The sequence below is a fragment of the Aquarana catesbeiana genome, linkage group LG03, assembly GCF_042186555.1.
Source record: "Aquarana catesbeiana isolate 2022-GZ linkage group LG03, ASM4218655v1, whole genome shotgun sequence".
Lineage (NCBI taxonomy): Eukaryota > Metazoa > Chordata > Amphibia > Anura > Ranidae > Aquarana > Aquarana catesbeiana.
The window spans coordinates 627,695,472-627,983,829 of NC_133326.1; the positions used below are offsets into that span (position 1 = coordinate 627,695,472).

At 43.2% G+C, this 288,358-nt stretch overlaps 3 protein-coding genes across 7 annotated transcripts; 1 reads left to right on the forward strand and 2 right to left on the reverse strand.

The window, feature by feature from the left end:
* Positions 1-25,774: 25,774 nt before the first annotated feature.
* LOC141133205 (C-type lectin domain family 4 member G-like) lies at positions 25,775-130,799 on the reverse strand. Of its 4 annotated transcripts, none has more exons than XM_073622424.1 (13): positions 130,670-130,799; positions 88,945-89,073; positions 85,785-85,913; positions 82,779-82,835; positions 76,141-76,179; positions 75,380-75,430; positions 62,137-62,253; positions 61,753-61,794; positions 54,069-54,146; positions 51,452-51,505; positions 44,162-44,310; positions 30,398-30,498; positions 25,775-27,072 (listed from the first exon to the last, which is right to left on the reverse strand). In XM_073622424.1, the coding sequence occupies exons 1-13, from the start codon at positions 130,719-130,721 to the stop codon at positions 26,940-26,942; spliced, it is 1,131 nt and encodes a 376-aa protein (XP_073478525.1). In that variant the 5' UTR covers positions 130,722-130,799; the 3' UTR covers positions 25,775-26,939. The 4 variants fall into 4 exon arrangements, with proteins under 4 accessions (XP_073478525.1, XP_073478528.1, XP_073478526.1 ...); XM_073622427.1 differs by having other exon boundaries at positions 130,674-130,793; XM_073622425.1 differs by lacking the exon at positions 130,670-130,799 and adding an exon at positions 89,154-90,426.
* On the forward strand, positions 130,479-231,718 carry EVI5L (ecotropic viral integration site 5 like). Of its 2 annotated transcripts, XM_073622422.1 has the most exons (20): positions 130,479-130,650; positions 144,464-144,624; positions 158,608-158,773; positions 168,740-168,964; positions 173,024-173,098; positions 176,943-177,068; positions 179,418-179,561; positions 179,654-179,743; positions 183,046-183,143; positions 183,233-183,293; positions 186,277-186,330; positions 187,095-187,127; positions 190,113-190,253; positions 194,122-194,250; positions 196,946-197,086; positions 198,022-198,180; positions 201,565-201,711; positions 204,552-204,647; positions 216,218-216,313; positions 228,121-231,718. In XM_073622422.1, the coding sequence occupies exons 2-20, from the start codon at positions 144,464-144,466 to the stop codon at positions 228,403-228,405; spliced, it is 2,427 nt and encodes an 808-aa protein (XP_073478523.1). In that variant the 5' UTR covers positions 130,479-130,650; the 3' UTR covers positions 228,406-231,718. The 2 variants fall into 2 exon arrangements, with proteins under 2 accessions (XP_073478523.1, XP_073478524.1); XM_073622423.1 differs by lacking the exon at positions 187,095-187,127.
* A 19,265-nt stretch (positions 231,719-250,983) lies between these two features.
* On the reverse strand, positions 250,984-274,385 carry TGFBR3L (transforming growth factor beta receptor 3 like). The gene is made up of 8 exons (XM_073622428.1): positions 273,384-274,385; positions 261,722-261,840; positions 260,568-260,708; positions 260,093-260,398; positions 257,391-257,529; positions 257,269-257,301; positions 255,587-255,697; positions 250,984-252,162 (listed from the first exon to the last, which is right to left on the reverse strand). The coding sequence occupies exons 1-8, from the start codon at positions 273,427-273,429 to the stop codon at positions 252,131-252,133; spliced, it is 927 nt and encodes a 308-aa protein (XP_073478529.1). The 5' UTR covers positions 273,430-274,385; the 3' UTR covers positions 250,984-252,130.
* Positions 274,386-288,358: the final 13,973 nt, after the last annotated feature.

Sequence of the window (288,358 nt, forward strand, 5' to 3'; positions counted from 1 at the left end):
GATAGAGATTTCTTTTGGTGGTATTTAATCACCACTGGGATTTTTTTATTTCTTGCTAAAAAAAAAAAAAAAAAAGACAGAAATTTAATTAAAAAAAAAAAAGATTTTTCTTAGTTTCCGTCAGAAAATGTTGTAAATTAAAGCGGAGGTCCGCCGAAAAAAAAAATATTAAAAGCTAGCAGCTACAAATACTGCAGCTGCTGACTTTTAATATATGGACACTTACCTGTCCAGGGAGCCAGCGATGTCGGCAGCCGAAGCCGATCTGTCCATCGGCTCTCGGCTGCTTTGGCCGCCATCCTCGGTGAGGGTATCAGGAAGTGAAGCCGTGTGGCTTCACTTCCTGGTTCCCTACTGTGCATGCGTGAATCGCGCTGCGCGTCCTCACTGGTCCCTGCTGTCTCCCAGAAGACAGCAGGGGAGGACAGAGTAGGCGCCGGAAGTTACGTAAGTCACCGCGAACGCCACGGTGATCTATGCCAGGAAGTGGGAGCAAATACCTGTATTAGACAGGTATCTGCTTCCTCCTCCCCCCTGAAAGGTGCCAAATGTGACACCGGAGGGGGGGAGGATTCCAAAAAGTGGAAGTTCCATTTTTGGGTGGAACTCCACTTTAAGTAATTTTTCTCCTTCATTGATGTGCGCTGATGAGGCAGCACTGATGAGCACTAATGAGGTGGCACTTATGGGCACTTATGAGATGAGGTGAGGTGAGGTGGTGCTGATGAGGAGGCACTAATATGCCGTCTGATGGACACTGATAGGTGGCACTGATATGCGGCACTAATAGGTTGCACTGATAAGTGGCACTGATGACCACTGATAGGTAGCACTTATGGGCAATGATAGGCAGCACGGATAGGCGGCACTGATAGGCAGCATTGATGAGCAGGCACTCATGGGCACTGAAAGGCAGCACTGATGGGCACAGATTGGCATCACTGATGATCACAGATTGGCATCACTTCTGGGCACTGACTGGCATCACTGCTGAGCACTGTTGGGGCTGCACTGATAATCAGTGCCCTGATTACCTGTACAGTGTCCCCTGTGAGGGAATTCCGCTGATCGGCTCTCCTCACACTCTGCCAGTGTGAGGCAAGGATAGACAATTACCTGCACATTCTTGTTTACATGTGATCAGCTGTGATTGGACACAGCTGATCACATGGGTAAAGAGCCACGTCATCGGCTCTTTACAGAGATCCCAGGTGCTGCACGCCCCCGCAGGCATGCAAAAGCGGTGAGACTGGGGCAATGTCATATGATGTTGTCCCAGAACGAGAGTGCATCCCTTTCAGCATGCTGGGCATATGGATTCCTATGGCGGTGGGGGTGTGTTTTTTGAAGCACCTGATTAGAGCCAGAGGCTCTAATAGGCTTCAAAATAGGGTGGGCTCGGGGCGCAGAGCAATGCATCTGCAGCCCACCCAGGTGTGTTGCAACAATAAATAAATATTCGCTGTTGCAACACTGATCCTCCTCCTGGCCAATATGGAAGCGGGTCTGGTACCTGTCACCCAACTGGCTGAAAGGACAGGCGATCCTATTGGATGCCTAGGAGGAGGGGAGGAGGAGAAGACACAGGAGCCGCTGCCCGATGCCCGTTGCAGTCTGGTGTCTGCCGATGCCCGATCCCTTCCGCTGCCTGATGTGCTCGCCGATACCCGATCCCCCCTTGATGCCCGAGGTGCCCACCGATGCCTGATCCCCGCCGCTGCCCGATGTGCCCGCCGCCTAGATGGGGTAAGTGCCGGTGGACCAGCAGACATTGAGGGGGGTTTGAGGTGCTGTGGGGGGGCGTAGTGGTTGTGAAATTGTGCGTTATATAGCTAAAAGCATGCAATCGTGCGTTATATAGCTAAATGCAGGTTTCAACCATTGATTCTAATTGTAAAACTGTTACTGCCACCCAAAAATACTGTACATTTTAATTTTGAGATGAACTGTTTAATTCCTAAAATAAATTGTCCTTGCGGGGTTTTTATGTTGCTTCTTATTCCTTTTTTTTTTGTTAAGAATGCTAGTAATATGTAATGTTTTAATTTTTTGGGGGAAAATATATTTTTCTCTATCTCTCTACCTCACTTTTTGCTCTCCATCTCACACAAATCTAAACCAAAACTCTCACACGTGTCTTCACAAACCACACACAATACCATTGCTGATGCACATTTAAAATGATTCAAATTTTGTGTGTTGGTTAGTATTTCCAAATGATCATAATTTTCACACAAAAAAATGTGATATGTGTACCAACATCATAAATCTTAATCAAAATGTCATTCCCAAATTTCAGAGGGTAACATCACTATTCTACACTCACACACCAAGAAACACCAAGTATCACAGAATCAAATCTCCTGACTGATGTCATTCCACCTCCTATAGGTACATGTCCAAAGAAATTTTGTATTTATGTGTAGGAGGTTTCCACAACCATTGCAAATCCTGCCATATGTTTTCTATGGGCAAGGACAATAATCAGCCTTGTGAATTCCACACCAGCACCAATTGTAGCCTCTCATCAAGCAAAAAGCCCCAAATTTAGAGATAGTTCTAAAGCAACATGCTGACAGTAATCAGCTATACCCAGCCTTCAAAACAGATGGCATATCACAAAAACGGGTTGTTCAATGGCTCTCCGGCCTTCCACAGTACATCTGCATTGATTAACTTATTGCACCCCTGGGACTTAGGACTGTTTGACACCACAGAGATGGAGGCTCCATGCATGTGGCAGGTTAACACTTCTGCTTAGCAGCCCTGGGGTCGTTGGTATTTCGAATCCCAAACATAGCTCTTCCTGTAGAGAAGTTGTCTGTCCTCCCTCTGTTGTTAAACATAACTCCTGACCGATGTCCTTTCACAAATTAGATATACAGTAGTATTTATGTGGAGGGTTCCACCACCATTGCAAACCTTGCCAGATATGCTATCTTGCCAAAAGTATTGGGACGCCTGCCTTTACACGCACATGAACTTAAATGGCATCCCAGTCTTAGTCCGTAGGGCTCAAATTTGATTTGGCCCACCCTTTGCCGCTTGAACAGTTTCAGCTCTTCTGGGAAGGCTGTCCACAAGGTTTAGGAGTGTGTCTATGGGAATGTTTCACCATTCTTCCAGAAGAGCATTTGTGAGGTTGGGCACTGATGTTGGGTGAGAAGGCCTGTCTCACAGTCTCTGCAATAATTCATCCCAAAGGTGTTCTATGAGGTTAAGGAAAGGACTCTATGCAGGCCAGTCAAGCTCCCCACCCAAGCTCGCTCATCCATATCTTTATGGACCTGTAGGTGCGCTCAACTGTAGCGACATTGCAGTTGGAGGGGAAGTCTTTGGGAACTTGGTTCCCCTATGGCAGCAGTCCCCAACCTTTTTGGCACCAGGGACTGACTTTGTGTTTTTTTGCAGGCGATTTGTTGGGGCAATGGCTGGTGTTAGTGCTTCAATAATTCACCATGGTTGATACAGTGTCAGGATGATTGAAGTGCATTATTTCTATTACGTTCTATTACGACAGCCATGCAGACCGATTTGATGCAGTGTGGGGCGTATGGTCTGAGCACTGACAGGCTGATCCCCCACCCTCTCAACCTCTGCAGTAATGTTGGCAGCACTCATAGGTCTATTTCCCAAAGACAACCTCTGGATATGACGCTGAGCATGTGCACTCAACTTCTTTAGTCGACCATTGGTGCGGCCTGTTCTGATGGGGTCAAGAGCCTCTTCCTGACAACCCTGGCCATTGGTTGTTGGGGTCTGCAGGCGGGGGGCTTATCGGAATCTGGAAGCCTCTTTTAACAAGGGGGCCCCCAGATCCTGCCCCCCCCAATGTGAATGGGTATGGGATACCCTACCTATTCAGCAAAAAAGTGTCAAAAAGTAAAAACCACAATAGAAAGTTTTTGACAATTCCTTTATTAAAAAAGAAAAGAAAAGGTGTCCCACAATGTCCATCCACCTTTAATCACACCGCCCGACAGACAAGAAGAATGGAAGTAAAAAAAAGCTCCGCCTCCATGGGAGGCCTCCCGGCGACTGCTGTCTCTTGGCTATGAAAGCTGTTATATAGGCAAAGGTGGGGCCACTCGGTGACATAACCAAGTGACCCCACCACTTCTGACGTCATGTAACATCAGAGGGGGCGTGGTCATCTGGTTACATCAGTGGGTGGCCCCGCCCTTGCCTATATAACAGCTGCCAAAGCCAAAAGATAGCAGTCGTCAGTTTTTTTTTGTTTTTTTTTTCTATTTTTCAGGTCCGTTGGTTATGTTCGTTATTGAAAATGGATGGACATCGTGGGACACTTTTTTTACCCCATATCCATTCACAAGGGGGGGGGGCGGGATCTGGGGGCCCCCGAGTTGGTCTGTCTGTCAGATTTTTAGGCAGACCCAATCAGACCATCCATTGCCCTCTATGGAGTGGTGGATGTTAGCGGACATGTGTCAGTGGACACCTTCCGACATCTGATCCAATCCAATTCTATCTGCTTAAAGTAGACGGATGGAGGATCCATTCCCCATCCATCTGTCCGATTGGATGGCAGTCTGATGGAAACAGAAAGGCGGTCCGTTTCCATCTGACCGCCCACAGAGGAAAGTGGGCTGTATTCATGTCCGCTCTACATAAGCACAAACCTGTCATCTACCTGCTCAGGAGAGATCAGCAGATTCCATGCTGAGCAGGTGGATCTGCTAGTGGAGTCCACCCATCTGGAAGAGGCCTAAGATGGGTCATCTGTTCTTTGCCTCAACCTTCCCAAAGGCCTCAGCCCAGATGACACGCCAGGTTGAGCGTAAAAAGTAAGTAAACACAGAAGCAAATAATACCCATTATCCAATAATAGTGCTATTTCAAAAACAAAGTTAGTAAAGGTAATTTTAATGTATTCTCACTCAGTAAAGTTGATAGCCAAGCAGATACAAATAAATTAGTAACTGGTAACACCGTTCAGCATACAAAAAAAAACAGTAAGGGTTAAACATAAAATGACACGTAGTGCTCAGGTCAGCATAAACCGTAGCAGCTGGCTGAATTTGCTCTGTGTATGTCCTGTGGACTCATTGTAGGAATGTTCTGTGGAAGTGTGTGTTATAAAGTAGCAGCTGAACATGACAGGTTTTTTTTTGCAGTGGCTACAAATGTTGCATGTAGTCCAACATGGGAGTGCAAAGGAAAGGCTGACAATGCTGCAGCTAAAATAAATCAACGTTGTCACTCTTGGTAAGGGTTTGTAGATACACCTTGCTGGTTCCATTTAATTAGAAGTAGAATCTATAAAAACGAGGATTCAACTTTTTGACATTAAAAGGCCAAAAAGGGCCAAGTAATATATTTGGTTTAGGCGTTATTCACACTATATGCAGAGACCTGCATTTTTCTACACCTGATTAATGTAGGTCTCCACAAGAGCAGATAGACAACAATTGTTTTTTTTTTTTTGTGCCACAATCACAAAACAATGGAGCAGAAAAGTGCAAGGAAGTGCAGCATGAGGTCACTTGAAATCTTCCTCCTTCTCTGCATCTTGTGCCATTTCAATAAAGTAAAAAAAAAGTTTTTAAAAAGTCCCCCCAAAAAAACAAACACCCACGCTGCCTGCACAGAATGGATACCAGCCTGTGCGGTAAAACTAATAGTTTTAACATGTGGGCTTGTATGAGCAAGCCTGTCACTTAAAAAAAAAAAAAAAAAAATTATATTATATTATATATATATATATATATATATATATATATATATATATATATATATATATATATATATATATATATATATATATATATATATATATAATATATTGTCATGATTGTTTCTGTTGTAATATTGTACCCCTCTACCATTTTTGTTATATACTGTATATATAGTCATAAGGATGACGTCTATCCCATTAGTTGGCTATATATGTGCTCCCTTTGGGGTTTTTTTGCCTCCAGACAGGTCAGTTCTATGTAATATTTGTATATAATGTTTTGATGGATTTTTGATTTTTTTGTATGATTTATTTGGCACCACGCGCCGACTGCCTAACCGGGAATGTACGTCATGATTTTGACATTAAATTCCAGGGTTATTTGCCATAATCCCAGTATCATTTTTTCCCTTAGGTGGCCTGCTTTCCTATAAAAGTGATCCCAGCGGCAGATGCACTGTAAGATTACTTTTATAGGCGGCAGGAAAGGTGCCCCCCCCCCCGTGCCATTTCCCGGTAGTTTCTGAGCTTACCGGAGCTGTTGGTAAGCGGCACCAGCTCAGAGAGGTCACTCAATGGTCCCACGAGGATCGCAATAATAAAAAAGAAGAATAATACATTGGCATAAAGCTAAAGAGTTATATGTACAGGGACCAATCTCTTTAGGCAAAACCGCATATATAAACAAATGACTTCCTCCACTGCTATCGCTCTGATTTTATTTGATTTGATTGAAGTTGGCACTTTTCACCTTAATATAAATATAGGTTTAGATTTCTGATTTCCTATTTATTTACTATTTTTTAAATTTTTGGTAATAATCTAACATACCTAATTGGAGTGGTGTATTTTATTCTATTTTCACCATTTAAATTAGGTTGATTTTTTGACACTTGATATCAACCTCTATATGGCTTGACATTACCTATATTATCCTGCCATATAGGAGGATAAGTTTTTTATTGCCCACTAATATTATATCTTGTGGCAATTGATACAGTATTTCTTGTGGTTATACATTCTCTATATGTATCCTTGCAATATATTAATAATTTAATTTCCCCCTTATTAATTTTCTGCCAGATCTCTGCCCATTCTTCTGCACGGTCCAGTCCCCCTGTCGGCACTACCCATTGGGATCTGGCACCCATGGGTTTTTTGCTCCGGGTGATGTACTAGGGGGCACTTGGTTTTGGAGGTGGCTACTCTTTTGTCTTTCCGACTTGCAATAGATTAGGTGAGCACAACTATTTTCTTATCATGTATTCTTTATCATGGTCTGTATGTATTTATTTATGGCCGAAATGTATCTATAATTATAATAATTACTTATATCTTGTATGCAATCTAGAGAAAATCAGTGATGTCCCTAATGCCCTGACGAAGCAAAGTATATGCGAAACATGTTGGCTGGCGATCATAAATGTTTTCTGAACACAAGCTATTGCATGGTCATCCTGACGTTTGATTGCTAATTATGTAATGTATATTTTTAATATGTTTAAATAAAATTTATACTTTTATATTAATCATCGCTGGATTGGCTCACTGTTAACAGACACATTATCTCCCCTTCAAAATCCCATTTTATTAGAGAGAGTTTTATCTCCCTCTGTCTCTGTTTTCCCTGTAAACAAGTCCAACCATTTACTTTCTTGATCGCTTAACCTTTACTTTGATTGCATAACGCATTAACCTTAAGTAGGAGTCTAAGCTACTCCAAAACGCGTAGGATTTAGAGTATGCTTTCTGCATCATTTGCTGACATCGATTATGCTCATGTTGTTCATATAATCTGATGCTGCCTATTCCCTTATGCTGGTTTAGTAATTTATCTGTTTTTATATATATCTCTATGTATGTTGCTTTGTGATACTATTAAAAATCCCACCCCAAGAGGAAATCTGTATTCTCGTACAATTAAGAAATGTTGGCCAATTAATGTAGCAGACAAATATTTCCTCCACTTTTTGATAACGTCAAAATGTCAAATTTTCCTTTCTTTTGCTTTAAAAGGTAAATGAGAGATCAGGGGTCTTTTTGACCCCAGATTTCTCAGCAAAGAGGACCTGTAATGCTTATTTCTAATTACAATTCATGTTTACGTTCCTTGTAATAGGAATAAAAGTGATCAAAAAATTAAAAATAAAGGGACAGTGTAACAATAAAAAATAAATAGTAAAATAAATAAGAAAAAAAATTTTACTTTTAAGTACCGTAGTTTGTCGCCATTCCACGAGCGTGCACATTTTTAAAGCGTGACATGTTAGGTATCTATTTACTCAGCTTAACATCATCTTTCACATTATACAAAAAAAAATAAAATAAAAACTTTAAATTAATTAAAGTGTATTTTTTCCAAAAAAATTGCGTTTGAAAAAACGCTGCGCAAATACAGTGTGAAATGACTGCCATTTTATTCTCTAGGGTCTCTGCTAAAAAAATAAATAATGTTTGGGGATTTCAAGTAATTTTCCAGCAAAAAATACAGATTTTTACTTGTGAACAGCAAATGTCAGAAAAAGGCCTTGTCAGCAAGTGTTTATCATGAATATATTGTACGTAGGTTACACTGCCTTCCTCTTGCTCTTCAGTGTGGGATGCATTTGTTACACCTCATTTTCTTTTAAAGGACAGAGACAGCCAAGCCCTGGAGTCAAACATGGTGAAACGCGTCACTTTAAATGTGGTATGTGGGAGGGCCACCATTCTCAACCTACTACCCAATACCAGCTATACTTTTTAACACTTAAAACCAGATTCGTTATGGGACTTTTGTTTGTACATAGTGACTGTTCCAGCTTCAAAATTCCCACATGGTTATGACTTCTTCAAAACACCCACAGGACTCCTTTCTTCATATGACGAGATCATTCCTTATTTCATACATGTTGTGATCACACTTTTCAGACATGGAAGTAAACATGTATAGTCACATGGACATTGAAGTACAGCCCAGCACATGGGAATGCTTTTGTTTGCCTTTGAACACTATGCTACTACCTTGAATAATCGAAGACCAATCTCATCTTCATTCTAAAGCTAGTAAAGCTAATAATACTCATATAAATTCCTCCATCCACACTAATTATCTCCTCTCCCTGCCAGCTATTGTACTCTGACAGCCGACACCACTGAATTAAGCATATTTTAAATCTGGGTAACGTTCGACTTTAAATTTGAACACCAGACTTTGGGTGTGGATGTTTTAGATCCACTTCTTATCAGAAGACGGAAAGATGGTCTTTATTCTTGTTTACAGAATATCATTGTGTAAGAGGAAACATTGGTGAAGATGATGACTCGTCTATTTCATGCAGTGAGCTTGTTTTGAAGGATTCCTGTCATCAGCTATTGTATTGTGCATTATTACAGGATGTCAGTGCTTTGTTTGTAGCTGGATTTCACAATGCTTTTCCACCATCCAACATATACTTGTAAATTACAACTCTGCATGAAGCGATCATCCCCCATCACCAATGAAAATACTAATCTTTTGTAGGACTAAGGATTGGTATTTACATTAGTGATGGGGATGATCACTTCATGCAGAGTTGTAATATACAGGCATATGTTGGATGGTGGAGTATTACATGCTGTTCAAACTCACGATGGGATTTATTTTCTGTATACTGCAAAAAACCTGGTTGATCCTGCTGTTCTCTGTCTCCCCCTCCTGTCCAAGTCCCCACTGCAGCTGGGAATTTTGCAGAGCAGTGTTGGCAGCTCTGTACATGCTCAGTTTTCAGTGTATTTCTACCCTGAGCATTTCCTCCCTTCAACATCTGAGCAGCCCATGTGATTATAGAGTCACACACGTGGGAGTATACACAGTGGTAAATGACAGCCCACTCCGTCCCTCTTCCTCCATGCCCACTAACCAACTAAACACAATGGGGGTGGAATATTACATCTTGATTGACAATTTTTATTGTGTATATATAGTTTTTACAAAACAGTATATAAAAAGATCATGTAAGTGTAGCACCCTGGTCCTAAACAGGGCTGCTAATAAATCTAGTTGTGCTAGGTGGTAACTAGCCTGGCTGATTGATAGTTTGATCCACTGATGTCTGTCCTAAGTCTGAGTTTAATCAGTAGTCTCGATCTTCTGTCAATAGGTGGCACTGTTGCCTTTGGCACTAGGATGACAGATTAAAGTGAATTCAGGTGATGGGTAAATAAGTTGTCTCAGCCAATCAGCACGAGTTTCTTTGGGAGCTGTTCATGCTGGGATAGGCTATTTATTCGGCAGGAGTCAGGTGATCGGGGTTCTTCTCACTAGGGGCTGCAGCCTGGGTGGGTGAGTGTGTAGTAACTCCGGGTTGCTATATCTGAAGCCTGAGGCCTATCCAGGAGTCATGCTGGCTGCTAGGTCTACGTAAGGCCTATCTAATAGTTTGGGGTTCCGCAAAGTAGGAGCAGCTAAGGTTACGCCCGAAGCCTGGCGCAGAACTGCATGTGTTAGAGGCTCAGCCCGAGGAGTGCCTGATCATTCCCGGAGGTAAAGGAGAAGCAGTTGCCACAAAGAGACAACCACTCCTGTTACCAGAGGCAAGTTTTGGAAGGGATGACGTTCTGAAGGAGTACCAGAGCAGACGTTTCACTAGACAGGGACAGTGAAGTAGTGGGAAAGCTTCAGTGGGGACTCATCCAGGAAGACAACAGGTAGCTGTGAGTAAAGCTTGAAGGAGTACGGCGGGTAGCTGTGAGTAGAGCTTGAAGATAAGTACAGCGGTTAGCTGTGGGTGAAGCTCGAGGGATCCAGCAGGTGGCTGAGAGTCCAAGAAGTCTAGTGAGAGACGGTGAGCTGAGCTTGAGGATCTACAGTGGGATACTGTGAGTTAAGCTGAAAGATCTACAGTAGGATATTGTGAGAGAAGTTGTTGCTATAGGAGACAGCTGTTGCTACGGGATACAGATTGCTGAATTCAGCTTAAAGGCCCTTTATCTGTATTGATGTCTGCCTAGTTCTATTTTTGTCTACAGAGTTTGCCTTAGTTGCTTTTGCATTTGCCTAAGGGTGTCCTGTGCCCTAACCCTCTCTCCAACTGTTCCTGTTAAGAGAAATAAACTATCTTTGTTCATTTTTACAAAAAGTGACTGGCGCCCAATCTTTCTATCTTGTACCACACCCACTATGTCTAGTAACCTGCACCCTGAGGAGGAATGTCAGTTCTCCCTGGCTCTGGGGGTCACTATCAGGCCCTTGGAAGTCGGGAAGACCGCTACATAAGCATACAAGGTATAAACTGTTTTATATCCCTCTTGATGGTCACTACACCCCCAGGGTAGTAAACCATTCTAACTGGGAAATTACTCCAAGGGAGGTCAGTAAGGGTAGGCCATTATACTTGACATGTTTTGTCTGCTTCTTGCCCGCTTCTTCAGGAGGAAGTGGAGGGAACAGGACACTAAAATAGAATACATAACAAAGTCATAGTTAGGGGTGCACCGAATGGAAATTTTGGTGCCGAAATCGATACCGAAAATGAAGGATGCACTGGGCCGAAAGCTGAAACCGATACCGAAAATGACAGTTTTTAAAAAATATTTATATTATTTTTATATATCATTGTATTCTATTGAACTTTTTAATTAATATCATTAATTTAAATTAATATGAGTTTATTTTTTGCCATTATTGGCACCTTTAGTGTAAGAAAGGTCAAGAAAAATGCAGTCTCTAACCATCTCTTGTATCATGTCTGCAATCTCTTACTTAGCAATGTGTTTAATAGTATTAGCAAGACTTCCATTCGATGCACCTCTAGCAGATATGATACAGAAGATGGTCAGAGACTGCAGACTTGATACAAGAGAGGGTCAGCGACTGCAGACATGATACAGGAGAGGGTCAGAGACTGCAGACATGATACAAGAGAGGGTCAGCGACTGCAGACATGATACAGGAAATGGTCAGAGAATGCAGACATGATACAAGAGAGGGTCAGCGACTGCAGACATGATACAGGAGAGGGTCAGAGACTGCAGACATGATACAGGAGAGGGTCAGAGACTGCAGACATAATACAAGAGATCAATGCAGCCTCGCCAGTGTCCATCAAATGCAGCCTGCTTGTGCCCAGCAGCCTCACCAGTGCCCATCATATGCAGCCTCACCAGGTCCCGTCATATGCAGCCTACCAGTGCCTATCATATGCAGCCTGCCTGTGCCCACCAGCCTCACCACTGCCCAGCAACCTCACCAGTGCCCATCATATGCAGCCTGCCTGTGCCCAGCAGCCTCACCAGTGCCCGTCATATGCAGCCTGCCTGTGCCCAGCAGCCTCACCAGTGCTCATCATATGCAGCCTACCAGTGCCCAGCAACCTCACCAGTGCCCGTTATATGCAGCCTGCCTGTGCCCAGCAGCCTCACCAGTGCTCGTCATATGCAGCCTACCAGTGCCCAGCAACCTCACCAGTGTTCGTCATATGCAGCCTGCCTGTGCCTGTTCAGATCAGAGTGGCGATCTCTGTGCGTCACGGAGCAATGTCCCGCCTCCTGTGATCACATCACAATAACTCAATGTGCCGCCATTGGATCAGTGTGCCCTCTATCACAGGAGGCGGGACATTATTACTACGGCCCGGACAATTCAGCTCCGTGACATGCAGAGATCGCGGCGAGGAGGGAGGGGAGGAGGAGGGAGTGGAGGACGCCACAGGGTGACACTTCCGCAATGGGCCACACCTGGGGTGGACCCCGCCCCTTTTCGGTATCGGCTGTTTTTTGCTATCGGCCGAATGAAAAAACACAGTTTTTGGCCAATAATTTTCAGCGGCCGAAATTTCGGTGCTACTCTAGTCATAGTATCAAGGATAACAAGAACAGCATAGTGTCCTCAATGGCAAAGTATTACAACAAAAGAGTTGTCCAGGGAAAGCTTATCTCAAAATCAGGCTGGGTTCACCGGCAGCTATCATGGAGGCACCAAAGAATAAGTCTCCGGGCGAGCAAGGGAGCAAAAAATAAGATGGCCACTGGGAAATCTATATATGTATAGATACATGAAATATAGATTCAGTCTACATAAGAGTCTCACATGATGTTAAAACTATAATCCTAAATATTGCCAAACGTGGGGTACATACCGCAATGGCACTGATAATTTGGTGTATGTACCCCACATTTGGCAGTATTCATGATTATAGTTTTAACACCATGTGAGACACTTATGTTATGTTTTCTATTATAGTGTCTTGTTCCCTCCACTTTCTCCTGAAGAAGCGGGTGACCGCGAAACATGTCGAGTTTAATGGCCTACACTTACTGACCTCCCTTGGAGTAATGTCGCAGGTAGAAGGGTTTCTACCCTGGGGGTGTAGTGACCATCAAGAGGGATATAAAAACGGGTTTATAACCTGTATGTTTACATGATCTTTTTATATACTGTTTTGTAAAAACCATATGTACACAATAAAAAATGTTAATTTTAAATTTGTTGTTGTAGTGTCCTATGACAGTACAGAGAAAATCCTGTTCCCCCCATTGTATGTCTCAGATTAATTCCCCTTCTGAGCAGTCTGTTATAGTACATCTTGGTTGATGAAGGCTTCACCTCCCTGTTATTATAAGACACCAGCTGGAGGGGCGTGACACAGCCTGTGACTGCCATAAATCCGCAGACACCATTTTATTGCCAAAAAATAATAAAGATTTGATTTCAAATATACACTCATCGGCCACCTTATTAGGTACACCTGTTCAATTGCTTGGTAACACAAATTACTAATCAGCCAATTACATGGCAGCAGCTCAATGCATTTAGGCATGTAGACATGGTGAAGATGACTGTTGAAGTTCAAAACGAGCATCAGAATGGGGGAGAAAGGGGATTTAAGTAACTTTGAACGTGGCATTATTGTTGGTGCCAGTTGGGCTGGTCTGAGTATTTCAAAAACTGCTGATCTACTGGGATTTTCACGCACAACCATCTCTAGAATTTACAGAAAATGGTGTGAAAAAGAGAAAATATCTAGTAAGCAGAAGTTGTGTGGAGGAAAATGCCTTGTTGATGTCAGAGGTCAATGGAGAATGGGCAGACTGGTTTGAGGTGATAGAAAGGCAATAGGAACTCAAATAACCACTTGTTGCAACCAAGGTATGCAGAATACCATCTCTGAATGCACAACATATTGAACCTTGAAGCAGATGGGCTACAGCAGCAGAAGACCACACTGGGTGCAGCTCCAGTCAGCTAACAACAGGAAACTGAGGCTACAATTCACACAAGCTCACCAATATTGGACAAATAGAAGATTGGAAAAATGTTGCCTGGTCTTATAAGTCTCAATTTTAGCTGTGACATTCAGAGGTTGGGGCAGAATTTGGTGTAAACAACATGAAAACATGGATCCATCCTGCCTTGTATCAACAGGTCAGACTGGTGGTGTAATGGTGTGGGAGATATTTTCTTGGCACACTTTGGACCCCTTAGTATCAATTGAGCATTGTTTAAACACCACATCCTACCTGAGTATTGTTGCTGACCATGTCCATCCCTTTATGACTACAGTGTACCATCTTCTGATGGCTCCTTCCAGCATGAGAATGCGCCATGTCACATGCACAACTCAATAGAGCACCTTTGGGATGTGGTGGAACAGGAGATTAACATCCTGGATGTGCAGCCGATAAATCTGCAGCAACTGTATGATGCTATCGTAAATATGTACCAAAATCTCTGAGGAATGTTTCCAACACCTTGTTGAATCTATACAATGAAGAATTAAGGCAGTTCTGAAGGCAAAAGGGGGTCCAACCCGGTTCTAGCAAGGTGTACCTAATAAAGTGGCCGGTCAGGACCGTTTTTAAGGCAGGGCAAAAAGGGCAGCTGCCCTGGGCCTCATCATTGTTGTGGGGCCCAAAGCAGCTGCCTTATACTTGTCAACTATCCCAGTTTAAATTCCTGTATCCCTTGAAGTTTTAGTCCTGTGCTGTGTCCCGGTATCTCAGTGTAAAGTTCTGTTTCTGCTGCCCAACTCTGCCCTATTGCCATGTACAGATGACTCACCTGCAGACCCTGTGTTTACATGTAAATAACCTGCATTGATATGTAAATAGCGGTGGCATTGATATGTAAATTCATATGTATATCGTGCCCCCCTGAGGTCATATCTACCATCACTTCTGCTGAATGCTGCCCACTGGGGAGGTAAAGGAGCATGCTTGATAGTCCTGCCTACAAGTATAGTCATTAAGCCTAACATCAGCCTGTTCTGCAAAGGTAAGCAAATTGGAAGTGGAACCCTTCTTCAAAAGAACATGGTGCCACAGCACCCTGAATTTTGGTGCCTGTGAATACGCACATCTCAGCTGATGCATGAGAGTGTCATTAACAATTAATGGCACTTCTGTGTATCTGCTAAAGGGCAGCACGTTTCTGTGGTGTCAGGAAAGCAATTTTGCATGTATTCCCAACACACAAATGTGAACGCAGGCTAAATGTCTCAGTTACATTGGTGGTCGTGGTAAATCTTCTCATTACATTAGGGCTTGGTGTACAATCCTTGCATTCATACTAGTGGCCAGTGTGAAGGTCCCCCTTACATTGGTGGTCAGTGTAAATCCCTCTTTACATTGGTGGTTACTGTGAATGCTCCTATTACATTAGTGGTCAGTGTAAATCCGCATTAACTTGGTGGCCAGTGTAGAAACTCCTCTTTATATTGGTAATCGTTAAAAAAATCCAAACTTGCAGTTGTGGTCAGTTTCAAATCCTCCCCTACATTGATGGGCCATGTAGAAGCCCCCTTTAAATTGGTGGTGAGTCTAAATCCCCCTTTAAATTGGTGGCCAGTGTAGAAATCCCCCTTTATTGGCTGTTGATGTAAAAGCCCCAAATACATTGGTTGTCAGTGTAAATTCTTCATAACATTGGTGATCAGTGTACATTTCCTATTACATTGGTGGTAAGTGCAGAATTGCCCTTACACTGGTGGTCAGTGTAAATCCCCCCTCACATTGGTGGTCATTGTAAATTCCCCGCTATATGCTTGCCAAAAATTTCCAGCTTTGCTCTACAAGATTCAGAATCTGTCACAGTGTACTGTCTCCTAACTAATCCCATCCCCCACCACTGCTACTGATCTCATCAGCCCTCCAGCATTGCCACTGATCACATCCCCCCTCCCCCAGCATTGCCACTGATCCCAGGAGTCCTAGGATTTCTAGGAGTTTTCTGTCTATTGATGGGTCCCCTCACCTCCCCAATCCATGATGTGCAGGCAGTGAGGAGATGATGTGCTGTAACCTTTAGCAACCAAACAGTGAGCAGTCATACCTCTTGCAACCAACCAATCATTGAGCGGTAAGGATATGCAGTAACTTCTAGGAACCAATCAGTGAATAGTATTAATGTGCAGTAACCTCTAGCAACCAATTAGTGAGTGGTATAGATGTCCAGTAACCTCTAGCAATCAATCAGCATTGATGTACAGTAATCTCTAGCAACCCATCAACAAGCAGAAGTCATGTGCTGCAACCTCTAGAAAATAAACAGTGAGACATAATGTGTGCTGTAACCTCTAGCAGCCAGTCAGTGAGTGGTAATGATACACTGTAACCTCTGGCAACCAATCACAATTGCTATCTGATCTGATTCAGTAAACAGATTTTGAGTCTAGCTGCTATTTATGGTATGTCTCAAAGCATGTGGAGAGCGAAAATGCATGGAAGAGGGGGCCCAAGAAAATGTTTGCACAGGGTCCAGTCAATATTAAAGATGGCCCTGTGGCCGGTGAGTGTATATTTGTATGACAAATTAAAACAGCTTATTGATATTATTGATTTATTTTAATGCCCCGTACACACGGTCCAATTTTCCGACGGAAAATGTTCGATGGGAGCTTTTTGGCGGAAATTCCGACCGTGTGTCGGCTCCATCGGACATTTTCCATCAGAATTTCCGTCATACAAAATTTAAGATCTGGATCTCAAATTTTCCCACAACAAAATCCGTTGTCAGAAATTCCGATCGTGTGTACACAATTCCGACGCACGCATGCTTGGAATCAAGCAGAAGAGCCGCACTGGCTACTGAACTTCATTTTTGTCGATCTTCTGTGCTTCCCTTTCCCTTCCCACTTAGTTCTGGTGTTCCTGAGTGCCTGACAACCTGTGTACCCTCCCTATGGGAAAAAGAGGAGTGAGGATCTGCCAAGCGTTTATCAGAACTATTATCCCTGAGGGGAACACCACTTACTTTGACCTTCTGGTAATACGGGGGTCATGGCTTTGAAGTGAGTGGCCAGTTTGTATGGTGGTGGAACACTTCTATAATTTGGATCACAGTGGTGATAGCATATACTGATTGGACTTTAATCTATACTATTTGTGAAGGATCATATTTGTTGTACATTATAATTATATTAGATGTGTGTAGTACTTTTTTTTTTTAGATTTTGTTGTTGATATTCAGTACAAGACTTATTTTTGTTGCGCTGCACTCCTGCAGCCATTGAGAAATACTGTGATTGCTGCGATTGACCACAGCTATCACATGGAAATGGGAAGCTGTAAATGGCCCTGTACTATGTGATCTCTGTGACCGATCAGTAGTAAACAATGATGCCAGGAAGTTCCATATTGTTTACTACTGTCTGTGTGATCACTGATTCGCTACAGCAATCACATGGTACCAGAGCTACCAACAGCGGCCTAGATCAGTGATCAGTACTCCGATGTGTCCAGTGGATCTCCCTGGAAGCGTGCACAAATGATGGATGCGGGGGGGGGGGGGGGACATAGTGGTTAAACAGTATGTGTTTAGTATTACTTTAAGCCCATGATGCAGAAAGTCTGGTCTTATTAGATTTAAAGTCAAAGCTGCAGCTTTTTTGTTAACCTCCACGAGTTCTATGCAATGGACTGATGTTCATGAAGTTGAGAGAGACTACGGAGCAGCATTAAAAGTTCATATTGTCTCAGGATTTGTACCAGTAATATAGATTCCATGGATCGATATGTTTTTCTGCTGTCTGTGCATTCAATGTTGGTGCACCACATAATTATGCTAATTCTCAAAAAATAACAAATCGTACTTCATTGATACAGGACTGCTGACTCACAGTGTCTAAAACGGATGTTTATATGAGTTTATTTAAAGTGTAATTCACACAATATATCACTAATGTAACCACTGTACACTATGATGAAACGTATCCTGTACTATGTGGTATTCAACAATTACCAGATATAGCGGTTCCGTATGCTGTGGTTATGAGTGACTCAAACGTCCAGTGAATGTAATGACAGCACTGGAATGCTTTTAATTTATATATGGTGAGTGGTGATGGTGTTCTTGTATATTTTTGATAATTTTTACATGAATTTCACAATAAAGTATTTATATTTTTATAAATGAGTAAGATGCTCCTCAACTTTTTTGAGGAGCATCGCAAAACTTTTTTTTTTTGCTTCATTGTCTGTCCCATGAAATATTTCCTTAGTGTGTAGTCAGTTATTGGATTGCCCCCTACTGGGGAGTGAGCAATATGGAATTTAGACTTAGCTCAAAAAAACCTTCAAATGTTATTACATCTTTATGAGTAGCTTGTATGAGGACCCATGATCTCTAATAGCGGCTCTGGCTTTAATCATTCATTGGACTGTGTGTAAAATTTTAGGAAAAACAGTTCTGTGTCACTACATGCCCGTATCCTAGATATCATACACAGACCACCAATACCTGGAGCACAGGATTTTTGAGGTATGCAGTAGATCTCAGCACCAGACATATTTTTCATAATATTTATTATACAAATGTTAAAACCCATATAACACTATATCCAATACTAAAACCCAGGGTTCATATATAGATTTTCCATATGACTACAGAGTAAAGAGAAGCGTTCCACATCTCAGCTCTACGCGTTTCAAATGATTACATCTTCATCAGGAAAACATGTGAACGGAATCCATGCAGTCGAACCAATTCAATTAGGAACAAAGGATGTATGTATTTACTGAAGAACTCTAAATGTGGACCTTCATTTCCTAAAGGAGGCACAGAAGATAGAAAAGTACCCAGATCTTCTCTGTGGACCTTCAGCATCACACAACCTGTTCTTTTTGCTGTATAAAATCATAAACTTTATAAGTGTATTGTATTATGATGCTCATTTTGTGGGAAACTGTTTGTTTGTAGGCATGTTTGTACCTCTGTCTATATGCATATTCATTGTACTGTTGTACTCCCCATTTCCCTTGTGGATTTTGTTGTGTACCCAGATCTTAGACAAGGGACACCATCTCCTGTGAATGTGAATTGCAAGTGTTCTTTGCTGGAGGCCTGTTGGACACAGAGGGTGTAGCACTTTGAGGTGCCAAGATCTATATGCCCTCAAAAGTCCTGTGCTACAAGTATTGGTGGTCTGTGACTGGTCTGTATGTGTTTGTTTTAAAATGTTTCATTGATCTAAAACTGATATTGCAATTCCAGTTTGATATCAGGAAGCATAATCTTCCATAAACAATTTCTTTAGTTGCAAGCTATCCCTGATTAATAAGGACTATCCCAAGTTAAACAGATTTTCCCATAGGAAATGCAGTCATTGTAAATGACATTGGTTTTAGGGTATGGCTGCTTAAACAGAATACACTATATTACCAGAAGTATTGGGACGCCTGCCTTTACACGCACATGAACTTTAATGGCATCCCAGTCTTAGTCCTTGGGGTTCAATATTGAGTTGGCCCATCTTTGCAGCTATAACAGCTTCAACTCTTCTGGAAAGACTATTCACATGGTTTAGGAATGTGTCTATGGAAATGTTTGACCATTCTTCCAGAAGCACATTTGTGAGGTCAGGCACTGATGTTGGATGAGAAGGCCTGGCTCACAGTCTCGGCTCTAATTCTTCTCAAAGGAAATCGGGTAGGGGGATAAGGTCAGGACTCTGTGCAGGCCAGTCAAGTTCCTTCACCCCAAACTTGCTCATCCATGTCTTTATGGACCTTGCTCTGTGCACTGGTGTGCAGTCATGTTGGAACAGGAAGGGGCCATCCCCAAACTGTTCCCACAAAGTTGGGAGCATGAAATTGTCCAAAATGTCTTGGTATGCTGACGCCTTAAGAGTTCCCTTTACTGGAACTAAGGGGCCAAGCCCAACCCCTGAAAAACAACCCCACATCATAAACCCCCCTCCACCACATGATTTGGACCAGTGCACAAAGCAAGGAGTTCACCAGAGCTTCACAGGTTGCCACTGGAGTCCTCTTCCACACCTCCATGACGACATCACAGAGCTGGTGGATGTTAGAGACCTTGTGCTCCTCCACCTCCTGTTTGAGGATGCCTCACAGATGCTCAATAGGGTTTAGGTCTGGAGACATGCTTGGCCAGTCCATCACCTTTACCCTCAGATTCTTTAGCAAGGCAGTGGTCATCTTGGAGGTGTGTTTGGGGTTGTTATCATGTTGAAATACTAACTTGCGGCCCAGTCTCCGAAGGGAGGGGATCATGCTCTGCTTCAGTATGTCACAGTACATGTTGTTATTCATGGTTCCCTCAATGAACTGTAGCTCCCCAGTGCCGGCAGCACTCATGCAGCCCCAGACCAAGACACTACCACCACCATGCTTGACTGTAGGCAAGACACACTTGTCTTTGTACTCCTTACCTGGTTGCCGCCACACATGCTTGACATTATCTGAACCAAATAAGTTTATCTTGGTCTCATCAGACCACAGGACATGGTTCCAGTAATCCATGTCCTTAGTCTGTTTTTCTTCAGCAAACTATTTGCGGGCTTTCTGCATCATCTTTAGAAGAGGCTTCCTTCTGGAATGACAGCTATGCAGACCAATTTGATGCAGTGTGCGGCGTATGGTCTGAGCACTGACAGGCTTACCCCCCCACCCCTTCCACCCCTGCGCAATGCTGTTAGCCCTCATACATCTGTTTCCCAAAGGCAACCTCTGGATATGACGCTGAGCACGTGCACTCAACTTCTTTGGTCAACCATGGAGAGACCTGTTCTGAGTAGAACCTGTCCTGGTAAACCGCTGTATGGTCTTGGCAACCCTGCTGCAGCTCAGTTTCAGGGTCTTGGCAATCTTCTTATAGCCTAGACCATCTTTATGTAGAGCAACAATTCTTTTTTTCAGATCCTCAGAGAGTTCTTTGTGATGAGGTGCCATGTTGAACTTCCAATGACCAGTAAGAGAGTGAGAGCGATAACACCAAATTTAACACACCTGCGCCCCATTCACACCTGAGACCTTGTAACACTAACGAGTCACATGACACCAGGAGGGAAAATGGCTAATTGGGCCCAATTTGGACATTTTCACTTAGGGGTGTACTCACTTTTGTTGCCCGCGGTTCAGACATTAATGGCTGTGTGTTGAGTTATTTTGAGGGGACAGCAAATGTACACTGTTATACAAGCTGTACACTCACTACTTTACATTGTAGCAAAGAGTCATTTCTTCAGTGTTGTCACATGAAAAGATCTGATAAAATATTTACATAAAATGTGAGGGGTGTACTCACTTTTTTGTGAGATACTGTATATATATATATATATATATATATATATATATATATATATATATATATATCAGCAAAAGATATGCACTTTTTGGTGCACTGCAGGAACATAAGTCATTTAGTGTGTTGGGTATAGCTGCTGTGACAATAAATCATACTATTAAGTAAACGGTTGTCTCTACTTTAAAGGTATTTATGGAAGAAGCAATTGAAGGCTCAGGAATGATCTTTGATTATATTTCTGAAATGGACCATGGCTGTACATCTATGTAGTATTCTTCTTATATCTATGATATTATTTCATTTACTGTACGTGACTGATTATCCTTGTAATTAATCAAAGTCCAGTGAAGGTCACACCTTGTCTGCCCCTTTCAAAGAACATAGAGACTGACCTTTCAATATTTGTTCAAATATGGATCATATTCCTAGTACTTAAGGTTGTACACATTTCTATACAGAGACGTATATGTATAGCAATGGAGGAGCTCACACAAAAGGCATTTCTTTACTTCTACAGATTCTGATATTTCTTGCATATTTTGTTATCTTTGTCACCTTTACTTTTTCTATTCAGTAGTGAATATCTTTGGGATTTTTGAGTAAATAACATATGATGTGCTTCTCGCCCTAAAAGGTTTTTTTTCTATTGAGAGAAGTACTGAACGTTTCAGATGAATTTAGTTGGGGCGAAGGTGCCTAGAAATAAGTCCCTATGTATTGCAAAGTTCTTACATAAAGCACACATGCACTTATTTGACATGTAACAGTGCCATCTTGTGGTCAGGTTTCAGTACTACAAATACTACAAGTTCTTTGAGCTTCTGTAGAACTCTGAACAAAATCTAAAATTAAAAACACAGTAAAACCTTGGATTGCGAGCATAATTCAGAAATATGCTTGTAATAGAAAGCACTTGTATATGAAAGCAAATTTCCCCATAAGAAATAATGGAAACTCAGATGATTCGTTCCATAACCATTTATTCATAGGTCTTTCAGTTTATAGTCCATATAAAAAGATTATAGCAATGTGATATATGTAACCATAAAATGTCCATCCACAAATAGCAGCCTCAACAAGGGGATTAGAAGCAAAATCCAGCAGGAGTTAAGAGTATAAAAGAGAAGAGAGGCGCCTTTAAGTGTAGCAATATGTTTGCATTTAATGAAGGTACAACATTTAGAAATTCACATGGTTATTGATTAAAACAGGCACATCCAAGTATGCAGGCATCCGGGGTAAAGCTGTCCACACAGACCATCCTCCACACCACCGGCTCTCACCGCTGTCAGTCTGCAATCATGACCGGGAAGACTACCCTGCAGTAGAGCGATCTGAAAGTGAGGCTTGAACCGCTCGTGGAGTGCAGCGTGGAAGGGATGACGTCAATGGCGGTGAAGAGGATGATCTATGTGGAGAGCTTTACCCCAGATGACTGCATACTTAGATGTGCCTGTTTTAAAAATCAACCATGTGACTAGCTAAATGTTGTACCTTCAATAAATGTAACCATATTGCTACACTTAAAGGTGCCTCTCTTCTCTTTTATACCCAGTTGTGACATGACGCTACTCTTATATCAAGACATCGCTTATATATGAAGTTAAAGTTTATGAAAAAATGTTGCTTGTCATGCAAAACGCTCTCAAACCAAGGTTTTACTGTACATTAACCCTACCCACCCAGGAAATCTGTACATCTGCTGGAGAGTAATCTGGAACCTTTGGTGCAGGCTCTGAGGCTCATAATTAAAATAAATACATTTCCAATGTATATAATATTTTATACGCTTATTCAAAAATGTTATCCTTTCATTCAACATTAAAACATAATTGGCCTTATTTACATGAAAAAAGCAACATACTGTCTATAGAAGCCAAAGGGCAAAAATCTGAAGGTATCATGGATGTGGTATAAAGGCCAACTACACAGAAAAGCAAGCTTCCAGTATTTGGTGGCCTTGGTTCCCATCTGCCAAACGATATCAAAAAGACAAGATTTATATACAGAAATCTGAACATGCATTTTTTTAAGAAGGGGAGCACAGGGAAGTGCATATGGGATTTTGATGCATTTGTATGGATTTTGAAGCCTGTTGTTGCATTTACCATTATATTAGTGAATGGAGGCTCTAAAGTGAAGAACAAACTGACCTCAACTGATTTTGAAATCTAGATAGTTAAAGCAGAGCTCCACCCCAAAAGGGGAAGCTCCGCTTATCTGCCCCCCCCCCCCTTTCAATGCCACATTTGGCACCTTTCAAGGGGGAGGGGGTGTACCTGGTTTTGACAGGTACCTTTATCCAGGCGATCACCTGGAATTTCAGCCCCCCTCCTCCTTTCCCCACCGCCAGGCCATTCATAAAGCGCAGCGCGCTTCGCAAATGCACAGTATGGAACTGGCTGTGAAGCCACAAGGCTTTACTGCCAGTTTCCCATACAAGCAATGGAGGGGGCAGCACCCGAGAGCCGATGGAAAAATCGGTTGGGGTGCCAACATAGCTTGATTCCTGGACAGGTACTTTTTAAAAGTAAGCAGCTACAGTATTTTTATCTGCCGGCTTTTATTTTTTTCTGAAGGAGCCTGGACCTCCACTTTAACAGCTCTGTCACAATACAGTCCAATACAAAAAAAAGGGTTATTCTTGGTGTCAACATGCCTGTGTCCTCCACCACACTTTGGAACTTTCCTTTTACCCCTATGTCACTGCTGAGTCTTGTAGTGATGTAAGAGTCAGAGGAAGAAACCAGCATGCAGCGGGAGGCACAGGAATCTGACACTCCTGGAAGTGTCAAATGCCAAAGAGACTGATAATATCTGAAGCACAGGGGTAGAATATGTCATGGGTTGCACAAAAGGTGAGCATAATTCCCCTTCTCTTGCAGGAACCTGGCCTTTTCATTTATTTAGAGACCTGACAGGGTCTCTTTAGAGTGAATAACTTTCCACAGATTTTTACAAAATAGACCATTTATGTATCTATACAAGGTAATCACATCCCTCTTTAATTTTCACTTCTCTGGCTGGTTGCCGCCCGCCCATCGTGAAATGATGGCGGGGCAGTGAGGCTCTCGTTCTGGAACGAGATCATATGACGGCGTCCCAGAGTGGCCGCTCTCGCGCTCCTGCGGGGGCTCGCAGCACAGCGATGGCGGCCACGCCTTGTTGCTAGGACACAGCGTGACCCAGATCTCTGTAAAGAGCATCCACGACTCTTTAACCATGTGAGCGGCTGTGTCCAATCACAGCCGGTCACATGTAAACAAGGAAGTACCGGTAATCGGCGCTCCTTGCCTCACACTGACTGAGTGTGTGGCGAGGAGAGCCGATCAGCGGCACCTCCACACAGGGGGACATGTAGGAATGTAATCAGGGCACTGATCATCAGTACCCTGATTACAGTATAGTAAAACTGTGTCACCATACAGTGCCCACCAATGCCCAGCAATGCCAGCAATCAGTGCCCACAAGTGCCAGTCAGTGCTGGCAATTAGTGCCACCTATCAGTGCTGCCCATCAATGCCCATCATTGCTGTCGATCAATGCCCATCAGTGTCGCCCATCAGTGCCACCCATCAATGCCCATCAGTGCCCATCAGTACCGCCTATCCATGCTGCCTATCTGTGCTGCCTATCAGTGCCCACCAGTGCCGCCTATCAGTGCCGCCTATCAGTGCCCACCAGTGCCGCCTATCAGTGCCCATCAGTGCCCACCAGTGCCGCCTATTAGGGCTCATCAGTGCCACCTAACAGTGCCCATCAGTGCCGCCTATCAGTGCTCATCAGTGCCACATATCAGTGCCACCTATCAGTGCCCATAGGTGTGGCATATTAGTGCCTCCTCATCAGTGCCACCCCATCAGTGCCTATAAGTGCCACCTCATCAGTGCCCACCAGTTCAGCCTATCAGTCCGCATCAGTGCCGCCTCATCAGCACACATCAGTGAAGGCGAAAAATGACTTAGTCACAAAATACTGACAGAAAAAAGTAAAAAACATTTTTTTTTTCAAAATTTTTGTTCTTTTTATTGTAAAAAAATAAAAAACCCAGCAGTGATTATATACCACCAAAAGAAAGCTCTATTTGTGTGAAGAAAATGATAAAAAAATTTGTTTGGGTACAGTGTAGCACGACCGCGCAATTGTCATTCAAAGTGCGACAGGGCTGAAAGCTGAAAAATGGCCTGGGCAGGAAGGGGGTATAAGTGCCTAGTAGGCAAGTGGCTAGGATAATCAAAGTGTATCTACATCCAAGAAAAAATAATAATATATTGCAGCTTACAGCAGCTTTTTAGACATGGTGGCTGCACATTAGTTTTTGTTTTTTTTCAAAACGTTTTACCTTTAATTTTACCGGATGATTCTGCCAGTAACACACTTCCTGTTCTAGGGTGATAATGCTCCCTACTGCACTGCACCTAGGAATGAGCAGTATTGGCATTCTAGAACAGAACAGCTTACCTTCTACCCTTCTACATAACATACAGGGAGGTGTTCTATAATCCCAATATACTTCCTGATAACTCTGAGATAGCACTGTATTGTGCACAGGATGACACTGGATTTCTGATAGGATCAGCAGGTATATTTTGCATTTATTTAACAAAATACTTTAATTGTATATTATACAAAAAAGGAGCAAAGGAATCCAAGAGAACAGTGGACCTGTGATCTGCAGCAATCCATATTGCAATGCAGAAATGTTGGAAGCTTAATACTCATATTAGGGCAGCAGCTGAAGTAGGTTGATGTTCCCAACATGGATGCAAAGTGATGCATCCATTCAATAGTTGGAATGACCTCCTTCTGGGAGAATCAGAACAAGCTACGTGGAAGTGCTTTAAAGTCTACCTTGTAGAGGAGTACCCATTGCTAGCATTATATATTTAAATTCCAGTTTAAATTATATTATTTATTTAAATTCCAGTTTAAATTAGCTAAATACATTTCAGGTTTATCAAAACAAATCAAAACAAAAGGTATGAAATTTCTTACTGAGCATTTTCTTTAGAAAGCAGCCACAGCCTAAGTAGAAAGGCCTGTCCCCTGTCAGCACATTGCACATCTCCAATCAACAAAGTTAATGCTGCATGCTGGTTGGTTTTAGCTGGGGTGTGTTGGACCTTTGTAGATGAACCACTGCTTCCACAGAGAGAGCAAGGATCCTTCTCTGCAGCATGCTGGCAGGAGACAGGCTTTGGCTGCTTTCTTATGAAAAAACAAACTGTAAGATTTGAACCTTACAGTGTTGATGCACCGGGAATGCATTTATCTAAATTAAAGTGGAACTAAAACCTAAAATAAAAAAAAACGTAGTAGCAGGCAGCTTTATATTGTAAAAGAGATATGCAGTGTCTCTTCTGCAATAACACAAACTTACCTGTCTAATCACAATCCTCTACTGAAGGAACACTGAGCTGTTTATGTGCAGCTCAGTGGACATTTCAGACGCACTGTAGGGGTACTAGAATGTATGACTCCAATGCGCATGCACTGGAGTATCCACATCCTCTCCCAGACAATCAAGAGGTGGAAGAGCCAGAAAAGGCCTGGGAAAACTATGTGAGCAGCTGGCAAGGGATCTAACGGCCACACCGCTGGAGAGTGGAGATGAGTATCTGCCGACTTTATTTCCACTTTAACCTGAAAGTTCACTTGAATTTTGATAGTAACAGATGAGAGTCCTATGGATGGGAGGATGAACTCAGAGGAAGGAGTAACAGATGAGCATATAGTAGTATCTCAGCAGTCTGCCAGTCTCTCACAAATGTAGTCTATGGTGTTGCTGCAGTCCAAGTCATTCCATACCCCTGCTACCATTTCTGTACAGTGCTCTTGAGATGCATAGTTGTTTGGTTCACCGCGATTCCAGTTTCTGAAGACCAAATTAAATTTGTTAGAAATTGTTAGTGTTTACAGTTGTCCAGAAAAGGTCTAATAACTATAGGTAGTCTAATGGTGATTAACCCATGCGTAGCATACAAAACAATCCAGACACAACGCTGTACAGAAATTTACAGTATGCTGGATGTTCTAAGACCCTCAACTGATTGTTGTTTGTTTAACCAGACAAAGGTAAAAGAGAGTGCCTTTATGTCTGTGTCTGTCACTTATTGGCCTGGTCAAACGTTATTACTGGGAGGGTAACTCTTCCCAACTGATCCACAGAAAGCAGGTAAAACTGATAAAGGTTCAAACATCTCCACATGCTTTTTAATAGAAAGAAACACAAAGCTTTGTCTGGAGATACACTTTAAATATTTACACAAGTTCACTAATACACTGGAGTATTATGTGCATGACATTTATAGCTTTAAAGTGTACCTTTTGAGATAAAAAAAATGTAGCAATCTATCATGAACATGGCCTAGCAAGTATCTCCAGGTGGTAACATGTCTGCATATATCCCCGGTAGAGCACCACAGGGGCCCCAAAACCCCAAAGTGACTAGGTCTGCCTTTCTTAACCAGGGTTCTGTGGAACCCTGGGCTTTCTCCAGAGGTTGCTAGGGGTTCTTTGAGCAATAAACAACTTCTGCCTCTCAGATGAGTAACCACTGACACCAATCATTTTTTTAGCTGTTTAAAAGAGATCAAAGTAATGTGCCCTGAGCTGAAGATAGTAATTATCAGCAGGGGTTCCCTGAAACCATAAAGGTATTTCAAGGTCTACGCCAAAGGTTGAGAAAGATTGGACTAGGCTGTCTTAGTAATCATGTGGCTCCCCTTACTGGATTGAGCATGAGTAGTAGTATCTAGTTTGGGCACTAGGGTCTCCCTTGGCTAGGTGAAGGAGTATATAAATAGGAGAGTTAGGAGGAGTTGGGCAGTTGTTTAGTAGTAGGAAAGAGACAGAGAGAACAAGATTTCCTGAATTAGGCCCTAATGGGAATCCAAGGGCATCTCCAGCAGAAAACATTTAGTTCTTTATATCAAGGCTTTCCCCCTGCAGAACACCAGAACCCTCCCTACCCCTCAATGGGCCTGACCAGGGTAGCTGGAGGACTGAATGTTTTAAACTGTTATGGGCAGAGAATGGAATTTGGTGTAATCCTTCTGAAGTTCAGCTGTTCCCATCACATACTTATGAAGAGTTTCCTGCATAGCAATTATGCTGTATTCTACAATTCCTGTTAGTAAAACAACCAAAAGAAACATCTTCCTATTCACCTTGCCTGTGGTCTATACCGGATAGAGTGAGTATGCCCCTTGCTCTGCCAGGAAGGGGCTGGAATGAGAAGGGTCAGCTCATCAGGCAGGGTTACTGGGGATTACTTTCTTTACCTGAGGCCCCACAGTTTCAGAGTTGGGTGTGTTGGGTGTGTTATGTGTGTGTATGTGTGTGTATGTGTAAAATATGGCCATAAGGACTATTTCCATTGTTGCTCCTTCAGGGAATGTGGGGCCCTGCTAGTTGATGGAGGCCTGAAGCCTGCTGGTGGTGTCCGAAGTAAAACACGTAATTCCTGCATTCAGTTAGACAACAATATGTGAGATGAATGGAGAGGGAGGAAGCAGGCCAGAGACAATGGGAAAGGATTCTAGCTGTTGTTGTACAGAGTGTACCAGATTTTAGAGATGCAGGGGGCTTTGTCTCAGATTAAAGAAGACATGCAGGTCTGCGTTCTGTTAGTGTCATAGTTACATAGTTATTCTGGTTGAAAAAATATACAAGTCCATCTGGTTCAACCAGTGTCAACTTGCTACTATATGTATGTCCCTCGTTTTTTTTTTACATTTATATAAAACAATGTCATTTTTTTAAAATTTTGGTCAGAGTAGAGAATGGTTAAAACTCCCTTCAGGTTTTCTTTTGCTGTCTGTGTTCTGTTGGAGAGATTTCCTTTCACTTCCTGTCCAGAGACACAAAAGGAAGAGAGAAGTCTCCAAAGTGATGGTCAAGACCCTTTTAGACTGTTGTCTCCGTTGTTTCAGCTGCCACAGAAGAAGATGTCTCTATACCAACTAAAAAATTGGTCACCACTATAAACAGAGAGGGTGAATGTTCCTAGTGGCTACACCAATAATAATCTGACAAGGGTATTAACAATACAATTATCAGTGGGGACACCTGTTCTAGTAACAGCTGTCTGAAATGAGGATTTCCTTCCCTTTGGAGATATGTGCTCTCAATCCCTGTTGTGTTTTCAGGACAGAAAGTAAAGGAAAATCTCCCCCTATGAAACACACACTGATGGGGGTTTTAATCATGACCTTATATCTAAAAACAAAATGGCCTATTTTAAAGCAACAGAAAAAAAAAGCGCTTCTCTTTCGTGTACATCTTTGAGAACCTGTGGCTATCCAATAGGAAGCAACTACAATGAGTAGCTTATCACAACTTTGCATGCAAACTTTGTTAGTTTGGGATCACACAATAAAAATACACTATATTACCAAAAGTATTGGGGCGCCGGCCTTTTCACGCACATGAAGTTTAATGGCATCCCAGTCTTAGTCGTAGGGTTTAATATTGGGTTGGACCACCCTTTGCAGCTATAACAGCTTCAATCATTCTTCCAGGAGCACATTTGTGAGGTCAGACACTGATGTTGTACAAGAAGGCTTGACTCGCAGTCTCCGTTTTAAGTTCATCCCAAAGGTGTACTATTGGGTTGAGGTGCAGGCCAGTCAAGTTTCTCCATGGGAGCATGAAATTGTCCAAAATGTCTTGGTATGCTGACACCTTAAGAGTTCCCTTCACTGGAACTAAGGGGCCAAGCCCCACAACATAATCTCCCCTCCACCAAATTATCTGGACCAGTACACAAAGCAAGGTCCATAAAAACATGGATGAACAAGTTTGGGGTGGAGGAACTTGACTGGCCTTCACAGTCCTGATCTCAACCCGACAGAACACCTTTGGGATGAATTAGAGTGGAGACTGCGAGGCCAGGCCTTCTTGTCCAACATCAGTGCCTGACCTCACAAATGCGCTGCTGGAAGAATGGTTAAACATTCCCATAGACACACTCCTAAACCTTGTGGACAGCATTCCCAGAAGAGTTGAAGCTGTTATAGCTGCAAAGGGTGGGCCAACTCAATATTGAACCCCACGGACTAAGACTGGGATTTCATTAAAGTTCATGTGCGTGTAAAGGCAGGCATCCCAATACTTTTGGTAATATAGTGTAGTATTGAAATAACAGCGTAAATTCATTCATTACAATGTTTACATGTAAACTACAGTATACCACTCACGTAAATGTTAAGACAGTTTCATCCACCCATTTCCAATCTTTGGAAACTTTCCTTAGACCAATCCAGAACCTCTTATTACCGGTTGCTGGCAGCAGCACATCCTGGGAAAAAGGGAGAAAATATTTCATAAACAGTTGAATATATCATAGAAGATAAAAAAACACACAACTGTGAGCTTATATATTAAATTAGGTAACACAATTGACAGATGAGCTAGCTCTATATCATATGGTGGACCACCACTGTGACCCATCAATGGAGTTGCAAAAAATATCTACCCTTGTAACTGGTTGTGTCAGTATTGCCAGGTTTTATTTAGATCTGCTTCTTTGGGCTGCAAATATGGGCCTGCTCCTTCAAAACAGAGACAGATTATGTAAATTTAAAAGCATTGATTGCAAGATCCCATGAGCAGGGAAATAAATTACTAAAGCACTGAGAAGAGTAACAAACAACCTACAAACTATAAATAATGTGACTAATTATATTCATGAAAAACAGCTGCAACTATTTAAAATGTTTTCTGGAACCACATACAATTGAATAATAAAAATAATAATAATAATAGTGCACGAAATTTCAAATATAAACTTAATAATAAACTCCAGTGAATATGTGACAAACCGTGATCTTTAAAAAATATATATATGCAAAAAAGTCCACATGCACAATGATATAAATAAAAAACTCTTGATTGCTGAAGAAACATGAATAAACTCAATCCATGCTCTGTGACAGTCTCTGCAGAAATAAGTGTGATAGGTAATCACCACCACCTCCGTGTGAAATGCCTGCTTACCGGAGAAGGGGGCGGAGCCAAGTAAAGAGAGCGAATCTGACTTACTCCTCACAGGAATGCCCCATATATACCCAGATATAGAGAGGGCCGTACAAGCCCAGAGGACCCCTGCCACCAACAAACCTGCCCAGGGGATTGGAAGGAAACCTGCAGGTATCGCCAACGGAGAAGAGGAGTCTGCAGAGCCAATCCAACAGAGAAACTGTGATGTGGAGAAAGAAATTGCCTATGGAAAGGTCCTGGTATTCCTGGAGACATTAGCCGAAAACCTGTGTACGATCGAGCTGACCCGTCTATAGATTATTATTAAAAGTGCCAATAGACCCAAGGGGGTCTTTGTTTGAGGTGAGCAGGCATTGCACACAGAGGTGGTGGGGATTAGGGATGAGCTTCGAGTTCGTGTCGAACCCATGTTTGACTCGAACATCGCATGTTCGACCGTTCGTCGAATTTCGAATGTTATGGGCCGTTCGCGCCAAATTCGAGTGGCGCGTCACGGCCCATCGCAGTGCATTGCTGCTGATAATTGGCCTATGACCCGCATGCTTGGCCAATCACAGCGCCGTTTGTACAGAGAGCTGTAATTGGCCAAAGCCAGGGTGGCTTTGGCCAATTATGGCTCAGGGGGTTTAGTACACGCCCCACACTATATAAGGTCACCTGCGTGGTGGCCTTGTGTAGTGTGTTGCGGCGGCGGCAGAGAGATAGACAGAGAGACAGTGTCATTTGATTTAAGTTAGATAGAGTAGGCAGGCGAGTCAGTTAGCTGCACTTACATGCATCCTAGGTGTATATATATATATATATATATATATATATATATATATATATATATATATATATACACTGTATTTAGTTTAGCTAGAACCGTTCCTGTTATTCTCTTCCTGCTGACAGGCAGGCAGGTGTTTTTACAGTATTTATAGCTACCTTAAGAAAATTGATGGTGTTCTTCTGATCCTATTAGTACCACAGGCAGCTGCAGTATTTACAGTTAGTGTAGTGTGTCCTCTGCACAGTGTGCACCTAAAGTTACCTAAAGAAAATTGGTGGTGTTCTTCTGATCCTATTAGTACTGCAGGCAGCTGCAGTATTTACAGTTAGTGTAGTGCGTCCTCTGCACAGTGTGCACCTAAAGCTACCTGAAGAAAATTGGTGGATGTTCTACCGATCCTATTAGTACCGCAGGCAGCTGCAGTATTTACAGTTAGTGTAGTGCATCCTCTGCACAGTGTGCACCTAAAGTTACCTAAAGAAAATTGGTGGTGTTCTTCTGATCCTATTAGTACTGCAGGCAGCTGCAGTATTTACAGTTAGTGTAGTGCGTCCTCTGCACAGTGTGCACCTAAAGCTACCTGAAGAAAATTGGTGGTGTTCTTCTGATCCTATTAGTACCGCAGGCAGCTGCAGTATTTACAGTTCGTGTAGTGCGTCCTCTGCACAGTGTGCACTTAAAGCTACCTGAAGAAAATCGGTGGTGTTCTTCTGATCCTATTAGTACCGCAGGCAGCTGCAGTATTTACAGTTAGTGTAGTGCATCCTCTGCACAGTGTGCACCTAAAGCTACCTGAAGACAATTGCTGTTGTTCTGATCTTATTAGTGCCACAGGCAGGCAGCTGCAGTATTTACAGTTAGTGTAGTGTGTCCTCTGCACAGTGTGCACCTAAAGCTACCTGAAGACAATTGCTGTTGTTCTGATCCTATTAATACCACAGGCAGGCAGCTACAGTATTTACAGTTAGTGTACTGTGTCCTCTGCACAGTGTGCACCTAAAGCTACCTGAAGAAAATTGGAGGTGTTCTTCTGATCCTATTAGTACCACAGGCAGGCAGCTACAGTATTTACAGTTAGTGTACTGTGTCCTCTGCACAGTGTGCACCTAAAGCTACCTGAAGAAAATTGGTGGTGTTCTTCTGATCCTATTAGTACCACAGGCAGGCAGCTGCAGTATTTATAGTTAGTGTACTGCGTCCTCTGCACAGTGTGCACCTAAAGCTACCTGAAGACAATTGCTGTTGTTCTGATCCTATTAATACCACAGGCAGGCAGCTACAGTATTTAGAGTTAGTGTACTGTGTCCTCTGCACAGTGTGCACCTAAAGCTCTCACAAAATAAAAGGTTTTCAACTAACAGCATGCAGTCAAGGATGAGCAGGGCCCTCCAAAAATCACAGAGGAATACACAAGGATTACTGCAACTGACGCGTTTCGAGGGGAACAGCCCCTCTTCCTCAGAGCACAGCAGTGAATCCTCCTTCAGCAGTCGCCATATATATATGTGTGCATGTGAATATTCACATGAACCTTCAGCCAATCGGAACGAATGTTAATGGCCCCTCCCTTATCCGCCCCCAGCCCCATAGGCAGTCCAATAAATTATACTAGAAAAAATGCATAGATAATAAAAAATGGTGATTAATAATGGTAAAGGTATTGCTACCAATCATGATAATATTATTAATAGTAATTATAATTGGTGGTGTTCTTCTGATCCTCAGGCAGCTACAGTATTTACAGTTAGTGTACTCTGCACAGTGTGCACCTAAAGCTACCTGAAGACAATTGCTGGTGTTCTCATACTAATAATACTACAGGCAGGCAGTTGATTCTGCTAGCTGCAGTATATATATATAGTATATATATATATATATATACATCCCAGCTTTGTGCACCTACATCTCACTGCAGGCCACTAGTATGTCTGGAAGGCCAACAAGGAGAGGCAGACAGTCACAAGTGTCTAGAGGCAACAGTGCTGGTCGTGGAGACGGTGCATCCTCATCAGCACATGGCCGTGGGACACGCTTGTCCTTTTTTTCGGCAGCTGGCCGTGTTGAGCCGCAACATGCGGAAGACTTGGTAGAGTGGATGACCAAGCCATCCTCATCCTCTCTCACCTAGGCTCAGGGTACTTTGTCTGGCAAAGCAGCTGCCAATGCGGCCTCTTCCCTCCCTGGCATCAGTCACTCCTTCCCTAGCCCCACCATGTCCTCCTGAGGAGTCCCCCGAACTGTTTGACCACAGTGTTGGGTACCCAGTGTTTTGAAGGCTCTGATGATGGTACCCAGCTAGAGGAAGGCAGTAATGTGAGCCCAGAGAGAGGGGGTACCCAAGAAGGACAGCAATCTGGCAGTCATGTTCCCCCAGCTGCAGCATACTGCTAGGTTTGCTCCAGTGAGGAGGAGGGAGGGGATGATGAGGTCACTAACTCCACGTGGGTGCCTGATAGGAGGGAGGAGGAGGAGGAGGCAAATCTCCAACGAGGCAGGATGCCCTCCAGGGGCCAGCTTAAGGGCAGCACACCAACTGCATCACACCGCAGAGCTCCGCCTGTGCAGGGTGCTGCTGTCTCTGCGCGTAAATTCCAAAAGTTCTTTGGTGTGGGCCTTTTTTGAGACAAGTGCATCAGATCCCACCGCTGCTATTTGCAACATATGTCTCAAGCGTATCTCGCGTGGCCAAAACATCACCCGCTTTGGTACCACATGCTTGACCAGACATATGTCAACCTGCCATGCAGTTCGTTGGCAAGCGTACCTAAAAGACCCACACCAAAGAACAAAGCGGACCTCTCCTTGCTCCTCATCAGCTGGGATCTCCAACCTCACTATACCTTCAGTCCTCTCTGAAACCTGCACTGAGAAGAATGAAGGTGTAGAATTAGGTGTGTCACAGCCAAGTACTTGCGGGCAATCTGCTATCGGTACACCAACGTCAGATTGTACCAGGCAAATTTCCCTGCCCCAGCTGTTGCAAGAAGTTCGCTCCCAGCCATCCACATGCCCAGCGGTTGAATGCTAGCTTGGCTAAATTGCTAGCACTTCAACTACTGCCTTTTCAGTTGGTAGACTCTGCCCCCTTCCGTGAGTTTGTGGAATGTGCGGTTCCTCAGTGACAGGTTCCCAAATGCCACTTTTTCTCACGGAAGGCGATTCCGGCTCTCTACCTATATGTGGAAGGCAATGTCTTGGCCTCGCTGGACAGGGCGGTCAACAGTAAGGTGCATATTACTGCTGACTCATGGTTCAGCAGGCATGGACAGGGACGTTACCTATCTTTCACGACGCACTGTGTGACTCTTCTGGCAGCTGGAAAGGATGCAGGACAGGGTGCAGTAGTGTTGGAGCTTGTTTCGCCACCACGCCTCCAAAATTCTACTAGTGGTGATTCTGCCACACCTCTCTCCTCCACCCCCTCCTCTCCTTCTTCCTCCATGGCCTCTTCCTGTGCTGATTTGTCCTCAGAACCAGCGGTGCTCCGTAGGCGTTCAAGGGGCTACGCAAGTACACAGGCAAAAAGATGCCATGCGGTGCTTGAGCTGGTGTGCTTGTGGGATAGGAGCCACACTGGGGCAGAGATTCTGTCAGCTCTGCAGGGGCAGGTTCAGAGGTGGTTGACGCCACGCCAGCTTAAGCACAATGGCACCAACCTCCTCTCCGCACTCCGACAGGGACAACTGACCCATGTGCCCTGTTTGGCTCACGTCCTTAACTTGGTGGTGCAGCGGTTCTTGGGCAGGTACCCGGGCTTACAGGATGTCCTGAGGCAGGCCAGGAAAGTCTGTGTGCATTTCCGCAGGTCATATAGTGCAGTGCTCAGCTGGCTGACCTTCAAAAGGAATTTAACCTGCCCAAGAACCGCCTAATCTGTGACATGCCCACCAGGTGGAACGCAATGTTGGCCATGCTGCAGCGGCTGCACACGCAGCAGAGGGCCATCAATGAGTACCTATGCGATTATGGCACCAGGACAGGGGACCTTGTTTTTTTTTCCCCACGTCAGTGGGCTATGATCAGGGATGCATGCACTGTCCTGTCACCATTTGAGGAGACCACGAGGATGGTGAGCAGTGACAGTGCATGCATCAGTGACACTGTCCCTCTTGTCCACCTCTTGGAGCACACGCTGCGTGGAATAATGGACAGGGCACTTGAGGCAGAACAGAGGGCGGAAGAGGAGGACTTCCTTAGCTCTCAAGGCCCCCATTATCCAGACAGTGTTCCTGCGTGCCCGCCGATCACACAGGAAGAGGACGAGGAGGAGGATTGTGTCAGCATCGAGGCGGAGCCTGGCACTCAGCATCAGCAGCAGTCTTCAAGGGATCATTTACAGTCCGAAGAAACCTATGGACTTGTACGTGGCTGGGAGGAGGTGGCTGCGGATCATGTCGTTCTTAGTGACCCAGAGGACTCTGGACCGAATGCCTCAGCAAACCTACTCTGCATGGTCTCCCTGATCCTGCAAAGCCTGCAGAAGGATCCTCGTATTCGTGGTATCAAGGGGAGGGATGATTACTGGCTGGTAAACCTCCTTGATCCACATTAAAAGGGTAAGGTTGCAGACCTTATCTTGCCGTCTCAGAGGGAGCAGAGGGTGAAACATCTTTGGGGGGCCTTGCAGAAAGGTTTGTGCAACGCGTTTCCAGAGCCTGGGAGGTTACAATTTCCTGGTCCTCCTGGACAACGTGTTGCTGAGGCTTTGGTCAGTCACAGAAGGAGCGGTGGAGAAGGTGGCCGTCTGACTGATGCGTTCAGACAATTTTTTAGTCCGCAGCCCCAAGGTTGATCTGTTCCAGCAACTATCGCCAGCGTCTGATTCACATGGTGCAGGATTACCTAGGGGCAAGATCATACTTGGACACCTTTACATAGTTACATAGTTAGTCAGGTTGAAAAAAGACACAAGTCCATCCAGTCCAACCATAAAAAAAAAACAAAAAAAAACGTACAATCCAATATACCCAATACTATACCCACAGTTGATCCAGAGGAAGGCAAAAAACCCCAGCAGAGCATGCTCCAATTTGCTACAGCAGGGGAAAAAATTCCTTCCTGATCCCAGAGAGGCAATCGGATTTTCCCTGGATCAACTTTACCTATAAATGTCAGTACCCAGTTATATTATGTACATTTAGGAAAGTATCCAGGCCTTTCTTAAAGCAATCTACTGAGCTGGCCAGAACCACCTCTGGAGGGAGTCTATTCCACATTTTCACAGCTCTTACTGTGAAGAAACCTTTCCGTATTTGGAGATGAAATCTCTTTTCCTCCAGTCGTAAAGAGTGCCCCCTTGTCCTCTGTGTTGACCGTAAAGTGAATAACTCAACACCAAGTTCACTATATGGACCCCTTATATATTTAAACATGTTGATCATATCCCCCCTTATTCTCCTCTTCTCAAGAGTGAACAAATTCAGTTCCTCTAATCTTTCCTCATAGCTGAGCTCCTCCATGCCTCTTATCAGTTTGGTTGCCCTTCTCTGCACTTTCTCCAGTTCCCCGATATCCTTTTTGAGAACTGGTGTCCAAAACTGAACTGCATATTCCAGATGAGGTCTTACTAATGATTTGAACAGGGGCAAAATGATATCTCTCTCTCTGGAGTCCATACCTCTCTTAATACAAGAAAGAACTTTGCTCGCTTTGGAAACCGCAGCTTGGCATTGCATGCTATTATTGAGCTTATGATCTACCAAAACCCCCAGATCCTTCTCCACTACAGATTCCCCCAGTTGTACTCCCCCTAGCATGTATGATGCATGCATATTCTTAGCCCCCAAGTGCATAACTTTACATTTCTCAACATTAAACCTCATCTGCCACATAGTCGCCCAATTAGACAGAGCATTGAGGTCAGCTTGTAAATTGGAGACATCCTGTAAGGACGTTATTCCACTGCATAGCTTGGTGTCATCTGCAAAGACAGAAATGTTACTTTTGATCCCAGATCCAATATCATTTATAAAGATATTAAAGAGTAAGGGTCCCAGCACTGAACCTTGGGGTACACCACTGATAACCTTAGACCATTCAGAGTAAGAATCATTAACCACTACTCTCTGAATTCTGTCTTTTAGCCAGTTTTCTATCCATTTACAAACTGATATTTCCAAGCCTGTAGACTTTAACTTACACATGAGCCGTGTGTGCGGAACTGTATCAAACGCTTTTGCAAAATCCAAATAAACCACGTCCACAGCCACCCCTCTGTCCAAGGTTTTACTTACCTCTTCATAAAAAGAAATCAGGTTTGTCTGACAACTTCTGTCTTTCATGAACCCATGCTGTCTGTTGCTTAAAATGTTTTTTTCCAGCAAGAACTCGTCTATGTGGTCTTTTATTAAACGCTCCAGTATCTTCCCGACTATAGAAGTTAAACTAACAGGTCTATAGTTACTTGGTAAAGACTTTGATCCCTTTTTAAATATAGGCACCACGTTCGCCCTGCGCCAATCCAGCGGTACTATTCCCGTCATTAATGAGTCCCTAAAAATTAGATACAATGGCTTTGAAATTACAGAGCTCAATTCTTTTAGGATCCGTGGGTGGATGCCATCAGGTCCAGGTGCTTTATCCACCTTTATTCTGTCTAAATATTTCTGGACCATATCCCTTTTGAGCCATTGTGGATCATTGGGGGCTGTGTCAATACCACCCCCCTTATGGACATGAGCTTCCCCATGCTCTTTTGTATATACAGAGCTGAAGAAAGTATTTAATAAATTAGCCTTCTCCTTGTCCCCAGTCACCCACTCTAGATTATTTTGTAAAGGGCCTACATGCTCAGACCTGACCTTTTTACTGTTAATATATTTGAAGAATTTTTTGGGGTTTGTCCTACTATTTTTTGCGATCTCTCGTTCATTTTGAATTTTTGCACCCTTGATTTCCTTTTTACATATTCTGTTAAATTCTTTGTAGCATTTAAATGACACTAGTGTTCCTTCATTTTTATATTTTTTAAAAGCTCTTTTCTTATTGTTTATAGCTTTTCTAACTTTGACCGTGAGCCACATAGGTTTTCTTTTTAGCCTTTTAAACTTATTGCCCATGGGAATATACTTTGCAGTGAGGTCCCAAACAGTCTTTTTGAAGAATTCCCATTTCTGTTCTATGTTTATCGCTGCCAATATTCCCTCCCAGTCTAAGTCCTCGAGAGCAGCCCTCATCCTTGGAAAATTTGCTCTCTTGAAGTTAAGTGTTTTTATCTTTCCCTTATGTATTTCTTGTTTACAGCTAACATCAAATGAAATCATGTTATGGTCACTGCTACCCAGGTGTTCCTTTATCTGCACATTAGTAATAAGCTCTGCATGGTTTGAGATTACCAGGTCCAACAGAGCTTCATTCCTAGTTGGGGCCTCAATAAACTGGACCATAAAATTGTCCTGTACTAGGTTTATACATTTTTGCCCTTTAACTGTCCCAGCAGTGCCATTACTCCAGTCAATTTCTGGGTAGTTAAAATCTCCCATTATTATCACTGTCCCAGCCCTTGCAGCCCTTTCCATCTGTGCAAGGAGCTGAGTCTCCACCTCCTCGTTAACATTGGGTGGTCTATAACAAACTCCAATGATTAACTTTGAACTACGCCCATCTATATGCAGTTCCACCCATAATGCTTCAGACTCATCACACTCCCACCGAAAATCCTCTGGGTTACTGGGTCTTGAGGATGGATTACTGGCCAGAGCTTGCACATAATGCAATTGAGCTACTGGCCTGTCCTGCATCCAGCATTCTTTCGGAACGCATATTCAGTGCTGCTGGAGGCTTTGTAACCGATCACAGGGTGCGCCTGTCCACCGAATCGGTCGATCGACTGACCTTCATAAAAATGAATCAGTCTTGGATCAACAGCTACCAAGCACCTGATGTAACCGATTGATTTTTTTTAAGTGTGAAATCCCTTTAAGACTGCCTATGCTGATGCTGAGTGACTATCCTGTTATGCTAAGTGACAATCCTCTTCCTCCTCAATTTTCATGCTGATAGCTTGTAAGAACATTTTTGGTTCTGGGCACCGCCACCAGTGGCCAAGGCCCAATTTTTCTGCCCCTGTTTAACAGGGGAGTGGAATTACAATTTTTGATGCAATACTTTGCAGCAGGGCTCATTCCTGTGCTCCAACTATAGTATCTGTGAGGGGTTGCAGTGTTGTGGCACCAGCACCAGTGCCCAAGACCCAATTCTTCAGCCCCTGTTCAACAGGGGTGTATAATTACAATTTTTGATGCACTACTTTGCAGCAGGGCTCATTCCTGCGCTCCAACTATAGTATCTGTGAGGGTCTGCAGTGTCGTGGCACCAGTGCCCAAGGCTCAATTTTTCAGCCCCTGTTTAACAGGGGTGTATAATTACAATTTTTGATGCAATACTTTGCAGCATGGCTCATTCCTGGCGCTCCGACTATAGCATCTGTGAGGGGTTGCAGTGTTGTGGCATTTTTCTGCCCCTGTTTAACAGGGGCGTGTAATTACAATTTTTGATGCAATACTTTGCAGCAGGGCTTGTCCCTGCGCTCCAACTAGAGTTTCTGTGAGGGGTTGCAGTGTTGTGGCACCAGCATCAGTGCCCAAGGCCCAAATTTTCAGAGCCTGTTTAACAGGGGCGTATAATTACAATTTTTGATGCAATACTTTGCAGCAGGGCTCATTCCTGCGCTCCAACTATAGCATCTGTGAGGGGTTGCAGTGTTGTGGTACCAGTGCCTAAGGCCCAATTTTTCTACCACTGTTCAACAATGGCATGTAATTACAATTCTTGATCTAATATTTCACAGCATGGCCCGTTCCTGCGCCCACCAAGAGTAACTGTGAGGGCTTACAGTGTTGTGGCACCAACACCACCTAAGGCCCCAATTTCTGCAGAGTATATAGGGCAGGCCCCTACTTTCAAACATCCAACTTACAAACGACTCCTACTTGCAAATGGAAGGAGACAACAGGAAGTGAGATGAAATCTACCCCTAGGAAAGGGAAATTCTCTCCTGTAAGAGTTAATATGGGAAAAACATGTCTCCTCTTCACTGATGCTTTATCACCAATCCTTGTTTCACTAAAAACCTCAAATTTTCAAAAAACATTTGTCATTGGGACAGAAAGTGAGGTGAAATCTTCTGAAGAGGTGCACAGACAGCAAAACAAATGTTACAGGGGTGATAACCCCTCCCTATTTTTTCCAAAAAGCTTAAAAATAGATTTTTTTGGCTGGAGCTACACTTTAAAAATGTACCAGTTCAAAATTACAAACAGATTCTACTTAACAACAAACCTACAGGCCCTATCTTGTTTGCACCACCTGTATACCGCTGTTCAGAGTATATAGGGCCTGGGTGCCCCACGCTTTTCCTTTTTTTAATTTGGGTGCAAGGTTCCCCTTAATATCCATACAAGACCCAAAGGGCCTGGTAATGGACTGGGAGGTGGGGGGTACCCATGCCGTTTGTCTCACTGATTTTCATCCATATTGCCGGGACCCGACATTACATTAAAGCCGCAAGCAGTTTTAAATGACTTTTATTCCTTTAAAAATGTCATTTTGTGCAGGGACTGTTCTAAGCACGAGAAACACGCACCACTTTACAGGCATACTATAGACACCCCCCAGGTATGATATTTAAAGGAATATTTCACTTTTTTTCACTTTAAGCATCATTAAAATCACTGCTCCCGAAAAAACAGCTGTTTTTAAAACTTTTTTTTCCATTGATACATGTCCCTTGGGGCAGGACCCGGGTCCCAAACCCTTTTTAGGACAATAACATGCATATTAGCCTTTAAAATTAGCACTTTTGATTTTGAACGTTCGAGTCACATAGACTTAATTGGGGTTCTAAAGTTTGCGTGAACTTTCGGTCCGTTCGCAGGTTCTGGTGCGAACCGAACCGGGGGGTGTTCGGCTCATCCCTAGTGGTGATTACCTATCACACTTATTTCTGCACAGTGTGTCACAGAGCATTGATTGAGTTTATTCACGTTTCTTCAGCAATCAAGTTTTTTATTTATATCATTGTGCATGTGGACTTTTTTACATACATATATTTTTTAAAGATCATGGTTTGTCACATATTCACTGGAGTTTATTATTAAGTTTATATTTGAAATTTAGCACATTATTATTATTTTTATTATTTCTCATGAGCAGGGCCCCCCTAACCCTCTTGTATTGAATTATATTGTAACTGGACTGTCGTCCTTTTATAGTGTAGTGCTGCTTAAATTGTTGGTGCTATATAAATTCTGTATAATAATAATTGTAAATTTTCAAATGTGGTAATTGTTTTAACTAGGTATTTAGGTCAATCATTTTCAATGTGCTGTTTGTTGGCCTTACCTTGTAATGATGAACTCATATGTTGTATCTACAGTTTGTAGAGTCATGGCTAATCTATTCTCCTATGTCCATGTATTCATTCACCTGGCTTGTCCCTATTCGCTAAATAGACAGGTGAAATCTTGTTTCAGGTCACACAGCATTCAATCCATGACTTACCATTTCCTCTGTGTTGCATCACAAATCTGGGAGTGCTAATGTGATCAAATTGTTGTTTAAGAAATGAATCGCTCTGCCTGCTTGTGTCTGTGTCAGATCGAATTACTTTTTAACTCTCACCTGCACCAGGGCTAGACTAAGAGACCCAGGGATTGTGGGATATGTTGTTTCTTCACAGGAAGTGTCAGTTCTTAGACCAGTGTTTCTCAACTCCAGTCCAGTCCAGGCGCCCCAACAGGTCATGTTTTCAGGATTTCCCTCCGATCAAACGGCTATGTTAATTACTAAGGCAGTGAAACTGATCAAATCACCTGTGCAAAATAATGGAAATCCTGAAAACATGACCTGTTGGGGCGCCTTGAGGACTGGAGTTGAGAAACACTGTCTTATGCCCTGTACACATGACTGGACATTGATCGGACATTCGGACCACAAAATCCGTCTGATTTTTTCCGATGGATTTTGGGCCAAACTTGTCTTGCATACATACGGTCGGACAAAGTTGTCAAAAAATCAGATCGTTCTGAACGCGGTGACGTAAAACACATACGTCGGGATTATAAACGGGGCAGTAGCCAATAGCTTTCATCTCTTAATCTATTCTGAGCATGCGTGGCACTTTGTGCGTCGGATTTGTGTACGCACGATCGGAATTTAAACAATCGGATTTTGTTGTCGGAGAATTTTACATCCTGCTCTCAAATTTTGTGTGTCGGAAATTCTGATGGAAAAAGTCCAATGGAGCCCACACACGTTTGGAATTTCCGACAACAAGCTCCGATCGCACATTTTCCGTTGGAAAGTCCGACCGTGTGTACAGGGCATTAGACTGCAGACAGAAGTCATTGATTAACCTGTGATGTGCCACCTCCATGCTTATATTTGAACACAAACAGAAACTTCTGACACCAGAATGTGAAACTTTACTCTACTACAGGCTGTGCGTAGAGGGAAACAAGTGACACCATAAAACTACATGATCAATGGGCCCAGTGCTGTGACAAGGTCATCCAGCGCCCAGGGCAAAGATGCTAAAGTGCCCAGCTATGTAACAGAATGAAGGCTCCCCCATCCCTACAGTAAACCATTGCGCCCAGGGCAGGTGTCCCTATTGCCCACCCCTTGCCCCAGCCCTGAATGGGCCCCTTATCACAGATAGGAAAGTTTATAATACCTTACTTCAACAAGATTTAGCTATGCTACCTATACCGTTGTACACAAATTACACTGGGTCCTTTAATAGTTAACTCTACCTAAAGTGGGTTTTTGCCTAGTTGCTATCAAGTTGAATCACTTACTGGTTATCACATGAGTGAACCATTGGTGAGATAGTCAAGTTATGAACTGATTTTTCTGTTTTAAAGGATCAGATCACACTATTATATACTACATATAAATGGTCAGCCTCAGCTTCCTATGTTTGGCTCCTCTAACAGCAAGATCTTCCTGACAAAATTCCTGGCTCTGTCCCTGTTAACCTGGGAATTTTGGGTGTTTCTGCCACCCATTCATGCGTTCTAGTTCCTACTGTTTCATTCTCCAAAATATGCTATTAAATAAAAAAAGATATAATAGAGAGAGCAGAAACCCTCATAATGGCCGCAGCATGTGTGCCGACCCAGGAACTGAAGTTCTCAATAGAGGCCTCAAGAGATATAAGAAATATTTACCTAGATTGGTAATCACTTACCAGTTCTTTCCTGCTTTTCAAGATGAGAAGAGTAGAGCCACGCGCAACGCAATCTTTTCTTGACTCCTCCCATTTCTTGTGGGCTTTGGAGAGATAAAAACAAGTGGAGCCCAAGACGATCCAGTCTGGTGGACAGGAGGTGCAGAGACCTTTACATAAGACAAGCAGAAGCAGAAGGGTAAGGAATCTGGGTACCCTTAAGATTGAATCTAAATGGCATATTACCAAAGAGAGAGCATCATTGACCCTATGAGCTGAGAAGCAAACATAATATAAATTGTTATACATTTTTCACTTGACCAGCTAACTTTGGAAAGCAACCACAAGATGTGGATGCACCATATAAATGTGGTCATGGTTACTGGACATTTGGCTATTATTTTGTTGCTTTAATTGCGAATGACTTAGGTGCAGCACATGTATATGCAGGGCTTTTTTTTCTGCCGGAACGTGCCGAAACGCCGTTCCGGCACCTATGACAGGCAGCCCTCTCTGCTCTGACCTTTCATAACACACACACACACTAGCGCTGTGCACACAGGGCTGCTGACTTCGAGATCTTCGGGTCCAAGCATGGCAACATACAGCTGCCTGTGTTGATTCAGGGGGCAGCTTCCATCCCCGCCTCTTCTCACATTGTAGCATGGAGCAGAGGAGCCCCAGCTACAATTCTGACAGCTCCTCGATCGTCTGAAAAGCCTACACATACCACATGGACTGGAGCACTGATTGGCAGTGGAAGAGGTGAAGGAGTTCTGAATGAAAAACGGGGGGAGGGGAGAGAGAGCCCCCCAGAGACTGAGTTTACAGAGAGAGAATAACTGTGGAAGAAGAGGGGGCGATTGTGCAGCGAGGAGGGAGTTGGAAATTTGTCCCGAGAGGAGAATTGGGAAGGGAGCTTTGTACAGAGGTAAGAGCTGCAGAGGGCAGAAGGCAGGTTGTGCAAAGTGAGAGATGTGGAGGGTGGGGGAGGTTGTGTAGAGGTGAGAGCTGTAGGGGAAGCTGGGGGTGCAGAGGTGGGTGGTAAAGGTGAGAGCTGTGGATTGGGGTGAGCTTTAGATGGGGGTGCAGAAGGGGAACAGAGATAATATGGATGGAGGTGCAGAGGTGAGTTGTGGACTGGGGGTGTAAGCTGTAGTTAGAGGGGTGCAGACGTGAGATGTGTGATGGGGGGGCAAAGGTGAGTTGTGGATAGGGGTGCAGAGTGGAGCTGTGGACAAGGAAAGAAGAGGTGAGCTGTGCATGAGGGTTGGAAAGGTTAGGTGTGGATGGGGGACACAAAGGTAAGCAAAGAGATAAGCAGAAGTGAGGATTTGATGGTTACCTTTGGAGGGATACTTGAGAAGGAGGACCAGGGAAATTTGCTGGGGAACAGTAAGACCCCTTTCACACTGGGGTGGTGTGGGCGTTAGTGGTAAGCCGCTAAAACTAGCGGCGCTTTACCGCTGTTATAGTGGCACTTTGGCGCCACTAGCGGGTCGCTTTTAACCCCCCAGAAGGGGTTTAAAGGTGTTAAAAGTGCCCGGTTAGCGCTGATTTCAAAGCGCTTTTAAGGTGCTTTGAAAGAGGCGCACATTCATTTCAATGGGCAGGAGCGGTGTATACGCTCCCTCACCGCCCCAAAGATGCTGCTTGCAGGACTTTTTTTCCTGTCCTGCAAGCACACCGCCCCAGTGTGAAAGCACTCCGTACACAAAGCTATATTCTCCATATTTCTGAGAACAAGGGACGCTTCACATTAAATGTAAGTACTATCCTATTTCCTGATTTTTTTTTCTGCACGCTGTGTGATATGCACTGCTCACAACTGCACAATACACACTCCTGAGCCCTGTGTGTTATGAAGTGCTGAGTCCTGTACTTTGTGTGTTACACATTCCTGAACCATGTGCATAGGTCCCAACTGTCCCTGATTTCAAGGGACTGTCCCTGCTTTGGAGCAATGTCCCTCTTTCCTCCTCATTTGTCCCTCATTTTGGTCTGATCTATATAGTTGTATATAAAATGCACTTTTTATCTTTCAAAAAGTGTTTCCCTGTGCTAAACCTTTCATCCAATTTCTAAATGCTGCATTTGTACATTTTAAAAGCCAATATAAAGGAATACTAGTGGTAAAAAAAAAGCATGCGTGGATTTAATTAACCTTTTTTTGGGGGTTAATTCTCCTTTAAGGGGGTGTGGCAGGGGGTGTGTCCTATGCCTACATACATTTGCTAGTAGGCGTCCCTCATTTTCATTTCAAAATGTTGGGAGGTATGTGTGTGTGATACGCAGTTCTAAGGCCTCATTTATTACAGTTATTTGGCACCGTTGTACTTCTCTCCTCTAAGGAAGGTGTGTCTGGGGGTGGGGTTTGGGTGTGGTTGTGGGCGGGGATTTGGGCAGGGAGGGTGAGTTCCTGCACCTATTTTCTGAGAAAAAAAGCCCAGTGTATATGTATTGTTTATCAAATTGCATATATATATAGGAGTACATTTATTAGACATGTGCAATTCGTTTTGTTCCGAATTAGTTTTTTTAACGAATTTCGACAAATTCGTTAATTCGGAAATATCCAAATTAACGAAAACCAGTTTAGTGAATTTTTCCGAATATTTGTAAATTCAAAAATTTGTAAATTCGTACATTCGTAAAATTCGTACATTCCTAAATTCGTACATTCGCACATTCGTACATTCGCACATTCATACATTCTCACATTCGTACATTCGTAAATTCGTAAATTCGGAAATTTGTAAATCTGAAATAATAATTAACTAATAATAACTTAACTATTACTAACTATTAAATTATAGGTATTGTAATTTCCTTACAAATTTATCAGAAGTTACGTATTATCCGAAATAACGAATGCCCTATCCAAACGAATGGAATGTAATGAATTAATAATAAATAACAATAATAATAATAAAAACTTTTCATTATTATTTTTTATTAATTTGTTCCGTTCCATTTGTTTAGATGCAGCATTCGTTATTTCGGATAATTCGTAACTTTCGGATAAATTCGTATTCGTTACGTTCACTAACAGCCAAATTTAATAGCTTAATCTAAATTTAATCTAATAGTTAGTTACTATTACAGATTTTCTAATTTTCGGGTTTTTTCGGATTTTCAAATTTCGAATTTCCAAATTTCCGAATGTTCTAATTTACGAATGTACGAATATACAAATTTTCTAATTTACAAATGTACGAATTTACGAATTTTCGAATGTATGAATTTTCTAATTTACAAATGTACAAATTTATGAATTTACAAATGTGCGAATGTACGAATGTACGAATTTACTAATTGCAATCATAATGAATGACCCAAAAAATGAAAAAAAAAAAAATGTATGAAACGAAAACAAACAAATTTTTTGGCAATGCACATGTCTAATTATTTATGAAGTGATGAACGTAATTCACCAACCATTCACAATAGGTGTACTTTTTTTGATACATTTTACACTTACAGTTGACGGACAATAAAAACGTGCCCTTTGTATGAAACGATAAAAAAAAAAAAAATTCCGTTGATCAATGTTTTTGCCACCGCCAATCGCTCCCCCTTAAACTGTATAGGCAGCAGACATGGGTGTATACATGCCGCAGCCACAATGTTTTAGAATTAACCCCCCCTGGCAGTATTGATTGCTGAGCATGACCCATTTAAAATGGAGTTTTAACCCTCACCACTCAACTGTGTTCAATGCATGTGGTTGTAGTACATAGGCGTGGGCTTTTAGGAGTTAAAACAGGTGGTGAGGAGGTGATATGACACTTCCTCACGCCCTGTCAAATACTCTCTGAAGAGTAATCCACCAGGGGTCGCTCTTCAGGGGGCTAACGCTTGTGTAAACAAGCCCTCATTGATTCACCTGCAGTAAATGTTTGCTTGATGTCACTGTTTTATAAATATACCCCTTATCTACTTATTTATTTATCTTTGACAGTTATAAATTCTTAAAGTGGTTGTAAACTCTGTTACACCACTTTTACCTACAGGTAAGCCTATATTAAGGCTTACCTGTATGTACCGTGAATAAACGTGCACAGTTTAGGAGATATGCACTGTATCCGCATGTGCCGACGTCATCAGCACATGCGCACTGAAGAAACAGCCCACTTGTGCCATTTCTTCAGTAGCCGTGCCGTGACCGGCGGCTCCCATGCGCATGCACAGGAGTGACTTCATCGTGGCTCTGGCCAATCACAGTGCTGGAGCCCACGAACCCGGAAATCACTCCGAGAGACATGTCGCCGGTCACAGCGGTGTGCGGGAACCGCTGCAACAGCTTCGATCTAAGGTAAGTATTTCATAATGAGCTAGTATGCGATGCATACTAGCTCATTATGCCTTTGTCTTGCAGGTTTTTGTTTTTTGGGGTTTTTTTTGTTTTTCTGAGTTTACAACCACTTTAAGTTACTGTTTGGAAATGCTTTTTCTTTTATTTAACCACTTCAGCCGCGGAAGCTTTGACCCCCTTAATGACCAGGCCATTTTTTGCGATAGGGCACTGCATTACTTTAACTAACTTTTGCACGGTCGTGCGACGTTGTACCCAAATAAAATTGATGTCCTTTTTTTTACCACAAATAAAGCTTTCTTTTGGTGGTATTTGATCACCTCTGCAGTTTTTATTTTTTGCGCTATAAACAAAACAAGGGCGACAATTTTGAAAAAATATCAAGTTGTAAAGCGCTACGTAAACTGTTGGCGCTATATAAATACTGTATAATAATAATAATAATAATATATATATTTTTTACTTTCTGCTATAAAACACATCCAATAAAAAAATTTTAAAAATCTAATTTCTTCATCTGTTTAGGCCAACATGTATTCTGCTACATATTTTTGGTAAAAAAAATCCCAATAAGCGTATATCGATTGGTTTGCGCAAAAGTTATCGCGTCTACAAATTATGGGATGTTTTTTATAGCATTTTTATTTATTTAAATTTTTTACTAGTAATGGTGGTGATCAGCGATTTTTTACTTAGCGGGACTGAGACAAATCGGACCCCTAACTGTCACTTTTGACACTTTTTTGGGAACCAGTGACATTACAGTGATCGTTGCTAAAAAATATCCACTGTTGTACTAATGACACTGGCAGGGAAGGGGTTAACATCAGGGGCGATCAAAGGGTTAACTGTGTGCCTAGCTGGTGCTTGCTAACTGTGGGGGGGATGCTCTGACTGGATGAAGACAAGATCAGTGTTCCTGCTTAGCAGGAGCACAAGATCTCCATCTTCTTCCCTGTCAGAACGGCAATCTGTCTTGTTTACATAGGCAGACCGCCGCTCTGCCTCTCGGGAACGACTGCGGGTGGCCGGTGATTGGCTCCCCCTCTGTCCAATCAGTGAGCGATCGCGCCTCCGGTGGCACATGCGTGCCCCCCCAGTGTCTATTGCACGAAATGACGTACAGGTACCTGATTTTGTGCAATAGAGCCAACCTGCCGCAGTACGAGTACGTAAGGCGCTTGGCAAGTGGTTAAAGGGTTTGTTAACCCATCCATATAAAACTATGCCAGCGCCTCTATTAGAGGCTGGCATAGCACACTGTGTCTGTAGTTTTAAAAAACGAGCAGTGTAAATACCTAATTTCAGCTGTCTTCAGGCCGGTCACATGACTCGCGGCCGCTTTACAGCTCTGATCTATTGCTTCTGCGGGAGGGGCCGTGATCTCCCACTGACGTCAGCCATGGCGGATCTCATGGCTGCTCGTCTCCGCTGCAGAAGCTCTGTCTCATAGCTGTCTCACGTGACCGGCCTGAAGACAGCTGAAATTAGGTATTTACACTGCTCGTTTTTTAAAACTACAGACACAGTGTGCTACTCCAGCCTCTAATAGAGAGGCTGGCAGTGAATTTTTAAAAATGTTATTCTACAAGAATAGCGGCGGGGCCGGCCTGAGACAGACACAGAGGCAGATGACAGGCAGGAAGGAGGGGGGAGAGGGGAGAGCAGAGGGGGCAGCATATGACGGAGGGACGCACTTTGACCACGGTGATCAAGGAGTAGCTACCCTCGCTATCGTGGGCTATTTAGAGAGGGGCATACAGGAAGTGGTAAGTTCGGGGGGGGGGGGGGGGTTTACGTGTCAGTATTTTTGGATGATGTTATTGCTGTAATGCTTAAATAAATATTTTCTATGGAGAAGCTGTCGAGTTGCTGGCCTGTACTTTCTATGGATCTTTTGTGAGCTTAATTAGCCAGAGCACCGACTACTCTACACACCAACTATACTATATAGCGGTTGAGCTTGGGTGAGTTTTTCTCTTGCTACATTAGCACAGTAAGCCTTTGTAATATTATACATGAAAGGGTATCAAGGCAGTGAATATTAAAGGTGTATTTTAAAAAAATGTTTATAGCAATTCACCCAGTGAAAGTGCATGTACACTAATTCTATGCAGATAAGCACAGTATCATTTTATGGTTACAATGACCATGTTTTAGGTTTAAGACAATAAGATATAAAAAGAAAAGTTCAAAACTTTCTACAGACTCTTTGGCTCCATTCACACTTGTGCAACTTGTCATGCAACTTTGGACATCAAAGATGTATGACAAGTCGTTCCCCATGTTTTCCAGGGATACCCATTCATATATGTGTGACTTGGGCTTCTTCACACTTTTGCGACTTGAAAGTACTGCGATTTTGCCGCGATTTTTGTCACGACTTTGACGCGACTTGAAGTAATACCTGTGTAATCTTGAATTCTCTGCCTCAAATCATAACAAAGTCAGACCAAAGTAGTACAGGGACTACTTTGAAATCGCTGCGACTTGAAGATGCACAGATACGAATGGTACTCATTGGAAATCATGGGGTACGACTTGTCATGTGACTTTGCAGTCCCAAGTCGCAGGACAAGTCGCACAAGTGTGAAAGGGGCCTCACAGTTGCAGAAACTTCAAAGTAGTTCAAGCACTACTTTGGCCTGACTTTCATGCAACTTGAGGGCCGTAGACTTTAATGTTAACCCTCAGAAGTTGCATGAAAGTCGTACCTGAATGTTTTACAATGCAACTTGTGTGCAACAGTTGTCCATTATTACTGGTCGAAGCCAAAGTCGTATCCAAGTTGCACTCATCCAAAATTGCACCAAAGCTGCACTCCAAGGTCGGCTTTGGACAACTTTGGAGTCCTACAAGTGTGAATGGAGCCTGGGAAAGAAAACTGCCACTGACATGCATACGGCCAGATTAGATTCTGGATTTCAATCGGTTATATCAGAGAGAACACAGGTATGGATTTTTCAAAGCAGTTATAAAAATGTCTGTTTTCTTACCCACAAATCTTTTAATGGTCAGAATTTCTTTTTCAAGGCTGTTTATTTTGTTTCCTGAAAAAAAAATGATATTTAGATTATCACATAAAAAGATATTTCAATTCTGTCCAACACCAAATTCTATGTACTTGATGGGGCTCAGTCCAAACCAGCAAAAAGAACGTGCATAAGTGGGGGTGGCACTTTCTGCTGTGTCAGCATAGCTGGCAGAATTTAATATTTATTAAAAACTCAATACCTGTCTTATTGATTAAAAAAAAAAATACAGTGGAACCTCGGATTGTGAGTAACGCGGTTTAAGAGCGTTTCACAATACGAGCAATTTCTTTTCGAAAATCCTGACTCGTTTTGCGAGTGTTGTCTCGCAAGACGAGCAGGATTCAAGCTGCTAGGGTGTGCAGTACCGCATTTGGCAAGAGGTGCGGAGGCACCGATGACACTCTGAGACACTCGGAGACGTTCAGAGACACTCAGAGACACTCGGTTCCCGAGTGTCTCCGAGCGTCTCTGTGTGGTCTTCGAGTGTCTCCGAGTGCGGTACTGCATAGACATATATATGTATATAAATATAAATATATATATATATATATATATATATATATATATATATATATATATATATATATACACTTTTTAATTATTATTATTAATTTATATGTTTTTAACAAGGTTTTCCTCCATACATGCCTACTGGACCTTTTTTATACAGAAAGCACTACAGTGTCCTTCAGACTTGGGGGGGGGCGGACTGTGACCAACAGGAGCAGAAAATGTCTTGGCACCAGTTGGAGTAACATCTTTGGTGTCAGTGAGAGGAATTGGGCACCATCATTGTTGTCATTGGGAGGAATTGGGCCCCATTGTTGCTGTCATTAATAGGAACTGTGCCCCATAATTGGTGTCATTGGTAGGAATTGTGCCCCATTGTTGGTGTCACTGGATCCCATTGTTGATGTCATTGGTAGGAATTGTGCCCCATCATTGGTGTCATTGGTATGAAATGTGTGCCATCGCTGGTGTCATTGGTAGGAATTATGCCCCATCATTGGGCCCCATTGTTGGTGTCATTGGAAGGAATTGTGCCCCAACACTGGTGTCATTGGGAGGAACTGTGGCCCATCATTACTGTCATTCAGAGGAATTGTGCCCCATCACTGGTGGCACGGGTTGGAATTGTGCCTTTTCATTGGTGTCAGTGAATGAAATAGTGGCCCAAGAGCCAGATAAAAACAAGCAAAGGGCCACATCTGGCCCCTGGGCCGCAGTTTGGAGACCACTGGTCTAGATAGGCTGATGGTCCAGAGATGACAAATAATTTGACTTGAATTGTTATAATATAACTACCTTATTATAATTTTTGACTTGTATTCTCTCCCTGTGAGAGCAGACATGTCAGACTATAAGGTTAACCTGTCTCCTAGATGAGCTCATCCTTGATAACTGACACTCCCAAACTCTCAAATAACAAAGATGCTGTCATCCATATATGGGCAGGCTGGTTGTACAGAAGTTGATTCTCTGATCAACTTCTGTACAACTGGCCTGCTAGGTTTTTCCTGAACGATCGTCGCCAACTATACCTGGCAGCACTGATCATTGTACTCTGACTGCAGGGAAGGCTCCCTACTGTCAAAATACAAAATACAACCATTAAGGGTGTGGATGGGGGAATCGGGTCATTGGTTGAACCAAAAGAATGATTACTGTATGGCCAGCTTTGGTCCATCCCTAACTTTTCTTAAAGTGTACATTCCATGATAATATACACTGCTCCCTCCGATATGCAAAGTGCAACCAGACCCCATAAAGTGGCGAAGCTACAGATCTATGGGCCCTGCCACCATATTCGTTTCAGCCTACCCTACTCTCTCTTTACTGAGCCCTCTTTACTGCCCAGAAATAAAATGTTTATGCAGAGTCACCAGGGTACATGGAAGTCATGATAAAGAGGACTGCAAAGAGCAAGGTAAACAGCTGATGCACAGTGCTGGGAAGTATTTGTTAGTGATGGTGACTATTCCAGCAATGAGCCGGTAGTTGGCCACTATTTCCATATCAGCGCTCCCACAAAGCTCTACTGGGAACATTTTACCTTGAGGTGTTTGTATGTCATGTCAGAGCCTGATAGAGCCATGTAATATTTGCTTTAAGCTACATTTTAAAAAGTGCTTTTATATACTGAGACAAGCCCTCGAAAAATATTGCTGGCCGGTCCATCATTCAAAAGTTTGTAGGTCCCGCCTAGTCAAGGCTAAACAACAAAAACATGTTCCCACAGCTTCATTTCTGGGCTTTCTGTAGTAGAGCTGTAGGGCTGTCTAAGTGTGCATGACTTAGCCCAGAACATAGGAAGGATTGGGAGAGAACTTCTGTTTCATATTCAGGTCTGGCTTGCTTTGGGAAGAATCAGAACAAGACAAAGTTTTATCACAGTTGGACAACAAAAAATAATTTTAGGCCTTTTGAAAAAAATTCAATACAAGACTATAAGCAATTTATATGGGCACCACCATTTATCGCCGGCCCTTAAAAAACACAAGGCCTACTGTACATGCTGTTTATGTACCAGATCAGATTCTGAAACAAGGAGTGTGAAATATATTATTAATTTGCTTACCAAAAGTTTGATTCACTCGTCTCAGGTTTTCAGCTCCGATATCCATTTCTATCCTGGCTGTCACCTCGATTTCAGACACTATAAAATCACAAGTTCACAAACCTTAAAAATGCTAGCTAGTCATATTAATTCATAAGGTCTGAGAAACATGCACACACGCTCCATCGAGCCCTGATACAGTGACAATGTCATACTGAAGGGTTCATGTAATAACACCTTAATGCTTTTTATTCCTACTTTTGCTTCCAACTTGCTTTTGGAAGCATTTGGAAAGCAAAGTTAACCACTTCAGCCCCGGAAGGATTTACCCCCTTCCTGACCAGAGCACTTTTTACAAATTGGCACTGCGTCGCTTTAACTGCTAATTGCGCGGTCATGCAATGCTGTAACCAAACGAAATTTGCGTCCTTTTCTTCCCACAAATAGAGCTTTCTTTTGATGGTATTTGATCACCTCTGCCGTTTTTATTTTTTGCGCTATACACGGAAAAAGACCGAAAATTTTGAAAAAAAATGATATTTTCTACTTTTTGTTCTAAAAAAAATCCAATAAACTCAATTTTAGTCATACATTTAGGCCAAAATGTATTTGGCCACATGTCTTTGGTAAAAAAAATGTCAATAAGTGTATATTTATTGGTTTGCGCAAAAGTTATAGCGCCTACAATCTAGGGTACATTTTCTGGAATTTACACAGCCTTTAATTTATGACTGCCTATGTCGTTTCTTGAGGTGCTAAAATGGCAGGGCAGTACAAAACCCCCACAAATGACCCCATTTTGGAAAGTAGACACCCCAAGGAAATTGCTGAGAGGCATGTTGAGCCCATTGAATATTCATTTTTTTTGTCCCAAGTGATTGAATAATGACAAAAAAAAAAAAATTACAAAAAGTTGTCACTAAATGATATATTGCTCACACAGGCCATGGGCATATGTGGAATTGCACCCCAAAATACATTTAGCTGCTTCTCCTGAGTATGGGGATACCACATGTGTGGGACTTTTTGGGAGCCTAGCCGCATACGGGGCCCCGAAAACCAATCACTGCCTTCAGGATTTCTAAGGGCGTACATTTTTGATTTTACTCCTCACTACCTATCACAGTTTTGAAGGCCATAAAATGCCCAGATGGCACAAACCCCCCCCAAATGACCCCATTTTGGAAAGTAGACACCCCAAGCTATTTGCTGAGAGGCATGTTGAGTCCATGGAATATTTTATATTTTGACACAAGTTGCGGGAATGTGACAATTTATTTTTTTTTTTTTTTTTTTTTTGCACAAAGTTGTCACTAAATGATATATTGCTCACACAGGTCATGGGCATATGTGGAATTGCACCCCAAAATACATTCTGCTGCTTCTCCTGAGTATGGGGATACCACATGTGTGGGACTTTTTAGGAGCCTAGCCGCGTACGGGACCCCGAAAACCAATCACTGCCTTCAGGATTTCTAAGGGTGTACATTTTTGATTTCACTCTTCACTGCCTATCACAGTTTCGGAGGTCATGGAATGCCCAGGTGGCACAAACCCCCCCCAAATGACCCCATTTTGGAAAGTAGACACCCCAAGCTATTTGCTGAGAGGCATGGTGAGTATTTTGCAGCTCTCATTTGTTTTTGAAAATGAAGAAAGACAAAAAAAAAAATTTTTTTTTTCTTTTTTTAATTTTTAAAACTTTGTGACAAAAAGTGAGGTCTGCAAAATACTCACTATACCGCTCAGCAAATAGCTTTGGGTGTCTACTTTCCAAAATGGGGTCATTTGGGGGGGGTTTGTGCCACCTGGGCATTCCATGGCCTCCGAGACTGTGATAGGCAGTGAAGAGTGAAATCAAAAATTTACGCCCTTAGAAAGCCTGAAGGCGGTGCTTGGTTTTCGGGGTCCCATACGCGGCTAGGCTCCCAAAAAGTCTCACACATGTGGTATCCCCGTACTCAGGAGAAGCAACAGAATGTATTTTGGGGTGTAATTTCACATATTCCCATGGCATGTTTGAGCAATATATCATTTAGTGACAACTTTGTGCAAAAAAAAAAAAAAAAAAAAAAAAATTTGTCTCTTTCCCGCAACTTGTGTCACAATATAAAATATTCCATGGACTCGACATGCCTCTCAGCAAATAGCTTGGGGTGTCTACTTTCCAAAATGGGGTCATTTGGGGGGGGGGTTGAACTGTCCTGGCATTTTATGCACAACATTTAGAAGCTTATGTCACACATCACCCACTCTTCTAACCACTTGAAGACAAAGCCCTTTCTGACACTTTTTGATTACATGAAAAAATTATTTTTTTTTGCAAGAAAATTACTTTGAACCCCCACACATTATATATTTTTTTAAAGCAAATGCCCTACAGATTAAAATGGTGGGTGTTTAATTTTTTTTTTTCACACAGTATTTGCGCAGCGATTTTTCAAACGCATTTTTTGGGGAAAAAACACACTTTTTTACATTTTAATGCACTAAAACACACTATATTGCCCAAATGTTTGATGAAATAAAAAAGATGATCTTAGGCCGAGTACATGGATACCAAACATGACATGCTTTACAATTGCGCACAAATGTGCAGTGGCAACAAAATAAATACATTTTTAAAAGCCTTTAAAAGCCTTTACAGGTTACCACTTTAGATTTACAGAGGAGGTCTACTGCTAAAATTACTGCCCTCGATCTGACCGTCGCGGTGATACCTCACATGCATGGTGCAATTGCTGTTTACATTTGACGCCAGACCGACGCTTGCGTTCGCCTTAGCGCGAGAGCAGGGGGGACAGGGGTGCTTTTTTTTTTTTTTTTTTTTTTTTCTTTATTATTTTTTTGCTTTTTTATCTTATTTTAAAACTGTTCCTTTCATTTTTTTTTTTTTTTTTAATCATTTTTACTGTTATCTCAGGGAATGTAAATATCCCCTATGATAGCAATAGGTAGTGACAGGTACTCTTTTTTTAAAAAATTGGGGTCTATTAGACCCTAGATTTCTCCTCTGCCCTCAAAGCATCTGACCACACCAAGATCGGTGTGATAAAATGCTTCCCCAATTTCCCAATGGCGCTATTTACATCCGGCGAAATCTAAGTCATAAAATGCTCGTAGCTTCCGGTTTCTTAGGCCATAGAGATGTTTGGAGCCACTCTGGTCTCTGATCAGCTCTATGGTCAGCTGGCTGAATCACCGGCTGCATTCTCAGGTTCCCTGTTGAGACAGGAGAGCCAGAGAAAAACACGGAAGACGATGGGGGGGGGGGGGCATTCTCTCTGCTTGTAAAAGCAGTCTAGAGGCTAATTAGCCGCTAGGATTGCTTTTACATGAAAGCCGACCGCTGGCTGAAAAGAATGATACCAAGATGATACCTAAACCTGCAAGCATCATTCTGGTATAACCACTCAAAGTCGTGAATGCTGTACCTGAAGACAAAAATATGGCTAACAATAAAGCACAGTAAACGGTAAAGTATAAAAAACTGCATACCTGAAAAGCAAACATGATAAAACATAATAACAATAAAACATTGCAGAATAGAATACAGTAAAAAAGAGCAGAACAATAGAGAGAATAGAGAGAGAGAGAATAGAGAGAGAACAATAAAACGACAACTATTATTTTTTATTTTATATTTTTGTTTGTGTTTTTTTTTTTTTTTTACACTTTTTTTGTAACTGTACCTTTTGTAACTGTAACCGGTTCCAGGTTCGGGTCTCTCAAAATGCGATGGCATCTTGGGAGACCCTGTGAAAGTGTGTCCTAGTCTGTGCAATGCTGTACCCTACGCTAATACTCAGCTAGTGAATGGTAGCGTTCAAAACATTCACCAATGCAAAGACCAGGATTGTCAGGACAGGAGGGACAATAATAGCGGGTGTCACGCCTATATCCGCGCTTACTGCAGACACAACATCTTTTTTGGGGGGTTCGCTGGGTAGGGGTACTCGGGAGGACATAAAAATGCCTCTCATGCAGCCGACTGCATTTGGTTGGGGATGTGAATGGGGGAAGTATGGGCGCTGCAGAAGTGGTGGGTTCCCAATTAGGATTGGCGAATGCAGCAGGAAGGGCACTATGGGCACGACGGGCCTGTATTTGTCTTCTTGGTGGCAGCGGGACACTACTTGTGCTTGCCACCTCACCAGCTTGAACTGCACTTATGGGACTCGCCACGTCACCAAGTGTTACTGCAGTGCTGGTTTGACTACGACCGGGGTGTACTAGGCCGCTGGCGCTTGCCAGTTCACCAAAACGCTACCAAAAAAACTGTTAACGATCGCAGGGATCAGGCCTGACTCTGCGAACGCTGCAGTTATGCGTTTAGTGTTTTGTAAGTGACAGTGATCGATCGATACTGCACTTGGGTGGGCTGGGCGGAGGGACAAAACGCAGGTGCTAGCAGGTATCTGGGCTGATCCCACTAACACTGCGTTTTTGGGAACCCTAAACTGCTGGGGATGCCAGTATAGATCTGATCGGATCAGATATTGATCAGTTCAGATACTATACCACTAAGGGAGGTGTACGGTGCGTGCGTGGGTGTTAGCGCTACTGGAACTAACCTGACGCTGCCTGGGGCTGGTGCTTGCCAGTTCACCAAAACGCTACCAAAAAAACTGTTAGCGATCGCAGGGATCAGGCCTGACTCTGCGAACGCTGCAGTTATGCGTTTAGTGTTTTTTTAAGTGACAGTGATCGATCGATACTGCACTTGGGTGGGCTGGGCTGGGCCAGGCGGAGGGGCAAAACGCAGGTGCTAGCAGGTATCTGGGCTGATCCCGCTAACACTGCATTTTTGGGAATCCTAAACTGCTGGGGACGCTAGTATAGATCTGATCGGATCAGATATTGATGCGTTCAGATACTATACCACTAAGGGAGGTGTACGGTGCGTGCGTGGGTGTTAGCGCTACTGGCACTAACCTGACGCTGCCTGGGGCTGGTGCTTGCCATTTCACCAAAACGCTACCAAAAAAACTGTTAGCGATCGCAGGGATCAGGCCTGACTCTGCGAACGCTGCAGTTATGCGTTTAGTGTTTTGTAAGTGACCGTGATCGATCGATACTGCACTTGGGTGGGCTGGGCCGAGCCGGGCGGAGGGGCAAAACGCAGGTGCTAGCAGGTATCTGGGCTGATCCCGCTAACACTGTGTTTTTGGGAACCCTAAACTGCTGGGGACGCTAGTATAGATCTGATCGGATCAGATATTGATCCGTACAGATACTATACCACTAAGGGAGGCGTATGCTGCGTGCGTGGGTGTTAGCAGTACTGGCGCTAATCTGACGCTGCCTGGGGCGATGCATATCACCGCCGGGCGATCAGGGGGCTAAATCTTTATTCGGTAATAAACGGCGGGTGCCCTGACACTATAAAAAATAAACAAACTGACCAGCGTCACCCGTAACGGTTATACAGTGATCAGTGGTGAAAGGGTTAACTAGGGGGCAATCAAGGGGTTAAAACATTTATTAGGTAGTATATGGGGGTCCCTGTCGCTATAAAACGCTGACGGCGAACCTAAATATTTACGTCCCTAACTAGCGTCACCAGCGACACTAATACAGCGATCAGAAAAATGATCGCTTAGCGACACTGGTGACGGGGGGTGATCAAGGGGTTAAAACTTTATTAGGGGGGGTTAGGGGGGTACCCTAGACCTACAGGGGGCCTAACACTCACTGCCCTGACACTAACTGTCACAAACTGACACCAATACAGTAATCAGAAAAAAAAAAAAAAAAAAAACCTGCTGGTGTCAGTTTGTGACAGGGGGGGGGGGGTGATTGGGGGGGGATCGGGGGGCAATCGGGGGGGGGATCGGGGTGTTTTGTGTGCCTGGCATGTTCTACTGTGTGTGTGTGTGTTGTGCACTCACATTTCAGTCTTCTCTCCTCGGCCCGGAACGGAAAATACCGAGCCGAGGAGAGATGACATCATTTCCTCTGCCTCTGTGTACAATACAGAGACAGGGAAATGATCCCATTGGCTGGGAGCGATCGCGAGGGGGGGGCCACGAATGGATGGCCTCCCCCTCACCTCCGATCGCCGGGGGACATTTGCCGACCGCCGCAGGCACCGGGGGGGGGTCCGATCGGACCCCCCACCCGCGGGCAGGCAAGGACGTACATGTAAGTCCTTTTGCCTGCCCGTGCCATTCTGCCGACGTATATAGTCGTGCGGCGGTCGGCAAGTGGTTAAAGATAATGGAAGCCATAAGCAGGTCAGAAACAAGTTAGAAATAGGAAAACACCTGAAAGAATGCTACATTGCATTGCTTTGGAGTCTGGTGTTCTTGTACACAAATCAGATTTGCATTTTCTACCTCTTTAAGTTATCTTCATATTATATTGATGTAGCACCCTCCTAGTTAGGCTACTAGGTAAATTTAGTTTTTGGCTTCTTCTGTAGTCAGAGGAGCAGTGATTGTTTGGTCTGGTCTGTTCAGGGCTTCACGGGCTGGGAGTTTGATTGCTTCCCCTTGCCTCTAGAAGAAGTTTCTAGAGCTTAGGAAGGGATAATTTAAATGATCAACCTGAATATTAAGCAGGGCCTAGCTAATCTCTGGGGAGGTGTGTCCACATAGTGGCTGGGTGCTGTTAAATAGTCTGGAGCCCTGAGGAGGTTATCTTTACCCTCCTGAGGGAATTGTTGTGTGAGTTGAGGAGGAGAGGACTTCTTTACCTGGAGCCCTTTGGACTGGATGCTTGTCTACTCTGCAAGAGGCTGCTCCTGATTTATTCCAGGATCCTATGAGTAGACCCTCTTTTCCTGCAGTCCCTGCATGGTCCCTAGCTGTGAACCTTCAGGTTCCTGCGAGTAGAGCCTCTTTATCTCTGGTAAAGCGACTTCATGGTCCCCAGCCGAGCACCTGTAGACTGTTCCAGTCTGCCATTACCTGTGCTAAAGCTACTTCATGGTCCCCAGCCATGAGCCTGTAGGCTGTTAAAATCTACCTACACTTGTGTTACTCTTACTGAGTGAGAAGTGTCTTCTGCTATACCTCCCATTTTGGCGTTTTCCATATGACCCTAAGCCCCCTCCTGTTACCAGTTCTACAAGTAAATAAAAAAAAGCATCCCCTAGACTGTTCAATGAGCCGGAGTGAATGAACTGTTGATGTGTGACTGGCTGCCTCTGCACTCTGTTGAGAAAGAACCTATTTAATCTACAGCAGCTCCTATGGGGGTAGCACTACATCAGCTAGTATGACTGCTGAACAGCTGAGATAAGATAAATCACAGAATAAACCATAGGTTTTTATTTGCAGTCAGCCATAGAGATAACAGTGAAGCACCATCACTGTTCAGCGCTTCTAAGCCAGAAACAGGGATTGTCAGTACATGAGCATGCAGCCAAACCTCCAGAGTGCACCGTTAATTAAATTTGTTTTTACCCTGACAAAGTTGCTTTAAGGCATTAAGATCTGCATTATATAATTTTTTTTTGTTTTTTTTTTTCATATTTGCCTAGGTTTTGGCTTAGAATTTTATATAACAGCTCTGTGGTTTGTATATTATTATTATTATACAGGGTTTATATAGCGCCAACAGTTTGCGCAACATGGGGGCAGACAGTACAGTTACAATACAAATCAATACAGGAGGAATCAGAGGGCCCTGCTTGTTAGAGCTTATAATCTAGGAGGGAGGATCAAGTGGACATTGTATATAACACTGTAGTGCTACTTACCATTCTGTTTAATGTCTGACAGTTGATTGGAGATACTGGGATCTAAAATTAAATATATATATTCAAATCAATTAGTTCACACGATGTATTGCTGTATCCATTTTCAGATAAACCTGTTGTTAATATCAAATCACCATTGCACAAATGCAGGTCCATTGCAGTTTGTGATTTTTCACTATATATATTTTGGTAGGAAGATATTACATTTTTTGAGGGACCAATGTACACATTCATTAGTCCATCTAAAGTATATGAGTCAGCTGAGTCATTGTTATTAACTTTATTTAGTAAGTGTGTATATAATCATCCTTCCATATGTACAATAATTACTTAAAGTAGAAGTTCACCCTAAAACTAAAATCTGTAAACAAGAATAATACTCACAATAGATGAACATGATGCTGGCTATAAGTATAACCATCAAGAATATGAGAATGAGGCACATCACTAAGACTAATTTCATCCATCCTGGTCCATGATTCCTTTTACTGATTGGTAAATCTTAGAGACAAAGAGATTAAATGTAGGTATTAGAATTTCACTGACCCAAAATGTGTAACAATCCAAACAGAATCTGATAGAATAGATGAGGATAGATCTCCATCAGCCAAAATCCTCAACATCTCTTCTCTTTACTTACTCCATGCATATCTTCATGTTCCTACTGTGTATATACCAACCTGGAGCAGCAGCTACACACTATGGGCAAAAGTTCATGAACACCTGACCATTACACCTACATGAGCTTATTGGACATCCTATTAGAAAATCATGGGAATTAATATAGAGTTGGCTGCTGTTTGCAACTATAACAGCCTTCACTCTCCTGGCAGGGCTGTCCTCCAAATTTTGAAGTAGGTCTGTGTGCCCATTTAGCTTAAACAGCATTGCCCAACAGCAACAGAACTGATGTTGGACAAGAAGATCTGGCTCGCAAATCGTGTTCCACTTCATCTTAACGATATTCAGAAGGGAAATATAGGTGTTATGGTCAGTTGTCCAAAAACATTTGGCCATGTAGTGTATAATAATGTCAAACCATAATGGGAATTGCACTGCACTATGACCACTTGTGGTGAGCAACCATTACAGGAAGTATAAATACACATCTCTGGCCAACTGCATATAACTGTAATGGCATTACTGATTTGAATAATTCCCCTTTTAGTAGAGTGTTGAAAGGTTGATGAGGCATACTATTGTGGAATACTGGATAAAAATACATGGGAATGTGTAAGAATTAGTCACCCCCGAGAGGCACTTTCTATGCCTTACCAAAAGAATCCGAAGAAACCTCCAGAAGAGGCTGTTTAACTGACAACCTGCGTAAATTTGTAGACAATCAGTTAAGACCGTTGGTTGAGGAATTTCCCTCCCATACCAAGGACACCATCCATCTTCTTCAAATGCTGGATGGCCTCCACGTCGATGGCCAGACCATTTTGGTGGCCATCGACGTCGAGGCACTCTACAGCTCGATCCCGCCATGACAAGGACCTTTGTGCCCTCAGACAGGTGCTTCTTCGACAGATTCACTTTGAACATGTGCAAGTGCATTTTGTGCTGGCAGCCTTAGAGTTTATACTCAAACATAATTTTTTCTCTTTCCTTGATTCCCACTACCTCCAGGTACAGGGCGTAGCTATGGGCACTTTATGTGCTCCATCCTATGCCAACCTGTACTTGGGGGAGTGGGAACGTCATCTTTTTATGGATGAATCAGCATCGATTTATACAAGCCATGCAAATACCATCCTAAAAAAGCTTATAAAAAAGCCAAAAACAAAACACGATCCAAATTACTTTTTTCACACAGAAAAATTGAGACTAATAATCCAACTAGAGTTATCAGTCAGTATACCTCCCAACCAAGACAGATAAGAAACATCTTGCACAAACACTGGCACCTGCTCTATACCGATACCACTTTGGCACCCTTAATTAATGATTGCCCCCTTATCACATTTAAGCAGGCCCCCTCACTACGTGACAAACTAGTACATAGTGAGTTTGTTTACGACGAAAAAGACCAAAATCAAATATTGTTGTACGTACCCATGTGGCCATTGTGGTGATTGAAAATATATGGACACATGAAAGAATATCATCCTGCCTAATGGGGATGACTTTCAATCAAATCACTATGTTACTTGCCGCATGGCAGGGGTAGTATATTTACTGACCTGCGATTGCGGCAGTTTTTACACGGGGAAGACTAAATTCGAATTCTGGCGCCGCATATACCGACAATGGCAATGATATCACCATGTACCAATGCACTATGCCTACCTAAAGGGAGAGAGGGATCTTGTTTCTCAATACTAACCAGTCGACACGTGACAGTGTTGTGATGTCAGAACTCCTCCCAACGTGGCGTTTCTTCCAGGGACCTAACAACGTTCGATTGGACGAAACGCTGCGTTGGGAGGAGTTCTGACATCACGACACTGTCACGTGTCGACTGCAGCCATCTTTGTGGTTGGAAACAAATGCTGCTTATACAGACTGCTGTTTTTTACATACTCGTTTTTATCTGATGAAAGTAGGTGAGTACCCTGGATTTTTCTTTGAATAAATATGACCCTGGTTTTATAATAATACACCATGAGGAGTTCCTTTTTTTATATTTTATGCATGCACCTCTGATTCTTTGGTGGAACTACAAGACCCAGCCATCTGTGATCTCCATTAATGGTTTCGCGATTCTGTGGATTTATCATGCCTGTTTGACCACCTGTGATTAAGTGGTCCATTCTTTTTGGTAAGAGGAAAATGTGGGAAACAACACTGCGCTAACTAAAATAAAAAGGTGAGCAGCTACATACAGTGTGACAAAAACAATAGGAATAATGATAGAAAAATGTAGCGCATAATAGACATACACAAATATCATGATATTGGTGTAAAATGAGAAGTCCATAAACATACAAGAATTTTGAACAAAGTTCAGTGGGTTAAACAAAAGTTCTAATTGCCTAATATGAAAATATGTGATGAATGTCCAACGGTGTATAGATATGCAGGTGGCAACCCAAAAAGGTGAATTTCCAAGTGTGGACAATGGGTGTATAGATCCGTCCTTGGGAGCAACATCAAAGAAAAATACATCCATAGAAGAGTAGTATATGTATGCTCTTACCGGATCTGATGGACTCTGATGTCAGCGACATAGAGTCTAAACGGGCAATGTGCCACACATGGCAGATGTAGGGATGTCCAGATGGTTGGAACCTCAGGAACGGACTCCACAGGGACCTTGGGAGCCGGCCGTTAAACTGGAACTCGAAACTTGGAATCTTGTGGAGAGGGTAACCCAGATGTGCCAGGGCGGGGCGCACGCTCACATCAAAGAGATATGTGGAGAAAAAATCACTTCCACATAGTGCAGGTAAAAAAGGGCGTTTTATTTCTAAAAAAACACTAACAATAAAAGTGATCACAGTTGCCCCTTTTTCCACATATCTCTTTGATGTGAGCGAGCTCCCCGCCCTGGCACATCTGGGTTACCCTCTCCACAAGATTCCAAGTTTCGAGTTCCAGTTTAACGGCCGACTCGCAAGGTCCCTGTGTAGTCCATTCCTGAGGTTCCAACCATCTGGACATCCCTACATCTGCCATGTGTGGCACACTGCCCGTTTAGACTCTATGTCGCTGACATCAAAATCCATCAGATCCTGTAAGAGCATACATATACTACTCTTCTATGGATGTCGTTTTTCTTTGATGTTGCTCCCAAGGACGGATCTATACACCCATTGTCCACACTTGGAAATTCACCTTTTTGGGTTGCCACCTGCATATCTATACACCGTTGGACATTCATCACATATTTTCATATTAGGCAATTAAAACTTTTGTTTAACCCACTGAACTTTGTTCAAAGTTCTTGTATGTTTATGGACTTCTTATTTTACACCAATATCACAATATTTGTGTAAGTCTATTATGCGCTACATTTTTCTATCATTATTCTTTTTGGTAAGAGGCCTGGTGTGTTGATGCTCAGTGGAGGATAAGTCCGTATTCACCTAATATGTATTTCTGTCTACACTGTGGGTGATTCCAGCGTTTTCTCCTGAACAAGGACTTTATTTCAAACACTATGGACTTTTTATTCGTAATACTACATTTATAGCGTTGCATATCATTATATTTTTTATGGTATTTGTATATTGAAATCATATCCCCTCTCAAGCGTCTCTTCTCCAGAGAGAATAAGTTCAGTGCTCGCAACCTTTTCTCATAACTAATATCCTTCAGACTCTTTATTAGCTGCTTTGTTGCCCTTCTTTGTACTCACTACATTTCCAGTACATCCTTCCTGAGGACTGGTGCCCAGAACTGGACAGCATACTCTAGGTGTGGCCGGACCAGAGCGGGTGAATTATCGTTTCATCTCTGGAGTTGACCCCCTTCTTAATGCATGGCAATATTTTGCTTGCTTTGTTAGCAGCAGCTTGGCATTGCATGCCATTGCTGAGCCTATCATCTTACTAGGACCCCCAGGTCCTTTTCCATCCTAGATTCCCCCAGAGGTTCTCCCCCCAGTGTATAGATTGCATTCATATTTTTGCCACCCAAATGCATTATTTTACATTTTTCTACATTGAACCTCATTTGCCATGTAGTTGCCCACCCCATTAATTTGTTCAGATCTTTTTGCAATGTTTCCACATCCTGCGGAGAAGTTATTGCCCTGCTTAGCTTAGTGACGTCCGCAAATGCAGAGATTGAACTGTTTACCCCATCCTCCAGGTCGTTTATGAACAAATTAAACAGGATTGGTCCCAGCATAGAACCCTGGGGGACCCAACTACCCACCCCTGACCATTCCGAGTACTCCCCATTTATCACCACCCTCTGAACTTGCCCTTGTAGCTAGTTTTCAATCCATGCACTCACCCTATGGTCCATGCCAACGGATCTTATTTTGTACAGTAAACGTTTATGGGGAACTGTGTCAAATGCTTTTGCAAAATCCAGATACACTACGCCTATGGGCCTTCCTTTATCTAGATAGCAACTCACCTCCTCATAGAAGGTTAATTGATTGGTTTGGCAAGAACGATTCTTCATGAATCCATGCGGATTACTGCTAGTTAATAAAATCTTGTATATAGTCCCTTATCATCTCCTCCAAGAGCTTGCATACTATTGATGTTAGGCTAACTGGTCTGTAATTCCCAGGGATTTATTTTGGGCCCTTTTTAAATAGTGGTGCTACATTGGCTTTTCTCCAATCACCTGGTACCATTCCAGTCAGTAGACTGTCAGTAAAAATTAGGAACACTGATCTGGCAATTACTTGACTGAGTTCCCTAAGTACCCTCGGATGCAAGCCATCTGGTCCCAGTGATTTATTAATGTTAAGTTTCCCAAGTCTAATTTTCATTCTGTCCTCTTCTATCCATGGAGGTGCTTCCTGTGATGTGTCATAAGGATAAACACTGCAATTTTGGTTACTGAAGCCCCCCCGATTCCCTCGTGAAGACTGAGGAGAAGAATAAATTCAATACCTCAGCAATCTCCCCATCCTTTGTAACCAGATGTCCTTCCTCATTCTTTATGGGGCCTATGTGGTCTGTCCTCCCTTTTTAACTGTTTACATACTTAAAGAATTTCTTGGGATTTCTTTCGCTCTCCTCTGCTATGTGTCTTTTGTGTTCTATCTTAGCCGCCCTAATTGTACCCTTACATTTCTTGTTGCATTCTTTATAAAGTTTGAATGCTGATGATGATCTCTCAACCTTGTATTTTTTTAAGGCCTTCTCCTTTGCTTTTATATGCATTTTTACTTTGGAATTAAGCCATCCAGGACTTTTGTTTGCTCTTTTAAATTTATTACCCAATTGGATGCATTGGCTAATGCCCTTATTTAACCACTTCACCCCCAGAAGATTTGGCTGCTCAATGACAGGAGCACTTTTTGCAATATGACACTGCGTCGCTTTAACTGACAATTGTGCGGTCGTGCAACGCCGTACCCAAACAAAATTGACGTCTTTTTTATCCCACAAATAGAGCTTTCTTTTGGTGGTATTTGATCATCTCTGCAGTTTTTATTTTTGCGATATACACAAAAAAAGAGCGACAATTTAAAAAAAACATAATATTTTGTACTTTTTGTTATAATAAATATCCCCAATTTTTTTTAAAAAAAATGCTAATTTTTTTCAGTTTAGGCCGATATGTATTCTTCTACATATTTTTGGTAATAAAAATCGCAATAAGGGTATATTGACTGGTTTGCGCAAAAGTTATAGCGTCTACAAAATAGGGGATAGATTTATGGCATTTTTATAATTTTTTTTTTTTTTTACTAGTAATGGAGGCGATCTGCGATTTTCATCATGACTGCGACATTATGGCGGACACATCAGACACTTTTGACACATTTTTGGGACGATTGACAATTATACAGCGATCAGTGCTATAAAAATGCACTGATACTGTATAAATGTCACTGGCAGGGAAGGGGTTAACACTAGGGGGTGAGCAAGGGATTCCCTGACTGTGTGTTCTAACTGTAGGGGGAGGGGACTGACTATAGGAGATGACAGATTGTGGTTCCTAGCTATTAGAAACTCACGATCTGCACCTCCTCTCAGAACAGAACAGGGATTTGTGTGTTTACACACACACACGTCCCTGTTCTGCCTCTCGTGCCTGCGATCGCTCTTAGCCAGCGGTCATCGTGACCGCCAGTCATGAGCATCAGCATCCCTGCAGTGCAGCGGGTGCCTCCGGCGGTGCGTGCGCGCCTGCTACCCCGCTTGAAGGAGCCGACGTACAGCTACGACGGCTCGCGGGATAGTGCCGACCTGTCGCTGTATAATGACTGGTCGGCAAGTGGTTAATATGCTCTTAAAGCAAACCCATCTCTCCTCCGTGTTCTTTGTTCCTAAGATTTTATCCCAATTCATGCCTTCTACAACTAGCTTCCTGACACTAATACTCAACAAGACAATACACAGGTACTCAACAAGACAATACACAGGTACTCGCTGACCAACGTGCACTCGCTGACCAAAGTGCACTCGCTGACCAAAGTGCACTCGCAGACCAACGTGCAGTCGCAGACCAACGTGCACTCGCAGACCAACGTGCAGTCGCAGACCAACGTGCACTCGCAGACCAACGTGCAGTCGCAGACCAACGTGCACTCGCAGACCAACGTGCACTCGCAGACCAACGTGCACTCGCAGACCAACGTGCACTCGCAGACCAACGTGCATTCGCTGACCAACGTGCACTTGCTGACCAACGTGCACTCGCTAACCCACACACTACACAAGTACTAACGATCCACACACACTACTCAGACAACACTCAGGTACTCACAATACAAAGGTACTACCTGACACTAATACTCAATACAGCCCATGTGCACTCGCAGCACTCATGTACTTACAATAGACAGGTACTTGACCCCTGTTACAACCTCTTTTTTTCAACTCTGGCTTTTTAACCCACCACTTAGTCCAGTTCCACTAACTCTGGTTTTTTAACTCACCACTTAGTCCAGTTCCACTTGATCTAAGTTCCAGCAAGCTCAAAGATGAGCTGTATATGCTGTCTGTGGTTGGAATGACCAGCTCTTATTCCTCAGACTTACCCTACGTGGATTATTTTACTATGTGGGTAGTCAACACATATGGTTGAACACAAATAAGTATATATATATTCAGGGCTTTTTTTCAGGGGGAACTTGGTGGAACTCAGTTCCACCACCTCTGGCTCAGACCCTTTGGTGCCTGCTCACCACAATCACTTGTAAACACAGAAGTCTGGTTTCTGTGTTTACAAGTGACAGCTCTGCACTCTGTGTGTAACCCCCCTGAACTCTGCACTCTGTATGTAATGCAATCCTGAAATGTAATGCCCCTTTAAGACCCTTCTACTGTTTGTGAAATATGACCACACCCACTATTTGATGTGATTTGGAGGGTGTGTGTGTGTGGGGGGGGGGGGTTTGGGGGGTCGTGGTTGAGTTCCAGCACCTATTGTTTGAGAAAAAAAAAGCCCTGTATATATTTGTTGTATTCCTTGCAATTGTTATAATACTGATACTAATTATTGTATACTAAACTGTACTATTTGCACATTTTCTCTGTTGTAGAAAATCTGTACCCATCTGAACCAAATTAACCTCTGAAGAAGGACATTTTAGTCCGTAACATGTAAGGTGTAATCTGTATGGATCATCACTAGTCCGTCTTGTACCAGCACAGTGGTTTGCTCATACAATTGTACAATTGGGTATCAAACATTGTTTTTATGTATTGATTTACATGCCTACTATTGTTATACAAAATAAAAATAAATGTAATCCTTTTATACTCAATTTTTTGGTCTGTCTAGAATAGACCCGTAGGGGTTCCAACCGTGCCTTTCGGCACCAGGTTTTCTTTCTTTGTTCTAAATTCTGGGTCCGACAGACCAAATTTTTGTCCACACACATTCCAATCCCTCCCTTTCCTTGTTAAAGGTTAAAAGCTATGTTAAGTTTTTGGCTATGTCCTTGTCACACTCAATTTCTGGCTGTGTAGTGAGCGTACATCTCTCTAAAGCTAACCACATGTTACAATCTGATTATATAATCTCCTTTAGACCTACCAACATCTATGCAGTGCAAGTGCCTACCTGATTGCATACAAATTGATTGGATAGATTAGGTAGAAACTCATATTACATTGTTTTGGTGAATCTAAAGTTGAATGTGCAAAGATTGTATAATCAGATTGTAACATGTAATAAAACGCTATTTTGTAAAATGAAGACAGGTTATACCCTTGGTCATGTTAGGTTGTCATTGAGGCAGGAAGTAAAATAAAATACCCCCAGAGAAGGCAGTAATGACAGATTCCAACCCTTCCCTACGCCATCCAAAGCTAAAAAAAAAAAAAAATGCATGGGAATTAGGAGATAAAATGTAATCTAAGGCCATTTTTCTTCATCTTTAGCAATGCTTATTACTAAATAATGGGTGTTTATCTTTACCTGTTTTTCTGCAGCCAGCATTCTTACTATATCAGGTAAAAAACTCACTCCCAATCAAGGCAGTAGTTCCTATAAAATGGAAGAAATTCCATCACTTCTAATGCCACTACAACTGCAAGGGTGTGCACTAGAGGTTGAACAATCCCAGAGATATCAGTGTCTCTCTTTCCTCTCCTTTTACCCTGTGTTTTTTATATTTGTAGTCAGGTGCTTGGCTAAGAATGGAGAGTGAAAAACACTGGCTGCAGCAGCTCTCTGTAGCTGCTGTCCTGCGGTGCTGAACTGGTTAACAGCTATATATGAAGGAGGAGGGAGCTGCTGAGCACGGAAAGAGTCAGGCAGCACTGCACTGTGAGAACTGTAGTACAGTGGAGAGAGGTTCTGCAGTAATCAAGAGCTTTTGAACTGCATTTCACAGAGGGAGACTGCAAGGAGGAAGTAAAAGAGCTGCATATTCTCAGACTGCAGAGGACACAGCTTCCTATTTCCATGAGGGAGACTGAAGAGTGCACATAGCTGTCCAGTGCACACCACCACTGCTGCATAACAGTGGCCTCAAATGGTTGAGCTAGGGAGTGCCGACAGCTAGAGTCACTTGGGTGGAGAGCAAAGAGTGGACTGGTCACTGTGTGTAACCGGATAGTGAGCTGCAATATCACTGTGACTGGTGAGCTGTTGCTGTGGGGATTTACTATCTGCTGCTAGAGAGAGTGAGCCCTTTAGGAACAGATCATGCAGCCATCTAATAGTTTTATTGCTGCCTGCAGGCTTGACTGGGACTAGTCTCATGTGCACCAACGGTGCTACTGGGACCCCAGCACTATCCAGTTGAAGAGTTAGGACTAAAGACTGTCCCTTTACACTTGCTACACAGAGACCTCCTCCCTTTGCCTTTGCTAAGAGGTAGGCATGTCCAAAGTCCGCCCTGGATTCCGGTTTTGAATAGCCCGTCTGGTTATCTGGACATATATATCTTTTATGGCCCCCAACGATCCCCCAGCGCCGGGGCCACAAAAGATATAAATGCCGGCTGCCTTGGAGGGGACAGGGAGGAGGCAGGACGAGGGCCGTACACACAGGAGTATTTCCTGTTCACACGCCAGCCTCTGTTATAGGAAGTCCTGTCTCCGGCGCTGCCATTGGATGACTGTCCTGTTCATCAAAGGAGGCGGGACTTTCTATTAAAGAGGCCGCCGAGAAAACAGGAGTTTCTCCTGTATGTAATCTTTTGGCGCTCGTCCCGCCCCCCTCCCTGTTCCCTCCGAGGCTGCAGATGGATAGGCAAACCTTCAGGCTGCACTGATGGCAATGGTGAGTCTGCATTCCTGGCAATGGTGGGTGCTGCATTTCTGGCAATGGGGGTGCTGCATTCCTGGCAATGGGGGTGCTGCACTGATGTAAATGGGGGTGCTGCACTGATGGCAATGGTGGGGCTGCATTCATGGTAATGGTGGGACTCCATTCATAGCAATGGTGGTGCTGCATTCATGGCACTAGTGAGGCTGCAGATGGACACTGACCCTTATTTTTCTTCACAGTTCTTTATTTAAAATTTACGTTTTTTTTCCTGAAGCTTCCCTCTTAAAGTGAAGGTGAGTGTTATAGGCCAATAAATACGGTATATCCAAATAACATGCCCAAGCTCATCTTTTTACTCACACACAGCCACAAAGGCAAGAGAATTCTTGTTGGGTAGTGTATTAGTGCTCAAACGAACACACTTAGACTGAATGTTAATGGTTCAAAGAATGTCAGGCAAAATGGTCGGCCCTCACGCATGTCCACTTCATCAAATCTGGCCCTCTTTGAAAAATGTTTGGACACCCCTGCTTTAAGGGGACATTGCACCATATCCTAGTCATTCTCCTAGAGTGCACCCCAGACTGATTACAGTATTATTATGCGCATGGCAGTTAATGCTTATATGCACTGTTTATTGTTTACTTTGCTATTTCATAAATTAATCCCAGTTTAGTGGTACAGAATTCAATTCAAAGTTACTTTGGCATATTGATTGCATTGTCTAGCAGACTGTGTTCAAATCTATCCTGTGTGTTTGCTTATTTATACTCATACCATCATTTATCCTAAACTATACTGATACATTGACTTAATTTACCACTAAATGGTCTTCTGTCTGTTTTCTGGTACTAATTTACAGCCAAATTAACCACCTCAATACCGGGCACTTTCACCCCCATCCTGCCCAAGCCATTTTTCAGCTTTCAGCGCTGTCACACTTTGAATGACAATTGCGCGGTCATGCAACACTGTACCCAAATGAAATTGTTATAATTTTTTTCCCCCACAAATAGAACTTTCTTTTGGTGGTATTTGATCACCTCTGCGTTTTTTATTTTTTGCGCTATAAACAAAAGAAGAGTGACAAGTTCGAAATAAACACAATATTTTTTACTTTTTGCTATAATAAATATCCAATTTTTTTTTTTAAACAAAATTTTTCCTCCATTTAGGCCAATATGTATTCTTCGACATATTTCTGGTAAAAAAAAAAAAAAAAAACGCAATAAGCGTATCATGGTTTGCGCAAAAGTTATAGGGTGTCTACAAAATAGGGGATAGATTTATAGCATTTTTATTATTATTATTTTTTTACTAGTAATGGCGGCGATCTGCGATTTTTATCATGACTGCAATATTGCGGCGGACATATCGGACACTTTTGACACATTTTTGGGATCATTCACATTTATACAGCGATCAGTGCTATAAAAATGCACTGATTACTGTATAAATGCCACTGGCAGGGAAGGAGTTAACACTAGGGGGAGATCGAGGGGTTAATTATGTTTCCTAGGGAGTGATTCTAACTGTAGGGGGAGGGGACTCACAAGGGGAGGAGCCTGATCGGTGTTCCTCTGTACTGAGAACACACATCGGTCTCCTCTCCCCTGACAGGACTTGGATCTGTGTGTTTACACACACAGATCCACGGTCCTGCTCGGTTACCGGGCAATCGCGGGTGCCCGGCAGACATCGCGGTCACCGGGCACGCGCATCGGGTGCCCCGTGACATGCGCGCCCCCTGGTGGGCCGGGAAGGTGAGGGTGTCATGTGACGCCCTCCCGTCATATGACAGCCGACGCGCGGCAAGCAGTTATAGGTATCTGTGGTCATGTTTCTATAAGTGCTTGCGATGACATTCACTCAACCAGGTGTGTCAGTGGGGCTGAGGGTATTCTTGGAGTTGAGGCGCAGAACAGAGAACCCGAATTACCAAGTGGCTCCTGCGGGGGTAAAGCCTCAAGGTTTTTCACCTTAATGAAGTCATGCATTCTATGCATTTAGGTTAAAAACCCTTCTGTGCTGCAGCTCCCCCCAAACGCCCTCCCCCCTTTTTTCTTACCTGAGCCTGAACCGATCTAGCGATGGACATGAGCACAGTGGCTCCAGCCGCTGTTTCTCTCCTCATTGGACAGATTGACAGCAGCAGGAGCCATTGGCTCCCATTGCTGTCAATCAAATTCAGTGACATGGGAGCCGGGGGGCAGGGCAGAGTCCTGCTGTCTGTGTCAATGAACGCAGCAGCCGGACTCGGGAGCGAGCCTGCATGAATGCCCCTAGGGAAATCGGCTTTTTGTGGGGGCACCCGATGAAGAGGAGGGGCCTGGAGCACCGGCAAGGCACACTAGAAGAAAAGGATCAGGGCTGCTCTGTGCAAAACTATTGCACAGAGCAGGTAAGTATAGGCATGTTTGTTATTTTTGTTAAAAAAAAAAAAAAAATGAGGGTTTACAACCCCTTTAAATTGACACTTAATTCTGGTATAAAAAGAAATTCTATTCAAGTAAATATTCTTAACTCAAGAAAGTACCATCTATTGCTCTCAGCCTCCTCCAAATTCTTTTCTTTGTGTTCTTGTTAGACAGTGGCTATATTTATTCCCCATAGTCCTACTGTATGTGAGAACGTGGCCACCGTCTCTTGCTTGCAAGATGGACTATGGGACTTGCAGTATGCATAGAGCAGTGTACATGATTGCAACTAATGAGTACTATTCCTTCTAAACAAACCGCAGTGATGCCGTGTACACGCGACCAAACTTTTCAACAGCAAAGGTCCGACGGAACGAATCGATCGTGTGTGGGCTTCATCGGACCTTTGCTGTCGAAAAATCAGACGGACTTTAGAAATAGAACATGTTTCAAATCTTTCCGACGGACTCGAGTCCGGTCGAAAAATCTGTTCGTCTGTATGCTAGTCCGACGGACGAAAAACGACGCAAGGGCAGCTATTGGCTACTGGCTATGAACTTCCTTATTCTAGTCCGGTCGTACGTCATCACATTCGAATCAGTCGGACTTTGATGTGATCGTGTGTAGGCAAGTTCGTTGCGTCGGAACTCTGTCGGAACTCCGTTGAAAGTCCGTCAAAAAGTCCTTCGGAGTTCAGTCCGTCGAAGGTCCACTCGTGTGTACACGGCATAAGAGTAAAAGGGAGAGGTTCATCAGCTCACAGAGGACGTTACAAGGATTCAGAAAAACACAGTAAGAAATTATTTAATGAAAAATAGATTACAGGGCCATAAAGTAGTGGATGTTTATGGATTATGGTTGTAGCAAGAATATTGCTTAGTGTAAATTTAAGATTTATGCTAGTGTCTTACCTGGCAAGTCCTTAAATGCTGCATTTACAGCTGGAGATGAGAAATCAAGCCCTAAAAAAAGAGTAAAGAAAGCTGTATTAATGATGCATATGTACTGAATATCTAATACAATACGTCAAAGCCATCTCCTTGAATTTATCTATACACAATGGACCTCATTTGTCTTATCTAAGTCATCACACCTGCTCTGCAACATTTCACAAAGAATGTTGCACTGTGGCATCAGTCTCTGGTGGGTCTAACCACAAATAGAAGAAGTAAAACTCAAAGGAACTTCCCATAGATAGAAAGATGGTTTTGCAGACACTCCTGTCCACCTGGTCTTGGGTGGAAGTTCGAAGTTAGGTGTTATAACTGACCAAAACAGTTTTTCATGAATGTTTGCTCTTATTTCTCCAAGACAAGACTGGTTTCAAGAGGGTGCCTGCTGATAAACATACACATCCAGCTGTAAGAATCATGCATGTTTATGAAAAGATCTTTCGTAAGAGATCCTTAAATGAACATGGTTTGGATGGAACATGAACATGGATTGTAAATGAACAACATAGATAATTCTTATTTCAGAAACCATGGTAAATGAGAACCTAATTATTTATGAAGCAAAAGTTTGATTTAAGAAATGTGTGCTTCAACCTGTCAACAGCCATGCAAAACGTGAGTTGGAGATACCCTCTGGCCTGTACAGATACACCTTTCTCAGTGAATTCCTTACTTTGTCCATTTCTTTTCTACTACAGAAATCCAGGTCAAGTACTTACCTATACGAGGTGGCTGAAATGATAGTCCTGCGCTTTTGCCTAATGAAAAACCATCAGAAAGTCAGTAATATATACACAGATTAAAGCGTATTTAAAACAAAAATATAATACATTGCAGCTTGTCAGGCTGTAGATATGGTGTCTGCATTAGTTCTTTTTTTCCAGGTTTCTGTTCTCTTGTTTTCACCTGGTGATCCTAGTAACAGACTTCCTGTAATCATGCCCAATCACCATACTGTATCTGACTGTGGAGGAGCACCGTTGTCACATTCCACTTTTCATTTTTACCATAACATATAGTCGGTGGGGGTGTTCTCTAGCCCACAGAGACAGATAAAAATAATGCTAACAGATAGCAGTGCAGAGCGGACAAAGGGCACAGGAAGTTAAAAACTTAATAGATTTCTGGTAGGTTCAACATGAGTTTTCTCAATTTTGGAACAGATATAATAAAACACCTCCAATGATATATTTAACAGAACAAAAGGGAGCAAATAAGAGAAGTCCATTAGGGTTTACATACACTTTAACCTCTTGGCGGCCGCGCTATAGCCCGAAAGACAGCTACAGCGTAGGCTTAAAATGCCCGGAGGACATCCATGGACGTCCTTGGGACTCGGCTGATCACAGAACAGAGTAAAGTGCGATCACGGCCCTTTACGACATGATCAGCTGTGAGCCAATGACAGCTGATCATATGATGTAAACCGAAGACGGTCATCAGCTTTTTTTCCTCTCACGCTGACAGTGAGGAGAAAAAATAAAGATGATTACCGGCTTTTGTAAGAGGGACATCGATCCCACAGTGTAACCACCAGTGCTGCTAATTAGTGCCCACCAGTGCCCACCATTGCCACCTACCAGTGCCCATCAGTTCCACCTATCAGTGCCCACCAGTGCCCACCATTGCCACCTACCAGTGCCCATCAGTTCCACCTATCAGTGCCCACCAGTGCCCTTTAGTGCTGCCCAGTGGCGGCTGGTGCTCAAAATTTTTTTTGGGGGGCGGCAAAAATTAAAAAATAAAATCATCAATTGCAACCACTGTGCCATCAAACGCTGCCACTGTACCCATCAAATGCTTCCACTGTGCCCATCAAACGCTGCCACTGTGCCATCAAACGCTGCCACTGTGCCATCAATTGCAGCCACTGTGCCCATTACACGCTGCCACTGTGCCATCAAATGCTGCCACTGTGCCCATCAAACGCTGCCACTGTGCCCATCAAACGCTGCCACTGTGCCATTAAACGCTGCCACTGTGCCCATTAAATGCTGCCACTGTGCCCATTAAACGCTGCCACTGTGCCCATTACACGCTGCCACTGTGCCCATCAAACGCAGCCACTGAGCCCATCAAACGCAGCCACTGTGCCCATCAAACGCTGCCATTGTGCCCATCAAACACTGCCACTGTGCCATCAAACGCTGCCACTGTACCCTCAAATGCTGCCACTGTGCCAAATGCTGCCACTGTGCCCATAAAACGCTGCCACTGTGCCAAACGCTGCCACTGTGCCATCAAATGCTGCCACTGAGCCCATCAAATGCTGCCACTGTGTCCATCAAACACAGCCACTGTGCCCATCAAACGCTGCCACTGTGCCCATCAAACGCTGCCACTGTGCCATCAAACGCTGCCACTGTGCTATCAAGCGCTGCCACTGTACCCTCAAATGCTGCCACTGTGCCAAACGCTGCCACTGTGCCCATCAAACGCTGCCACTGTGCCATCAAACGCTGCCACTGTGCCCATTAAATGCTGCCACTGTGCCCATTAAACGCTGCCACTGTGCCCATTACACGCTGCCACTGTGCCATCAAATGCTGCCACTGAGCCCATCAAACGCAGCCACTGTGCCCATCAAATGCTGCCATTGTGCCCATCAAACACTGCCACTGTGCCATCAAACGCTGCCACTGTACCCTCAAATGCTGCCACTGTGCCAAATGCTGCCACTGTGCCCATAAAACGCTGCCACTGTGCCAAACGCTGCCACTGTGCCATCAAATGCTGCCACTGAGCCCATCAAATGCTGCCACTGTGTCCATCAAACACAGCCACTGTGCCCATCAAACGCTGCCACTGTGTCCATCAAACGCTGCCACTGTGCCCATCAAACGCTGCCACTGTGCCATCAAACGCTGCCACTGTGCTATCAAGCGCTGCCACTGTACCCTCAAATGCTGCCACTGTGCCAAACGCTGCCACTGTGCCCATCAAACACTGCCAATGTGCCAAACTCTGACAGTTTGCCCATCATATGCTGCCAGTGTGCCCATCAAATGCTTCCAGTGTGCCCATCATATGCTGCCAGTGTGCCCTTAAATGCCCCCAGTGTGACCTGGCACTAACCCTGTCTTGGTGGGGCAGTGGGTGACGACGACAAGCAGGGTCCTCCATGCGTCTCCTGCCGTCTTCATCTCCCATCCTCTTCTCCTGATAGGCATCCAATAGTGGTGCCTGTCGTTTCAGCCAATCAGGTGACAGCTAACAGACCCAAGCACCTGATTGGCGGAGAGGAGGTTTAGTGTTAGGAAAGCGAATAGTCATTCGCTTTTCTAACACAGCTGAGCACCCACGCTGGGCGCTCGCAGGTCACTTTTTTTGATGCCTATTAGAGCCTATGGCTCTAATCAGGTGCTTCAAAAACACCCCCGCCGCTGTAATTAAGGCTCAAAGGGTCCAGGCGCCTGAATAGGGGGTGGCAGCGGGGGCCATAGATAGATTCATGCAATGCATGAATCTATCTATTGGTGAGAGAGGGGATGGCAGGAGAGAGGGGGCGGCGCCCGTGCTCCCTTAATGCACGGGCCGCCACTGGTGCCACCTATCAGTACCCATCAGTGCCACATATCAGTGCAGCCTCATCAGTGCCCACCAGTGCTGCCTCATCAGTGCCACCTATCAGTGCCCATCAGTGCTGCCCTTTCAGTGCCCATTAGTTCAGCCTCATCAGCGCATATAAATGAAGGAGAAATATTACCTGTTTGGAAAATTTTATAACAAACTATGAAAACTATGGGGTTTTTTTTCGAAATTTCAGTTTTTCTGTTTGTTTAGCAAAAAAAAAAAACAAAACCCAGCAGTAATTAAATACCAACAAAAGAAAGCTCTATTTGTGTGAAAAAAAATTATAAAAAATGTGTATGGGTACAGTTCAGCATGACCGTGCGTTTGTCTTTCAAAGTGTGTGACAGCACTGAAAGCTGAAAATTGGCCTGGGCAGGAAGGGGGCATATATGCCCAGTAAGCAAGTGGTTAAAGCGGAACTTCAGTCATTTTTCATCTTTCCATCTATTAAATCTTCTGCTCTTGTTGTTTTAACTTTGGATAGTAAAATATTCTTTTTCTGACAGTAAATACCTTATACAACCCACTTCCCATTTCTTGTCTGGTAAAAAAGCCTAGGCTTATGACATCTTGCATAGCCCTCTCTCTGACTCTTGTGAGAGTTTGCCAGGAAGGGAGGGAGAATGATTTATAAGAGGGCCAATGAGAGCTGCAGAGTTGGAGATGTGCCTCTGTGTGCCTGTGTAAATCCAGAAAGTGAACAGGCAGCAGTTTCAGCTGCCCACAGTTAAAATGGTTCCAGCCAGACTTAGTGGTGGGAGATTTCTGCAGCATTTGGCAGACACAGAATCACAGTATATATAAAATAATATTCAAAGTGGTTGGAGGGAAGCTTCAGAATGGCAAAGTTCCTCTTTAAAGAAGCAATGGACCATTAATGTATATTGTTTATGTAAAATGACATATGTATACAATATGTAAAATTTTTTCTACCTACAAAACATATTTTTCGCACTTTATTTTAAAGCAGTATTAAAGTACAACTAAAGGCAAAACTTTTTTTATTCGTTTTGAATAAGGTGGAGATGGATTAGAACACCTGTCAGTTTTAATTGCTGTCTGTACCCCCGTTAAGGAGATTCACCATCTCTATTTGTCCTGTTTACCATTATCATCGAAAGTGAAAGTAAAAGAAAATCCCAAATTTTGGGGTGTCCCCAGAAAAGTAATAAAGGGTAAATCTTACAATGGGGACACTAGTTCTGGTGTCCTGGGGGTCCACAAAGGATTTCCTTAATTTGCAGAGATTTCCTATCACTTCCTGTTTGGCTATGGGACAGGAAGTGAAGGGAAATCTCCCCAATGGGACACAGATGGTAAAATATAAACTGAGAGGGGTTATGACCCTTCCTTACTAAATCTTTATCTAAAATGAAGAAAAAAGTTTGCCTATAATTCTTCTTTAAACCCAAAAACAAAAGCTTCGTCCAAATCTGCTAGTGTATCTAAGGCTACTCTCTCCTCAAAATGACAATGCAGCTGTCCAAAGATTTCTCCGTTGCTCGTCAATGCATAGTGCAGACACCCTAATGCCCCGTACACACGATCGGACTTTCCGCCAACAAAACCGTGGATTTTTGTTCGAAGGTTGTTGGCTCAAACTTGTCTTGCATACACACGGTCACACAAATGTTGGCCAACAATTCCGAACGTGGGAACGCGGTGACGTACAAGATGTACGACGAGCCGAGAAAAGTTCAATAGCTAGTGCGGCTCCTTCTGCTTGATTCCGAGCATGCGTGAACTTTTGTGCAACGGACTTGTGTACACACAATCGGACTTTCCGACAACAAAGTTTTGTTGACAGAAAATTTGAGAACCTGCTAGCAAACATTTGTTGGCGGAAAGTCCGACAGCAAATGTTCGATGGAGCATGCACACGGTCGGACTTTCCGACAACAAGCTCACATCCAACATTTCCCGAAAATCCGACCGTGTGTACACAGCATTAGACAAAAAGTGTGTTACTGGTTGGATCACTGGAAAAAAAGAAAATGAAAGCAGTCACCGCAGTCACCAGATTTATAGGTTGGCGAGCTGCAACATAATAAACCTTTGTTTTAGAGTTTAATACCACTTTAAGTGGAATACCGTTCTTTTTTTTCTTGTATTTTTGGCTACAGCAGTAAGAGATTCGAGCCTCTATCTAATTTGTATTATCTGTGACCCCATTGAGGATTTCCTTCAATTGTTTTTATGGTGACACATGTCACAAGAACAAGAAGTGAGAAGAAATCTCAACAGAGAGAAATACTCCAAAATATTTTTTTTAATCCTTCTATCTCTAGTTTAAAAAGTGCATTTACTGTTGCCTGTGTTTCTTTGAAGAAATGTCTGCTACAAACCAGAAATGAGGTCAATTACCCATGAATGCTCATGTGAATAGCAATAAAAAGCATGACAGAATTTGTAACCCTTTACTACTCCATCCAAAATAAAAAAAAAATGTTCTGGCTGCAGTTCTGTTTTAGTTATAGTGGATGTAAACCTGAACATTTTTTAATGAAGACTTCTACCTGGTACAGTAGAGGATGTCAAGTCATTGGTAGTTAGTCTTGCTACAAAGAGTTAATCCAGCTCTGAGCAATCCTCTTGTCTTTTTTTAGCAAGATAAAAAACTACACACAGATAAGTTTGTGTCCCCACATCCCCCACTGCTGTGACTGACATCTGATTTCTTTTATCTCATCAACAGCATGAGAGAGAGAGAGTGTTACGATTCCAGCTTTACATTCCTCCTCCTTTCTTCTCCAGCTCTTCCAGGATTGGCTGCTCCATACCTCAGCATAATTGGGCGTGGTGAAGTCATGTGGTGCCTTTCCTGAATTTTGACTGGATGTTACTCAAAACTCAGGAGTGGGAGAGTGTAGAGGTGGGCGGGGAGTCTTGTGACATTATGACTCCGCCCACCGAGCTTCGGTAAAGAGACCCACCAGTTCCAGAGTTTTGTGGGGCTCCTACAGCTGAAGGGGGTGATATTTGCAAGGTTGGGATACATGCAGGAGGCCTGCATATGTATATATACATTAATACTGTGCCATTAGTTTATACTGGATTACACTTTAACATGCAGTCTATGGTAGGTTTTTAATTTAATTTAATTTAATTTAAAAAAGAGAGAGAATGTTTCCTGACATCATCAAATTAGGCAACTGGCATGATAAAAAAATAATTACAAAGCAAACATCATAAGAGTACAGAACAGTGGCAGCTGGTGCTATATTTTTTGGTGGGGCGGCAAATAACCCCCCCCCTCCATTGGACGGTCAGTCGGTCACCAGCACCGCACTTACCCCATCTAGGTCGAAGACAGCGCTTTCTCCAGGTGGCGGCTTCACCCCGTGTCCCCTCGGCTTCACGGAGGCTATCCCTGTGTCTCCTCTACTTCTTCTCCTCCAATACAAGCGATTTTCCTCCTGACCAACCGGGTCTCAAGACAGGCTTCCTGATTGGCCAGGAGGAGAATCAGGAAGACAAAAGCGAATATTAATTCGCTATTGTCACACAACTGGGTGGGTTCAGTCAACTGGGTGGGCTCAGTCGCAGTGCTCTGCACCCCAAGCCCACCCTTTTTTTAGCCAATTAGAGCCCCTGGCTCTAATCATGTGCTTCTAAAAAAAAAAAAATCTCCATTGTAATCCATGTCTCTGGTACCCTGCATGTAGATTAGGGGCCTGGGCGCATTGGATTAGGGGTGCACCTGCACCCCATATGGACGGGCTGCCACAGGTACAGAATTCGATATATCATTAGATATACAGGGTATAATTATGTATACTTTTACCTGATGCCACATTAAGATGATCCTGATTACGACTCAAGTTCCCAGGTTTAGGCAAACCTAAAAAACAAGTAAAAAAACTCCAATCAAAACAGATCAATAATAAAATGTGAACAGGTATAGTTATTTAGTTATTATGTTTGAAAAAAGTCTGATGTTCATCAAGTTTAGTCCAAAGAAAAGCAAAACAAAACCCCCTGAGCAACTGTCAAAAATGTTTATATTCTTACTTTTTAACATTAATTCTGCTTTTAAGGTCTCATCTGCACTGGGACATTGGGAGTTTGACTTTTTTTCAGCCTCTAAATGCCCCTTTATGTTAGTCTTTGTGGTCATGCACATAGATATTACAGACGTATTAGTAGAGGAAACGTGCCTATACTCACATCTGTTCTTTAACCACTTGCCTACAGGGCACTTGAACCCCCTTCTTGCCCAGGCCACCTTTCAGCTCTGTCACACTTTGAATGACAGTTGCGCGGTCATGCTTCACTGCACCCAAACTAATTGTTTAATCATTTTCTTCACACAAATAGAGCTTTCTTTTGGTGGTATTTAGTCACTGCTGGGTTTTTTATTTTTTACAAAAAAAAAGACCAAAAATGTTGAAACTAAGTAGTTTTTCTCCTTCACTGATGTGCACTGATGAGGTGGCACTGATGAACACTGATAAGCTGAGTTGGTGAGCATTGATGGTGGGCACTGTTAGGTGGCACTGATGGGCACTAATAGGCGACACTGGTGGGCACTGATAGGCGGGACTGGTGGGCACTGATAGGCGGCACAGATAGGCGGTACTGATGGGCATTGATGGGTGGCACTGATGGGCGACACTGGGCATTGATTGACAGCAGTGATGGGCAATGATGGGCGGCACTGATAGCCAGCACTGACTGGCATTGCTAATGGGCACTGATTGGTGCCACTTGTGGGCACTGGTGGGCACTGATTGCTGGCACTGTTGGGCAATTGTGGGCACTGAATGGTGACACTGTTGGCGCTATATTGTAATCAGGGCACTGATGATCAGTGCCCTGATTACATGTGTAGCTGTCCCCTTGCGTGGAGATGCCGCTGATTGGATCTCCTCGCCACATGCTCTGTCAGTGTGAGGCGAGGAGCACCGATTACCGGCATCTCTGTGTTTACATTTAACCAGCTGTGATTGGACACAACCGATCACATGGTTAAAGAGGCACGGACGCAGCTCTTTACAGAGATCGGGGTCGCGCTGTGTCTTAGCAACACAGGGCGGCCGTGATCGCTGCGCTGCAAGCCCCCGCGGGCACGCGAGAGCGGCCGTTCTGGGACGTCATATGACGTCGTCCCAGAACAAGAGCCGCACCGCCGTCATTTGACGGTGGGCATGCGGCAACTAGTTAAAATTTAATGCCTAGGTACAATATAACAAAGTGATGGCTGTAGGAGACAATTCTAAGGGAGAAACAGTTTGGTGTGAATTCAACTGAGACATGAACAAGTGAGGGCATTTGAAACCACTGATAGATTTAAACCATTGGCACATCTCTCCCCTTATAGTACGATACAAATCAGTGGCAGCTGGTCCATAATGGGCGCAGGGGCACTGCCCCTCCAGTTTGCATGCGGGGCGCCTGGCTCATAGCGTTCTATTTTTTTTTTCAAGCACATGATTAGAGCCTGAGACTCTAACTGGCTTAAAAAAGGTTGGGCTTGGTGAGCAGTGAACTCACCCACTTGTCACACTAGCGAATCAATTTTCGCTATCTGTTTCTGGCTTCTCCTCCTGGCCAATCAGGACAGGAGGCGGATCTAAAGAAGACCGGGTTAGCCAGGAGGAGAAGCCCTGGAAGTTGCTGCGCCGTGACTCTGAAGAGGTGGGTGCGGACCTGGGGGGGATTTGTTTGCCCCCCCTCAAAAAAAAAAGTTTAGCACCAGCCTCCACTGACACAAATAAACAGTGGGGTTGATTTACTAAAACTGGAGGGTGAAAAGTTTGGTGCAGCTGTGCATGATAGCCAGTCAGCTTCTAAGTTCAGCTTATTCAATTAAGCTTTGGTAAAAAAAAAACAGATTTTGCACTCTCCGGTTTTAGTAAATCAACTCCATTGTCTTAACAAAGTTAACCCTATTTCTGAAGAAGCTAACTGCAAATGCATCAAAATAGAGCAGCCACCTCTGTATTGTGCTACGTGAAAATTGTATTGTATAAGAGTCAAGATTTGTGTTAAAAGCTTAAAGGGACTACACCCTAATGCAACAATTATTGCAAGTAAATATACAATGCACTAGACATGTAACAGTTCTACTGTACAGGTTCAGATTTTATTGAACATTGTGTGATAGCATGGTGTTCAAGTTTTTTTTTTTTTATTGCAAAGATTTTAACGTTCATCAATAAAAATATATGTTTTTATACGGCTAAAGATATTTGATTCGTGTCTGGCACCAAGAAAGTCTCACTGGAATAAATATTGTATATTTTTGGTATTGTAAGGAATGATCACCAACCAATCCATCTGGTAATCAATAAAGCTGTGAAAAGTACGCATGGCCATATGTGTTATTTTTTATTTTATTTTTTGTGTTAAAGCATTGAGTGCTTTTATCCATTTGCAAACTTTTGGCAGAGAAGGCGATTTCTTATGTCTAAGGATAATGCTCTTGATCACATTTAATAATTTTCAACTGGGATATTAGGTTTATAGAAAACACTGCCAGTGGGTCCTTTCACATCTGTTCATTAAGAAAGTTTAAAACAAAAAAATCAGTGATCCTTTCCCAGTAAATTCAGCTTTGTGCACACTAGTTACAGATAGTGTACATTCCCAGAAACATACATCTGTGCACATGTGCCGCTTTATACAAGTGATAGCACATAGCTGCATAATACCATTCATGTCTATGGGCAACTGTATGAAGCACCAGGAGCTCCAGAGCACCAAAATACTCTACTGCGTTTACATTAAACTGGAGAATGCGCCAATGAGAATGAGCCCCAACAATAGAAATAATATTAATTATCATCACTTTTTAGGTGAAGGCCTTCCATTTTGCCAGTGGTATCGATCTTCTTCTCTCGGGCTGGTACAGCTGGCGTCCTGCTAAGGTTACTTGCATTCTCATAATCATCTTCATCATCATCGACTATGCTGAATGCTGATGATGAACAGACATTGGGAGAAATGTATCATTTTAATTAGTGACCCGTTTAGATATACAGCAAGCTGCCATTCATTTAGCAAAGTCTATGCAACAGTTTGTGTGTGTGTATTTGCAACCCCTGTACTTGAAATCCTGCACAACTGAGACAGGATTGCAAAGGTCTGAGGAAGACTTAGTTAGGTTTTGTCCAACACTCTACTTTAAGCCGAGACACAATTTCCCCCTAAAGTGCTGGCAGCACTAGGGTTGTTGGTTCGAATCCCAACCTTGGCATTTTCTGCCTGGAGTTTGCATGTTCTTCCTGTGCCTGCATGTGTTTCCTCCAGGTACTCCGGGACATTATATTAGATTGTTTGAAGTGAATTCATATTTGAAATATTTGCAATATATTTAATCATTTATGTTTTAGTACTTAGGTACCTTTTTGATTCAGCATTTGCACTTTGGTATCACATTGGTCATTTAAGATCTCCAATAGAGATACTTATATATAGGGGTCACACACTATTCAGTACATATATTGTCACTTTATTTGTTATCATTAGAATTTAAGTACAGTTTCCTAACTGACCCTAATCTCTCCCTATTTATCTGCTTTCCCTATCCTTTCCTTACAGCAGGTTCTAATACACTAAGAATAGTTGCCCTGTGTCCCCCCTTTTTTAATGAGGATGCTGGCCTATCCAAATGCTCCCTTACTGGCCCTTTTAAGCCTTCTGTCCATAGTTTGAAGGCCATTCAGAGCAATATGGTTTAAAAAAATTCTCCCACACAAAAATTCACATGGACTGTGTACCTGGATCCTACAAGATTTGATTCATACCCATGGTGGTGGTGAATCCAAATCTCATACCTATTTATTATTTACAATAAAAGTTTGAAAAAAATCTTGTTTGCTTGTATTATTTTTTCAATTTCATTTATCACGTCTTTGGCTACATGCAGTATTTCCTCTTTGGTATTTTAGTTTTAAAGAAAAGCACTACCCAAGGACCTGTTTAAATGTATCTTTTGAGAAGTTTCCAACAGACATAAGGAATCCTGTAAACAGGCCTCGAAGGGGAATTGACTTTAGTCCAGTAATGCTTGCTGTCTTGCTGAATCCAAACTTATTTCAAGGTTTTGATGAGCACTGAGCCTTGGGATCTAAAGTATGTGGCGGAATTTAAATGGGAACCATTCTACATTTGTGAGCTGTATGCCACATAAAGAACAACTTTATTTGCTTTTTAAAATAAAATAAAATTAAAATAATATCAGTACCTTCAGCATTTAGGGATTTAAATGCTTTTGATCTAAACAACTTTCCTATCCAGCCATAAGCCTCAGTTCACATTAGTGCAGCTGCGATTTGATCCAATTTTCTGTGCAATTTTCATTGTAGTCTATTTTTTATGGGTTTTTGGCACGTGTTTTATGTGTTTTTCATGCAGAAGTATTTTTTGTAGGAGAAGAAAACTATACAAAACTCAAAAACAAATTTTGGATTTCTTTTTAAATGGGCACAAAATCGCACTGCATCGCACTAAAGTAGCAATAGCAATGAGCACCATCGAAATTAATGTGATTTTTATTTTCATGTGATTATGTGCGACCCAAGTCTAATCTAAAATTGTTTTTTCATAGAAATGTTGTTTCCACGTGTACTTGCTACCATATTTTAGGTTTTATTTTAAAAAAATGTTATTTAGCTTCAGTGTCTGTAACAATACACCTTCCCAGTCTACAGCACTTGGTATATTTCTTAAACAGTGAACGCGACATTCATCAATCGTGTACTGCAGGTGGATCAATCACTGTTGTTTAAAGCAAATGCACCAAGTGGATTTATCTGAAGTGAATACGAATTTGTTGACTGTCACATTCCCTGCATTACTAACTATAACCCATTTTCCCTGAAGTCATGTATTAAACCAAAAATGACTGTTCCTTGAAAGAAGGGGCATGTGACCACTTTTTCCCAAAGGTAACATCTTTTGTGCTAAATCCACATTGATATATTTTTTTGATACATTTTTTGGACTAAGGCCTCGTTCACATGGGCATATCTAAGTGTACACCCATGCGAGGGCTGTGTTTGCCTGCATGGGGTGCATAGGTGTTCCGTGCATCCATGTGAAGGCAGTCCCATACATGCTTATTGAGACACAACGGCTGCACAGATCTAGTTGCTGCTCTTAATTCGACATCCATGTGGGTGCGGGTGTTTGTGGGTGCGTTCAGACTCTGTCTGCATTCAGAGACATGCACCCGCACACACCTGCACCAACACAAAGGTCAAATTGGGAGCAGTGGCTGTGTCTCAAAAATAAAATATTAATAGTGAGCGCTATGTACATTATTACACAGCTGCTAGCAAAAAAGGTAATATACGAAAACCTTCAAAATAAGCGTAAAATATATGCAGCGCTATATATGTGCAAAAAAATAATAGTCCACAGAAAAAAGTATAGACAGTCCCTCTGTATCATGTGTTAAACAGAATATATCCTCCTGTGTTTCCAATTGACGCATGTGCAACTGCTGCGTCCCCATAGACATGAAAAGGACTGCCTACATGTGGATACATGGAACACCTGTGCATCCCATGCAGGCAAACACGGTCCTTACATAGGCGTTTATCACAGAGGTAGAGAGAGTATAAATAAGAGCATTTTCTTAATATTTTGTCCTTAGAAACAGAAATGAAGCCAGATAAAAGGGTCAGCCTCTTCCCTGTTTGGCCACCAGATATTTACAGTTAAAAATGGCAACATAACCAACAGATGCCATCAACCAGTAACTGCCACTTCTGTGTAAATGTAACTGCCACTTCTGTATACTGAGACTCATGCGAGCAATTGCTATCAACCAGTTAAAGTAGGACTAACATACATAGTCCTGCTCAAAAAACTGCAGTCGGAAAAGAACATTGCAATAGTCAGTAAATACCAGTATCCAAGGAAGAAGCACCTGGATTTGTGTAAGCATTAATTGTAAATTTATATAAAGGATTCATAATAATAATATTAATAATAATAATTACATTTTAGTTGCAGATCTTCCTTCATGCATGTGTTGCCGATCTTCTTCTCTCGTTTTGGCACAGGTACTGCTTTGGTAATGTCGCTCACATTCTCATAATCATCTTCATCGTCATTCACTATGCCGCATGCTGAGGATGAACACACATTTGCATTATTTCTCCTAACGATATCAGCTGGAGAAGTTTGCCAATTCAGTAATCCATGTTACCTTTTTTCTGTTGTCCTATTGAGTAAACGTTCTGCATTCTGTAAAGGGTGTTCTTACCACACTACCAGCACTAACTTAACACACTATTAACACCCTATGTATATTTTCAGAAATACAGCTATCTATTATCAGAGCTCTACTGTCCTGTTCATACTCTATTCCTATAACCATGCAACTGACTTGTATGAATTACTGACACCCTATATACTTTTACAAAAGTGCGAGTACCTATGTATTATTGCTCTACAAACCTCTACATGCTATACATGCTATACCGTAGCCTATAAGATACATGTACTCTTTGGTACCCTACACATGGCCACAAAATATTCCAGTTTACACTGCCAGCACTGTACCAAGCTGTCCACAGCCTAAGTTCTCTATAGAACTGTCTATTATGTAAGCCTTCTGCAAACCTTTCCAAACTAGCAGAGCTAAAGGTCTGTCCACTGTAGCAACATACTCTATGCCCTTCCAAATGATCAACACTCTATGGACTGCTCAATTCTATCAGCACTCTGTACACCACTCTACTCTATCAACATTCTATAGAATACCCAACTGACAGTCTCTAAACTAGTCAAGTCTTAGCACTCTAATGGCTACTCAACACTATTAGCATTCTATAGACCACCTTATTGTATAGGCCACTCTATTCTACCAACACTTTGTCGTTCCACAGGATCAGGGATTCTGCATACTCAATGTTCCAGTCTACACTATCAGCATTCTATAGACTATTCAACTCTATCAGCACTCTAAAGCCTATTCGACTCTACCAACACTTGATAAACAAATCTTTCAGCACTTTAAAGAGTACTCCACTTAATCACCACCCTTTAGACCACCCTATTCAATCATCAATCTGTAGTCCCATAGGATCAGGGATTCTATGTACTCAATCTTCCAGTCCACACTATCAGCACTCTATAGACTTTTTAACTCTATCAGCACTCTAAAGACTACTTAGTTCTACCAACACTAATCAAATCTTAACGCTCTATAGACTACTCAACATTATCAGCACTTTATAGACCACTCCACTCAATCAGCGCTCTATAGACTACCCTACTCTATGGACCACTCTATTTTAACACCATTCTAAATTCCCAGGGATTGCACACTCAGTATTCTAGTCCATGACATCAGCATTATATATATAAATGTTTAGCATCCACGGAGCTCCCAGCGCCAGTCTAACGCTTTAGAGATTGTGTGCATGTTCTTTATAGACTTCTGCATTCTATAAGCATCCTGTGGACCCACCCACTCTGTTTGCACTCTTCTTTGAAATCAGCTTGATTTCAGACTTACATATTAAATGCCACCCAACAAATATTCCTCTATCTTCCCACCAAAGTTTAACGAAGCGGATCTGAACACACCCAACCAGAAAGTCCCCAGGGATGGTTATTTAGAGAATCGGTCCAACACCAATGAAGTCACAGCCTACTTCAGTTTGTCTTCCTCTTCTCTCTTTCTCTTCTTGTTTCTGAAATATTTACTTCTGAACCACCATTTATCATTAAAGAACTCAAGAGAATTATCAACTGTTAGCAGCAGAAAAAAAACACTCAATTTACAGTTCATTTGTCACAAGTGCACAAACTTTGTGAATTTTTTTTCTCTGAGGTAGAACTGAGGTGAAGGCAGAGATTCATGACTAAAACCAAATTAATGCATATTTATATGCTATTAAACATTCTTCCATACATTTTGTCATGGATGGGCGTACTGGGACTACAGGGATAGGAGGGGCCATTGGGCCAGGCTGGGACCAAAAGTAGGCCTGGGCACTTTAGACAGAGCTGACAATTTTTCCAAGGACTGTGGAGGGGGCAGTGGGTGGGGGCTTGGCGGGAGTTCACGGGGGGCGGTTGGTGATGGGATATTAATGGACTCGGTCTTCCGCACTGTAATGTAAAGGGACACTGTAATATAAAAGGGACTGCACTGTAAAAGAGAAACTTTATATCACAGTACCCCTTTGCATTACAATGCACCTAGCAATCACAGCCCCCCATCACAGTGCCCCTTGCAGTCATGCCCTCCCCTTTTCACTCTAATATTAGTGCCCCCTTTTACTTTCTGCCTCCCCTGCACAGTCCTACCTTTGGCAATAAGCAATCATAATGTGTAAAAAAAAAAAATCCTGATCACTTCCCCAGAGTAGTACAATGTTACTATGGTATCATTATATTGCTCTGGTAACTCAGTCTTAAAAAAATCATGGAAAAAAAAAAAGTAATAAAAAATGTAAAAATTTTTTTTTTTATTCGTACTGTCACCAGTCAATGTCCCTGATCACTGCCACAACAGTTATATAATGATGCTTTACTGCACTGGTGACAGTATGTAAAAAAAATAAAATAAAATAACAATTGTGAAAAAAAAAAACATTTCAACCGCATTAGAAAACATTTCAACCGCATTAGAAAACATTTCAAATGAGATAATAAACATTTCAACCGTTTTAGAAAACACTTCAACCGCATTAACCACTTGATGACCGCCTCACGCCGATGTACGTCGGCAAGGTGGCACGGACAGGCAAAATCACGTACATATACGTGATTTGCCTTCCGCGGGTGGGGGGTCCGATCGGACCCCCTCCCGGTGCCCGAGGCAGTCTTCTTTTGTCCCACGGCGATCGGAGGTGAGGGGGAGGCCATCCGTTCGTGGCCCCCCCCTCGCGATCGCCGCCGGCCAATCGAATCATTCCTTTGCTGCTGTATGCTAAACAGCAGCAAAGGAAATGATGTCATCTCTCCTCGGCTCGGTAATTTCCGTTCCGGCCCGTGGAGAGAAGACAGGTATGTGAGTGCACAACACACACACAGTAGAACATGCCAGGCACACAAAACACCCCGATCCCCCCCCCCGATCGCCCCCCGATCCCCCCCCAATCACCCCCCCCCCCGTCACAAACTGACACCAGCAGTTTTTTTTTTCTGATTACTGCATTGGTGTCAGTTTGTGACAGTTACAGTGTTGGGACAGTTAGTATTACCCCCCTTTAGGTCTAGGATACCCCCCTAACCCCCCCTAATAAAGTTTTAACCCCTTGATCACCCCCTGTCACCAGTGTCGCTAAGCGATCATTTTTCTGATCGCTGTATTAGTGTCGCTGGTGACGCTAGTTAGTGAGGTAAATATTTAGGTTCGCCGTCAGCGTTTTATAGCGACAGGGACCCCCATATACTACCTAATAAATGTTTTAACCCCTTGATGGCCCCCTAGTTAACCCTTTCACCACTGATCACCGTATAACTGTTACGGGTGACGCTGGTTAGTTTGTTTATTTTTTATAGTGTCAGGGCACCCGCCGTTTATTACCGAATAAAGGTTTAGCCCCCTGACCGCCGGCGGTCATATGCGTCGCCCCAGGCAGCGTCAGATTAGCGCCAGTACCGCTAACACCCACGCATGCAGCATACGCCTCCCTTAGTGGTATAGTATCTGATCGGATCAATATCTGATCCGATCAGATCTGTACTAGCGTCCCCAGCAGTTTAGGGTTCCCAAAAACGCAGTGTTAGCGGGATCAGCCCAGATACCTGCTAGCACCTGCGTTTTGCCCCTCCGCCCAGCCCACCCAAGTGCAGTATCGATCGATCACTGTCACTTACAAGGCACTAAACGCATAACTGCAGCGTTCGCAGAGTCAGGCCTGATCCCTACGATCGCAAACAGTTTTTTTGGTAGCATTTTGGTGAACTGGCAAGCACCAGCCCCAGGCAGCGTCAGGTTAGCGCCAGTAGCGCTAACACCCACGCACGCACCGTACACCTCCCTTAGTGGTATAGTATCTGAACGGATCAATATCTGGTCCGATCAGATCTATACTAGTGTCCCCAGCAGTTTAGGGTTCCCAAAAACGCAGTGTTAGCGGGATCAGCCCAGATACCTGCTAGCACCTGCGTTTTGCCCCTCCGCCCGGCCCAGCCCACCCAAGTGCAGTATCGATCGATCACTGTCACTTACAAAACACTTAACGCATAACTGCAGCGTTCGCAGAGTCAGGCCTGATCCCTGCGATCGCTAACAGTTTTTTTGGTAGCTTTTTATTGAACTGGCAAGCGCCAGCGGCCTAGTACACCCCGGTCGTAGTCAAACCAGCACTGCAGTAACACTTGGTGACATGGCGAGTCCCATAAGTGCAGTTCAAGCTGGTGAGGTGGCAAGCACAAGTAGTGTCGCGCTGCCACCAAGAAGACAAACACAGGCCCGTCGTGCCCATAGTGCCCTTCCTGCTGCATTCGCCAATCCTAATTGGGAACCCACCGCTTCTGCAGCGCCCGTACTTCCCCCATTCACATCCCCAACCAAATGCAGTCGGCTGCATGAGAGACATTTTCTTTATGTCCTCCCGAGTACCCCTACCCAACGAACCCCCCCCAAAAAAGATGTTGTGTCTGCAGCAAGCGCGGATATAGGCGTGACACCCGCTATTATTGTCCCTCCTGTCCTGACAATCCTGGTCTTTGCATTGGTGAATGTTTTGAACGCTACCATTCATTAGTTGAGTATTAGCGTAGGGTACAGCATTGCACAGACTAGGCACACTTTCACAGGGTCTCCCAAGATGCCATCGCATTTTGAGAGACCCGAACCTGGAACCGGTTACAGTTATAAAAGTTAGTTACAAAAAAAGTGTAAAAAAAAAAAAAAATATATAAAATAAAAAAAAATAGTTGTCATTTCATTGTTCTCTCTCTCTCTATTCTCTCTCTCTATTGTTCTGCTCTTTTTTACTGTATTCTATTCTGCAATGTTTTATTGTTATTATGTTTTATCATGTTTGCTTTTCAGGTATGCAATTTTTTATACTTTACCGTTTACTGTGCTTTATTGTTAACCATTTTTTGGTCTTCAGGTACGCCATTCACGACTTTGAATGGTTATACCAGAATGATGCCTGCAGGTTTATGTATCATCTTGGTATCATTCTTTTCAGCCAGCGGTCGGCTTTCATGTAAAAGCAATCCTAGCGGCTAATTAGCCTCTAGACTGCTTTTACAAGCCGTGGGAGGGAATGCCCCCCCCCACCGTCTTCCGTGTTTTTCTCTGGCTCTCCTGTCTCGACAGGGAACCTGAGAATGCAGCCGGTGATTCAGCCAGCTGACCATAGAGCTGATCAGAGACCAGAGTGGCTCCAAACATCTCTATGGCCTAAGAAACCGGAAGCTACGAGCATTTTATGACTTAGATTTCGCCGGATGTAAATAGCGCCATTGGGAAATTGGGGAAGCATTTTATCACACCGATCTTGGTGTCGTCAGATGCTTTGAGGGCAGAGGAGAGATCTAGGGTCTAATAGACCCCAATTTTTTCAAAAAAGAGTACCTGTCACTACCTATTGCTATCATAGGGGATATTTACATTCCCCGAGATAACAATAAAAATGATTAAAAAAAAAAAAAATGAAAGGAACAGTTTAAAAATAAGATAAAAAAGCAAAAAAATAATAAACAAAAAAAAAAAAAAAAAAAAGCACCCCTGTCGCCCCCTGCTCTCACGCTAAGACGAACGCAAGCGGCGGTCTGTCGTCAAACGTAAACAGCAATTGCACCATGCATGTGAGGTATCGCCGCGAAGGTCAGATCGAGGGCAGTAATTTTTGCAGTAGACCTCCTCTGTAAATCTAAAGTGGTAACCTGTAAAGGCTTTTAAAGGCTTTTAAAAATGTATTTATTTTGTTGCCACTGCACGTTTGTGCGCAATTTTAAAGCATGTCATGTTTGGTATCCATGTACTCGGCCTAAGATCATCTTTTTTATTTCATCAAACATTTGGGCAATATAGTGTGTTTTAGTGCATTAAAATTTTAAAAAGTGTGTTTTTTCCCCAAAAAATGCGTTTGAAAAATCGCTGCTCAAATACTGTGTGAAAAAAAAAAATGAAACACCCACCATTTTAATCTGTAGGGCATTTGCTTTAAAAAAATATATAATGTTTGGGGGTTCAAAGAAATTTTTTTGCAAAAAAAAATAACTTTTTCATGTAAACAATGAGTGTCAGAAAGGGCTTTGTCTTCAAGTGGTTAGAAGAGTGGGTGATGTGTGACATAAGCTTCTAAATGTTGTGCATAAAATGCCAGGACAGTTCAAAAACCCCCCAAATGACCCCATTTTGGAAAGTAGACACCCCAAGCTATTTGCTGAGAGGCATGTCGAGTCCATGGAATATTTTATATTGCGACACAAGTTGCGGGAAAGAGACAATTTTTTTTTTTTTTGCACAAAGTTGTCACTAAATGATATATTGCTCAAACATGCCATGGGAATATGTGAAATTACACCCCAAAATACATTCTGCTGCTTCTCCTGAGTACGGGGATACCACATGTGTGAGACTTTTTGGGAGCCTAGCCGCGTACGGGACCCCGAAAACCAAGCACCGCCTTCAGGCTTTCTAAGGGCGTGAATTTTTGATTTCACTCTTCACTGCCTATCACAGTTTCGGAGGCCATGGAAAGCCCAGGTGGCACAAAACCCCCCAAATGACCCCATTTTGGAAAGTAGACACCCAAAGCTATTTGCTGAGAGGTATAGTGAGTATTTTGCAGACCTCACTTTTTGTCACAAAGTTTTGAAAATTGAAAAAAGAAAAAAAAAATGTTTTTTCTTGTCTTTTTTCATTTTCAAAAACAAATGAGAGCTGCAAAATACTCACCATGCCTCTCAGCAAATAGCTTGGGGTGTCTACTTTCCAAAATGGGGTCATTTGGGGGGGTTTTGTGCCACCTGGGCATTCCATGGCCTCCGTAACTGTGATAGGCAGTGAAGAGTGAAATCAAAAATTTTCACCCTTAGAAATCCTGAAGGCGGTGATTGGTTTTCGGGGCCCCGTACGCGGCTAGGCTCCCAAAAAGTCCCACACATGTGGTATCCCCATACTCAGGAGAAGCAGCTAAATGTATTTTGGGGTGCAATTCCACATATGCCCATGGCCTGTGTGAGCAATATATCATTTAGTGACAACTTTGTGCAAAAAAAAAAAAAAAAGTGTCACTTTCCCGCAACTTGTGTCAAAATATAAAATATTCCATGGACTCAATATGCCTCTCAGCAAATAGCTTGGGGTGTCTACTTTCCAAAATGGTGTCATTTGGTGGGGTTTTGTGCCACCTGGGCATTCCATGGCCTCCGAAACTGTGATAGGCAGTGAAGAGTGAAATCAAAAATTTACACCCTTAGAAATCCTGAAGGCAGTGCTTGGTTTTCGGGGCCCCGTACGCGGCTAGGCTCCCAAAAAGTCCCACACATGTGGTATCCCCGTACTCAGGAGAAGCAGCTGAATGTATTTTGGGGTGCAATTCCACATAGGCCCATGGCCTGTGTGAGCAATATATCATTTAGTGACAACTTTTTGTAATTTTTTTTTTTTTTTTGTCATTATTCAATCACTTGGGACAAAAAAAATAAATATTCAATGGGTTCAACATGCCTCTCAGCAATTTCTTTGGGGTGTCTACTTTCCAAAATGGGGTCATTTGGGGGGGTTTTGTACTGCCCTGCCATTTTAGCACCTCAAGAAATGACATAGGCAGTCATAAACTAAAAGCTGTGTAAATTACAGAAAATGTACCCTAGTTTGTAGACGCTATAACTTTTGCGCAAACCAATAAATATACGCTTATTGACATTTTTTTTACCAAAGACATGTGGCCGAATACATTTTGGCCTAAATGTATGACTAAAATTTAGTTTATTGGATTTTTTTTATAACAAGAATTAGAAAATATCATTTTTTTTCAAAATTTTCGGTCTTTTTCCGTTTATAGCGCAAAAAATAAAAACTGCAGAGGTGATCAAATACCATCAAAAGAAAGCTCTATTTGTGGGGGAAAAAAATTATAACAATTTCATTTGGGTACAGTGTTGCATGACCGCGCAATTGTCATTCAAAGTGTGACAGCGCTGAAAGCTGAAAAATGGCTTGGGCAGGATGGGGGTGAAAGTGCCCGGTATTGAGGTGGTTAATTTGGCTGTAAATTAGTAAAAGGACGCAAATTTAGTTTGGGTACAGCATTGCATGACCGCGCAATTAGCAGTTAAAGCGACGCAGTGCCAAATTGGAAAAAGACCTCTGGTCCTTAGGCAGCATAATGGTCCGGGGCTCAAGTGGTTAATAAACATTTCCACCGCATTAGAATATATTTTAACCATATTAGAAAACATTTCAACCGCATTTATAAAACATTTCAACTGCACTAGAAAACATTTAAATTGCATTAATAAACATTTCAACCGCATTAGAAAACATTTCAACCGCAATCTTTTAAAAATTTCAACCACATTAGAAAACATTTCAACCGTATTAATAAACATTTCAACCGCATTAGAAAACATTTCAACAACATTAATAAAAATTTTACCCGCATTAGAAAACATTTCAACTGCAGTAGCCTCCCTGATGGTTTTCCCGAGTGTGGCTCGGGGTTAAATTTCAGTCCCATTAGCGGTAACCCCGAGCCACACTCGGGATTACATTGCAGGATCCTGTTGCGGCTTTACTTACCTTGTCCCCAGGATCCTGCAATGTCCCCCGCTGTGTCTGCGGTCTCCATCCTCCTCCGAAGCCTCTCTGTGCCAGGCTCCGTTCCCTGCGAGTGTCGCGACGCACGGGGGCGGAGCCTGGCGGCAAATTAAAAAAAATGTAAAAACCATAACACATACAGTACTGTAATCTTACAGATTACAGTACTGTATGAAATTATTTCACATCCCTTTTGTCCCCAGTGCTTTGGCCCATGCCCTGCATGCAGTTTTATGTTATATATACTGTTTCTGCCTGGAAACTGGAGATTGTCCATAGCAACCAAAAAGTGTCCCTTTACGTCAAAAGTGGCTTTAGACCAGCTACAAAACAGCGATAGTAAATTAGAACACTTGCAGAATTGAGCGATAGTGAATCGTGGGGAAATGTATTATATTATTATTATATTATTATTTTTTTAAATTATTTATATTTATTTATTATATTATAATTTATATTTTTATGTTTCAAACTGCATCATACCCGGGATATCTACTAGACTCTTGTTTGGACAGATTTAAGTGTGTTATTGTTAAGAATTACAGGCCTACAATATAAAACGCCAAATTTCCATGTAAAATAATTGTACCGCTTTCAGCACCTAAAATCCGAAATAATCATACCGCCAGGGAGGTTAATAAACATTTCAAACACATTAGAAAACATTTCAACTGCATTAATAAACATTTCAAACACATTAGAAAACATTTCAGCCGCATTATTAAACTTTTTTTTTTTTAAACCATACATTTTTATTTTTTAATGAAGAGTATCATTACAGATATTTGACATTATTAGACATCACTTTAAAGCATTGACCATAGTACTTGTTCAATATATAATGTGAGAAAAAATAAATAAAACAGAAGAAAGAATATCATGTATTGACATCTATTTGTTAGTTAGATCCCGCTTACCGCATACAGGATTAAACTGTAAGGAGGGGTTGAGCAACAATTTAATATTATCAACAAGGATCAAGGAATGTAGTGTTAGATAATGAACTGCATCTGACTCTCATATTATAAAGAAAGTTATATCAAACGCACCAGTACTAGGTTAAAGGCTTTTAAGTATTTAGAAGCTCTAGGATGAGATATCCAGGCTTGCCTTTTGTTTTTAACGGTAATAGTGGACTCGTTTTTATATGCTAGCATTAGTTCGGAATGTGCTTGAGTGTTCAATCTAGAGATTACAATCGAAAGGTTGGGTGCTTCAGTGGATTTCCACAAACTAGTTATAGTAAGCCTTGCTTAAATATAAGCCTTTGGTAAATATAAAGTTTTATACCCAATAGAGCCATAGCAGGAGTAAGTTTAGTTAGGTTGCCAGTGAGATTTATCGATAATTTATATGGGGTCAGGTACCATCTGTTTAAAATGTTCTGTATGTTGTCCCAATGCTCTATACAAGAGGAGGCTTTACTAGCTATCTGTATGGCTTTCTGCCATTAGTTCCAAGAAAATTATTGACTTTAAACCTTCTCCCATTTTACCATATAAGAGTTTTTATTATTATTTGAATGGGGTGTTAATAGTTTATACAGAAGGAAAATTCCTTTCCTCTTATGATTATGATTAGTAAGAAATTGCCAAATTTCCAAAAGAATTTCTATGGATTTGATGGTGTCAAATTTTATGACACCGGGATATTCACTAAATTTGTTCAAGAATATGTTCTTGTGGGTAGACCTTCATACAGATTATGCCCTGTTGGATCCAGCTACCCACTGAGTAACGAATTTTACAATAGTCTTATGCCGCGTACAGACAATCGGATTTTCAGACAACAAAAACCGTGGACTTTTTTCCATCAGATGTTGGCTCAAACTTGTCTTGCATACACATGGTCACACAAATGTTCTCGGAAATTCCGAACGTAAAGAACGCGGTGACGTACAACACGTACGACAAGCCGAGAAAAATGAAGTTCAATAGCCAGTGCAGCTTTTCTGCTTGATTCCGAGCATGCGTGGAACTTTGTGCGTCGGAATTGTGTACACACGATCGGAATTTACGACAACGGATTTTGTTGTCGGAAAATTTGAGATCCAACGCTCAAACATCTGTTGTCAGAAATTCCGGCAGCAAATGTCCGATGGAGCCTACACACGGTCAGAATTTCCGACAGCAAGCTCACATCCAACATTTGTTGTCAGAAATTCCGATCGTGTGTACATAATACTCTTGTTAGGATAGGCACCTTGGTTCTGTCTTTCTTGTGTTTGGTTTTAGATAGAATGTGTTTCCATGCTGTTATTGTGGAACCAATGCTAAATTGATTAGATGTGCTAATTTTGCAAAGTACATAACTAGCAATAGTTTAGACACTTAGATCATAGCTTACAGAGTGGCTTCTTTTTTCAATGTTTACCCAAAGTTTGTCTTCGGGGGGAGGAAAACCAGAATTTCATCTGATCCAGTAATGAGGCATAAAAATAGTCTTTAATGACTGGTAGGCCCATGCCTCCTGCGGCTTTGGTGATGGTTAGATCTGAGAACGCCTGAGAACGGTTGTGTTGTGGCACCACCACCACCACCCAAGGCCCAATTTTTATGCCCCTGTTTAACAGGGGCATGTAATTACAATTCTTGATATAATATTTCACAGCAGGGCCCGTTCCTGTGCCCAACAAGAGTAACTGTAAGGGGTTACAGTGTTCTGGTACCACCAACACCTAAAGCCCAATTTTCTGCAGAGTATATAGGGCAGGCCGTAGAGTATATATACTGCTGTTCAGAGTATATAGTGTCTGGAGGCCTAGGGGACCCCCACGGCATTTAAAAAAAAATTTGGGTGCGGGGTTTCCCTTAATATCCATACCAGACCTGAAGGGCCTGGTATGGATTTTTGGGGGGACATCCACGCCATTTTTTTTGTTTTGTTTTTTTAGTATATTTATCTATATTGCCGGGATCCAACAATACATTACAGCCGTGAGCAGTTTTAAATCACACTTTAGAAATGTAATTTTGCTGTGGTATTGTTATAAACATGGGAAATATGCGCTACTTTACAGGCATACTAAGGACACCCCCCCCCAGCACAATATTTAAAGGAATATTTCATTTATTGTTTCACTTTAAGCATTATAAAAATCACTGCTCCCGAAAAAACGGACGTTTTTAAAACTTTTTTTGCATTGATACATGTCCCCTGGACAGGACCCGGGTCCCCAAACTTTTTATGACAATAACTTGCACATAAGCTTTACAATTAGCACTTTTGATTTCTCACGTTCATTTCTCATAGACTTTAACTGTGTTTGCACAAATGTTTTGCCTGTTCGCATGTTCTGGTGCAAACCGAACCGGGTGGGTGTTCGGTTCATCCCTAGAGAGTTCTTTAGGGAGGTAAGACAAAACATACGGTATATTTTGGTTTACTTTATAGTATGATACTTCCCCATAATTATCTAATAATTTCTGGATTGCAGGTAATGAAGATGTAGGGTTAGTTAATGTAGGTATAATATCATCTGTAAATAATTCAATTTTATGTTCGTATTGACCTATTTTTATACCTTTTGATGTCAGGGTTTACACGTATATATTCTGCTAATGGGGGATAGAGGGCACCTTTGTCTGGTTCCATTGGTCAGGTTGAAGCTTTTGGAGATTATACCTGATGTAAATACTTTTGCTGAGGGTTGCGTGTAAAGTGACATTATGGGCGAGTGCATAAAGCCATTGAATCCGAATTTTGTTAATGTCTTGGTGATGTATTCCCAATGCATTCTATCGAATGCTTTTTCAGGATCTAATGCTAGAAGGAGGGAGGGTATTCTTTTGATATCTATTTGGTTAATTGGATTCTCCATCCGTCTGATGCTATCTGGGGCATGTCTTCCCTTGACAAAACTTACTTGGTCAGGGCCTATAAGAGATGTTGTTATTGTTATTAATCGGTTGGCCAAGATTTTAGCATATATTTTCAGATCAGAGTTTAGTAACGAAATGGGCCTGTAGTTCATGGGGGATGATGGGTCTTTGCCTGCTTTAGGTATAGTAATAATTACAGCTTCTAACAGTTCTTAGGGAATATTTTAGAATTTGCTACTTGGTTAAACATTTTTGTCACAAATGGGGCCAAGGTATCAAAAGCTTTATAGTATTTCCCTGACAGGCCGTCATTGCCTGGTGATTTCTTTTTTGGTAATGCTTTGCATTATTAAATCATTTCATAAGGTAATTCATGGGAGCCTGAAAAAAATATCCATGCCAGAAGACTGATGCAGGCATTTAAGAGAACCCATGCTGTAAGACTGGCCAGTTGGGAATCCAGGGGTTGCCCTTTGGGGGGGGGAGGGGACAATGTCAGGAAATGCCCTGCAGAAGGAATCTTCCTCCTGGTGCACATCAGAGAGCGCCGATGCACATTTGCGCACGAGAGCGCGCACAAGTTTTGGCGCCAGATGTCCTATTTACACTGGGCTTGTAAATAGAGTCAGTGCTGTCTGATCTGCAGCTTCCTGTGACCCCTGCTACCTGTAACCTGCTTTGATATCCTGTTCATGTGTTCTGATCCAGCTTGCCTTTGACTATTCCTGCCTGCTGCCTGTACACGACCCCGGCTTGTCACTGACTTTGATCCTGCCTGCTCCTCTTGTTATTACGCTGCCCGCCTGTTGCCAACCAAGCTTGTACTCCGAACTGTCTCTGCCGCTGCACGTGTCCTGGTTTCTCTAACCTGTGTGTGCCTGTCTGTGCTCCCAGCCCCTCAGCACTGTTCCACTGTGCACTGCCTGCTGTGCTGACCCAGTTCCTCTGCTGCCTGCTGTGCTGACATCTCATCCCACCAGTCCTCATTCCTGTGGCTTCAGGAACTCCAGAGCAACACTCCTGACTACCTACCTGTCAGGCACTCATACCATTCTGTACTCTCAGGTCCCCTGTCTGCTCTATCAGGGGCCGCGAGTCAAATACGTAAGGGAGGCCTTCCTCTGCATTACCAGGCTCATCCATAAGGTACATGGAAACATGACACCCACTGACCTACAGTATGTGTCTATAGATAGGTTTGCTGCTACTTATCATAGAGCAGTATTATTTATTCATATAATTTTATATCATTTATTATATTATATATTGTGTATGTTTGTTCATCTGTTTATTTGGTTTGTTAAGCCAGTCTTTTATCTTCTTTGTACATCTAAGTATGCAGGCATCCGGGGTAAAGCTGTCCAGATAGACCATCCTCCTCACCGCCATTGATGTCATCCCTTCCATGCTGCGCTCCACGAGTGGTTCAAGCCTCGCTTTCAGAACGCTCTACTGCAGGGTAGTCTTCCCGGTCACGATTGCAGACTGTAGTGATGAGAGCCGGCGGTGCGGGAGATAGTCTATGTGGACAGCTTTACCCTGAATGCCTATGCCATGTGCCTCTTTTAATCATAAACCGTGTGAGTTGCTAAATGTTGTACCGTCATTAAATGTAACCATATTGCTACACTTAGGATTTTGCTTCTAATTCCCTGTGGAGGCTTCCATTTGTGGATGGACATTTTATGGTTACACAACCTATCACATTGCTATAAATTTTTTATATGGACTATAAACTGAAGGACTTATGAATAAAATGTTGTGGAACAAATCATTTGAGTTTTCATTATTTCTTATGGGGAAATTTGCTTTGATAGACAAGTGCTTTGGATTACAAGCATGTTTCTGGAACAAATTATGCTTGTAATCCAAGGTTTTACTGTACAAGGGAATATTCCGGGATAGTGAAGGCGTGAGAATGAGGAGAGGAGAAGATGAAGGAAGAGAATGGAAGTAGAAAGACAGGATATAAGTAAAGGAGAGAGGGGAAGAGAGGGGGGATTGGGAACTGGATATGGTATTTTATGAATGAGATTATGAATGGTATTTTATGAATGAGTAAAGTATGAATATTTTGTATAATGTTAAAATGAATAAATTTTAAATATAAGAAAACATTTCAACCACATTAATAAACATTTCAACCGCACTAGTAAACATTTCAACCACACTAGAAAACATTTGAGCCACACTAGAAAACATTTCAACTGCACTAGAAAACATTTCAACTGCACTAGAAAACATATCAACCGCACTAGAAAACATTTCAACCACTTTAGAAAACATTTCAACCGCGTTTGAAAACATTTCACCCGCATTAATAAACATTTCAACCACAAGACCAAGCCTATTTCTGACATTTGGTGTTTACAAGTTAAAATCAGTATTTTTTGCTAGAAAATGACTTAGAACCCCCAAACATTATATACATCATTTTTTTAGCAAAGACTTTAGAGAATAAAATGGCGGTCGTTGCAATATTTTATGTCACACGGTATTTGCGCAGCAGTCTTTTAAATGCAATTTTTTTGGAAAAAACACAACTCACTGAATTTAAAAAGAACGAAACAGTAAAGTTAGCCCAATTTTTTGTATATTGTGAAAGATGATGTTACGCTGAGTAAATAGATACTTAACATGTTACACTTTAAAATTGTACACACTCGTGGAATGGCGTCAAACTGCGGTAGTTAAAAACCTCCATAGGCGATGCTTTAACATTTTTAACAGTTACCAGTTTAGAGTTACAGAGGCGATCTTTTGCTAGAATTATTGCTCTCAATTGTGGCGATACCTCACATGCGTGATTTAAACACTGTTTACATTCGCGGGTGTGATTTACGCATGCTTTTCTTTGGTAAACGAGCATGCGGGAATGGCAGCGCTTTAAAAAAAATTTGTTTTTTTTCCTTTTTTTTCTCTTTTTATTATTTTTACACTGTTCCTAGAAAAAAAAATTCTGATCACTTTTATTGCTGTCACAAGGGATGTAAATATCCCTTGTGACAGCAATAGGCAGTGACAAGTACTCTTTATGGAGGGATAGGGGTCTAAACTCCTCCTCTGCACTTCAAAGTATTTAAAACGCCAAAATCTGCATTTTTGAATACCTGAATTTTTTTGAAACGGTGCCGTTGACTGCCTGGGTTACTACATCGGAGATCCGATCAAAGCCAATTCCGGCTTTGTTCTTCCTTCAAAAAATCATTTTGTCACATGACTTCATCAGGGACGACACTGATGAAGTCATGGGATGAAAACGGTAGGGAAAAGCTACACAGAAAATGTCTCTTTTCATTCTGCTTATCCCAATACTTGGCTAAAAGATCCAGTTGGCTAGGTAGGTAGCTGAAAATGTGTGCAGCACTAACAGCCAGTCTGAGAGTCAGTCTCCTTGGAGTTTGACAGGGCTATAGCAGCATATGCCATTCACATTAAGCCTGGTGCAGCTGCCATAAGTGAGTGGATCTGTTGTCTTTTTAGTGTTCCTATTAAATTGTAACACAGGAAATAATCGCAATTTTGGGGGCTTCTGCATTAAGGGCTTATTCACGCCAGGTGTGATGCAGGAATGCATGCAAAATCACCTAACAAAAACGCATTGCCCTTTTGCAGATGCCCACATTAATTCGTAATGGCACCACCATGCATCTAGCAAATATGTGTGTTCTTGTGCCTGCCAAAATGCATGGTACTGCAGTATCATGCATTTTGGTGTGGTCCAATTTTAAAATCATGCCTGCATCTTTTGTGCGCAATTCTCACGCATCGAGCAGTCCACTGAAATGAATGCACTGCCCTAAAATGCAACACTCAGGAACAAGCCCTTCATATCGAACACTTGAAAAGCCACAGTTTTATTGGACTATTTCTTTGTGGCCCATGTATTTTTGTAGTGTGTGGATTTATGTTACAGGTTTGTGTTACAGGTTTGTGAATAACAACGATTTTATTGTATGCAAAAAATTACATATAATATTGACATTGTGTATTCCTTTTCAGAATCTAAGTTAAGGAGGAACTTAACTGTATCTGAGCACCACAAACTGAAAACACTATTTAATTCGTTTTTACTATTCAAAGAAAACTCACCCACTCATCCAAGCATCTCCCGAGTTGCGGTTTACCAAGAGCACATGTTCAGTAAAGTCACTTAAGTTTATTTTAGAGTACACAAATGCAATATATTATCCAAAATAAATAAAAAATATAAAATATAGGGTTGCACAGAGTAAATGGATACCCAATATTTCGCATGTGGGTAGTGTAGGGACAGGTCATCCATCTGTCAGGGACAGGATCAGCAATAGGGAGAGGTTCCAGGTGAGAAGGGAAAAGGGACACGCTATGCATCCTGGAAGCCTCCCTGTTTGGGCGCAGATCAGTCAGGCCACATTCCCATCCCTCGAGGCTGACACGGTCAGCGCATCTGAAACCTGCTACTACACTGTTTGCTGCAACATACTGTGAGTGCGCCAGTCCAGTTGACTTCCTGCTCTGTATTTGTACTGGTTTGAAGTACATATACAATACAATACTATTTCTGCATCTGGACCATGAGTGTTTACTGCCGCTGCAACATGCTGCACCTCCCCACACATAAGTGCCCCCGATGGGTGTGTTTGTATTAGTGTGTGCGTGTGTCTGTGTATGTGGGACTCAAAAAATACTTAAAAAAATTACTGGTGGTTCTTAGTGCTTGAATATTTCTTATTTCTTTCTTATTTATATTACATAAGTGATATAGTGTCTATGTGATAGGTTCTCTTTAATGGGACATTAGGGGTCTATTAAACCCAGTCGACCCACCTGCTTTCCATGGGAGCTAATGGGATGCAGATCGTGCTCCATTAGCTTTTTTCCTGGCTGCAGCAGCCAGAGAAAGTGACAATAGAACCCAAAAGTGACACTATACATGTCACTTCCGGATTCTGTACAGCTTGGAGAGATCAGCAAATGGATGTTCCACTCCACCCGGTGGCACCCACCATGCAGGAGATGCACCTGATCTCTTTCATTAGAAAGCCAACAGTTGGCTTATTGAGCGTTCACACACTCCCCACTAGGCTCCTCAACTTTTCCATCAAGATCAATAGCACAGATATCCTTCCTTCCCCTTATACTTGTGCAGTAGCTGTAATTCTGCCTTCACCTCCGTAATATTTACAAAATACACCCCTTCTTAGCCAATTTCACCAATAATTTTCACCAGCGAGCTACTAATTCATTGCCTTTTTATTGCTTACCTTTACACAGGCAATTCCACCTTCAGTCTATTAGGAATGCTGCTGTCAGACTCATCCACCTTCACAAATACTCAGTGTCCTCCACCCAACCCCTCCGCTGGCTTCCACCTGCCAACAAATTAAACTCAAAATGCCAGCCTCAACATAGAAAGCCATCCACAACTCTTCCCCCAGTTACATTACCAACCTAGTGTTAAAATATTGCCTAATGCCACGTACACACGAGCGGACTTTTCGACCTGACTGGTCCGACGGACCGGGTCCGGCGAACAATCCAACCGTGTGTGGGCTTCAGCGGGCCTCCAGCGAACTTTTTCAGTCGAAAATCTGACGGACTTTAGATTTGAAACATGCTTCAAATCTTTCCGACGGACTTGAGTCCGGTCGAAAAATTTGCTCGTCTGTATGCTAGTCTGACGGACGAAAACCCACGCTAGGGCAGCTATTGGCTACTGGCTATCTCAACTTCCTTATTTTAGTCCGGTCGTACGTCATCACGTACGAATCCGTCGGACTTTGGTGTGATCAAGTGTAGGCAAGTCCGTTCGATCAAAAGTCCATCGTAAGTCCGTCGAAAGTCCGTCGGAAAGTCCATCGGACCAGTCCGGTTAAAAAGTCCGCCTGTGTGTACGCGGCATTAGACGTCTTTTTTGTTCCTCTCAAAACCACCTGCTCTCTAGCTCCAATGTCTCCTCCCATGGTTTCCTCCAAGACTTCTCCAGAGCCTCTCCCATCCTCTGGAACTCTGTCTGCCTTTGGGGTAATCCCTGAATACTCATCTCTTCAGGGAAGCATATTCCAACTCTTCCCTTAACAACTAAAATTGTATTTTCTTGTATTTTCTTTTTTTTCACCTGACCTTCCCTTTTAGATTACAAGCTTTTAATGGGCAGGGCCCTCCTAGCCCTCATATGTTGAATTGCATTGTAATTGTATCATCTCCCAATATTTTTTAACCACTTCCCGACCGCCCACCGTCAAAATTAGGCGACACAATGGCACTCCTGCGTGAATCGGCGTAGCCGTTTAAGGAGTATAGTGGGCACGCGATGGCCACCGGCTACCCACGATTGCTCCTGAGAAGGACAGAACGGAGATCTGTCGATGTAAACAGACAGATCTCCATTCTGTCAGGGGTGAGGAGACTGATCTGTTATTCCTACTGCAATCGGTCTCCTTCCCCAGTCTGTCCCATCCCCCCACAGTTAGAAACACTCAATAGGGAACACATTTAACCCCTTGATCGCCCTCTAGTGTTAACCACTTCCCTGCCAGTTACATTTACACAGTAATCAGTGACTATTTTTAGCTCTGATCGCTGTATAAACGTCAATGGTCCCAAAATAGTATCAAAAGTGTCCGTTCTGTCTGCCGCAATATCGCAGTCCTGATAAAAACCGCAGATCGCGACCATTACTAGTAAAAAAAAAAATGAATAATAAAAATGCCATAAATCTATCCCCCATTTTGTAAATGCTCTAACTTTTGCATAAACCAATCAATATACACTTATTGGGATTTTTTTTACCAAAAACACGTAGAAGAATATATATTGGCCTAAACTGAGGAAGAAATTAGTTTTTTTATATATTTTATGGGGATATTTATTATAGCAAAAAGTAAAAAAATATTGTTTTTTTCTTTCCAAAATTGTCGGTCTTTTCTGTTTATAGCGCAAAAAATAAAAACCACAGAGGTGATCAAATAAAACCAAAAAAAAGCTCTATTTGTGGGAAAAAAAAGGGCGTCAATTCTGTTTGGGTACAGCGTCGCATGAACGCGCAATTGTTGGTTAAATCTACGCAGTGCCGTATCGCAAAAAAATGGCCTGGTCAGGAAGGGGGTAAATCCTTCAGGGGCTGAAGTGGTTAAAGAACTGCATAAACTGCTGGAGCTACTGTATATAAATTTTGTGTAATAATATATGAATAATAACGAAAATGGCACTTTATCAAGAGCTGAGTTAAAACCACAAAACACAAATGGATATAAAAACAATAACCTCTTTATTTAAGAGCGCAAATGATAAAGAACAGCTTATTCTCTATATAGGCCATCATAACAAAATACTTCCTCATTCCCTGCCTGCAGTCATTTATTCCGATTTCTGTTATGCTCTTTGCTTGTTACATTTTGTTACTTTTAAATGTCACACGGAGCAAAGAAAAATCCCCTTTATGGAAAGTGTGAGGTCACGGCAGTGAATATATCTACTCTGGGCCAACTGAAGTCCCTGAGCAGGAAGTAAAGTCCGACATGGTGGGAGACTTTAGGCAAATATTTTGTCCCTTTCGAGAATTGTTACTATTATAATAAAGGAGAACACACATTCTAAAGTGACTAATATGCTAAAGAAAACAATTCAACAACACAGTGCTGTTCCAAGAATACAGCTAATGCCTCATCCAAAGATCGCTTTTTGGCAGTGCAAACTGCAGTCGTATTCCTGTGCTCAGTATGCACAGATACTCTGTACAACTGTAAAAAAAATGGCTATATGCGGGTTTGCGCTTCTACTCGTGTAAACCTGGGCGCGCGCATATGGGCATACAACCCTGGGAAATAAGAAAAAGTCTTGCGTTCAGCTCCAAACTAGATGATATAGTGAACTGCTGATGCTCATGCAACACAGACACTGGGCCAATAACTGATCTAAATTTAAAAAGGTGCGCTGTCCCTTTAAATGTATAAATTAGTGAGTGAGTACAATAAAGCAAATATGAAATCACAAGTAAGTGCAAAATAAGCAGAGTGCAAATAAGCACTGAATGAATAAATAAAATCCAAAACGTATGCAAAAGAATAAAATAAATGTCTGTGCTTTGTAAAAACAAGCTGCTATATACCTAATTTGCGAGCACTGATCAGCACTCATGTGACCCGCCTCTCTCCTACCCTCCTCCTTCCCTCCTGACTGATGTCAGCGGGGGATCTTTGCCCCCGCCCGCTGCAGCTGTCAGGCCCAGAGAGGAGAGAGGCGGCCGGTCACGTGAGCGCCGATCAGCGTTCAAAAATTAGGTATATAGCAGCTTATTTTTACAAAGCACAGATACAGGAGCACTTTATATAATTCATAAAAAGTAACAAGCGTGCATCCAAAAAAATTATTGTGATACAATATATGCACCAAATATAAAACAGCGTGATTCCAACACTGTTGCCGTGAGAAAATTATTATATGTGAAAAAAATGTGAAAAAATATATATAAAAGATATTCATGTATCCACTCTTATATAACAACGTGATTCAAACACTATTGTTGGAAGAGAAAATATCTATATATAAAGATTACTGATGTAGCCACTTAAAAATTGTGTTATGTGACACAAAAACAAAAAAAGGCAACAATGTTACTAACATGCGAAACCAGCAATATTGTTGCACCCACTTCACTCATCAAAGACCAGGTCGTGTTGATTAATTGATCAACTAGTGAGAACCTTCAAACATACTAGTAATTTCCACGTGTAAATATTAAAAACAAAAAAAAGTCCAAATGAAAATATATTATGTTGAAGATGAACCACAAATCTTCTACTCATGGATAACTTGAAGATCCTCCTGCTAGAGATATGGTAAAATGAACCGCTTACCGGATAAGTTGGATCTCAGGTTATAGAGATCTTTATAGGCTTGTTGCATTAGCCTTCCAGCATCAGTAATTTCCACCTGGATGGCGATCAGGGGAGATGTCCTCATCCACTTCTAATGATCAGCAAACAGGCACTTTCCTTTAGGTTTAGATAACTGAATTCCACAGCTACGGAGGGGAGGGTTAATTATCTCCCCTAGGTCATCCAAAGACCCAGACCCCTCAAGAGAAACAAAATGGGGGAAACTCCATAGTACAGATGTATAACATTGGTTTATTAAAAGTCACTTAAAAAACTCCACAGCAATCAGTCACAGCAGTAAAACACAGCACACAACTCACTGCATAGGGAAAAAGACGTCTCCGTTCCCAGTGGATGCCTGTTGAGGGGAAACGCGTCGGGTGGAGCAAGTGGCTGTGACGCCATCACATTTTTACAATCATTTTTTTCCCTATGCAGTCAGTCGGTTTGATCCTCGGCTGCTTGTGTGCTATTTTTTAGCTAGATTTTTTATCCGGTTCCCATTTGCTGTGCAATTTGATTTTTTGGTTTGCAGTTTACAGTGTGCTGTGTTTTACTGCTGTGACTGATTGCTGTGGAGTTTTTTAGGTGACTTTTAATAAACCAATGTTATACATCTGCACTATGGAGTTTCCCCCATTTTGTTTCTATTGAGGGGTCTGGATCTTTGGATGACCTAGGGGAGATAATTAACCCTCCCTTCCGTAGCTGTGGAATTCAGTTATCTAAACCTAAAGGAAAGTGTCTGTTTGCTGATCATTAGAAGTGGATGAGGACATCTCCCCTGATTGCCATCCAGGTGGAAATTACTGATGCCGGCAGGCTAATGCAACAAGCCTATAACATCTCTATAACCTGAGATCCAACTTATCCGGTAAGCGGTTAATTTTACCATATCTCTAGCGGGAGGATCTTCAAGTTATCCATGAGTAGAAGATTTGTGGTTCATCTTCAACATAATATATTTTCATTTGGATTTTTTTTGTTTTTAATATTTACACGTGGAAATTACTAGTATGTTTGAAGGTTCTCACTAGCTGATCGATTAATCAACACGACCTGGTCTTTGATGAGTGAAGTGGGTGCAATAATATTGCTGGTTTCACATGTTAGTAACATTGTTGCCTTTTTTTGTTTTTGTGCCACATAACACAATTTTTAAGTGGCTACATCAGTAATCTTTATATATAGATATTTTCTCTTCCAACAATAGTGTTTGAATCACGTTGTTATATAAGAGTGGATACATTAATATCTTTTATATATTTTTTTCACATTTTTTTCACATATAATAATTTTCTCACGGCAACAGTGTTGGAATCACACTGTTATATTTGGTGCATATATTGTATCACAATCATTTTTTTGGATGCATGCTTGTCACTTTTTATGATTTGTTTTGGGTCTTTTTTGTATTTTTGGCTTACACGAGCAGCTGCACCATTTTATCTCTTATATGGTTAGCGCAAAATATTCTTTTTTATATAATTAAACATAGAGGATACTGTAAAGTGTACAGCAAATAGTTACTTAACAACCACTTCAATAATATAAAGTCTTATGTCCTGTACACACGACCGGTTTTGCCATCGGAATAAACTTCTGAAGGTTTTTCCGACGGAATTCTGACGGAATTTCGCTCAAGCTGTCTTGCATACACACGGTCACACCAAATTCCGACTGTCAAGAACGCCGTGACGTACAACACGTACGACGGGACAACACGTACGACGGGACAACACGTACGACGGGACAACACGTACGACGTCTCGTACTTGCTTCAGAGCATGCCTCATTTTTGGTACGTCGGAACAGCATACAGACGAGCGGTTTTCCTGATAGGAATTTGTTCCGTCAGAAAAATATAGGACATGTTCTCTATCTAAGTCTGTCTGAATTTTGGACGTAAAAAGTCCGATGGGGCATACACACAGTCGGAATTTACGATGAAAAGCTCCCATCTGACTTTTTCTGTCAGAAATTCCGACCGTGTGTACGGGGCATGACACAAAAGTCCCCTGATATACAAAATCCTTGTGCAATTGATAGTGAACAAAGTGCTCAGTGCTGAAAAATTCCATTTGACAGTGCTTCAGTGCTCAAACATGCTCCTTTGAAGAAAAAAAAAAAGGAGTCCCCTTACCAAAAAGGATTGATCTGGAATTACCGAGATCAAGATAGCTCAAACTCCATATTCGGGCAAGAAGCCTTTTAAACACTGCCTAAGTGCAAGTGCCGCTCTCTTATTTTTAAAAAAGATAATTTGGCTATATTGCACTATGAGGTTTCCACTACTTTGATCTCTTCTATGCTGATGCAGAGATAGATGCCCTGATACCAAAAGGTCTGGTTCTCAGTCCATTGCAGTCTGCTGATGAAATACACCATTGGGAATTTGTTGTCAGTGGGAGCTTCTTACCCAGAGATGGAGTTTGAGCTATCTTGATCTCTGTAATTCGGGATCAATTCTTTTTGGTAAGCGGACCCCTTTTTTTTCTTTAAAATAAGCAGATTTGAGCACCGAAGCACTGTCAAATAGAATTTTTGCAGCACTGAGCACTTTGTTCACTATCGATTGCACAAGGACTTTGTATTATATCAGGGGACTTTTGTGTCAGACTTGATACCATTAAAGCCGCGTACACACGAGCGGAATGTCCAACAGAAAAAGTCAGACGGAAGCTTTTCATCGTATATTCCGATCGTGTGTGTGCCTCATCGGACTTTTTTTTTCGAAAATTCTGATGGACCTAGAAATAGAACATGTTCTAAATATTTCCAACAGAACCAATTCCTATCAGGAAAACCGCTCGTCTCTATGCTGTTCCGACGGACCAAAAACGACGCATGCTCTGAAGCAAGTACGAGACGGAAGCTATTGGCTACTGGCTATTGAACTTCCTTTTTCTAATCCCGTCGTACGTGCTGTACGTCACCTCGTTCTGGACAGGACCGCTTGAATGGAATTCTGTCGGAGTTCCATCAGAGAAACCTTCGGAGTTTATTCCAATGGCAAAACCGGTCGTGTGTACACGGCATAAGAGTCACTGTATTTTATTCTTTTGCATTCGTTTTGGATTTTATTTATTTATTCATTGCTTACTTGCACTCTGTTTGCTTATTTTGCACTTATTTGTGATTTCATATTTGCTTTATTGCACTCAATCACCAATTTATACAGTTAAAGGGACAGCACACCTTTTTAAATTTAGATACAACCCTGGGAGCACACAGTCTGCGTCAATTGGCTTTCTATGGAAATGCGCTGGCAATTTACTTTGCATGCCAAAAAGAGCTTGTGCACATGAGCCCTAAAGCTGAACTCCAGGCACACAGCTAAATACACAGATCAAATACATACAGTGCCTTGAAAAAGTATTCATACCCCTTGAAATTTTCCAAATTTTGTCATGTTACAACCAAAAACGTAAATGTGTTTTATTTTGATTTTATGTGATAAACCAACACAAAGTGGCACATAATTGTGAAGTGAAAGGAAAATGATAAATGGTTTTCATAATTTTTTACAAATAAATATCTGAAAAGTGTGGCTTGCATTTTTTATTCAGCCCCCTTTAGTCTAATACCCCTAACTGAAATCTAGTGGAACCAATTGCCTTCAGAAGTCACCTCATTAGTAAATAGAGTCCACCTGTGTGTAATTTAATTTCAGTATAAATACAGATGTTCTGTGAAGCCCTCAGAGGTTTGTTAGAGAACCTTGGTGAACAAACAGCATCAAGAAGGCCAAGGAACACACCAGACAGGTCAGGGATAAAGTTGTGGAGAAGTTTAAAGCAGGGTTAGGTTATAAAAATATCCCAAACTTTGAACATCTCACGGATCACTGTTCAATCCATCATCCGAAAATGGACAGAGTATGGCACAACTGCAAACTTACCAAGACATGGCCGTCCCACCTAAACTGACAACAGGCAAGGAGAGCATTAATCAGAGAAGCAGCCAAGCCGCCCATGGTAACTCTGGAGATCCACAGCTCAGGTGGGAGAATCTGTGCACAGGACAACTATTAGTTGTGCACTCCACAAATCTAGACTTTATGGAAGAGTGGCAAGAAGAAAGCCATTGTTGAAAGAAAGCCATAAGAAGTCCCATTTGCAGTATGCGAGTAGCCATGTGGGGGACACAACAAACATGCGGAAGAAGGTGCTCTGGTCAGATGAGACCAAAATTGAACTTTTTGGCCTAAATGCAAAATGCCATGTGTGGCGGAAAACTAACACTGCACATCACCCTGAACACACCATCCCCACCGTGAAACATGGTGGTGGCAGCATCATGTTGTGGGGATGCTTTTTTTCAGCAGGGACAGGGAAGCTGGTCAAATACAGGGCAATCTTAGAAGAAAACCTGTTATGCCGCGTATACATGATCGGAAATGCCGCCAGCAAAACACTGATGAGAGCTTTTTGTCAGAAAATGCAACCGTGTGTATGCTCCATTGGTCTTTTGCTGGCGGAATTCCAGCCAGCAACAGATTGAGAGCATGCTCTCTATTTTTCGGTCGGGGAAAGTTCCTATCTGAAAATGCGTTCATTTGCATGCAATTCGGACGTCCAAAAAATCACGCATGCTTGGAAACAATTCGACGCATGCTCGGAAGCATTGAACTTCATTTTCTCAGCTCGTCATAGTGTTGTGCGTCACCGCGTTCTTGACGGTCGAACGGTCAGAGAACTTTTTTATGACCGTGTGTATGCAAGGCAAGCTTGAGCAGAATTCCATTGGAAAAACCATCCAAGTTTTTCCTGACGGAAATTCCGCTCGTGTCTACGCAGCATTAGAGTCTGCAAAAGACTTGAGACTGGGATGGAGGTTCACCTTCTAGCAGGACAACGACCCTAAACATACAGCCAGAGCTACAATGGAATGGTTTGGATCAAAGCATATTCATGTGTTAGAATGGCCCAGTCAAAGTCCAGACCTAAATCCAATTGGCAAGACTTGAAAATTGCTGTTCATAGACGCTCTCCATCCAATCTGACAGAGATTGAGCTATTTTGCAGAGAAGAATGGGCAAAAATTTTACTCTCTAGATGTGCAAAGCTGGTAGAGACATCCCCAAAAAGACTTGTGACTGTAATTGCAGTGAAAGGTGGTTTACAGAGTATTGACTCAGGAGGGCTGAATACAAATGCAGGCCACACTTTTCACATATTTATTTGTAAAAAATGTTGAAAACCATTTATCATTTTCCTTCCAGTTCACAATTATGTGCCACTTTGTGTTGGTCTATCATAAACTCTCAATAAAATACATTTACGTTTTTGGTTGTAACATGACAAAATGTGGAAAATTTCAAGGGATATGAATACTTTTTCAAGGCACTGTAAGTAGGACTCTGATATAAGGGGAGCTTTGATAAGGTCTCTAATGTAAGGGGGGCTTTGATAAGGACTCTAATGTAAGAGGGTTCTGATGGGGACCCTAATGTAAGGAGGAATGTCAGGGAAACTCTTATTTGTGGTGGTACTTTCATGTAAAGGAAACTCTCATGTAGAACTCCAATATAAGGGGGACTTTGATAAGGACTCCGATGAAAGGGGGCTCAGATGGGCTCAGTTTTCTTTGCTTTATTTTACAGAGGTTTATTTTTTTTAGTTGTACTAAATCATATCATGCAGATTGCAAAAAAACCTTCAAGTAAAATGTATGTATTCATTTAAAATGGATTCATTCACTCTTCAAATTGATTTGGTTCGGCTCCCGAATATTTGTAAAATATAAAATGTAGTCCTCAGGCTGAAAAGTTCGGAGACATCTCATCTATACTATCCAAAACTAAAATTAAAAAAAGTTTGGTGTATAAATCTTTTTTAGAAGATAAAATGGAGCTGGCATTAGATCTCTATTTTCATATTAAGTGCTAAGTGATGTGTAAGGGGAATACTTCTCCCAGAGATCACAGGAATCCCTCTGACAATGCCTCTATTGGCTTTTCTCTTTTCTTTTATCTATGTTCAGGAATTATCTGGGATCAATATCTGCTTCTTAAATTCAGATGCTGACTCAGAGATGGCACAGTCCTGTAAATCCTGGTGCCTGTACAATTTTTGGCTGTATTTGTTTATGTCTAACACCACTGCAGCCTCTCCCTTCATGACCTGCTACAAAATGACAATAGTGCAATCTAATCCCTGGAGGAGAGGAGACTGAGGACATGCTTCCTCCTGCCTGCAGCAAAATCACCTGACTGAAGCTCAAGGACTGCTTTTTATCCTCTTGCTGCCCATGTAACGCATATTTGCGGCAGCAGATAGGGTGGGCTTCAACAACCACATGCCATGCATACATGTCTATGGACAGCTGATGTTTGTGTGCTGAGAGCGTACTCACTGCACACTCCCACCACAGTGACCAAGGGTCATAGGCAGCTCCCGCTTCTCTAGTGATGATTGGGAGGGATGGAATCCCAATGATGCGACAGCCAATCACAGTAGTCATGTGACAGGCCGCAGAGCTTAAAGAGGGACTGCAGTCTGCTCACATAATTTGTAATAAAAAACATCTTTTCCATTCTGAAGCTTCCCTCCAACCACTTTGCCAATGGCGACCCTAGGGGGGGGCCAGAGGGGGCCCTGACCCCCCCAACATTATGCTGTGCCCCACCATGTGCCCCCCCAAAAAAAAAAAATTTTTTTTTTTTTTTTTATAAAAAATCAATGTCTAAGAGGGAGAGAGTCCCCAGTCAGCTCCTGCGGGTGATTCCTCCCCCCTCCCCTGCTCGCTGACACTGCATAATGCGAGCGTTCACACAACCACGGCCGCCTGATCTGCTCCTTCCCCTGCATCCTCATTGGCAGGGAGAAGAGCGAGTTGCAGGAAGGACTCCACCAGGACTTTCAGTTACTGAAAAAACAGACTGATTTCTCCCGTCCTTAGGACAGGAGGACCAGCCTGTAAATTCCAAGAGATGCCAGACCAGAGCTGTCAATAGCAGGGGCAGGACAGCAAGAGGAGGCTGGGGAACCCCACAGTGGCAGAACACCAGGGCCCGGAGGCAAGACAACCTTTGCAACCCTGATAGTTCTCCCACTGCTTTGGATCCTTATATTTTCTTGATATGCTGGTGACATATATCTCTTGTTTTCTGCCACCCTGGGGGACCCCAATACAGTAGGAAGGGAGCTCACTGCAGAACATGTGAAAGGGCCCGTTGTGGGGTCGTAGTAAAGGGCCCCAGGATATATATATATATATATATATATATATATATATATATATATATATATATATATATATATATATATATATGCATTTTATAGTTGCCCCCCTACTTTTGTCCCTGTCCCCCCATGTGCCCCCCTAAATTTGAAAGCTGGAGACGCCACTGCACTTTGCATATTATTTTATATAGACTGTGATTCTGTACTTGCCAAATATGCTGCAGAAATCTCCATCCACTGAGTCTGGCTGCAATCATTTTAAATGTGGGCAGCTGAAGCTGCTGCCTGTTCACTTCCTGGATTTACACAGAGACACACCTCCAGCTCTGCAGCTCTCATTGGCCCTCTTATGACTTAAGAGGGCCCACCTAATTAGTAAATATAGTCCACCTGTGTGTTATTTAATCTCAGTATAAATACATCTGTCCTGTGAAGCCCTCAGAGGTTTGTTAGAGAACATTAATGGGCAAACAGCATCATGAAGGCCAAGGAACACACACCAGACAGGAATAAAGTTGTGGAGAAGTTTAAAGCAGGGTTAGGTTAATTCCAAGCTTTGAACATCTCACAGAGCACTGTTCAATCCATCATCCGAAAATGGAAAGCGTATGGCACAACTGCAAACCTACCAAGACATGGCTGTCCACCTAAACTGACAGGCCGGGCAAGGAGAGCATTAATTGAAGAAGCAGCCAAGAGGCCCATGGTAACTCTGGAGGAGCTGCAGAGATCCACAGCTCAGGTGGGAGAATCTGTCTACAGGACAACTACTAGTCGTGCATTCCACAATTTTGGCCTTTATGGAAGGGTGATAAGAAGAAAGCCATTGCTGAAAAAAAGCCATAAGAAGTCTTGTTTGTAGTTAGCGAGAAGCCATGTGGGGGACACAACAAACATGTGGAAGAAGCTGCTCTGGTCAGATGAGACCAAAATTGAACTTATTGGTATAAAAGCAAAACTCTATGTGTGGCAGAAAACTAACACTGCACATAATCCTGAACACACCATCCCCACTGTGAAACATGGTGGTGGCAGCATCATGTTGTGGGAATTATTTTCTTCAGCAAGGACAGGGAAGCTGTTTCTTCTTGCTAGAGGCTGCCATTTTGCTGAAGCCCAGAGCCCCTGAGCAGAAAGCATCTAAACCCATCGATTTAACGGTTTTAAAAACACTGTTATATTCCTGGAATGCTGGGATTGCAAACTGTCACATTTGCTTGTGTCCTCAACCAAACTGTCAAACCATCAAATGGCTGGTGTCATAACTGATCACATCTGCAGCATCATGGCAGTTGGATGATAGGAGGTTTTAATTCCGCTTTAAGGCTGTCAGATCGGCCTCTACAAACTCAGCAATACCTAAAAATGGAAAACAACTGAGCATGTGCAGAGCAAAGTGTAAAAACAATGTTCTGCTGAATTTTAAACAGTAAAGACACTAATGCCGCGTACACACGGTCGGACTTTCCGGCATACTTGGTCCGGCGGACCAGAGTGTGCCGGACAATCCGCCCGTGTGTGGGCGGCGGCGGACTTTTCCGGCGGACTTCTTCCCAAAAGCCCGCCGGACCTAGATTTTAAACATGTTTGAAATCTTTCCGTCGGACTCAGTTTCGGGCGGAAAGTCCGCTCGTGTGTGTGCTGGTCCGACGGAAAGCCCGCTCGTGTGTAGGCTGGTCCGACAGACCAAATACGACACGAGGGGATGGTATTGCATCTCGCGCTCGCTGCAATAGGAAAAACAAATCTTCCTATTGCGGCGAGCGCAGGGCATACCAGGCCCTTAGGTCTGGTATAGATTATAAAGGGGAACCCCGCTACGCCGAAAAAACGGCGTGGGGTCCCCCTAAAATCCATACCAGACCCCGATCCGAGCACGCAGCCTGGCCGGTCAGGAAAGGGGGTGGGGACGAGCGAGCGCCCCCCCCCCTCCTGAACCGTACCAGGCCGCATGCCCTCAACATGGGGGGTGGGTGCTTTGGGGGAGGGGGGCGCCCTGCGCCCCCCCCCCCAAAGCACCTTGTCCCCATGTTGATGAGGACAAGGGCCTCTTCCCGACAACCCTGGCCGTTGGTTGTCGGGGTCTGCGGGCGGGGGCTTATCGGAATCTGGGAGCCCCCTTTAATAAGGGGGCCCCCAGATCCCGGCCCCCCACCCTATGTAAATGAGTATGGGGTACATGGTACCCCTACCCATTTACCTAGGAAAAAAGTGTAAGTAATAAAACACACCACACAGGTTTTTAAAATATTTTATTAAACAGCTCCGGGGGGGGGATCTTCCTCCGGCTTCGGGGGTCTTCTTCCGGCTTCGGGGGTCCCTCCGCTTCATCTTCTCCCGGCGTCCGGTTGGTTCTTCTCCGCTCTCCGGCCTCTTCTCCCGGTGTCGCAGGTCTTCGGCCGGCCCCTCCGCTCTCTTCATGTAGCTCTATTGCGAGCGGAGGTCCGGACTTCTGGGCTTCTGGGCTTCTTGGCTTCTCTTCTCTTCCCCCAGATGTTGACACGACGCTCTCTCCGGCTGGACTGGTCTCTGAGGGCTGCGTTGTGACTTATATAGGCGGAGACCCCGCCCCCATATGATGTCACAGTCCCTGGGCATGCTGGGACTGTGACGTTTTAGGGGGCGTGGTCGACCACGCCCCCTAAAACGTCACAGTCCCAGCATGCCCAAGGACTGTGACATCATATGGGGGCGGGGTCTCCGCCTATATAAGTCACAACGCAGCCCTCAGAGACCAGTCCAGCCGGAGAGAGCGTCGTGTCAACATCTGGGGGAAGAGAAGAGAAGCCAAGAAGCCCAGAAGCCCAGAAGTCCGGACCTCCGCTCGCAATAGAGCTACATGAAGAGAGCGGAGGGGCCGGCCGAAGACCTGCGACACCGGGAGAAGAGGCCGGAGAGCGGAGAAGAACCAACCGGACGCCGGGAGAAGATGAAGCGGAGGGACCCCCGAAGCCGGAAGAAGACCCCCGAAGCCGGAGGAAGATCCCCCCCCGGAGCTGTTTAATAAAATATTTTAAAAACCTGTGTGGTGTGTTTTATTACTTACACTTTTTTCCTAGGTAAATGGGTAGGGGTACCATGTACCCCATACTCATTTACATAGGGTGGGGGGCCGGGATCTGGGGGCCCCCTTATTAAAGGGGGCTCCCAGATTCCGATAAGCCCCCGCCCGCAGACCCCGACAACCAACGGCCAGGGTTGTCGGGAAGAGGCCCTTGTCCTCATCAACATGGGGACAAGGTGCTTTGGGGGGGGGGCGCAGGGCGCCCCCCTCCCCCAAAGCACCCACCCCCATGTTGAGGGCATGCGGCCTGGTACGGTTCAGGAGGGGGGGGGCGCTCGCTCGTCCCCACCCCCTTTCCTGACCGGCCAGGCTGCGTGCTCGGATCGGGGTCTGGTATGGATTTTAGGGGGGGCCCCACGCCGTTTTTTCGGCGTAGCGGGGTTCCCCTTTATAATCCATACCAGACCTAAGGGCCTGGTATGCCCCGCGACGGGGCTCGCAAGGTGTCAATCTAGCCGATAAAAGCGGCAAGATTGACATCCTTTTCTAGTCCCGTCGCACCTGAGTCACGTTCAAAATGAACGGACTTGTCCGTGTGTGGGCAAGTCCGTTCATTCTGAAAGTCCGCCGGAACTCCGGCGAAAGTCCGTCGGAAAGACGGGCGGACTTAGCCCGCCGGAAAATCCCGGCGTGTGTGGGCAAGTCCGTTCGTTTTAAAGTCCGGCGCACCTGGCGGACAAAGTCCGTCGGAAAGTGTGCCGGACCAAGTAGGATAGAAAGTCCGCTCGTGTGTACGCGGCATTAGGGTCCTTTCACACGGGACGGATCTGTGATGATCCGCCCCTTGAACATCCGCTTGCTCAACGGGAATCACTCCGCCGATCCTCGCTGAGCAGGAAGATGACATGTGCAGCAACGGACCTGTCAGAGCGCCGCTCTCCCCTATGGGGGATCGGATGGAAAAGTAGGTTTTTCCTCCGTTACACTTTTTCGGATCGGAGCGGCTTGGATGTCAGCGGACATGTCACCGCTGACATCCGAGGCTCCATAGAGGTCTATGGAGGGTCCGTTCAGGTCTGCCTAAAAAACTGACAGGCGGACCTGAACGGATCGTTCATGTGAAAGAGGCCTTATTTGTAATGTTTTACATAGTTATACCAGCAAAAGGAGCCAGTCTGAAGTCATCTAGCAGGACTTAATTTTCTGACTAAAGTTCAACTTTAAGTGCTCCTTTTGGGTGTGTAAAATATACCACCAGAGGCATGACTAGAACCTTCAGGGCCCTGGTGCAAGAAACCGTGTTAAGTCCCCCTGACTGGGACTTCCCCACAGTTCAGTGGCGGTTGGTGCTCAAAATTTTTTGGGGGGGCAACCAAACTGAAAAACACTGAACCCCCCCCTATCAATTGCAGCCTCACTGTGCCCATCAAATGCAGCCACTGTGCCCATCAAATGCAGCCATTGTGCCCATCAATTACAGCCATTGTGCCCGTCAAATGCAGCCACTGTGCCCATCAATTGCAGCCATTGTGCCCAACAAACGCAGCCAGTGTGCCCATTATATGAAGCCACTGTGCCCATCATATGCAGCCACTGTGCCCATCATATGCAGCCACTGTGCCCATTAAACACAGTCACTTGTGCCCATCATATGCAGCCACTTGTGCCCATCAAATGCAGCCACTTGTGCCTATTATATGCAGCCACTTGTGCCCATCAAATGCAGCCACTTGTGCCCATAAAATACAGCCACATGTGCCCATCATATGCAGCCACTTCTGCCCATCAAATGCAGCCACTTCTGCCCATCAAATGCAGCCACTTGTGCTCGTCAAATGCAGCCACTTGTGCTCGTCAAATGCAGCCACTTGTGCCCGTCAAATGCAGCCACTTGTGCCCATCAAATGCAGCCACTTGTGCCCATCATATGCAGCCACTTGTGCCCATCAAATGCAGCCACTGTGCTCATCAGTTGCAGCCACTTGTGCCCATCAAATGAAGCCACTTGTGCCCCGTCAAATGCAGCCACTTGTGCCCGTCAAATGCAGCCACTTGTGCCCATAAAATGCAGCCACTTATGCCCTTCAAATGCAGCCACTTGTGCCCGTAAAATGCAGCCACTTGTTCCCGTAAAATGCAGCCACTTGTGTCCATTAAATGCAGCCACTGTGCCCATCATATGCAGCCACTTGTGCCCATCAATTGCAGCCATTGTGCCCATCAAATGCAGCCACTGTGCCCATCAATTGCAGCCACTGAGCCCATCAAACGCAGCCACCTGTGCCCTTCATATGCAGCCACCTGTGCCTATCATATGCAGCCACTTGTGCCCATAATATGCAGCCATTGTGCCCATCGAACGCAGCCACTGTGCCAATCAAATGCAGCCACTTATGCCCATCATATGCAGTCACTTGTGCCAATCAAATGCAGCCACTTGTGCCCATCATATGCAGACACTTGTGCCCATCATTTGCAGCCACCTCTGCCCATCATATGCAGCCAATGTGCCCATCATATGCAGCCACTTGTGCCCATCATATGCAGCCATTGTGCCCATTAAACGCAGTCACTTGTGCCCATCATATGCAGCCACTTGTGCCCATCAAACGCAGCCACTTGTGCCCTTCATATGCAGCCACTTGTGCCTATCATATGCAGCCACTTGTGCCCATAATATGCAGCCATTGTGCCCATCAAACGCAGCCACTGTGCCAATCAAATGCAGCCACTTATGCCCATCATATGCAGTCACTTGTGCCAATCAAATGCAGCCACTTGTGCCCATCATATGCAGACACTTGTGCCCATAAAATGCAGCCACTTGTGCCCATAAAATGCAGCCACTTGTGCCCATCATATGCAGCCACTTGTGCCCATTAAATGCAACCACTTGTGTCCATCAAATGCAACCACTTGTGCCCATAAAATGCAGCCACTGTGCCCATCATATGCAGCCATTGTGCCCATCATATGCAGCTACGTGTGCCCATCATTTGCAGCCACCTGTGCCCATCATATGCAGCCACTGTGCCCATCATATGCAGCCACTTGTGCCCATCATATGCAGCCACTGTGCCCATTAAACGCAGTCACTTGTGCCCATCATATGCAGCCACTTGTGCCCATCAATTGCAGCCATTGTGCCCTTAAAATGCAGCCACTGTGCCCATCAATTGCAGCCATTGTGCCCATCAAACGCAGCCACTTGTGCCCATCAAACACAGCCACTTGTGCCCTTCATATGCAGCCACTTGTGCCCATCATATGCAGCCACTTGTGCCCATAATATGCAGCCATTGTGCCCATCAAACGCAGCCACTGTGCCAATCAAATGCAGCCACTTATGCCCATCATATTCAGCCACTTGTGCCAATCAAATGCACCCACTTGTGCCCATCATATGCAGCCACTTGTGCCCATTAAATGCAGCCACTTGTGCCCATCAAATGCAGCCTATCATATGCAGCCACCTGCGCCCATCAAATGCAGCCACTTGTGCCCATCATATACAGCCACTTGTGCCCATCATATGCAGCCATTGTGCCCATCAAATGCAGATACTGTGCCCATCAAATGCAGCCACTTGTGCCCATCATATGCAGCCACTTGTGCCCATTAAATGCAGCCACTTATGCCCATCAATTGCAGACACTTGTGCCCATCAAATGCAGCCACTTGTGCCCATCATATGCAGACACTTGTGCCCCTCAAATGCAGCCACTTGTGTCCATCAAATGCAGCCCATCATATGCAGCCACCTGTGCCCATCAAATGCAGCCACTTGTGCCCATCATATGCAGCCACTTGTGCCCATCATATGCAGCCACTGTGCCCATCAAATGCAGCCACTGTGCCCATCAAATGCAGCCACTTGTGCCCATCATATGCAGCCACTTGTGCCCATCAAATGCAGCCACTTGTGCCCATCAAATGCAGTCACCTGTGCCCATCATATGAAGCCACTTGTGCCCATCATATGCAGCCATTGTGCCCATCAAATGCAGCCACTTTGCCCATCAAATGTAGCCACTTGTGCTCATCATATGCAGCCACTTGTGTCCATTAAATGCAGCCACTTGTGCCCATCATATACAACTACTTATGCCCATCATATGCAGCCACTGTGCCCATTAAATGCAGTAATTCGTGCCCATCATATGCAGCTACCTGTGCCCATCATATGCAGCCACTTGTGCCCGTCAAATGCAGCCACTTGTGCCCGTCAAATTCAGCCACTTGTGCCCATCATATGCAGCCACTTTTGCCCATAAAATGAAGCCACTTGTGCCCATCAAATGCAGCCACTTATGCCTGTCAAATGCAGCCACTTGTGCCCATCAAATGCAGCCACTTGTGCCCATCATATGCAAACACTTGTGCCCATCAAATACAGCCACTTGTGCCCTTCATATGCAGCCACTTGTGCCCATCATATGCAGCCACTTGTGCCCATAATATGCAGCCATTGTGCCCATCAAACGCAGCCACTGTGCCAATCAAATGCAGCCACTTATGCCCATCATATGCAGCCACTTGTGCCAATCAAATGCAGCCACTTGTGCCCATCATATGCAGGCACTTGTGCCAATCAAATGCAACCCACTTGTGCCCATCATATGCAGCCACTTGTGCCCATCATATGCAGCCACTTGTGCCCATCAAATGCAGCCTATCATATGCAGCCACATGCGCCCATCAAATGCAGCCACTTGTGCCCATCATATACAGCCACTTGTGCCCATCATATGCAGACATTGTGCCCATAAAATGCAGATACTGTGCCCATCAAATGCAGCCACTTGTGCCCATCATATGCAGCCACTTGTGCCCATTAAATGCAGCCACTCATGCCCATCAATTGCAGCCACTTGTGCCCATCAAATGCAGCCACTTGTGCTCATCATATGCAGACACTTGTGCCCCTTAAATGCAGCCACTTGTGTCCATCAAATGCAGCCCATCATATGCAGCCACCTGTGCCCATCAAATGCAGCCACTTGTGCCCATCATATGCAGCCACTTGTGCCCATCATATGCAGCCACTTGTGCCCATCAAATGCAGCCACTTGTGCCCATCATATGCAGCCACTTGTGCCCATCAAATGCAGCCACTTTTGCCCATCAAATGCAGCCACCTGTGCCCATCATATGAAGCCACTTGTGCCCATCATATGCAGCCATTGTGCCCATCAAATGCAGCCACTTTGCCCATCAAATGTAGCCACTTGTGCTCATCATATGCAGCCACTTGTGCCCATTAAATGCAGCCACTTGTGCCCATCATATACAACTACTTGTGCCCATCATATGCAGCCACTGTGCCCATTAAATGCAGTAATTCGTGCCCATCATATGCAGCTACCTGTGCCCATCATATGCAGCCACTTGTGCCCGTCAAATGCAGCCACTTGTGCCCGTAAAATTCAGCCACTTGTGCCCATCATATGCAGCCACTTGTGCCCATAAAATGAAGCCACTTGTGCCCATCAAATGCAGCCACTTATGCCCGTCAAATGCAGCCACTTGTGCCCATCAAATGCAAACACTTGTGCCCATCAAATACAGCAACTTGTGCCCATCATCTGCAGCCACCTGTGCCCATCATAAGCAGCCACTGTGCCCACTTGTGTCCATCAAATGCAGTCACTTGTGCCCATCATAAGCAGCCACTTGTGCCCATCAAATGCAGCCACTTTTGCCCATCATATGCAGCCATTGTGCCCATCAAATGCAGCCACTTTGCCCATCAAATGTAGCCAGTTGTGCCCATCATATGCAGCCACTTGTGCCCATCAAATGCAGCCACTTGTGCCCATCATATCCAGCCACTTGTGCCCATCATATGCAGCCACTTGTGCCCATCATATGCAGCCACTTGTGCCCATCATATGCAGCCACTTGTGCCCATCATATGCAGCCATTGTGCCCATCAAATGCAGCCACTGTGCCCATCAAATGCAGCCACTTGTGCCCATCATATGCAGCCACTTGTGCCCATCAGATGCAGCCACTGTGCCAATCATATGCAGCCACTTGTGCCCATCATATGCAGCCATTGTGCCCATAAAACGCAGCCACTGCAGCCATTGTGCCCATCAAATGCAGCCACTGTGCCCATTAAATGCAGCCACTTGTGCCCATCATATGCAGCCACTTGTGCCTATCAAACGCAGCCACTTGTGCCCATCAAATGCAGCCACTTGTGCCAATCATATGCAGCCACTGTGCCCATCATATGCAGCCACTTGTGCCCATCAAATGCAGCCATTGTGCCCATCAAATGCTGCCACTGTGCCCGTCAAATGCAGCCACTTGTGCCTGTCAAATGCAGCCACTTGTGTCCATCAAATGCAGCCACTTGTGCCCTTCATATGCAGCCACTTGTGCCCATCAAATGCAGCCACTTGTGCCCATCATATGCAGTCACCTGTGCCAATCATATGCAGCCCACAGACCCCACTCGCAGCTCTGGCAGCACCCAACCCCCACACCCCGCGCGCCTCTGGTGGCAGCACCCCCCGTTGCGTCTCTGGCAGCACACACACCCCCGCGGCTCTGGCAGCATCGAATCCACCCCCCCGAGAGCGCGGCTCTGGCAGAGGGGACTTACCGCAGCAGCTCCCCCAGCGCGTCTTCTCCGCTCCTCTTCCTAAGCGCCAGGCATCCAATAGGGTGGCCTGGCGCTTTGGCCAATCAGGAAACAGATCTGCCGCCCTGCCTCCTGATTGGCGGGGAGGAAAATAGCAAAAATTTGCAAAAATTAATTTGTGAAAATAGCAAAAATTCAATTGCTATTGTCACACAATTGGGTGGGATCGGAGCGCACTTTCTGCGCCCTGAGCCCACCCTATTTTAAAGCCTATTAGAGCCTCTAATCAGATGCTTCAAAAACTACCACCCCGTCATAGGAATCCATGCGACCGGCATCCTGAAGGGGGGCTGGGTGCATGGATGGGGGGGCGGTGCCCGTGCGCCAACAGTGCACGGGCCACCTCCGCCACAGTGGCTAAATGCCAGGGCCTGGTCGCAAGTGCGACCTTTGTGACCCTGGTAGTTCCTGTCACTGGTGTCAGTAGTTTTTATATTTTTTTAACCATTTTTTTTTATTCATATATTTTTTTCAATATTATTTTTTTCCATTTTTTTAGGAGCCCCATTGGAGGGCTTTGGGGAAATATCAGAGGTGTAAACAGACCTCTGATGTTCCACCTTTGAGGCAGAGAAAAGAGATTGAGGACACAGCCCTCAATCTCCATCGCTGCAGCCACAGCAACACAGAATGAATGGACAGGAATAGCTCTGTACAGAGCTTCCCATTCATTCACAAACTGAAACATAGGAAAAGTTTACTATGCCTCACTAATGAATGAATAGAGTCAGTGATTGGTACGGATCACTGAGTCTATTCATTAAGACAAGGAAGGGGCCGCTTCACACATTTACTGGCTCCTTCCTCATAGCTCCCAACTGTCCCTGATTTGGAAAAAAGTCCCTCTTTCCTCCTTATGTGTCCTTCATTTTGGTCTAATCTATATAATTATATATAAAATGCACTTTTTATCTTTTAAAAAGTGTTTCTCAATGCTAAACCTTTCATCCAATTTCTAAATTGCTGCATTTGTAAATTTCAAAAGCCAATATAAAGAAATAGTAGTGGTAAAAAAAGCCCTTGTGGGTTTAACTAATCTTTTTTTGTATAATTATCCTTTAAAGGGCGTGGCAGGGGGTGTGTCCTATGCCCACATACTTTTGCTAATAGGTGTCCCTCGTTCCCTTCTCAAAAAGTTGTGAGGTATGTTCAGTGGCGGCTGGTGCTCAAAATTTTTGGGGAGGCGCAAACAAACTGAAAAATTTAGAAAAAAAAACATCAATTGCAGTCTCACTGTGCCATCAAACGCAGCCACTGTGCTCATCAAAAGCAGCCAATGTGCCCATCAAATGCAGCCACTTTGCCATCAAACGCAGCCACTGTGCCCATCAAAAGCAGCCACTGTGCCCATCAAACGCAGCCACTGTGCCCATCAAATGCCGCCAATGTGCCATGAAACGCAGCCACTGTGCCCATGTAACGCAGCCACTGTGCCATCAAACGCAGCCACTGTGCCATCAAACGCATCCACTGTGCCCATCAAACGCAGCCACTGTGCCCATCAAAAGCAACCCCTGTGCCCATTAAACGCAGCCACTTTGCCATCAAACGCAGCCACTGTGCCCATCAAAAGCAGCCACTGTGCCCATCAAACGCAGCCACTGTGCCCATCCAATGCCGCCAATGTGCCATGAAACGCAGCCACTGTGCCCATTAAACGTAGACACTGTGCCATCAAACGCAGCCACTGTGCTATCAAACTCAGCCACTGTGCCCATCAAATGCAGCCACTGTGCCCATCAAACGCAGCCACTGTGCCCATAAAACACAGCCACAGTGCCAATCAAATGCAGTCACTGTGCCTATCAAAAGTTGCCACTGTGACACCCCCCCCCCCCCACTTACCCTATCTTGGTGGCGGGTCAGGCAGCGGGTGATGACGGTGAGCTGTGGGATCTTGAAGCGGCTCCTGTGTCCTCCATGTGTCTCCTCCCCACCTCCTAATAGGTGTCCAATCGCAGCGCCTGTTCTTTCAGCCAATCAGGTGATGGGTATCAGACCCGTGCTACCTGATTGCTGGAGAGGCGGTTGAGTGATAGAAAAGCGAATATTCATTTGCTTTTCTAACACACCTGGGTGGACTGCAAGTGCAATGCTTTGCGCTACAAGTTCACATTTTTTTTAAGTCTATTAGAGCCAATTACTCTAATCAGGTGCTTCAAAAACACCCCCGCTGCTGTAATTCAGGCGCCCGGTGTCCAAAAAAGGGACCGGACGCCTGAACAGGGGGTGACGGCGGCGGCCATGGATAGATTCATGATAGAGGGGGGTGGCTGGAGAGAGAGGGGGCGCACCGCCACTGGGTATGTTATTGCTAAGATTACTCTAAAATGCAAGAAGTAGCTGGATGTAGTAAGATGTCTGCCTTCTTCTGACTGCAGGTATAATGTCAGATTGGCAAACCTAGAAGTGGTGGAACGCATGCGCCGCTCACAGTACGTCACTGAAAGAACGTCAATCTGACAGAACACCGGCATACCTTGCCAGGAGCTCAGAGCTTCCTGCTGGAACTGAGGGCTCCCACGTGCATCCGTGGGAGTGATGTCATCACAGCTCCAGCCAATCACATAGCCTGAGCGCGCAAACCTGGAAGAAAGACCGGGGGAATATGTCAGCCCTCTCAGTGGTGACAGCGCAACACTGGAAGGGGTCGTTCCAAGGTGGGTATTTTATAATGTGCTAGTATGCGATGCATGCTAGCACATTATGCCATTGTCTTGCAGGTTTTTATTTTTGCTATTGTTTACTACTGCTTTAAGTGGTTAAAGGATTGGCAAACTGCAATGTATGGTTTTATATTATTATATTCTATTTATTGCCTTTATTTGCTCCATGTGGGGGTTTATATTTCACACAGTGATGGGAGGGGAATGATTACTGCTGCCTGGAAGCACACGTCACACATTGATGATGATAATGGTGATGATAGTGGCATCCTCTTTTTCTATCGAGATTAAGAAGGCGTGGTTGTGGCAGAGTCATGTGACCCGGTACAGGAGCGATACACAAACCCTCTACACTTGCGCAGTACAGACGGAGGTTATGCGGGCACGCGGACAGGAGGCGCGGGAGTGCGCACGCTAGGAGAGGACCCAGAGCTCGTCGAGAAGCCCCACTGCAATTACAGTCCTCGTCAAATCCCGCCCACCTGTCATTTTGCGGTTTGCCGATTGGCCCAGCTTCCCTTTTCTAACCCCTGATTGGTTGCACTTGCGGCGTTCTTGGCTCCGTCCCGCTGTCACCGGTTTGGCTTTTCATAGGCGAATGTAATAATCAATCCATTGAACCCTGCCACGTCATTGGTCGTCTCTATTGGACGTTAGAAGGAGGCGGGGACATGCTGTGTGTCTGATTCCTCCGCCGCTCGGTGGTGTCGAGCCCCGGGGAGGGTGGAGCTGCGTGACAGCGGCGGCGGGGGCCTGGGGCTATAGGTGAGACCAAGCTACCTACCTACCGTGTGTCCCCAGTGTGATGGACGAGACGTCTGTGTGTGACAGGACATTGGGGGACTGAACGTCCCCGGGAGAGAGATGCGCAGAGCCTGGGAGTGTGTGTCCGTGACGTCATGTGTGGGAGCATCCAGATGTGTGTGACATCATCAACCCTCCCTGAGAGCTGTCATTTCATCCCTCTGCATCGTCTATAGACCTAGTGTACTTACCTCTCTGCACCCCATATATATATATATATATATATATATATATACCTGAGACACCTACCTCACTGCACCCCTCATTTATATACATATATATACCTAGTGTACTTACCTCACTGCAACCCTCTCCTATATATATATATATATATATATATATATATATATATATATATATATACACACCTGAGACACCTACCTCACTGTGTATACCCCACCTACCTCCCTACACCCCTCTCTATCTATCTATCTATCTATCTATCTATCTATCTATCTATCTATCTATCTATATACACACCTCACTGTGTATACCTACCTCCCTACACCATATATATATATATATATATATATATATATATATATATATATAGAGATATATATATATATATATATATATATATATATATATATATATATATATATATATATAGATATACACACAGTATCTCACAAAAGTGAATACACCCCTCACATTTTTGTAAATATTTTATTCTATCTTTTCATGTGACAACACTGAAGAAATGACACTTTGCTACAATGTAAAGTAATGAGTGTACAGCTTGTGTAAGCCCCGGTTCACACTGGGACCTAGTCGCCTGACAAGTAGCGTCCCGTTCTGTGCAATGGAACCTTTCTATTTGCGTCGCTCTGACTTAGAAAAAGGTTCCTGTAGGACTTTCGGGGCGACTTGCATTGACTTCTATACAGAAGTCGTCTTGCAAGTCGCCGCTGAGTCGTGTCCTGGGTCGCCTGAGGCAGTCGCGCTGCCTCAGTGTGAACTGACCCTAACAGTGTATATTTGCTGTCCCCTCAAAATAACTCAACACACAGCCATTAATGTCTAAACCGCTGGCAACAAAAGTGAGTACACCCCTAAGACCTCTTTCACACTGGGGCGCTTTACGACCGCTATAGCGCATGTAAAGCGCCTCTCCTCTCACTCCAATGTAAAAGCCAGAGGTCGACCAAAGAAGTTGAGTGCATGTGCTCAGCATCATATCCAGAGGTTGTCTTTGGGAAATAGACGTATGAGTGCTGCCAGCATTACTGCAGAGGTTGAAGGGGTGGGGGGTCAGCCTGTCAGTGCTCAGACCATACGCCGCACACTGCATCAAATTGGTCTGCATGGCTGTCATCCCAGAAGGAAGCCTCTTCTAAAGATGATGCACAAGAAAGCCCGCAAACAGTTTGCTGACGATAAGCAGACTAAGGACGTGGATTACTGGGACCATGTTCTGTGGTCTGATGAGACCAAGATAAACTTATTTGGTTCAGATGTCAAGCGTGTGTGGCAGCAACCAGGTGAGGAGTACAAAGACAAGTGTGTCTTGTCTACAGTCAAGCATGGTGGTGGGAGTGTCATGGTCTGGGGCTGCATGAGTGCTGCCGACACTGGGGAGCTACAGTTCATTGAGGGAACCATGAATGCCAACATGATCCCCTCCCTTAGGAGACTGGGCTGCAGGGCAGTATTCCAACATGATAACGACCCCAAACACACCTCCAAGACAACCACTGCCTTACTAAAGAAGCTGAGGGTAAAGGTGATGGACTGGCCAAGCATGTCTCCAGACCTAAACCCTATTGAACATCTGTGAGGCATCCTCAAATGGAAGGTGGAGGAGCACAAGGTCTCTAACATCCACCAGCTCTGTGATGTCATCATGGAGGAGTGGAAGAGGACTCCAGTGGTAACCTGTGAAGCTCTGGTGAACTCCATGCCCAAGAGAGTTAAGGCAGTGCTGGAAAATAATGGTGGCCACACCAAATATTGACACTTTGGGCCCAATTTGGACATTTTCACTTAGGGGTGTACTCACTTTTGTTGCCAGTGGTTTAGACATCAATGGCTGTGTGTTGAGTTATTTTGAGGGGACAGCAAATTTACACTGTTATACAAGCTGTACACTCACTACTTTACATTGTAGCAAAGTGTCATTTCTTCAGTGTTGTCACATGAAAAGATATAATAAAATATTTACAAAAATGTGAGGGGTGTACTGACTTTTGTGAGATATTGTACATACACATACAGTATATAGAACAGGAAGTGAGAAGAACCCTCTCTTCAAAGTGAGAGAAATCCTCTCCCAGATTTCAGTCAACAGAACAAGTGTCCCCACTGGAAGATCTCCCCCCTATTGCTGTTCTATGGACAATGCACTTTAAAACAGACCTTAAAGGGGTTGTAAACCCTCATGTTTTTTCACCTTTATGCATTAAGGTGAAAAAACTTTTGACACTGACCAGCCCCCCCGCTGTCTGCTGCTTTATTCCTCCGCTATTACCATGAGTCACTTCTGACAAGTTTTTCTGACACCGAGAGAAAGGCCTCTCAGTGATGATCCGCCCTGCGAACACCCGCTTGCTCAGTGGGGATCTCTCCGCAGAAAGATGACAGGTCCATCGCTGCACACTGTGCAGCGACGGACCTGTCAGAGCGCCGCTCTCCCCTATGGGGGATCGGATGATGACGGACCGTAGAGTCCGTCGTCATCCGATCCGAAAACAGATGGAAAAGTAGGGTTTTCCTCCGTTGCACTTTTCGGATCGGAGCGGGTCGGATGTCAGCGGACATGTCACCGCTGACATCCGACGCTCCATAGGAATACATGTATGTCCGTTTTTCATCCGAAAACGGAAAGATGAAAAACGGACATACGGATCGTCAGTGTGAAAGAGCCCAAAGAAGGTGACAGGGGAGGGAGCTTGAGCTTATTGACAGCCTGATTTCTGTTCCTGTGAGCTTTGTGAAGGGGGGTGTATCCAATCAGCTCTCATGACTCTCTGCAATGTGTGATTTCAGCTCTCCGCCCCCTTTTTTTCCTGAACTCTCAGACAAGCGTCATAAATTCTGCACTTTGAACAGATGTAGAGAAGAGAATTCAGCAGATACAACGTATTCGGAGGATTTATTTAATCTGTGTATCACCTGAGGCCAGTCACTTCACTGGGTATATGTAAGGGTTTACAGCCACTTTAAGGCGTGGCCTGCATAGTGTGGGCCATGCAGGCCGCGTTTGCTTGGGCACGGCAGCCTATTTATTTGAATGGGCTGCTGTGTCCACATTTCCCGCAGGAAAAAGGTGTATGCGTGTTTTTAAAAATGTGGCGATATTGAGATGCGTGGTCGTGGGGGCAATATTGAGATGCGTGGGGGGGATATTGAGATGCGTGGTCGTGGGGGCAATATTGAGATGCGTGGGGGAGATATTGAGATGCGTGGTCGTGGGGGCAATATTGAAATGCGTGGGGAAGATATTGAGATGCGTGGTCGTGGGGGCGATATTGAGATGCGTGGGGGCAATATTGAGATGCGTGGGGGGGATATTGAGAATGAATGGCAGCCCCAGGCTTATCACAAGAGCAGCACGCTACGAAAATCAATGTAATACCCACAACTGGAACGCACAGCACGGGATAGTGTGAGCCTCAGCCCTGGTCCACAGCCTCAGCCCTGGTCGTGCTACTTCAGCACAACTTTAAAGCTGCAGATTAGTGCGATTTTGCACCTCCGATATCATTGCGACTTAGTTTAACAGAAGTCTAAGCAAGTCGCAGTGAAATCGGCAAAAAGTAGTGCAGCAACCGTTTTCAAAGTCGCTACGGCATGAGTCACTGCAGCTTGACCAGTTCCGTTGCCTGACAAATTGCACCGGTGGGATCGAGGGCTATGGGCTTCTCATCAGGCACTGCACCCCGCTGGTTTGAGAGGCCATTGACCTATCAGGCTCTACATTCAGCTCTGTTTCCATGGGTTGATTGCAGGGTTTTGCGGCGACTGTGTTACTATGGTAACTATGGTGGTAACTATGGTTACTAAGGTGATAGACCTCGCATGCCCCTGTATACTGTATAGGAGAAGGCTAGCCTTTTGCCCAGGGGGTGGCATCCTGGTGTTGACACAAAGTGAGGACTACTGTAGACACCACCGGCCACCTTGGGAGAGCCTGTGTCCTAACTAGCAACTTCTCTGCTAATCCTGCTGGTTTATTGTTCTTCACCGGACTGTAATTCTCTTTCTTGTAGCAGGTAGAAAGATTGCAGAACTAAAAATACATCAAATCAGCTCTCAATGAGTTTAAGCCGCTACTAGAAATAAAATTACAGGCTGAGAGGAAAAGTAGCCCTGGTATAAATGTTAGGGCCCATTCAGACCTACAGTATGGGATGTAACACACATCACCATGTGCACAGGTTAGCCATTGTCTTCAATGGGGCTGTTTGCATTGCATCAATGCGCGTCATAGAAAAAAAAAGCTCTTGTCGGTTGTGTAACCGGTGTCCGTTTTGTAGTGATTTTACTGGAAAAATGGGACTTTCATAGTACTAAAACTGAGATATCAAAAAAATGTATTAATACATATGAATAATAAAACTATTTGTACAAAGCAGGATATCATTGTTTGAACTATGGCCTCTTAGGCTGGCCATACATTAACCAATTTTCTTGTACAATTTTCCTTTAGATTTACCAAAACCATGGTAATATGAGGTCAGACCTAAACACTTTCAAGTTATATCCAATCAGGCAGGCCAATGCAATACATGGTTGAAGGTAGATCCTAAAGAAAATTTAATAAGAAAATTGTTTAATGTATGGCCAGCCAAAGTCTAGACCAGGGAAACGTTCTAATCAAAGAGCCAGTATTAACGGAAATGGCGCCCCCATCATTGAGAGGGAGTGGGAGGGATGGTGCCCCTTTGTTGGCATCAGTGGGAGGGACGGTGCCCCATTGCAGGCACCAGTGGGAGGGACGGTGCCCCATTGCAGGCGGCAGTGGGAGGGACGGTGCCCCATTGCAGGCGGCAGTGGGTGGGACGGTGCCTATTGCAGGCGGCAGTGGGTGGGACGGTGCCTATTGCAGGCGGCAGTGGGTGGGACGGTGCCTATTGCAGGCGGCAGTGGGAGGGACGGCGCCCCATTGCTGGCGCCAGTGGGAGGGACGGCGCCCTATTGCTGGCGCCAGTGGGAGGGACGGCGCCCCATTGCTGGCGCCAGTGGGAGGGACGGCGCCCCATTGCTGGCGCCAGTGGGAGGGACGGCGCCCCATTGCTGGCGCCAGTGGGAGGGACGGCGCCCCATTGCTGGCGCCAGTGGGAGGGACGGCGCCCCATTGCTGGCGCCAGTGGGAGGGACGGCGCCCCATTGCTGGCGGCAGTGGGTGGGACGGCGCCCCATTGCTGGCGGCAGTGGGTGGGACGGCGCCCCATTGCAGGCGGCAGTGGGAGGGACGGCGCCCCATTGCAGGCGGCAGTGGGTGGGACGGCGCCCCATTGCAGGCGGCAGTGGGAGGGACGGCGCCCCATTGCAGGCGGCAGTGGGAGGGACGGCGCCCCATTGCAGGCGGCGGTGGGAGGGACGGCGCCCCATTGCAGGCGGCGGTGGGAGGGACGGCGCCCCATTGCAGGCGGCGGTGGGTGGGACGGCGCCCCATTGCAGGCGGCGGTGGGTGGGACGGCGCCCCATTGCAGGCGGCAGTGGGAGGGACGGCGCCCCATTGCAGGCGGCAGTGGGAGGGACGGCGCCCCATTGCTGGCGCCAGTGGGAGGGACGGCGCCCCATTGCTGGCGCCAGTGGGAGGGACGGCGCCCCATTGCTGGCGCCAGTGGGAGGGACGGCGCCCCATTGCTGGCGCCAGTGGGAGGGACGGCGCCCCATTGCTGGCGCCAGTGGGAGAGATGCTGCCTCATACCATTAGGAGGAATGGTGCCCCATTGCTAGCTCCAGTGGGCATCCATTGCTGGCTCCATTGGGAGGGATGCTGCCCCATTGCTGGCTCCAGTGGGAGGAATGCTGCCCCATTGCTGGCTCCAATGGGAGGGATGGTGTCCTATTGCTGGAGTCAGTGGGAGGAATGGTGCCCCGAGGGCCAGATAAAGTCAAGCAAAGGGCTGCATCCAGTCTACTGACAGAAGAAGACCCCATGGTCTAAGAAACGTGTTGAGATTTGGATATGCTATCATATGGACCTATCCAATGTATTGGATTAGACCTGTAAAAATAGATGTAGCAATGTATGTCTTAGAACTGTAATACTGAAATAAGTCGATGTTATTCTATGACTTCTCTATCCTATACTGCTGCTGTGATTTTGCTGCAGATTGAACAGCATTGTCACCCTGCTAAAGGAAGTGTAAAAATATTGGACCTGCTGACAGGATCAACAGGTATGTCTCAGACAAATGCAGTGCTGTGTAAATGCAGGATTTGTGTCTTTTATTTTGTCCAATTTAAGGGCTTGTTCACTCCGCACACATGCTAAACACTTACTCCTTTTTAGTGTGCAGGCAGCGGCCGGTTTTGCCCTGCAGTGGGCATTTCAGCACATTGCACTGTGTTTTTTTTTTTTTTGCATTCTATTAGAAGTGCTCAAAGTGACATTTCATTCATATCTCTGGACAGTAGCACAGTGATATATGATGCTGCAGAAAAGGGCATCACTGCACATCACACCAGTGTTGTGGCATGAAGCGGGCACAAAGAAAACTTGTGGTGGCAATTATCTAGTGCAGAAGAAAGTCACTGCACAAGGTGTCAACAAGTCCTAAAATATATAGTAACGGTTCTATAATTAGACTTGTACCTTTCGTTTCCTGAGCTAACCTGAGTAAGGCCAGGTTCACATATATGCAAATTGGATGTGGTTTTCTCTGCATCCAATTCGCATGACAGGCGAGTGTGACTGGCTCTCAATGGAGCCGGTTCACACAGGTCCAGGGCGGCCGCGGAGCTTATTGCAAAAGGGTCCTGTGCGTGTTTGAGTCTAGTTCAGACACACATCGGACCCCAGGCATGAGCAATGTTTGGCTCCTGCAGCTGATAGAATACAATATTCAATAGAATACAATGTTTGGCAGTAGAGGTTCTTCCATCCATGCTGTGAATGGAGTCAGAAAAGTAATGCAGACATTGAAAAGTATAGTGTTCCTTTACTTTGGCGATTAGCAGAGAGGTGCCCCTGACATGGACGATCAGTGAAGTAGCACCCCCTTAAGTTGACCATACGATTAACTGACCAAAATTTGCTTCATGGGCGCGTGGAATGTTGTCAGCAGCTGCTGTTCTGGTATTGTCAGAGTACAATAGTCAGCATTGCGGTTTCATCCATAGCTTGGAAGGAGAATTCTGTTAGACTAGGGACCTATGTATGGCCAATCTTGAACTGCTCAAGGTAAACCCTAACTACCTCCTGGAGGAACCCTGGTTGAGAGGGTCTGGGTTATACCCTGACAAGTGTTTATTGTCTGGATCCCATCTCTTTATTTGTCCAATGACCATTGTAACCAGGACTGAAAATAACTGGAAATCCTTAATTTTAGAGTTGTTGAGAGCAAGAGGCGATGGGACAAGATGGGAGTCCAAGATCCAAGACAGGAAGTCAAAGAAAATCTCCCCAGCAGGACATAGACCACATCCCTTCCATACTCTATCCAAAACAAAAAAATAAAGCTTTTGCTATACATAGATTAACCAAGCTCTGTGCTAGTAGCTTCTATCTCAATACCTTCTCCATCTTTTTGTTCTGTTTCATATTCTCCTGTGTATTTGTGGGCCATTCATATGTTTATTTCCTCTATACCGGTTTACATACACTGGTGATTGATTTGCATCCAACTCTGTTGCGTGTCATCAATGCCTACCGTGTCCCCACAGCTCATTATCATTTTTATCTCCTGCGCTTGTGTCTTGCTGCAATGTGTTATGGAATCTTCAATCCTGTACTCTTTGAAGTCCGTAATACCGTAAGTGGGTCATACACGTTATCATGTGATGAGTTTGAACGGGGTTGTTGCTATGCAGATCGCTGTGGTTGGGATGAGGCGAGACTGGTTCTTGGCAGTCATTCAGGTGAAAGAGAGTGAAGTCCATTGAAATGAATGATATGTGATATATTACTAGTTTGGAGTGAACTTTAGTTGCATTTTGGCTGCTTTCCACAGGCATGATTCCAGTGTCTATACATAATGTCATTCCCAAAGTGGACCTGTGCTTGGCCCATGCAGAGCAATGCAATGGGCTCACTTGATTCCATCCGCAAACTCTCAGAGAAAAAGAAAAGCCACTCTGTTAAAAGCCTTGTTCAAGTTTTTTGAGCTCTCCGATATACAGACATTTTCACCTGGTTCCCAAAGGCTGTAGTGTGTTTCAAGCAATCTAGAGTTTACTCTGATGACCCGTACACACAATCAGACTTTCCGACAACAAAACCGTGGATTTTTTTTCCTAAAGGATGTTGGCTCAAACTTGTCTTGCATACACACGGTCACACAAATGTCGGAAATTCGTAACGTCAAGAACGCGGTGACGTACGACGAGCCGAGAAAAATGAAGTTCAATAGCCAGTGCGACTCTTCTGCTTGATTCCAAGCATGCATGGACTTTTGTGCGTCGGACTTGTGTACACACGCTCGGAATTTCCGACAATAAGTTTTAAAATTTAAAGACCAGCTCTCAAACATTTGTTGGTGGAAAGTCCGACAGCAAATGTTCTATGGAGCATACACACGGTCGGACTTTCCGACAACAAGCTCACATTCAACATTTGTTGTCGGAAAGTCCGACAGTGTGTACGCGGCATTAGAGTAACCAGGTGGAACAGTCTGTATATTGGAGAGCTCAAAAAACTTGAACAAGGCTTTTAACAGTGAGCGGCTTCCCTTTTTAATGGAGGCCATACATGGTTTGAATCTCGGCCAGGTTCTGCTGAGATTTGAGCCGTGTATAAGCAGGCTGAATGTACCCAAGTTCATAGATCGATCAAAACTTGGGTACAACCAGCATGCCGGGTTTTACCTGCGATTATCGCTAGTGGCTGCTATAGCCGCTAGCAATAATCACTGTCTTCTCCTGGCGGGCACAGATTTCCCCGCCCCCACTGGGACAAGACAATAGCCCGGCAGGAGAGTTTCCTGCATCAACGCTGACTGTGTTAATGGGGGGGATTTGAGAAAATTTCTTTCCTGCAACCTGGTTGCAGGAAAGAAATTTGCTTAATGTATGGCCAGCCTATGTTGAACAAGGATTTTAACGGTAAGCGGCTTCCTTTTTTCACTGAGAGTTTGCGAGTAGAATCTGGTGGCCAGTGGCCAGCAACCGTTGAGGGCCAGCACTCTTAGTCCAAGCTACATACAGCCAAAAGTTGTATGTAGCATCTCTGGCAGTGCATTGCCTTGTGCCGCAACACACAACTGTCAGCATGGGGTTGTAGGGTGCCATTCAAAATTAACGGCACCACATCACACCAAAGTATGTAACGTGAATGCAGGGCTGAAACAACTAATCGATTATGAAATGAATCAATTACTATTTTCATAATCGATTAATCAGCCAACTAAAATGAGCCCTTTATAGTACAAAAAGAGCAAATAATCGCTACTGTAAATATTACTTTCACAGTTCTACAGTAAAATGAACCCCTTATAGTAGTAATTTATCTGCTTTTTTTGTACTAAAGGGCTAATATTAGTTTTTTTAACCCCATTATGTTACTAAAAGTCTTAGACCTGGTTCACATCTATGTGTTTTTTGGTGCTTTTTGCAGAAACGCCCTACAGTTCATTTACATGGTTTCCTATGGGACATGTTCACATTTATGCTTTTTTCAGCTGCTGCATATTTGGAAAGGGTCAGTGACTTTTTATTAACGCAAAACGGTGCTTTTTTGGTTCATTATACTTCAGTTGGAGAAGCTGCAGAAAAGCATGTCATGCGTTTTTGCAGCAATGTGTTTTTTAATCTGCCCAACAACAAATTGGCCAAAAAAAAAATGCAAAAATGCAAATCACAGCAAAATCACGTGCGCAAAAATCAAAACGCACAGCAAAAAGCACTGCAGAAACAGATCAAAAGCAAACTGAATAGGTGTGTCCCGAGCCTTATGCTGGCCACAAAGATCAATTTTCAGACGAGAATATTCAGACGAAAAATCTTTGTACGTTCGCTGAATGAAAAAATGTTGTTTGAAATTGTCACTTGTTTTTAACATTCTGTTTTTAAAATGAATGTAATTTCTGAACTAAAAATTTGAAAATTCCTTTGACCAAGAAGTTTTCTATTATTTCCAAATTTTCCCGTCACTGTGGTTGAAAATGAACGTCGATTTGACCCCACTAACGATTAGAAAATCAAACGAACATTCTTAAAATTTAAATTTTTTTTGAAGAAAGACATTTGTTTTGTTTTTTAATTAAAAAAAAATTGTCTCTGAGTCTGATGATATTTACCAGATTCACCCTTTAATAGTATATATCGTCTAATAGTATATACAGTATATCTCGTCTAATAGTATATACAGTAGATCTCGTCTAATAGTATATACAGTATATCACTCATCTAATAGTATATACAGTATATCTCTCATCTAATAGTATATACAGTATATCTCTCCTCTAATAGTATATACAGTATATCTCGTCTAATAGTATATACAGTTTATCTTGTCTAATAGTATATACAGTATATCTCTCGTCTAATAGTATATACAGTATATCTCTTGTCTAATAGTATATTCAGTATATCTCTTGTCTAATAGTATATACAGTATATATCTTCTGTCTGTTATTCTCAGAGTGGATTAGATATTTTGCTCCCTAATCATATAGTTGGTTATTTATATTTACCACTGCATATGGATATTTAAGAATTAATTGCCTTTTTTTTTTTTTAAACTTTACATATTAACTAAACCATACACCACACTTTTTTTAAGGTTATTAATCGAAACAACAATCGGCCAACTAATGAAAATAATCGTTAGTTGCAGCCCTACGTGCATTGCTGCATGTTGTGTTAAGGCATGCTTTACCAAGACACAATCATGTGATAGGACTTTGAAAATCCTGAAAGTACTAATTGTCATGCTGATCCAGTGGCTTCAGTGCTTTGAATCACTGATGCAGATCATGTATGCATCCCACACATTATGACTCCACTGTGGTTCTATTAGCTGCATGCTTCTTCCAGGTCAGAGGCAATTATTGAAGACAGAGACTGCCTGGAAACTAGCAGTTTCCAACAGAGGCCAACAGTTGCAGCCTTTGTTTTTTCTCTCTCATGAAAGTTGTCATTTAACAGTAATTTGATCGTCAAAGCAATAAGGTGGCTGTTAATACCCTAGGTTTTACAAATGTAGCACCCTTCTGGCACTCCAAAGGCAGAATAGCACCTCCAGAGGCAGGGTGGGCTAGCATTTCACCTCAGGGCTGAGTCCATGGCTAAAATGGGAGTGGCGCTTTCTGATCTCTTTTAAAAAAATAAATAAATAATGGGGAGCCAATTATTGTATAGTGTTTTTTTTTTTTTATTGCAGAACGGTTAAGGAGGTGAGGGTTAGGGGTCCCAGATACCATGCAGATCGCTTAAGACTCTTCAGATCCAGATCCATGTACAGCTTCACCATGTTAGAACCTTTAAGCCGACCCAGTAACACTGTAAGCACATTCACACGTTTCAGTGCATCCTCCAAGTGAGGCACCAGGACCTTCTGAGAGACCAGCCTTCTTCTTCCTGGCTCTCTCCAGCAAGGGGCCTCCTCTGTGTCTCCTTGGCACAGCTTCCTCCAGACCGGGCAGGATAGCTTCAGGACCACTTCAGCACGTGTTAGGCCCCAAAACAGGCTATTGGGCTGAACAGCAGAGTTCCATCCAGCAGCACCTTCCTAGGCCTCAGCCCAGGAAAATGCCCGTCCCAAATATTTTATATCCTCCCCCAGCATACACCAGTGGCCTAAACTTCCAACTGGATTGGCTGAAGGAAATTATAAATATTCATAACTTAGTTTGTGAAATCTCATACTATGACCAGTAATACTGGTGACATCTATTGGCGACAGTGAGAAATCGCAAGTCAAATTAAAGCGATAGTGTCTTCTGTAAAAACTTGCAGACAGGCAGCCCCTAGAGGTCGGGTAATGTGATCTGAGCTGTGTATGTGCAGCATTTACAGTCCACTCTGTGTGCTGCGATGAAGTGACTCATGAGCTACTTTCACACTAATTCTCACACTAAATCACACTGGGGCTGCAGGGGAGTCGTTTTTCAGGCGCTTTACAGGCGCTATTTTTAGCCCAAAAGCACTGGAAAAACACCCCAGTGTGAAAGGGCTCTAAAAGTGTTACTAAACCTAAAAACTTTTTTTACCTTAGACCCCTTTCACACTGGAGGCGTTTTTCAGGCAATAAAGGGCTAAAAATAGCTCCTGAAAAACGCCTCCCCTGCAGTCCCAGTGTGAAAGCCAGAGTGCTTTCACACAGGGGCGATGCGCTGGCAGGACGTTAAAAAAAAAAAAAAAGTCCTGCAATCAGCATCTTTGGAGTAGCAGTGTATACACCGCTCCTAAACTGCCCCTGCCCATTGAAATGAATGGGCACCTCTGCCAACGCACTTCGGCAGCGGCACTACACGGGTGCATTTAACCCTTTCTTCGGCCGATAGCGGGGGTTAAAAGTGCCCCGCTAGAGGCCGAATAGCACTGCAAAAACTAGCATCACTTTACCGCTAACACTGCCCGCGACTCGTTGCTTGCATAAGGTAAAAAAACATTTTCAGTGTCTCTGTGTGAAGAGGGAGGGGGAGAATAGATCAGTGCTGTGCAGAGCTGCATCTTTTCTCCCCTTACTTCCTCTTTACACTGCATTCGAGTAGCAGCGGGAGCCATTGGCTCTTACTGCTGTCAATCTGGCAAAGTGGGGGATGGGCCTAAGTCCCTCTGTGTAAGTCTATGGAGCGCGGCTCTGTAGACACATGGCTCGGGAGCGCAGGGACTACCTTTCCCCATAGCTAGCGGTTGGCTATGGTAGTACTGCAGAAGAAGAAGATGAGCCAAGATTGCCGCCAGGGACCCCAGAAGAGGAGGATCGGGCTGCTCTGAGCAATACCACTGCACAGAGCAGGTAGGTATAACATTGAGTTTAGTAACATTTTAAATCTGCGGGGGGGTGCACATTTTTTTTAGTCTCATAATGAGACTTTACTACCACTTTAAGCTTGGGGAAATAACTGGTGAAAACTTTACAATCAGTTTTAGCAACAGCCTAGCCAAAAAACAAAATTGACATAGTAGCCCCTGCTTAGGACAGGGGGGCTACACAGATAAAGTTTTGGTGCACTTGAAGATCCCCCAAATAAAACTTCTGATCTATAAAAATACCAAAGCTATACACAAGGATCCTTCCACACCCCACAATGCAATGTGGGGACCTCTTCATAGCTGATGAAACCATCTGCACTTCCTCGCAGGATGAGGGGGGCCTTTCTAACAGGACCGGATGAATTTCACCATCCTCCTAGCCAGCGTACCTAAAAATCTAACTTGTATCTGACTTTTTCTTAGCCAGGTCTTTTGTTGTCGCTAGAACAACATGCCCTCCTTCCCTCAATCAAATTGATTGGATCCTGAATTCTATTTTCATTTGTCAAGTCTTTTTCTAAATCCATTATACTTTTTCCTTTTAATAAGACTTGTACTTTACCTGTCACTTTTTTTTTTTTAAACTCAGCCTAGTCATTCACTTTCATCTGTGCCGTAACTTTCACCGGATTTTTTACACTCTTGCTCAAGCCACTGACTTGATAATTTCCTGTTATTTCAGATGAGCATTCTGGCTCCACTCCCTCTCGTAGACATGGCCAGTCCAGCCCTAAGCCCAGATGATTCATCTTTGTCAGCCGCTGTCAGCATCTCCCCCTCGGACTCCGAGAACCTCAGTCCAGATGAACTGGAGCTGCTCAACAAGCTGGAGGAACAGAACAGGTACGTAGTATGGGATTGTGGTCGGCATATGTGCTTTCCTGTGCAGCCAGTATTCCTTTTGTACCAATTTTCTTTTCTTTTGTCCACAATTAATTATTACATATTATTCATGTGTTTCAAAATTATATCCATTTTGTTTTAAGAAGTAGATAAAATATGAACATTTTTGGATTGCTAAGGGTTAAATGTACTCTCCAGTCAAAACTGAGAATGAATGTAATGCATACATAGAGCGCCACCGTCCTACTCAGGGCGCCAGATTTTATCCAGATTTTGGAGTAGTTATTCAACCCATCCGAGTCCATTTTTACCTGTAATCTGTTCCTCTTGCTGTCATACAGGAGAGAAATCCCCAAACACACCCACTCCTGGTTCTGTTTTTCTTTCTTATACAGAAACCTTATGTTTCAATTTGTGAGTACTAAGGAGTTTATCACAACCACCAATCAGATTCAAGCTTAGTACCTGAAGCGGAGGGGGGTAAAGCTTGGACGGAGGTTTCTTCCTTTACATATAAAGGTCCAATATTAAATGACTTAGAGGGTGCTATACCTGGATAAGGAGCCATATTGCGGCTTCGGATAGCGTAAACCCCCTATATCCACAGACCTTGCAGTTGGCAATCTGTTACATATGATTCCCTGTGATCACCGGGCAAATGAAAACAGGCCAGCTTTTCTTTCTAACACTCCTGTGTGATACTGGTTCTCCTGGTGGGCGCCTATTGGCACCCCCGCTGACAGTGCCTCGTTTATCTGTTTAGGTTGCATAATGGAACATTTTGCTTGTAAGACAAAACTATGATTGTATATACTCTTATCAAATACCCCTGACGAAGGTGCTTGAACCAGAAACGCACTGGGTACCGGAGACCACTTTGTACCGGAGAGTAACACATTTTGTATGCCATGCAAACCATGTAACCTTTTGTGTGTTTTTTGTCTTTTTTGTAATATGTTTTGATATGTCTTTTTTAAACTAATGATCATTTTATGATCAAACGATTTTATGTACATATAATAAATACATTTTCTAATCTATTTACGCGTGGCTGTTGCCGATAAAGTCCTAATGAAGGGGGTTCTTCTTTTCTAATTACATTAGGGATGTGGCAACAACACACTAGTCTGACACAGTGAAATACCTTTTTGTCATAGGACTCCATGAAGTGTGGGATTTCAAAATTACAAACATGCTCACTGAACTAGGTGCATGCAGCATTGGTCCAACGCTGCATCTGTCCCCAACTCCCTCGAAGACCTTTGATCGCTCAGTTCTCAGTCTCCAGTGAGCAGAGAGCTGGTGACTGTCAGCGCCGAGCTGTGGAGGGAGTGGGAGCAGTTGGCTCAGGCTCTTAGCGGTGCACTGAGTGGCTGAGCCGGCTACCGGTCCGGCTTCTGGGTGGTTCCCAACATTATTGTTGACTCACAGGAGAAGTAGGACCTAAAGAGCTTTTGGCTCTACTTTACTTTACCTTTAAAGTGAACCTGTTCACAAACTTTGCACATTAAATTAAAGGGGAGCTCTAGTCCCCCTAATCTTTTCTTTAAAAGCTCCCCTGTGATTGTCAGTGTATTCACGTTAATATTTGCATACTATCCTAAATGTATTCATGCTAGTTATTTATAAATTAGTAATCTCTTACATGATCTCGGAAGCAGGCAGGGGCCATCTCGGTTGTGGGCATCTGAAGCCCACTCGTTTGCATTTCCAGGATTGGGTGCAGCTGGCTACCCAGCATGTACCTTTCCGAACTTGCGCCTACACAGTAATGACGCTGTGCAGCGCAGTTGATTGCAGGTTGTCATATCGTATTCAAATACCGTGATATTTCATTAGGCTTCCCAAAGACTCCTGGGATAGATGATGCCCAGGAGTCAATGGGACTCGCCTAATGACTTCATCACCTAGGTGGCTGGGACAGGAAGTGAAGGAAGGAAGCTATTAAAGTATAAATTTAGCACTGTACACCGGGAGGGACATTGGGAACACAGAAACTTTAAAAAAATAAAAAAAAGAGAGTGGAACTCCGCTTTAACGTATTCTGCACAAGTTGTAAAATGACTTTAACATAAGTTGTCTTCTGTGTAGCTTTAGTCGTTCGAGAGTAATTAATATTTAGAGGCACTGAAATCACAGCTCATCTCCTTATTTTCTATAGCAGTAGATTTGTGCCAGCCTGTCAACTCTCTAATGTTAACTAACACAATATAAATAAACATCAGGTGCTTGAATGCTGTTGGAAATTGACCTCAGAGTTTTTGTTGTGATTTTTGAGGATGAGGTACTTCACAGTACCAGATGGTGTACAGAACGCCCCCTGAAAATATAATGTCCTGCTTGTGTAATTGGCTTACTGATTTTCCCAGTATGCAGTTAGATACACATCAGATTTTTGGCATCCCCTGCAACAAAAATGTCATTTTGGGTGAGCTACTCCTAAAATGAAAGCATATCTAAAGCCCTGCAGGTCCAGCAGCTGATTGTAAACTATTAAACCACTGCTATACAGATTCACTCTGAACATGGACCCAGACAAACCAACATCTATGCCTTCAGAATACCAAAAGGTAGGAATTTGCAACAAAGTTTGTTAAAAAACCTGTAATGTATATAGATCACCAAGGGGGGAATTTTTTTTCCAACAAAAGTGGAGTTATGATTTAAAGTGCAACTAAAGGCAAAACTCTTTTTTTTTTTTTTTTTCCCCAAGTGTTGGATAAGGATTAAAACACCTGTCAGTTTGTATTGCGGTATGTGCCTCCTTTAGGCTGGATTCACACCTATGCATTTTTAGTGCTTTTTGCATTTTGCAGATTTGCACTACAGAGTGTGTTCCATAGGAAACCATGTTAAATGGACTATAGTGCAAATATGCAAAAAGCACTAAAAATGCATAGGTGTGAATCCAGCCTTAGGGAGATACGACCTCTCTGTTTACTGTTAATCCTCAAAAGTAAAGTAAGTAAATAAATAAGTAAATTGCCAAATTTTGGATTGACATCAGAACAACAACAGAGTGGAAATCTTCCAATGAGGACACTATAGCTATGGGATTTGCTCACTCCCACTTTTGGCTATGGTATAGGAAAAAAAAAAAAAAAATGATGGGGGTTATAACCCTCCCTTAGTTTATTGAAAATATGGGGGGGGGGGGGGGGGAGTTTTGCCTTTTTTTAAATTGCGCTTAAAAACAATTTAAATAAAAGGGGTGGGGGGCGAAGGTCCGCTTTTTCATTTAAACTACATTTAATTATTTTTATTTTTTTTTAATTTAAAAATCTACACCTGTGTCAAGGATGGATAATTTAATAATGATAATAAACACTGCCTTGGGCTGCGTGATGGTGGGCACTGAAGCATTCAACTGGAGCGTGTGCCTGGGAAAAGTCACCCCGATTCTCAGTAGGACAATAATGTATAGATAACTGAGCCAGGATGCTTTCACTTTCTGCACAATGTCCCCATTCAAACACACACCAATCTGCATGAATAGCACAGACTGCCGTCTCTTCCAGTTACAGTCACTTTGTATTCAAGGCAAAATGTAGCTTCCTGTGTGTTTGTCATGTATTACCCTTTTACTACCACTTTTTTAATTAGAACTCGTGTTTGTGAAAATAAAGTATTTTTAAAGTGTTTGTACAGCCAAAAATGTTTTTTAAGTTTTGGATATAATGGGAAAAGATTGGAACTTCTCACTTTAACTGTTATCCATGACTCAATTAGAGAGATTTCCCCTTGGTTGTTGTTACAGTGACAAAACTGGTCATGAAGTGAGGAATAATCTGCAGTAGAGGCACAAGCAGAAATAAAAATCTGAATAATATTTTTTTTTTTTAAAAGCCAGTGGAAGCCTCTGGGAAATTATAAATCCTTATTGTCATCTCACCGATATTAGGGTGTGGTCCCTGAACCTTGATATCACTTAAAAAAAAAAAAAAAAAAAAAAAATATATATATAAGATTGCCAGAGGCTATTTTGGGGACTTTCTATCACAGTGATGTGTTTTTTCCCTCTTGAATCAAGAGAAAGATGCATCTTACCCTTTTTCTCCTTGCTAGAGAAGCAAAACAAAAGTGTGTGGTTAAAAAAAAAGGCAGTTGGGTGTCAACGGACGGCGGAGTCAGTTTACTTCCGACCTGCCATACCAAAGCGGGGTCTGTCCTTGTCCGCTGTGCATAAACTGAGAGGACACGAATCTGTCATCTGCCCCGCTCTACTCTGATCAGCAGGGGATCTGTGAGCGGAATGGAGATTACAGCCTGGGTTGAAGAAGAAAGGGCCAAAGCTAGGCGCTATTTGGACACGAAAGACAACAGTTAAGACGGCGGATGCAGCTCGAAAGGAGATTTGGAACAAACAATGTAAATAAAAGTAATGCCGCATACACACGATCGTAAATGCCGCCAACAAAACTCCGATGAGAGCTTTTTGTTGGAAAATGCGACCGTGTGTATGCTCCATCGGTCTTTTGCTGGCAGAATTCCAGTCAGCAAAAGATTGAGAGCAGGTTCTCTATTATTCATTCCCTAAAAGTTCCTATCCGAAAATGCATTCGTCTGTATGCAATTTGGACGCACAAAATATCACGCATGCTCGGAAGCATTGAACTTAATTTTCTCGGCTCGTCATAGTGTTGTACGTCACCGCGTTCTTGATGGTCGAAAGTTCAGAGAACTTTTGTGTGACCGTGTGTATGCAAGGCAAGCTTGAGTGGATTTCCGTCTGAAAAACCATCCAAGTTTTTTCTGACGGAAATTCCGATCATGTGTACGCGGCATAAGAATCATGTGGTGGTGCTTCAAATTACAGAGCAATAGTTTAAACCTCCCCTTCTAAATTTCAAAGAAGGAATAGTATTTAATTATTTTAAAGTATAATCTTAATTCAATTTGATTAAGGCTTGGATAAAATATGGATTGCTTAAAAACCTTGGCAGATTTTTCTTCCATCTGTGTTCCATTAGTAGATTCCATTTCACTTCCTGTCTTAGACACAACAGGAAGTGAGAAGGATTCTGTCCAAAATGAGGAAAATCCCCTCTTATTTGTTGCTGGATTAATGTCCCCTTTGTAAGATTTCACTTCTGTTCCTTTTCTGGGGACAACCAAAAATCTTGGATTATTGATCATGTTGGTCCTGATTACAAGAACATTTCTCTAGTAGGGGATGGCTTTTTTTATTGACAGGGGTTCTAACCTCTCAACACTCCATCGAAAAACTAAAAAGTTTTAGTTAGGACATAGGTGTGGTGTTTTCCTTCTTTCTTTCTTCCTTTTTTTATTTTTCTTTATTAAAAAAAAAAAAATCCCCGATTCAAAAAATCTGCCATGCTTAACCTAACAATCACCTTATCGCACGCTCTCCTTTATCAGTTGCCAAAAGTACACTTTGAACTAATCTCTCAGCACCAATAGTTTGCTCTCAATATATATTGCTTTATATGCGTACTTACATGTAATAAAGTGCAGTGCTCAAAGTGCTACTATACTAAAATGTGTGTCATATAATACAATATATGGCAACATCTAATATTAGCTGCAGCCAGGCAAAAAAACGTTTTCCAGTGTCCTCTGTAATGCCAATCAATAAATAAAGTGCTTCGTGCAAATAATGAGCAAAAAAGTCTATTTTCCTCCACTGTTTCACTCCAGCATGCCTACACCACCACTCAGGAAAACTTGCCAGAAATCCATGACCCCCTAGGTTTAATGGGTCAATATCCTCTTTGTTTTGCCTGCCTTCTGAAGACGTGTTACTGACGAAACGTACGTCAGGGTGGAGTTACAGGAAGTGACTTCATTTCGCGCACTACACCTGGAAGTGGCGATGTACACCCAGAACAACCCGGGAGGACAGACTGAACTCACACTTCGGATGGTGGAACCGGTCTGTAATGCAATTAAGTGGTTTATCTCAGGTGCAGGGAGGAATGCACTATTATGCATTCCTTCATATACTGTTGGGTTTCGATGATGCAATTTTTAATAAAGGTTTTACACTATATGGAACATTTCTCTTCCGGCTTTTAATGGTGATTTTGGTGTATTTTCTGAGGAGGGAAAAGAGGCAACTCAAGGGATGATTGGTTCCCTGAAGGAACAAAGAACATATTGACCCACTGAGCCTAGGGGGTCACAGATTTCTGGTGACTTTTCCTGAGTGGTGGTGGAGGCACGCTGGTGAAGTGAAACACTTGGAGGAAAACAGCAGACTTTTTTTTGCACAATATTTGCAAAAGGCACTTTATTTATTCGTTGGCATTACAGGAGACATTGGAAAAAGCACTTTACCTGGGTGCAGCTTACCCTGTTTCCCCGAAAATAAGACCTAGCGTGATTGTCGGTGATGGCTGCAATATAAGCCCTACCCCCCAAATAAGCCCTAGTTAAAGTCCTTGTAGGTCTTATTTTCAGGGTAGGGCTTATTTTCGGGGAAACAGGGTAGGGCTTATTTGGGGGGTGGGGCTTATAGTGCAGCCATCACTGACAATCACGCTAGGTCTTATTTTCGGGGAAACAGGGTATGTTAGATATTGCACTTTATTGTGTTGAACTTTAATGTATTATAAATCACAGTTTTATATAGTAGTAGTACTTTGAGCACTGTACTCTATTACATGTGATTGCGCATATAAAGTGCTGTGTATTTAGAGCAAAACTATTTGAGTACTATTTGTGTTGCACACAGTAGCTCTGTGTATATGTTTTCATTTTTAGTTGAGTTGATAACCCGTAAAACCTATGTGCATTTCAGAATGCAGGTAGATATGTTTTTCCATGCCGCACCTTTTCTAAACCTCTATAGACGGAAGTGGGATCCAGTCCAGGTGGCTATTATATTTGGATGCTTCCTACACTGCTATTTATACTGTATGTGGATTTTAAAGATCCTGGAATGATAGTCTAATAAAGACACAACGATTTGTTCTTTTTGAGATTACATTTCAGGACTACGTTTTATGGTTTAATAAACTCTCGCATTTTACAACTGCAATTGTCATACTATACTAAAAACAGAATATATACAGAACCACCACCTGTGAATAAAATGAAACTCCCCTTAAAGCGCATACAGTAAGAGCTCATTTACACTTGCTTCGGCTTCAACACACATTAGCGGCTATTTTACACGTGCTTCAAAACAAGGCTTAAGACAGGCTTTGTTAAAGCTCCTGTCACTAAATAAAATAGTTAGCCTACTGTCCTGTTTACACCTTGCTTTTGCTTTGCTTCAAAAATTATACCCCATGTAACTAGTGGTGCTTCAAAGCGTCTTCAAAGCCTCCATAGAAGTCTATGGCAAAGCCCCACCGATGCCTCATCGAAGCACAAAGCAAGGTGTAAACAGCACTGAAAGCTAACCATTTTATTTAAAGACAGGAGCTTTGACTGGTATTGAGAGAGCTTTAAAGCGTTTCCGAAGCCATGTTTTGAAGCTAGTGTAAACTAGCCCTAACTGTAAGGGGTAGTTTACACGTGCTTCAAATCAAGGCTCGGACACGCTTTGTTAAAGCTCTGTCACTAGATAAAATGGTTAGCTTACAGTCCTGTGTACACCTTGCTTCGGTGGGGCTTCAAGTCTATGGAGGCTTTGAAGATGCTTTGGAGCACCACTAAAGCTACATGGGGTATAATTTTTGAAGCAAAAGCAAGGGGTAAACAGGACTATAAGCTAACCATTTTATTTAGTGACAGGCGCTCTGACTGGCGTTCAGAGAGTTTTAACAAAGCCTGTTTGAAGCAAGTGTAAACTAGCCATTGATGTGTGTTGAAGCCGAAGCAAGTGTAAATGAGCCCTAAAACCAGTTTTAAAGATGCCTGTAAATCCAATTTGACATTTTATGAAAAGCACGAGGAGCCATGATACCCTGCAATTTTTCCGTGCAAATGTCGACCATCTACTGGGGTTGAGAGCTTGACTGGTAGCCTTGTTCTTCATTTTTGGTTCTTCCTTCTCCTACAAAACTATGATTGGCTGCTTTGCGAAGAGTGTTGGACCTGGGTCCAAGCTCTTGACTGTAAGAGCTGCTGAAGACTTGCATAATGGCACACCCAAAGTTTTGGGACTCCTGAGACACGCAGGAAGACATTTGATGCTGGGTATAGAAACTTGGTGTTACTAAACCCAGGAACCTGCAGTCACTTTATTGGTCTCCCACAGTACACAAAACATGGAAATACAATTATTTTAGTAAATATAAACGACTAAATACCTTTTCTCATCGGCAGCATATAGCAGTCTTGTGGCTTCTATCAGTTCCTGGTAAAGCTTGTAGGAGGAGTTTTCATACTGCACTGAGCTGTCCTATCAGGATCCAGGAGCACAGCCATCTGTCTGGACAGTGCTGATTGGCCCTGTGTTGATCACATGCACTCTCCCAAAGAGAAAAAAAACCTCTCTAGCAATACACACTAAACTGAGCATGTGCAGCCTGACTCCAAAGGCTCTGCACTATCCAGATCTGTTTTGGAATCTGTGGAAGAAGGGGACGATCAGAGAAGAGAGGATCAAACAGCCTTTTTGTGCAATGTGTAGGATTAACCCCTTAGGTTCCACAGTGAATATAACAAGCATGCTTTACTGCATTTACAGACTGCTGCCAGTTTACTTGTTTAAAAGGATTACTCCACCAGTATATGATGTTTTAGTTCTATTTCTAGCATGTTGAGCTGAGGTGGCACCTAGCTTCATAAATACCTTTTGATACCCAGACAGTGAGAATACCCTACAATAATCCTTGTTTTTGGAATCCATCCACTTTTGCCTGTTCCTGAACCTTGTGGGTATTCCAACCCATCTTTGCTTGTTCCAGCATATGCTGTTAAATTCTCAATAACCCTATCCTAATTAGTAAAAAAAAAAAAAAAAAAAAAAAAAAAGGATTTAGGAGATGGCACCTTCCTGTTCTGTTGGTGCAGGATTTTGTCTTCATTTGGAAATGAATGAACAAAGCGTGCTTCACCAGCAAAATACCACTCGGCAGACATTTTGGCTTCTCCTTCGTATCCAGCAGTCAGCACACACTTTGTTCACTTCTCAAGATATCGAAACTCTAGCATGCACAACTCCTTTCCAAGAGTCCATGTTACCAGTGAAATCTGCACCCCAGTACACGCAGCTTACTCTCCAGTCCCCTTGTCACCAGTGAGATCTGCACCCCAGTACACGCATTTCGCTTCATTCCATGTCTGCATTCCAGCACGCCTCTCAATATCAATGACACCACAGTAAATATAGGCAATTTCCTAGAATCCATGACACCAGCAAGATCTGTACCTCATTACACACAGCTCACATCCCCAGTATTCATGTGACCAATGAGATCGGTACATAGAAGTCACTTCCTGATCTTCATGTCGCCAAAAAGATCTACACAAATGCACGCAGCTCACTACCCAGTATCCATGTCACCAGTGGGATCAAAACCCCAACACCCACAGCCCACTCCTCAGTCCATACTACTAGCAATATCTACCCTCCAGCACCCACAGCTCACTCCCCAGTCCATATTACTAGCAATATTTACCCTCCAGCACCCACAGCTCACTCCCCAGTCCATACTACTAGCGATATCTACCTTCCAGCACCCACAGCTCACTCCCCAGTCCATACTACAAGTGATATCTACCCTCCAGCACCCACAGCTCACTCCCCAGTCTATACTACTAGCGATATCTACCCTCCAGCACCCACAGCTCACTCCCCAGTCTATACTACTAGCGATATCTACCCTCCAGCACCCACAGCTCACTCCCCAGTCTATACTACTAGCGATATCTACCCTCCAGCACTCACAACTAACTCCCCAGTCCATACTACTAGCGATATCTACCCTCCAGCACCCACAGCCCACTCCCCAGTCTATACTACTAGCGATATCTACCCTCCAGCACCCACAGCCCACTCCCCAGTCAATACTACTAGTGATATCTACCCTCCAGCACCCACAGCTCACTCCCCAGTCTATACTACTAGCGATATCTACCCTCCAGCACTCACAACTAACTCCCCAGTCCATACTACTAGCGATATCTACCCTCCAGCACCGACAGCTCACTCCCCAGTCCATACTACTAGTGATATCCAGCACCCACAGCTCACTCCCCAGTCCATACTACAAGTGATATCTACCCTCCAGCACCTACAGCCCACTCCCCAGTCCATACTACTAGCGATATCTACCCTCCAGCACCCACAGCTCACTCCCCAGTCTATACTACTAGCGATATCTACCCTCCAGCACCCACAGCTCACTCCCCAGTCTATACTACTAGCGATATCTACCTTCCAGCACTCACAACTAACTCCCCAGTCCATACTACTAGCGATATCTACCCTCCAGCACCCACAGCTCACTCCCCAGTCCATACTACTAGCGATATCTACCCTCCAGCACCCACAGCTCACTCCCCAGTCCATACTACTAGCGATATCTACCCTCCAGCACCCACAGCCCACTCTACTAGCGGTATCTACCCTCCAGCACCCACAGCTCACCCTCCAGCACCCACAGCTCACTCCCCAGTCCATACTACTAGTGATATCTACCCTCCAGCACTCACAACTAACTCCCCAGTCCATACTACTAGCGATATCTACCCTCCAGCACCCACAGCTCACTCCCCAGTCCATACTACTAGCGATATCTACCCTCCAGCACCCACAGCTCACTCCCCAGTCCATACTACAAGTGATGTCTACCCTCCAGCACCTACAGCCCACTCCCCAGTCCATACTACTAGCGATATCTACCCTCCAGCACTCACAACTAACTCCCCAGTCCATACTACAAGTGATATCTACCCTCCAGCACCTACAGCCCACTCCCCAGTCCATACTACTAGCGATATCTACCCTCCAGCACTCACAACTAACTCCCCAGTCCATACTACTAGCGATATCTACCCTCCAGCACCCACAGCCCACTCCCCAGTCCATACTACTAGCGATATCTACCCTCCAGCACCCACAGCTCACTCCCCAGTCCATACTACAAGTGATATCTACCCTCCAGCACCTACAGCCCACTCCCCAGTCCATACTACTAGCGATATCTACCCTCCAGCACTCACAACTAACTCCCCAGTCCATACTACTAGTGATATCTACCCTCCAGCACCCACAGCTCACTCCCCAGTCCATACTACTAGCGATATCTACCCTCCAGCACCCACAGCTCACTCCCCAGTCCATACTACTAGTGATATCCAGCACCCACAGCTCACTCCCCAGTCCATACTACAAGTGATATCTACCCTCCAGCACCTACAGCCCACTCCCCAGTCCATAATACTAGCGATATCTACCCTCCAGCACCCACAGCTCACTCCCCAGTCTATACTACTAGCGATATCTACCCTCCAGCACCCACAGCTCACTCCCCAGTCTATACTACTAGCGATATCTACCCTCCAGCACTCACAACTAACTCCCCAGTCCATACTACTAGCGATATCTACCCTCCAGCACCCACAGCTCACTCCCCAGTCCATACTACTAGCGATATCTACCCTCCAGCACCCACAGCTCACTCCCCAGTCCATACTACTAGCGATATCTACCCTCCAGCACCCACAGCCCACTCTACTAGCAATATCGACCCTCCAGCACCCACAGCTCACTCCCCAGTCCATACTACAAGTGATATCTACCCTCCAGCACCTACAGCCCACTCACCAGTCCATACTACTAGCGATATCTACCCTCCAGCACTCACAACTAACTCCCCAGTCCATACTACTAGCGATATCTACCCTCCAGCACCCACAGTCCACTCCCCAGTCCATACTATTAGTGATATCTTCCTTCCAGCACCCACAGCTCACTCCCCAGTCCATACTACTAGCGATATCTACCTTCCAGCACCCGCAGCTCACTCCCTAGTCTGTACCGCTAGATCCCAGTGAGATCCAGCTACAGAGTTTGAATCTGGATCTTTTGACAGTGCCTTGACACTCATACTTGATTATTTGCTTCAGTTGCACTACCAGGGGCACAAATACTCCAGGAAAGCTCTTTTCATGCTGAGGTAATCAAAATGACCACAGCTGATCGCAGCTGACAGTCAAATGGCTTTGTGTGCCATTGAGAGTGTGACTACACCTGATTGTTTACAAATCGTTTTAGAAGAGGGGGGGGGGGGTTGTTTCCAACTCAGTGATTCTCTTTGTGAAGTTTTTTTATTTTTTTCTGACATGTTAGTGTTATATCTTTTTTATTTGGATGTTATAAGGTGCATTGGGTAAATACAGCTGGATGAAACAAAAACTGCATCTGTCTTTCATTTCAGGCTGCAAAGCAACAAAATGTGATTTTTTTTATTTTTTAAAGAGGGGGTAATTCTTTTCTATACCAACTGTATATGCATTAAAATAACTATTTTATACTTTCAAATTGTAAGTCCCACAGTACAGGTTACTTGCTGAAATTGTGATTGGTACATATTGGTTACTTAGGCAGCCCATAGATGTCAATTTTTTATTTTATTCTTTTGTCCCTACTGAATCGGCTGAATTATGATCCATGTATGGCCAACTTTACTCCAAATGCCTATCATACTTTCTCTAAATAAATAAGTTGTTTGGGTTGCTTTAAAATAATGAAAACTGTTCTTTCCAGCCCTCCAGAATGACATGTCCCTTCTATTTCTGAAGCATGTGATGTATAACTTTCTCCCTGAATGCTGCTCGCACCTCCAATCATATTCTGTCTTTTATGGCAGGGTTGAAAGTGATTGGTACAGTAAATGTGAGTAATTCTCAGGTACTGGCATTTTTTCAATGTGAGAGGCAGCATGGAGCCTGCAGGGGTGTTCCCAGATCACCAGAAAACAGACAAAAGGGAGAGGCATAGGATGGCACCATGCAGTGACGTTGGGATGAAAAATAGAAGAACTTGCTCCTTTATTTGCATCTCAAGAACTTGTTATCAGTTGATCTGGAGTGTACCTTTTCAGCCTACCATCGGTGAACATTGTTTCTGGTTGCTATGGGTCAGTGCACTTTGCATTTCATCATAGTTTGAGCTTCCTTATTGCTTTTCACCCTTTCTTGTCTTCAGCATGAAGCAGAAGTCCAGGAAGAATATTTTCACTGTACACTATTTAAAAAGACCCATTCAAACAATGGTCACATGTTTCCTTGTATGAAACGCAACATTTAGGAGGGGAAGAGCCCCTCATGATGACAATAGGTGTGCAGACCCAGGAAATTGGCGCAGAGATTTCAACTAGGGCCCTGGAGACACAGAACAGACTTGTCAGGTGGTTTAAATCTCCAACATTCCTTTTTCCCTGACTTTTTTTTTTTTTTTTGCTACATGCCTGTTCTGAGTCTTTATTGAAGTCCGGCATGGCTAGGCAACTAGCATTTTTAAAAGCAGGCCAACAGTGGCAGCCTACATAATTATCCCATGCTTAGTTCTCAGACTCTAGGCTCTGCCCCCCTCCAGGTCGTACTTTTCCAAGTTTAGTGTCCTCACATTGGCCCAGGATCCCAGTACTACTGCAAAGTACGTACTGCCCACTGCTGGAGGGAAGAAGAGCAAATAGAGAGCCCTAATCATCATGTGATCAGAGAGTAGATGTCCAGGGAAAAAATAAAATGTAAATGGGATGAAGGTTGCGTTTGTGCGTGGAGTAGATAATGGGGTGTGGGGTGCTCTGGGGACAGAGTAGAGGACAGTTGGGATTGAACGAAGCATCAAAGTGCAAAATCTGTAATACAGTGTAATTGTATGTCTGTGTGTACATTGGATTTCACCAAGGAATGCTTTTGCCTTCATCAGCTGGGAATGTCTATGTATGCAAGCCAGGGTCTCTTCTAAGTAATATAGAACAAGTCAAAATCTTGGCCGCAGTGGTCAACCGTCAATTACTTTTCCAGATATTATAATAAACGGACCATTAGTTTTATACTTAGAAATACAAATTATCTTTCCTTGATCATATTGTCTAAGGCTGTCATTGTGTTCCACAGGCTCCTGGAAGCTGACTCCAAGTCACTGCGAAGTGTTACTGGATCCTGCAGGACCAGCGTCACCTCCCAGGGGCCACCACCTTTGGACCAGGACAGCTGGGAGTTATGGGGACGAATTGTCACCCACTGGGAGGAGTGGACCAGAAGAAAGGAGAAGCTGCTGAAGGTCAGTAAGAGGAGCAGGAGGTTGGAGGCTTCAGTTATGTGGGTCTGGTCAAGAATGCTGCTCTGTGTTCTGCCTGATGGGTTATACACAATAGCAGAGTAACTGGTTACATCGCTGGCAATCATTAACGTTGATCATATTAATGCTGTGAGACTGGCACGTTGTACACTAACCCTTACTTGTCCTGAACTCAATGTAAATATATAAAGCAAATTCAGTAATGTGTTCCTTAAAATCATTAAAATGATTTAAATGCCCAACTCTTGTAAACTGACTCCTGGCAATTGTTGTTTTAGCTAAAATGTACCCCCAGTCTGTGAACTAAATAAAAAAAAGCAGCTCTGGTTGCAGTACTTACCCTCAATCTGGAATAGTCCCTTGCAGTACATCTTTTTTACCACAAGATGCCCTCATTTGTCTGGCTTAAATTATGCCTTACGTCATTAAATGCAGTAGACTGAGGACATACTATGAATGCAGGGTGCCGCCCTGAGGGGACATCCCCACGGCACCAATCATGGAGTGTCAAAGCAGAGAGTGGCACGGCCTCTATAATGTCAGCTTCACCCCGAGTCATTAGAGGACAGCCCAGAACTGGAGTAGAAGTACGTTTCATGGTGCAAAAAAAAGAAAAAAAAACGTACATGCAGCTGTGCTTTAAATACTGTAAGTGTAAATGCCTCATTCTGCCTTTATTTTTGCTTTATTTAATTCTCTGTGAAGCAGCATATTGACTGGGAGGTGAAGAGTCACTACTAGAAGTCTGTTTGCACTCCATCGCTTTGCATAGGTCTGAAAGTAAAAAAAAAAGTGGGGTGAGCAGAGGACTGACTTCACTAGTAAGCTTCTGCCCCTTTATTGTCCAATAACAGACCAGTGCAGGAGAAAGGACTGAAAGCTAAAGCTTACCAGACGATAAAATTCCTCTATACAATCTCATTTTGATCCATCGACTTCTATGCTGTTCAAGAGCCTACCTGACTGGATAGAGATTGATTCGATATTTAATGTAGGTGTTTATATTGCATAGCTCTGGTAAATCTAAAATTAAAGTGGTTGTAAACCTCAGACATGAAATATGCATCGCATACTAGCACATTATGTGACACTTCGCTGCAAACCAAGCCCGCGTTGTCCCCGCATCCATCTTCTCCCGTCTTCCTTCCGGGGGGCCGGGGACTCTGGCTGTGTGACTGGCCGGAGCCACGCGACGTCACTCCTGCGCATGCGCACAAGAGTCGCCAGTCACGGCACACAATTCTGAGGAAATGGCACGGACGGACGTTACTTCAGAGCACATGCGCCGATGACATCATCGGCGCAGTATACAGTAAATATCTCCTAAACGGCGCTCATTTAGGAGATATTTACAGTACCTATAGGTACAAATTATACAGGAAGGTTTACTTCCTCTTTAATTAGGAGCACTAAGTGTCTTCTGTCTGCTGCTTCATTCCTTTGGTATCACCATGAGTAACTTCTAACAAGTTTTCCTGACACTTATGCCGTGTACACATAAGCGGAATTTCCATCTGAAAAATCTTAGATGGTTTTTCTGACAGAATTCCGCTCAAGCTTGGCTTGCATACACACAGTCACACAAAAGTTTCGCCCCTCAAGAACGCAGTGACGTACAACACTACAACGAACTGAGAAAATGAATTTCAATGCTTCTGAGCATGCGTCGAATTGTTTCCGAGCATGCATAGGAATTTTGCGCGTCGGAATTGGTACAGACGATCGGAATTTCCGATCGAAACTTTTTCCGACCAAAAAATTGAGAACATGCTCTCAATCTTTTGCTGGCTGGAATTCCGCCAGCAAAAGTCCGATGGAGCATACACACGGTCGCATTTTCCGACCAAAAACTCTCATCGGTCTTTTGCTGGCCGAATTTCCGATTGTGTGTACGGGGCATAAGAGGACAGGGGAGGGATTTCCAGTAGATTGACAGCCTCAGCTCTGTTCCTGTGTGCTGTGTGGAGGGGGGTGTGTCCCTTCCCTCCAATCGACTCTCAGAGCTCTCCTCACTGAGCTCTGCAGAGTGTAACTTCAGCTCTCTTCCCCTTTTTTCTGACCGCTCAGACAAGCTTTAAAAATTCAGCAATTTGAACAGATATAGAGAAGCGAAGACTGCAGATAAACAGGTACAAATTATATAGGAGGATTTGTTTCATCTTTGTATAATCTGAGGCCCAGTCACTTCATTGGTATATGAGGGTTTACAACCATTTTAACAAAGACTGTATAGTTAGATTGTATCGTGTATGGTGAACCTAAAGAAGTATGGGGTAAGCCATTGTGAGCGAATGGTTGTAGTTATTAAGTAAAGTAAAGTATTGCATATATGTGGGATTGAGAACCTAAGATTATGATTTTTTTTTTATTATTATTTATTTATTTATTTATCCAGGTGTTTTGTCATTGCGTTGCTTTTCAGTAGCTTTTGTAATTGACACATCACCACCGGTACTGCATAGCCAGGAGGAGACCGTATTTTTTTTTTGTTTGTTTTTTTTTCTTAATTACAGTTACGGAATTCATTGGTGTCACCTACCCACTCCATAGTGAAGTATACAGTGACACTAAACTCTGATATTAAAAAATAATATTCTATTCAAGTATGTATGATTAACTCTAAAAATAACTTTTTATCTTTCTCAACCTTCTCCAAATCTTCAAATCCCCCTTTTTTATTGTACATGGAGGCAGAAAAGCACAGTAAGAAACGATTTAATGAAAAATGAATTACAGAGCCATTAACCAGTAGGGGTGCAACGGATCGTCATCGATCCGTGATCCCATCCTCGGAGGTTGATCCGTACAGGATACCCGCGATCCGCGGAGCGCTCTGTGGCCTCGGCCATAGGAAAGGCCGCTGCTTCGGCCTAGCTCCGGAGCGGCGGCCATCTTAGTACACCCGGCGGCCGTTTAGCACGTGATCACTCCGTCAAATGTCATGAGGCCGGTTCCTCTCTCCCCTCTGTGTACTGATCTGGACAGTGGAGGGGAGAGATCGGATGGCAGTAGTGCCAATACTCTGCAATGCCCTGCCAATACTCTGCAATGCCCTGCTGCAATACCCTGCCAATACTCTGCAATACCTTGCTGCAATGCCCTGCCAATACTCTGCAATGCCCTGCCAATACTCTGCAATGCCCTGCCAATACTCTACCATACTCTGCCAATACTCTGCCAATACTCTGCCAATACTCTGCCATACTCTGCCAATACCCTGCCAATACTCTGCCAATAGGGAGATTGTGGATATTACAGTGGGGGAGATTTTTTTTTTTTGTTGATCCGAAAATGATCCGAACCGTGACTCCTGATCCGAGGAACGTTCCGAACCGTGAGTTTTTTGATCCGTTGCACCCCTATTAACTAGTGAATGTTTATGGATTAATTTTGGAGAATGATGATATAGTGTAGTATCCCTTCAAACCCACTCTATCATTCAAAAACAAAAATAATATATAAAAAAAAAAAATACAATCAAGCATGCAGTTGCCCTCTCCGAATGAATTTGCGTTCTCCTGGCCACTCCTTCCAAAGCATTTCGTTATCCAGGACTTTGATGGCCAGGAGAGGACATGCAAAATGACCTAGATGGCCTTGTGAAGGGTGCAGCTGCATGGACTCGCTGTCAGTGTATAAAGTGACTGAGCTTTGTATCAGTGGCAGCTTTTCATTGGGGGGAGGCAAACAACCAAACCCGATATACTTAAAAGACCTAGACAGGTGGGTGGGACTTTGAATGAGGCGCGAGGTGTGTAGGGCCAGGCGCCTCCATCCCCAATAATTTGGACAAGGAACAAAAAAGGTGGGACTTTAAATGAAACATGCACTCCAGGAGACAACACCGCCACCATGAATATGGCAGGTACCCAAAATTAGAGCAGAACCAAAGACGTTAAGTAGAAGCATCACATGACATCGATTAGCATAAAATAATTTAATAATGTAAGATTGTAGAAAAGGTACACATTGTAACATGGTCCATATTGGTACTATAAACAACCTGGATCTAAGAGAGCCGAGTCTTACATCATACATAAAATGTATCATAAATACAAAATTAGTTTTATATTGTAAACATTGTATATTGTAAACATTGTAGAAAGCAGTTTCATAGATAACAGGTCTCAATAACAATCCATTGTATTCTTAGTAGATAAAAAATATATCCAATTTAAATGTAGAGTAGGAATAAAGATAAAAGCTGATGCAATTATAGACAACGGGGGGGCCAAGTAATGGCTCATAATCCCATAGTAGAACAACTTAATTGGTTCATGCCATAAATAATGTAGATAGCCAAATTCACTGAGGTGTGTCTCCATAGTAGGTGATTGTCGTCATCGTTGATTGGTATGGTCCAATTAGTATGTATATAGTAGTAGGGTAATATGGTATAAACGTAGGGGCATCTATTGGCTCAACGCGTTTCGTGGCGAACGCCACTCTTCAGGGGCAGGTATGAGGTAGGTGTCTATGAGTATTAAAGAACATCCATATTAAAAAACAACTAAAATAATATTGTATATTTAATCTAAATCATACAATCTAAAATATACAATATTATTTTAGTTGTTTTTTAATATGGATGTTCTTTAATACTCATAGACACCTACCTCATACCTGCTCCTGAAGAGTGGCGTTCGCCACGAAACGCGTTGAGCCAATAGATGCCCCTACGTTTATACCATATTACCCTACTACTATATACATACTAATTGGACCATACCAATCAACGATGACGACAATCACCTACTATGGAGACACACCTCAGTGAATTTGGCTATCTACATTATTTATGGCATGAACCAATTAAGTTGTTCTACTATGGGATTATGAGCCATTACTTGGCCCCCCCGTTGTCTATAATTGCATCAGCTTTTATCTTTATTCCTACTCTACATTTAAATTGGATATATTTTTTATCTACTAAGAATACAATGGATTGTTATTGAGACCTGTTATCTATGAAACTGCTTTCTACAATGTTTACAATATACAATGTTTACAATATAAAACTAATTTTGTATTTATGATACATTTTATGTATGATGTAAGACTCGGCTCTCTTAGATCCAGGTTGTTTATAGTACCAATATGGACCATGTTACAATGTGTACCTTTTCTACAATCTTACATTATTAAATTATTTTATGCTAATCGATGTCATGTGATGCTTCTACTTAACGTCTTTGGTTCTGCTCTAATTTTGGGTACCTGCCATATTCATGGTGGCGGTGTTGTCTCCTGGAGTGCATGTTTCATTTAAAGTCCCACCTTTTTTGTTCCTTGTCCAAACAACCAAACCCGCCAACCGCTCACTGTCTGTCACTTACGCCATTTAAGTATCAGGCAGCGGGCATTGCTCCTGTGTCCTCTCCTCCCCCGCGATTTCGCCGCGCGTCTCCTCCTGATTGGCCGGGAGCAGGATCAGTGTTTTATAATTGTGAATATTCATTCACTTTTATAACACACCTGGGTGGGCTTGGTACGCATGCTCTGTGCCCTGAGCCCACCCTACTTTGAAGTCTATTGGAGCCTCTGGCTCTAATAAGTGCTTAAAAAAAAAACACCCTCCTGGGCTGCCCCTGCTTTATATACTGGTGCGCTTTAATGCACAATAGAGATTATATGTGGCAAAGTGGCTTTAAGTATGCTACACTATGTGGCGCCTCCACTTTATTATGCTGTTTTTAAAAAAAAGCTTTTGATAAGAAAAGTGGAGGAGTGTATAAGAGTTTCCAGATCTGGGTTTTTTTTCTGCAGAGAAATGGGAAATGCTCAGTATAAAGGGTTGGAGCAGGTTATACATAACAGAGTCCCCATTTCACAAGCTTTCTATACATTTTATTATGTAAAGGTCGTATTGTTCCGGTGAGTCATTTGTGTGCACAGTGGGTGAAGTTTTTTGCACAGCGTGCATTATTGGGAGCACAGAGGCGAAGATCTACACAGTACTAAAAGGATCCAAGACTGATGCACTTTAATCATGAACAGTCAATTCATGTTTACATTTAACTGAAGGCATTTCTAAACCTTCCTACCTGCACCTTGTGTCTTTAACCCGCATAAGATGAACATTGATCATGTAGTTTCATTTTGTCTTTTTCTGCCATGTAAGCACAGCATATAGTAGAGCAAATCTTCAATTTGCGGTGCCAGAAGTTTCTGGTAATGCATGACCTCTGTCTGTAGTCTAAGAATTCACACTTCCTACATATTCTACAATTCCTGGGTCTCTCACTCTAGTGTTCTGCAGGTTAGAGTGACACAGTAATTAGATCTGACACAGAGACAAACAGGCAGAGCAATTAATGGAGAGATCACCATTCAGTTGTTCATCACATTAGAACTCCCACATTTGTGATGCAACACAGAGGAAATAGCAAGGCATTAATTGGATGCTGTGTGACCCGGAAAAAGAAGTTACCTGTCCCTTTAGTGAATGGGGACAAGCTAGGTGAATGAATACATGGACGTAGGAGAATCCGTTCAGCCATGACACTACAAACTGCAGACACATGTGAGCCCATCATTACAAGGTAAGGCAAACAAACAGCACAGGGAATATAACGACACTAATGTTTGTTAAACCAAAGAAAACATTTGAAAGTGTACAATGCCTTTTGAATGTCTGTGTTGGTTTTGTCACACTTATTCATGTGTGATCTTTTTTTATATATCTGCCATACTTAAAGAGAATCCTTAAAGCAGCTGTAAAGGCAGAAGATTTTTATCTTAATGTATTCTATGCATTAAAATAAAAAGCCTTCTGTGTGTGTAGCAGCCTTCCCTGCCCCCCTAATACTTACCTGAGCTCCAGCAATGTCTACGAGTCCCTTGGCTGTCTGGGACTCTCCCCCCTAATTGGCTGAGACACAGCAGCGGCACCATTGTTTCCCACGCCTGTCAATCACTTAGCCAATCAGGAGAGAGAGCGGGTGGGGCCGAACAGCAGCTCCATGTCTGAATGGACACACGGAGCTGCAGCTTGCCTTGCGTGCCCCCATAGCAAGCTGCTTGCTGTGGGGGCACTCGACAGGAGGGAGGTGCCAGGAGAAGCAAAGAGGGACCCGAGAACAGGAGGATCTGGGCTGCTCTGTGCAAAACATTAGACAGAGCAGGTAAGTATAACAATCACTTTAAAGCGGAACTTCACCACAAAGGGGAAGTTCCACTTTATGTCCTCCTCCTCCCCTCCTCTAGTACATGTGGCACTTTAAAATGTTTTGGGGGGGGGGAGCAGGTACCTAGTTTTGATATGAGTTGGAGTGGGAGCGAGTGCCTATCGCCTAGCCGATCTGAGCGGGAGTTCACTCTCTTATTCCACAGCCTTCCAGGACACATCACAGGTTCCAGAAGGCTGCGGCATCATGCACAAAGGCAGCCACAAGGCATCACAGCAGGCTTCCCACAGTAAACATGCTGGAGACCCGAAGACTGGTGAAAAACCAGCCTGGGTGAGGACAGCGTTGGACCCATAAACAGGGATCCAGCGCTTTTATTTTATTTTTTTTTAACTGTTTATTCAAAGAATTTTCAAGCTTCACAGAGAATAATAGTATAATAATAAAAAAAAAAAAAAAAAAAAAAAACGAAAGAGACATACCATAAGTACCAAAACTGTGTCCTTTTTATTAAGTCAGAAGCTGGAGTATTTTTGTAGCTGCTGACTTTTTAAATTTTTTTCTCTCTAGGGCAGAGGTCCCCAACCCCCATCCCCCCCACCTCCACCAGGGACCGGCCGCTCAGATGTCAACCCCTCCACGGGTTGGGGGGGGGGAATGTGAGGGGTTGGCATAGTGGTTGGTGGTTATTTGGGGGGGGGGTGAGAGGGGTTTGCAACTTTGTCAACTAGTGTGGGGGAGGTGGTTGCATCCTGTCACCTCAGAGGGAGGGGGAGAATGTAGCTTATCACCTGGGGGTGTGTGTGGTGGTTGCAGCCTATCACCTTGGGTGGGGGTGCAGCCTAGGTTTCACCAGTGTTATGAGATTCCCGTCACCGGCCCGGCTCTCCTCCCTCTTCTTCTTCTTCATGACCACAGAGTGGAAAGAGAGTAGTGGTTCTAGGAGAAGGGGAGCGGACGCCCTCTGGTGGTTAGAGCGAGGCAGTGCAGGATGTCCCGGCTTGCTCTGCCCATTGCCAGCTTCCAGCTGGCCACAGACCGGCATCAGTCCGCAGCCCGGAGATTGGGTCCCCCTTTATAGTATAAATACTTTTTAAGGTCTTGTTTTTATGTTTCACAAGATTTGATTTCGCTGGTTGTCCTCTTTATGAGGAAGAAATTGGGTCAACATAAAGATAAATGTTTTGGTCCTATACGTAATACCTGTTCTTTCCTGGTTCCCTGGTTGTATTCCATTTTAAAAGTCATTTAATTCTGGTTAGACAGTGATGCTTCCATAGCAATGAAGCAAAGGATATTTATATAAATCGGTAGCCAAAGTTGATGTGTGGCCGAAACTTTGTCTAAAATTTCACTTCCCCTTTTAAATTTCCTCAACTAACACCGCACATTAGTGATGTCAATAACCATGCTGACAGTCCGTTTTTAAGCTACGTATATTTATATCAACAGCTGCACAGCCCTCCTATGACAGGCACCCGTGGGCAGCTTTCGATTTTAGCCTGGCACCCATGGTTACATTCAAATTAATAGCATAAAGAGATCTCTACAACATTAAAGTGGTATTAATCCCAAAACCAAAATGTAATGTTGCAGCTAACTAATCATTAGATGTGGTGGCTGCATTAGTTTTATTTTTTTTTTCCCCCTTTGTTTTTACCTGGTGATCTGGCCAGTAACATACCTCCTGTATTAGAATGCCCCCACTCTGGATGAAGGAGAACAGGGGGCACCTTTGGACAGCAGCATTGTCAGTCTGGGGAGTGCGGGGTATTCGATTTAGATACACTAACAAACTGAGGCCAAACTCCAGCTCACGCTTTATAAACAGTTACAGCAGCACAGTTTTTTTTTTTTTGTGATAAAGGCTTTATATGAATAAATAAAAGCTGATCATTAGAAGCACTCATGTCAGTGGTAAATGGTTTGTCGCATCCTTGTAACTGATACAATTGGAAGAGAGCTTGTTTTTAAAAAACACTTACTGGCCGGATCACCAGGTGAAAATAGTAGAAAGAAAGCCTGAAAAAGAAAATTAAGGCAGCCATCACATCTAAGAATTAGTGATTGTTTTCACTAGCAGTTAGGGGGGCAGTAAAACCATGTGAGCTGTGTTTTTACTGGCCATATCCACTCACCCTCTAGCTGCAAAGGCGACTGGGGGTGTGCACATGCTATGCTGGTTTGCTTTGTAGCTGTGGCAGGAATTATACCCCCCAAGTAAGTGGGGCAATGCTGCTACTATGCATAGCTAATTTGGCAGAGGAGCAGCAGTCCTTGCTGCAGCTGCGAGGGCCCTTTCACACTGGAGCGTTTTGCAGGCACTATTGCGCTAATAATAGCGCCTGCAAACCGACCCAAAAGTGTCGCTGCTGTCTCTCCAGTGTGAAAGCCCTCGGGGCTTTCACACTGGAGCGGTGCGCTAGCAGGACGGGAAAAAAAGTCCTGCTAGCAGCATCTTCGGAGTGGTGAAGGAGCGGAGTGTATACCGCTCCTTCACCGCTCCTGCCCATTGAAATCAATGGGACAGCTCGGCTATACCGCCGGCAAAGCGCCTCTGCAGAGGCGATTTGCGGTGGTTTTTAACCCTTTCTTGGCCGCTGGCGGGGCTTACAATAGCGGCGCTTTACTTCCGACGCGGCCCCCGCCCCAGTGTGAAAGGGCACTAAATGAGTCCTTAAAGTGATCTTGCATTGTGTGGTCATCTACCTCTATTCTTTTCTTCTTTCTTTCTTTTTTTCTTTTTCTTTCTTTTCTTTCTTTCTTCTTCTTCTTTTATTTCATTTTCTTTCCTGGGTATTTATTACTATTTTCATTACAGGAGCTAATTCGGAAGGGGATCCCACATCACTTCAGAGTCATGGTATGGCAGATGTTGTGTAACGCAACAGACATGCCAGTGAAGAAGCAATATGCCGACCTGCTGAGAATGTCCTCACCCTGCGAGAAGCTGATCCGCAGAGACATCGCTCGAACCTACCCTGAACATGACTTTTTTAGGGGACAGGACAGCTTGGGGCAGGAGGGGCTGTTCAATGTCATGAAGGTAATGCTGTTATTTTGATGATGTTACATGTGCCGTATCCCAATTCCTGTTTTTCCCTGGTGCTCTGGCAATCTGAGCGAATTACACAACATGTTCTAGCTGTCCTGTTGTCTAAGTATAGAGAAGCACATGCATAGACATTTGCACCTATTTGCACATCTTTTTCCATTACAGGGTGCAATCTTTGGTAGGTTGATTATTGCCATCTGTATCCCCACTGGGGAGATTTGCCCCTCACTATCTGCCCAGTGACCACATTGAATATCTAGTATGGTAGGTGTAGGAACTTTACATGTACAGCTTGAATCACAAGACTGCATAGTCTTCAGTACCGCTAGATTCAGAACGCCAAATGTATGGGGTTATGAAATATTCAGCTGTTGTGAGATTTCCTTTGAAGCATGAGGAAGTAAACCCTTAGACCGTTATGTGAAAAGACATCCAGAGAATCGAAATTAAAGTGGTATTCCAGCTTAACACTAACAATGCTTAAAAAATGACCAACCAATTAATAAAATAAGTTGTGTATGTATGCTTACCTATTTTCAGTCTGGTTTGGTCACGTGATCCCTTGTATCAGCAGTGAGCCATGCCTACAGGGGAATAAAGAGTGCCTGACAATGATTGGGAATTCTGGGACGCTCTCATATCCTAGCCGTTGTTGGTGCCCCCTGCTCTCTCCTGCAGCTGTCACTCACTGGAGCTTCTGTACGGATGGGGGAACTTGTATACACATCATTGTGAATATTATTAAAAGAGAAGAAGAAAAGAGAACTGAGCGATCAAAGACCTCTGATCACTCAGTCTTTAGTGAGCAGAGAGCTGGTGACTGTCTGCTCTGCCACTCCAGCGCTCACTGGAGCGCTGGGCTGAGGAGGTGGCGGGAGCGGCTGGCTCGGGCTCTCAGGAGCTCGCTGCCATTTCAGACATCCAGACTTTAAAGTCTGTTTTTTTCCTGAGCCTGGACCGGCTGAGTGACGTAGCCGCTGTTTATTGACACCGGATCAAAGGAGTACAGAATGAAGTTCACGCCTGTGAGGAGTATAGTCAAAATAGCTTTGGACATTCTTAACAGTTCTTTTAGAGTTTGACCACACCAGGTACTGTACACTGGGTTGTGCTGATCAGCATTGATCTGTGAACCCATACAAATAAAATAAGGGGCCCTTTATGCTGACAACTGTTGAGTGAGAGAGAATAGGGTTGTGATCGTAGCGATGGGACTTCCCGTATTTATTTTAGTAGCAATAAATGTGCCATTTTATTTCTATACGCATACCAAACTCATTCAAGTTCTCGGTATTCTAAAAGAGTTGACATTTATAAATAAGCCTATTTAAAAACCACATTAAAACAATTCTTGGATAAATAAGACCTCTCAGTCTTACCAGACTTTCAATCCGGAATATTAAAGGGGTTCAAAAATCTCCTTTGATGCAGCAGCCCCCCTAAGCCCCCCTTTTACTTACCTGAACCCGGTCTATCCAGCGGCAGGAGTGAGCACACCAGCTCCAGCCGATGTCTCGGGTCCTGTTTGGATAGATTGAAAGCAGCGCAGCCATTGGCTCCCGCTGCTGTCAATCGAATCCAATGGCGTGGGAGCCGGGGGCGGAGCTGAGTGCTGCTGTCTGTGTCGATATACGCAGCAGCAGGGCACGGTAGCGCGCCAGCACCAGGGAGAGCGGCTCTCCAACAGGGCACTCGAGAAGAGGAGGAGCGCTGCTGAGGGACCCCAGAAGAGGAGGATTGGGGCCACTCTGTGCAAAACCAACAGCACAGAGGAGGTAAGTATGATGTGTTTTTTTAAACAAACCTTTACATATCCTTTAAATTGGCACAGTCCTCTTAAGGAATATGTTTGCAGCTGTGCCAAGTCACTTTTACATTTTTCCCCGATACTCCGGTATCATTACTTCCTTGTACAAGACTCACAGTTCTTATGTTATCTTGTGCAGAGAAGGAATATTCCTAGGAGTTGAAGTTAAACTCTAGGCAGATATAAATTACACAAATTAAAATGTTTGTTAACTAAAAAAAAAAAAAAAAAAATAGATTCTGTTTTTTTAAAGCATGTTATACAGCACAGTACTTGTGCTGTGTGATTTGGCCCCCCTGTAACTAAAATTCTTCTTTATAAATATCGTTTTTCTTATCCCCGATCAGCGGTCACGTGACCGCCCGGCGCTGTCTTCCTCCGATGTTTGTATTACAGAGGGAGGTCACGTGATCGCTTGGCAGACGTCAGAGGGGGAGATCAGCCCCTTCCTCTGTAGTACATCGAAGGAAGACCGCGCCGGATGGTCATGTGACCGCTGATCAGGGATAAGAACGGTATTTATAAGAAGAATTTTAGAAAATGACATATAGTATATACATCGTGTAATTCTAGCAGAGTGGCTGTGTGCACTGCCTTAACAAAAATTTTAATGCAGCTCTGTAATCGTTAATGTGGACTTCCAACCTACACCCAATTACTCTTAAAAATGCTCCCTCTTTCCCCCTCCTAACACCCATACTGACTAACCTGTGTAAGAAAGATGTACATACTTTGACAGACCCAACCAGGACAGAGGATTTTGTAGGGGACTGCAGGATAGCCACTTGCCTACTGACTATGGGCCCTGACTTTTGAAGGGGCTCTATTCTTGGGAGGTGTGTGCCTGGGGGACCCTTGGATTGGTTTTGCTTTGGATTCAGGTCCGTGTCTCCCCAAAACATACAGACTCTGGGAACCTAGGAGCTATGTGGGGCCTCTGTGCCCAAACCAGCAATGACTGCTTTACCCCCCCAGACTCCGACGTTAATATAATCAGCTCAAAACAACCTGATGCTGGGGTCTCCTACTATAACCTGTTTATTAAGGTGTCTCTCGCTCATGGTATAATTCCCCCATTGTGTGCCTTCTAGGTGTGAATTTCCATTGTTAATTGAGTAACCTGTTGTTGCTGTCTGTCTGCTAGTATTGTGTCCACTTCACCTTGTTCTAAAACTAGGGGGGAGGTTTAGGTTTATGTTAATTAGATTACTGTTTTTTTTAAATCACTGTTTATGTCAGTTGTTCATTAGATGTACTGACATTACTGTTTATAGTTTGCATTGTTTAGGATAATGTGACCAAGCTCTTTCCTGATTGTGTATGGTATATATTCTGTGTGAGTTTACAGTAATATCAGTTCCAGTTTGCACCTAAGCTAGTGTCGACTATTTCTTGGGTGCAATTCTCAGCTATAATACCTGGTTCCAGAGTGGAGGAAGCTGTATCTTGGCGGAGGCACCCTGGCAGTCTTTCACACTTACCTATTTTTCAGGACACTCTGGACCTGTTATGTGATTTCCTGTGTCAGCCAGCGGTGGCCGCAGGGGAGAGGAAGGAACGCAGATAACGGATGTGCAATAGAAGCCTGTGAGTGAAGTCACTGCTTCTAGATTTCCCAGCCATTGTCAATGGCTTTCTCCTATCTCCTGCAGCTTCTGCTAACCAACACAGGGGATCATGTGACCAGACCATTACAGGCTGAGAATAGGCAAGTAACACAGGTTAGTCAGCTTAGGAGGGGGGGAGGGGACATATTTAAGAGTAGTTAGGTTGAGGCTGGAATTCCACTTTAATACATCATTAAATGCATTTTAAGTACCTAAATTTAAGCTGTTCTTAGCCTCTTGTAGTCTCTGTACAGCAGGCCTGGCATGTGAGAGCAAGAAGCAATAGAAGGAGCCAGTCAGAACATGTGCTGACAAGAAGCTTGCTGATTGGGGGAGAAATCAAAGTGACCGAAAGATGAGCTTTTCATTGTACTACTTCTCCTTTTACTATCCAGTCACAGGCAGAGGTGGGCCCAGGATGACCTGGGCTCAGAGGAAGTGGGTAGAATGATGCTGGCCATTAGACTGAGGACATCTAGTTGCATAAAAAAAGACTGGTTGGAGGGGGTAATCTTTGCATTAAAGGTGAATGTGACAGAAATGTTTAGATTTTCAGTGTTGATTTTCGATAAATGTGGCAGAACAGGCAAAGATTATGACCTGTAATATGTAGATATGTTGTTTTTTCTTCTACAGGCATATTCACTGATAGACCGGGAAGTGGGTTACTGCCAGGGCAGTGCCTTCATTGTGGGCCTTCTTCTTATGCAGGTAATTGTCCAGATTCTAAAGATCATATTATACAGAAGCCTCATCTCACATACATTATAATTGGACTGTATTGTCATCTATACTAAAAATGCTATTGTATAAAAATTATCTAGGTCAGTGGTTCTCAGCCTTCAAGAGACCAGGGCCTGGTAAATTCCTCCAAAACTTTTCATGCCTCAAAAAAAAAAAAATTTAAAATAAAAAAAAAAGTATTACGGCGCCCAGGGTAGAATAGCCCCTCGATTCATCGTCCAATACCCCAGTTGTCCGGTCTGAACCTGGTGTGGCATCAGCAGCTGTCGGGGCAGATAGGAAGCCACATCCCAGCAGGTGGGGGGCCACAGCCCCATGGTAGAGAAACACTAATCTAGGTTCAGTAGAGCCATTACAGTCTGATTGTACAGTTTCTGGATATAATTTTATATAAATATATATAATCTTGTGAATCGCACCCCTGTATTCATAGCCATTTTCATCCAGGGGACATTCTGATACATGATCATAAACATAGGATACTGTCATAAGAATACAGTTTGGTGGGATGGACTTCCTTTTGGTTGTCCTTCCCCTGGTAGGACTGTTCCACTGTACCTCTTTCCCCTTGTGTTTTCCATCTGCCATTTTTAGGAGTATGGACTATGGTGAACATTTTGGACACGATGTACTAATATCTTGGAACAAGGAAGCAACCAGTTGTGATGTAGATCAGTTACCCCACTTGTGGAAACTCTGGAGCATAATACTAAAAGCAATAAAAAAAGACCTATACAATTGTGTTATCTATATGGGATGTGGTTGGGCAAATTGTTTACACTTTGTAGACTTTGAAGACCACATGGCCGTCCAGGTTATTTCTTAGAGGCAGCATTGACCCAACTGGGGGAATTGGGTTGCCATCTTCTGGGCTATTGTCCACAATGTGTGCATTTTAACTATGGCTGGATTTTTCTTGGTGACATATGGTAAATAATGCATACAATGTTACTGTCCTTAGGAAGTGGCTGATGTAGTCTACAAAACTTGTCGAGAATCATCCTTTCTCCCTCACTGCGTACATGGAAGATTTGTGGATCTGCTTGTAGATAATTGACGTGTGTGATTATTATTCAGGAGGGATAATGAGTGACACAATGAAACTCTATACATTTTTTTTGGCTTTGTGTTTTAATAATACCGTGCCAGCTTCAATACCATTTTAACAAAACTCTTTTATGGAGGATAAAAAAAAATGATGAATTTTATGAATGATTATTGTGCTTTGGTACCTAAGAAGTCCCAAATTATTATGTTGGTGCTGTCATTTCTGGGATGTTGGTACCTTTCCTATAATGGATCAGTTACTCTCCCGAGGTTCCTGCTTTTTCTCTTAATCATCAGATTTGCCTTTCAGTTAGCTGGGGATCTATGGGGATCCAACTCTTTTTGGGATCTCATATCCATAAAAAACTGATTTTACCAGAAAAATTGACATGTTGGGGCTGTGCATTAAAACTGTACAATGGAAGATGTTGTCAATGGCAACCAATCTGTTACTCCTTTTAATGAATGAAAATATTAAAGTGGTTGTAAACCCTTACATATACCCAGTGAAGGGACTATCCTCCGATACACAGAGATGAAACAAATGCTCCTACAGCGAGGGAAACAAATATTTGGTCCCCTGCTGATTTTGTATGTTTGTCCACTGACAAAGAAATGATTAGTCTATAATTTTAATGGTAGTTTTATTTTAACAGTAAAAGACAAAATAACCACATAAATCCAGAAAAAACACATTTAAAAAAAGTTATAAATTGATTTGCATTTTAATGAGTGAAAAAGGTATTTGATCCCCTATCAATCAGCAAGATTTCTGGCTCCCAGTTGTCTTCTTTACAGGTAACAAGCTGAGATTAGGAGCACTCTCTTAAAGGAAGTGCTCTTTATCTTGGCTTGTTACCTGTATAAAAGACACCTGTCCACTGAAGCAATCAGATTCCAATCTCCACCATGGCCAAGACCAAAGGGCTGTCCAAGGAAGTCATGTTTTGCAAAGGGGTCAAATACTTATTTCACTCATTTAAAATGCAAATCAATATATAACTTTTCTGAAATGCGTTTTTTTTATTTATTCCTTCTGTCTCTCACTGTTAAAATAAACCTCATCATTAAAATTAGACTGATCATTTCTTTGTCAGTGGGCAAATGTACAAAATCAGCAGGGGATCAAATACTTTTTTCCCCACACTGTACATAAGTTGTACCTGTCTATCTGCAGTCTTCTCTTCTTTTACATCTGTTTAAAGTGCTGAATTCATAAGCTTGTCTGAGAGTTCAGAAAAAAGTGGATGGGGAGCTGAAGTTACACACTGCAGAGCTCAGTGGGGAGAGGTCTGAGAGCTGATTGGAGTGAAGGGACACACCCCCTTCACACAGCACACAGGAACATAGCTGAGGCTGTCAATCTGCTGGAGGTCCCTCCCCTGTCACAATTTTTCTCTTGGTGTCAGGAAAAATTGTCAGAAGTGATTCATGCTGATGGCAAAGGAACAAATCAGCAGATAGAAATTAGACACTTAGTGTTCTGAATTGAGGCAAGTACACACTATAGAGGGATATGTTCTGTTCATATTTCATGTCTGAGGTTTACAACTAGGGTTGCACCGATACTAGTATCAGTGCCGATACTGAGCATTTGCTACCTGGGAAGACAGGGGATGATTGGTGGGGGGAGTTACAAGCACTGATCCCCATGTATAAATTTCAGTAAAGCAGCTGACAGCTGCTTCTCCTCCTCCCTTCCACAGCTTTTACCTGCTTTATTGAAATCTATACAGGGAGATCGGTGCTCCGCTCCTGCGTTCCCCCTCGGTGCTCTTCTTGTCCGGTCCCCCTCGGTGCTCTTCTTGTCCGGTCCCCCTCGGTGCTCTTCTTGTCCGGTCCCCCTCGGTGCTCTTCTTGTCCGGTCCCCCTCGGTGCTCCGCTCGTCCGGTCCCCCTCGGTGCTCCTCCACCCCCTTTGTCCTCGATCTGTCAGGATGGAGAGCGGAGGAAGGAGCTGGTAAATCTGTCATTTACCGGCTCCTTCCTTTTCCGAATGAACAGAGTCAGTGATCACTGCCTCTGTCCATTCATAACTGAGCAACTGTGTTTACGATGCTTCGGTTTATGAATAGATAGCAGTCTCTGTCTCCTGTCCATTCATTTTCAGTGCAGCTGAGGCTGCAGAGAAAGGGACTGGGGAATCTGTGTCCTCAGTCCCTTTCCCTGTCTCAAAGGGGAGAGGTCAGGGGTCTGCTAAGACCCCGGATATCTCACCAAAGCCCCCCCAACAGGGCTGATAAAAAAAAAAAAATATGAAAATAAAAAAAAAATTAAGAATTGTAATAATTTCCTCTTTGCCTCTTGTCCGACCCCTTTTAATTCTGCGAATGACACTGATACGATGATTTCAATGCAGCTCTCTGATTTAATACACTATGAATGAGGGGTGTGGCGGTGAGGCCTCCTTATGAGGCGGGGTTATGATGCCCCCACATTCATAGCAAATACTCAATCATGTGATGAAAAAGAAGTAGTGCGGCGGGCTTCTCCACAATGACTTAAAATATTGTAACTTGAGATGCATTTTTAATTTCTACCATGTTTGGGGTGCATTTTTATTATAAAAATAATCGCTGCAAACAAGAGTTCTTTCACCAGTGTTAAGGAATCTGCCCCATTTGACACCTGGGACTCCATTGTAATGGTATCTGAAAGTCAGAAATAATTTAGTGTAATCTAATGGTCTTTAAAATAACCTGTTACATGTAACCTCACTCTTATTAATTTTCATCTTTTTGTATTTTGCGGTTTTTCCCTGTCAGATGCCGGAGGAAGAAGCCTTTTGTGTGTTTGTGCGACTGATGCAGGAATATAGGTTACGGGAACTCTTTAAACCCAGTATGGCTGAGCTGGGCCTATGTATATATCAGCTGGAGTATATGTTACAGGTACGTTCTTTTGACTTCTGTCCTAAATAAAATAGTACTAATTGACGTTGAGCCTATTAAAGGTTTTGCAAATTCTAACAATGAATTGAAGTGCACATGTCATTTTGCAGCGGATGATATTCTGCAAAGGATTTGAGAATTATGAGAAATTCTGTAATAATTATTATAGTGGTGTCAGTGTCCACCACATTTACAAGTAAGCACTGTGCTTGCAGGTTAGATTGTGAAAACGTTTGTCCATTGTACCATTGGTATATAAAATAAAAATAAAAATCTACAGCAATGTTAACCAATTTCCGACCGCCCTATAGTTTAACCGCTACAGGGCGGCTGCACTGCGCAGGATCGTGTGTGTATATATACGTGATCCTGCACTTTTGGGTATCGGGGCGCGAGTGCGTGCCACCGGTGGCTCGCTCTCGCTGTGATGGTACACAGCGGGAGCCGATCAGTGTGTCCTGTGGACCTAATGTCTGCCAGCACCCGCTGATCGTTCGGTACACAGACAGAACGGCGATCTGCCTATGTAAATGTAATGGCTTGAGAAAACCCACAAACCTTATCAGTACTAGGGGAGAGACCGTTTGTCCACAGAACAACGTAAGCAGGGGTGTTGTCACTTTTTTGAATATTTAAACTAGGATGGACTGAGATATCAAAATGCAATCCTAACCTTCTAGTGCAAAGGTGTCAAACACAAGGCTCGCGGGCCGAATCCGGCCCTCCAGACCATTTCATGTGGCCCTTGCACCTCTCCTGCTGCTGCAGTAAAGCTCCAGCCCCCCCCTCCAGACCCCTATTTTCTGCTTTCAAGCAATGCATCCAGCTTCTTCCCAGCAGCAGCATAAGGAAAGGGGGTGCATTGTGATGTTAGGGAGAGTAGGGGACTCAACTTCTGATGGTGGGGTGGCTCTTGACATCTAATGTAAGGGGAGGGGATGCGCTGGATATCTAATCTTACAGATACAACCGGCTCTTTTGAGGGCAATCATAATGCTGATGCGGCCCACGATGAAATTGAGTTTGACACCCCTGTTCTAGTGCTTACATAGTAACCTTTTTTTTTTTTTTTGTTTTGAATACAGTGGGAAAGTATAGGAATTCCTGCTCCCTTAGAAAAAATTGTCCCAGTATCTGTCTGTGTTGCTGATGAAAGGTTCCAGTGACAGTGCAATTTGTTTTTAGCACTGATCACTGTTTTAGTGTCACTGGTCCCCAAAAAGTGTCACTTAATGTCAGATTTGTCAGCCGCAATGTCGCAGTCCTGCTAAAAATCACTGATCGCCGCCATTGCTAGTAAAAAAAAAAAAAAAAATTCCATAAATCTATCCCTTGCGCAAACCAATCAATATACGCTTATTGGGATTTTTTTTTTTTACCAAAAATATGTAGCAGAATACATATTGGCCTAAATTAATGAAGAAATTAGATTTTTTACTTTTTGTTTTATTGGATATGTTTTATAGCAGAAAGTAAAAAATATTGTTTTTGTTTTTTTCAAAATTGTCGCTCTTTTTTTGTTTATAGCGCAAAAAAAAAAAATATCGCAGAGGTGATCAAATACCACCAAAAGAAAGCTCTATTTCTGGCCACTCCAAGCATAGAGGCAGATATTTGCTGATGTGATCACTTTACATGTCAGAATCATAACTAGAACTCAGGGGCCATTAAGGGCGCAAGGCCGTCTCCCTTATCCATGCGTCCACCCCCTTTCAGGACACCGGTGCATGGATTCCAGTGAGGAGGGCTGTTTTTTTTTGAAGCACTGAATAAAGCCAGAGGCTCTAATAGGCTTCAATATAGGCCTGTCTCAGGTCGCAGAGAGTGCGCTCCGAGCCCACCCAGGTGTGTTACAGCCAATCAATATTCACTGTTGTAACACTGATACTCCTCCCGGCCAATCAGGAAGCCCGTTTTGACACCCCATTGGCTGAAAAGACAGGCGATCCTATTGGATGCCTAGGAGGAGGAGGGGGGGAGCCACGTATGCAGAAAGGACACATGAGCCCGCCACCCGTATGAGCCCGCAACCCGCCGGGGGGTGCCGCCGATCGTCAGGTGTGGGGGGTTTGGTCTTAATTGATGGCGGCTCCTAGTAGGGAACACATTTCCCTGATGTCCATGGTGTAATTCCATTGCAAGCCCACAGGCAGTGGGGACACCCCCTCTGCCACATTTATGAAAATTGCCAAGAAGGGGGGCCATGTGGTCACATGACCCTAGAATAATGATTCAATTAAAGGTATAAAAAGCATTTAAAAAAAAAATCTATGTAATGTATAGAACATTTATTGGAAGAGGACAATATGCTTTTACTTTAAGGCCTCACCCATAATGTGTATTTCACAGGACCAGCTCCCGGAGCTGAATCTACACTTCCGTTCTCACTGTTTCCACACATCCATGTATTCCTCTTCCTGGTTTTTAACCCTGTTTCTCACCACCTTCCCCCTGCCTGTGGCGACACGTATCTTTGATATCTTCATTTATGAGGTAAGTGGCACCCCTTATTATTTGGTATTAGATGGAAGCCTTATGCTAGACTTGGGATTTTTTGTCATGTATTATTTTGTCACTTTTGCAAGGGACTGGAGGTCATATTCCGAGTAGGGATGGCAATACTGACTGTAAACCAGACGGAGCTCATGCAGCTGGACATGGAAGGGATGTCACAGGTAGGGACTGTCGGCTGCTTTGTATAATACATGGACAAAGGGTTAAGAAGCCAGTCTACATCCACACAGTAGCAAGATATACACTCACCAGCCACATTATTAGGTTCACCTGTTCAATTGCTTGGTACCGCAAATTGCTACTCAGCCAATCACATAGCAGCAACTCAATGCATTTAGGCATCTAGACATGGTGAAGACAACTTGCTGAAGTTCAAACCGAGCATCAGGATGGGGAAGAAAGGGGATTTCAGTGACTTTGAACGTGGCATGGTTGTTGGTGCCAGACGGGCTGGTCTGAGTATTTAAACAACTGATCTTCTAGGATTTTCACACACAACCATCTCTAGGTTTTACAGAGAATAGTCTGAAAGAGAGAAAATATCCAGTGAGTGGAAGTTGTGTGGAACGAAAATGCCTTGTTGATGTCAGAGGAGAATGGGCGGACTGGTTTGAGATGATAGAAAGGCAATAGTAACTCAAATAACTACTCATTACAGCCAAGGTATACAGAAAACCGTCTCCGAATGCACAACACATTAAACCTTGAAGCAGATAGACTAGAGCAGCATAAGACCACACCGGGTGCCACTCCTGTCAGCTAAGAACAGGAAACTGAGGCTACAATTTTCACAGGATCACCAAAATTGGACAATAGAAGATTGGAAAAACGTTGCCTGGTCTGATGAGTCTCAATTTCAACTCTGACATTCAGATGGAGGGTCAGAATTTGGCGTAAACAACATGAAAGCATGGATCCATCCTACCTTGTATCAGTGGTTCAGGCTGGTGGTGTAATGGTGTGGGGGATATTTTCTTGGCACACTTTTGGCCCCTTAATACCAATTGAGCATCTTTTAAACACCACGTCCTACCTGAGTATTGTTGCTGATCATGTCCATCCCTTTATGACTACAGTGTACACATCTTCTGATGGCTCCTTCCAGCAGGATAATGCACCATGTCACAAAGGTCAAATCATCTCCCCTTTTGGTTTCTTGAACATGACAATGAGGTCACTGTACTCCAATGGCCTCCACAGTCACCAGATCTCAATCCAATAGAGCACCTCAATATGGACCAATCCTAGAGCATGTCAATATGGGCCAAAATCTCTGAGGAATGTTTCCAACACCTTGTTGAATCTATGCCACAAAGAATTAAGGCAGTTCTGATGGCAAAAGGGGGTCCAACACGGTACTAGGAAGGTGTACCTAATAAAGTGAATGGTGAGTGTATTTCAAAGCTAAGTGGAAAAGTCCTTGCTGCTTATTAAAGGGATCTTGTTGCTATGTCAAAAGAGTGAAACAAAGGCATCCTGTTTTATTTATAGTGAGATACTCATGAGGCCTATTCTCTTCTAAATGGGTGAAGATATTGCAGCTTTCCTTATTAGAACACTGAGATTGCGTATGTGGCTATAATGAGATCCTCCCATTCAGGAATTTGTGAAGATATGATAAAACAAATAGGTGTTTCTTTAGAACAGGGGTCGGCAACCCGCGGGCCGCACCTGACCCACCACCACTAGATGTCCGGCCCGTCAGTGCCCGTGATTAATTCACGGGCACCCGGCTCGTGGACATTTCTGCCGCTGTGCTCTTCGTTGTCCCTTCTACATCAGTTTCTAAAAGAGAAGCATTTTCTAACTCCAAACTCTAGATGGCGCTGTAATATCCTACATGCCATGGTTCAAATGTATCAAAAGCTCAATTTATAGTTCATCCCTATTGACCTAGCTCTGGGTCCAATATTTGAAAAAGCTCCCCCAAAACAACAACAACTAAAAATGTGTACCTTCCCCATTGTGTTAGAAGACAGCATGTGCAAACATTGTTCCAATGGCATTTGTTTGAGAGAACTGTTGTTGTTTACTCCTAAACAATAACAAATCTGTTTAAGAGCCGGTTCACACAGGGGTGGCACGACTTGCAGCACGACTCACAGAGGCGACCTACACGCGACTTCAACGGCGGCTTGCAAAATGACTTCTGTATAGAAGTCAATGCAAGTCGCCTGAAGTCGCCCCCAAATTGGAACAGGAACCTTTTTCTAAGTCGGGGCAACTTGAGTCGCTCCTATTAGAACGGTTCCATAGTACAGAACGGGACGCGACTTGTCAGGCAGCTAAGTCGCCTGACAAGTCGCCCCTGTGTGAACCGGGTCTTAGTCTGAAACATCACAGAACCTATAGCACAATCATCTAAAGAGTATTATTTTCTTACCAAAAATCAAGTTCCACTTTAAGTCTCCATTCACACTTGTGTGCCCTTTCATGCCACTTTTGGATGCTAAAGTCACATGACAAGTCACACCCCATGTTTTTCATTGACTACCGTTCAAATATGTGCAACTTAATTCGCAGTGACTTTAAAAAGGTTCCTGCACTACTTCGGTCCAACTTTCATGTGACTTGTGTGCCACAGACTGCAATGTAAACCCTCAAAAGTCGCATTAAAGTCTCACCTGAATGTTATGCATGCAACAGTAGTGCAGCAGTTGTCCATTATCATTGGTCAAAGCCAAAGTGGCATCCAAGCCGCACCCATCCAAAGTTGCGTCAAAGTGTCACTCCAAAGTTGTGCGACTTTGAAGTCATACAGGTGTGAATGGAGCCTTATGGTCTGTGTTAGCGGGCTTTTGTTTGTCAGAACTGCGGATACACGTCTATGGGAATGCAACACATGCTCTGAAGTAGGTCAAGTGCAGGTCAAAAATCCAAATGACCTCAGAAACATCTGACACTGATGTCAAAGCATACTGCAGTTCCCATCGGCACAAGCCCAAAGCCCGCCAACACAGGACTTAAAAGACCAGCAAGCCTCTGGAAAGCAAATGGTCAGTATCTGTATAGTGAGAGGTCCGCATGTTCATTTACAAGGCCTCTACTAGTGATCTATCTGTTAAATATATGCTTATGAAAGACTAAAGCACAATAAGGGATAAGTTCACCTTTCGTAACATGTTGCATGTTACACGTATATTCAAGGTGAAACATGTTAAGAACGGACTGGCCCCTGCACCTCCCTGATCCCCGATTTGACAGCTAGCGAGGATCTGCTGATCGCTGGTGCAATTTTTTTTTTTTTTTACTTACAAAAAAATGTGCTTTTATTTTTATTTCTATTTTTTTCTAAAAAGTGAACTTCTCCTTTAAATATAAATATGTGTACTGAGACATCTTGATCAATGCAGTTATCCACAGATATTGCAGCCAATGGAGTCCAACCAGTATTTCTTTTCTGTTGACCTAAGATGTAATGCAGATCCCATGGAACCAAAGTTTAATGTCTGCATATTTTCAGTATTTTCAGAAGGTTATCCCACACCAGTTTGACAGCTGCCCCGATAAACTGATCCTCAAGGCCTATCAAGTCAAGTACAATCCAAAGAGAATGAAGCGGTATGAAGATGTGATTGAGCTATTAATGGGGTAACTTGTTTCTCTAGAGTAGGCTTTAAAGCTGAAATATTCTGTCCTTCCCTATTTAGACTGGAAAAAGAATATGCTGCTATTAAAAGTAAGGAGATGGAGGAGCAAATTGAAATCAAGGTGAGTACCTACTGGAAATGACCAAATGTGTTGTTAATCCCATTCGCAGTCTGTAGGTTAGCATTCTACACAATGCTACATCAATCTACATTCCAGCATTGAGAGTGTGCAGCTCTGTGTGCACCTAGCTTTCAGGACACACTATCACTGACCGTGCTACTAGTCTCAAAGTCTAAAAGTTATCGCGTCTACAAACTATGGGATAGATTTAGGGACTTTTATTTATTTTTTTTATTGTTTTTACTAGTAATGGCAGCGATCTGCGATTTTTAGCGGGACTACGACATTGCGGTGGACAAATCTGACCCCAAATGACACTTTTTTGGATCCAGTGACATTATTACATTGATCAGTGCTATAAAAATGCACCGATCAATGTAAAAATGACACTGGCAGGGAAGAGGTTAACACTAGGGGGCGATCAAGGGGTTAACTGTGTTCCCTAGAGGTGTTCTAACTGTAGGGGGGATGGGCTACCAGGGACATGACAGAGATCACTGTTCCCGATGACTGGGAACAGTAGATCTCTGTCATGTCTCCTGTCAGAACAAGAATCTGCTTGTTTACACTGGCAGATCCCTGTTCTGCCTCTGTACTAGGCGATCGCGGGTCGCCGTTGGATATTGAGTCCGCTCGTGCAGCGTGAGCGAGAGTGTGCTCCTGGCCCTCAATTGCGCCTGCGTAAGCAGCCGTACAGCTACAGCGATTCGAGCAGGAGAGCCAAGCTGCCGCTGTATAACGACGTTGGCTGGTGGGCAAGTGGTTAAAAAAAAAAAAATGCGTGTATTATATATAATGTGTGACATGAAAAGTAACCATAGGATTTGTAACGACACCCCGAGTATGAATGGGGTTAAAGTCGTTTAGGACATTCCCTTCCCGAACACCAAGGCAGCTACCGAACACTCCGATCAGCTGAACAAGAAAACCATAACTCTCCCCCCAAAAACGAGACAAAGCTCTGTCTTGAGGGTCAACCAGGAATCAACTCCTTTATTATCACACATGGACACAACAGATAAAATAAATCAGAGACTCTTTCCCCCCCTCCCCACCCTTGGAAAAGAGGGTGGGTTAAACTGTCCAATGACAATAGACACACAAGTCAGGTGTGTTCAAACTTATCAGTAAACAGTCTCATCAGCAGGGGGCTGCTGGAGGAATCCCCCCTCTCTCCATAGAGATAAACATCCCAGAATTTCAGACACAATAGAACATTGGAATACAGCCCCACCCCAAACTAGCACAGCAAATAGTACACAACACAATGAGGCAGCACACTTCATATATACAGCATTGAGTCTGACTAGCACAGATCATAGTGGGATTCTCATTCACCTTGTGCCCCTATTAGTGACTCCCATCACAATGGCATATCCAGGGTCCCCAGAGTCTGTGTGTCTTGGGAGACATGGACCTGAATCTAAACTAATGCCACCTCAAGGGTCCCCAGGCATACAGCTCACAAAGAGCACCGTTCCCCCAAATGCCAGGGCCCATAATCGGTTGGCAAGAGGCTGGCATTCAGTCCCCTCCAAAAGCCTCTGTCCCGGCTAGGTCTGTCACAGGATTATGTCTGTGTACATGGCGTATAAAGCTGCTCCTAAATTGGGTCTGAGCATCTAGGTGTCAATCTCTGGTCATGAAGGAGTTGGGTGTGTTATTAAAGCAGTATGATGTATATAAATTATAGAAGATAAAAGCATATAGAAGAAAAAAAGCTGTCTTCTTTTTTTTTTTTTTTTTGCCAGTAGTCCTAATAGAATGAAACTGTAGAGTGTGGTCCTTGAAATGTAGACTAGAATGGGCTGAAAAGTAAATGGAGCAGAGCCCTTCTAACTCTCTTGTCTTTTATTGCCTTGTATTGTAACTGTACTGTCTGCCTAGATTTTGAAAAGTACTGTACAAACTGTTGGTGCTATAGAAATCCTGTATAATAATATTTATAATAATGTTCCTCTAGATCAGGGAACTCAAACTGACGGCCATCCAGCTGTTATGGAACTACAAGTCCCATCATGCCTCTGCCTGACAAAGTCATGCTTGTAACTGTCAACCTTGCAATGCCTCATGGGACTTGTAGTTCTGCAACAGCTGGAGGGCCGCCAGTTTGAGACCCCTGCTCTAGATCCAAGACAAGGTAATGGTAAAAAATAGAAGCCAAGGCCTCCTACATTGACAACGTTAAACTCATTAAGTTTACTACCCTCAGGATCCAGAGGAGGGACATTGAAAAAAAAAAAAAGAAGTATGGAATCTTCCACAACTAAGGAAGGGTGAACATGTTGAAATCTGTTCTTGGCTTAAAGGGTTGGTTCACCTTTTGTAACATGTTACACCCATATATAGTGTGTAACATGTTACTGTACTCCAGTCCCTGCAGCCCCCTGATTCCCCATTGTGACAGTGTGTGGGGGATCCTCTCCCCTCACCTGCTGTCACAATTTGAATACGGCACGGCCGTGACATTCGTTCAGTTCCCTGTGAATGAATAGGCTACAAGTACCGTAAGCCACCGTGGCTGATGACTTGTAGTTCTCAATGAACTGTGCAGGCGCTGGTGAGCATCCTCGTAGTTCACTGATCTTCCTGCTCTCAGGTAGCTCTCTGCCTGTATCAGAGGTATTCTGAGAGTCTGCAGGAGCCGGACATTGCACCCGCAATCTGATGATAGTGGGTGCAATGCTCTGCAGGCTCCATAGAGAAAAAAAAATGTAATTTTTTAAATTATTTTTAAAAGGTGAAGCCTATAACAAAAAGTAAATATGGTCCCTCATAATGTAAAAAGAGTGAAAGCATGGTAACTTCTTTTTGCATATCTCCTATTTCATGGAGGTACAACTCTAATTCATTCAGTCTTGCTTGGCTAAATCCAAAAATATCTATTTTGTCAGATCACACAGCAAATAATTGATCTTTGTGGCCTTGAACTTAAGTGTTTTTTTCACATGACATCTGTTCTGTGTGTCACCACTATATGCAGAGATTAAGAACAGAGAATAGACTTCTGAAGCAACGTATTGAAACTCTAGAAAAGGTAAGATTTGTGGTGTTTTTTTATATTGAGCTGCACCCTTTTTGCTCATCACATGGTCTATGGTACTGCCATCTTGCTCCTATCCCCTTTTTCCTTCCACACATCAAATTTAAAGATGGCTGCTTAACTTTTTTTTGCAATTTGAACTTCTATCAATAGCATTTTTTTCTTAAATATCTGTTGTCTCGGCTGTTCCTTTTTTTTAAAAGTGGTTCTCCACTTTAAATTAAAGGGGCATTTATTAGTATTCTCGTTGCCTACTCTTCCATACATTTATGGTTTTCACTCAGACCATAAAACAATTTCAGACTTCGTCTTAATCATCTCAGGTGGTGCAAGCAAATATTGCAGTTCATATATTTGCATATAAAAGCTCACTTCATGAACCTTTGCATGATATAGATAGATTCCACCTGTTGTGTAAACCAAATGAGATCCCTTTCTTGCTTATTATGGGAATGTAGGAATGGACAACTTGTATGAATTTGGGGTCAAATTTTAAAATCCAGCAGAGGACCTCGATTAAAGCAGCCATTTTTAAATTCTATTAGGGTGATATTGCAGTAATTTAATGTAGCAGCCTTTTTAGATAGACCTGTCTAACTCAGTCCTGCTTCTTGTAGTGCGGTGGTGGTTACCTTTTTTCTTTCTCTCTCCCCTCTGCTCTTTCTCTCTCTTTTTCTCTCTCTCTCTCTCTCTCTCTGGTTCTTGTTTGCTTTACCTGTTTCCTTCCCGTCTCCTCGTCCTTGTGGACTGTCTCATAGGAGAGTGCTGCATTAGCGGACAGGCTCATCCAGGTACAGTTTTCTATCTTCTTGCCTTTTAGGGGTTTAGGGTCATTCCCCTATAATTTCCTTCTTTCCCCGGTGTATTTATTCCTGTCATAACAGCAGAAAATGTGAGCTGGGTGGCAATTCTTCCTTAGGGCAATAACACCTCCTCCAATTGTTAAGAGAATATAGGAAAGAAAATCTAGAAATAGTAAATGTAGGTGAACCTGAGTACTTGGGTCATACTACCAATATTTACATGTTTTAGACCACATGTTAAGGAACACAGTGGTCAGCATAAAAACTTGGGTACCAGGGGCCAAACAGATGTCTCCAGAACATGGGCAGTGTGCAGAGCGACCATAAGGGCAAACTCACACTGGCCCGCAACCAAGTCGCAAAGCAGATGGAGCGATTTAGCGCGTTGCTAGCTGGCTAGGGGAAAGTGTGGTGCACGATTCCGTGCACTGCACTGTCACCCTTCTTCTTTTTTTCTTTTTTTTTTAAATATAAACTTTTATGTGAAGTGTAAAAAACGTACACTTCATACACTGCAATGTTGGATGGCCTGATGTACTGCTTGACATTACAGTGCGATACAGGTAGAGGCACTGCAATAAAATGCAGCATGCTGCGGAACATTGCTAGGCTGAATGGGACACATAGGAATCAATTGTTTCTTGCGTGTTTCTGCGGTGACAGGCGTTTTACTATGCAGTAAAAAGTCTGTCATGTAGTGTAGACTGTCCCTAAATCTAAAGGGTAGTCAGACCAAAAGTTATGGTCCAATCCCCCTAGACAGGATGGACACCAACATGTTTCATAAATGGCGACTTACAGTGAGGGGGAAAAAGTATTTGATCCCCTGCTGATTTTGAACGTTTGCCCACTGACAAAGAAATGATCAGATTTCATTTTTATGGTAGGTTTTATTTTAACAGCGAGAGACAGAATAACAAAAATATCCGGAAAAACGCATTTCAAAAAAGTTATAATTGATTGGCATTTTAATGAGTGAAATACGTATTTGATCCCCTATCAATCACCAAGATTTCTGGCTCCCAGGTGTCTTCTATACAGGTAACAAGCTGAGATTAGGAGCACTCTCTTAAAGGGAGTGCTCCTAATCTCAGCTTGTTACCTGTATAATAGACACCTGTCCAGAAGCAATCAATCAGATTCCAATCTCTTCATCAAGGCCAAGACCAAAGTGCTGTCAAAGGATGTCAGGGACAAGATTATAGACCTACACAAGGCTGGAATGAACTACAAGACCATCGCCAAGCAGGATGACAACAGTTGGTGCAATTATTCACAAACGGAAGAAACTCAAAATAACTGTCAATCTCCCTCGGTTCTGGTCTCGCCTCGTTGCGTTTCAATGATCATGAGAACAGTGAGGAATCAGCCCAGAACTACATGGGAGAATCTTGTCAATGATTTCAAGGCAGCTGGGTCCATAGTCACCAAGAAAACAATTGATAACACGCTGTGCCATGAAGGACTGAAGTCCTGCAGCACCCGCAAGGTCCCCCTGCTCAAGAAAGCACATGTACAGGCTCTTTTGAAGTTTGCTAATGAACATCTGAAGGATTCAGAGGAGAACTCTGTGAAAGTGTTGTGGTCAGATGAGACCAAAATCGAGCTTTTTGGCATCAACTCAACTTGCCATGTTTGGAGGAGGAATGCTGCCTATGAGCCCAAGAACCCCATCCCCTACTGTCAAACATAGAGGTGGAAACATTATGCTTTGGGGGTGTTTTTCTGCTAATGGGACAGGACAACTTCACTGCATCAAAGGGACGTTGGACGGGGCCATGTACCTTCAAATCTTGGGTGAGAACCTCCTTCTGTCAGCCAGGGCATTCAAAATGGGTTATGGATGGGTATTCCAGCATGACAATGACCCAAAACACACGGCCAAGACAACAAATGCGTGACTCATGAAGAAGCACATTAAGGTCCTGGAGTGGCCTAACCAATCTCCAGACCTTCATCCGATACAATATATGTGGAGGGAGCTGAAGGTTCGAGTTACCAAACGTCAGCCTTGAAACCTTAATGACTTGGAGAGGATCTGCAAAGAGTAGTGGGACAAAATTTCTCCTGAGATGTGTGCAAACTTGGTGGCCAACTACAAGAAATGTCTGACCTCTGTGATTGCCAACAAGGGTTTTGCCACCAAGTACTAAGTCATGTTTTGCGAAGGGGTCAAATACTTATTTCACTCATTAAAATGCAAATCAATTTATAATTTTTTTGAAATGCGCTTTTCTGGATATTTTTGTGGTTATTCTGTTTCTCGCTGTTAAAATAAACCTACCATTAAAATGATAGACTGATCATTTCTTTGTCAGTGTACAAAATCAGCAGGGGATCAAATACCTTTTCCCTCACTGAATCTTAGCCAAGCATACCAGCTTATATCAACAGAGTAGTGAGGCACGGGAAGATGGATTCAGTGTTCACTTATATGCAAGGCTAAAGTCAAAATGAATCCTTCCTTTGCTGAGGCTTTCAGAACATGCCACAGACATGACATTTGCCTCCCCTTCTCATAGGCATTGCCTAGATCAGAAGTTTATCTTGTATTTACAACCAGGTTTATGGATATAGTGGATCTGGATATTGCTAGAGCAGATCTGAATAGTAGGCAAAGTAATTCCAGGAACTATGGTAGAAAAACGAGTGGGACAGTAGTGACCTGTAAGAAGTCCATGTTCCACCATCCTAAAGCCTTGAACACATGGGCTTTATAGCATACATGCATGTAGGAAATGTTTGTACAATGCACTAAAATGAAGCATTTCTAGCATTGCATATCAGACCGACACCAGTGTCCCCCAAATAGATCATTGGTAGAGGTGCTTTTTCGAAAGTGGGTAGTTGTTGATATGCAAAAAAATAAAAACTTAGGAAAAATTGTTGCACAATATGGCTAGGAAAATCTTACCGTACTGTATCAGGACTATTCGATAAAATTGACTTGGTTTTACTGGCTACCTCCATCAGGGTCAGGTGACACGGGCGCAGGAGGCAGAGGAGAACTACGCCATAAAGCGAGAGCTGGCTGTAGTAAAGCAGCAATATTACACAGCAACTGAAAATCTACAGAGTGCCCAGAACCAAATCCGCCAGCTACAGGATAAACAGGTAAGATACAGACCAGAGGCAAGACTTTGTAACTAGACTCCCAGATAGGTTGGTGAATTGTGTCATTTTATATGAAGAACCATTTTTTGTGTAAAATCGACACATAACACAGCCTTATATTGTCTTCTAAAACCTACAAGTCTGTGAAAAATGCATTTGATTATGCTTCTTACCTAAGGCGTAAGGCAGAGTTCCACCCATTTAAAAGTCAGCAGCTACAAAAAGTGTAGCTGCTGACTTTTAATAATTGGACACTCACCTGTCCCATGGTCCAGCAATGCTGGCATATGAAGCCCCGCTCCTCTCCCCCTCCTCTCCGAGGCGCCTGCATTCTAACTGTGGGTGCCCGGCTGTGAAGTCGCGCTGTGAACGGTCAGGCAATTTTCTGGGACCTGTGACATGTCCCAGAAGATTGGAGGGAGCGAGGGGGGAGAGGTGATCTTCCTCCCGGTGCCGCGGCACCAGAAGAGGAAGTGGGAGCTGGGTGCCTGTAAAAAGAGGGTACCCGCTCCTCACCCAAAAAAAGGACATGCCAAATGTGGCATGTCAGGGGTCACCAGCACTTAAAGCGGAAGTTCCATTTTTGGGTGGACCTCCGCTTTAACAATACGGGGATTTCTTTTATGACCCCTTTCACACGGTGGAGTTTTTCAAGGGCTTTTGTGTTTAAAAAAAAAAAAAGCTCACAAAAACTGCTTCCCATTTAAATTGATAGATGCTTTCATACTGGGGCAGTGTGCTCGCGGGGAGGTAAAAAAAACTCCTGCAAGCAGTATCTTTGGAGCATGTTTGGAGAGCTAAAAAAAAAGCACCTCAAAAGCGCCCCTCTCTATTGAAATGAATGGAAAGCGCCTCAAAATGGTTCTTGCAGCAGTTTTTTGAGTCACATGACCGTCAAAAAAGTGCACTGCTAACGCCTCAAAAGTGCTTGAAGGGCGCCGCAAAAGTGATCGCCGTTTTATAGGCAGTTTTCAAGTGCCTCGGTGTGAAAGGGGTCTTTAAGTTTTGGGTATAGATGCTTTTTCTCCTATATATAATTTCTTTGTATGACTACAACTTACACTCCGTATAACTTGTATACCTACAACATACACAAAGTACACCCTGTATATTATGACCTGCATAACTACAACATACAGTATACAGGTTTTAACATGCAGGACGTACGTTGTGTAACTACAACCTAGATATAGTACACCTTGTACCTCATAACCTGTATAATTACCAAATACACAGTGCACCTTCAACATCATAACGTATATAAGTACAGCATATACCATGTATATCCTAATTATACAGATTATGATGTACAACATACACATGGTGCACCCTGTACATCATAACCTATATAATTACAACCTACACATATCTGTGCCCTGTACATCATAAACTGTATACCCACAACTTACACATAGTACACCCTGTACATCATGACTTGTATTATTACAACATAAACATAGCGCACCTTGTACATCATGACCTGTATAACTACAAAATAAACTAAGTACATTCTATACACCATTTTTATAACTTCAATTTACACATAGTGAAATCTGTACATTAAATCCTATATAACAACATACACAAAGTACACCCTGCATGTGTTACCTATATAACTACAACCTACACACAGTACATCCTGAACACCATGCCTTGTATAAATACAACCTACACATAGTACACCTTGTAGATCATAATCTGTATAATTACAAAATAAAACAAAATATATCCTGTACACCTTAACCTGTATAACTGCAACCTACACATAGTACACCCTATAATTATAACATACACAAAGTAGACCCTGCATGTTATAACCTATATACCCACAACCTACACATTGGACACACTGTACACCCTAACCTGTATAAATACAGCCTACACAAGTGTGCCTTTTACATCCTAACCTGTATAACTACAAGCTACACAAAGTATACCCTGTACATCATAATCTGTATAACTACAAGTTACACATAGTATACTCTGTTGTACATCATAACTTGTACACACACCCTACACATAGTACATCCTATACACCATGACCTGTATAACTACCACCTACACATAGTGTACCCTATGCATTATGACCTCTATAACTACAAAATATATATGTTATAATGTGCAGGGTGTACTTTTTGTAACTACAACCTACACATAGTACACCATGTACATCATAACCTGTATAATTACAACATACACATAGTTCACCCTGTACATCCTAACTCATGTACCCATAACCTACATATAGTGCACACTGTACAAAAACACCCGTATAACTACAATATAAACAAAGTACACCCTGTACATCATAACCCGTGTAATTGCAAATTAAACAAAGTACATCCTGTACATCATAACTTAATAACAACAACATACACAAAAGTACACCTGTACATTATGATCTGTATAATTACAACCTACACATAGTACACTCTTTACATCATAATCTTTATACCCACAACCTATACATAGTACACAATGTATATCATAACCCAGGGCTCAAAATTTCAAGTCCTGAGCTACTAGCTGGGCCTTAAGGGTTACTCACCACCAGTTGCGCCACCCAACCCCTACCCCACCCCTAATTCCGCCCCTAAACACGCCCTAGTAAATTATATCATGAAATGACACTTTAATGTTTTATGCAGAATTAAAGTGGTGTTCCAGCCGAAATTATACTTTTTAAATAAAAATACCCCTATAATACACAAGCTTAATGTATTCTAGTAAATTTAGTCTGTAAACTAAGGTCTGTTTTATTAGTTTATAGCAGTAGTTTGTTATTTTATAAACTTACAGCAGGCCGTGGCCATCTTAAGTGTGGGCATCTAAAACCAGACTGTATTTCTTCCTGGATCTCATCCTTGCAGATCTCGCACATGCTCAGTGCAGCACAAGCAGTGTAATAGGTTTCAGGTCAGGTTTCCATAGTAATGGCAGTGTCAGAGGAAGTTGCAGCCCCTTCCCAGAAGGCATTGCAAACAGGAAATGATGCGATGGGCCACGGCCAGGGAGGAGGAAGTGAAAAATGAATACAGCAGATATACAGTAGGTGCTGAGAAAAAAAATTTAAAAATATACAATTTGTTTACAGTGCACAGTGTAGTGAGGGATGCTGAAGAGTTGTAAAAGTGGGTGGAACTCCACTTTAAGTTATAAAAAGAAAGATTAACAACAACTTTATCAGTGCCCCTCAGCGCAGCAGACCTGTGCCCATCATTGTGGGATGACCTGTGCCCATCATTGCGGGATGACCTGTGCCCATCGTTGCAGCCTGACCTGTGCCCATCGTTGCAGCCTGACCTGTGCCCATCGTTGCAGCCTGACCTGTGCAGAAGAAGAGAGAGGGGACCGGATCATCACAGGGGAAGAGAGAGTGGATGAAGAGACGAGCTGGCCGGATCACAGAGCGGGGATAGCCCTCATTAACAGCTTACATTTGAATTGCCTCCACTCACGGTCACACACAGCCCCGCCTCCTGACCCAGGGCCTGTAATGGACAGAACACTTCCACACTGGTATTGGACCGGTGTTCTGTCTATCACAGGCACTGGTTCAGGAGGCGGGACTGTGTGTGACCATGAGCGGAGGCAATTCAAATGTAAGCTGTTACAGAGGGCTTTCCCCGCTCTGTGATCCGGCCAGCTTGCCTCATCATTCACTCTCTTTCCCCTGTGATGATCTGGCCTCCCTCTCTGTTCCTCTATGCTCTCTTCCCCTGGGCGAACGGCTCCTATTCAACCCATCATAACCTGTATAATTTCAACCTACACATAGTGCACCCTGTACATCATAACCTGTATATTAGTGACTGTGTTTGGCTGCTGTTGTTTAATGAGCATGTTAAACTTTGTGTACACGTTACAGAATGATCCAAGAGGGACTTCGGAGTTAGTCAGCCATTTGGAGTCGGAGGTGGAGAAGGCACGGCTAAGGGAAGCTGAGACTTTGGAAGCACTAAAAGAAATGCAGGACAAAGTGGTGGAGCTGGAAAAGGTGAAACACCGTCAGAACCAGTACATAGTAGAGATCGACAGAAATTCCCCACTGACTTAATTGTACACTTGTAGAACCAGACGGTGTGACAGATCTCTGCAGAGCACATTGGGCCCCTCTCTACAGCATGCCAGCAGGGGACAGGCGTCTTCTACTCAGATTGTGGCTGCTTTCATAACAAAATGATCTGTCAGACTTGGCACGTCTTTTGTGATGCACCTGGAATGCATTTAGCCTTTACACAAATCTAATTGAGATATAAAAGTTTAAAATAAAGTTCACTTCTATAATATTATCCACATGGCAAACTAATCTGCTGGGCACAAGAGACACCTGTAGCATTGGTAGCTCTGTTGCAGATGCTCTGCGTGCCCCTCTCATGTTGTGCTGTAGTAGAGCCCAGTAACTTTATTTGCTTTTGTTCTAGCATAAAAGAAAATTGACAAATTGGGAGGATTATAAAGAATGTGAACTTTCTGAATTCTTAACGTAATCTGTGGCCAGGCTATGGACCCACTACAGACACTTAAAATGAAGTAAATGAGCTTTAAAATGAGCCCTTACTGACCTAGCGCATGTGGCTGCAGACACTGTGAACTAGTTTATAGTAAAACATTAGGTACAGAAGTCGTACAAGTCAGCAGCTCTGCTCTTTCTGATCCCCCTTCTCAGTACACCTCCTGTGTGTCTACATTGGAGAATAGAAGGCTTGAAATTAGCTGATTGATTGCTGAGAGGGTTAGTTAAGTTGGCTGGGGAGCAAAAACACTGCTGCAAATGGGGAACAGGGTGAGCTGAGTCTGTGCCAGGGGGGAGGAGAGCTGCTGAGTGTCTGCCAGGGGGGGAGGCGAGCTGCTGAGTGTCTGCCAGAGGGGAGGCGAGCTGCTGAGTGTCTGCCAGAGGGGAGGTGAGCTGCTGAGTGTCTGCCAGGGGGGAGGAGAGCTGCAGAGTGTCTGCCAGGGGGTAGGAGAGCTGCAGAGTGTCTGCCAGGGGGTAGGAGAGCTGCAGAGTGTCTGCCAGGGAGGGAGGCGAGCCGCTGAGTGTCTGCAAGGGGGGGGGGGGGGGGCGAGCCACTGAGTGTCTGCAAGGGGGGGCAGGCAAACTGCTGAGTGTCTACCAGGGGGAAGGGGAGCTGGTGAGTGTCTGCCGGGGGGGAGGCGAGCTGCTGAGTGTCTGCAAGGGGGGGAGGCGAGCTCCTGAGTGTCTGCCAGGGGGGAGGAGAGCTGCAGAGTGTCTGCCAGGGGGGAGGAGAGCTGCAGAGTGTCTGCCAGGGGGGAGGAGAGCTGCAGAGTGTCTGCCAGGGGGGAGGAGAGCTGCAGAGTGTCTGCCAGGGGGGAGGAGAGCTGCAGAGTGTCTGCCAGGGGGGAGGAGAGCTGCAGAGTGTCTGCCAGGGGGGAGGAGAGCTGCAGAGTGTCTGCCAGGGGGGAGGAGAGCTGCAGAGTGTCTGCCAGGGGGGAGGAGAGCTGCAGAGTGTCTGCCAGGGGGGAGGAGAGCTGCAGAGTGTCTGCCAGGGAGGGGGGAGAGCTGCAGAGTGTCTGCCAGGGGGGAGGCGAGCCACTGAGTGTCTGCAAGGGGGGGAAGGCGAGCCACCGAGTGTCTGCAAGGGGGGGGAGGCGAGCTTCTGAGTGTCTGCCAGGGGGGGAGGCGAGCTGCTGAGTGTCTGCCAGGGGGGGAGGCGAGCTGCTGAGTGTCTGCCGGGGGGGAGGCGAGCTGCTGAGTGTCTGCCGGGGGAGAGGCGAGCTGCTGAGTGTCTGCCAGGGGGGGAGGTGAGCTGCTGAGTGTCTACAAGGGGGGGGGCGAGCTCCTGAGTGTCTGCGGGGGGGGGCGAGCTTCTGAGTGTCTGCCAGGGGGGGAGGCGAGCTGAGTGTCTGCAAGGGGGGGGAGGCGAGCTGCTGAGTGTCCAAGGAGGGGGGGGGGCGAGCTGCTGAGTGTCTGCAGGGGGGGGGGGGGGGGGGGCGAGCTGCTGAGTGTCTTCCGGGGGGGGAGGGGAGCCGAGCTGCTGAGTGTCTTCCGGGGGGAGGGGAGCCGAGCTGCTGAGTGTCTGCCAGGTGGAGGGAGACGAGCTGCTGAGTGAACTTGTATGACCATAGTGCTTGCGCTGAGAGCTTTGAGATTGCATAGCTTCTCAGAGCTTGCAGCTACAGAGGTCAGTGAGGGCTTATTTTAAATCTCATTTATTGCTTGTTAAGCCCTTCCATCCAGCTGAACTCCTACATGTGGCAGTGCAGAGGGGGACCTTATTCTATGCTGCCACATATGTGTCCATGTTGTGTGCTTGGATCACCACAGTGGAAGCTCCTGATCACACATCAGGAGCCAGAAAAAACTGTTGTAAATGCTAAAAATTTTGTGTTTGTGATATATTTTTTTTGGGGGTGGGGGATTAGAACCTCTGTCAGGTTTTTATTGCTTCCTTTCTCCCCTTTGGAAAGATTTATCCACTCTAATTGCCCTAATGACCATTGTCACTGGGACAGAAGGTGAAGGGAAACCTCCCTAACATCACACAGATAGTAACTAAATTAAATACACCTAATGAAGTTTGAACTCTTTACTATGCCCAAGACTTAAAAAAAAAACTTTTTTTTTCGCTTTAAATACAGATCAGTAACAAGTATCTGACTAGTGTAAGAATGTTTAATTTAATTTCTGCCTGACCTATTAACATTGATAGAAATGTTTTATTTTTCTGCAGAGGAACAGCGCTCTCCCAGATGAGAATAATGTTGCGCTGCTCCAGGATGAGGTCCAAGTTCTGCGGAGAAGAGAGGCCCATGCTCTACAGGTCATGCGTGAGGGCCAGCAACAAGTGACTGAACTGACAGACCGTTGGCAAGTAAGTTCTCTGTTATCATATTCCAGTGGAGAGAGGATATTGCTATCGGCTTTCATTTATACTTTGCAGGCCCCGCCCCCTCTCTCTTGATTGGCTAACTGAGTTTGACCGCAATGGGAACCAATAGCATCGCTGCTGTGTCTCAATCAGGAGGGAGGTTCCTGGACTGACAAGGTACTCGTGGACATGGCTAGTTAGGTATGGGGCTCATGTAAGTATTAGAGGGGTTTGAAGAGAGACAGCGCACTCAACAGGGAACTCCCAGTCCAATTTTCAAGATCCTCTTTCAGGTGCTCAGTGTGTCCTTACACATTACAGCAGAAACAAGTAAGAGGATTGAGCCAGCAACTCTGTAGTCCATATAGCGATTTTAATGGTTGTAACCAAAAACTGACGCGTTTCAGCAACAGCCGAACTACAACTAAGGCTGTTGCTGAAACGCGTCAGCTGTTTTGCTTGTCACTTTTTGTAACCAACCATTAAAATCGCTATATGGACTTCAGAGTTGCTCATTCCTTTTACTTATTTAAGTATTAGGGAGGCTGCTGCACACTGAAGGCTTTTTATCTTAATACATAGAATGCATTTAGATAAAAAAAACTTCTGACTTTACAACCACTTTAATAATGGTGTTCTTCACCAGCCCACAAATGTTTGATTTACCTGTAAGTTGTCTTTTAAAGAATGTATGTGTTTTGCTACAACACTTTTCGTAGCATAATTCTACTTGCTCTACTGTTTTGTAGTTGGATATCTGTGTTGGCAATTTATTGAGATATCCATTCACAAAACAAAAAGAAAATGTTCTCTGCTGGATAGGGGAAAAAAGTCAATACAAGTTTCATGAGACTCTTTAGCTGCAAGGAACCTGGAAACAATCTTTATTCATTATTTTATTCTTTTATCTATTTAATCTCTTTCCCTTCTTTGTGTAGGCCCTGTCTTCACGGGGAGGTGGCATTTGGAAAGATTCACCTCGTAAGAGCGCCACTGGAGACCTGCAGGATGAAGTCATGTCTTCTCGGTTACGAGAAGTCCAGGCTCAGAGCGAAACCCGTGAACTTCGCCAGAGGGTACTCATTCTGGAAAGTCAGGTGACCTCGCACTTCCCGTCAGTGGTCGTCTGCTGTATTGAACTATGTGTAGTATATTTCATTCATTCAGGGTTCAGACAGAATTACATGGACAAGTCAAATAGGATTGATTTTGTAATAAGCAGCTGCTAAGTAAAAGCATCAGAGCCAAATTACATGAACTTTGTTTACATAAGCATGCAGGTTTAAAACCGATCTACAACTTGGATAACAGAGTATAAGTGGTAAAGATAAAAACCGGTTGCTTACACAAAATCTACACTATATAGGCAGAAGTTTGTAGGTTTGTGGACCTCTGCCCATCACACTTATATGAGCTTGCTGGACGTTCCATTCCAAAGCAGTGGATATTAATATAGAGTTGCGCCCATTTTTTTTTTTTTTTTTTTTAGTGTATCTGTAGTGTGGCTATTCACCAAAAAAATAAAAAAATTCAGCGTAAATTTCTGAGATCAGCTACTTCTTAGATGAGAAGGCCTTGTTTCACAGTAAGAACTTCAATTCACCCCAAAGGTGTTCAGTGGGGTTGAGGTCAGGGCTCTCTGCAGGACACTTGAGTTTCTCCACATTAAACTCATCAAAGCATGTCTTTACAGATCTGGCTTTGGGTAAAAAGGCACAGTAATGCTTTGACGGAAAATGGGTTCCCAGATCTCCAGCAAAAAAAGTCAACTGGATTGGTGCACTATAACTATGCCTGGATAGAAAGGGCCCAGAGAAGGTTTGATTTAAAGCGGTAGCAAAGTTCTAGAGAAAAAGGGGCTCCTGGGTGGTTTAAGCCATAATGTTCCAGTATGCACCATCCACTAGCACATTATGACAGACTCGTTCTAAAGCTACATCCTCTGGCGGTGCGCTGTCACTGATGTCGGCGCTTCCATCTTCACCCGGTATTCCTTCCGGGTTCATGCTCCATGGCCGTTTGAATTAACAAACTAATTTCTAACAGTAAGTGTGGCAAACAAACTTCTAAAAGTAAGTGTGGCTTTCGTTTGGGAAAGTCCATTTGTTCCAAAATTGAATATTAAAAGCAAACAAAATTTTGAATTACTTTCAAATGACATTCATCGAGTCATTGAATGTACTGAGAATTGTCATACAAATTTGCATACGACTGTTCGTTTGAAAATGTACTAAAAGCTTTTGTGCAGTTTAAAGGTCTAACTTCCATGGCAGAGCTGTGGGATAGGCCAGGACAACCCCCAGGCAACAGACCGATACCATTCCACGGGCTGTTGATGACTGGGCTACATAGCAGGAGGTGAGTGATGACCGTGGTCCACACAGGGCTGTTACAAACCACAGTCGCTGCTCACCTCCTACTGTGCGGCCATATGGAGAGTGATGGATGAAGGGCGCGTGATCAGTTGCTCACATCAAAAAGTATAAAATTTATTCAAATGAAAAAGCCAATAAAGGCAAATAAAAGTGATTAAATAATGCCAATACTACGTATCAATACAAACAGGTAACAAAATATAAAAAACATGGAAATTTAAAGATAAAAATGGGTTAAAAGTATCATGAGCCCATATTGAGGCGGGTGTTTAGAGTTGGCTGACGCGTTTCGAGGATAACCTCTTCATCAGAGCCTTTGAGAACCAGGGCGCAGTCTCTATGGGCCAGTAGGCCAAAATCTGTACATCAACATAATGGCTGGTTGGAAAAGATGGCCTGAAATGGGGAATATGGTTTTCTGTGCTCCATACCAGTCCAGGTATAAGCGTTCTGTCTCTGGCTGGATGAAAGGGAGATTATTCAGCCTGTCTGCGTCCTCCTGGGAAAGTGCTGTCCTGTATTAGAGAGGGTGGAGGGGGGTGAAGATCTCTTGAGAGGTTACTGCAGCCAAGTGTGTCTGCAGCTGTCTCTCTGCCTCAGATAAAAGAGTGATAGCAGAACAAGGATGGTATCCTGTGAATTATATGCCTGTGTGTCCTCTCCTGGCTCCTCCGCCTGCCCAGCCGACTATGTCATCCTATCAGCAGGGCAGGGCGTGGGAGGAGTTGCAGATCGGAATGGCGAGCATCCTCCCGCCCCTTACCATGCTGATAGGATGACCTTGTCGGGAGGGCGGGGGAGCCAGGAGAGGACACACAGACTGATCACAGCCTCTGCCCTGCCAAAGGTAGAAGTCCTGTGCAGGGGAGGCAGAGATTAGCGATGTGTGATGTTGGAGAGGTAGAGGGGGGCAGTGTGATGGAGGAGGCTGTGATTGCTAGGGGCACTGTAATATAAAGGTGACTGTAAAGAGGCACTGTAATCATTACAGTGCCCCCTTTACAGCGCTGGCCCCATTACATTAATGTACAGGGGACTGCACTATAAAGGGGGTGCTGGGATGTGAAGGGGAAATGAGGACACTGATATAATGGGGGGACTGTGCTGTAAAGAGGGGGCTGTGGTGTGAAGGGGGGCTGAGGACAGACTCTGTAAATATCCTATCCCCCGACCCATCAACCAACCCCCCCCCTTCGGCCCTCGTAAAATTGGCTGCCATGAAACCGGTCCCTGGTTCCAAAAAGGTTGGGGACCGCTAGGCGGAAATGTTACAGATGAGTTCCAGATATGGTATATTTTGTATAGTTACCATGGACCAGTGTAACTGTGTATACCATACCATACCTGACATATCCCGCTTGAGGCTTGACATCGCTGAAGTAGACACTGCTACTTCAGTAATCTCTACTTGCTTCTGGGTCCCATGCTGATTGGCCCTCCTGATGCATTGTGAATACAGGAGGTCGACCGATCTGCACAGGCACCATTCAGAGAATGTTTTGCAACCTCTGAATGAATGCAAAGCGTTCTCTGGTTGGACATGGCGGAGAATGTGTGATGTCACTGTCCCGCCTCTCCCCCTTGTCCAATTAGAGAACGCTTTGCATTTTTTCAGGAGGTGCAAACATTCTCTGAATGGTGTCCAGGTGATGCAGCAGGAAAACCGCTCTGCACAGGACCCGGAAGCAAGTGGAGATCACTGAAGTAGCGATGTCTGCTTCAGTGATTTCCAGCTTCCAGGGGCATCAGCTATGTATGTTATATACATGGATACGTTGACCCACACTGTACCTATATAACTATATGTAAAAATATACCATGCCTGGAATTCTTTTTTCCTAAAATAAGTCATGCTAACGCGGACTGGTTGTTACCAGAGGTACTGTGATGATGACCTTAGTAGCATTATCTCTCCAACAAGCAGCAAGCCTCAGAACTGGTAAAAAATCCATAAAGGTGAAAGCTAAACTCCCTGTTCATAGTGTTTATTTTGTCTGAACTCGGTAAGGATGAAATCCTTCCCACTGATGTAACTAGTGTGAAGCAGTTCTTGAGTTTGGGTCTGATGGAGCGATTCCATTGGCTGACAGTCTGTGTCCTTTTCAGGAGGTGATGCATGAGAAACAGCTATCCCGGCTGGAGAAGGAGTGTAAGGAGCTCAGAGAGCGGTTGCAAAGCGAGGCAGCACAGAACAAGACCCTGCAGACCAAAATAAATGAAGATAAGAGGAGACATGCTGTGACCGAGTGTAAGGTGAGGCACAATATAACCGGAACTCTGTTTAAGATGTTGGCCAACCACGTGCAATACATGTATGCAGTACTCATTAAAAAGACCATGTGGCTGTTTTCAAATCACAAACTGAAGCCATGCCTGCAGAGAAAAGGACTTGTAATCTGCCCACTGCCAATATGTCTTCGGGAGCTACACTGGCTGAAAAATGTTTTGCATCCCACACTCATGACTGCGTTGGATGAACTGGTCCCTCAGTGCGCACGGTTTGCATCCTCCAATCGCTGTGTCCTGTAGTGATGTAGGACCAAATGAAGAGGCCAAACATACCCAAAAGTGTAAGATCCAGAAGATTTTTTTTATTTTAGCCATTGCTGCTCCTAAAAACAGCAGATATTGGCAACGCTGGCAGGAGGAGCAGTAAGTATTTTTTTCTTTGTGACCACAGTTTCAGTTTGGGATTTGAAAATGGTGACAGGGTCTCTTTAGGAGGGAATCCAAGTAAATGGTTAAATACACATCCTTGTAAGTGAACTGTTAAAACTAGCAGAGGATTCTTCTGCTTCCTGTTTCAGTATTGCAGCTGCATGCTCATTGGATAATGAATGAGTATGATCACTTTGCTGCAGGCAGGGGACACATGAAGCGGACTGGGAAATGGACTTGTCTGCCTGGCTGGGAAGTATGTGAAGAGTGTGTGAATTTTGAGATTAAACAGGCTTAAAGCGGAGTTCCACCCAAAAATGGAACTTCCGCTTTCGGAATCCTCCCCCTCCCCCTCCGGTGTCATATTTGACACGTTTTAGGGGGGAGGGGGGGAGCAGATACCTGTCTAATACAGGTATTTTGCTCCCACTTCCGGGCATAGATAGCCAAGCCACCCGCGGGTATCTACACTACTTCTGGCGCCTTCTCCGTCCCCCCCCCCCCCCCGCTGTCTTCTGGGAGACAAACAGGTCCCAGAAGACAGCAGGGACCAGTGAGATCGTGCAGCGCGAGTCGCACATGCGCTGTAGGGAACCAGGAAGTGAAGCCGCAAGGCTTCACTTCCTGTTTCCCTTACCGAAGATGGCGGCGCCTCCACCCGAGAGCCGAGGGACGGGTCTGCTTCGGGTGCCGACATCGCGGGCGCCCTGTAAGTGTCCTTATTTTAAAAGTCAGCAGCTGCAGTATTTGTAGCTGCTGACTTTAAAAAAAAATAAAAATTTAGGAGGAAACCATTGGGCAGGTTAGCAGTTCATATGTTTATTTCAGTCCTGTGTTCAAGAGTTGCCTGGAGTTTTCATAAAATCCCATTGTCTGCATTCATTACCATTTATATACTGAAATATTTAACCACTTCAGCCCCGGAAGAATTTACCCCCTTCCTGACCAGGCCATTTTTTGCGATACGGCACTGCGTCGCTTTAACTGACAATTACGCGGCTGCGCGACGCTGCACCCAAACAAAATTGACGTCCTTTTTTTCCCCACAAATAGAGCTTTCTTTTGGTGGTATTTGATCACCTCTGCGGTTTTTATCTTTTGCTCTATAAACAAAAGAAGAGTGACGACTTTGAAAAAAACACAATTTTTTACTTTTTGCTATAATAAATATCCCAAATGAAAAAAAAACTAAACCAATTTTTTCAACAGTTTAGGCCAATATGTATTCTACATATTTTTGGTAAAAAAACCCCGCAATAAGCGTATATTGATTGGTTTGCGCAAAAGTTATAGCGTCTACAAAATAGGGGATAGATTTATGGCAATTTTAGTTTCTTTTCATTTTTTTTTTTTACTAGTAATGGCGGCGATCAGCAATTTTTAGTGGGACTGCGACATTGTGGCCGACAGATCGGACACTTTTGACACTTTTTTGGGATCAGTGACGTTTATACAGCGATCAGAGCTAAAAATAGCCACTGATTGCTGTATAAATGTCACTGGCAGGGAAGGGGTTAACACTAGGGGGCGATCAAGGGGTTAAGTGTGTTCCCTAGGTGTGTTTCTGACTGTGAGGGGATGTGACTAACTAGAGGAGGAGAGCGATCGCTGTTCCTACTTAGTAGGAACAGACGATCTGTCTCTCCCCCCTGTCAGAACAGGGCTTTGTCTGTTTACATGCACAAATTCTCATTCTGGATCTCGTGCCTGCGATCGTGAATGGGCGGTGGCGATCGTGCCCGCCGGCCACGCGCATCAGGTCCCCCGCCATGCAGTGGGTGCACGCCTGCTATGGCTCTTAAAGGAGCCATCATACATATACGGTGATTTGCGCAGGAGAGCCATCCTGGTGCCGTATATGTACAGGAGTTGGTTGGGAAGTGGTTAAATGGGTTAAATGTTGTGGGATTTCTAGTGCGTGAATACTACTACTTCCTACTTCCTCTGTTCTGTCAGACATTCTTTTTCCTCAGTTATGCATCAATTTACTGAAATTCAGAAATTATTTGGCTGCCGTTTATGGCTCATTCCCACTTCTGTACTTAAAGAGAATATGAAATAAAAATAAAAACCGCCGTGGGTATAAATTGCATGCAGCGAGAGGTGTGCGTAACTGCAACAGCTTTACAAATCTGTCACTGCTAAAGCCCAGTCGTCTTGGTAGTCAAAGCTTCTGCGCTTACTGATCATGCAGAAGCTTGCTACTTACTGCCGTTCTGCATTCCTATTGAGCAGTGAGGCTGCCCATCACAGTAAAGGGCCAATAGGAATGCAAGGGGGAGGGTCTACCAGAATTTCATACCGGCAGCAGCTTTTTTTTTTATTATTATTTTTTTTTTTTGGATGGCAGAGTCTCTATGTGCTCAGCTCAGCCTTGTTTGTCTGAAAGGTGGAAATACAGATCATTTTGAGTTACTTTGTGTGTTTCCTATTAGAATAAAGAAGAGGTGATGGCGGTACGGCTGAGAGAAGCAGACAGCATGGCCGCCGTGGCTGAGATGCGTCAGAGGATAGCTGAACTGGAGATTCAGGTGAGACATTTCTAGAAGTGATCTCTAGATCTGACAATTTCCCCCCATTTCCAACAGATCATAGAGCTAAGATATATATCTGTCATCCACAAATGATTCAGCCGTTGATTGTTTATTCAAAGCTCCGTACCATGAATATACAATCTTTTGTTGGTGATTCTCTTCATACCTAGTGTTATTGGTATTTTTTTACATTTTTTATAACACTTGAAAAAGGAAGCAAGGTGCACCACATGCAAATGTACTTAACAAAACACGAGAATCGGGTCTTTATTTATTTATTTATTTATTTATTTATTTATTAAAATAAATTCCTCAAAATTAGGAATCTTCACAGATCCCTTCAGTAGGCGTTTGTTGGGAAGCAGTGATTGTGTTATGGCACTGCTGCTTCTGCTATGCTTTCCACCACCTCCCTATCTTTAGTCTTTCACTGTAAGTGCAGAATGATCATTCCTTAAAGGGTAACTCCACTTTCGTGGGAATAACAAAGAGCAAAAAATAAATTAATAATAAAATATCATATAATATTGCAAAACAATCCATATTGTAATTAAATGTTATAAAAAAAAATGACCTTTCTTTCTCAAACAACACGGGACACAGAGCCACAGTAATTACTGATGGGTTATATAGGTATCACTGGTGATTGGACACTGGCACACCCTATCAGGAAGTTCAACCCTCTATATAATCCCTCCCCCTTGCAGGGATACCTCAGTTTTTACGCCAGTGTCTTAGGTGATGGACGTGTAAAGATGTCCTGTGCTGAGCTCCAAAGGGAATATCCTGATATCCTATACTGGGGCAAGCCAGGCGAACCGGATCCATTCAAAGTGTCTTTTCATGGCCGAATTGAATGGTACCCGGGCCTCGTGTCCGAAGAAACGAGATTTTACCCGTAACGCTTCTCTTTTTAGAGAGCTGGACCCCGCAGATCAGAAAATGGCTTTAAACTTCCTAATTTCTGGCGAGGTGCTTTACGGTCCCAGAACTGTTGGATCCCCCTACTGATGGGGGCCCCAGTCTCTGACGGTTTTTTCAAACGGAGCCCACCGTGAGAGGTGAAGATTGGGTCTGTGTAAACTGCACCCTGCGGCTGGATAAGGTAAGAGGAGATTCAACAGAATTTTTGAGTTCTAGTGGCTTTTCTCCTTTAAGGTAAATGCATGCTATGCCTATTGTGACCACTGGGGGCTGCCAAGAGCACAAACCTGCACATGCTGACTGTCTGTCTCAGTGTTCATCGTTGGTGTTTTTCCTCACAGCGTCTCAAGCCGGCTGCAAAGAAGGTAAGATGGAGGAGGGATTTCTCCTGTTTGAATGTTCCCCCCCAGGCTAGAGGGACCACAGGGGTCTAGAAAGTGGTTATACCACCCGGACTCTGCGGCCTAATGGCCACCATCTCTGAAGATAGCCGTTCAGGCAGATCTTGTACCAGCCTCTACCCCCCCCGCCCCCCCCCCCCCCCCCCCCCCCCGCTCCCAGCCTTCCTCCAGAAGCATGACAGGAGAGTCGGCCAGCGTGGGAAGCGCTCGTTTTTTTCAAAACTCGAAGGGGGGGCGGTAGAGGAGGGGGGCGGGACGTCAGCACTGAGTGCTTAGACTCCCCACTCAGGCCAGCTGCAGGCTATTAGGGCACTCTGTACAGGTACACTCAGCCTTCTGAGAGACACAGAGCTGACGGTCGCATGTAAGGTGGGACACAGGCATTCTCCTAGGCAGCATTTACTGAAGTAACACCAGACTGAGCATTGGGTAGCAAGGCTTTTAGCCAGACTACATCGCTCAGCGGGCAGTGTTCATTTGTATACCTCACACCTTGTTGCTTTGCACTATGGGTAGAAGAGGTTCAAGCACACCAGGAACCAGAGACACTAGGGGATCTCGTTCAGGTTCTGAGGGCCCTCTGTCGGCAGCATCCTCCCCCCCCTAAAGATGGGCCAGGGACGGCTAGCCAGGGAGAGCCATCGGGGTCAGGGGCTACACTTGCTTCTGGCACTTCAGCCCCTGTATATATTACACAAGAGGTTTTTTCCTCAACCATTAATGGTCTAGAGGAAAGATTAATGGCCGTGATTACGTCTTCACTCAGTGGAAGAAAACGCACTAGGCTTTCCTCTGTTCCCCAAGACCCTCAGACAGAGGAGCTCTGGGATAAAGGAGATGAATCCCTTTCAGAGGATCGGGATGGGACGGATGATTCCTCTTCAGAGGACTCGGGTGGAGAGGGACCCTCTGCGACTTCCCAAGAGGAGAAAGTCTTAGTGCAGATCCTCACTGGATTGGTCCGCTCCACATTTAAGTTGCCCATACCGGAAACTGCTAAAGAATCCTCTTCTGCTTTGGGGTCACTGAAACCTTTCCAAGCAGTACATGCTTTTCCTGTTCATACTTTACTTGAAAAGCTCATTTATTCTGAGTGGGATCACCCAGACAAACGTTTTTTTCCCCCCGAGAAAGTTTTCAACACTTTATCCGATGGAAGAAAAGTTTATTAAAATGTGGGGAATACCGGTTATTGATGCCGCCATTTCCTCCGTAAATAATAGCCTGACTTGTCCTGTAGACAATGCTCAGATGCTCAGGGATCCTGTAGATAAAAGGATGGAATCCCTATTGAAGGATGTTTTCTCCTTAGCAGGATCAGTGACCCAACCTGCAGTAGCAGCGATTGGAGTCTGTCAATACTTAAGAGACCATGTTAAGCAGGTCATCAAAGTATTACCTGAACAGCAGGCCCAGGGGTTTGCTAACCTTCCAGCGGCCTTATGCTTTGTGGTTGACGCCATTAGAGATTCTATCGTGCAAACCTCCCGTCTTTCACTGGGGTTGGTGCATATACGTAGAATCCTATGGTTGAAAAATTGGTCAGCCGAAGCACCATGTAAGAAGCTACTGGCTGGGTTTCCATTTCGTGGTGCAAAGTTGTTTGGAGAGGACTTGGATAACTATATCAAGAGAATCTCTTGTGGGAAAAGCACTCTCTTACCTGTCAAGAAGAAGAGTAAGCGTCCCTCTTTCAAACGGACTCTTTCCCCAGCGCCGGGGGCTTCAGCCTCCAGGCAGTGTCGACGGCCGCCTCCATCGGGGTCCAGAGACAAGAGTCAACCCCAGGGACAAAAGAGGTCCTGGGGAAAGAAGCCTACTAGGCAAAACACTAAGACCTCTGCATGAGGGGGCGCCCCCGCTCACTCGAGTGGGGGAAGACTGCGACAGTTCTCAGAGCTCTGGCAGGAGGACTTCCAGGACAGATGGGTAATCTCCACGGTAACCTTAGGGTACAAGCTGGAGTTTCAGGAATTCCCCTCTCCTCGGTTCCTCAGATCAGGTGTTCCCAGAGACCCAGAGAAGTACCAGTCGCTCCTTCTAGCGTTAGGGCGACTTTTGTCGCAGGAGGTCATTATGATAGTTCCCGCAAAGGACCAGGGATTGGGCTTCTATTCCAACCCTTTTACGGTCCAAAAGCCAAATGGGGATGTCAGGCCCATTCTGGACTTAAGGGATCTGAACCGATTCCTAAGGATTCAATCCTTCCGCATGGAATCATTTTGAACAGTAGTTCCCACCCTGCAGGGAGGAGAATTTCTGGCATCAATAGACATCAGAGATGCATATCTTTTCCTGCTCATCAGAAGTTTCTGCGCTTCGAGGTAGGAGGGCGCCATTTCCAGTTTGTGGCTCTGCCTTTCGGGATAGCCACTGCATCTCGAGTGTTCACCAAGAATCTTGGCTCCTCCTCTGGCCAGATTAAGGGCTCCGGGTATAGCTGTCATAGCATACCTAGACGACCTGCTCTTGATAGACGGTCGGTAGCCTCTTTGAATGGAACCTTGAGGACCACAGTCAGGTATCTAGAACACCTGGTTGGATCCTCAACTTAGAAAAGTCTTTCCTAAAACCAGTAAGAAGATCGGAGTATTTAGGTCTGATTATAGATACAAGCCAGGAGAAAATATTTCTACCCCAGGCAAAGATCACTGCTTTGAGAGAGGCTGATTGCTGACAGTAAGGACCAAGAAGGGTCCCTCAGTCCGCCTTGGTATGAGGCTACATTCTTTGGTCCGAAATTTTTATGCAGGGGGTGATGCGTCTTAATCCTCCGGTTAAAGCGCCCCTAAACCCTGGGACTTGACTTGGTCCTGCTGTGTTACAAAGACAGCCTTTTGAACCAATAAGTCAGATTCCTTTGGTCTGTGTTGACAAGGAAGTTAATTTTCTGGTGGCCATCTCTTCTGCTAGAAGAGTATCAGAATTAGCAGCTCTTTTCTGTAAGGAGCCTTATTTGATTATACACAAGGATAGAGTGTGTACTACGCCCTCATCCTAGTTTTTTACCGAAGGTGGTTTCTGATTTTCATTTAAACCAAGACATTGTTCTGCCTTCCTTTTTTCCAGATCCCTGTTCTCCGGAAGAGAGATCTCTACATTCGTTGGATGTAGTAAGAGCAGTTAAGGCTATCTAGGGACAACTGCTCAGATCTGCAAGACGGATGTTTTGTTTGTGCTGCCAGAGGGTCCCAATAGAGGACAGGCAGCGTCAAAAGCTACCATTTCTAAATGGATTCGACAGTTGATCATTCAAGCTTACGGTTTGAAACGCCAAATGAAGATTCCTCCGTTTTCAGATCAAGGCACATTCCACAAGGCTATTGGTGCTTCTTGGGCAGTGCATCACCGGGCCTCTATGGCTCAAATCTGCAAGGCCGCAACCTGGTCTTCAGTTCATACATTCACCAGATCAGGTGGATGTGAGAAGGCATGAGGATATCGCCTTTGGGCGTAGTGTGCTGCAGGCAACGGTACAGGGTCCTCAGGTCTGATTGCACCCTACTTGGTCGTGGTTCCCCCCCCCCCCCCCCTCAGGTAGCATTGCTCTGGGACATCCCATCAGTAATTACTGTGGCTCTGTGTCCCGTGATGTTCGAGAAAGAAAATAGGGTTTTTTAAAACAGCTTACCTGTAAAATCCTTTTCTTTCGAAGGACATCACGGGACACAGAGGTCCGCCCCTCTTCTAATACACTATGTGCTTGGCTACAAAACTGAGGTATCCCTGCAAGGGGGAGGGATTATATAGGGGGTTGAACTTCCTGATAGGGTGTGCCAGTGTCCAATCACCAGTGATACCTATATAACCCATCAGTAATTACTGTGGCTCTGTGTCCCGTGATGTCCTTCGAAAGAAAAGGATTTTACAGGTAAGCTGTTTTAAAAATCCTATTTTCTTTTTCATCTGCATTGCTGTAATTTTTTGTAAAGTTCAATGCAATATGGCAACCTGGAGGTGTTCCATACACGATTGGTGTACAGAACATCCCCACACATGTCATTTCCTACTAGTGTGATTGGCTCACTGATTTTCACAAAAGTCCGCACTTAGGCTCCGTTCACATCTTGGCGTTCCTGATCGCGGGTGGAATCGCCGCGATTTGAAATAGCAGCAATCGTGGGATGCCCGTGCGATGCCCGTCACTTCCAATGGCCCCCCCGATAGTGGCGCTATTGTGCCACGATTTGTTGGACGACAATCATGGTAAAATCGCGCAAACAGAATCACGGACACCTGTCGGCCAAAAGAAGTGAACTTCTTTTGGCCGACAGGCGTCCCGCGATTCTGTTTGCGTGATTTTACTGCGATTGTCGCCTGACGAATCGCGCAGCGATCAGGGTGTCATTGGAAGTGACGGGGTTCGTACGGCATCCCGCGATTTGCCGCTATTTCAAATTACAGCAGAGTCGGGGAGATTCCGTCCACGATTTGGAACGCCAAAATGTGAACGGAGCCTAAGATCCAAGTCAAATTTTAACAAAATCTGCAACAAAAATTTCATTTTTGGTGAAATACCTGCCAAAGGGTTAATTACCTCCTAGGGGGAATGCACACCCTGCAACTTTCCTCATTAGAACACTGCAAGTGCATCAGCTGAATAATAATGAAAAAGTCACACTTTCAGATTCAATCTGCAGACAACAAACCCCTTTTTCTTCAGGACTCTGCAACAAAATTTGTTAAAGATCTGTGCAATATACATTGATCACCCAGAGGTTTGTTTTTTTCTCTCAACAAAAGTGGAGTCACTTTTTAACCACTTCAGCCCAGAAGGTTTTACTCCCTTCCTGACCAGGCCATTTTTGCGATACGGCACTGTGTTGCTTTAACTGACAATTGTGCGGTGCTGTACCAAAATAAAATGTATGATGTTTTTTTCCCACAAATAAAGCTTTCTTTGATGGTATTTGATCATCTCTGCGGTTTTTATTTGTTGCGCTACAAACAAAAAAAGACAGACCATTTTGGAAAAAAAAACTATATTTTTTGCTTTCTGCCTATAAAACACACCGCAAAAAAAATGTAAAAAATCTAATTTCTTCATCAATTTTAGGTCAATATGTATTCTGCTACATGTTTTGGTAAAATAAAATCGCAATAAGTGTTTATTGATTGGTTTGCGCAAAAGTTATAGCATCTACAAACTGTGGGATAGATTTATGGACTTTTTATTTTTTTTGTTTTCACTAGTTATGGCAGCGATCAGCGATTTTTTTTTTTTTTTTTTTTTTTTTTTTTTTTTTTTTTTTTTTTTTTTAGCAGGACTGCGACATTGCGGCGGACATATCTGACGCTGACACTTTTTGGGGACCAGTGACACCAATACAGTCATCGGTGCTTAAAAAATGCACTGTCACTGTATAAATGACACTGGCAGGGAAGGAGTTCAAATCAGGAGCGATCAAAGGGTTAAGTGTGCTTCTAGTGCTTTCTAACTTGGGGGGGGGGGGGGGGGGTGTGACAGGAGGAAAACAGAGATCTGTGTTTTTTAGCAGAAACACAAGATCTCAATTGTCCTCCCTCACAGACCGCCGTTCTGCCTGTCCTGGCGGGTCCCGGTGGCCATCGCGGCTCCCGCTGCTGTCATGTCAGTCAACTCCTGTGACGAGGAAGCAAGGGGTAGAGCCAAGCTGTGCTCTCTGTGTCTATGGACTCAGGCAGCGCGGCTCGGGATCAAACCTGCAGGTGTGCCACAATAGAAAGTGGCTTCCTATGGTGGCACACCAAGAAGAGATGGAGCCAGGAGTGAGGGAACCCAGAAGAAACATAGAAAAGTGACTGCAGAAAAACACCAAGTAGTCCATAGTGTGCCCATTTGTACTTTAGTTATTTTTGTTAACTTTATTGTCCAAGTATAGATCTCTTTTCGTCCCAGGCATGTTTGAGGCCATTTACTGTTGACTGTCTCACTACCTCTGCTGGTAGTTTATTCCAAGAATCAACGACCCTTTAAGTAAAATAATACTTTCTAAGATTAGTTTTGAACTTTCCTCCAGTTAGTTTAAGGTCATGTCCCCGTGTTCTTGATTTTGCTTTCATATTGAAAAAACTGCCCTCCTGAACATTATTCACCCACTTGATGTATTTAAAGGTTTCAATCATGTCTCCCCTTTCCCTTCTTTCCTCTACACTGTACATATTAAGTTCCTGAAGTCACTCTCGATATATTTTATCCCCCTGACCTTTAAACATTTTTGTTACCCGTCTCTGGACTCGTTCTATCTTATCAATATCTTTTTGTAAGTGAGGTCTCCAGAACTGGACACTAGACATGTGCATTAGTTTTCGTTGGAATGCATTTTCGTCCGAATTTCAGGTATTTTCGTTAACGTTTTAACAAACGATAACGAAAGCGCAGGATCCAAAAAAACGAAAGATCTGACATAAACAAATGCTTTATTTTCGTTGCTACAACAGTTCGATATAAATAGGAGATTCGACATGATGATGACAATAACAATCTGTGTCCATCAAACCTGTGGTCGAATGTGCCTAACCTTAACTCTATTAGTCCAAGATTATTCTACATAGAGAGAAAAGATTCGACGTAGGGGAGAAAAGATAAGTAAAAATAATGATGATGATGAATGTTATTGGCTGATTGTAACCAAAGAGGAGGAGCAGTAAAATAGCTAGACCTAAGTACACACGTACTTTGGCTTATGGTGTCTGTTGAAAGTTCTAAGAAGATTCGACGGAGCAGGTAAACTATACGGTGTCGTACAGTTTAGCTGCTCCGTCGAATCTTCTTTGAACATTCGACAGACACCATAAGCATTCAATGACAGATTCGACCTTAATTTGGATTTTCGGACGAATGCAATTTTTAACAAAAAACGAAATAAATAAAAATGAATTTCGGGAGTAACTAAATAAATTTATTTGTCGGACGAAAACGAAATTCCGAAATGAAATATTTCAGTGTGCACATGTCTACTGGACACAGTATTCTAAATGAGGTCTCACCAAAGATCTATATAGAGGAATCAGAACCTCCTTCCTCCTGCTGGTGATTCCTCTAGTGATGCATCCTAGAATTCCATTTACTTTCTCCACTGCCTGGTCTCACTGTTTGCTCATTTTGCAATCATCTGAAATAAGTACCCCCAAATCTTTTTCCTCTGTAGTGCTAACACTGTACCCCCAATGTTGCACTCTCTCAGGGGATTCTTTTTCCCTAGGTGCATTATTTTACATTTGGAAACATTGAACTGCAGTTTCCACTGCTTTGACCAATCCTTCCAGCAATGCCAAACAGGGTGGATATAAATCAGTGTTTTTTAAAAACAAAAAAAACAATAAAATCTTTTTTTTTTTTTTTTTTAACCTCTTCTGCCCCGAAAGAATTTACCCCCTTCCTGACCAGAGCACTTTTTGCAATTCAGCACTGTGTCGCTTTAATTGACAATTGCGCGGTCGTGTGACAGTGCTCCCAAACAAAATTGACGTCCTTTTTTTCCCACAAAGAGAGCTTTCTTTTGGTGGTATTTGATCGCCTCTGCGGTTTTTATTTTTTGCGCTATAAACAAAAATAGAGCGACAGTTTTGAAAAAAGCGCATTATTTTTTACTTTTTGCTATAATAAATATCCCCCAAAAATATATAAAAAAAACAATTTTTTTTCCTCAGTTTAGGCGGATACGTATTCTTCTACATATTTTTGGCAAAAAAAATCGCAATAAGCGATTATTGATTGGTTTGCGCAAAAGTTATAGCGTTTACAAAATAGGGGATAGTTTTATGGCATTTTTATTAATTTTTTTTTTTTTTTTTTTTAAATGGCAGTGATCAGCAATTTTTATCATGTCTGTGACATTATGGCGAACACATCGGACATTTTTGACACATTTTTGGGACCATTGTCATTTATACAGCAATCAGTGCTATAAAAATGCACTGATTCCTGTGTAAATGACGGTGGCAGTGTAGGGGTTAAGTGTGTCCTAGGGGCGTGTTTCTAACTGTCAGGGGATGGGCTGTGTGTGTGACATCACTGATCTCTGCTCCAATGACAGGGAGCAGAGATCAAGTGACACTGTCACTAGGCAGAAAAGGGAGATGCCGTTTACATCAGCATCTCCCCATTCTTCCTCCCCATGAGGCGATCGCGGGTATCCCCGCGACCTGACTCACGGAGCTTGCCGCGCGCACGCGCCTGCTGGCCACCTCTTAAAGGGCAATGTACAGGTACATGGTTTTACCTGTACGAGCCCTTCTGCCGCAGTATATCTGCGTGAGGCGGTCGGCAATCGATTAAATAGTTTTTTGGGGGGATTGTTTGTCAAATTTATTTTTAAAAAAATGCTTTTGGACTAAAAATCTAAAGATAGTTTTCTATTTAAGATACATTAGTAATTTAGTTTATTCAGCATGAAATGGAGCTCAGTTATGTAGAATGAGGCTGTATATTCTGCAATATTTAAATTTTTTTGGTAAACTCATTCAATGAACCCAAGCTCTGCAAGCTGACATAACCTGCAATGCATTGATGCATTTACACAATTTCACAGTAACCATGAGATAAATCAAAGTTCAGGATTATTCCTCTATCACATTGTTTTGCAATATATGTACATTACAAACTGTATGATTGAATCCGTTCTGATCTCGCTGTTTTACTAACCTGACAGCTTATTGTTTTAAATAGGAAACCTTCATTTTGTTTGCAAAGATTAAGGATTCTAACTACATGCAAGAATGAGTCCTTACATTTAAAGAGCACCTGTCATTTCAGATCCATCATGGCAGCGCCTGTTAGCGGGCTGTCGCTGCCACATCCCTCACCTTGTTGTGTCACTGCCGCATCACCAGCCTTCCCATTAAAGTGAATGGGACTGTCGGTGAGTCAATAGCGGGTCAGAGGAGGAGCTGCTGCAGGACAGAGATGACAGTTGCTCTTTAAAAACTATGATTTAAATCAAGTTAATTTAAATCAAATCCACCCTGGTGCCAAATCGTGGTCCATGTTACAGACCCCTCCAGGGATATAATCTCTATTACACACCTTTTGTGTCATCAGCAAAAAGATATACCTTACCCAAATCGCAAATCTTTTAGTTATATCACTTACATATAGATTAAATAGAAGAGGACCCAGTACAGAGTCTTGTGGTACCCCACTAGTGACTGGTCTCTGTTCTGAGTGAACCCCATTTACAACCACACTCTGGTATCTATTCTTTAGACAACTGCATATCCACTGAACCACCCAAGGGTTAAAGTGAATATAAACCCGAATTTTTTTTTTTTTTTTAATGTCATACTGTAGAGTATAAGATTTCCTATCATTTGAGCCCAGTCTTGCCACACAGAGTTATTCCAGCTCTGAGCAATCCTATTATTGTTCAGTGAGATAAATCTTGACAAACTGGCAAAAACTTTGTCAAATCCTCCCCCTTGCTGTGAGTGACAGGTGATTTACATCTCGTGCACTAGCCTAAGACACAGGCATTATTTTTTAATCCCCACCCCCACTCCTTTCTTCAGCAGCTCTGCAAGGATTGGCTGTTCCACACCTCAGCATTATTGGGCATGCTGAAGTCATGTGGTTACTTTCCTGTCTTTTCACTGGATGTTAGAGATCATAACAGAAGTTCAGTGTTAGAAATACACAGGAGAAAATGCATATTGACAAGGGGAGTGTAGAGGTGGGCGGGGAGTCTACTGACATCACGACTCCACCCACCGAGCTCCAGACAACAGACCCGCCCACAGAATCTGCAGTTTTTCGGGTCTCATAACAGACAGAGGGGAGACATTTGACAGGTAAAGATACACGCACGAGGCATGTATATCCTTATAGATAACCCCTATGGCAGTAGTTTAGAAAGGATGACATTGGGTTTACATCCACTTTAAGCCCTAGCTTGTACAACTTTAGTATTAGATCATTATATGGATCTGTATTAAATGCCTTGCTGAAATCAAGATATGCTATGTCTACAGCACCACCCTGGTCCAAAACATTGATAACATAGCCATAAAAGAAGACGATCTGGGCTGCTATGTGCAATTCTATTGCACAGAGTAGGTAAATATAACATGTTTGTTATTTTTTTTTAATTCAAATTTTACAGTCACTTTAAGGTCCTTTATGATTGCTCACATGCTATACACAGGGTGACAGTCATCAAGATCTTCTTTTTATCTCCTGTCTTTGGGTCCTTTTCACTCTGTCACACTAATTTCTCCCACCTGCCATAGTCTCTTTTCTGACATTCTCTTGATGTTATTTTCCAGAAAGAAGAGGGGATGATCCAGGGAAAACTAAATGACTCCGACTCTTCACAGTACATCCGAGAACTGAAGGATCAAATTGATGAGCTGAGGCATGAGGTGAGCCCTTCGAGAAATGTACAGAGTGGAACTGGATAGAACTGAAGCATTTGGCAGATGAACAGTAGCATATTCTTCAGTGTGGGTTTCTTTATTCATTGTATGAGTAGCAGATCAGCTGTAATTGTCAGTGGGAAGCAACGAAAATCTTGAGTACTGATTGCAAAGATCTTCCAGCCAGATGGTCTTGCTAGAATGCAATCGTCAAGAAAAAAAACAGTGCTTGTCAAGAAGAGAAATCGGCTATTTGAAATCATGCACTTTATCATAGAAGAAAAAATATTCTTAAAGCGGAGTTCTACTCAAAAGTGGAACTTCCGCTTATCCATCTCCTCCCCCTTTCCGGTGCCACATTTGGCACCTTTCAGGGGGGAGGGGGGAACGGGTACCTGTTTTTGACAGGTACCTGTTTGGTACCGTTCGCCCACTTCCGGAGACAGCGCCGTCTCGGAAGTTCAGCCCCATCTACTTTCTCCGCCACCGGGCCAATTAGCGCAGCACACTTCGCGCATGCGCAGTAGGGAACCGAAAGGCTTCACTGCCAGGTTCCCTTACCAAGAATGGCAGGGACTGTACCCAACAGCTGATCCGAAGATCAGCTGGGGTGCCGACATCACGGTTCCCTGGACGGGTAAGTGTCCTTATATTAAAAGTCAGCAGTATTTGTAGCTGCTGAGTTTTTCGTGTGGGGGCTGGACCTCCTCTTTAAGTGAAAAAAAGCTTTCTGCTCAGCAGTCATTAGGCAGTTATTAGATCTTCTTGTTATTTATCATAACCGCTCTCTGTGAACTGATCTTTTATCAGGATAGAAAGCACAGTAAGCCAATCTGAACTGGCCAGTCCCAACTTGTCAGGTTTCATGGTTATACTGGCTGTAGACATGAGAAGATTGGATGCGCAGACCTCTTTTGGTTGGCTGTTCCATGAGAATTTAGAGCTCATTGACACAGTGGGGGTGATTTACTAAGAAGAAGGCACTGCACCAGTTCATACATCAATTGGTGCACCAGAAAAGTAATTAATCGAACGTACGAATTGAAGCACAAATAACAATAATAAATACTCGCATATGTAAGCTGCAACTGTCGCTAAGGTAACTGCGGTTTTCTCATTGATAATACAGTACACCCAATACGATTGGTTCATTTCATCTCATTGGATGTCTTGTTAGGCAATTAGTAGGTGTTCTCAGTTAATTAACCCCTTTGATGCTAATCTCATTCCTATCACTTCTAATATATCTTTAAAATGTGTTTTTTTTCTCATTTTTTACCCAAATCTTTCAATACATTACAAAGAACAGAGAAGAGTTTCTAAACCCAATAAATTAATATGCATAGTGCATGACCATCTTAAAGTGGAGGGCCACCCTAAAATAAAAAATAGCATTAAAATTCTTAAAAAAAAAAAAAAAACATTTGAAAAAAAAAAAATTTACTTACCTGAAACCCCTGTTGCTAGGCAGTCTTCCTAATCTGCCTCTTCCTATTCCGCGGCGCTTCCTCCTCTTCGGCGAGTGGCCCCGTTGCCTTCTGGGAACTGTTAGTGTCCCAGGAAACAATGGGGCCATTCACAAAGCTCCACGCGACTCGCGCATGTGCAGTAGGAAACGGGCAGTGAAGCCGCAAGGCTACACTGCCTGTTTCCCTTAGTTAGGATGGAGGCGCCAGCGGCCGATCCAAAGGACGGATCGGCCTCAGGGGGGCCGACATCGTGGGCTCCCTGAACAGGTAAGTGTCCTTATTAAAAGTCAGCAGATACAGTGTTTGTAGCTGCTGACTTTTAAAAAAAAAAAACGTCCGGAACACCACTTTAAGTGCCAAATTTGGAATGTAGATGTGCCACGACCCACTTTTATTTTCCTAATGATATTTCTTGGGCATTATACAAGGCACATGAGAAACCACCTTTTTTTAAGACATGCTAGAGTGATTAGGAATCTTCAAACTACGGCTCTCCAGCTGTTGCGGAACTACATATCCTATGAGGCATTGTAAAACTCTGACATTCCCAGACATGACTAGGCATGATGGGAATTTTAGTTCCTGAACAACTGGAGGGCCGAAGTTTGAAGACCCCTGTGCTAGACCATTATTATGCCTCCAGAATGGGGAGTGTGGCATCTACCCAACTTCTCTCTGCTGGTGGACACAAGAACCTACATCTATAGATATATCTATATTTAAACACACACTGAAGCAGTAAGCAATATACATCCTGAAGTGAATCTGTACACAGGAAGTAGCTGTGTGTTTTGAGGCCAAATCATTTAGACATACACACATGACCCACACAAACACCACCCCATGTAAAAATAAATTTAAAAAAATCTTATTTTACAAATAAGGATCATCTCTTCCTCAGAGAACAGTGAGCGGGGCATGGTGGTGGGAAGAAATTAGCAGCAGTACAAGCAACTTCCTGGAGGGGCGTGATGTCATTCCTGTGTGCTGGCCACCGCTTCCGGAACCAGATATGTGCCACAGGTGCATACCTCCGCGCACACACAGCAGTTGGCATCTCCCATACACAGCTGGCGCTATAGATGCATTTGGCACATCTAGCTGCAGGAACCCAATTTTTATGGAAATGAATAGTAAAGCAGATGCAGATTTCCAGGACTGGACTAACAAATGTTTACAGTGAAAGACAACTGGTGTTTTCTATTAAACAAGGTCTAAATGGGCCATTGACAGTTGAACTTAGGAATGTGTCTTTGCAAAGTTAAACTAAACGAAATCCTTTCTTATTTTTGCTTGGGGATAGAGTGCAGAGGGATTAGAAGTCTTGTCAGTTTTTGGGGATGTCTGCACCCTTGATAGGGTGAAGACACCTCTCAGATTTTGCCAGTTTCTCCTTCAAATTCACTTCCTGTCACATAGCCAAACAGGAAGTGAGGGTAAAACCCTACCAATGTCTTTCCTTGGGGACACACAGGTCAATCTAAATAGTTTCCCCATTATAGGGAAATTGCACTCTAGCATTTTGCTGTGTACACCCCAAACTATTAGATATCTTGGACTTTGGGGTTTATTTACTAAAGACAAATCCACTTTGCACTACAAGTGCACTTGCTGGAGATCCGAGGGGGACATGCAAGGAAAAAAAAAAACAGCATCTTTGCTTCTGCATGATTGGATGATAAAATCACCAGTGCTTCCCCTCAGATTTACAGCGAGTACACTTGTATTACAGAGTGGATTTCCCTTTAATAAACCCCAAAATACCTAATAATTTGGGGTGTACACAACAAAGTGCTAGAGTGCAATTTGCCTAATGGGGACACTAGATTGACCTTTGTGTCCCCAAGGGAAGACATTGGTAGGGTTTTATCCTCACTTCCTGTTTGGCTATGTGACAGGAAGTGAAGCCAATTTTGCGAAAAGGGACACAAAGCCCAACCTAAAAAAAGACAAGCAGGGGTTCTAACACTCACTTGGTTTCCCTCAAATGCCCACAATTAGAAAAGGATTGTCTTGAGCTAGATTTTAGCTCAGTGCTCTAAAGCAGTGGTTCTCAGCCCTGTCCTCAAGTACCCCCCAACAGGCCATGTTTACAGGTTTACCTTCATCTTGCACAGGTGCTCATGATCACAGTCAATGGCTTGGTATTTTGGAAGGCTATTTAGCTAAGATAAATTCCCAAAACATGTCCTGGGGTACTTGGGGACTGAGGCTGAGAACCACTGCGCTAAAATGGAAAATTGAATACTTAACTCTCTGTAATTTTCCTTTCCTGGTGCCTATCTATGGCAGCATACGCACAATCCATGCATATGCTACCATGAAGGCACCAGGAAAGTAGCTTTTAGACAAATTACACATTTTTTTTGTTTTGCCATGCCAATCAGCTTAGTTAAGCTGCAGCTGGGAAATCTGTTGCATTAAACTTGTTGGGGGGGGGGGGGGGTTTAAAATGCATTATTTGGATTGAGCATGCATCTGCAAAACAAATTAACAAAACACATAAAACATTTGCTACAAATTTTATTGGTCAACAAAACAGGACTTAGAAAGAGCAAGAAAAGCAAAAAACACATGCATGTTAATTTGAGACACTAACAGAATATGGTTTTGAGGTCTGACCATTTTGCAGAGGAAATTAACAGGAGTAAATGGACTGCGCCCACAAAAGGACAGTCTCTTAAGGATTTAAACAAAAAAACAAAATAAAAAAATATTTGCTTTAAACCACATTTTGCAAAGACATAACAAACAAAATACAAAGAGAAAATACATGTTACAAACTCTGTAAGGACACCCAAACGTACTGTCTTGCCACACACACCATCAAGCAATCTTGGCTCTTTTCAGGGCAAGGTAAAGAATGCTATCTGCAAGCTTTATATAACATAGGTTTGTGTGCTAAAGAGGCAATTGCAAACACATGCACAGTCCATGAAACACACAAAATGCAAGTTCACCCAGTGTAGTGACTAAGGATGATCTCCGGCGTGTTCGCACAGCCCACGTGCAGAGCCCGCCAGGAAGTCGGCACTGTGCGCTAATCACAGGCAGTGAGACATTGTTCCGATGCATGGCTGCAGAGATCAGGAAGTGTCTCACTGACTTCCTGGCAAGCTCTGCACGTGGGCTGTGCGAACACGCCAGAGCTCATCCTTAGTAGAGACAGAACTTCAAAGTGGGTACACCTGTTAAGGATGTCCTTAACCATTTAAGGACTAGCCTCGTTTTGGAATTTAGGTGTTTACATATTTAAGATAGGTTTTTTTGCTAGAAAATTACTTAGAACCCCCAAACGTTATATATTGTTTTTTTTCTAACACCCTAGAGAATAAAATGCAATATTTTTTTTCACACCGTATTTGCGCAGTAGTCTTACAAGCACATTTTTTTTGGAAAAAAATCACTTTTTTGAATAAAAAAATAAGACAACAGTAAAGTTAGTCCAATTTTTTTTTTTATATTGTGAAAGATAATGTTACGCCAAATGGAATGGCGTCAAATTTTTACCCTAAAAAATATCCATAGGCGACGTTTAAAAAATTCTACAGGTTGCATGTTTTGCGTTACAGAGGAGGTCTAGGGCTAGAATTATTGCTCTTGTTTGACCACCATTTTCATATGCGGGCGCTACTCACGTATGCATTCGCTTCTGCGTGCTAGCTCGTCGGGACGGGGCGTGTTAAAAAATTTTTTTTTACTTAATTTTATTTATTTTTTCACTTTAAAAAAAAATAAATAATTGGGTCACTTTTATTCCTATTACAAGGAATGTAATAGAAAAAAAAGCATGACAGGTCCTCTTAACCACTTCCCGACCGCCGCACGACTATATACGTCCTAAGTTTGAACGGGAATATCGTTGTTATGGCAGCAGCTAGCTGCCATAACCCCGGTATCCCCGTTTTCGTGCGGCGGCCGGCTTTCAGATAAAAGTGGTCCCTGCGGCGGATTTGCCGCGAGATCACTTTTATCGGTGGCGGGAGAGGGCCCCCCCCCCTCCCGCCGCGATCCGGTGCCCTCCGCCGCTTACCGGAGCCGTCGGTAGCAGCAGAGGCGATCGCATCCTGCTCAGTGGTTTGTCTGGAGACGAGTGAGGCCAAGATGGCGCTCACTCGTTTCCATGACACTGCTGGGCGGAAGCGACGTCAAAACGTCACTTCCGTCCACGCCTCTTAAAGGCATATTTTTTCAAATGTCATTTTTCTAAATGACTTTTTGTTTTTTTTTGTTTTTTTTTTAATTGCATTTTAGTGTAAATATGAGATCTGAGGTCTTTTTGACCCCAGATCTCATATTTAAGAGGTCCTGCCATGCTTTTTTCTATTACAAGGGATGTTTACATTCCTTGTAATAGGAATAAAAGTGACACAATTTTTTATTTTTTTTTTTAAACAGTGTAAAAATAAATAAAATATTGTAAAATAAATAATAAAAATAAAAAAAAATTTTTTTAAAACCCCCCTGTCCCGACGAGCTCGCACGCAGAAGCGAACGCATACGCGAGTAGCGCCCACATATGAAAACGGTGGTCAAACCACACATGTGAGATATCGCCGCGACCGGTAGAGCGAGAGCAATAATTCTAGCCCTAGACCTCCTCTGTAGCGCAAAATATGCAACCTGTAGAATTTTTTAAACGTCGCCTATGGAGATTTTTGAGGGTAAAAGTTTGACGCCATTCCACGAGCGGGCGCAATTTTCAAGCATGACATGTTGGGTATCAATTTACTTGGCGTAACATTATATTTCACAATATAAAAAAAATTGGGATAACTTTACTGTTGTTTTATTTTTTTATTCAAAAAAGTGAATTTTTTCCAAAAAAAGTGCGCTTATAAGACCGCTGCGCAAATACGGTGCAAAAAAAAGTATTGCAATGACCGCCATTGTATTCTCTAGGGTGTTAGAAGAAAAACCATATATAATGTTTGGGGGTTCTAAGTAATTTTCTAGCAGAAAAACCTGTTTTAAACATGTAAACACCTAAAATCCAAAACGAGGCTGGTCCTTAAGTGGTTAAATATGAGATCTGGGGTCAAAAAGTCCTCAGATCTCATATTTGGACTAAAATTTAAAAAAAAAATAAAAAATAAAAAATGTAATTTGAAAAAATGACAACAGAAAAATGTGCCTTTTTAAGACGTATGGGCGGAAGTGACGTTTTGATGTCGCTTCCACCCTCCTGTGGTATGGAGACGGGTGGGGGCCATCTTCCTCTCACTCATCTCCATACACAGACACGGAAAGGTCCTGATCACCTCCGCCACTACCGATGGCTCTGGTAAGTGGCGGAGGGCGCGGGAGGGAGGTGGCACCTCTCCCGCCGCCAATAACGGTGATCTCGTGGTGAATCCGCCGCAGAGACCACCACTATCGTAAACAGAACCACCGGCTCTAAAGATTGATACCTCGGTTGTGGCAGCAGCTGCTGTCGTTACCGAGATATTCATCTTCAAACTGCTGACATACATCTACATGAGCCGGTCGGTAAGTGGTTAAATTACTAACCCAAAAAACACACTCTCTGAGCATGCCCAGAAAAATCCAAGTGCTTTTCACACGCAAAAAGCACCAAAAAAAAAAAACAAAGTCCCTGAGCATGCCCAGACCCACACAAATGCATTTCACACACCAAAAGCCACAACAAAATAGCAAAGTCCTTGAGCATGCCCAGAACAACCATGCAGCTAGCACAAAATAAGCCACCCCCTGTCCAAAATTCAGCACATCACTCAGCATGCTACAAAATTACAGATGGGACAGACACCCCCCGGTCCAGGGGGGCAAACAAAGAGCCTAACATGGGCAAAAGTTATACAACAAATACCATTGCACTAACAAACCCCTAACACACAGCAAGCCAGCCCATGAAAGGGGGGTGGATGCTTGGGGGCAGGAGGGGCTCGGGCACCCCAAAAGTCAACCACCTTGTTCCCATATTCAGGGGGACAAGGACCTCTTCCACACAACCCTAGGCTGGGGTTGTGGGGGGCTGCAGACAGGGGGCATTACGTAATGTGGAAAGCCCCTTTTAAACTAGTGGGTACAAGGTGCTTTGTGGTTGGTATTGGGCTGAGCCCAACATGCCCCAAAGGCAGCCAGCAATGTTGAGTGCATGTGGCCTTGTACACTCTTCTCGCCCCTTTCCTAGCTGGCCCTGTTGTATGCTCTGAAAAAGGATGTGGTTTGGATTGGTGAAGGCAGCTCACAGCCTTTTGAGAAAAGAGTGGAGTGTGGAGTTCCCCTTTAAAAGCAAAAGTTAGGAAATCATATGCATTAGAGGGGGGAGGTTAAATGTCCTTTTAGGAGGAGCTAGAGAAGTGAGAGTTTTTTTACATAATTTGGTGCATGTCACATGTTGGCAACGTAACATGCTAACATGACCTGTGTGCAAATCTCCTTAAAAAAATACATAAAGGTGAACCAGCGTAAAAAAAACATTGTCAAGTTTAGAGGTGCGCCCGTTCAACCTATGCAATTGCATGTACGTTGCTTGACATTTACCAAGATTTTGGCCGCGCAGTGAACAAACGTATGTGAACGAGCGCAAGAGCCTCTTGCACACCGCTTACATTGATCTCACGCAGTTCTAAACGTACTTGCAGGCACAGCAGGCTTTCTCTGAAAAAGTTACTTTCTTATTCTATTTGGGGCATATTTGTTACTTGGGCAGTTGTTACTAAACTTCCTCACATCACCCCATAATATTGGCACCTCCATCTTCTGTTAATATTGAATTGAAGATGCCGTGTCCATAGTGGCGCACAGATGGCATTCTCCCATGCACCGAGATCGATATAGTAAATGGGGAGATTCACGCTCTGTTCCCCGCGCACCGTTCTGTAAATATGAAAATGTGCATTGCGCCTCGCCGTGCGCCTATACTGATGGCGCACGGCTTTCATGAATCAGCCCCATGTGTGTTGTGCTGCTTTGAATAATGTCAGTTCAACACAAGTACATTGCAAAAAAAAATTTTTTTTTTTTGTTGCCCTGTTCACACCAGTCAAGGGTGCTGCCTAAAAATGGAACAAGTCTGCATTTTTATGCAGCGTACAACACGTTACAACACACATCAGTAATTATTTCACACTTTAGCCTTGTAAAAATAAATGTAAAAGATTTCACAGGGCATTTGGGAAGCATTGCCTGATGTGTTTAGAATGATTCTGCAAAGTGTGCAAAACGCTCATTAATTCTATAGTTACATTAATGTGAAAGGCTACTATAGAATTTTGTGCCTGTGTAGAAGAGCCTTAATGGTGTGGCTGTTTCAACACAAACTATCCTGGCATTGTCCACTGTTGTGACTGTCAGAAAACCACCCTGAGAAAAGCTGTGCGACCATCATGACAGTGTGTGTAGATGGAGAGTGACTGTAGGGGATCAGCAGCACTGAGATGCAACAAAATATGAAAAATAGGTAAAAAAAAGTATTTTGTTAAACAAATGATACACAGTGTTTAAGCATACTAAATGTTATAGTCTACCTCTACTTTTAAAACAGAGTTCCAGTCGTTTTTGTGTTTATTAAAAGGCAGCAGCTACAAAAGGAGGGGGGGGGGGTGCTTAAAGCAGAACTTCCCCTTTTGGGTGGAGCTCCGCTTTAAAGGTTAAAGTGATTGTAAAGCTTTCATGTTGGTTATTTTAATGAAAAAAAAGTTATATTTCCCTGCTCTTTGCCGTGGTTTTGCACAGAGTGGCCCGGATCCTCCCCTTCTCGGCTCCTCCCACCTGTCGGGTGCCCCCACAGCAAGCAGCTTGATATGGGGGCACCCGAGCTGAACCGCTGCACTGTGTGTCCATTCAGCCATTCACTGCTGCCAATAGCCAAACAGGAGTGGGAGTCCCTGGAAGGCAAGACTCTCATGGACATCGCTGGATTGAGAGGGGGCTCAGGTAAGTATTGGGGGGGCGGGGGGCCTGCTGCACACAGAAGGTTTTTTACCTTCATGCATAGAATGCGTGAAGGTAAAAAAAAAACCTTGTGCCTTTACAACCACTTTAATTTCTAGCCGTAAATTCTGCCTGCTAAAGCACTAGAAAGGTTTTACAGTTCTGAATATTAAAATGGTTATAAACCTAAGACATGAAATATGAACAAAGCATATTGCTGTATAGTGTGTACTTGTCTCAATTCAGAGCATGCAGTGTCATTTCTGTCTGCTACCTCATTCCTCTGCTTTAAGCATGAGTCCCTTTTTGACAAGTTTTCCTGATGCCAAGAGAAAAAAGGTGACAGGGGAGGGATCTCCAGCAGATTGACAGGCTCAGCTCTGTTCCTGTGAGCTGTGTGGAGGGGGGTGTGTCCCTTCCCTCCAATCAGCCCCCAGAGATCTCCTCACTGATGCAACTTAAGCTCTCCGCCCCCTGCTTTTCAGAGCTAAGAGATCCTGTGTAAATTCTGCACTTTGAATGGATGTAGGGGAAAGAGGGCTGTAGATAAACAGGTTCAACTTACGTAGGAGGATTTGTCTCATCTCTGTATTGCCCAAAGCCAGTCATTTTCTGGGTATATGTGAGGATTTACAACCACTTTAACAAAGATACACTATAGTGCCAAAAGTCCATGGATCCCTGACCATCACATCTATATAATTTAGTTGGACATCTCATTCTAAAATCATAGACATTAATATGCAGATGCCCCACCTTTGCTGCTGTAACAGCCTCAGCTCTTCCTGGGAAGTCTTTCCATGAGATTTTGGAATGTGTCTGTGTGGAATTTTGTGCCCATTTAGTCAAAAGACAATTTATGAGGTCAGGTATATATTGGATGAGAAGACCTGGCTCTCAATCAGCATTCCAATTCAACCCAAACATGTTCAGTAGAATTTAGGTCAGGGCTCTGTGCAGGCATTCAAGTGCCTCCACACCACACTCACTAAACCATGTCTTTAACCACTTCAGTACTGGGCACTTTCACCCCCTTCCTGCCCAGGCCATTTTTCAGCTTTCAGCTTTGTTGCAGCTTGAATGACAATTGCGTGGCCATGCAACGCTGTACTCAAATGCCATTTTTATCATTATTTTGAGACAAAGCTTTCTTTCGGTGGTATTTAACCACCACTGGGTTGGGTTTTTTTTGGGTTTTTTTTGCTAAAAAAAAAGACAGAAAATTTTGAGGGAAAAAAAAAAAGTTTACTTAGTTTCTGTTAAAAAATGTTGTAAATAAGTAATTTTTCCCCTACACTGATGGGCGCTGATGAGGCGGCACTGATGGGCGCTGATGAGGTGGCACTGATGGGGAAGCACTAATAGGTGGCGCTGATGAGGAGGCATGAATATGCAGCACTGATGGGCACTGATAGGTGGCACTGATGAGCAGGCACTGACTGGCATCAGTGCTAGGGCTGCATTGATTATCAGGGCACTGACGATCAGTTCCTTGGCTATCTGTGTAGGTTTCTCCTGTAAAAAAATGCAGCTGATCGCCTCTCCTCTTCTCACACCCTGTCAGTGTGAGGAGAGGAAAGCCGATAACCGGCATTTCCTTGTTTTACATGTGATCAGCTGTGATTAGACACTGCTAATCACATGGGTAAAGAGCCTCGTCATCTGCTCTTTACCGAGATCGGGGATGCACCGTGTCCCAGGGACACAGCACACTGCCGATCTCCACCGCATGCACCCCCGCCGGCGCACAAGCACAGCGAGAGTGGAACAATGTCATATGACGTCACCCCAGAACGAGAGAGCCACCCCGCCACCGCCATTTTGTCTATTTGGTGGGCGGAAGGGAGGGCGGTTAAAGACCGGGCTTTCTTCACAGTCAGGTTGGAAAAAGACCCATCCCAAATTATTGCCACAAAATTGGAATAGCACAGTTGTCCATAATTGTTTTCTATGCTGTAACATTAACAGTAAACTTCATTGGAAACACTCAATAATTTAGAGGGTGTTCACATATTTTTGGAAATAGCACCCACTCTTTGGGAGTATTCTTGATCTGAAAAATTGCCTATCTTGACCGATGCATTTTAAGACCTTGTTCACTTGGGTGAACTAAAGCGTAGCGACTCTTCATGCAGGCAGTCCAATTCATGTCAATTAGGACGCAGCAGCTGCTACCCAGCTTGACCTCCGTGCCAGTGCATGGCTCCAAATGCATGCAGTATGTGTTGGGAGTCACATTGGGAGCAGCGGTTGTCTCTGTGCAGCCACTGCACCTCAATTGACATGAATGGAACTGCCTACACAGCGATGCATGCAACACCTGTGCATCCCTTTGAAAGTAAACACCGCCTTCACATGGCTGTATGCTGTAGCATGCCTGTGTAAACAAGGCTTGTCTCATGTAAAAATTATATGTTGTCTTTGATGGCTCTCTATTTTCCACAGATTCTCCTTCTTCGAGGTCACAAACCTTATTCTGGCCCGATGGCCTTTGATGAACTGCACCTCTCCTCTTCAGGACGGGAGGATGATGACTCTCTTCCTTCCTCTGATGAAGAGCTTCTTTCTCGCCCTCTTGGAGCTTTGCAAGATGCCCTCTATTCTCATTCACCCCACAAGTCCTGTTTCCTAAGGCCCATGAGAAGTTCTGTCAGCTCTGACAGTGAAGAAGGTGTAGAAACCAATGGAGCCACTTCTGATACACCCCCTGAGCCCGCTGAAGAGGAATAACACAGGGAAAAGCGGAGGCTGAAGCTCACAAGGGGGAATCCATGTTGGAATCTCCTTTTGATGCTATGGAAAGATAGATGCCTTGAAAACAGAAGGAGCTTGGTTGTTCCATGCTGAATAAGCAACCTAAGAGTACGTAATGGGTGCTTTAACTGCTCCATATCTCCCCAAAAAGGGGACAAGAGGAGTAGACACTCCTAATAAGCAAGTATGCCAACCTGTGCTCGACTGTTGCAAGGGAGCTTGGAAAACAGACCCGAAGGGTCGTATTGACATTCTTGAAATAATCCTGTATAGTGTTTTATTTTCACATTTTAAACACTAACCTGAAAAGTGAATCAGCACTGTTTATAAGCTTTACATCAACAGAACACTAACCAGCACGTCTACTGGAGGTAAGCAGTGGCAAACTGGAATCTAACACACACTAAACTTGCGATATTTCAGGTCTGTTATTTCAGTATTAGGTGGATCCTATTCCGGCTGCTTATCTCTCTAGTTCTTGGGATGCAGAGTATAAAATCAGGATCAATGCAGACCAATGTGACTGCCAGGACAGTACACAGGACAGTGTTGGTGTTGGCTATAATAAAGAAAACTAGTGGCATGCTAGACCAATGCCTGATATTGCAGCCAGCTACTTTATGTAAGAAACCTTACAGACCCCAAACACACTTCCTACAATGTTTTTTTTAAACTTGGTAGTGCCTCATCATAGACATGTAAAATAAGCCTGTCATTATAATAGAGTTTGACATAAGTCACTAAAAAAGCCACACATTGTCTGGTATTAAAGTGGACCTCCAGCCAAAACTTTTTTTTTTCTGCTTTGTAATATTATGGTTGTTCTAACCCTTCTTTACTCAATCTAAAATGTATTAGAAAAAAAAAAAGTTTTGGAATTGATTTCCACTTTGACCTGACCAGAGATAGTAATTGCAGGGCTCTCTATAAATTCTGCAGATGCAGAAGGGTGTGCTGGAACTGATTTAGATACAACATTTGCATATAGTGCACATCTGGGTATTGGACAGGGGAGGATTGGGAACCTTTTGGTCCGGGTGATAACCAAGTTGCCCTTTCATGGTAGAGACAGATGTATTTTTCAAGGTCAGCTCCCTTTGCAGCTCAACACGTTCGGTCACATGACATCTGCGACCGCTGCTAGGCGCTGTGATCGTAGGTCTAAAAATGTAGCTTTATAATGCCCATTATGTGTCACTGACTGCATATCCTACCTTGATCAATGCCTAAATGGTGAAGTATGTCCACTTAGGACCATAAGCCCAACATATCTTGCAAGACCTGGCATAAGGGAAAAATGCCCTCCTGATTCCCAGCCTGGTCCTCCGATAGTATTAGCACTCCAGGGGCATTCAGAAGGATTCTAGAATGCAGGAATGTGGCATTGCTACTACTGAACACCTCAGTAGGACACCGCCCAGGAAGTCTAACCGAGAGACCTTTCATCTGGAGTCCCAGAGAAATATAGGCAGCTGTAATCACCTTGGTTAAATAAATCAGTTTTGGGTAGACTTTGCCTTTAACTAACATTTCCATTACAGATTAGGAGGTAAACACTGTAGCCCCATGATCTCTTTAAAAATGTAAGGAGGGAATGTAAATGTCATCACTGAGCCCCATTTAAAACGCACTTTTTCAGGTCAGTGATGCAAAGTATTAAAGAGCTTTGGCATTAGAGCCAGTGTTCTAGTATTTTTAAAGAGCTTGTCAATGGCAGGCTCTCTGTTTCCCACGTGGGAATTTAAAGCAACCTCTAAAATATGCATTGCAATAATGCAAAACATTACATTAAGTTGTACTTTGGAAAATTGTACATTTTCCTAAAGCAGGGGGCAACACATGTACATTGCAGTGCACGACAGCTCTGGTGTATCTCACACAACTGTAACTGTGCATTAGAGTGTCATTCAAAAATATTGTTACCATACCATAACCATAATGCACTGATCTGAATAAGCCCTTTGCCAACTTCACCTTCTGAAATCCTTACCTAGCTGTCCTATTGACACAACAAGCTTACAGATTCAGAATAAATGGCAGCGCATCACACACCAGTGAGTATGAACAGGCCCGATCCTGGAGTTAAATATGGAGATCAGGAGCTGATTGTAAAATCATTAAGGCCAGAGAAAGCCATTATGGCTGATTCTGTATTTCTCTCAGTACAGATCTGTATTTGGCACTTCCAGATGGAAGTCCAGAAAGCAGCTGGGAGCCTGTACAATGCTTTTAGTGCTTGCTGTACCTAATTCTCAGTCTGGTATTTACAAGCTAATGCCTATGTGCCCTGGGCCTTATTTCCTGTCTGTCTCTCAAGAATTGACTGCCAAGCCTTTAAGTTTTTTCCATATTTAGACAACAGTAGACACCCCCATACATGGTGGCAGAGAAACTATTAAAGTTAACCTGTCACAAACCTGAGAAATTGACAGTAAACAATGCAAATAGTGGGAAGATACAGTCGGTAAAAGCCACGTCAGGACCAGTAGTCCTAGAGATATAGGCAACTAAAATTATTGTGGTACTTGTTCCCAAGCATTTTCTTTAAGACCTTGTACCATAAAGCATTTCTGACTCCATCTACCTCCATAGAAAATTGAGTGTTTGCACATGTACTGTATGTGATGTGTTATAGGGTTGCGTGCATTAACTGCTTAGATGCGCTTTGAGGGCCCATAAAAATTAGAGCATGCCCAAAACACATGCACAGTGCATGGGTCCAATGCACATTACAACAACCCCTTCCACCACCCAAGCTTACCTATTAGCCATCTAAGTAATGAGTGGTCTTACAGACCCATTATGAATTCTTGAAATGGTGTTGTGCCAAGCTTGACTTTTACAAGAAAATAGATTTGCGTATATTTAGCAGCCTAAATCTCTTGTGCTATTGATTCTCGCAAGTTTTCACTGAAGGTAACCTATGCCTGTGCCTTTTTAGCTCTTGGGTCTGTGTTACTCCAGGCTTTTGACAGGTTTGTTCTAACAGTATGGAGCATAGTATATGTGTGATGTGATCCTTAGCCAGCAGTTGAACCTTCCTCACCTCCACCATCAACATTCCACACATGGAATTATTGTACCTCTATTTAGCTCGCTCTGGGTGTGCCAAACCTGCCGACATGCCTCTATCCAATAAACCAGCCCACTACATCAACCACTTACCCGAAGTGTTACCCAAACTCCGACACTAAAGATCAAATTGCTTTTATTGTGTAAATCTTTGTATATGATTATTTTTGTTTATTGTAAATGCCTCGGTGTCCGCAAACTAAACCAGTAAGATGTATTTGTTTTTATTGTTTTTTAATGATTATTTCTTTAAAGGTCCAAGATGCCACTATAGATTTAAAGGTGTGACAGGTCCTGTTGTTACAAATGTCTGTGCTACTGTTTAAACCTTAGAAAAGTCCTCTTTACCGTCTTTTTAGGAGGTAGCGGCCTTTTTTTCTTTTGCTTGTTCTTGCTGTCAAGCACGTTTCAAGGTGTTTGAAGAAGATCTCCACCCTTAAATAACTATTTAAAGTGAAGCGTGATGAGGTAAAGAGAACTCTGAACCATTTTATATAGTGGTGGCCAACTCTCATGATATAGGGGCCCTGCAGTGCGGCCCCTGATGTCACCAAAGGGCCACACAATGGGTTGGTTTACTAAAACTGGAGAGTGCAAAATTTGGGGCAGCTCTGCATAGAAACCAATCAGCTTCCAGGATTTTTTTTTTTGTAAAAGCTTAATTGAATAACTAGAAGCTCATTGGCTACAATGCATAGCTGCACCAAATTTCGCACTCTCCAGTTTTAGTAAATCAACCCCATATTAGTCAGTGAACGTAATAACAGAAAGCAGTCAGAGAGAGTAGACGTTTATGGGCATGATACAAGAGATTGTCAGAGACTCCAAACTTGCTGTAGAAGTTTTTGAAGACTGGGGGCATGCTTTAGAATAAATTCATAGACTGCAGACACATTTTATATAACCACTTCTGTGAGAGAATGAAAGATCACTATTGGTGCCCCTTTAGAAATCAGTGCTTTAGCATTTGTACTCCCTAAAACCGCATTAAAAATTACTTGTTCCACATTTGATATTTCTCTCAACAAGATCCATTATATAAGATCTAAAAAAATAAAACAAAAAAAAGAGAAAGGGGATAGACAACCCTGAAAAAGTAAGATAATGTGAAAAAAAAAACCAAGCCAGTCTGAAGAATTTCTTTTTCCATTTAGAAGGAAATCAACGACAACTGGGTTATATTTCTGGCTTTAGCAGAAACTGTACACTGGCAAACAAAAAATGCTATTAGCCAGTCAACTATAACCCCTCCTACTCCCATTGTGTTTTGCTTTTATACTTCTTTTTTCCTTTTTTTTTTTAACTAGTGTTCTAGGAGGATGGATATTTTTTTGTTCTTTGGAGAAAACGTTTAACCATAGTTACTAGACTTTTTGTCTGGACTGAAGATTGCAGGGTCTGCTTCTAATATCATTAACAAATGTCGGCAAGAAGGTGAAAGTAAAAAAAAAGTCTTTATTGAAATGAAGTAAAATGTTCCATAGCACGACCCACGCTAACGTGTTTCAGTCCAGAAAAATACGTTATTTATAGCCTGCCTGGGTGGGTAGACCTTAGGTGGGTGCAGCATTGATCCAATGCTGTATCTGTCCCCCACCACTTTTGCAGGGGGAACTGAGCATTCAAACACAGCTGATGACTCAGATATCCCCTCCTCTCTGAGTATAGAACTGTGACTGTCAGAGGCCGCTCTCTGCTTTGCCCCTTCAGCGCTTACTTGAGTGCTGGGCTGGGGAGGGAGCAGCTGGCTCAGTCTCCCTGCAGCGCAGCTGAGAGGCTAAGCCAGCTGCCTATCCAGGCATGTGGGTGTATCCCAACTGTAAAGCCTGGACTAGCTGAGTAATGTCTCGGATGAGAAGCGTTGGCCATTATTCTTCTGTAAGCTAGAGACCCAGATCAAATGCAGGCCCTGGGCTCCCAAATCTTCCAAACCTGCAGACAAGTCCCCTTTGTAATAAAGGGATGCATCCATCATCAAATGTGGAGGGGCCTTCTATTGGCTTTTGCAGAAACCTGGACAATAAGCATCTCGGATGCAAGAATAAAAGACTTGGGGTTAAAGGGAGGGCTGTAGGTTCAGTTTCTCTGAGTTCAATTCTCTGCTTCTGTCCTGCTTCATGTTATCCGACATACCTATGTTTATGCACAGGCTAGCAGACCTTCATGCTGCTGTTAAAGATCTGTTGAGTCAGGGAGCCATTACCATTGTTTTGAAAGTAGAAAGGTTATAGGGTTTTTACTCCAAACATGTTCACTGTTTTCCCCATCTTGGATCAAAAAGCCCTAAAATGTCTTCATTTACTTCCAAAAATTTTGCATGGAATCCAGCAGCTCTGTCATAGCTGCTCTCCACCAGGGAGGTTTTCAAGCATGTGTGGACGTGCATTTTTGCATGTCTCCTTATTTCCAGGCCACCAATGCTATCTGTGTTTTTAGGTGCGCATGAAACACTATCACTTTCTTGCTCCTTCATTTGGTATGTCTTCTGCACCTCGAGTGTTCACCAAAGTACCTGCCCCAGTACTTAACTTACTACTGTCCTAGGGCATTCCATTTGTAGGATACTTGGATGATCCCCTGTTGAGGGAACAGTCGTCTCAGCCATTTTATGACAATGTGATGCGGACTCTTCCAGACCCTTCCTATTATTTGTATCTGGGTTTTGTTGTAGATACTGCTGAGTCCAGAGTTTTGTTGTTTTTTTTTTTCTGTAAGACAAACTCCAGACTCTGTGCTCACAGATGCAGACTCTGCAGTCCAGCACTCAAGACCAGGTTATCTCTAGTTTGGTGGCTCAGGAATCTAGCACTGAGAAACATCCAAGCATTAGCTACAGTACATCTACTGAATAAATATTTCCTGGCCTTCAGATTAAGCCACAAATTGACAAAATTTGTCTTGGATGCAGAAATCCATTGGTGGTAACAGTGGATGTTCCGATGGCTCCATGGGATCAGTACAATCTGATCTATGATTTCCTCCTCTGAAACTCCTTCCTCATCTACTCCACAGAACTGAGAGGAAGAGCATTCCAGTGAATACCATACCACCAAATTGGCCCAGATGAATGTGGTATTCCAGACTTGATTAAAGCCCATAGGCTCAAGTACAAGCAGACAACTTTTTCCTGTCAAGGCATAATACTAGGTTTGAAAGTGATTCTTGAGAATTTGGTATCAGACATTTGTTTCTCAAATTTGTAAGGCATCCACCTGGTTTTCTGTTCATCTGTTTTCTACGTTTCCTTGATGGATGTTCAGGCTTTAGCTGATGCCAGCTTGAGTCATAAGGTCATTTAGGCAGCATTGTGACCTGTAGGATGCCTACATTTTTACATTATGATGTGGGCTTATTGATGTTTTGTTGCTGTTGCCCACCTCCCACCTGGACTGCTTTGGGATGTCCCAGTTGTCTCAGATCCTGTGACCCTTAATGAACAAGCAAGAAAACAGAATTTTTGTGATTACTGTAAAATTCAAGTATCGCATGTCCCACCCCTCTGTGTTTGAGATCCACTCCATTTATTGCTTTTCTACAAAACTGAAGAATAATGGGAATGTGAGCAGTTATACCTGACCAGCTAACAGGGTTTTTAGATGGCCAGTGTCCAGTTCCTCCTGGAGATGATTTTTTTAACCCAGTTGTCTCTGATTTTACTTCTGAGCCTGTGTTCCTAACGAACTCCAAGAAACAGATTTTACATTGCATACCAAAATCTTGAGGTTTTTTTGTTTGTTTTTTTTTGTTTTTTTTATATTTCACTGGTTTGAATAAGCACCAAGGTAATAAAAACAAATTGTTTGGTGAGGGCGCCCATGCCCCATACAATACATTTCAAAGGGATGTAAATCCTAAAGCCTAATTGATTTTTGAGAACTAGATATGCAGCCAGAGAGATATTGTATCAACAACCTCCATTTTCATAGGCTTTCCTCCACTTTCCAGTGCAGTGTTTGACTATGCCTGTGCAATTTGATTCCGGCGTGTGATCACACTGCCTATTGCACTCTAACTGACCTGGTCAGACACAACCTTTCCCTTTCTCTGCAGTTTGTAGGTGTGTACATGAGGATGCATGTGCTGAGGGTGCAGCACTTCCTCATCTCTGCGAGCACCGGACAGAAGTGCAGGCAGTATATTTCCAGTAAGATAAAAACACATTTTGAGGCATATACAAAAACCAGTAAGAAGTCATAACATGTGGGGTCCAGGGATATGAAGAAATAAAAAGGGATGAGACTTCAATTCTTTAAATGACTACATAACAACCCCAATTCTGTATCAGAAAAATGCTTTGTTAGAACGTGATTGAGGTTCTAACCAATCTCTGCTCCCCCCACATCCATAACCAGAAAAAGCATTGGCAAGGAGTGTTTGTGTCAAAGCCTTGTAGAGGAAGACTATGGGACCATTTACATGTGCTGTAGGAAGTAAGAAACAACCTGTGAAGCCGTAAGGCTTCACTTCCTGTTTCCCTTAATAGAGATGCCAGAGCCTGCACCCGATGTCGATTGAAGAATCAGTTCGGGTGAGGACATTGTTGTATCACTGGATAGGTAAGTGTCCTTATATTAAAAGTCAGCAGCTACAGTATTTGTAGCTGCTGACTTTTATTGTTTTGGGGGGCCTTGAGCTCCTCTTAAAAATGGAAAAAAAAAAGAGTTTAGACAAGTTACTTTGAGGTTTTCAATCGGGGTTTATACTTCCATTGGTCCCACTAGGAACAGGGAGCTCTGCTACCATAAACACTCCACAAAAAATGTCCTGAGATATATAAAGAGGTTTGCTGGCTTATGCTATACTAAACACCAGTGGCGGCTGGTGCTAAATATTTCAGGGGGCAGCAAACTAACACCACAACCCTAATCCCCCCACGCATAGGAGATGGACGGGAAGTTTGAACCTTGCCTTACGGTTTTCTTTTGTTCTGACTCTGCTGATTAAAACTCTACAACAGACCTACTGTTATTCCTCTGCTCCAATTACTGCACATAAGTCTATCTTCAGCTGCAACTGTGTAAGTTTATGCCATTACTGACCAGGTAATTGAAAGGTACATGCCCATGAGAAGTCCTTGGCAGCTCTAAATAAGTTTAAGCCCTACCATGTGTTACAATACTTTTAAAAAGGGATATGGTAACCTCTTGAAAGCACTCCCACGGGAGGCGGACAAAAAGGAGGTGATCGCCGCAAGCACAACACCTGACCCCCCCCCCCAGCCGCCGTTAGATGAACTTTACCTTAGATAGCAAGGGGAAGGAAGAAGGGCCGTTGTTTCTCCTCCCGGCTTAACAGGAAGTGGATTCTAAGAGTCCTTAGCCAATCGAGTCTCAGGAGCCACTTCCTGATTGGCTGGGAGGAGAATCAGGAAGACCATAGCGAATATTCATTCGCTATTGTCACACAACTGGGTGGGCTCAGGGCACAGTGCTCTGCGCCCCGAGCCCACCCTTTTTTGAAGCCATGTAGAGCCTCAGGCTCTAATGTGCTTTAAAAAAAAAAAACCATTGGAATCCACGTGTCCGGCGTCCTGCATGTAGATTAGGGGCAGGTGCATGGATCAGGGGGGTGGAGCCCCTAATGGATTGGCCACCACGCCTTTATTATGGTCCACCTATCCTTCCTTGGCTGCACAGTGGCACCGTAGGTGGCAGGAATTCCAATAAGCAATGAAATTATTTGGTACTACCCACACACAGCTTTTCAGTGCTTCAACTCTAACATTATATGAATAATGTCATAGAACGTAACTGTGTAAATCCAGAGGTGATAAAATGACTTTCATGTTTTCTCTTTACCTCAATATTCTTCAACCAAGTGCTTTAGGTGGAGTTCGCTGAAAGTTATATAGAAAATTGGATTGGAATGAGCTTTGGCAACAGCTGCTGTGGAGATGAAAATCCCAGGATGCCTTGTCAGCCCTTGGCTGAAATTTGTTATTCCACAGTAGTTGAAGGCCCACAGGCCATGTAAATTTACTCCTCTGGCAAACTGATCACCATAATAGCTATGGAGAAACGGGAGCTCCATGTGAGCTTGCACAACCAGCTTTGCCAGCAATACTGTGAGTACTGTTGGTGCTTCATACAAAGAAATTAAGGGTGCCGCTTTAGGCTCTAGTAGGTTCTTATATGCTGACAACCGCTGGGAGTGCAGGCAGGTAAAGAGCTCTCAGCTCCATAGAATTTAGGAAGGAAAAGAAGTCACAGGAGCCGCACATCACACAAAACCTTCATGTAAAGTGTGGAAGCAGCCTCAGCCTAAAATCTGTCCAGGCCACACCCCTGACACGTTTCACTCCACCCGTGGAGCTTGGTCATGGGAAACCCATCTGGGCTTAGTCATGGGTTTCCCATGACTAAGCCCTGTGGGTGGATTGAAACATGTCTGGGGTGTGGCCTGGATAGTCTCTAGGATGAGACAGAGTTACTCTTTCACATGAGGGTTTTGTGTGATGTGTGGTTCTCCTGAGACTTCTTTTCCCCCCTTATTTTCTGTTGGTGCTGCTTGATGATGGGTCATGAGAAGAATATGTAGTGCCTGTACATACACTAAAAAGGCATACAAGCACATCAGATGTGGGTGACAGCTTCCAATGGCCTTGCTGTAGGCCAGGGTGTTCCTTAACCCGTGTTCAGATGTGCCAATTCCCAATCAATCCAGAATAAAGGTCCTGCGGAACTTTATCTGCTGGTGCACAGAACTGAGCAAATAAGAGACTTGAGGGGCACCCATCTACCCAAGCCTTATGGTACTGGTACATTTTAGCATTTGAATGGAACATCTGGAATTGTCATTGGTGTAGCCTTTGGCTTACTCCTTAGAAGGTCAGAATAATAAAATATACAGGAAGTATTCTATATACAGTATATATATATATATATATATATATAAAAAACATATATATTTTGTTTACGTTAAAGTGCAATAACTGCCCGCACAAGGTCACTACAGATTACTATAGTAAAGTATTTCTCTGAATATGTAACTGGTGTATTGGGAAGGCCTAGAGCTGTGTAATGTCAGCAGACCTTCCCCTAATATTCTGAATGGTGCACTGTTCTGTGCTGGGAGCTCCTGGCATGGCTGTTGTGTATATGTGTATAGTATGTAAATAGTAGTAGATGTTTATGTCTAGCTGTACTGAGTGGCAGATGTACAAGGAGCACCTACTGAGGGGACAGGGAGACAATGGTTCTTGCAGCAAAGTGCCTGCAGAGGAGGCTAGCAAAATATTAGTGCTAGCTTCATAAAAAGAAACCTAAGGTAATCTGGCTAGAATCAAGGCACCCTGGTGTAAAGCCTTTGACAAAAGCTGCCAGTCTTTGACATCCTGTGCTGCATACTAGCTCCGCGAGCTGATTTATGGGAGCGACATCACGGGCCTATATTCGTATACTACAAGTGTAAAACAGAAAGTACCACGCTAGAAATAGCAATAAAACATGAATGAATTAAATATTCATATAGGTCCAAGTAATTGGAATAAAAGTCCAAAAAAAAAATGACACAAACAGCCCCAAATAGTGCAAACATGACTGGATGGAAGTCTTGTTTCACACTATTAATTAGTGCTGCAGACACAATGACACCTCACGTGCTCCCTTACACTTGGTGTACAATAAAACTCTTACCAGAGCAAATAGACTGTTTAAGATATAAAAAGGCAAATGCGCTTGTGTATCTGTCTGGTCCCCTGCTCAGAATCATATGCCTCCACAGGGTTCTGCAACAGCCTCATGGTTGTCACATCAATCAACAGCCAGTATAGGATCATGTTAAGGGAACAAGCCACATATTGTAAAACCGCATACAGTCATGGCCAAAAATATTGGCACCCCTGCATTTCTGTCAGATAATGCACCACTTTGCCCAGAAAATGGTTGCAATTACAAATGTATAGGGATTCTGTTTATTTTGTTTGTACTGGTTTGACACAAAAAAGTGGAGAAACAAAAAGCCAGATCTGACACAGTCCACGCAAAACTCCAAAATTGGACTGGACAAAATTATTGGCACCCTCAATTTAATTTTTTGTAGAACACTCCTTGGAAAAAATAACTGAAATCAATCACTTCCTGTAAGCAGCAATGAGTTTCTTACACCTCTCCACTGGAATTTTGGACCACTCTTCTTTCGCCAACTGCTCCAGGTCTCTCAGATTAGAAGGGTTCCTTTTACCAACTGCTGTTTTGAGATCTCTCTACAGGTGTCCTACGGGATTTAAATCTGGATTCATTGCTGGCCATTTAAGTACCCTCCAGCTCTTTGGCTTAAACCATTTCTGGGTGCTTTTTGACGTGTGCTTTGGGTCATTGTCCTGTTGTAAGACCCATGACATCTGATGGAGACCCAACTTTATGACACTGGGCCCCACATTGCACCCCAGAATTCTTTGGTAGTCTTTTCATAATGCCATGCACATGGTCAAGACATCCAGTGCCTGAAGCAGCAAAGCAACCCCAAAACATCAGTGAACCTCCACCATGTTTGCCTGTAGAGACTGTATTCTTTTCTTCAAAGGCCACATTTCTTTTTATGAAAACAGTAGAATGATGGGTTTTACAAAAAAAGCTGTAATTTTGCTTCGTCTGTTAATAGCACATTCTCCAAAAAGGATTTTGGCTTCCTCGGGTAAGTTTTGGAGTTAGACTCCAATCTGGCTTTTTTATGTTTGTGTCAGCAGTTGAGCCCTCCTGGGTCTCCTACCATAGCTTCCCTTTTCATTCAGATGGCGACGTATAATGTGAGCTGACACAGTTGTACCCTGTGCTTGAAAGTCAGCTTGAATTTGTCTGGAAAATGATTGAGGTTCTTTATTCACCATTCCAAAAATCCTTTGTTGCAATCTTTGATCAATTTTTGTCTTTTTGGCCACATCCAGGGAGATTAGCTACAGTTCCCATGGGCTGTAAACTTCTTGACAATGTTGTGCACAGTGGACACAGGAACATGAAGATCTCTGGAGATGAACCATGATTGTCCATGCTTTGCCACAATTTTTGTTCTAAAATCCTCAGACAATTATTTGCTGCTCTTCCGCTTTTCCATGCGGTACACAGAGACGCACAACAGTAGGTTGAGTCAATTTTTCACCATTTGTACCTGGTTGCCGGTGTGATGTCTATATTCTCAGCACCTGTCAATTTATACAGAAGAGTTTAATTACAAATTACAGGAGCATCACAAATGTGCAATGCAATTATTTCTTACAATTTTGAGAAGGTGCCAAATACTTTGTCAAGTCCATTTTTGGAGTTTTGCGTGGAATGTGTCAAATTTGTCTTTTTTTTCTCCACTTTTTTCCGTCATACCAATACAAATAAAAGAAATAATCATGAGAATGCCTAAATATTTGTAATTACAACAGTTTTCTGGGCGAAGTGGTGCATTATGTGACAGAAATGCAGGGGTGCCAATATTTTTTGGCCATGACTGTATATTAAAAATTTATTGCAAAAAGCCTAACATTACTCACAATATTATAGAAACAGACGTGCTCAGTAAAAAGCCGATCCCGGGAATCAAACCAACATCTTCCTGGTTGTAGAGTGCGTGGTGACCATGCATTCTACAACTAGGAAGTTGTTGGTTTGGTGCCAAATATCGGCTTTTTACTGAGCATGTTTCTTTCTATAATATTGTGAGTAATTAGAGGCTTTTTACAATACATTTTTGAATACATTTGATTTTACACTATGTGGCTTTCTTGGCTTTTTCCTTTACAATGATCCTTTACTGGTTGTTTATTGATGTGACAACTATGGGGCTGTATCAAAACCCAGCGGAGGCATATGATTCTGAGCAGAGGACCAGACGCCTACAGAAGCGCATTTGACCCCTTATATCTTAAAGAGTCTATTTGCTCTGGTAAGAGTTTTATTGTACACCAGGTGGTGGAGCGCGTGAGATGTCGTGTCTGCAGCACTAATTTAATAATGTGGATCAAGACTTCCATCCAGTCGTTTTGGGACTGTTTGTGTCAATTTCTTACTTTTATTTTTATTATTTTGGGACTTTTATTCCAGTCACTTGGTTTGTTGCATCTATATGAATATTCACTTATATTTAATCTATTCATGTTCTATTGCTATTTCTATTTATAGTACTTTTTACTTTAATACTTCTGTATTACACTTGTTACACTATCTGTATCAATGGTTGTGCCAGCAGCTTTTTTTTCAGATTATGTAGCACAACTTCATTTTTATGCTTGGTATACTGACAAGGAGTCAAGTAGTGGTAGCTTTCATTTGATGCTTCTCACACAGGTAGTTTGCTTTATAAAAAGTAGAATAGCCAATTAGTGCTGTGTATATTTCTTAATGGGGAGATGATAGTCTGCAGAGACTTTGGTCTTAGTGTTGTAATGCTTTGTAGGCATTATCATGCTAGAAATTGATAGGAATGCAGCTGTGCAGTCCTATCCTGCAGCCACATGTGAAACAGTATTTCAATGACCATACAGTGTACCTTACACTATGAGGGAATCCAGTGGTAAAGCAATGTTTAGCAGACACTAAGGACACAGTAGAGTGATGATCTGCAGCTACAGTAAATGCTGTAAGATAATGCTCTATAGGTATTGGGGGGGGGGATGCTCTGCAGCCACAGTAAGGGTCATATTTAGAATGATGCTCTGCAGCCACAGTATGGGCTCAATCACAGGGGTGGGGGGGCAGTTGTGTTTTTACCACCCCTGTCCGCCTACATAAACTAGAGCATCCAGCCACTCAGGGCTGTACACATGCCATGGCCACAGCAAAAATTAAACATGTTGCTTTCAGCAGGTGGTACTTCCTGAATGGGGCTGCACCACAATTGCTTGTAATGAATGCAATTATTTGGCATTTTGAGGGTTAAAGCAGGTTGTGAAAAGGAGACCTATTTCCTCCCTACTGCCTGTCAAACACCCTCAGAACAGTGATCCACCACAAATTGCTTTTCAGAGGGGCAACAGTATAGCCGCACACATGAATGAGCCCTAAGGGTTGTTGCACTGGAATGATACATGCAGTCACATGAAGGGTAGTGGCTCTGGAGTGATGCTCTGCAGCCACAGGCAGGGTTATGAGAGGGGAGTGAGGCTTTGCAGGCAGAACTAGCTGGCAGTTAATGGAGGCTTTGCAGCCACCAGGCTGAGCTTTTCTTTTTTTTTTTTTTGTTTTTTTATAAATACTTTGCACTTTTCCAATTTGTATGTTAAATGATCTTCTCCAAGGTGTCCTTGAAGCTAATGAACATTGTACAAATATTGTGTTTCTACCTGTTGTTGTGTTATAATGGTGCCATACTGCGCTCCCTCTGCACTTCACATGTGACTGGAGGAATTGTATAATGCCCCTCGCTGGGGATATTGTAGTGGCTCCAGTGCCACACTCTCACTTTACCCAATAAAATCATTCACTCTTCTTAATAAACTTTGTGTCAGTTTGTACTGGGCAGAACCGTCAATGCGTAAATCTATCAGATCCGGATGCGAGGGTAACAAGATGATCTACAAGAAATAATGAAGCTGAGGCCTTGTGAATTAATGATGATGATCTTATTACTCCAAAAGTTATTTTATACAGTAAGGTGCTCTGCTGCTTTTCTTTAATAGCCACAGTGTGTAATAACCCCCAGAAACCAATCAGCTTTCCTTCGCTTTCCCACAGTTGAAATCTAAGCAGCCCATTGGTTGCCTTGGGACACCACAAGGAGGGGGGGGGGGGGGGACTGGAAGCAGTGCTGTGCACTAAACGTACTCTCCACAATTAAAGATGAAGCCTCCTGATGCATACAGAACAATCTTCCATCCAAGATTGTAAAGTTGTTTCCATGTGATAAAAATTCAGAATAACAAAATCCAAACTCCACATCTCTTTTAAATGCACTGAAAACCACAAATGTATCGGCCACACTTCATTCTCAGTGCTGTATTTATTAGTTATCAACAAAATGTCTCCAACTGGGGACCTACCTTTATTGATGTGTTTCACCACTCCCCGTTTGCTTACAAGAATAGTGGAAGTTATGTTTTTGGTGTCATTAAATTGTTACCACGCGTAAATATTTCTATAGACTCTCAATTTTAATAGACCTTTTAAATATATAACATATTCAAAAATTACAACCTCCCTGTAGCTGTAACATTGATGGCAAAGCATATAATGCATATACAGTGGATATAAAAAGTGTACACACCCCTGTTTGTCAGGTTTCTGTTATGTAAAAAAAATGACACTAAGATAAATAATTTCCACCTTTTAAACTATATGTGATGGGAGTCGCTTTGGGCAGGGGGGAGGGGGGGTGGATGGGGCTTGTGGAACCCAGCTTAACTTGGAGAGCTCTGGAAACTCCTTGTCCGGCTCCTCTGGGTCCTCCTATGTGTAAGTTACCCTGTGTCTATTAGCGGCACAGGGTGACCGAGAACCCCAGTTGGGTCTGTACTAAGACCAGACTCACCGTCAACCACACCGGACTTGGCATTTAGTTTTACCCCTGTTATCCAGGGTTCTATATGTGTGGTTTGTGTTGAAAGAATGAACCTGGGACAGCAATATTTCTGAACAATATCCCTCAAGAAATATATGGAAATAAATTAATTCCACCTTTCCAACTGCTGGAATATTGTATGAGCTTGGTCTCATAGACTGTTGTATACTTTTTACTAGATCATTTGAGGTGTGGCTGTATCCCATTGTTCTATTGTTTTTTCTGCCTTGGGAGCAACCTATTATGGGGTGTATATGCTTATGGGAATTGGCTTACATGTTAATGAAACCCCTGTCAGCTATTAGATGCTAGCGGGAGAGGGGGGATTTCTCCAGCAGCCACTCCTAAAGACAGTGTCCTGATGAAAAGTTGAATACACCTGTGTGTCATGTTACTGGAGGAGGTAAAGTTTACCCCGCCTTGTGTCATTATGCAAAGGAAGGGGGGGATTGTCCCCTGAGTGTATACAGTGCCTTGAAAAAGTATTCACACCCCATAAAATTTTCCACATTTTGTCATGTTGCAACCAAAAACATAAATGTATTTTATTTTTATTTTTTATGATATGATAGACCAACACAAAGTGGCACATAATTGTGATCTGGAGGGAAAATGATCAATGGTTTCCAAATCTGTTTACAAATAAATATCTGAAAAGTGTGGCGTGCATTTGTAATCAGCCCCAATACTTTGTAGAACCACCTTTCACTGCAATTACAGCTGCAAGTCTTTTTGGGGATGTCTCTACCAGCTTTGCACATCTTAGAGAGTGACATTTTTGCCCATTCTTCTTTGCAAAATAGCTCAAGCTCTGTGAGATTGGATGCAGAATGTCTGTGAATTTTCTTTTACAAAGGGTTTTATATAATCATAGCAATTCCACAGTTTAACAGTGTAGATAATGCATCATGAATAAACATAACAAAAAGTTTAGCATCTTATAAATAAAATAAGTATGCTAGTAAATCAAAGAAGAACAAAACAATAAGAATGTAACAGAGGTTGAAAACAGTCTTGAGAGGGAGGTTAAAGAAGAGCTAGGGGCAGAGATTGGTTGAGAAGGGAGGAGTAAAGAATAGGGGGAAAGGAGAAAAGAGGAAGAAAGGGGGGAAGGGTGGGTCCTCGCGGTGAGGGAGCAAGAGTGCATTAAATCCGAAGAAGGGTGTATCAAATCTGGTAGGTTTAGTATATTCGACCCATGGCCTCCATACCTTCAGGAACTTATCATGAGTGTCCGAAAGGACAGCAGTCAGCTTTTCATTAACCATTATATCGTCCATGCGATTCTTAACCGCCTCAAAACTTAGTGTCTGTGTCTTCCATGCCCTAGCTATCATTAGTTTGGTTGCAGTAAAGAGATGCAGAGCCAGCAGGCGCTCCGGGCGAAGCAGCTCCGCAATTGGTTTGCAGAGAAGTGCCTCGAACGGATCCTTTTTGAGGTCAGCATGGAGTATGTTTCGGAGAAGGGAGTAAACTCTAATCCATAACCTGCGTACCCTCGGACAGGTCCACCAGATGTGCGTCATTGTGCCCTCCTGGGAGCACCCTCGGAAGCACAAGGGAGAGTAGGCTGGGATGAACCGGGCCAGTCTAGCAGGCGTGTAATACCACCTGTAAAGTATCTTATAGGCATTTTCTAAAAAGATGACATTCTTTGAGCATTTGGATATTGCTAAAGTCATGACCTGCCAATCCTCCGGATCAAGCTGTTTTCCTAGTTCCCTTTCCCATTGAAGGTGACAGGGCCGTGTCGGTGGTTTTTTTAGAGGTAATAATAGAGGAATAGATCAGTGATATTATGTCTGAATTTTCAAGTCTTACTGCAGATTCCCAATTGGGTTTAGGTCTGGACTTTGACTGGGCCATTCTAACATATGAATATGCTTTGATCCAAACCATTCCATTGTAGCTCTGGATGTATGTTTAGGGCCATTGTCCTGCTGGAAGGTGAACCTCCAACCCAGTTTCAAGTCATTTGCCTGCGTACACACGGGCGGACTTTTCGACCAGACTGGTCCGACGGACTTTACGACAGACTTTCAATGGACTTCCGATGGACTATTTAACGAACGGACTTGCCTACACACCATCACACCAAAGTCTGACGGATTCGTACGTGATGACGTACACCGGACTAAAATAAGGAAGTTGATAGTCAGTAGCCAATAGCTACCCTAGCGTTGTTTTTTGTCCGTCGGACTAGCATACAGACGAGCAGATTTCTGGGTCCGGTGGAGTTACGATGTAAAGATTTGAAGTATGTTCCAAATCTATAGTCCATCAGATTTTCGACTGGAAAAGTCCGCTGAAGGTCCGATGAAGCCCACACACGATCGGATTGTCCGTCGGACCAGTCCGGTCAAAGTCCGACTGTGTAGACGCTGCATAAGATTGCCCTGTATTTGGCTCCATCCAACTTCCCATCAACTCTGACCAGCTTCCCTGGCCCTGCTGAAGAAAGGAATCCCCACAACATGATGTTACCACCACCATGTTATACGGTGGGGATGGTGTGTTCAGGGTGATATATGCAGTGTTAGTTTTCCGCCAAACATAGCGTTTTGCGTTTTAGGCCAAAAGTAAAATTTTAATCTCATCTGACCAGAGCACCTTCTTTCAAATTTTTGCTGTGTCTCCCACAAGGCTTCTCGCAAACTGGACTTCTTATGGCTATCTTTCAACAATGGCTTTCTTCTTGCATCTCTTCCATGAAGGCCAGATTTGTGGAGTGCATGACTAATAGTTGTCCTGTGGACACATTCTCCCACCTGAGCTGTGGATCTCTGCAGCTCCTCCAGAGTTATCATGGGCCTCTTAGCTGCTTCTCTGATTTAATGTTCTCCTTGCCCGGCTTGTCAGTTTAGGTGGACAGTCATGTCTTGGTAGGTTTGCAGATGTGCCATACTCTTTCCATTTTCAGATGATGGATTGAACAGTGCTCCCTGAGATTTTCAAAGCTTGAGATATTTTTTTTAAAACCTAACCCTACTTTAAACTTCTCCACAACTTTATCCCTGACCTGTCTGGTGTGTTCCTTCGCCTTCATGATGCTGTTTGTTCACTATGGTTCTTTAACCACTTCCCGCCCGCCCTATAGCGGATTGACGTCCGGGAAGTGGTTCTGTTATCCTGACTGGACGTCATATGACGTCCAGCAGGATAACATGCCGCAGCGCGCCCCCGGGGGCGCGCATCGCGGCGATCGGTGGAGCGGTGTGTCAGTCTGACACACCGCTACACTGATCTTGGTAAAAAGCCTCCGGCGGAGGCTCTTTACCACGTGATCAGCCGTGTCCAATCACGGCTGATCACGCTGTCAATAGGAAGAGCCGTTGATCGGCTCTTCCTCACTCGCGGCTGACAGACGCGATTAGAGGAGAGCCGATCGGCGGCTCTCCTGGCAGGGGGGGTCTGCGCTGATTGTTTATCAGTGCAGCCCCCCCTCAGATCACCACACTGGACCACCAGGGATCGCCACTAGGACCACCAGGGAAGGGGCAACATGTGGATGGCCAGGTATGTACCCCATGGCCATCCACATGTGCCCAGTGTGCCAAATCTGTGCCAATCAGTGCCCACAAATGGGCACTGATTGGCACCACTATGTTGCAGTGATGCCCAGCAATGCCACCCTTAGGGGCATCACTGCAAACAAGCAGTGCCATCAGTGCCACCCATCAGTGTCCATTCATGCCACCTGTCAGTGCCCATCCGTGCCCATCAGTGCCCATCCATGCCCATCTGTGCCAACTATCAGTGCCACCTATGAGTGCCCATCAATGCCACCTATGAGTGCCCATCAATGCCACCTATGAGTGCCCATCAGTGCCGCATACCAGTGCCCATCAGTGCCGCCTATCAGTGCCCATCATCAGTGCCCGTCAGTGCCACCTCATCAGTGCCACCTCATTGGTGCCACCTCATCGGTGCCCATCAGTGCCGCCGTGTCAGTGCCCGTCAGTGCAGCCATATCAGTGCCCGTCTTTGAAGAAGAAAACGTACTTATTTACAAAAAAGTTTTAACAGAAACAAAGAAAAACTTGTTTTTTTTCAAAATTTTCGGTCTTTTTTTATTTGTTGCGCAAAAAATAAAAACCGCAGAGGTGATCAAATACCACCAAAAGAAAGCTCTATTTGTGGGAACAAAATGATAAAAAATTTGTTTGGGTACAGTGTAGCATGACCGCGCAATTGTCATTCAAATTGCGACAGCACTGAAAGCTGAAAATTGGTCTGGGCGGGAAGGTGTCTAAGTGTCTGGTATTGAAGTGGTTAACAAACCTCTGAGGGCTTCACAGAACTGCTGTATTTATACTGAGATTAAATTACACACAGGTGGACTCTGTTTACTAATTAGGTGACTTCTGAAGGCACTTGGTTCTACTAGATTTTAGTTAGGGGTATCAGCGTAAAGGGGGCTGAATACAAATGCACACCACACTTTTCAGATATTTGTAAAAAAATTTGGAAAACCATTAATCATTTTCCTTCCACTTCACAATTATGTGCCACTTTGTGTTGGTCTATCACATAAAATCCATTTATGTTTTTGGTTATAACATGACAAAATGTGGAAAATTTAAAGGAGTATTAATACTTTTTCAAGGCACTATATCGCTTTGTGCCTGTGTCTGAATAAACAGCCTTATGCATCTTCACCCTATACTGATGTCTCCACAAGTGTCTGGGTGGGCTAAGGGGTCTTGGATCATGCTGGTCCCGGACAAAGGAAGCTTTTACAGCATACTCTTCTTGAGTATGGGGGGTTCGTGGCAGTGGTGGGATTGTGCTTCCTGGCTGTGAACATGTCCAAACCACCACCCGGATCCAAGATCAGGACAGCAGACTTTTGTCACCCTAACGGAGATATGGACCTGGCATCAGAGTTGCAAGGGCTGCTGCGGAGCACCCTTTTATAAATCTCCAGGACTGTGTCTGCGGATCAATACCTAGAGATCAAGCAGCGGATTCGGGTGCAAGTCTGGCTTGGAGCCCTCCACGTCACTGGTACACACCATGGCAAGTGCTTATAAACCCCAGGGCAAGGGTCAGTGACCGACAGGAGTTGCAGATGTCATTCCTGGGACAGCGGCCCCAGGAGCAATGGGTGTCTGAGTTGGACAGGCTGGTCCAGCAGGAGATAGAGCTGGACAATCAATTATCGGGCTCTGCAATGGCATGTAGAGGAAGAATATTTAGGGGAGACAACAGAATGCTCTCTGGAGGGATATGACATTGGCGGCCCTGGATTGCTGTGGGAGATCCTTTACAGATGGTTTTGTGTATGGCTATAAAGGGGAACCTACCCTTGAGGATCTGTGAGAATACAGAGAGGCTATGCTCGGTCTCGCAGGGGTCTCAGAGCTAAAACCTGACTTTGAATACTTGCTAATGAAAGAACAGCATCTGGAAAGGGCATACAGGGGGCTGCTAGAACACATTCAGCAGCATGCCCTAGAATTAGCAGCAGAAACTCCGGAGATAGCCATCCCCAAAGCTGAAGTGCTGACAACAGGGCAGAGCTCTGCTAACCTCTGTCCACGGTCAGAAGATGGTGAACCTCCTATCCCCAGACACCAGTTCCATAAACTGGGGATTTAATAGACTTTTCTGCTGAGGAACAACCTAGTGAGCCTGCAGCTGAAGAGCTGGCATCAGGGCCAAACATCACTGAGCTCTGCCTAGCACCAGTACTATCTTCTTCGTTCTACGGACAGGAGATGGTGAACTTCTATCCTCAGACACCAGTTCCAGAGACATGGGATTTAATAAACTTCCCTGCTGAGGAGGAACAACCCGGTAAGCCTTCAGCAGAAGAGCTAGCTTCAGAGTATGGCACTGTTGACCTCTGCCCACAACAATCAACTCCACAGGAACTCCAGGGAGAGAATGCAATTGACACCTCACCTCACAACTGCAGCTTGAGCTGATATCGGTGGATGGGACTGCGGTCTCCACGGACAGCAACCCAGCAGAAGAGCTTGCAACAGGGCAGAGTGCTGCTGGCCTCTGCCCTCAACTAACAGAAGATGGAATTCCTGTAGTAGTGCATGGGACTTCGGTCTCCACTGACAAAACCTCAGAAAAAGGTCCGGCATTGGAACAAGAGGATGTCAGCCTTGCTCGGCAAACACTGGGGCATTTTCTTCTAGTAAAAGTGGATGGGAGTTCAGTCTCCACCTGTATACCCTAGGGATGCTGGGCATCCCCAACAGCATGACGGAGTGAGCCCAGCCACCCTGTCTCCCCCCCCCCCCCAAAAAGGTTTCAGTTTGTTTTTGTTTTTCAATTGAGTTGTGCAGTTTATAGGTCACATTAAAGGTGGGCAAAGTTCTGAAATTATTTACCTTTGTCTCATTTTTTTTTTTTTACATCACAGAAACCTGACATTTTAACAGGGGTGTGTAGACTTCTTATATCCACTGTACTCATACAGATAACTTTAAACCATCCATCACTTGGATCACATGTGTCAAACACATGGCCCACAAGCTAAATCTGGCCTACCAGGCCATTTTATGTGTCCCTCGCACCTCTCCTGCAGCTGCGGCATCCCCCCTAGTCTCTGCCCCACCTTGTCTCAGCAGCAGAGAGGGGGACAGAACTCCCTCTGCAGTTCCTGTGCCACTCTGTGCAGTCATAGCACCCCCTAGTCTCCACCTCCCCTGGTCTCAGCATGCAGAAGACTCTGGCAGCTGACTCCAGTCCTCCTCGAGACCCTGCACGTTCTGCTTTCCAGCTTCTTCCCGGAAGCAGCACAAGGGGGGGGTGCACTGTGATGTAAAGGAAGGTAAGGGGGTGCCCTGGAAATCTGCTTAAAATTATTATGAGAACAATACAATTCTATAGCGTTTGAGAAGGAGGGTCGCACACCTCTGGTATCCACAAGAAACTTTATTGGAGATTGCTCAGACAGTTGTGGATTTGGGCAACAATTTAATGACACCTAACAAAATCCCATTTATACACAGAATTTGTGGGGTTTTTTTTAATCTTCCATCCAGGCCAAACTGTGGTGCACCAGCCCACCCCTCTCCCTTGGTCATCTGAGAACCCCTTATTTGTAATACAGAGTTGTTCCCAAACAGCCCACTGCAGGCTTCCTACTGTTCAATTTCTGAAAAACTGATGCATCAAAATATAAGCATATTTCCTCACTACCAAAGTTAGAACTGCCTTGGAAGTTTGAATTTGAGGATATGACAAATAAAGAGAAGAAAAATATTATATAACCTAGACATGACAAAACAAGCACATCTTGAGCAAGTGGGGCTCTCTCTGGAATCTGGCTGAAGTAGATTAAAGTGGATGTAAACCCTCTCCTATACCCAGAAAAGTGAACAGCCTCAGATGATACACAGGGATAAAACAAATCTCCCTACATACGTTTTACACGTATATCTGCTGTCTCCAGCTTTATATGTTCTTTAGAAAGTGAATATCGTGTTTGAAGTTTTACTTCCCCTTTCAGGAGGGGGAGTGGATTCTTGGCATACACTGTGTGACAGATGATTGGAAGAAAGGCGCACACACCCCTCCTCCATATAGGCAGAGGAAGAAAGAAACATGCAAACCTGTTCTGTGACATGACAAGCTTTCTGCTAATCTATTTATAGCAACCTCCCCGACACAAATTTTCAGCTGCTTTTATCTCCAGTGTCGGAGAACTTGTCAGAAGTTATCATGCTAATAACAGAGGAACGAAGCAGCAGAAAGACACGGGACTTAGAACTTTGGAAAAAGATAAGAAAACACTACAGATATATGTGCATATGTCAAATTTCATGAATCAGGTTTACATCCACTTTAAGGTAAATCAGTGGGCATTCTGAATTTAGCACAGTTGCAGTGTTTGCTGAATAGCATTAGAGGTTCATAAATTAGTTTTGCATTCACACCTATGTGTTGCAGCAACATGCGTTAAAACATGTTTTAATGTGTTACTGCAGCAAACATCAGCAGAATTGTCCTACTGCGGGGTGTTGCAGTGCCATTCGTGGCTTTCCAATAACCCAGGTATATAATTCACAACAAATAAAAAAAACTGAATATAGATTTTATTTGTGACTATCATCTAATGAACAACATTATGGACCCAGTCAGTTACATTGTTTCCTCTTGTGTTTGTATGTCAGAAACCTTGAAGTCCTCAGGAGCTCTGCGTCCCTTGAGAGGTGGGAACTGTAGAAAAAAAAAAAGTCATTGTCATATAAACAGAGCCTGTGGGACACATGGCATACAGGAGACACCTTAACTTTCAAGAAAATTATCATTAGAATTTTGTCCTTCGTGTATAAAACTAAATTATTTGTATGTTGTCTGTAGTAATGCTTTATTTTGCTGTAGAAACAGTATGCTACAGACAGTTCTCCTTAGACTACCCCAAGGACATATCATAGCAATCCTAAAGTGAATTTCTAATGGAGTCTAAGGGGACAGTGCTGAAGTACAGACAGGTACCTCCAACTACCCATGATGGTCTTCAGGCTGGTCCCATTGCCCTGTGGGGCCCCATATATCCTAGGACCAATTTGTTGATGAAGCCTTGATTTCTGCCCATGTCAAGAATGTATCCCATCGCTGGCATAATTTTAACCCATCCCCTCTAAAAAAAAAAAATAGACACTAGATTTAAAAAAAATGCCCTTTTTACTTGAATAAAGCAACGGTCACATGACACATCAGTCCCGAGCCTTCTCTTCTTTTTATACCCAGTGTAGTCCTTTGTCCGGTGTCTAAATCACTTTGCTCTGGTGACCATTATCACTGGGACTGAAGGTGAGGGCAAATCCAAAAATTCGAATTGTCACCAGAAAAGGAAGAGGGGGGGATCTTCCAATGGGGATTCTTGTTACAGTAACAACTGGAGATTTACCTCTCTTTGGAGAGATTTACTCTCATTTCCTGTGGTGTCTACAGGACAAAAGGTGAAGAGAAATCTCTTGCATGGGACATAGATGGTGGGGGCTTTAAAGTTTATCTCCAGGCTCCCCCTATCTTTCCCCTACCCCGCTCTAACTAATCGCTGACCATTGATGCCCTTTTTACTCACCTAAATCTGCAGTCTCTTCTCTTCTATTTACAGGAAGCGGGGTCCTTCTTCAGATGCCCATGTCACACTTGTGTGATACGGACACTTTTTATATAAGCTGTGCAGTGGTGGGGTTGGTTCTCTCAAGATCCAGAAGAGGAATCCCAGTTGTGACATCAGCATAAGGGGTCAAACTCATAGTAAGCAATTAGCAAGTTTAAGTAAACTGAATTTATTGAAGAAAAAAAGTCTGTTCTTTTCTTAAAATAAGCAAACAGTTGGCACCATACACATGCAAATTTGACGTACCTGGAAACATAGTTGTGTTATAAATTGGGCATTATCCCCAAGCATGGTTTTTTTTGGTGGAAAAGGGCATTATTATTCATGCGAAGTCTGGTGAGCACTGACTTATGTCTATAGTTAAAATGTATCCCTAGGCAAACGGTTTCATTTTAGTTTTGGATAAAATGGGAAAATATTAGACCCTCTGTCAAGTTTATCTTGCTGTATTTGTCCCTATTGGAGATATTTACCCTCTAATATTTGTTCTGGTGAGGACTGTCATCAAAACAGAAAGTGGGGAGAAATCCAACATTTTAGAGCTGTCTCCAGAACAAGAGGTGGGGGGAAATCTTCCATTGGGGACAACTAATTAAGAGGGTAGTTTCTCTCAATTTGAGAAATCTCTTCAACTTCCCATTGCATCTTTGGGACAAGTACAACCCCTGGCAAAAATGATGGAATCACCAGTCCCTGAGGATGTTCCTTCAGTTATTGTTGTGGAAAAAAAGCAGATCACAGACATGGCCAAAAACTAAAGGCATTTCAAATGGTAACTTTCTGGCTTTAAGAAACACTAAAAGAAATCAAGAAAAATAATTGTGTTGGCCAGTAACAGTTAGATTTTTAGAACAAGCACAGGGAATAAATTTAGGAAGCACTCAATTCTGAGGAAAAAATTATGGTATCATGAAAAACAAACAAAATAACACTCCAACACATCACTAGTACTTTGTTGCACCACCTCTGGCTTTTATAACTGCTTGCAGTCTCTGAGGCATTGACTTAATGAGTGATAAACAGTACTCTTCATCAATCTGGCTCCAGACTTCTCTGATTGCTGTTGCCAAATCATCTTTGCAGGTTGGAGCCTTGTCATGGACCATTTTTTTTTAACTTTCACCACAGATTTTCAATTGGACTGAGATCCGGACTGTTTGCAGGCCATGACATTGACCTTATGTGTCTTTCTTCAAGGAATTTTTTCACAGTTTTTGCTCTAGGGCAAGATGCATTATCATCTTGATAAATGATTTCATCATCCCCAAACATCCTTTCAATAGATGGGATAAGAAAAGTGTCCAAAATTTCAATGTAAACCTGTGCATTTATTGAAGATTTAATGACAGCCATCTCCCCAGTGCCTTTACCTGACATGCAGCCCCATATCATAATTGACTGTGGAAATTTGCATGTTTTCTTCAGACAGTCGTCTGCATAAATCTCATTGGAACGGCACCAAGCAAATGTTCCAGCATCATCACCTTGCCCAATGCAGATTCAAGATTCATCACTGAATATGACTTTCATCCAATCATCCACAGTCCACGATTGCCTTTCCTTAGCCCATTGTAACCTTGTTTTTTTGTGTTTAGGTGTTAGAGATGGCTTTCTTTTAGCTTTTCTGTATGTAAATCCCATTTCCTTTAGGCGGTTTCTTACAGTTCGGTCACAGATGTTGACTCCAGTTTCCTCCCATTTGTTCCTCATTTGTTTTCTTGTACATTTTCTGTTTTCAAGGCATATTGCTTTAAGTTTTCTGTCTTGACGCTTTGATGTCTTCCTTGGTCTACCAGTATGCTTGCCTTTAACCACCTTCCCATGTTGTTTGTATTTGGTCCATGTTTTAGACACAGCCGACTGTGAACAACCAACATCTTGTGCAACACTGCGTGATGATTTACCCTCTTTAAGGTGTTTGATAATCCTCTCCTTTTTTTCAATTGACATCTCTGGTGTTGGAGCCATGCTTCATGTCAGTCCACTTGTTGCAACAGCTCTCCAAGGTGTGATCACTCCTTTTTACCTACATACTAACAAGCAGATTTAATCTGATGCAGGTGTTAGTGTTTGTAATGAAAATTTACAGGGTGATTCCATAATTTTTCCTCAGAATTGAGTGATTCCATAATTTATTCCCTGTGCTTGTTCTATAAATCTAACTGTTACTGGCCACCACAATTATTTTTCTTGATTTCTTTTAGTGTTTCTTAAAGCCAGAAAGTTGCCATTTGAAATGCCTTTAGTTTTTGGCCATGTCTGTGATCTGCTTTTTTTCTACAACAATAAACAACTGAAGGAACATCCTCAGGGACTGATGATTCCATCATTTTTGCCAGGGGTTGTAGTAAGGAAAACTTCCTCAATGGTGCACAGAATGCAAAAATAAATAAATAAATACCCTGATGGGTTTTAACCCTTTTCTACTCAATCCAAAACTGCAACAAAAAAAAAAAGTACCAGTACATACATATACATACATGATGATGCATGAGGACCATTATGACTCACCAGTCTTTTTGTGAATGCACCAAAGTCCGATTGTCAGCATCATCCCAAGAAAGAAGGAACAGAGAGTAACTCCAATCACTGCAACAACTCCGACTTCCTGCACTGAGTATTCTGTAAAGGCACACAAAACAGCAGAGTGTCCTTATACTTATGGCTCATCATGTCTTTGTTAAAGCTCAACTGAACCCTCATTGTTTATTACTGTAGTGCAGTAAACTTCCCATTCAATAGTACTCCCCCCTCCCTGAGCAGCCCCTTTTAATTGGAGTAGTGTTCAGAGGGGAAATGTGGGAGCACTGAAGAGTCAGACCACTGCTTTATGTGAAAGAGCTGGTGTCGGAATCTATGTACTGCCAGCACAGGGCAATGTAAACCTTGCTACCGCACTTCGTTAAAAATACAGCATGACTACATTACAGTATCAAAAAGAATGGGTTCATTCGGTCTTTGGAAGAAAGGAAACTAGATGGAGGACAGAGCAAAGTAGTCTGTCTACTTTGGCCTCAAAATTGTAAATGCCGTGTGGTGTGTACAGCAAGCATTTACAAAGCTTTCAGTCAGTTTCAAACCTCTTTTTCAGAACCCTATCAGGTTTTTTTTTTTTGCTGTCTGTGCCCTCGTTGTGGAGACTCAACCTCTCTGTTTTTACTGGTGCCCATTATCCCCAAAAGTGGAAGAAAAGCCCAAATTTTGAGTAGTCACCAGAACAGGAATAGAAGGGAAATCTATTGAGATTTACACTTATGGGCTCAGGCACCCACGTGCAAGGTTTGTGTTTAACATCCTCAAACTGGAACTAAATTTGCTTCTAAAGTCTTCAACAAAGATAATCAAAGCTTTCCAAAAGCTGTACAAATGGCTTGCAGAAGCATGCTGTACACACAGCTCTTATACAGGCTGAGGCCCATGTGAATATGGCCTATATATATGGCCCCCTCCTGTCGGGAGAATATAATGGCTCCACGGGAGGGAGAACACTGCCGCTATCAATAATCGCATGTAAAATCCAACAGGCTGGTTGTACCCAAGTTGACTGATCAACTTGGGTACATTCAGCCTGTCCATACATGGTTCAGCAGGAACCGGCCGAAATTCAAACCCTCTATGGCCGGCTTTAGGATATGTACAGGCCGTAAGTTTCGCTTTATTTATTTTATACTAGAAGGCCATTGCCTTTCATGTCCTACATTTAGGGAGGAATATCTGTACACTGTGTATTGATATCTTATGTTTCTACTTCAATTGTGTACTGCTTCTATTTCTTTTTTTTTATTGCCTAAATTTCATTAAAAAAGAGGATATGTACAAGCAAACAGTTTATCCATAGCTTTGGAAGTCATTTTTGTATTATTTCTAACCCAGTAATGGTTGTATATTTGGTCAAAGAAAAAGAACACTGATGTCTGCAAGCAGTGGTTTACCTAATTTTTATTTACTTTATTTATTTTACTTTTTTTTTTGGTTTATCCATGTTTTTTCTGCAATTTTTTCTAATAGGTCATGTTAAATTAATTCCGTTGAGTATTTATGCTTTTGTCCCCTTTGAGCCCACCAGATGACATCTCCAGGGAGAAGTACAGCAAGCATATTTCTATTGTATCTGTTCATGGCCACCTCACAGAATCATGAAAGGGAGAAGATGGTAGCTGTTTGAACATAACCTGTACTGTCACGTGGCTCACCTCTGCCTGTAGAAAGTGGAGATCTCTTGTAACCTAAAAAAAAAAAAAAAAAAAATCACAAAAAGGCTTTTCACAATGGTTCTACTATGGGGGAGCCATATTAATTATTATGGTTTGCTCACCAGGTAGGGACTGGAGAGGATTGCGGGAAGGAGCGGAGATGGTAACCAGTAATGGCTGGGTCACAGTTCGATGGAACACTGGCTTCAAGAAGGAAGGTGAAGCAGAGAAGGGGGTGCAGGGCACACCAGGAATACGACACTGAACAAAGGGTGGTTAAAGGAAAGAAATACATTTGCTGCGGTACTTATACATGAGATAAAATTTCTCAGCTCCAACATCTAGCAGTCATATTCTATTCATAACACATTAATAATGCTAGATAATAAAAAAAGGGTATAGTCTTTCAGATTTTTAGATTCCTGTTATGGCACCATCACTAACTTAATCAGGATCAATACACTGTATTACCAAAAGTATTGGGACGCCTGCCTTTGAACTTTAATGGCATCCCAGTCTTAGTCCGCAGGGTTCAATATTGAGTTGGTCCACCCTTTGCAGCTATAACAGCTTCAACTCTTCTGGGAAGGCTGTCCACAAGGTTTAGGAGTGTGTCTATGGGAATGTTTGACCATTCTTCTAGAAGTGCATTTGTGAGGTCAGGCACTGATATGGACGAGAAGGCCTGGGTTGCGGTCTCTGCTCTAATTCATCCCAAATATGTTCTTTCGGGTTGAGGTCAGGACTCTGTGCATGCCAGTCAAGTTCCTCCACTCCAAACTCGTCCATTCATGTCTTTAAGGTCTTTGCTTTGTGCACTGGTCCAAATCATTTGGTGGAGGGGGGATTATGGTGTGGGGTTGTTTTTCAGGGGTTGGGCTTGGCCCCTTAGTTCCAGTGAAGGGGACTCATAAGGTGTTAGCATATCAAGACATTTTGGACAATTTCATGCTCCCAACTTTGTGGGAAACAGTTTGGAGATGGCCCCTTCCTGTTCCAACAGTGCACAAACAAGGTCCATAAAGACATGGATGAGCGAGTTTGGGGTGGAGGAACAGGACTGACCTGCATAGAGTCCTGACCTTAACCCCATAAACCTCCTTTGGGATGATTTAGAGTGGAGACTACAAGCCAGGCCTTCTCAACCACATCAGTGCCTGACCTTGCAAATGCGCTTCTGGAAGAATGGTCAAACATTCCCATAGACACACTCCTTGTGTACAGCTTTCCCAGAAGAGTTAAAGCTGTTATAGGTTTATCCTTTAATCTTACGGACTAAGACTGAGATACCATTAAAGTTCATGTGCGTGTAAAGGCAGGCGTCCCAATACTTTTGGTAATATAGTGGCTCTTACCGCCACCTCTAATGCAGTTGGAAATGGGAAGAGAGTAATCAAGGGGACTTTAAATGTGCCATAGCAAGAATAGTATACCAATATTTCTTAAAATAGGTGTTTACTATGGTCAAACTTATATGGAATAATATATATGTTTTTTTTAACAAATTTTAGCCATGCATTTTTAATCTTTGTAACAATAAAAATTCCATTGCATTTTATTCACTTGGTATGCTATCCTTTCTATGGAAAAAAGTCCCTTTTAATTACTCTATTTCCATTTCCAACTGCTTTGGGGGTGGAGGTAAGATATGATACAATACTGTATACGCTTGTTGTCGTCCCCCCTTTTCTGGCCTGCCAGGCTGCATGCTCAAATAAGGGCCTGGTATGGAATTTGGAAGTGACCCCACACTATTGTTTTCGTGGGGTTTCCCTTGTCATCCATAACAGACCTTCATCTAGAACAGTGGTTCTCGACTGCTGTCCTCAGGACCCACTAACAGGCCAGGTTTGCAAGATAACGGAAATACATCACAGATGATATCATTTGCTGATCAGTGATTGCAGTATTCTAGTCTGCATCTCCCCAAGGTAATACTTCAAATCTGGCCTGTTGGTGGGTCCTGAGGACTGGAGTTGAGAACCACTGATCTAGAATAAGGGTCTGGTATATTTTTTTTAGGAGAACCCCACATATTTTATTTAGGTGGGGTCCCCCCATTATATCTATTCCAGACTCTCATTTAGGATAGGGGTCTGGTATAGATCAATGGAATTCCCAGCTGGTTTGTTTGCAAATAATCAGGAGTGAGCCTGCTTGAGTGCCCCTACAGCAAGAGGCTTGCTATGGAGGCACTCTGCAGTGGGGAAGGAGCCAGGACCACTGGTGGGGGACCCAAAAAAAAGAGTATCGGGGTGCTCTGTGCAAAACCGTTACACAGAGAAGGTAAGTATACCATGTTTGTTATTTTTTCCTTTTTAGAATGACTTGGTCAACTTTAGTGCTTCTGCTGTGAGCTTTGAGGATGAATTTACTCCACAGTGCCTGCAGCTACCAAGGTCAGTGGAGGCTTGTTTTAAAAAAAAAAACCCTTAATCCTGCTCTAATTCCACCCACCAGCCACTATGCTGCTAGTGTGTCCCCTTTTCAGATTAACTGGCTGTCTTTGATTTCAACACTTTCTGAGGCACTGACAAAGGAAAAGCATGAAGTCACTTAAGCCAGAACACTATGTCTGTGTACTTGCTCCAGATCAGAGACCTGAAGTATTTAGGCCATTGTAATAGCATGAGAGTCAGGCAGGGGTGGTCAGCATATTTTTTTCAGCACAGGTGTTTTTACACAAATACACTTTATGTGACCAAGCATTTGCATATTACTGGAGTTCTCATAGAAATTATTTTGAGACAAAATTAAAAAAGAGCCACAGTAACTGGCCTAGTACACTCTTACATGGTCAATAGGTGAATACAAGGCACTATACCTGTGGTAGTTTTGTGACACCAGTGCTAGTGTCGCACTGAGTTCCCTGCAGACACAGCTCTACTCTACAGTGCAGAAATTGAATGGAGCTGTTGTAGAAATGGTCAAGCTGGAAACTGAAGCTCTTTCTGGGTGGGGTCTTGATGCAAGGCTTGGGTGTGACCAGTGTGAATGTCACACCAGCTGAGTATGGGCAGTCATTCACTAGAAGCGGGATATGGGATTGGTTGAATGGATTGGAGGAAGCGGAGAGAGAACACAGAGTCAAAGAGAGTCCAAGCGACGGCGGAGCAGCAGATAGAGACACCTAGAATAAAATGTTGAAATAACTAAAAAGACCTAGGTCAAGAAGGTGAACTGACCTAAAATAAGGTTTGTTATTTATTTATTGCTTTATGTTATAAAAACAATTTTAGGAAAATAATTTAGTAATTAATCTAATAGGAAAGAAAAAAAGGTCATACAGGTCACCTGACCTCAGCCTGAACTTGGCTTCCAACTTTCATGCTGCATATGCCTCCGTGTTCACACTGCTTGTCAGGGCCACGAACTAACAACTGCACAGCTGCAGAGTCCACAAGGCTATGTCCTGATACTTCCATGGACATACATAGTGACTAGGAGGGGTGAAAAAGCATGTTATTAGAAATGCTGTAATGGAGGCCAACAATTTTGTCTCTTGTAAGAATCATAATTATTTAGTTCAGTTAATAATTTTTACATGAAATTCACGTTGCCGAGAATGAACACACCTAGTGACAGGACTGCCATTAGGGCAAGCAGAGCAATTGTACCAGGGTCTCTTCTAACCCTTCACCTTCAGTTATCTGCATTACAAAATCCAATTAACCAATCTCGTAATAGGGGGGGGGGGGTTTAGGCACAGAGCTTAGATCCTGAGATATTTTTAGTGTCTGAAAAGGAGGGAATATCTAAAAATATGAGTGGACCCAGAATTTCACTCTCTCAAGAACACTACACTTCTTTAAATGGCAACATGAACCTATGATCATCATGGAACTGATTCTGTTCATGTTGCATTGTTCACCTTGTCCTACTAATGCTCAGTAGAAACTCCGCTACGGGCTCATGGTCAACAGTGCTGAAGGGAGACTCAGCTGTGATGGGTAACATGTCCTGACAGGGTCCCTTAAATATGGCGGCTGGTGGAAATTTGCTACCTATTATAGCTGCAACAGAAACTGTCATTCTGGTTTTATTGCCTTGAGTCCCTTAGTTAGAGCAAGCATTCATATAGAAACTTCTGACTTTTCTCTGACTCTTATTATCCAGATACTTGATCTGGGCCAGTGGCTTACAAAGCAGCGACATTGTTGGGTTTAAAATAACAGCTAGACATCCAGCATCTTCAGAAGAAAGTCATCAATGGTAGCTTCCATACATCTCTCAGCACTGATCCATCCATCCATCCAACCAGTTATTCAGCTAAGACAAGTCTGTTTTTTTTTTTTTGTTTTTTTTAAGGAATCGTATGATTTTGGTGGGTCATTGATGGGCAAATCATGTCACTATAGACGAGAAGACATTTGCCTGATTTACCAAGAACAGTGGGTATATGGTCATTTTACAAAGGTAATGCAAAAAGGACCCTTCTTACAGTACTACTTACTCCACCCAAAGCGGAACTTGTGTGGTTGTGGACATTTTGACATGTAGTGGAGAATGACTCTGAAGGAACAGCCTGTGGGAATTTTTTTAAGTGGAATGATCTGAGCCATGGTGGAGGCCCTAAACAGAAAACAAAAAGTTTCTTCATTTGTTTTCAATCTAAATTTATTGAAATATTTCCATACAAAATTACACAACAATAGATAGTATACATATGCCAAAGGCAATCCGAAAAACATACTGCAGTATAAAGACTTACATAGTATATGACATATAACGTATAGACACCCCACGAGAGCCCTTATCCATAAGTGGCATGGACTAATAAAAATGTTATTGGGTATAGTAGATCAGTGCAAGAACCTGTCTCCAATAAAAAATAGAATGATACAATGGACTACTCAGATTGTTGGGCCCCTAAAATGAATAGCCAAATCATATCCTAATAATACTAACAAGATTGTAGTCCGTGGTTTACTAATCCCCATCCTTAACTCCTGTAAGGGTATAAAGCATATCACACAAAAAAGGTGGGGGAAAAAAAATATATCGTATGGGGGAAAAGACAAAAACACAAAAAAACAAAGAAAAAAAAAAAAAACAAGGAAGAACGTAGAAGGGGGGGGGAAGGGAGGGGGATAATAAAAGTAAGTTTCTTCATTTGAGAGTCGATTAATTTTGTGTGAGAATATGGTGGAACCACTAAGGTGGAAACATGATGCTTTAGGGCTGTTTCTCTGCTAAAGGTACAGGCCGACTTTGCCGCATTGAGGGACCAATGGATGGGGCCATGTATTCTAAAATATTGGATGAGAACCTTCTTCCCTCAACCAGAGCACTGAAGATGGGTCTTCCAGCATGACAATGACCCAAAATATACTGCCAAGCCAACAAAGGAGTGGCTAAAGAAGAAGCAAATTAAGGTCACGGAGTGGCCTAGCCAGTCTCCAGACCTTAATCCCATTGAAAATTTATGGAGGGAGCTGAAACTTCGAGTTGCCAAGCGACAGCCAAGAAACCTTAAGGATTTAGAGAAGATCTGTAAAAAAAAAAAAAAAGTGGACCAAAATCCCTCCTGAGATGTGTGCAAACCTGGTCACCAACTACAAGAAACGTCTTACCTCGGTGCTTGCCAACAAGGGTTTCTCCACCAAGTACTAAGTCATGTTTTGCTTGGGGATCAAATACTTAACTTATAGCATTTGTTTTATGTGTTTTTTCTGTATTTTTGGTTGATACGCTGTCTCTATCATCTAAAATACACCTATGATAAAAAATTATAGACCCTTCATTTCTTTGCAAGTGGGCAAACTTACAAAATCTGCAGGGGATCAAATACGTATTTCCCCTACTGTATATTTGGTTTGGGGGAAAAGCAATTTTTAAAATGGATACTATGCAAACCCTTGTGATATTGATACAGAGGTCTTTCTTGAAATTGGTACACTGAGAATTTATTAAATGTATATGGTCCCATACAAGAATAGCCGGCAAACTCCTTACCTTAGCTTACATAAAACACATGTGGGGATAGCTTTTCTTAACTCTCTTAAATACCATATGGCAACCCACCTCTCCAGAGTGTAGAAATAATAAACACAAACAGTGGACGGCCACACACTGAACAAAATTTAGCCTGTCCAGCAAGGGAATTTCCATCACTGTATGGCCAGCTTTTTAGACTTCCTCCATGGTGTAAAGCTCAAAACCCCAGTAGACATTAGGTCAATTGTATACCTTTCAAAAGACAGCCGGTGACTTCAGCAACTCCTCCAATTTCTCTCTGCTACCCTAAAACAAGATGCAACTCACACCATTAGAGTAATTGTAGTCTGAGTCTGGTCACCCCTGTCACTCAGTCTCCTTAACTCCTCATATGGCCACCTAAATCTTTTACAAATTCCTTTTTGCTCAAATGGAAGAAAAATCTTGGCACTTTGTGTTCATCTGGTCAGTGAGATGATATCCTATATTTCTCTCATTATTCTTTCATAGCCAATAGGTTTCAAGAATCAGGTTCTAAGAACCTGACACCAGGTGGTATCGCCAGCACACCCCTTCAAACCTACCCCTAATACTGACCTTCCTGCCCTATCCCTGCCCCTTTCCTCAATTTTAAAACTCACCAAATCTCCCTAGACTGACTTTCCGCCTTCTCCCGTTAGAATATTCCTATCCTATTACTCTGTTGAAAACAAAAGACTGGAATGATGACACATACTACACTGAGATTACTGCTTCCAATGGTATGCAATTTCTGTCTTTAGTCATTTGGTGTCAAGCTGCTGGGGCCAATTTACTCTTTTTACTGCTTTAATAGCATTCTTACTGTGGCATAAGGTTAAATAAATAAAAAACAATAAAGTTGTTCAATATTTTTTATTTTTTTTTAAGCATACACCCCGTCCATGTACTGCTCTATTGCATGCTGTAACCATATTTTTTTCATATATTTTGAAAAAATAAATAAATAAATAAACAATCTAATTAAAAAAGGAAATTAACTGAAACTATTAAAACGAATTAAAAGCTATTACAACTAATTAAAACTAATGTAAGGAAACCTAATTAAAAATTGTAATAAATCCAACCTAAATAAAGAAGACTAATTAAAAATGATGCTAACTGATGGGGCAGGAGGCGGAGCCTAGCGGAGCAGACATGCATTGTTAGAGCTCCACACCGCTGAGGAGAGAAGAGAACAAAGCGGAGCCTGCAGGCTCAAAAGGTATCCATTTGAACCTTTTTGCCCCAGGGAACAAACTGTGAAAGTTTGGGCAGGAAATATGGTACTGGGAGGAAACCGTGGCAGAAATAAAAATCACCTCACAAAGAGCTCACAGGCACTCACTGCAGCTGAAGCAGCTCCAGTCACCTCACAAGATACAGCATCAGGGCGCTCTCACAGACAGAAAATGTCACAGCAAGACTTTCCATTTGAGTCAGATACAGAACAAATCCTCTCACAAACTTCTCCACAAGCCTCCTCAGCATCCTCAGCAATATTATTACAATTTGAAAAGATGCTTCATAAGGCTTTAAAACAAACCTCAGACCAAATAACAAAAAGCCTAACCAAAGAAATAAGAGAGCTGGGAAACCGCACTGCAGCCTTAGAAATAAAAATGGATGAAATTGAAATTACAACCCAAGAAAATATAACAGAATTGGAACAATTAAAAAAAGAGAATTTAATACTTCAAACTAAGCTCGAAGATTACGAAAATAGAGCCAGACGTTCAAACTTGCGCATAAGGGGAATACCTGAAACTGTGACAGACCTGCAATCTACTATTACTGCTCTATTACAAGAACTAAAGCCAGATATCCCTATTGAACGTTTAGAACTGGACAGAGTACACAGAGCCCTCACAGCCAAAAAGAAAGATGGACCCCCACGTGATATAATCACAAAATTTCATTATTACAGAACGAAAGAACAAATTCTAATTGCTGCAAGAGAAAAAAAGGAACTTAATTTTCAAGGACACAATTATCAAATTTTTGCTGACCTATCCCAACTTACTATTACTAAGAGACGATCCATGAAACCCCAACTAATGGAACTGCAACGCCACAACATTATGTATCAATGGGGCTTCCCCTTTTCAGTCAGATTTAACTACCAAGGTACAATTTACAGAAGCAGATCAGCAGATGAACTACAACAAACCCTTTTAAAATTAAATCTGACAGAACCCACAAGCAGCAACTCTCCCACACGCAGAAGAATGGCATCATCTTCACCTTCAGGCAGCACCCAGAAAATTTCAGAACAAAATGGGAATCATCATTCTCACAAAAGAGGCCGTTATGCCACATCATCCATGGACCAAGAAGATTCAATGGACTGACATCCTAATTCCTGATATCTCTTCATTTATTATACTAAGAGATGGTTCTCTATAAAAAAACCTGTATTTATAACTGAATGTAACTGCATTCTGATAGTCACACACTGTGTGGGATCATGTTACATTCCAGTTATATTTCTTATTACTTCTGATTCATATAGCCTTAGAATGTATAAGTGAAATAAGGAAATTCTTGTTCAGTTATATATTATCAGGTAATAACAATAGATTTATTACTTTTTAGGACAAATATGTTCAATAATCCAGAAGTAATGGAAGCTTTTTCTTTCTTTTCTTAAAACAAATATATTATTACCTAACTAGTTCCTAGAATTATGTTTTTGTTTATTCTAATCTAAAGCAATACAACCTCAATTTTATGAGTTAACATATCTAAACAGTTACATATGAATAAAATATGTAATTGTTTACTCTAAAAGGGTTAAAATCCCAAAATAACTCAAACTATCTTCATCAATACCAAAGTTATTAACAGTACCTTTCTAACTGAATTATTTAGCCTAGGGCAAGACTAACCATATACAACCACCCTGGAATAAATAATTTCAACAAAAACTATATTCTGCACTCCAATTAATGAAACATCATTTTGATGTCTTTTGACATAGCACTTCTCTCCTGTAAGCGGAAGATCCATGTACCCCCATTAGCCCTCCTCATTCTCCCAACCATATTATGTGGGAGTGTGACGAAGGCACTTATTCCCCTGAGAGAGATATTTATTCTCTTTCACGGGTAAATTGTGATTACTTGCAAAAAATAATTTATACAATGTATCATCTAATCTCATATGTTTTTTGTTTACTCTTTACTCCAGAATTCACTGGTTTCTTTTCTATCTATTCATCTCTTCAGTCCACACAGGTTGATCTGCGCAGTCAGCTCTGCATAACAAAAAGTAAGTCAAAACTATTTGATCTATTGCCATGGCACCACTGAATATACTTTCCCTGAATGTTCAGGGAATAAATGTCCCTCAAAAAAGGACCAAAGCCTTCCGTACTTTCCATAACAAGAAGGCTCACATAGTATGCCTCCAAGAAACACACTTCACCAAAGATTCTACTCCAAAATATATTTCTCCTTTTTATCAACAAATTTACACGGCTTCTGCCTGTACCAAGCAAAGGGGAACTCTAATTGCATTTCACCGATCCACACCATTCACCTTATCATCAGAAATTAAAGACCCAGAAGGTAGATACCTGATACTCATGGGTTATATAATGGATACAGCAATCACGGTGATTTCCTACTACGCTCCTAACAAACAACCTACACCATTCCTCTCACATATATTACAAGTGATTAATACACACAAAATAGGAACAGTGATAATGTGCGGGGATTCGAACCAGGTCCTCCTCCCATTTCTAGATAAATCACCTTTTACACCATCCAAAATAACCTCTAGATTACCTTTTTCTCAACTTCTTTCCAAATACAATCTGGTAGATTCGTGGAGAGAAAGTAACCCAATGAAAAAGAAATTCACTTATTTCTCGCACCCTCATCAAACCTTCACCAGAATAGATCATATTTTTCTAACAATAGGAATGATACCAGAAATTATTGCATCAGATATAATTCCGATTCCGTGGTCTGACCATAATGCAGTATACACTACTATAGCCTCAGCCATACCAAAAGCGCATGACCCAACGTGGTACTTACCGGACATAATGCTCAAACACCTACTACATCAGATGGCCATTGAACAAGCTTTAAAGGAATACATATCAATTAATAATACAACAGACATCTCCCCAATAACACTGTGGGAAGCTCATAAGCCTGTCTTGCGTGGTACAATACAAAGACAAATGGCACTATTTAAACGGGAACGCAAAAATCTAGCAAAAAAACTAGAACTCAATTTTAATGCAGCCTACATATCATTTCAAGATAATCCATCTCAGAGTACAAAATCTCATCTGGAAAAATCTAGATTGGAATACGATCTATTTCTCACTGAGTCAGTTGATAAATCCCTCAAACGCTCCAAACACAATTTCTACATGAATACAAACAAACCAGGTACATATTTGGCTCGGGCATTAAATTCAACTAACAAATCTTTCAAACCAATACGCTTGAAATTATCAAAAAATGTTTACACTTGTAATCCAGTTAAAATAGTCCATAAATTTCACTCACATCTCGCAACTTTATACAAGACAAACAATGAATTTAATCCTACAGAGGCTGAATCCTTCTTCTCAAAAATAACCTTACCTGAGTTATCTCAGAATCAAAAAAGCAGTTTGGATGAGCCTATAACTATAGATGAAGTTGCTAACGCCATAAAAGACCTAAAACTTAACAAAAGACCAGGCCCAGACGGCTACTCAGCTTTATACTATAAAACATTCTCAGAAATACTCTCTCCCATTCTCACTGAAACTTTTAACAAACTTCTAGATGGACATTCTTTTCGGCAAGAAACATTAATGGCAATTGTTTGTATGATCCCAAAACCCCTTTCTGATGATACTTCCTGTGTGAATTATCGGCCTATCTCTCTGTTAAACCTCGATATTAAATTATTAGCAAAAATAATAGCAAAACGCCTCGATAGCATTATAGGAAAATTAATACATAGAGATCAAGTAGGCTTCATGCCAAATAGACAGGCAGGCGATAATATACGCAGGGCAGTGTTATTGGCACATATTGCTAAAAAACGGAAAATCCCTTTATGTTTTCTATCTCTCGATATTAAGAGGGCATTTGACACAGTATCCTGGCAATATATGCAATATTCATTACAAAAATGGGGTTTTGGACCCCACTTTTTAACATGGATCAAAGCATTATATAATAAACCCAAAGCCTATATAAAATATGCTGGATACAAATCTGAAGCCTTCAATATCGAAAGAGGTACCCAACAGGGTTGCCCATTATCTCCCTTATTATTTGCCCTTATACTCGAACCCATGGCCCAATACATCAGAACAAACCAAACTATAACTGGCATTGAAGTAGGAGGTATTACACACAAATTATGTATATTTGCAGACGATATATTACTTTTTCTATCATCACCACAGGTCTCTGGTCCTAACTTAATACCAGCTCTTGATGGATTTGCAGCCCTATCTGGCCTTATGATTAATCCTAAGAAATGCCTAGTGCTTAATATTTCACTCACAAACATGGAATTGATCCCGGCTAGGGCTGCACTCCCATTCACATGGGCAGAAAAATCAATCCCATATCTTGGAATTCATTTAACAGCATCTCATTCTGACTTATTCTCAACCAATTATCCTCCTGTATTAAGACAGATCACAAATCTAATAAAACAATGGTCGCAACTTCCTTTATCCTGGATAGGGAAGATTAATGCAATCAAAATGACTATTCTACCCAAATTGCTTTATCTATTCAGAGTCCTCCCTATTCCAATTCCTTCCTATTTTTTGAGAATAGTACAAAAAAGAGCAACTTCGTTTATATGGGGCTCTTCTAAACCACGTATACCTATACACACACTACATCTTCCCAAAAATAAAGGAGGCCTGGGATACCCTCATTTTACTAACTACTACAGAGCAGCACATTTGGCCAGTCTGTCCAAATACCATGCAAAACAGGAAATCCCGTTATGGGTATTTATAGAGGCTTCAGAAAATGACCCTCTATTAATATCAAATTTATTATGGCTTGATCCTAAAGACCGCTTTAAAATTCATAATCCCATAACTAAACACTTCTTATCTCTCTGGGATAAACTAAAATCCAAATATCAGTTACAATCTCCACACAATCCTCTCCTCTCTTTTATCAGAAATCCGGCCTTTTATCCGGCATGGATCTACCCAAACTCTTTTAAAGCTTGGACAACATCAGGCATTCAGACACTAAATGACTTCATAGCATCTAAATCATTCCTTTCATTCCCATCACTTAGAGAAAAATATGATCTACCAAACTCTGAGATATTTAGATATCTCCAAATCAAAAATTTCTATACACCATTCCTAAAGGGGGATACACCATTATCCCAATTATCCATTTTTGAATCAATCTGTACAAAAGATCCATTTGCTAAAGGTACAATTTCATCACTTTATAATCAATTATATGGAGTAGCAAATCTTAATAGACCCTCTTACGTTCAGAGGTGGGAGGAGGACCTGGGACGAACTTTAGAAGACACGGACTGGTCTAACATATGGCTCACATCTAAGTCATCTTCACCCAACATCTTAGCACTGGAGACAAATTATAAAGTCCTAACTCGCTGGTGTACCTTGTACCCGCTAGAGTGGCAAAATATTCACCTAATACCTCAGCTCTTTGTTTTCGAGGATGCCCAGAAATAGGCACATATTTACACATATGGTGGACGTGCCCAGTAATCCAAACCTTCTGGAAGGAAGTCTTCGTGATTGCATCTAAAATATTTAAAAAAATAATACAACCAGATCCATATTTAACTTTACTTAATCTAAAACCGGAATGGTTAACATTCTCTCAATTCAAACTTATGATCCAACTAATAACGGCTGCAAAACAAACAGTGGCCAAGGCATGGAAATCTCCTACATTGGTACTAGCAGAAACAATTCACAGAATGAATAATACAATGTCCCATGCTAAGATGGTAGCCATCGATCAAAATCAAATTCCAAAATTTGAAAAACTTTGGCATCCTTGGATAAAACAACAGTTCCTGTCAAACTTCAATGACTCTGTCCTGTTGCCATGGTAACAGATTAAATGACTTACAGAGACACCCATTCTAAGGCTTCAAAGAGAACTAAAAAGAATAATAAACTGACGAGCGGGACAACCTTGTGGACCATACCTCTACCTTTCAACCCTTTTTCTTCTTTCTCTTTCCTTTTCTCCACCTTACGATTAAAGCTCATTATCAGAATTTATTTGACCTATATACACTCTACTTGTAAACAATATGTATAATAGGTATAAATCATTTAAATACCCACAAAAGTAACTAAGGAAATGATATATATATCTTTAATTTAGGTTTACGTGAACCCAATGTTTAATATTTGAAATTTCATGATATTTACCTATATAAACCCTACTGTAAAACAATGAGCTTACTTTATAGATCCTTGTAAACTTACTTTATGTATCTTTATAACATTGTATACTCAAACTTCTTTTGACAAGGAAAAATGATGCTAACTAATTAAAACTAATTAAAGAAAACAAAATTAATAAAAAAACATATATATCCGGATTTAGGAGTCCAATTCAATGACTCACAGAGGGAGAAGAGCCTATACTTTGCCCAGAAGTCATCCATAGCCACCAGAGCCCAAGAGACATGCTATAAAATGATGACCAGATGGTATAGAGTGCCTACTACTCTGCACTGTTTCCAAAGTCCCCAGTCTTTGCTGGCGTTGTGGTGTGGAAGAGGGAACGATGCTCCACATCTTTTGGGACTGCCCCAAAATCAAACCCTACTGGCTGGAGGTGGCACGCACGATCAAGCACCTGACTAACGGCACTCTGGAGGGGGATCCCAGGGCTTGCTTGCTGCACCTCTCTAAGCGACCCATCAAGAAATACAAAGCCTCCCTTACCATCCAGTTATTAAACGCCGCCAAGGCATGCATCCATTTGTGTTGGAGATCAGAGACTCCACCAACGAAATCCCAGTGGTTTAGTTCAAGGTGAATGAACTAAGAAACATGGAGGATCTCACTGCCACCTTGTACGGTAGGGAGGAGGCCTTCCGGGAGACATGGCGACCATGGCAACATTACATCTACACTGAAGCATACCTCCGAGAGGTTACATAGCCTGATTAATCCCTGGGGCTCGGCTTACTCCCTAGTCGGGGGGCACCGTCTCCATCTACTTTTCTACCCCGCCTCTTCACCCCTCTACCTTCTTACCTACCCCTCACTTTACCCCCCCTCCCCCGATCCGGGGTGTCCTATCCGCCCCGTCCTTCCTCTCTCCCCTAGTCCTCCCTTCCCCAAATTGCTCCCAGTCATGGGCTGGTCTAGTCAGATAATATGAATATCCTATTTTACATCACCCGTTGTTGTGTCCCATGGCTGGGCTCAGCTAGTACTCGGGAGGCAACCCTTCCAGACAGCTGTGAATGTGTTTCTCACTGTATGGCTCTGGTAGCTATACTAGCCTAAGTGGGTTATTAAGATAACAGTCTGAAAGCCTCCCCTGTTTAGCACACGGACAGCTCCATCATACAGCCTCACTCGTACATGTATTCTACAGAGTGCACAACCGAGGGAATCGATATTTGACACTGCTGATATAACATCTAACCCTTTCTGTTACACGTTTCTGTTTTTCTTGTATAAACTGTCATCTGTTTTTGACTGTTAAACTGAATTACAAAAAAAAAATAAAACATATATATCTAACTTAATTAAAGAAAGCTGCATAAAAACAATACAACAAATTAAAATCTATTCCATCTAATTAAAACTAATTCAAGAAAAAAATTAATTAATTAAAAACGGTGGTGCCGTTCAAACAGCTCAAACATAAAACTCTCCTGGATAATGCTTTATGAACGTATGACTGCAATTTTAAATGATAAAATACAAAAGTTCAAAAAGATCTGGAGCCCCTGATGGGAGACCCTAGAGCAATATTGGCGCAGAAAAGCCGGCGGGGGACAGGAATTGGGGTGCGGGGTCACTATCTAAATATCTAACTCTTTCCTCCTTTACTTCTTTCCTCCTTTACTCAACCTGTCATTCTTTACGTTCAACCATCTCTTCTCTTCAATATCCATGGTACAATGCTTGTCATTTTACAGTGAGATTGTATTGCAGGGGATGAAAAAAGAAAACCAGAGAGCCAAGCATAAATTATATGCTATCAAAAGCTAAAGCTTTTTTTTTTTTTTTTTTTTTACTATCTTTGGCTATGAAACCACGTAGGAGGTGTGCAAAATAGTCTGTCATATGAGCCATATTCATGTACTAGTTCTGTATTTGTACCTGTATTTAAATAAATAGATGCTATATAGTTTGTTGTAACACACAGATTCATAAGTTCAATGCAAGCAGTACTGCTGTATGTATAATCACACATGTTCATAATGTAGCATTCCTATTCTCAAGGAATATCAAGAAAATGTGATTTCTATTATGTTTCCTAATCCCCCATTCCTAAACACTTACCTGCCTCATGACACCAATCCAGCGCTGTCTCAGCTGCAGCACTCCTGTCACTTCCTGGTCTCACTGGAGACATTTAGGTCGTGTTCACACATATGAGAATTGGGTGTGGGTTTCCCCGCATCCAATCCACAACAGGCAAGTGTGACCGGCTCTCAATGTAGCCGGTTCACACATGTCTGGGGCAGCCGAGGTCTGGACTGAAAAAGGGTCCGGTGCGTCTTTGGGTCCGGTTCAGGTGTGAATTCAGGCAAAAATACGGACCTGAATCGCACCTGAACCGGTGTACAGGAACGCATTGTAAACCCAGGAAGGAACCCACGGTCTCACATGTGTGAACCTGGCCTTAGGGCAGTGGGAGCCATAGGCTTCTGCTGCTGTTAATTTGTTGTGAGCAGGAAGTGGGGGTGTGGCTTACAAGGGCTGTGTGTGTCTATGGATGCACACAGCCTGGCTTGAAAGCAGTTGCCTTATTAGCACCCGGCAGAACAGCATGCTTTCTGTGCAATATCATTGCACAAAGCGGGTACGAATTACCTTTTTTTTTTATTAGACTTTAGTATCACTTTAACTTATTGTTTACATTAACTTCCAGAACAGGAAAAATAGATAATACAAAAAAGGCAGAGAATTCAGTACTGTGTACCTTGCACCATTCGCAAACAAAGGGTGATGAGAATCAGTAGCTGCATTCCGTTTGCACTTGAACAGAACTCATACAGACGAATCTGTAAGATAACAGAAAAAGAGTCCTTTTAAAAATGAAGGAATATCAGTTTAACGAAAAGGGAGCAAGCTTCCCCCATCAGATATCACATTTGAAATTAAAATGATAAAATATTTTACTTTAGACTAATCATTGATTTTGAAATTACGAGATTCAATATGTTTGCTCTAGAGTTCACCTGTCATCAGCTGAAGAGTGGACAGGAGTCAATGAAATAGTCGGATAAAGTCAATCAGAAGCCATGAAATCAGAGAACAGCTTGACATACACAGAGCCTACAGACAAGCAAGCAGACTACAATAAATGATTTTTACCTGATGGAGCGGAGCTGTAGAACAAAGCAGTAGGTTGTCTAAATTCAATAACCAAACAGTTCAGATTTCACCTTTAGATCCACTGTACAGAAATTGTGCACCTCCCATCGTCCAGACATCACCCCACTACCTGTGTCCTGTCCTTCAACCTCTTCTTCCATTTCCATCAACACAAGAGCAAGCAGCCTTGTCCTGACAGAGTAGATCAGACACAACAAAACGTATACAAGCTGACGCGGCGTATGTAAGATGATCATATGGGTGGACGACAAGTAATCCAGCTCACCTTGATGATCAGTATGTGGCATAGCTAGAGTATTAGCTGGAATAGTGTGTTCTAAGTCAGCCCCATCAAGTGGAATGAGCAGATCAATTCAGGAGAGTATATTCCTGTAACAAACTGTGCACTCAAGGAAATGTGGAGTTGGACATTGCTGATCTCACTCTGAAAATGCTGATCTGAAATATGAAGATCAGATGTTCCGACATACTTTGTTGCATTCTTGTTCTGGATCACTCAAAAGCCAGAGACAGCCAGACAACTAATAATAATAACAACTCCGATAGCTATCTCAGTGCATGTCCTCTTTTAAGACCCACTCTGGGATAAACCTAATTTTTGACCATCCCTTTCTCCCACCCCCACCTAATCCATGTAGATATCCAGTTTTTCCTCCTTACCTTGTAAAGCCAGATATACTCAACAAAATTCCCCTTCCAGGTCCCACGCCGAACCTTGTTCCGGGTGGGGGGAACTACTGATACCTCCCAAGATCACCGGTCACCTGTCATGCCCCAACAGATGGAGTTGTCCTCTTCTGGCTCATGAGAGAACCCCATCATTGGACTTCCAATAGGATGACACATAATACAGCTCACCTTGATGCACAGTATGTGGCATGGGCAGGGTATTAGCTGGAGTAGTTGCTCTAGGTCAGGCCCCATTGGGAAGAATGCGCAAATTCTATTCAGGTGAGTATATTCCTGTAAGAAAATGTGCACCAAGAAAATGCTGATTTGAAGTATGCAGATCAGATACTCTGAATTACTGTGTTGTATTCTTGTTCTGGGTCACTCAAAAGCCAGAGGCAGCCAGGCAACTAGTCATTTCAGTATTGACAACCCCCATAGTTTTTTATGTACAGGTTCCCTTTAAAGGGGGATAAACCTAATTTTTGACCATCCCTCCCACCCCTTACTAATCCATGTTGATATACAGTTTTTTCCTACTTACCAGATATACTCAACAGGTCCCTTAATGCCTTGTTCTAATTCTAACAATTAGAAAATTGAACAAATGTTCTAAAAACAAAAATCTATTAGTGTATGGATGGCTTTAACATTTTTTCATACACTTGGGGCTTGCTTTACTAAAGGCGGTTCTCTTTGCAAGGGAAGTTGCACATTGCAAGAGAATTTTCACCAGGGAGGCGCTTGTACTATGGGAAGGCAGAGATTTGTGTTCCTGCTTTGCAGAAACACAGGATCACTATCTTCCCTACTGACAGAACGTCGATCTGCCCTGTTTACAAAGGCAGACCACCATTTTGCTTCCGTCCCGATTGTCCAATCACACTGGGAGCAGGTCGCTGGTGGCGCATGTGCGTGCCCCAGACCCGAAAGTGCAGGATCACGTACAGGTATGCGATTCTGCTCAGGAGAGCCACCTTGCCACCATATATATATACAGTGTATACTCTGCAAGATGATAAAGTTAAACCCTGAAAGGTACTTGGGAAAACTTTCACACGTATGGAGTCTCTGCTCTGAAATAGGAAGCTTAATTTTTATGCCTGTCTGTGGACAACTCTTTTTCTTAGAGCCAGGAAAAAGTAGTAGTGTGAGAGGCACAGACATCACCTTTAGAAGTTTCCTTATAATTACATCATATCAACTCTTTCAAATGGTAGAACAGGAAGTTTCCTTGTGGGAAGAACCCAAGACATTTCAAAAATTCTTCATCAGGGGCTGGAGGTAGGATCTGTCCATAGAAAATATATACAATATAAGTACATCTATCAACCAGAAGAAACATATTTGTCTCCAGATTTAAAAAAAAATTCCACACTGACAGAATAATGGTAGATCAACACTTATCAGCCAAATATTAAAAAACAATCTCAACCAAGAAGCCCGGGGCAGTACCAAGTGGCTATAGGAGGCCAAGCAAATAATACACTGTCATGGTGTAAGTGTAAATTAGAGGAGATTCCTATTGGTCCAAGCAGAAATGAAAAAAAACTCCCTATAATCACACTATCAGGGGTCAGTGAGATCACAATATGAGAACTATCATTATTTATAGGGTGAAAAATACTGTGTGTAGTCAAAATTATAAAAGATAAATAATAAATGAAATTTAAATAATAAGTAAAGTATGGTATACATAAAGTATACATAAATGTTAGCCCATATGGTTATATTTTATTATTATATTCCCTGGTTAATTCATTAAATGTCCCACTTTCCAAACACAGCGCATGGAGTGAGACTCATATTGCATATTAGAGTCAAAAGGGTCGCCTTAAAGTGGAGTTTCACCCAAAAATATAACTTCCACTTTAAGTGATGGTGACCCCCTGACATGCCACATTTGGCATGTATTTTCACCTCTCTCCCTGCAATCTTCTGGGACACGTCACAGGTCCCAGAAGATTGCCCGGCCATTCACAGCGCACATTCGCAGTGCACGCTTGGCTGTGGCGCCCACAGTTAGAATGCCGACACCGTGGAGAGGAGGGGGAGAGGAGCGGGGCTTCGTGCGCCCGCATCGCTGGACCGTGGGACAGGTGAGTGTCTGATTATACACTTTTTGTAGCTGCTGACATTTTAAATGGGTGGAACTCAGCTTTAAATAGAAATAAAAGTAGTAACAAACAGTCCCCCATGATGTACTGCTTACTACTAGGGAGCTTAGTGAAGTAAACAAAATATACAGATAATCGAATAATAAGAAAATACCTAATTGAGTCCTGTAACAAAATTCACCAGACCAACCAGAATACTTCCCTGGAAAGGAGGGGATTACCAGGGAACACACTTATTTCCCCTTATATACTCCTCTATTCTTTATTGGTTTGGTGGTAGTGGTGCATAAAAAGTTCCATTCTCGTTGAATATTGTCTTCTAACATCACATTCAGAAGTCTGAGATAACTTATTTGCAAGTATGTATATCCCTCTCATTGCCAGGAAAGTAGGCAAAAGTATTATATAATACATATAGTCATTTTACACATTTTCATTTAAAAAATCCTATCTTTTTATTACAATGACATTCATTTAGAAAGTAGTTTTTATATTATTATTTATTTGGTTTAGTGCCTAAATAATCATGGCAGAGATAAAATAGGATGACTCTGTAGTGTACACTAGTTGTTCTCTTGTGATTATATATATATATATATATATATATATATATATATATATATATATATATATACATACATATACACACACACACACACACACACACACACACACACACACATATATATATATATATATATATATATATATATATATATATATATATATATATATATATATATACACACACCTATCTATCTATCTATATATATAAATAAAAGAGAGAGAGAGAGAGAGAGATACACACACACACACACACACACACACACACAGTATCTCACAAAAGTGAGTACACCCCTCACATTTTTGTAAATATTTTATTATATCTTTTCATGTGACAACACTGAAGAAATGACACTTTGCTACAATGTAGTGAGTGTACAGCTTGTATAACAGTGTAAATTTGCTGTCCCCTCAAAATAACACAGAGCCATTAATGTCTAAACCGCTGGCAACAAATGTGAGTACACCCCCAAGTGAAAATGTCCAAATTATCCATTTTCCCTCTCCAGTGTCATGTGACTCGTTAGTGTTGGCCCCCATGACGACATCACAGAGCTGGTGGATGTTAGAGACCTTGCTCTTCTCCACCTTCCGTTTGAGGATGCCCCACAGATGCTCAGATTGTAAGCTCTAATGAGCAGGGCTCTCTGATTCCTCCTGTATTGTATTGTATTGTAATTTTACTGTCTGCCCTAATGTTGTAAAGCACTGCGTAAACTGTTGGCGCTATATAAATCCTGTATAATAATAATAATAAGGTTTAGGTCTGGGGACATGCTTGGCCAGGCCATCACCTTTACCCTCAGCTTCTTTAGTAAGGCAATGGTCATCTTGGAGGTGTGTTTGGGGTCATTATCATGGAATACTGCCCTGCGGCCCAGTTTCCGAAGGGAGGGGATCATGTTGGCATTCATGGTTCCCTCACTGAAAAGTAGCTCCCCAGTGCTGGTAGCACTCATGCAGCCCCAGACCATGACACTCCCACCACCATGCTTGACTGTAGGCAAGACACACTCGTCTTTGTACTCCTCACCTGGTTGCCGCCACTTACGCTTGACACCATCTGAACCAAATAAGTTTATCTTGGTCTCATCAGATCACAGGACATGGTTCCAGTAATCCATGTCCTTAGTCTGCTTGTCGTCTTCAGCAAACTGTTTGCGGGCTCTCTTATGCATCATCTTTAGAAGAGGCTTCCTTCTGGGACAACAGACATGCAGACGAATTTGATGCAGTGTGTGGTGTATGGTCTGAGCACTGACAGGCTAACCCCCCACCCCTTCAACCCCTGCAGCAATACTGGTAGCACTCATACGTCTATTTCCCAAAGACAACCTTGGGACATGATGCTGAGCACGTGCGCTCAACTCCTTTGGTTGACTATGGCACGATCTGTTCTGATTGAAACCTGTCCTTTTAAACCGCTGTATGGTCTTGGCCACCGTGCTGCAGCTCAGTTTCAGGGTTTTGGCAATCTTCTTATAGCCTAGGCCATCTTTATGTAGAGCAGCGTTTTTTTTTCAAATCCTCAGAGTTCCTTGCCATGAGGTGCCATGTTGAACTTCCAGTGACCAGTATGAGAGAGTGAGAGCGATAACACCAAATTTAACACACCTGCTCCCCATTCACACCTGAGACCTCGTAACACGAACGAGTCACATGACACCGGGGAAGGAAAATGGCTAATTGGGCCCAATTTGGACATTTTTTTTTACCTAGGGGTGTACTTACTTTTGTTGCCAGCAGTTTAGACATTAATGACTGTGTGTTGAGTTATTTTGAGGGGACAGCAAATTTACACTGTTATACAATGTGTGTTTGGGCACCGTCATAATCCCTAGCCCTAACCCCTTATATATTGTTGTACAAGCTGTACACATTACTTTACATTGTAGCAAAGTGTAATTTCTTCAGTGTTGTCACATGAAAAGATATAATAAAATATTTACAAAAATGTAAGGGGTGTACTCACTTTTGTGAGATACCGTACATATGAAACTTATCTAGGAGGATTTGTTTGATCTCTGTGTATCATCTGAGGCTGTTCACTTCGCTGGGTATATGTGAGGGTTTACATCCACTTTAACATAAATGTCTAAGTGCCGGTTCACACTGGGGTGGCCTTAACGTCACCCGACTCTATAAAAAAAAAAAAAAGTCACCCTACTCTGAAGCCGTCCCGTACAGCGCAACTGCAGCGTGGCATGCAAACAATTCTGTAATAGAAGCAATTCTGTAATAGAAGTCAATGCAAGTCGCTCTTAAGTCGCCCCCAAAAGGTACAGGAACCTTTTTCTAAGTTGGAGCAACTTGAGTCGCTCTGATTAGAATGGTTCCATTGCGCTGCATGGAGCGCGAGGTCGCCTCAGTGTGAACCACTCCTAAACCTAAGCCAAGATAGAGGCCAAACGTACCACCTATATTATTCTTGTGCAAATGGTCATCCTCACAAAAAAGACATAAATCCCTTATGCAGTTCAATAAATTCCAGGTGTGCTATAACCTATAAATCTACAAAACAGAGAACTTCCTGACTGGCAAACATCACAGTGAACCTGGAACAGTGTGTTGCAGAACTTTTAGGTTCACTGTGATGATTGCCACTGCCAGTCAACACAGTGTATTGACACTAGAGCAGCGTTATAAGCTCTCGTCACTCAATCACCTTACTCAGTTTGGTTCCAGAGCAATTTTTTTTCCTTTGTCAGCTATTTGTCACATGTAAAAATCCAAATTTTTGGCAATAAAATTACATAAATCCCCAGAACATTATATATTTTCTGAAAGTAGAGGCCCTGTAGAATAAAAAGGTAATAGTTGCAAAAAAATTTCCACGTGATATTTGCGCAACTGTTTAATAAACGAAAATGTTCCGGACAAAATATAATCAAATTAATTTCAGCGCAAAACCACACCATATAATACCTATTTTTGGTTGAAATTTAAAAGATGAGGTTGCATCAAGTAAATAGATACCTAACATTCAATGTCTTAAAAATGCGTGCGCTCGCGATATTGCCAAAAACTGTTAGTTAACTAGGAGCTCTTGTGCTAGAATTATTGTTCTCACTCACGGCGATATGTCACATTTGTGGTGCGACCGTGGTTTATATACATGTGTAAATAAAAACAGTGTTATAAAATGGTCAACATTTAGACTAAATTATCCCACTAGACAGCGCTATGTTGAGCAACTGAAACTTGTGGCCAACAACACATATAGGGACAGTCTTATTACAGAGAAGAGTCCTTTAAAAGAAAATCCCTTATAAAGGGAAGTGATGAAAAGTCCACTAGCATTATCCTTGTGGGTTGGGAACTATATTCAACATTTTGTTGTTTTGATAGTCCCTCTTTATGCCGATTTAGTAGAATTCTGAATATATGTGCTAAAAAATGTAGGAAGATCGGATATTTAACTGCATGGGATTTTCTCTTTGCATATATATTCTGAATATGCATATTAATTGATGTGCTCAATTTTAGATTTTAGGATAATGATTGTATTATTTATTAATGCTATTATTTTAATGCGACTTTGGAATTAGCACTTGCAGCCTATGAAAGGTAATCCATAATGTTGAGATGCATATGTGGATACTATCTGATCAATGTATTGTGGTCAAGGCTGCTTTTGCCTATTTTACAATCATGTTATATTATATTAGATTAGTGCAATGCCGTTTGTGTCCCTACACGCTGTTTGCATAAAGCTATCAGTGGAGCTGGAGCTGGTGACGTGCATCTGCCGTCCCTACAGTTGTGCTGTGATTGGCTGAGCGGCGTGTGGGGGTGTATATAAACTGGCCATTACGTCGTATGACCACGCCCTCTGTTGAAGTCAAAGGATATGACGAAACGCGTCAGGGCGTGGCCAATACGACGCCGGAAGTGACGTGTGCGCTCCACCTGGGTCACCTGCACAACCAGGAAGTATCGAGTCTTTCCTGAGTAGCGGCGCTGACGGCTCTGGGTGAAGTGTGCATACTCTATGCCTGTTTGATTGATTGCTTGCTGTATATTTTATCTGATGTACGTATTTTTATTGAAGGGGGGTCCGATGTCTGTCTTTGTATAAGGGGTTTGAATCAATAAACGGGATTACGCTATGTGCACCTTTCTTTTTTCTGTTCTTTGATTCATTATGAGCCCTGCTAGCCTGTGACCCTGTTTAAAGTGATGATGACAACGTACTACTGCTGAAGGCTTTATTACTCCCCTTTTCTGGTGAGTTTAACCCCCTAGGGGGTGAGTGCCTGTCACCGGGTGGATTTCACATACGATCAAGGGATTGGTGGAAGGTGCATGTGGAGGATTCTTTTCTCAAGATCACCTGTAGATTTTCTGAATTACACCCTGGACTTTTCATCACTTCCCTTTATAAGGGATTTTCTTTTAAAGGACTCTTCTCTGTAATAAGACTGTCCCTATATGTGTTGTTGGCCACAAGTTTCAGTTGCTCAACATAGCGCTGTCTAGTGGGATAATTTAGTCTAAATGTTGACCATTTTATAACACTGTTTTTATTTTGCTTCTTCTTTGGTTTGAGACGGCTGCTGCTTATTAGATTGTCTCTCTGCCTAGACAGACACAGTGGAGTTCAATCGTATTTTTAGCTTTTTAGTGTATACTGCTGTGTGTTTATGGTACACACTTTGGATTATTCTTTTAAAGTTATCTACACCTTGGGTTCTTTTGGGTGTTTGGCGCTGAGTAGTGTTTTCTGCAGGCCTGGTGAAACGCTATTTTATCTCATTATATACATGTGTGCACTCTGGGCTTGCGTTTACACAGGTGTGTGGGGCAACAGAAGTCTTAGCAATTTTTTTTATTTTAATATATTTTATTATTTTATTTATTTTTTTACTTTTTTTATGTGATTGCTATCACCAGGGGTTAATAAACCCCTATGTGATAGCATTGGGCAGGTAACAGGTACTCTTAATGGAGACATTAGGGGTCCAATAGACCCCAATGTCTCCCCTGCCCTTCACACCATCTAACAAAGCACAGATCAGATTGCCGGCTGAGTGAAAGTGATTGGAAGCTATGGAGGTGCCCCATCACTTTCAGTTTGTAGCCGGTCGACGGCTCTACAAAAAACACACATAGGTTGATGGCTGCTACTACAACCATTAGCTTGTGTTTAATGGTTCACTCTTTGGACTTACATAGTATGCCCAAAGAGCTGAACTGGTTACAGAAAACGTTACCTGCACTCTACCAAGCTTACACCTGTAACTGAAACCAAGCCAAGCCACCATTAGAGAAAGGAAAATCCTTGGCAGGAACTACATTTCCCACGATGCTCATGCACTCTGCAGTGTAGTAGAGCATCATGGGAAATGTAGTTCCAAAACATCTGGGGTGCCAATGTTCGCCGTCATTGCCCTAGACACTTTTTAGTGTGAAAAGTCAAAATGGAATATCTTCAAAAACAAGCCATTCTCCATCTCCAGTGCTAAAGCTATAACAAATATAAAAAATTCCAGGTTCACTGTGATGTTGTTTGCCACTCAACACACACACAGTAGACAGCAGAACAAGTACATTGCCAGACAAGTGAAGCCAAGCCACCAATAGAGGAAGGAAAATCCTTGACAGAATAAATCGTAATTGAAGATTAAAACCGTGAGTAAAGTGACATACAATACCGTCAAAAAAAAAAAAAACACGTCATAGAGAGTGAATCATGGTGAATAATTGGTGGCAAATGATGAGGTCAGGTCATGGTGTGTGTGTGGTTTGTTTGGTTTTTTTTTAGTGTGTGTTTGTATATATTTGTGATCCAATAAAGATAAGATTTATAAGGTTTTAAGCTTCAATTTACGATTTATTCTTTGAAGGATTTTCCTTCCTCAATTGTGGCTTGGCTTCATTTGTCTGCAAATACACTTTTAGTATTTATTTGGTTCAGAATAATATTAACCCCTGGACACTTTTTAGTGTGCATATGGACACTCTTCAAAAACAAACCATTCTCTCTCTCCAGTGCTATAAAGTTATACCAAATATAAAATAACACTGGTGTGGTGTTGCAGAATGGCAGTGGGCACACAGCACTTCCTGTATGTGCCAAAAAAAAAAACCTGAATCACTGCTCAGCATTTGGGAATATGTAGGTTTTCTGTAATAACACTAGTTGATCCACATGCTCTGGTTTGAGGGTACTTGTTTTTGCAGTTATCACATCTCCTGAGCTACACAAATATTGCTTTGACAGCTGAGAGAGGAGGGGAAATATGACCACACGCCACCAGTTCAAAGGGTCCTCAGTGAGAGGCATAGGTGGGGCTTTACAATATTTTTCCATTTCCTCTTCAGCCTTGGCATAGGGGGCCTTGGGTTCTATTGTACCTTCAGTGTCAGTGAAAAGACTGTCCCAGCAAAGTCATGAACAGCGATGTGGAAATTCTTCCAGAGTTCCTTTTCTCCTAGGCACTTCATCCACATTTGTCCTCCTATTAGATGTAATCTGTGTTTGAACAAAAGAATACAAAATAGAATAAGAGCACACAGTGTGAACTGCCTGCGATTCTGATGGGGTGTGGAAACCGCACAGGAATCGGTGCAGTTCCTGCACCACATCAGTGAGAAGTGCGGCTTACAACAATGTGCCCAGCAGTCCAACCATAATGTGCACACTGCTCAGGCGATTAATGAGCTGCTGACCGATGTAGGTGCTCATCCTGGCTCACCACTGTGAAAATGCAAATGAAGAAAGGAGAATGGCCGCACTCTACAACTAAGTCAAAGTCTTTGAAGCTCTTTATTGTCACTGTGCAGACAAAACGCAAGAACATTGTTGAGGCGCTGTGTAAGTGTTAGTGTAAAACGATACCTCTAAATAAAATACGTTATCTGCGATCTGTTTTAGCCGGGCAGTCACGTGACCTCCGGCCGCTCTCTTCCTCTGATCCAAACGGCTACAGCGGGAGGGGCTGAGCGGGCCGGACATGGTATATTAATGGTTAATGTTAAATGCTGGTTGCAGTAGTTCATCTGTTCCCAATTACTTTGATTAGGTTACGGAAGAAGTTCCCAAGAAAGGACTACCTTGTTCACAGACGAGGCCCCGTCCTGGGTGGAAGGCTGGTGCCTGGAAACACTGACAAATTTATTATCAGACCCACTTAGCAATTAGCATAAGTATAGCAAAAGTTCTGGTTCTCTTATTTACCAATGGGTTTAGTGCAATATCCTATTTGGGGATGGGAATTCTCAAAACCATCCCAAAAGAGGTCTACAAGTTATGCGCTTGAAGTTCATTACAGAGAACAAAGGGGCATCCTTTACATCTGGAGAAAAAGAGCCACATATGTATACAGAATGGCTTCTTCATCGTAATAGCAGTGAAGTTGTGGAATAAACTCTCTCAAGAACTAGTCCTGGGCTGCTCAGTAGATTTAAAAAAAAAAAAAAAAGACCTGAAATGCATTCCTAAATGCACAAATTATAACAAAAAAAACAGAGACCCCATCACAGACATCCTTTTCACCCAGAGATACAGAGACCCATATAACTGTCACTCCCTCTTCCCAGACCCCCATCACACCAATCTCCACCCCATAAAAGCACAGAGACCCATATTACAGCCATCCTCTTGAGATACAGAAACCCCCTTTACAATGCCCCCCTCCCAAAAATAAACAAAATACAGAGACTCTCATCACAGCCATCCTCCCCAGAAATACAGAGATTCCCCCCATCACAGCCATATATCATTCCTATAGATACAGAGACCCCCATCACAGACATCTTCCCCCAGGGATACATAGACCCCCAACCATACCCCCTTTCTCCGCAGGGATAGAGACCCCCTTCCACGGTTCTACCGCAGACTAAGAGAGAGACCTCCTTCGACTGCAGACTGAGACAAAGACCCCCCTTCCACTGCAGAGACAGAGAGTGAGACCCCTTTCCACAGTTCCAACACAGACTGAGACAGAGACCCCCTTCCACCGCAGACTGAGACAAAGACCCCCTTCCACCACAGAGACAGAGAGTGAGACCCCGCTTCCACCGCAGACAGATCACAGTAACCCCGTGTTGCGTTTGGATTGAGAATATATATCTCAAATTAATTATTTTCTCCATCAGACTAGTTTTCACAGAAACAGAAATCAGGTTTTGTTTGAGTTTGTTTGAGGCTGTTTCTCAAACTAATGTTTTGGTAATGAATACATAGGCTGTCATCAAACAGTGGGAACTGTTGCGTAAGGCTGCAGAGGGTTTTGGTGGCCAGAAGGAAGTGTGCATCTGGGCCAGAGACAATGAGTGGGAGCCTCTTGCTAAAGAATTTGTAAAGTATGCTTCTCCCTTGAATAAGACTTGGGGTGATAAAATCTCAGATCATTTTGTAGATTTTAGCCTTAAGGGGTTGGATTTAAGTAAAGCAGAGTAGAGGACAGTGTCCACAGTGGGTTGGTACTTCCTTCATGCTATCTATACTGAATCACAGAGAAGGGAGAAGGCAGAGGCAGAGGTTAAGGTATTAAAAGACCAGCTGGCAGTTGCTTCGGAGTGTGTTCGTTCAACTGTCGGGCTGATGATTTGCAAGAGCAGGGTGTAGCCCTCATGACCAAAACAATTAAGGAAAAAGAAGGACCGTAAACCTGTTAGTAAAGCCAGGGTACTTGCCATTGTCACATCCCAAAACTGGGATTGTGAGGATGTGCTCTCCTCAAATGATAGTGAGGATGAAGAGATAGAGTTTGATGTTTCTGATGATGATCACCCAATGGGAAAGAAAAAGTATGCCAGACCTCTCATTACTAAGCATAGGAAAAGACAACATGATAGAGAGGATATGGCAGATGGGGAAGTGCATTATCGCAACCCCAGAGATTTGGAATTTGAAGAAGTAAGGGAGTTTACACAAACTGAACTCCACGAGCTGGTAAAACAATACAAAGGTCTGGGGAGCCCTTATTAAGTTGGCTCCTACGCTTGTGGGATGAAGGGGTGGAGTGTTGTTTTGTCAGGTAAGGAAGCAGTGGCTATGGGAGTGTTAACCCATGATCCACAATTGCATCAGGGATGTTGGCTCAAACTTGTCTTGCATACACACGGTCACACAAAGTTGTCGGAAAATCCAATCGTTCTGAACGCGGTGACGTAAAACACGTACGTCTGGACTATAAACGGGGCAGTAGCCAATAGCTTTCATCTCTTAATTTATTCTGAGTCGGAAATTCCGATGGAAAATGTGTGATGGAGCCCACACACAGTCAGAATTTCCGACAACAAGGTCCTATCACACATTTTCCATCGGAAAATCCGACCGTGTGTACAGGGCATTAGACCTCGCGAAAGATGGAATAGTCTGAGTTTACGCTAGTCCTACTGACCTGGAAAATACCTACTCCTGGAGATCAGTAGGATAGGGTATTTCCAGGTTATGTGAGATGGGTTGTATAACCAGATTAAATACATTTCCAGAATGGATGGGTCCAGATATGGAACCCTTTACATTTGCTCTGCACTCTAAGCTGATGAAGTCATTTAATCTCAGGGCTCCTTTATGGTCTGTGCCACTACCCTTTTAAGCCAGTTGGGGGAGCTAGAGGAGACTAAAAGAAAACCTGCCAGGGCAGTAGATAAGGTCAAGGCCAGACAGGAAGAATACAAGCAGAAAATAACTTTTACAGAGAATAAAAGGATTGTGGGAGAGAAGACAGGAGATCGAAACCAGGCTAGTTATTTCTAGGAAAGAAATGTGGGTGAACTTATTAAAGGCAGGAGTACCTAAAAATGAGATAGATGGGATTTCTACTGCAGAAATGCTGAAGAGGTGGAAACATTTAGTGGGGAAAACTGTCAGGGTTAGAAACACTACTCCTAGTCAAGATAACATCAGCCTAGACTTAGAGAACACAAAATAGATCCCTCCTGTTAGCCCCAAACCAATTCCCAAAACTGAACATGAACCCAAATCCAAATCCCTTTATCCTGGGGAGGAGTTAGAGAGAATCAGAAAAGGAGATTGGGAGGTTCCTTATTCTTTATGAAGGGAAGGAGAGTCTCCTGTAATAGCAGTGAGGGCAGCGACAGCAGGAGACCGACACCCGTATGCACCTATCACTGTATGGTGGGGGAAGTCATCTTCTCCTACACATGTAATGGCTTTAATTGATACCAGAGCTGAAGTTACACTTTTGCAAGGAAATCTTTCCCATCACAAAGGAGAATTGATTTATGTAGAAGGTTTGGGAGGGCAAACCACACCAGCAGTTAGGATATGGGTGAAATTGGCTATTGGCAAGGGATCAGGATTTTTGACAAATGTTTTAGTATCAGAGTTACCCGAAAATATTCTTGGGATGGATGTACTTCAAGGTCAGTCAATTCAGACTGAAAGGGGTACATTCACATTCGGTATCCTGATAAAGCGTATCTGTTTAGGGCGCTGAAGGCTGTGGTCAGAGGTCATGCGAAATGGACCCCTGTCTACATTCCTACACCAGAGAAGCAAGTCTGTCTCAAGCAGTATAGACTTCCTGGAGCCAACAAAGCAATTGGGGAGACAATTCAAGAACTGTTGAGAGTAGGGATCCTTAGACCTGCTGCAAGTCCTTTCTCATCTCCAGTGTTCCCAGTAAAGAAACATGATGGGACATATAGAATGACTGTGGATTACAGAGGTCTAAACAAAGTGGCACCTCCACTGAAGTCAGCTGTACAAGATATGATCTCAATTGTTGAGAAAATTGCTAAAGAGGCAGGAGAATATCATGCTGTGATAGACCTGGCTAATGCTTTCTTTTCAATCTTGATAGACCCAGAGTGTCAAGACCAGTTTGCTATGGTGCGGGACGGCCGCCAGTGCACTTTCATTGTCCTTCCGCAAGGCTATATTCATTCTCCAACAATTTGTCATGGGCTGATTGCCCAAGATTTAAGTACCCTGAATTTGAAAGTCGCTGTGGTTCACTACATTGATGACATCATGATCTCTGGGACAAAAGAAGATATAACTGAAGCACTGCACCTGCTGATAAAGCACTTGGAGAACAGAGGGTGGGCTATCAACAGAGACAAAGTCCAAGGACCTGCCATGGAGGTGAAATTCCTAGGAATTATGTGGACTCGGCCACAGAGGAAAATTCGGGAGACAGTTATGCAAACTATCCAGGCGCTGTCGCCCCCTACTACCAAAAAGAAGGCACTGGAGTTGTAGGATTCTGGAGATCGTTCATCCCACATCTTG

Excerpts from the sequence above, each read along its gene's own strand:
- EVI5L (XM_073622422.1), top strand. The coding sequence starts at position 144,464 with ATGAGCATTCTGGCTCCACTCCCTCTCGTAGACATGGCCAGTCCAGCC. Across the intron at positions 168,965-173,023 it reads GGCTGTTCAATGTCATGAAG|GCATATTCACTGATAGACCG; the intron begins GTAATGCTGTTA and ends TTTCTTCTACAG. Across the intron at positions 197,087-198,021 it reads AACTGACAGACCGTTGGCAA|GCCCTGTCTTCACGGGGAGG; the intron begins GTAAGTTCTCTG and ends TTCTTTGTGTAG.
- LOC141133205 (XM_073622424.1), bottom strand. The coding sequence starts at position 130,721 with ATGTCCTGTCACACACAGACGTCTCGTCCATCACACTGGGGACACACG. Across the intron at positions 85,914-88,944 it reads GGAAGATCTGCAACTAAAAT|CATTCAGCATAGTCGATGAT; the intron begins GTAATTATTATT and ends GTTCATCATCAG. Across the intron at positions 62,254-75,379 it reads AGCATTTAAGGACTTGCCAG|ATTTACCAATCAGTAAAAGG; the intron begins GTAAGACACTAG and ends TTTGTCTCTAAG.
- TGFBR3L (XM_073622428.1), bottom strand. The coding sequence starts at position 273,429 with ATGCAGCTACTGATTCTCATCACCCTTTGTTTGCGAATGGTGCAAG. Across the intron at positions 260,709-261,721 it reads CAAGTTCCGCTTTGGGTGGA|TCACTATGTATGTCCATGGA; the intron begins GTAAGTAGTACT and ends CACCCCTCCTAG. Across the intron at positions 257,530-260,092 it reads GTGTCACAAAACTACCACAG|TGTCGTATTCCTGGTGTGCC; the intron begins GTATAGTGCCTT and ends CCCTTTGTTCAG.